General features: G+C 46.8%; 9 protein-coding genes, 4 long non-coding RNA genes and 1 other non-coding gene across 33 annotated transcripts; 6 read left to right on the top strand and 8 right to left on the bottom strand.

The window, feature by feature from the left end:
• Nucleotides 1–24,380: 24,380 nt before the first annotated feature.
• On the bottom strand, nt 24,381–48,014 carry LOC102148368 (uncharacterized). Of its 2 annotated transcripts, none has more exons than XR_011431028.1 (4): nt 47,950–48,014; nt 26,626–26,801; nt 24,846–24,920; nt 24,381–24,601 (listed from the first exon to the last, which is right to left on the bottom strand). It is a non-coding gene; the product is annotated as an uncharacterized lncRNA (long non-coding RNA). The 2 variants fall into 2 exon arrangements; XR_002802814.2 differs by lacking the exon at nt 47,950–48,014 and adding an exon at nt 26,953–27,722.
• Nucleotides 48,015–48,050: 36 nt separating this feature from the next.
• On the top strand, nt 48,051–120,648 carry RNF24 (ring finger protein 24). 4 transcript variants are annotated; one of them, XM_014735049.3, is made up of 6 exons: nt 48,051–48,298; nt 88,307–88,456; nt 102,532–102,574; nt 104,407–104,448; nt 113,649–113,728; nt 114,490–120,648. In XM_014735049.3, the coding sequence occupies exons 2-6, from the start codon at nt 88,314–88,316 to the stop codon at nt 114,626–114,628; spliced, it is 447 nt and encodes a 148-aa protein (XP_014590535.1). In that variant the 5' UTR covers nt 48,051–48,298; nt 88,307–88,313; the 3' UTR covers nt 114,629–120,648. The 4 variants fall into 4 exon arrangements, with proteins under 4 accessions (XP_014590535.1, XP_070103870.1, XP_070103869.1 ...); XM_070247769.1 differs by having other exon boundaries at nt 48,056–48,298; nt 113,649–113,706; XM_070247768.1 differs by lacking the exon at nt 48,051–48,298 and adding an exon at nt 68,989–69,030 and having other exon boundaries at nt 113,649–113,706.
• A 2,486-nt stretch (nt 120,649–123,134) lies between these two features.
• Nucleotides 123,135–150,622, bottom strand: PANK2 (pantothenate kinase 2). Its single transcript, XM_001915990.6, is given in 9 exon segments — nt 123,135–124,214; nt 127,590–127,715; nt 129,274–129,397; nt 132,210–132,386; nt 133,435–133,688; nt 136,891–137,243; nt 149,765–150,278; nt 150,280–150,329; nt 150,332–150,622. Coding segments are annotated over 9 exon segments (1,818 nt in total). The 5' UTR covers nt 150,501–150,622; the 3' UTR covers nt 123,135–124,163.
• On the bottom strand, nt 128,782–128,859 carry MIR103 (microRNA mir-103). The gene has a single exon (NR_032982.1). It is a non-coding gene; the product is annotated as a microRNA mir-103 (primary transcript).
• An 18,489-nt stretch (nt 150,623–169,111) lies between the features above and the next one.
• MAVS (mitochondrial antiviral signaling protein) lies at nt 169,112–185,219 on the bottom strand. 4 transcript variants are annotated; one of them, XM_023626167.2, is made up of 7 exons: nt 184,825–185,219; nt 181,498–181,668; nt 179,909–180,083; nt 178,524–178,696; nt 177,373–177,529; nt 174,122–174,636; nt 169,112–173,185 (listed from the first exon to the last, which is right to left on the bottom strand). In XM_023626167.2, exons 2-7 carry the CDS (start codon nt 181,612–181,614, stop codon nt 172,730–172,732), a joined length of 1,593 nt encoding a protein of 530 aa, XP_023481935.1. In that variant the 5' UTR covers nt 181,615–181,668; nt 184,825–185,219; the 3' UTR covers nt 169,112–172,729. The 4 variants fall into 4 exon arrangements, with proteins under 4 accessions (XP_023481935.1, XP_023481936.2, XP_014590536.1 ...); XM_023626168.2 differs by having other exon boundaries at nt 181,498–181,688; nt 184,825–184,963; XM_014735050.3 differs by lacking the exon at nt 184,825–185,219 and adding an exon at nt 182,980–184,075.
• On the top strand, nt 184,263–188,431 carry LOC111769968 (uncharacterized). The gene is made up of 3 exons (XR_002802817.2): nt 184,263–184,462; nt 185,815–186,018; nt 188,048–188,431. It is a non-coding gene; the product is annotated as an uncharacterized lncRNA (long non-coding RNA).
• A 2,776-nt stretch (nt 188,432–191,207) lies between these two features.
• On the top strand, nt 191,208–197,710 carry LOC138920192 (uncharacterized). The gene is made up of 3 exons (XR_011430962.1): nt 191,208–191,325; nt 195,084–195,233; nt 197,214–197,710. It is a non-coding gene; the product is annotated as an uncharacterized lncRNA (long non-coding RNA).
• A 5,111-nt stretch (nt 197,711–202,821) lies between these two features.
• Nucleotides 202,822–207,001, bottom strand: AP5S1 (adaptor related protein complex 5 subunit sigma 1). Of its 3 annotated transcripts, none has more exons than XM_001495890.7 (3): nt 206,461–207,001; nt 205,253–205,440; nt 202,822–203,965 (listed from the first exon to the last, which is right to left on the bottom strand). In XM_001495890.7, exons 1-3 carry the CDS (start codon nt 206,584–206,586, stop codon nt 203,539–203,541), a joined length of 741 nt encoding a protein of 246 aa, XP_001495940.2. In that variant the 5' UTR covers nt 206,587–207,001; the 3' UTR covers nt 202,822–203,538. The 3 variants fall into 3 exon arrangements, with proteins under 3 accessions (XP_001495940.2, XP_005604558.1, XP_005604561.1); XM_005604501.3 differs by having other exon boundaries at nt 205,853–206,806; XM_005604504.4 differs by having other exon boundaries at nt 206,412–206,626.
• A 7,510-nt stretch (nt 207,002–214,511) lies between these two features.
• On the bottom strand, nt 214,512–224,272 carry CDC25B (cell division cycle 25B). Its single transcript, XM_070247264.1, is given in 16 exon segments — nt 214,512–215,788; nt 215,938–216,049; nt 216,771–216,904; nt 217,123–217,221; nt 217,384–217,446; nt 217,992–218,087; nt 218,234–218,410; nt 218,524–218,604; nt 219,054–219,188; nt 219,380–219,529; nt 219,532–219,738; nt 220,011–220,047; nt 220,251–220,292; nt 222,135–222,186; nt 222,776–222,882; nt 223,756–224,272. Coding segments are annotated over 16 exon segments (1,833 nt in total). The 5' UTR covers nt 223,956–224,272; the 3' UTR covers nt 214,512–215,647.
• A 3,471-nt stretch (nt 224,273–227,743) lies between these two features.
• On the bottom strand, nt 227,744–231,169 carry LOC138920133 (uncharacterized). The gene is made up of 4 exons (XR_011430836.1): nt 231,056–231,169; nt 230,906–230,967; nt 229,405–229,447; nt 227,744–228,338 (listed from the first exon to the last, which is right to left on the bottom strand). It is a non-coding gene; the product is annotated as an uncharacterized lncRNA (long non-coding RNA).
• A 117-nt stretch (nt 231,170–231,286) lies between these two features.
• CENPB (centromere protein B) lies at nt 231,287–234,194 on the top strand. The gene has a single exon (XM_070247265.1). It carries the CDS (start codon nt 231,562–231,564, stop codon nt 233,377–233,379), a length of 1,818 nt encoding a protein of 605 aa, XP_070103366.1. The 5' UTR covers nt 231,287–231,561; the 3' UTR covers nt 233,380–234,194.
• A 2,347-nt stretch (nt 234,195–236,541) lies between these two features.
• SPEF1 (sperm flagellar 1) lies at nt 236,542–240,347 on the top strand. 3 transcript variants are annotated; one of them, XM_014735051.3, is made up of 8 exons: nt 236,542–236,840; nt 238,037–238,148; nt 238,509–238,665; nt 238,863–238,902; nt 239,038–239,098; nt 239,323–239,446; nt 239,558–239,661; nt 239,892–240,347. In XM_014735051.3, exons 1-8 carry the CDS (start codon nt 236,732–236,734, stop codon nt 240,214–240,216), a joined length of 1,032 nt encoding a protein of 343 aa, XP_014590537.2. In that variant the 5' UTR covers nt 236,542–236,731; the 3' UTR covers nt 240,217–240,347. The 3 variants fall into 3 exon arrangements, with proteins under 3 accessions (XP_014590537.2, XP_001496066.2, XP_023481938.2); XM_001496016.5 differs by lacking the exon at nt 239,892–240,347 and having other exon boundaries at nt 239,558–239,800; XM_023626170.2 differs by lacking the exon at nt 238,037–238,148 and having other exon boundaries at nt 236,568–236,840.
• A 7,723-nt stretch (nt 240,348–248,070) lies between these two features.
• ADISSP (adipose secreted signaling protein) lies at nt 248,071–260,691 on the top strand. Of its 5 annotated transcripts, none has more exons than XM_003363898.5 (6): nt 248,071–248,237; nt 254,477–254,593; nt 256,035–256,177; nt 258,602–258,740; nt 259,651–259,773; nt 260,022–260,691. In XM_003363898.5, exons 2-6 carry the CDS (start codon nt 254,575–254,577, stop codon nt 260,120–260,122), a joined length of 525 nt encoding a protein of 174 aa, XP_003363946.1. In that variant the 5' UTR covers nt 248,071–248,237; nt 254,477–254,574; the 3' UTR covers nt 260,123–260,691. The 5 variants fall into 5 exon arrangements, with proteins under 5 accessions (XP_003363946.1, XP_070103369.1, XP_023481942.1 ...); XM_070247268.1 differs by having other exon boundaries at nt 248,078–248,237; nt 254,423–254,593; XM_070247269.1 differs by lacking the exon at nt 248,071–248,237 and adding an exon at nt 249,448–249,513 and having other exon boundaries at nt 254,423–254,593.
• Nucleotides 260,692–261,106: 415 nt separating this feature from the next.
• On the bottom strand, nt 261,107–282,324 carry HSPA12B (heat shock protein family A (Hsp70) member 12B). Of its 5 annotated transcripts, none has more exons than XM_023626171.2 (14): nt 282,248–282,305; nt 278,423–278,706; nt 275,921–275,980; nt 274,194–274,291; nt 273,056–273,180; nt 268,619–268,805; nt 268,171–268,275; nt 267,793–267,909; nt 265,743–265,917; nt 264,774–264,860; nt 264,244–264,348; nt 263,878–264,136; nt 263,347–263,450; nt 261,107–262,747 (listed from the first exon to the last, which is right to left on the bottom strand). In XM_023626171.2, the coding sequence occupies exons 3-14, from the start codon at nt 275,961–275,963 to the stop codon at nt 262,092–262,094; spliced, it is 2,061 nt and encodes a 686-aa protein (XP_023481939.1). In that variant the 5' UTR covers nt 275,964–275,980; nt 278,423–278,706; nt 282,248–282,305; the 3' UTR covers nt 261,107–262,091. The 5 variants fall into 5 exon arrangements, with proteins under 5 accessions (XP_023481939.1, XP_070103368.1, XP_070103367.1 ...); XM_070247267.1 differs by having other exon boundaries at nt 282,129–282,260; XM_070247266.1 differs by lacking the exon at nt 278,423–278,706 and having other exon boundaries at nt 282,248–282,324.
• Nucleotides 282,325–283,672: the final 1,348 nt, after the last annotated feature.

Consider the following 283,672-nt stretch of genomic DNA (forward strand, 5'->3'; position numbering starts at 1 on the left):
GAATATACAACTATGTACCAGGGGGCTTTGGGGAGAAAAAGGAAAAAAATTAAAAACTCTTTTTTTTAAAAAAAGAAACAATCCAATTAGGGAATGGGCAAAAGACCTAAAGAGACATTTCATCAAAGAGGATATACAAATGGCAAATAAGCACATGGAAAGATGCTCAACATCATTAGCCTTTAGGGATATACAAATTAAGACCATAATGAGATACCACTAATACCTATTAAAACAGCAAAAATAAAAAAATAGTGAAAATACCAAATACTGAGAGGATGCAGACAAACTGGATCTCAAATAGATTGCTGGTGGCAATGTAAACTGGTAGAGCCACTCTGGAAAATAGTTTGGCAGTTTCTTAAAAAATGAAACGCTTACCATATAACCCAGCAATTGCACTCCTGGGCATTTATCCCAGACAAACAGTTATCTCCACACACAAACCTGTCAATAACTGTTCACTGCAGCTTTATTTATAATAGCAAAAACTGGAAACAACCAAAATGTCCTGCAATAAGTGAAGGATTGAACAAACCGTGGTACATTCATACCATGGACTTCTACTCAAAAAATGAAATTATTGATACATGCAACAACCTGGATGTTCTCAAGGGCATGATTCTGAGTGGGAAAAAAATGCAAAAGGTCACATACTGTATGCTTCTGTTTATATAACAGTCTCAAAAATGACAAAAATGTAGGGATGGAGGACACATCAGTGATTGCCAGGGGTTAGGGATGGTGGGAAGAGGGGTGGGTGTGACTCTCCAGGAGTAGAAGGAGGGAGATCTCTGTGGTGACGGAATAGTTCTGTATCTTGACAAGGGTGGTGGTTACACAAATCTATACAAGTGATAAAATAACATAGAACTATACACACTTTGTATCAACGTCACTTTCACAGTTTTGATACTGTACCATAGTGAGGTAAGATGTAACCATTGGGGGAAACCAGATGAGGGTACAGGGTATACGAGATCTCCCTGTACCATCTTTGCAATTACCTGTGAATCTATAACAATTTCAAGATAAAAAGGTTTTTAGTGATTGATATATGGAAATTCACAGTGGTGAGAACCTGGGTTAGACGGGGTTGGGTTTGAAGTTCTGGATTGGGAAAGAAGTGAGCAAGCACAGGTTTTCGATATGTCGGGAGAGGGTAAGAGGAACCAGAACAGATGTACGAATTTTAGCTGTGGCTTACAATACTTCTTCCCTCTTGGTGGTGGAAAGTGGCAGACAGCCTGCAAAGATCTGGAAACTGAAGCTTCCAAGGTCTGCTTACACTGCAGTTTCTGGACCCTAGGGGCATCCCCCACCCTACCATCAGGTTACTCTCTATCCAGAATGCAGCCAGCCCCTCAGAGCCTTGACACCTGAGAAACTCATCTGCGCTGGTCCTCAGCAAGTCTCTAGACCAACTTCTTCTTTGACCAATGGGGAGCTAAGGCTCAGAAATGGGCAGCAATTTTCCCAGTGTCACACAGGTTATTCCATCAGAGTGGGGATGCAAATAACTCTGACTTCTGAGTGCAGATGGGAGGAGTTTGGGATGCAGTGGTGGGAAGGTAGTAAGAGAGGGTGCGGGCAGATCTGTTAAGGGCCCTTGAAATAGTCAAGGTGTCAGACAAGAGCTTTGAGACAAGAGGACTGAGGACTTAGGGATAGATTGCAGGGGAGGGGAAGGCATGAGAGTAAAGGAGGTGTCCAGGCTGACCTCAGCCTTATGGCCCGTGCACTAAGTGCATGGGGATGCCATTTTACTGTGACATGGAAGAGGAGTGAGGAATACTCCCAAGAACAGGATTTTGGAGCACTGTGAGTTCCATCTCAGATCTGCTCAGCTTGAGGCCCCTGGGAGACATACATGGGGAGTTGATTAGGAGACACTGGGCTACTTCAGTCTGGACCTCCAGGAAGAGGTCTGCATTGGTCATTGGAATAACCTTAGAACCAGGCAAACACATGAAAAGAATGTCAAATTTCATCATGCATAAAAAGAATATCCAGGGGCCGGCCCCGTGGCCGAGTGGTTAAGTTTGCGCACTCCACTGCGGCAGCCCAGGGTTTCGCCAGTTTGGATCCTGGGTGTGGACACGGCACCGCTCATCAGGCCATGCTGAGGCGGCGTCCCACATGCCACAAATGAAAGGACCCACAACTAAAAAGACACGACTATGTACCCGGGGGCTTTGGGGAGAAAAAGGAAAAATAAAATCTTAAAAAAATAAGTATATCTGAATCCAGGTGGTAAAGGAACATGAAGGGAGGAGTGGTTTACAAAATTCCAGAATAGACCATCAAGTTGGAAAGAAGTAGCCAAGGAATTGGGAGAGGAGTTATTAAAGTGACATTGATTCCTGATATCAGATTAACAGAATGGAGATAGAAAATTGAGAGTCAAGGCCACTCTCTAATGAACGTACAATCAGTAAAAAGTGTGTGACTCTCAGATCAGTTCAGTGACTCTGCAGCCTCCCACCTTCCCAGCCAGATTGTGCCCCCGACCCCAGCGCCTGCTTTATAGAAATTCTGGAGCTGTAGCACCATGATTCAGGGCTGGGCAAACTGGCACAAATACGCTTTGGTTTATCCAAGTCCACTGCCCCTGGGTCCCAAGTCTGCTTTTGCATCTCTATTTGCATGCTAATTTGCACTGCTCTGCAGACTCTGCCTTCCCCATTAAAGGGCTAGGGCCTCTCTTTCTCATACCATTCTCATGTCTTCCCCCTTACCCCTAAGAAATGTGGGCTTTGGTGATGAAAAAGAAAGAGTCCTCTGTTTGTGGGGTACCTACGCTTCGATATTCATTCAAAATCCATTTATTGAGGGTCCAAAATTCATTAATGAAAACACAGGCTATCCTCAAGGACTAGAGGCTACATCTTGCTTTCCTTTCTCAGTCCTCTAGCACAGCCATAGAGATGCAGAGAAGGATACAACCCCACCCCCACAACGCTCTCAAACTGGAAGCTGAGCTGGTAGAGTAGGAGGAGAAACATAGGGATCTGAGGACCTATACACTCAGCGTAGGACCCAGCTCCCTGGGGAGGAGCCTAGCAATCAGAACTCCCAGCAACACAGTTGGAGTGACCTATTCACAAAGCACATGGCTGGATAATAAAGGTCCTGAGCAGCAGCGCAGCCTGAGTCCTGCTCCCTAACCCAGAAGGCAGAAGAGGCCCCATGGGACCACGATTTGGAGACTGACACTGTCCTGGCTTCGTGGTACAGAGGAGACCCCTCACACACTCCCTGCCCTGCCAGAGAGACTTCAGGATGAGGAAAAGACAAGCTCTTGGGTTTGGAGATGCCTCTTCATCAATGTGCTTCTACATCTACTACTGGCTTAAACCTGACACACCAGCTAAGAGGCCACCTTGAGGCTCCTGGGAACCTTGTTTCAGGGCAGATAAAAATGGAGAGCCCCTCGGGCCCTCCCATTGGATCTAATTAACCTGTGCTAAGCTGCACTGATCACCAGGGCTGCCTCCTGAGACAAGGTTATGTTCATTAGGGACCTGTACGTTCCCGCTCCCCTGCATGACCTCTTGGTGAGCACTGCAGTCTTCTCCACTGGAACTGAGGCCCCCGACACATCCCCCCAGGGATACTCAGGACTCGCACTAGAATCTCAAGGTGCCAAATGTGTGTGTGTGTGTTGCTCTGTGTAGAACAGAGCAGGCATGGCTATGTTAACCTCTGTGGTCACCAGACTCCAAGATGGCTCCCAATGATCCTCTCTTCCTAGTATTTATGACCTTGTGCAGTCCCCTTCAACATTGAGTAGAGCTGGCCAAGTGGTCAGTAGGATATTACAGAAGTCAGTGTGTGTCTTCCAAGGCTAGGTCATAAAAAAGCATTGCCACTTGTCTTTCCACTCTGCTGGATCACTTGTTCTAGGGGAAGCTAGCTGCTGTGTCGTAGGGTACTCAAGCAGCCCTACAGGGAGGTCCATGTGGAGAAGAACTGAAGCCTCTCACCAACAGTCAGCACTAATTTGCCAGGTGTATGAGTGAGCCAGCTTGGGAACAGATCTTCCAGCTCCATCAAGCCTTCCTGATGGACAGCTGCCATATTGACTGCAATTTGTTGAAAGACCTTCAGCCAGAAACACCCAGCTAAGATGTTCCTGGATTCCTGACCCACAGAAACTGAAGATAATAAATGTTTATTGTTTATTGAAGCTGCTAAGTTTTGGCAGTAAGTAACTAATACAGGATGCTTTCATTTCTCTTGGGTAAATACCTAGGTCATATAATGAGTATATGTCTAACTTCATAAGAAGCTGCCAGTTTTCCAAAGTGGTTGTCCCATTTTACGCTCCTACCTACACCATATGCCTGTTCCAGTTGCTTTTTTCTAAGATGCATTTCACAAAAGATAAATGACATTGCCTTTGATTACAGGGCATGGCAAGGTGCAGGACTCCAGTTGCACCAAATTGCCATGCCCTCCTGCCAACCTCCCCTTCTTTATGAACCAACCAATGGGCCATTGCCAGGATTGGAGTGACTCTCTGGTCCTTCCACAGGGCAGGGAATCACCTTCCAAGTGATAACATAGGTGGTCTTGGAAATCATCCCGTACTGTAGAGTTGACAAAGCCCTTTCCCACATGTGCCCAGAGTTCCTCCAGGCCTCACCAGCCCGTGCACACAAATGAGGTTGCATTAATAGGAAAAACACATTTCATGGGCTTTAACCCCCATCTGCAGACCACAGTGCTCCAGGGCCCCTCAACTTGCCCCAGTTATTTCTGAAAGCCCCCAGGTATCATATGATCTTAGCCCAGGGGCCCCTCCTGGAAAGCCAAGTCCTTAGAAGCCTCTTAGAGGCAGCACTTCACCCCTGCCCCTGCCATAGTACCCAGAAGATCAGCACTGTGGTCCCTCCTAAACTCCATCCCTTCATCCCCCTGCACTCCCCAAGTTGCCACCCCATACCGTAGTAGGTCTGTGCATCATGCAGAAATGGGGGAAGGCCCTTGGTAGCAGATTCTGTCGGAGCTCTGCCCAGATTCCCTTTCCCAGGCCAGTGCACTCATCCACCAGCTGCTATGAAGGGCCCCTTCTCCTGAGAATTGTCCTTGGCTGATGGGTGACCCTGGGAGATTATACTCCCCTCTCTTCTCCCAACAACTAATTGACACAAGGGCATAAAAGCCTGCCCTCCTTCACTCAAGGGGGGACAACTCTGGGCCATTCATCCCCCAGAGTTCCCCGTGGGATCAGGCTGAGGTTAGACTCCACTCAGACCCCATCCTTGCTGAGCATCCTCCCATGTCTGTTCTGCTTCATTCCCTCCCTTTTATGCTTCTCCAAGAGCACGCTCTCAATAAATCACTTGCTCAGGAATCCCAATTCTAGCCTCTTACTCTAAGGAAGAAACACAAACTTCTCCCAACTTTGTGTCCAGAACCATGTCACAACATTACCCAGAACTTTACAAAGACCCTCGTGAAATCAGCTGCTGTGTCTGCCTGTAGCCCCTCTCTGCGAGCCTCAGGAGCAGTCCATGGCCAGGTGGGAGTACAGACACCACACCACCCTTCTCCACTCCATCCTCCTCATCCCACGCCATCTCTCTACCAAGAACCCAGCCACCAGCCGCCACATAAACCCCTCACCCGACCCATGCAAGTCACTCCATACAAAGCTGCCTTCTGCTAGATCCCACCTACTAGAACGCCCACTCTGTGTAGTATATCCATTTGACCTTCAAAACAATCCTGTTCAATCACTATTATTAACTTGCGTATTCCACTAGTGAGGAAGTCAGAAGCAATTCTCTACAAAGCTAATGAAGCTTAAGCTCCCTTGCCTGGGCCCCTTCCAAAGTCCTACAAATTTGTAATCATTGTTTTGTATTCTTGTATCAGCTTCAGGCTCCACAAAACCTAACTCAGCTCTTGGGGAAACTGAGGCTCTGAATGGTGAGGCAACTGGACCCAGGACATAGACTTGATAAGCAACAGAAGCAGAACTTGACTCAGCTTTGCTGCCTCCCAAGTTCTTTTCCTGTCCTCCATCCTATGATGCATCCCTGAAGCTGCACTGGGCCCACACAGGTGGTCTCCAGGACCCAGCTCTTGGCCTCTCTCCACCCTCAGCGTGCAGCCTTCCTGGCTGCCAGCTGTCAGCCCCTCCCTCTGCTCTGGCACATTATCGTGGGAGCCTGCCAGGTGAGAGTGCGCTCAGGCAGAGCTGCATCAGGCTGAAAGAGTGTCTACATACGTGCCTTCAATGGATACAGACACCCAGAGAGCCTCACTATAACCTGAAATGGGCCCTCTATTTGCCTATGTCCTTTCTATCAGCTAAGGTGGCAGGCTGATACGGGACCTGGGGGCACTGCAGCAGTTGGACTGTGTATCAATTAGCTTTTGCTGTGTAACAAACCACTTCAAAACTTAGTGGTCTAAAACAATTTAGGTCACAGTTCTGTGGATCAGCAATTTGGGCTGGGCTCTGCTAGGCAGTTTGATCTGGGCTGGGCTCCCTTGTACACATGCAGTCAGCTGCTGGGTTGGGTATGAACTGGCATGAGCTGGCATGGCTCATCTCTGTTCCACACAGCCTCTCACCCTCCAGTGGCTAGCACAAGATTGTTCATATGACGGCTGGGCAGAATTCCAAGAAAGCGAGTGGTGGTGAACAAGGCCTCTTGAGGCCTGAGCTCAGGACCCACACACCATCACTTCCACCACATTCTATGGCCCGAAGCAAGTGATAGGCCAGCAGTGATGATAAACTTGTGTGTCAACTTGGCTGGGCCACGGTGCCCAGGTATTTGGTCAAACATGATTCTGGATGTTTCTGTGAAGGTGTTTTCTTAGATGAGATTGATATTTAAATCAGAAGACTCTGAGTAAAGCAGAATGCTCTCCATAAGGCGGGTGGGCCTCATCCAATCACTTGAAGGCCTTAACAGAACAATGACTGACCTCCACTGAGCAAGAAGGAATTCTGCCAGCAGACTGCCTTTGGAGTCAAACTGCAGCTGTTCCCTGAGTCTCCAGCCCACCGGTCTCCTCCATCAGATTTTTGGACTCACCGAGTCTCCACAATTGCTTGAGCAAATTCCTCAAAATCTCTCTCTCAATCTCTCTCTCTATATAGGTGGATATTTAGATAGATAGATTGATTCTTTCTCTCTCTATATATATATGTGTATATATACACACACGCACATATATGTATGTGTTCTGTTTCTCTAGAGAACTCTTACGAACACACTAGCCCAGATTCAAAGGATGAGGAACAGACTCCTGTGGGAAAGCCACATTGCAAAGGGCGAGGGCACAGGGAGGGAAATATTATGGCCATCTTTGCTAATGATCTATCACAGGCTGGGTTTAGGAATGGGATGGAGTTTCACAGGGCTTCTGCTGGGCCAGTCAGGTAGAGCTTCCAGTCATCCCCACCCCCTAATGGGTATCAATGACTTCAGGAACAAAACTATTTCTAAGCCTCCCTGAGCAAAGAGGGACCCCACACCTGGATTTGGGAGTGTGTCTCTCCACTCAGACTAGGGCCTCCATGAGGACTGTGCTGTCTTCCATCATCCAACTCAGGGCTCAATGTGGAATGGAGAGTTCAGGTGGAAGAAAGCTGCCCTACTTCCCCCACAGGATGCAGCAGGTTCTGAGAGCAGCCAATAGCCTGATTTTCTCCATGTGTCCCCCAAGATAGTTGGCACAATGGCTGGGATATACTCGGCCGGCATAAGTGATCCTCGAATGCACAAGCAAATGAGTGGCTGGCTCATGCCACTCCTGGCTTACCACGAGGCAGCAGCAATCTGCTCCTCCACTCTACTGTTCTACCTAAAGACAAGACTGGGGAGGGGCTTGAGTGGGGGAGGGCATACAGAAGTGCACTGCCAGGATGATAGGATTTCCTCTCACTCTCTGAAGCAGGGGAGGCAGGAGTCCAAGCTAATCAGAAGAATATCCAATGTGTCAGTTTGAAAATCCCTCCAGACCCGGCCCAGACCATCTGTTCAGACCAGCCATTCCATTCTACGGCTACGCCTGTCCGTTCTACGTCTCTAACTCATCTCTTCTCTCTACCACGACGACCCCCATTTGGGTTCCAGCCATATCCTGCCTCAAGTCTTTGGCAGCCTCCTTTGTGGCCTCTCTGTCTCCTTGTCTCAGCCTCTTGTCCACCACAATCCATCCTTCCAAAGCGGATCTTTCTAAAACAGGTTGGCAAACTACTATGGACCAAAGGCTGCCCGTGGCCTGTTTTTGTGCAGCTTGTGAGCCAAGAACGGCTTTTTAATTTTGTTTTTAAAGAAAACTATGTGATAAAGATGTTCACTAACTCTTATTCTAAACCATAAATCTCATCTTGCTTAAGGGAGTAGCCCTCTGCTGACCTCATCTCACATTCACCACTACACACGCTATGCCTGTTCTCGGTGCCTGAAACATCCACCTTTCCTCCCTCATGTGCCCAGTCAACTACTTACACTTCAGGTCTCATTCTAAATATCCCTTTGGCTGGGTCTTAACCTGTTGGCCTCAGATTGTGCCTTGACTTCCCCTGCTCTGTTCTATATGACAGGATCTGACCACTGCAGGCTCCTATATAGGTTGGATCACAACTGGGTTTGGCCAATGGATGGGAGATAAGAAGGCAAGAAGAAGGAAGAATCCAGAATATTTCCTCATAGGGTCTCCAACCACGGCTGGATCTCATCCATGGTTCCAGCTCCCACTGGGTGACCTGAGCCCCAGTGACACCACCTCCTCCCTCCTCCTCTTCCTCAGGGTGGTGTCAGCTTCCTACTGTTGCTAATCTCTGGGCTTCCCCTAGTTGACGTCTCAGGCCTTCCATGACCTGTGTGACCAATTCCCTGTATTTAATTACTCCTGTTTAGACCCGGGTTTCTGTTTTCCCGGTAGGACTCTGACTAATGTACCATTCCCCCAGGCACTGCTGACCCCTAGATGAGCTCAGGCCCCTGATCCTGCTCAAATAGCATGTTGCGCTCTTCGCTTCGACAAGCACGTACTGGATGCCTATGGTGCCCTAGGTCAGCGGTCACCAAACCACAGCCTGCTGGCCCAATCCAGCCCACAGCCTATTTTGTAAATAAATTTTTTTTGGAATACAGCCACACCCATTCATTTGCCTATTGTCTACGGCTGCTTTCAAGGGCAACCTGAATAGCTGCAACAGAGACCATTTGTCCTACAAAGCCAAAACTATGTACTATCTGGTCTTTTATAGAAAAACTTTGCCAACTCCTGTTCTAGGAAGGCTGTTGCTACTCAAAATATAGTCCCAGGACCAGTAGCCCAGCTTCCCTTGGGAGCTCACTGGAATTGCAGAATCTCAGACCCCATCCCAGACCCACTGAATCAGAATCTGCATTTTAACAAGATCCTCAGGTGTTGATGCCTGAGCTTATTGAAGTTTCAGAAGCACTGTCTTAGCAGGTCACTCTCTCCTCATAGTGCTCTTCATGCTCATCAGGAATTATTGACTAATTAGTTGCTGTCTTCCCTGCTAGAGGAAAGCGCAGAGATTATTCGTGTGTTGTTTTCTGAGGGATTCCCAGCACCTGATAAGATGGCTGGCTCAGAAAATGGCAATGACTCTCTGACAGATAGGTGAAGACAACCATAGAAGCTAAAGGAGGAGAGAGTTTCAAAAAGAGCAGTTACCATTTTTTACATATCAAATTGGCAAAGATCCAGGAATTTGCTAACACGTGGCATTGGGAGAATAAGGGGAGTAGGCCCTCCCGCATCGCATCGTTAGCACAAGCTCTGTGGGGAGGTCAGTTTGACAATAGTCATCAAAATTCCAAATGCGTGTAGCCTTTGACCCTGCATTTCCACTTGCAGGCCTTTATCATCCAGATAGACTCATACCAGGAGGAAGTGATAAGACACTAAGGTATTCATTGCGCCACACTCCGCAAGAGCTGAAGATGTCCAAAAGATTGGACGTCAACAAGGGATTTGCTCAGTAAGTTACATCATGAAACTGTGCAAGTTTAAAAGAGAAAGAAGGAACTGGAGCAGTCGCCAAGGTATGCTAAATGAAAAAAGCAAACTGCAAAATAGTACATATCAGGTAATACCCAAAACAGAGCAGGGAGAGAAAAGAGAATATATACACTCAGTCATCTTTTCATAAAATATCTCTGGAAGGACGTACACAAAAACTGACAACTTTGGTTGGCCGTGGGAAGGGATCACGGGGTTGCTGGGGACAAGGATAGGAGGAGATTTTTCACTGTCTACACTTTGGAACTTTTAGAATTTTAAAAAATGAAACAAACAAAAAAAATCAAGAAAACCTGCAGAAAAAAATAGAGAAGTGTCAAAAAGTATAGACATTTTAGATGTCTCGTCTAGAGCCTTGCTACTCAAACTATGGTCCACAGACAGGAAGCATGGGAATCACCTGAGAGCTAGTTAGAAATGCGAGATTCCAGGCCCACCCCAGATGGACTGCATCAGAATCTGCATTTTAACAGGAGCCCCAGGGAATTCAAACACAGGATACACTTTGATACCCACTGGTCCAAGCAACCAGAGAACGGACTCCTAGCAGCACCACCTGGTTTCTACAGTCTGCTACTAATAAAACAGCTGCTTTTTCCCCCTAAGTGGGGCTCCATCCCAGTGAGACACCAGGGTACAGGCCGTTCCTATTATGGGGGAGGTTTTCAGCAGCTCCTCCCAGGCCCTGGCTGGCCCTGAGCCCAGTGCCCTGGCGGGTCCCCAGCCAAGGAGACAGCTCACTTCCTCCTCCTGGAACTGCTGGGACTGCTCAGAACGGAAACATTTGAGAGTTCTCCACTCCCCCAGTTACAAACTCTTTCCTACACGAATAAAGATGCATCTGTCTGGCTCAAGTTTATTCACAAACGGTATTTATTTATCCATCAACCAGTGCCTCTGGGTACCCGCTACCCTGACCTAGTCGTGGAAGGACGGCAGGGGAGGGAGAGCATCAGGGAGGCTCCGTTGGAGAAGGAGGGAGGAGTTAAAGCCAGGAGTTTGGCTGCTGCCTCTGCATCCTTGATCTGCTTGGAACTACTCCAGGCCACATCTGGAGGCCACATCTAGAAGCAGTGACGCCACTGGACTTTTCAGAGCAGCAGGGAGAGGGAGGGAGAGAGGAGGTGGGAGCTGTGCTGACTTCAGTCCAGACCACCTAGGAGTTTGCAGTTGGGGGTGCTAAGCAGGGAGACTAGCCACCACAATAGCCCCATTCCAACTCCCGACTCGCTGAGCCCAACATCTTAGCGAGCACAGAGCAGCCGTGAGTGAATGCCCCACACTGTGGCTGTCCTGAGCCTTCCCCCTAGCCCAAGCTGGAGGGACTCTGAACAGGCCAAGCCCTCTCTCTCCTTCTGGATCATTCTATTCCTCCCACCTCCTAATGGCAGCCGTTCCTCTCAAACAGAACCCTGAGTTCCCCTCTTCTCCCTTCACGCTCTCTCCTATGTCCCTCCTAGATCCCACCTAGGTCCCTTCTAGCCACTGTCCCTTGGTGGCTAATGTCTTTTTTTTTTTAATTCACCTGTCAAAGATTTTATTTTTTCCTTTTTCTCCCCAAAGCCCCTGGGTACATAGTTGCGTATTCTTAGTTGTGGGTCCTTCTAGTTGTGGCACGTGGGATGCCGCCTCAGCATGCCTTGATGAGGAGTGCCATGTCCGCACCCAGGATCTGAATCGGGGAAACCCTGGGCCACCAAAACCGAACGCGCGAACCTAAACACTCTGCCATGAGGCCAGCCGCTAACGTCTTTTAAATTAAAAACAAAACCAAGTCATAAAACCACTAATAAGTGTTCAGCCCAGAAAAGTTTACAAAATGCTTCCACGTACTGAGCCTCAGTTTGCCATCTAATAGCCCTACAAGGTTAGAATTCCTACCTCTGCTCCACAGAGGGGAACAAGCAGCCCAGGAAATGTTAAAGGTCTTGACAAGACCTCCCAGCCTGTGGGCAGCAGAGGCCTCAGGGCTCAAATGAGCACCTAAACTGCCACCTCCCAAGGCTTCAAGGCCCTTCCGGGGCAAGGCTCTCAATCAGACAGTGTGCAGGGTATTGGTATTTTCAATCTTGCTAGGATTATTCTGACTTAACGAGGGTAGAAATATACACAGAACTACATCCAAAACTGTCAAAGCTCATAAAAGAGTGTGGCCATAGCTATTCAATTATAACACCTATTTTCTTTTATTTAGATATCCCTGCTTTTGGGGACTCTATCCCAACATTTTTAAATGTGTAATAAAGTATGTGCTTCTTCCTTGAAACACTACATAACAAGGTCTAGCGGGAACGGGTCTGATAACTACTGTCATTTTGAAATATAAATGATCTTGCAAAATATTTATAACTGTAATGTGATGTGAAAATATTTGTGGCTTTTTTTGGAAATAAAGACTCAGCTGTGTAATTTGTTACCTATATCCATAATTGAAGGAAATGTTTGATTTAATTTAGAGCAAAATATAGATGTGATTTTTTTTCCGACTATGTTTCACGGACCCCCTAAATTGTATCGACAGGACCCTAAATTAAGAACCCCTGGTCTAGCCTGTAATATACATAAAAGGCAGGAGCTGCTATCAAATTGATTTATATCCCTGAAAGAGATCAAGGCTAGACCCACAGTGGATGATCAGTAATGGTACGAAAGAACACACCGCTGTTATCACACAGACCTGCAGGGTGTCTGACACCACGCTGAGCAGAGTGGGTTAGAATTTCCTTTGTGCCTTTTCTGTTCCATCTTGGTGGCCTCATCAGTTTCCTTACCCTCATAGAAGCAAGGTCTCAGGCACCTATTAGGAGCCCCTTCTCTTCACCCCAGGCCCGGGGGATCCCTTCAGTTCTCTCCCTCCCTGTCTCCTAGAACCCGCTGCCTTCCCCCATCTTGCTTGGTCCTCTCTGCCCAACCCTGGTGAACTAACGACGCAGAGCCCCTGTTCACTCGGCAGCCCTATGGGCTTACCCCAGGCCTTGGCCCTCTCTTAGACTCCTACTCTGGGCCCCTTCCCAGGGGCTCAGAACCCCAACTCGAGGCCCTTCATTATCTAGGTGTAGAATTCACCCAATCTTTGCAGCATCCCTGTGGAGTGGAGACTCCCGTCCTCATTGTAAAGATGAATGTGTTGGACACTCTTTTTTTTGCCTCTCGAAAGCCCCAGTACATAGTTGTATATCCTAGTTGTAAGTCCTTCTAGTTCTTCTAGTGGGTTGCCGCCACAGCATGGCCTGACAAGTGGTGTGTATGTCCTCACCCAAGATCGGAACCGGCGAACCCTGGGTCGCTGAAGCAGAGTTCACGAACTTAACCGCTACACCACCAGGCCGGACCCTGGACACTTTATACACCACCTCCAGAACCTTTTGGCCAAACCTCTTCCTCCGGCCAGTGCTGAGCTGACCTGTTCTGGGAAGGCTTTAACCTGACCTGGGTCTTCTCCTATACAGCCAGTGGGACTCCCAAGTAGCCTGTCTGGCCCTCATGCCTGAGCAACCCAGAAATATGGGGAACTAAGAGTCTGTGGGGCTTCCCTTGACCAGTGGAGGATAAGAGCCAATGGATGAATGCTTCTGCCTTGTGTCCTGAAGCAGAGAGCTCTCACACATGTTTCAGAAGGCTCTGCTGAATGTTGCGGTGGCATGGAGCTCCAGACTTATAGCACTGGCCACCTTGGGGACACATCTTGTATTGGCTCTTCCACCTTCCCTGTTTCACTCCTCCTGTCCCTCCTTCCTGCTCCCTGGGATCACATCCCCAAATAAACTCCCTGTTCCAAGCCTTTGTCTGAGGTTCTGCTTGAGGGGAACCCAGGCTAAGACAATGAGGAACTAATGGTCAGAGAACTTAAGTCACTTGTTCAAGACCACACAGCTTGTAAATGGCCAAATCTGATGTGTCTGATGAATTAGTAAATACACATTCAATACAGCTTGATTGACTGATCGATATCTCTCTCAACACAGCTCTGAGGATCCAAACACAGAGAGGGTGAGGATGTGTAAAAAATGTGTACTTAATTTTTACTTACCCAAGTTTACTAGAACATATAGTTCATGTAAAAAATTGAAAACATCACAGATAAGGTAGAGGTCCCTTTGGCTGTCTCCCTCTCTAATCCCCAGTTCCTCCCCTGAAACAACTACTTTGTCTAGGCATTCACAGACATGTTTGGTATTGTTTTGTGTCAAACGTTATACCGTAAGCGTGTTCTATGATATGCTGTTTTCATTCGCCAATCTGTCTTTGAGATGTTTCTTTTTGACCGCAGGTCGCGTTTTGAAGTATGGACAAACCACAGTTTGGTCATTCTCTTACTAGCCCAATCTTCTCATATTCACTATTACTAACATTGATGCAATGATGGGTAGACATTTCAAAGTTTCAGATGATTACCATCTGATGTTTGACTTATTTGCATGCCTCTTCCCTGACCCTGGCAGTTACCTTTGAACAGGCCAGACTGTTGCAACTCTAGGAATCCGGACTCAGGAACGTAGCCAGTCCCAGAGCAAGGACCAGAGCATACAGAACCTAGAGAGAGGAGAGGCCAGGCTCTGTGGTCACTACCTGCTGAGGCTGGATTCTCTTACTTTACGTGAATGAATCTCCTGGGATGCTTGGAAATTAATGCAGATTTCCATATGTACTGACACGGAAGGACCTCAAGATACACTGTTAAGGGGAAAAAGTAAGCTTCGAAAGCGTATGTACCGTATGATTCTACTTGCATTTGCTAAAAGACAACACATAAAACTGTTTCTATATGTGCCGTATGTGAAAGTCTTTAAAAATCTGACTTATTGGGGGCAAATATATTCAAGTATTACTTTTGTAATTTTAAATATATATAAACCAGACTAATAACAGGGATTACCTCTGGAGAGGGAAGAGGGTTTGGAGGATAAGTGAGAGTTCCCTTTATCTGTATGGCCTGAATTTTTAACAAATGCTAGTGTCTTCTTGTTTGATTTAAAATAAATACATTTTACTAATGAGAAATCAGGGCCTGGCATTCTTGCTTTGCCCATCCCTCCACCGCCACCATGTCCTCACTCTAGCCCCAGAAGACAATGAAAGTGAAAGGTCAAAGGCAGCCTTCTTATCCTGGGGTCTATAGACTTGGGGAGGAAAAAAATTACACCATTATTTTCACCAGCCTCTACTGAAATATAACATTTCCTTGCATTATGAATGTAGGCCACAAACCACACTAGTGTTAGCAGGATCCAAGACTTTATCACCAATAGAAATCACAGATATGGGGCTGGCCCCATGGCCGAATGGTTAAGTTCGCGCGCTCCGCTGCAGGTGGCCCAGTGTTTCGTTGGTTCGAATCCTGGGCGCGGACATGGCACTGCTCATCAAACCACGCTGAGGCAGCATCCCACATGCCACAACTAGAAGGACCCACAACGAAGAATATACAACTATGTACCAGGGGGCTTTGGAGAGAAAAAGGAAAAAAATAAAATCTTTAAAAAAAAAAAAGAAATCCCAGATATTTCCCCATTACATTACAGTCATTGCAGATACCTTAAAATATCACTTGTGAGATTACAATAGATATTAGATTCACTGCTAGATTTTCTTTCTTAGTGTGTTAAAAAGAAACACATACATTATTACACAGAATTTTAAACCATGTTGTTATCTGCATTTCAATGTAATTGGTTCCTTTGTTATCCATTGTGTTTTATTTTATGCATTTAAGAGCGTTATTCAGAAAAGGGCTCCACGGGCCTCACCAGCCTGCCAACGGGGTCCACAGCCCAAACAAGGTTAAGATCCTTCTTCTATGTGCACAGAAGGGAGTGCCCAGGCCAGACCAGTTCAGTGCCACATGGCCTGAGACAAGAGCCCTGAGCTGGGGGAGCCCAGAGAAGCCAAACCCCAGGACAGCCTGCCCACCCAGTGAGGACCCTCCTTTGGGAGACCAGACGAGACTCTGGAAAAGGCCAGGGAGGGCTTGGAGGAAGCCCCTGTGGGTTGAGACCTAGACATTCTCCAAAAGACAAGGTCCTTTGGACAAGGCTCAGGGGAACCCAGATCCCAGGCAGGGCAGAGCATGGGGCCAAGGTAGAGGCCTCTGCAGCCAGCTGCCTGCCCACCTGTCATCCCACCTACCACAGGTAAAGAAGCCTCTGGGGGCACCCTGTGTCCCAGCTGTCATCATCCCCATGACCCCTGTGACTATTTCTCTCAGACCCATCCCAAATGACCTGCCCAGGCCAATTTGAGCACGTGCACCAGCATTAGCCTCTCCCTCTACCCCTGGGTAGCAAAATCTTTTGAGTCACAGCTTGGACCTCAGGAAGACCTTCCCTGCAACAAACACCAAGGGCTGGAGGCAGCAGGGTAGAGGAGGCCAGAATGGGAACAGCTAAGGAGGTCAGGAAGCTCCTCTGGCAGCTTTCAAAACCCAGCACCATGTGTCACGGACCTGGCGTTAGTGGCCTGGGTGTGGCCAGGGCTGTGTCTGAAGGCAGGGGGATGGATCCCTGGACTCTCAGAACACCCGGGCAGAGGTCAGACTTCCCTTTGTTTAGGCAGGTCAGCTTCACTCAGCCTTCTCCAGAGGCTGGTTTAGGTATGACTGCTTCATTCTCATCCATCCAGAGACACTGTAGGCTTGCTTTATTGAAGAATAAGTTTCCTTCTACAGATTTGCTTCAGTGCAAAGGAAAAAACAATCTAAGAACAAGCAAAGTCCAGACTGGGGCCGGTGATAGATAGTAGGAGAATAGCCATGGGTGGGAGGTACTTGGGCCTCTCCCCCAAAGTCCTGGCCAGTCAGCACAGGAAGGAGTGGTGACAGTGACTCTCCTGGGGGGCAGCCCTTTGGAGATTCTGTCTAAGGTGACTTGTATCTCACCTAAGTGGCACTACCCCATGCCAGCCCATGCTGTCCACCCAAACCCCACCTACCCCCCAGGCCCGGCTCCATCTCACCATCTCCCAGAGCTTCTTCCAATCCCCAAGGCTGCACTGAACTCACATAAGCTGTGAGACTGGGGACAAGGGCCAAAGAGAGCTAAATCTCTGAGGGGCAGAGAGAGCCCACAGGATGCTCTTGGCAGTCTCTTAAAGAATCCAGCACCCAAAGAGTGAGCTCGAGTTGGAAGATTCTTCATTTTATGGGTGCTCTAGGCCCCTCTGTGTCTATTATTTGGTACCCATGTTATGGCCGATGTCATTTGGGCACTGGGGACACAAGCGTGAACTAACGAGGTCGCTGCCCTCACAGAGCTGACGTGCTGATGGGAGAGACAGACAGACAGACAACAAACACATCAACCAGTAAACAGACTGTGTCAATGACGGTAAGTGCTGTAGAGAAAAATAGAGCTGGTAAAGTTGGTAGGCCTGAAGGAAAGTAAAGGAGGAAGCCATGTGGATCTCTAGGGGAAGAGCTTTCCATTCAGGGGGAATAGCCAGTGCATAAGTCCAGAGGCAGGAGTGTCCTCAGTATATTAAAGGAACTAGCACAGTGTGACGGAAGAGGAGAAAGGAAAGAGGGGATGATAGAAGTAGCAGGAGAGATCAGATAGGGCTGTGTAGATATGGTAAGGACTGTGGCTTTTGCTTAGAGTGGGTTGGAAGTCGTGAGAGGGTTTCAAGCAAAGATGGAACATGGTCTCCCTTAGCCTCTGAAGGGCTGCTCTGGCTGCTTCAGTGAGAATCACCCAGAGGTGGAGTTCCGGGTGGGGGAGAGAAACAAAGGCGGAAGCAGAGGAGAGGATACTGCAGTGATCCAAGTGTCAGGTGATGGTGGTCCAGCCTGGCTGGTAGCTGTGGAAGAGACAAGTGGTCAGGTGTTTTGAAGGCAGATATGATAGGATTGTTGATGGCTTGTCTGAAGGATGTGAGCAAAGAGAAGAGTCAAGGTTTCTGGCCTGAGCAACTAGCCCAGAAGCACAGTGAGATGGGGAGGACTGAGGAAGGAGCAGATTTAGGGATGCAGATGAGACGTTCCATCTTGGATATTAGTTGCAGCTTCATAGGGGAAACTTGTCTGTCTTTCTCGCTGAGGTCTGTGGCTAACCTGCCAGGGAACTTTTCCAGTGGGGCAGGACAGCAAATCAAACCCCATTTCCTGGAAATTTCCTGGAGAAAGTGATGCTTGACCACGGAAAGACTTGTACACAAATGTTCATAATTTCATTCATAAGAACCAAAAACTAGAGACTACTCAAATGTCCATCAACAAGAGAATGAACAAGCAAATTATGGCCTATCCATATAATGGAGTACTATGGAGCAAGACAAATACGTACAACAACCTGGATGGATCTCAAATGCATTACGCAAAGCAAAAGTAACCTTACACAAAAAAGTACAAACTGTATTATTCTTTTTATGTGAAGTTCAAGAACAGGCAAAACTAAGCAAAAATCAGAACAGTCATTTCCTCTGGGGAGGGGGTTGGGATTGACCAGGAGGGGTACAAAGACCTTTCTGGGGTGAGGGAAATGTTCTATATTTTCATCTGGGTGGTGGTTACACAAGTATAGAAATGGGTTTAAAAAAATTCATTGAGCTGAATCCTTAAGATGTATACATTTTACTGTGTGTAAATTAAACTTCAATTTTTTTAAAAAAAGAAAAAGCACAATGAAAAGAAAATGACTGTTGGAGTTGGGCTCTATTGAAGCACTCAGCTCCTTATAACAGATCCTAAAAGGATGGAGTGGTGTGGGGGGTTCTTATCTCCTTTATTTTGGCTGCCTGACATCTGAAACCCCTCCTTACATTGGAGCAACCCAGCATCATGAACTTGCTTTCTCTGGGGATGAGGGCTCAGGCCCAGAACCAAGCTCAGCTCTCAGGAATATTTTCCAGAGCTCTGAGTCTGGAGTGAGGCCACAGAAAGCAGAAACAGTTGAGAACATGGCCACAGTCAGAGACAGTGGTGCCAGCAGCAGCAGGGCCCAGCCACATTCCTCTCATGGTCAGCCCTTCTGATCACGCCCATCAGTCACCCTGTAATCTTCTAATAAATGCCTCTTCTGCCTAGGCCACTCAGAGCCACTTCTGAGGTTTGAGACCAAACACACTGGCTGGTAAATGCTGTGTGCAAAGAGCCCAGGGCTGAGTGTCAGAGAGATCGGGGTGGTGTCCTAGGTCGCTCTGGTTCATCAAGTCTTGCCACACTGGTGATCAGACAGCCAGAGGGAGCTTGTCCCGTGACCAGCCCAGTTCACGAGCAGAAAGCCATAGGGCAGGGAGAGCCCCTGAAAGGGTGAGAGAGCTACTGAGGGCAGCTACAGGGCAAGCCGGCTCAGCCAGGGATTCTAGCTTCAGCTCTGTAGGTGGGGGCTGTGGCGCGCCAGTCTTGCCGGACTTAAGAGCAGGGCAGGGAAGTTTACGGGCTTGGCCTGAACCCCACAGAGCCGCATCCTCATAACTAGGCTGAGCATTAGGCAGAAGCAGCTTTCAAGGAATGAGGGGCCCAGACCCTGCCTAGGGAGTGTCTCCTGAGGATGAAGCACAGCCTGGGCCTCAGGGAGTCCTCAGCAAGAGGAGGAGACCGAAGCCAAGATGTGAGATGCACCTTCGAGCTCACAGGTGTGTGCACACATGTGTACACCACACACCACACATGTGCACACACACACCACATGCACACACAGATTAGCCTCGTCAAAGAGAAACACAGGAAAAAGACGAGAAAGTGCCAGGGCAGTCCCCCTGACAGGGAAGAAGCCAAAGCAAGAGCTAGCTGTGGCCACGAGGGAGCTTCTGCAGAAGCCTCCATCAGACTGGAATCCGCTATAATGTGTTGGGCCAAACTGAGCAACTCCTAGGATTTGGGTGTACAGTTAGCTAACGCAGTGTGACAAATCCCTCCAAAACTCAGTGGCTTAAAATAATACGCACTTATTATTGTTCAGGAGTCTACAGATCAGCTGGGTGGTTCTCCCTGCATTGTCTGGGATCTCTTTTGTGTCTATGGTCAGCTACAGGTCAGTAGATGTCTTTGCTAATCTTGGCTGGGCTCTCTGACATATTTGAGCACCAGCTAGTGGCTAGTGTAAGATGGCCTCAGGTAGGAAGCTTGTCTCTGCTCCAGTGTGGTCCCTCATCCTCTAGCTAGTCTGAGCTTGTTCACATGGTCATGGTAGCATTCAAGAGAACAAGAAGAAGTAGCCAAGGCCCTTTGAGGCCTAGGCCCAGAAAGGACTCAACATCACTTCCCCAGCTTCCATTGACCAAAGCAAGTCACAAGTCCAGACCAGATTCAGGAAGTGGAGAAACAGACTCTACCTCTCAATGGAAGGAGCTATGGATCACATTGTAGAGAATGTGGATTCAGGAAGGGGTGGAGAATTGGGGCCCTTTTTGTGACCACTCTGCTACCTAGAACAATGGCTATCCAGGCATAGAATCTGCCAAACCGCAGGTTTTCAAGCAAATTCCTCAACCACTCACTGGCTGCTTTGAGGATAGCCTCTGACTCTTTTTTCTACAGGAGCCCCTCCCCACGACAGTCCAGACCAGAGTGAAACATGGGGACAAGCTGCTGGGAGCCCTGGAGGTCAGTCCTCATCTCTGATCCTGAGTGGGGACCAGAAGGAAAGATGAGGCAGAAAGGTCAAATGAGGAGGAGTGTGAGGCTAAACATGCCCTTTCTGGTGACAAGGACCCACCAGCAGAGGATGAGAAACAGGGGACAATTTTAGCAACTCTCACCCTCTCTCCTCCCTTACTGGCTTCTCCTGGGCACCAAGCTCCCACCAACACTCCTGACTCACATCACTCAGGGCCCCCTCCTGGTAGAACCCCACACTCCAAAACTAGCCCCCTCCCAAATTACCCCAACTTCTATGTTTCCACAGCTCTTTCTCTCTACTTCCAGCTCTTTATCACTGCCCCAGAGGAATGAATCTGCCAAAGCCTCTCTCTCTTAGGGTCAGGGCAGGTTTGGCCATTGGGTGTCATCTCTAAGAAGCAACAGTAATGATATTAACAGCTTCCATCTATTGTGCACTTACTTTGTGCGAGGTCTCATGCTAAGTGCTTCTCGGAGATTATTCAGGGATTACGCCTGTTATGTCACAGGGACTAACTAGAGCTTTCATTCTCTTGAGAGGGCCTACAAGGCCTTGTCTGCAAGAGTTTGGTGATGAATTAGCAATGTGTGCGATGGTTATGAGAGAGGGCAGTGACAGCAGACACGTCTGGGTATGATCTGTCTTAGTTTAGGCTGTTATGACAAATTACCATAGACAGGGTAGTTTAAACAACAAATGTTATATGTTTATTTCTCACAGTTCTGGAGGCTGGTAAGTCCAAGATCAAAGTGCTGACAGATTCAGTGTCTGGTGAACCGCTTCTTGGTTTGCAGATGGCCGTCTTCTTGTTGTATCCTCACATAGCAGAGAGCAGATAGAGAAAGCAATTTCTCTTGTTTCTCTTCTTATAAGGGCACTAATCCCATCCATGAGGGCTCCACCCTCATGACCTAATTACCTTCCAAAGACCCCACCTCTTAACACCTTTACATACGAAGTCAGGGTTTTATTTTATTTATTTATTTATTTATTTATTTGAGGAAGATTAGCCCTGAGCTGTCTACTGCCAATCCTCCTCTTTTTGCTAAGGAAGATTAGCCCTGAGCTAACATCTGCTGCCAATCCTCCTCTTTTTGCTGAGGAAGACTGGCCCTGAGCTAACATCCGTGCCCATCTTCCTCTACTTTATACATGGGATGCCTACCACAGCATGGCTTTTGCCAAGCGGTGCCATGCCTGCACCCGGGATCCGAACCGGCGAACCCCAGGCAGCCGAGAAGCAGAACATGCACACTTAAGCACTGCGCCACCAGGCCGACCCCAAGGTCAGGGTTTTAACATATGAATTTTGGAGTTACACAAACATTCAGTCCATTACACTGTCTGTGCGACTTTGGGCAAGCTACTTCACCTCTTTGAACTTTGGAGATAATAATAGCACCTATTTCACAGGGTTGATATGAAAATTAAATTAGACCATGCTTATAAAGCAATTACCAGAGCACCTGATCTATAGTAAGTATGAAATAAATGTTTAATATTTTAATCATTAGGGTTGTACATAGTCCAGAACAGGGACTATGTGTTCTATGCCCCTAAGGGTGGCGCAGAATGAGACACAGTGTGGCATTTTAAAGAGAACCCCACACTGGCAAAAGTTAGGCTGCTCTGATTTTCAGTGAACAGACTCACTTGGGCTCCTGCGGATTTGAGGACCACATGGATGGCAGATACCGCTTTGGACTTTTACCACTCCCAGCTGCCAGTACCTGTGACTTTTTCCTGAAAGCTTTCTCCGGCCCATTCTAACCATCTGTAACCAGGGAGTTAACATCCTACCCCAGTAGCCCTCAACAAATGACTGATGGGAGTTGGTGTATAAAAACCTCAGCTCCCTTGCCCCTCAGATGTCATAACTCAGATGCGTGTTCTGCATTGTCTCAGACTTCCTCAGCAGGATTAAACTCCAGTCGTCCACAGTGATAACGTATTTTGAAATGCACTTTACATTGGCTTCCTTCTCTTTCCTGTCTCACTTTCTGAATCTCCTACCAGAGGTCTTGGGATCAATTCACACATAAGCTACTTGCGCTGGAATCCTTGTCTCAGGGTCTGCTCCTGGGGGCAAGCAGCCTAAGAGTTCATCTTTGGTGAGGCCGGCCCTGCCAAGCTGGTGGTCATCTGGAAGGTCCACACCAAGCCTGACCTCTGCTCAATAGCTCAAGCTGCCTGAAAATGATGGAACTTTTGGGCTGCTCAATCAGAAACCGCCTCCATCCCGAGGCATTCAAGCTAGAAGACACCTAAAAGGCAAACTTTCTCTCCTTTAAATCCCTCCTCACATATTCAGAGACTCCTCCATGGTAGCTATCAAGGCCATCCTGACATAAGGTCAGGGATAACACATAGGTTTCATCTCGACTGCCACCTCTGATTAACCAATAGAAGCTTCCTAGAGACTTTATCCGGGCTTAGAATAGGCAGACATAATCAGTGATGTCTGCCTTGAGCATTGGAATGGGTGAGCAGTGGCCTTACGTCTACCACTCTGGCTCTAGAAGTAAATTAGCTCCTTCATAGTGAAGCTGCCTGCCTTTTTCTTTCGCATTCCTAGCCCACCAAGGTTCTCTCTGCCTCTTGCTGAGCTACTTCTTCATCCGACTTGCCACATCCCAGACAGCAAGCCTACGTGCTGAGCATGGTTGCCCATTTTCTGGATGAGGAAACTGAGGTTCTGAAATATTAAGTGACTTTTCCAGCATGACAGAATTTACAAGGATAGCACAGAGGTTTGTAATCAGGTCTATCTGACACCGAAGCCCCCACACTATATCCTTTCATAGGGAAGTCAGTAGTAAAGGTTTTTAACCAAAAAGCCCAGCACTCTTCTTTTTGTTATGATAAGAAGCCTTCTGCCTACTGGCACCATGTCCTTTGTGGTCTGTTGCGTCTCCAGCCAGGTGGAGTAGAAGGCTCTTTGGGGGCCAGCAAGGAGCCCTTCCCCCATCCCACAGCCACCCCTAGCAATTCCTCTGCCAGGCGGTGGCTCCACCCTCTGGGGGGTCCAGATTCCCTCAGCTCCACCTGGGAGCACCAGCTCTCACTTATTTGCTGTCCTTAATTAAGCAGCTGTCTCTGAGAGGGCTGGGTGCCTCCTGGGAAAGCTGGAGGCAAAATTCTAACTGGAGCAGGTGTGACTGGGGCATTTCTAAACCTCCCAGTTATGGAAAAATCCAACAGAGGCCTTCCCAGGGTGATGACTCAACACTCCCACAGGCAGGGGGCTGCAAATGGGGGCCTCGGACCACAGCCTAGGCCTGGAGCCTGCTCACCAGGCAGCCTCCCTGCCGGGTTTTAGCTCATGCTCTCTCTCAAAGAGCTGCTCAGGACTTCGAGTCCATTCCTGTAGCAGCACATCTGGCCTCCTGCTCCTGAAAGATGTAACTAACTCTCCGCTCTGAGAAGCCTTGGGGATGGGACTTACAGACCCACAGTCCCCACATCCACAAGTGTAGCCACCAACTTGCCTCTCCCTGCCCCTGGGGAGGTACCTAACTGAGTAGCTTGTTGCTGCTGCCATGTTTTGTGGAATGAGACAGCAGCAAGGCGGGAGCAAGTGAAGGAAGGAGTAATAAAGCCACCAAGACCTTCCTAAAGGCTGGGACTCTCTCCTCTCCTTAGCCAAGACCCCCTTCCCCCAAGAATGCGTTCACACCTGCCAGCTCACCACTCTCAGCTATGGACAACACGGGGTTTCAACAGGCCAACTTTGAAATCAGCTAGACCCGGCTTTAAATTCCTCATCCCATACTCTAGAATCAGAGCCTGAGACGAGGATTCTTGAGCACATGTTTACTGAGGAAATGATCTCAGGAGAAGGGGAAGGAGGGAAGCAGGACAGGGCGGGGAAGATGCTCCACAAGGATGGAGTCTGAGCAGAGTCTAACCTCAGCCTGATCCCATGGGGAACTCTGGGGGGTGAATGGTCCAGAGTTGTCCCCCCTTGAGGTAAGCAGGCCAGGCTTTGTCCCCCTGTGTCAATCAGTCATCGTCCACACCTAGAAAATAGGGGGTAGGGGAAGGGAAAGGGGATGCAAGTTCCCAAGAGGTTCCGGACAAGGGTGTCAGCCACAGGCAATCCTCCAGAGAAGGTCTCAGATGCAAGCTTTGAACTATATAGCACTGGAGCACCTAGGGGAGAGCTCACTGGCTGGAAAAAGAGATCTAGGTGGGGCATCAACATTGGCTGTCACGTTGGGCAAGATCCAGTTGACACATCTGTGAAACAAGCATAACACTTACCATACAGGTGTGTTGGGAAGTACACACAAGGCCTCCAACACAAGGTAAGTCCTCAATGACTGGGAGCTACCATTCCTGTGGATGGTTAAAGTCATTTTAGTACAGAGGTTAATTTTGTGTGTCACTTTAGCTGAGTCATGGGGTGCCCAGATATTTGGTCAGACATTATTCTGGATATTTCTGTGAGGGTGCTTTTGGATGCGATTAACATTCAAATCAGTGGGCTTTGAGTAAAGCAGATTGCTCTCCATAATGTGAATGGGCCTCATTCAATCAGGTGAAGGCCTGAATAGAACAAAAGGTTGACCCTCCTTTGAGTAAGAGGAAATTATGCCAGCCAATAGCCTTTGGACTTTAACTGCAGCCTGGTGAGCCACTCTATAGATTTTGAACTTACCAGCCTCCATAACTGTATGAGCTGATTCCTTAAAATAAATCTCTCTCTCTCTCTCTCTCACACACACACACACACACACACATATCCTATTGGTTCTGTTTATCTGGAGAACTCTGACTAATACAGAAAGGAAAGGAGGAGGTCAGCTCAGTGGCATTGTCCCAGGGGCATGTCCCCATGCACCAAGTTCATGACACTCTTAATCCCCACTTGTTCTGAAGCTGAATTCTTGGGAACCGAGACAGCCCCACTCTCCCAGCCTGCCTGGCATCCGCTAAGTCAGCTCCTCAAGCAGCCCCTTCAGGCAGGCACCCCGCTCCTCAGGCATCTCCCACCAGTCCCCACCAGCCCTGTCTAAGGTGGTGGGACATGGCGGAGTGGCGAGCCCCTGGGACAGGGAGAGGGAGATCCAGAAGGGGCAGCACTTGGCAGAGCTCACTGCTCCTGCCCACTCCTGGGGAGCACACCAGGATGCTGAGGATCCAGGGCCATCTTAAGGGGCCAGGAGAGGATGTGAGGACCCCCAAATATCCTTCCCAATTAGCTTAGGCTCCATAATGTTCCCCCCTTTCTTCCTGCAGTGAGGGCTCCCGATATCATTAGGACTGACAAATGTGTTATTGTGCTCTGCCCCCAGCCTCCACAGAAAAGTGAGCCCCTTAGATAGGGGGCAATGGTGACCCCCCCAGGAGGACACATCCTCGAGCCTTGGAGAGAGCATGGCCCTGCTGACACCCTCATTTCTGACTTCTAGCTTCCAGAACTGTGCGAGAATAAATTCCTGTTGTTTTAAGCTACCTCGTTTGTGGCACTTCGTTACTGCAGTCCTAGGAAACCAGTACAGCGAGTTTAGCAGATCCTGCCCAACGGTTTGTCAAAGTGCCAAGCACTACACTGCTGAGGGAAATCCAAGGATTGGATTCCAGGAATGGTGGCCACACCCACGCACTGACCTCCTCAGGGATCTGTTGGAGCAGCCAGCTGGACTTCCCAGGCCAATCCTCCACCTTAAAACCATCAACATTGCCTTAACACGGAAACAAAGGCTCAGGGAGGGTTAGTTACTTGCCCAACGTCACACAGCCAGCAAGTGGTGGGGCCAAGACTTGAACTCAGACTGATTCTGAAGCTCAGGTTTTTGTGACACTTAGGATGCAAAATGTATCTCCACCTGACACCACATAGGCAGGCCACCAAACAGGTTCCTCCTGAGAGCTCCATCCCTCTGGCTCACCACACAGGTGCCTCATGCTGTGAGTCAGAGCAGCTGGACAATTTATGAGCCCTCTAATGGGCTAACTACCTGATAACCCGATTATGCAAAAAGCCACATGTGAAACTCCCGCCCTCATAACCACATAATTTATAAGGAAATGAGTCTACCTTCTCGATGGGCCTTTGGCTGCATGCCCTTCCTGAAGGCTCAGGGGAGCTTTTCAGGCCAAAGCAGGAGCAACAAAGAGGTCCAGGTCCCAGAGAGCCTCAGCTGTCCCAGGCCTCCTTCCCATCTGGGCCTCTGCACGTTCCTCCTCGCAGTGGGGACCTGAGGAGGAGGGATGCTGGAGAGGAGACATGACGAAGGAGTCCACTGAAGCCAAGGGGAAAAGGGAGAGAAGGGGGTGGTGGAATGAAGAGATAGACAGATGGACACGAGGGGACAGGGCCTTTCAGCTCCTGCTGCTTGGAAGCTGGAGCTGAGGCAAAACCTACCAAATGAAATAGAGTCTGTCCCATCTATCCTGGAACACCACACCCAGACAGCAAGGCTGGATCCAGAGTGGGAGAGTGGCCAATGCAGACCAGTTCACAAGGTAGCTGTCCACCCCCCTTTAACAATCTCCTCCTCCAGCTTTCAGGGTGATTGTCCCTCAGTTTTCTTTGATTCTCTCTGACCTCTGTCTCCTTCACTGCTTCTTCCTTCCTTCCCCACGCACCTCAGGAGCATTTATCACACGCCAGGCACGATGCTGGGAAACCTGAGATGAGCAAGACCACACAGTCGCTGCCTCCTGGAGTCTACAATCGAGTCTTTCATCCTTCTGTTGCCTAAATGCCAGTGCTCTCTGAGGTCCTGTCTGCAGCCCTCCTCTCTCTGCAAGACTCTCGCCCAGAATAAGTTCGTTCACTCCCAAGACTTCACACGTCCACCCGCTGGGAATGTCTGTCCCTCCCCAACAACGCCCTCTGGAACTAGCCACTTCCTACCCATCTCAAAAGCTATCTCCTGAAAACAAACACTTTCCCTCTTTTTATTTATTATCTCTAAAAAAAAAAGGAAGGAAATTTGACAGAGTTAAATCCCTCCTTTCTCCCAGAGTTTGTTGTTCTCCTGATTAATAAAAATATAGCTCCTACTATTTGCCAGGCCTTACCCTAAGCCCTTTATGTATATTAACTTATTTAATCCTCCAAACAACTGCAGGGAGTAGGCACCACTGTGCTATTATTTGCTCACAGTTCTTCCTTCTCCCTGTGTCTTTGCTCTGCTTCTCTGTGGGTGGAGTGAGCTTCCCCCACACCACTCATTTCAGCCTTGTGACTTGCTCTGGCGAACGGAATGTGGGTGGAAACAACACGCCAGTTCCGAGCCAAAGACTTAACAAGGCATCATGTGTTTTCAGTTGCCTCTCTTCTGCTTGTGACCTTTGCCATGGAAAGAACACATCCTGGATAGTTGCTGGGGGAGACTAGTGGAGCAGACCTGAACCCAAGCCACAGCCTAGAGCCAAGCCCAGCAGAGCCATAGCCAACTGATAGACTTATGAATGAAAAATAAATATTTATGCTTGTAAAGCACGGGGCTGAGGGGTTGTTTGTTACACAGCATTAGAGCAGCAATTGCTCACTAAAACAATTATTTATCATTTTACACATAAAAGGGAGACCTGCAGAGGTTAATTAACTTTTCCAAGATTACATAACTAGCAAGAGATGGAACTAGGACGCATATCCAAGCAATCTGGCTGCAAGTCCCTCTACCCTATATTGACTCTCACACTGAGTATTAGCGTTCCCAAGCATATATATATATACACACATATATATACATGTGTAAATACTACATCATATTATTTTGCATGTTTTTAAACTATATAAATACCAACATTATACATATCATTCTGTAGCATGTTTTTTCATTCTGATGATACTTATAACTCTTCTTCATTTTACCTACTACATTGTGTGACTGTATCCAACTTCTTGTGAGATGGACATTTCATTTTTTTTTAATTTTTGCTATTTCAAGCTATGCTGCAACAAACATTCTTGTACTCATCTCCTTGTGGACGTGCAAACGTTTCTCTAGGGTTTATGGCTGGAAGTGGAATTGCTGGTTATAGGGCATGTGCGTCTTCCACTCTATCAGATATTACCAAATTGCTCTCCAAAGTCATACCAATTTGCACTCCTTCGAGCAGGGGGTGAGATTATCTGCTATTCCACTTCCTTGCTCTTATGGGTGCTGTTGGTGCCTCACATAGATCCCCTTCACTAGCGGGCACTCCCCTTGCCCAGCTGCTATGTGTATCGGCTGCTAATGGCTCCTAGATGCCCCCTTGCTGGAGAATTGCCTTTAGTCACAAAGTCGCTCATCTTATATCTCCTGCATGATTCCAGGCCCAGAGTAGGTTTCTATTCATCTTTGTTTTTTGAATTGGGTCCAAAGGCAAGGAAGAAAAGATGGAAACAAGAGAAGAAAGCCACAGTCACTGTCTGCTCCAGCCTTGGTCCTCCCAAGCTCTAGGGTGAAGGAAGACCTGGGGAGAGGAAGAGGAAGGAAGGAAAGAGGGGAGGGCTCCAAGCAGGAGGAGAGTGGAGAACATATGCTTCAAAGCTGCTTCTCAGGCCAGGTGGCTGGAGGGTGGGAGCTGGACAAGCCTCCCCTGGCAGGTGACAAGAATACTGAAAACCTCACATCATCCACTGCAGAGAAAAGCCTGTTCTGCCTCTGTCATCCACTCGCCCACTCCCTCCTCCTTCATACTTTCTCTTTCCCTTTCTATCATGCCTCTGACTCCCTGAGTCCATTCACTCACCTCATTTGTTCACTGTTTGTATCTCCAGTGCAAACAACATTGCCCAGGACTTGGTAGCAGCTCAGTGTTTATTACATGAATTCATGGATTAATCTCATTTGATATGCACAGAGGGTTTTTAATAGGGAACAAAAGACTTTACAGAAGTTGCAAATTTCTAGTTCTTCCTCAACCTGTTACCAAACCCAACACTTAACACACATCACACACAGGCACTTCCAAATATGAAACCACAGCCCAACTTCCCATAACAAACCTAGTTTCTCTTTCTTTTTCCCCTCCCTAGTCTCAGAGCCCTGTCTTTTCCTCCCTCTCTGCACTTGTGGACACCATAGGAAGGCTCAGCCCACCCTCTGACTGGCCTGGAGCTCCAGGCCACACTCCCTTCCTGTATTTTTACCTCATGTGCACATTCTTGGCAGCCTTTAAAACTTCTCTCTGTAAAATCCATGGGCTCCAACCACTCTCTGCAGCTCCGCCTCAGACAGGGCCACTTCCTCAGAAGTAGACCCACCCTACCTGTCTCCTCCTACTGTTCTTGTTCCTTCCAGGCCCCTGCTACTGTTGTGTTCATCTCCGTTCCTCCACTTCCCTCCCCCTAGGCACATGTGCGCATACACACACAGACATGTACTTACACACATGTACATACACACAAACACATGTATACCCACATACACATGTACATACACACATTACATATATATATATAATTTTTTATATATATTATATATATGTATAACCACTGAAAATGTCTTCCTTGGTGTATTTCTCCATTTTATATCAGCCCTTTCTGCTACCTTCCCCTGGTTCACAGTGCTGGCTTCCTCTGGACAGGTGTTGCCAATTCACAGCCCCTTTATTCTGGACCCTTGACTTTGGGCACTGTGATAGGAGAAAATCTTCAGGATCTATGGCTAGGTAAAGTGTTCTTAAACTTAAGAGCAAAAGCACAATCCATAAAAGGAAAATTTGATGAATTGGACTTCTTCAAAATAAAAACTTTTGCTCTGTGAAAGACCCTTGAAGAGGATAAAAAGAAAAGCCAAAAACTGGGAGAAAACATTTTCAAACCACAAATCCAACAAAAGACTAGTATCTAGAATATCTAAAGAACCCTCAAGACTCAACAGTAAAAAAACAAAACCAACAAAAACCCTACAAATAATCCAGCTAAAAAATGGGCAAAAGATCTGACCAATCATGTCACCAAAGGGGATCTACAGACGCAAATAAGCACATGAAAAAAATGTTCCACATCATTGGGCATTAGGGAAATGCAAAGTAAAACTACAATGAGCTATCACTACACACCTACCAGCATGGCTAAATTCAAAAGTTGTGACCACACCAAATGCTGGTGAGAATGTAAAGAATTTGGATCATTCCTACATTGCTGGGGAAAATATTAAATGACACAACTACTCTGGAAAACAACTTGGCAGTTTCTTATAAAACTAAACATGCAACTTCTATATGATTCAGCAATTGCATCCTGGACATTTATCCCAGAGAAATTATGTTCATACAACACCCAGTACACAAATGTTCATCACTATTGTATCATTTCAACTACTCATAATAGTCAAAATTGGAAACAGTCCAGGGGCCAGCCTGGTGGCACAGTGATTAAGTTTGCATGTTCCACTTCAGCAGCAGCCCAGGGTTGGCAAGTTTGGATCCTGCCTGTGGACCTATGCACCGCTTGTCAAGCCATGCTGTGGCAGGCATCCTATATATAAAGCAGAGGAACATGGGATGGATGTTAGCTCAGGGCCAGTCTTCCTCAACAAAAAAGAGGAGGATTGGTGGCAGATGATAGCTCAAGGCTAATCTTCCTCAAAAAAAAAAAAAAAATTAGAAAAGTCCAGATGACCTTCAGTGAGTGAATGGTTAAATAAACTGTGGAACATCCATACCGTGGAATACTACTTAGCATAAAAAGCAAGGAACTATTGATACACACAACAACTTGGATGAATCTCCAGGGAATTTTGCTCTATAAATAAAGCCAATCTCCAAAGATTACATACTGTATGATTTAATTTATGTAACACTCTTGAAATAACAAAATTACACAGATGGAGATTCTATTAGTAGTTGCCAGGAGTTATGGACAGCATGGCGGGGGAGTGGGGTAGGTGGGATATGGATGTGATTATAAAAGGGCAGCACAGGGATCCTTGTGATCAAACTATTCTGTATCTCAACTATGGTGGTGATTACATGAATCTACATTTGTGATAAATTGCATAAAACTAAATACACACACATGCCTGTAAAACTGGAGAAAAGTGAGTAAGATTGGAACATTGTATCAATCTCAATTTCCTGGCTCTGATACTGTGCTATAGTTACGAAAGATGTTACCATTAGGGGAAACTGGGTGAAGGATTCAAGGATCTTTCTGTATTATTACTTAACAGCTTCATGTGAATCTATAATTATCTCAAAACAAAGTTAATTTTAAAGCCAGCCCTGATGGCCTAATGGTTAAAGCTCAGCATGCTCTGCTTCAGCAGCCCAGGTTCAGTTCCTGGACGTGGAACCACATCACCTTGCCAGTAGCCGTGCTGTGGCAGCAGCTCACATAGAAGAACCAGAAGAACTTACAACTATACACAGCTATGTACTAGGGCTTTGGGAGGGAAAAAAGGAGGAAGATTGACAACAGATGTTAGCTTAGGGCCAATCTTCCCCTGTAGAAAAAAAAAGAGTTAACTTTAAAGAAAGTCCATTAGAAAGAAACCTAAAGGAATATGTAGACAATATACATGTTTGAGAGAAAGCATTTTTTTTTTATTAATGTTATGATAGATTACAACCTTGTGAGATTTCAGTTGTACATTTTTGTTAGTCATGTTGTAGGTACACCACTTCCCCCTCTGTGCCCTCCCCCCACCCCCCCTTTTCCCTGGTAACCACCGATCAGATCTCCTTATCAATATACTAATTTCCACCTATGAGTGGAGTCATATAGAGTTCGTCTTTCTCTGACTGGCTTATTTCGCTTAACATAATACCCTCGAGGTCCATCCACGTTGTTGTGAATGGGCCAATTTTGTCTTTTTCTGTGGCTGAGTAGTATTCCATTGTGTATATATACCACATCTTCTTTATCCAATCATCAGTTTCTGGGCATGTAGGCTGGTTCCACGTCTTGGCTATTGTAAATAATGCTGCGATGAACATAGGGGTGCAACGGACTCTTGAGATTTCTGATATCAGGTTCTTAGGATAGATACCCAGTAATGGGATGGCTGGGTCATAGGGTATTTCTATTTTTAACTTTTTGAGAAGTCTCCATACTGTTTTCCATAGTGGCTGTACCAGTTTGCATTCCCACCAACAGTGTATGAGGGTTCCTTTTTCTCCACAACCTCTCCAACATTTGTCACTCTTGGTTTTGGATGTTTTTGCCAATCTAACGGGTGTAAGGTGATATCTTAGTGTAGTTTTGATTTGCATTTCCCTGATGATTAACGATGATGAACATCTTTTCATGTGTCTATTGGCCATATTCATATCTTCTTTTGAGAAATGTCTGTTCATGTCCTCTGCCCATTTTTTGATCGGGTTGTTTGTTTTTTTGTTGTTAAGCAGTGTGAGTTCTTTGTATATTATGGAGATTAACCCTTTGTCGGATAAGTGGCTTGTAAATATTTTTTCCCAATTAGTGAGCTGTTTTTTTGTTTCAATCCTGTTTTCCCTTGCCTTGAAGAAGCTCTTTAGTCTGATGAAGTCCCATTTGTTTATTCTTTCTATTGTTTCCCTCAACTGAGGAGTTACAGTGTCCGAAAAGATTCTTTTGAAACTGATGTCAAAGAGTGTACTGCCTATATTTTCTTCCAAAAGACTTATTGTCTCAGGCCTAATCTTTAGGTCTTTGATCCATTTTGAGTTTATTTTGGTGTGTGGTGAAAAAGACTGGTCAATTTTCAATCTTTTGCATGTGGCTGTCCAGTTTTCCCAGCACCATTTGTTGAAGAGACTTTCTTTTCTCCATTGTAGGCCCTCTGCTCCTTTGTCGAAGATTAGCTGTCCATAGATGTGTGGTTTTATCTCTGGGCTTTCAATTCTGTTCCATTGATCTGTGGACCTGTTTTTGTACCAGTACCATGCTGTTTTGATCACTGTAGCTTTGTAGTACGTTTTGAAATCGGGGATTGTGATTCCGCCGGCTTTGTTTTTCTTGCTCAGGATTGCTTTAGCAATTCGCGGTCTTTTGTTCCCCCATATGAATTTTAGGATTGTTTGTTCAATTTCTGTGAAGAATGTTCTTGGGATTCTGATTGGGATAGCATTGAATCTGTAGATTGCTTTAGGTAGTATGGACATTTTAACTATGTTTATTCTTCCAATCCATGTGCAAGGAATGTCTTTCCATCTCTTTATGTCATCGTCAATTTCTTTCAAGAAAGTCTTGTAGTTTTCATTGTATAGATCCTTCACTTCCTTGGTTAAGTTTATCCCAAGGTATTTTATTCTTTTCGTTGCGATTGTGAATGGGATTGAGTTCTTGAGTTCTTTTTCTGTTAGTTCATTGTTAGTGTATAGAAATGCTACTGATTTATGCACGTTAATTTTATACCCTGCTACTTTGCTGTAGTTGTTGATTATTTCTAATAGTTTTTCTGTGGATTCTTTGGGGTTTTCTATATATAAGATCATGTCATCTGCAAACAACGAGAGTTTTACTTCTTCGTTACCTATTTGAATTCCTTTTATTTCTTTTTCCTGCCGAATTGCTCTGGCCAGCACCTCCAGTACTATGTTGAATAGGAGTGGTGAAAGTGGGCACCCTTGTCTTGTTCCTGTCCTCAGTGAGATGGCTTTCAGTTTTTGTCCATTGAGTATGATGTTGGCTGTGGGTCTATCATATATGGCCTTTATTATGTTGAGGTACTTTCCTTCTATACCCATTTTACTGAGGGTTTTTATCATAAATGGGTGTTGGATCTTGTCGAATGCTTTCTCTGCATCTATTGAGATGATCATGTGGTTTTTGTTTTTCATTTTGTTGATGTAGTGTATCACGTTGATTGACTTGCGGATGTTGAACCATCCCTGTGTCCCTGGTATAAATCCCACTTGATCATGGTGTATAATCTTTTTGATGTATTGCTGTAATCGGTTTGCCAAAATTTTGTTGAGGATTTTTGCATCTATGTTCATCAGTGATATCGGCCTGTAGTTCTCCTTCTTTGTGTTGTCCTTGTCAGGTTTGGGGATCAGAGTGATGTTGGCTTGATAGAATGTGTTAGGGAGTTCTCCATCTTTCTCAATTTTCTGGAACAGTTTGAGGAGAGTAGGTATTAAGTCTTCTTTGAATGTTTGGTAGAATTCTCTGGAGAAGCCGTCCGGTCCTGGACTCTTATTTTTGGGGAGGTTTTTGATTACCGTTTCTATTTCCTTACTTGTGATTGGCCTATTCAGATTCTCCATTTCTTCCTGATTCAGTTTGGGGAGATTGTAGGAGTCTAGGAATTTGTCCATTTCTTCCAGGTTGTTCAATTTGTTGGCATATAGTTTTTCATAGTATTCTCTTATGATCTCTTGTATTTCATTGGTATCTGTTGTGATTTCTCCCCTGTCATTCCTAATTTTATTAATTTGCGATTTCTCTCTTCTTTTCTTGGTGAGTCTGGCTAGGGGTTTGTCAATTTTGTTAATTCTTTCGAAGAACCAACTCTTTGTTTCATTGATCCTTTCTATTGTCTTTTTTGTTTCAATATCGTTTATTTCTGCTCTTATTTTTATTATTTCCCTCCTTCTACTGACTCTGGGCTTTGTTTGTTCTTCTTTTTCTAGTTCTGTTAGGCATCGTTTGAGGTTGCTTATGTGAGCTTTTTCTTGTTTAGTGAGGTGAGCCTGTATTGCGATGAATTTCCCTCTTAGGACTGCTTTTGCTGCATCCCAAATGATTTGGTATGTCATGTTCTCATTTTCATTAGTCTCCAGATAAAATTTGATTTCTTCTTTAATTTCTTCAATGATCCATTGTTTGTTGAGAAGCGTGTTGTTTAGTCTCCACATTTTTGCACCTTTCTCTGCTTTTTTCTTGTAGTTGATTTCTAGTTTCATAGCATTATGATCAGAAAAGATGCTTGATATTATTTCAACTCTCTTGTATTTATTGATGTTTGCTTTGGTTCCCAAAATATGGTCAATCCTTGAGAATGTTCCATGTGCACTTGAGAAGAATGTGTAACCTGCTGTTTTTGGATGAAGTGTTCTATATATATCTATTAAGTCCATCTGGTCTAATTTTTCATTTAATTCTATTATTTCCTTGTTGATTTTCTGTCTGGATGTTCTGTCCATTGGTGTTAATGGTGTGTTGAGGTCCCCTACTATTATTGTATTGTTGTTGATGTCTTCTTTTAGTTCTATTAAGAGTTGCTTTACAAATTTTGGTGCTCCTGTGTTGGGTGCGTATATATTTATAAGTGTTATGTCTTCTTGGTGGAGAGTCCCTTTTATCATTATATACTGTCCCTCTTTATCTTTCTTTATCTGTTTTGCTTTGAAATCTACCTTGTCTGATATTAGTATAGCGACACCTGCTTTCTTTTGTTCATTATTAGCTTGGAGTATTGTTCTCCATCCCTTCACTCTGAGTCTGTGTTTGTCTTTGGGGCTGAGGTGTGTTTCCTGGAGGCAGCATATTGTTGGATCTTGTTCTTTGATCCATCCTGCCACTCTGTGTCTTTTGATTGGGGAGTTCAATCCATTTACATTTAGAGTGATTATTGAGACGTGGGGGCCTACCACTACCATTTTGTGTCTTGTTTTCCGGTTTTCTTCAGTTTCCTTTGTTTCTCGTCCCATGGTTTAATCTGTTCTGATGTAGAGCTGCTACTCTCTGTTGTTGTCCTTCTACTTATCTCCTTTGCTCTTGGTTTTGTAGCCCCTTTCCTTTTTTGGATTTTTCAGGAATGAGGGTTTTCCTGAGGATTTCCTGTAGAGGAGGTTTTGTGGCAATGAACTCCCTTAATTTTTGTTTATCTGGGAAAGTTTTTATTTCTCCATCGTATTTGAAGGATATTTTCGCTGGGTAGAGAATTCTCGGCTGTAGATTTTTGAATATATCATTCCACTCTCTTCTAGCCTGTAAAGTTTCTGCTGAGAAATCTGCTGATAGCCTGATGGGGGTTCCTTTGTAGGTTAGTTTCTTTTGCCTGGCTGTCCTTAGTATTTTCTCCTTATCGTTGACTTTTGCTAGCTTCACTACTATATGGTGTGGAGTTGGTCTTCTTGCATTGATAAAGTTTGGAGATCTATTGGCTTCTGTCACCTGAAGATCCATCTCCCTCACCAGATTTGGGAAGTTCTCAGCCATTATTTCTTTGAATAGGCTTTCTGCCCCTTTCTCCTTCTCTTCTCCCTCTGGTATACCTATAATCCTTACGTTGCATCTCCTAATTGTGTCTGATAATTCTCGGAGAGTTTCTTCATTTCTTTTTAGTCTTGCTTCTCTCTCCTCCTCTGCCTGCAGCAATTCTATATTGCCATCTTCCAAATTGCTAATTCTTTCCTCCATATTATCGGCCCTACTGTTCAGAGCATCTAGATTTTTCTTAATCTCCTCTATTGTGTTCTTCATTTCCAATATTTCTGTTTGGTTCTTCTTTATCGTATCAAACTCTTTTGTGACATAGCTTCTGAACTCGTTGAGTTGTCGGTCAGAATTCTCTCTTAACTCATTGAGAATTTTAATGATGGCTGTTTTGAAGTCATCATCATTTAGGTTATATATCTCATTTTCTTTGGGATTGTTTTCTGTGTATTTGTTACTTTCTTTCTGTTCTGGAGATTTAATGTATTTTTTCATATTGCTTGATGTTGTTGATTTGTGCCTCCGCATGGAGATAGAGTTTAGTTGCTCCTTTCACTTGTTTCAGCTGCTGCGGTAGGGGAGCAGCTGTTTATACTGCACCAACCAGGAACTCTGTCCGCAGTTGCTAACTGGGCCTGGGCCCTTCCTCGTAGGCACAGTGGCCCTTTGGATTCCCTCCTCTGCCGTGGGGGCCGTCACAGGGGGGCTTCAGGCTGCTGGTGCCTACTGTTGCAGCCCACCTAGATGTGCTCTCTCCTTGGGGTCTGCAACAGTGTTATGGGCTTTTCCAGCGGCCAGGGGTGGGATCACTTATATTTGTCTCTCCGTTGCTGTCGGCACCCACAAAATCTCACTTGTCCTCTATGGGTCGCAGGAGAGCTATTGGCATCTTCTACAGTCTGTGGTTAGTTCACCTAGCTATGCTGCTTTTGCCCTGGGGTCTTCCAGCCTTATGGCTGGCGGCTGGGTGCCTTCTACTGGTGCTGAGCAGAGGCTTTCCCTAAGGCTGCTGTGAGCCTGTAGGGTTTCCCCCTAGGCTACGAAGCTGGGTCTCTGGAACTCCCCCCAGCCCCAGTCCTCCCCGAGATCTCCGGCTATCCCTAGTCTCACGGGGCGGGCAACAGCTGGGGGGTCACCCCGCCCTCTGGGATTCTCTCCCGGCCTCTCCCGGAGCCGTGAATGCTGTGCATGTCCCCTCTGCTAATGGCAGACAGAGAGTTTTGTCTGCTGCCCCGGCGGAACTCCGGCGCTTCCCCTCCGGGTCGCAGAGCCGGCCTTTGAAACTTCCCCCAGCCCCGGTCCTCTCCGAGATCTCCGGCAATCCCTAGTCCCACGGGGCGGGCAGCAGCAGCTGGGGGTCGCCCCGCCCTCTGGGATTCTCCCCGGGCCTCTCCCGGAGCCGTGAATGCTGTGCGTGGCCCCTCTGCTAATGGCAGACAGAGAGTTTTGTCTGCTGCCCGGGCGGAACTCCGGCGCTTCCCCTCCGGGTCGCAGAGCCGGCCTTTGAAACTTCCCCCAGCCCCGGTGGGCAACGGCAGCTGGGAGCCCTCCGTACCCTCAGCGACTCTCTCTGGGACCCTCCGGGCGCCGCGAACACCAGGCGGGGTCTCCCCGCCAATGGCGGGGAGAGACTTTCCCCGTGGGCTCAGGTGTGCAACTCCAAAGTTTCCTTCTGCGTTTAGGAGTAATTGCGGGGGGTTTAGGTAGGGTTCTGGTCACCTGTTTCCACCGTCGCCCCTCTGTTGTGTGCTCGCTCCTGCCCTAGATGTGTGTAGATCCTCTGGGGGCGTCCGTTGGAAGAAAGCCGCTTGCGGGTACTAGGCTGCTCGTCGGGGTCGGAGAGTTTTCACCTATTTCCACATCCTCCCGGAGGAAAGTCCATCTGCCTTCCGATGTATAGTCACGTGGGTATCTCAGACGTCCTGAGATGCTGTCTGGATATCCTTTGTCAAGCAATAAGTGTCCAAATAATTGTAGACTCGAAGGGGGAGAGACAAAGAGGACTACTCACGGCGCCATCTTGGATCCCATCGAGAGAAAGCATTTTTTTGAGAGCAAGCACTCACTCACCAACAGCCGCTCTAGAACAAATCTCCAAACTGGGTGATGAGGAGAGTTACATGATGGTGGGTGCCTGAGAAAAGGAGCTCCACACGTTGCCTTCTTTCCTCAAATGAAACCCATATTGGTTTGGGAAATCCAAATGCAGAGAGAACCCTGGGTAGAGCTCAGGACAGCAGTAAGATCTCACAATAGAGATGGCTATGTGCCTACGGCAGGTTGAGCCAGATCTGTCAGGGCTCCCAAGAGCAAGCAAAGTGTGGAAGTAATAGAATTAATTGCATACATCTGTGAATAGTCCAGAAAATCTGAAGAGTCCTGGACAATCTGCTGTTGGCCCATCACAGAACCTTAGAATATCCTGTGAATCAAGAGTGCAGGAGTTGGCGCAGGGACAGCCAGCCCCCAAGGAATCGTGCAGTCAAGGATGAGGTTTGGGCCAGCAATGACTTGTGTGAACTGACCATCACAGACAAGGTCGGAAGAGCACATCTCGTATGATGCTTACGTGGACAGTTATGATGCAGATTCGATGCCATCTGTCAATGCTTTTGGTTTCTGAAAGCCTCCCACAAACCTGGGCGACAACTGACTGAGACTAAGGTGACACCAACACAGAATGAAGCTCACAACAGAAACTGAATTCAATTTGGGTTGTGAAAATTAAAAGATGTTTCTTGCACATTTGCATTTTTCTGCTGAGATGCACATCCACTACACCAATAATTTGCTAAGACAATTAAGCATTTTAAGTAAGTAATACAAGCCTGTTTTACCAACTGTCTAGAGAAAAAGCTCCATTGTTCACATGAGGGGATTGACTCTAATGGAGGAGGGGGCTGGTGGCATGGGTGGGATTCAACAGTGGGGACATAGCCCTGTTTTCAGGGGGTCCCATTAGTCTTCAGCTAGAGTAGTCTTACCTCTCAGAGACCCCTCCTACTTTCACGGCAAAAAGTCCCCAACCTTAGAATTCTTCCAATGGGGCCCTGGGTTCATTGTCCTGGCTGTCTTCTCAGGCCCCACCCCAAAAGCCCCCAAGGCTCCTTCTGCAGCTGTTTTGTGGTATATGAAGGATTCACTCTCTCCTTGGAAGGGCAGGGTGTAGCTGATGCTGCCGGCACCCCACACACCTCCCTTAGCACTCACCTCTGCACACCAAAAGCTGCTTACTGTGAACAACTGTAACTTTCTGCCTGAGGACTTTTCTTTTCTGGCCACAGGAACATGCTCCGTCCACGTACTGGGCAAGTCAGAAGTGCTGGAGAGTTAAGGCCCCCAGAAGCAACCCTCAACCAATGACAAACATAGAATTGGTGGATAAATATCCCAGTAACCTCACCCTTTGGGCCAGATAGCTCTGAAGTGTGTGTTCTGCACTGGATCCTATAGTCCCAATAGGATGGAGGTTGTTGCTCACAGTGGCGTGTCAGTTGATAACACACCCTGTAATGGCTTCCTTCCTTTCCCTGTCTCACTTCTTCATTCCCCTAACAAGTGCTTCCTGGGATCACCTCCCACATCAACTACTTGCACTTGAATTTTTGTCTCAGAATGTGCTTTGGAGGGGAGCTGAAAACAAGATCAGTGGTAATTGCTGATCACTGTGTCAAACCAAATGCTTTGTGCTAAAATGAAAGAAGTCAGACTCAACAGGCTTCATACTGCATGATTCCACTTACAAGACATTCTAGAAAAGACAGCCTTAAAGATATGTGGAATTCACTTAGCCCATCCTTGATGTTCACAGAGGATGATCCTAAGGTCCAGAGAGGAAAAGAGACTTGCCCAGGTCCCAGAGCTACTTCAAGACAAAGCCAGAACTGGAAGCCAAGCCTCAATGCTATTAGGCTAGTGCTCTTTCCAACAACAAATGGAATCTCTTTCAGCCAATTTATCTCAAAAGTCTGTGCCTCTAAGAAAATTGGTTATAAAGATGGTACAATGGCAATGGTCATCTTGGTAATGACGATCCTTAACATGTCTGTGTCTTGAGTCTCTCTGCTCCAATCCTCCTTGGTTTACACTATACCAGCGTCATGGGGATTCCCCAGACCTCACCTCTGTATTGGATCCCTTGATTCCTGTATCCTGTGTCTTTCTCTTTGGTTTACTCCTTCAGTTTGGTAGAGTACATCCTTCAGTTACTTTCTAGAAAAGGAAGCACAAGATTGTGCAAATCTGCAATCGTCTTTATTCCATTTGTTTCTGGATTGATAGTTTGGCTGGATATAGAATTCTAGATTCGAAACAACTTTCCTTTAGAATTTTGAAGATATTACTCTGGTATTCTACCTTCCAGTGTTGCTGGAACAGTTCCAGTGAAGAGAAGTCTGAAGCCATTCAGATTCTTGAGACTTGGTATATGACTCTTTTTTTAATTCAAGCTTGTGGAATCTTCTCTTTGTCCCCAGGGTTCTGAAATCTCACAAGTATGTACCTTGGTTGGGCCTACTTTTACCCATTGAACTAGGCACATTGTGGGCCCTTTCAACCTGGAAATTTATGTTTTTTCAGTTTGAGAAATTTTTCTTGAATCATCTCATTAATGATTTCCTCCCCTCTCTTTCTAGAATGCCTGTTATTCAGATGTTAAACTTTCTGGACTGTTCCTCCTATGTCCTTCTCTTCTTTCCTATTTTTCATTGTTTTGTCTCTTGGATCTATTTTCCGGGAGATAACTCAGACTTTATTTCCCAAATTATCTAATGAGTTTTTCATTTCTTCTATTATGTTTGTTTGTTTTAAAAGCTTATTTTTGTTTCCTGTCTTTTAAAATAGCATCCTATTTTTGTTTCATGGGTGTAATATCCTCTCTTATTCTTGAGAATAAGTCTTGCTTTCTTCCAATTTGCTTCTTTCTGTTTATTTTTATTGTTAGTTTGCTTGTGTGCTTTGATTTGTTTTCATTATTTGTTCTCTGTCTTCCATGTTAGCAGTTTTCCTCAGCTATCTGGTATTCTGTAGCAAATGTTACTAGTGTCCTGCCCATACTCTCAGCTCCTGTGAATGTTCGTTGTTAATGGATCAGAGCTGCCCTCTTTCTCTAGACAATTGACCTCAGCCAGGAGCTGTCTTGCCAGGAGGTTAAGGTCTCCTCTCTGGCAGCCCACAGTCAACAATTGATTAGTATGTGGATACAAACCAGCCCTCTTGCTTCAAGTTGAGATCAACTCTATGATGCAGTTCACACTCCCAGGTTCCCTATGGGATCAGACTGAGGCTAGACTTCAGCTGAGACCACATCCTTACTCAGCTCCTTCCCCTGCTGCTTCTGCAGGAGGTGAGATGTGGGTAGTGGGGGAGGCTTCTCCTGAGAGCCCACTCTCAATAAATCACATGCACTGGAATTCCCATCTCAGCTTCTGTTTCTAGGGAACCTAAGACGTGACCTTTGGCTGTCTGCTCTTAGAGTAAAGGCCTGAAAAGCTTCTTGAAAGCCCTGAGCGCAAGAGTTGGGCTTGTCAACTCAGAGACTCACTGTTGGGAGACGGAGGTGATCATTTGTTGGAAACTCCAATGCCAGCATTCTGAGTTCTTTCCTTTTTGGCTGGTCAGAAATCCCAGAAAAGGGGGGTGGAGCGTGGCTGCCAGTGATTTGGGAAGTGAGCAGAAAAGAAAGCCGATGATCTCAGCCTGCAGTGAGTAAATATTCACTTAATGCTCCTGTTGTTCACATGAAACCTTTGTTCTCAGCCGTGCCTGGTGCCCACACTTCAGAGACCCTCTGTTTAACCCTCTCCAGAGACTGAATCTTCAGTCCTCTGCCTGCTTGGAGAGGGCCCTGCAGCGTGGAGGGTAGGAGAGGGGAACTAGGACTTTAACTTTTTCCCAGTCACCTTTCACCCAGTTCTCCTGATTTTGGCTTGCTCCATTCCAGAGCTATCTGACTGCCAATTCCTTTTTTTTTTTTAAGGATTTTGCCATGAAAATAGGGCTGTTCTTAGCTTTCCCTGGGTTTCAGCTTTCTTGGGGCTGCTAAGTCAATTACCACTCATCCATCTGTCTTCTAGCTTCCAAAATTCTTTTTGCTAATGTCTCTTCTTCTGTCGTTTCTGCCCTCATGAGTTTGTGTCTTTTTAGAAAACAACTCCTTTATAGTTGTTTTCATGGGTTTCAGGAGGGAGAAAGAGGAAATGTGGGAGCAAAAGGAAACCATCTTAACCTAGGGGAAAAAAAACCTCTGGTGATATTAAGACATTTCCTCCCAGCATGCCCCTCCTGTGAGTCCCTGTGGATGACAGACAGGCAAGCGAGAACTCCAGGGAAGGGAGCCAGAGGCCTGTGATGGAAGCTGTGTCTCCCCTACAGAGTTCAAGCTTCTTCCCCGAGTCACGGCCTTCACCTGCCTCCGAGGGTATAAAGGGCTGAGTCCTGATTACGATCAAGTGGGTTAGAACAGCGGAAAGCCAAGATAAATCAGGGAAGCCTGTCTAGCGCAGGTGCCGCAAGTAGCAGGAGAAGCAAAAGATACTGAGTCTCATCTTTCTAATGAGAGAGCTCACCCTTCTAGCTCTGCTTGTATGACTCTCTGACACCAGAAGTCATTCCAGAAAGCCTGCCTACTTCCTTGCCCTCGCCCTCTTTCCTGTCCCTTGCTTTGGGATGAGGTGAAGGTGGTTGAGAGCTGTTTAGGTATATTGGATAGGTTGAAATGGGGGAAGAAGTAAACCACCATAGTTCCTTTTTCCTAGAATGGGTTGTGGGCAAAGATATCAGCCCGCTTCACTTCCTCTTTCAAGCTCAGACCTAAGAACCCAGCAAAGAGAAAAGGCCGTAACACAGTTGGGTGGGAGAACTCAGGAGGGGCAGGAATTGTGGTGTTGGGGTATTCTAATGGGTAGTAGTGGTAAAGACAGGAGGACCTGAGCTACGCAGCTGGCTTTGCTGCACAGACATAACTTGAAAGTTCCCTGATGGTCACCTGTAAGCAACAGGGGGGTGGAAGTCAGTGGATAAATACTCCAGCCTCCTCATCATTTGGGAGGACAGTGTTGAGGCTGTTCCACAAAGTTTCTCAGTGGGTTCCCAGCAGCATGGAGCCCCAGTTGCCCATGGCAGTTACTAGTCCTTCAACACATGTTAGTATTGGCTTCTCGACCTTCTCCCTTCCGTATCTTGCTTTCCCCATTTCTTTATTCCTATTTCCTGGGCTCACCTCTGAAGTAAATTACCTGCATTGCAGCCCTCATCTCAGAGTCTGCTCTTGGGGGAATCCACACTAAAACAGGTGTCCTCCAACCCAGAAGGGAGTCAACAGGCTGCACCACCCCTGGGAAATTTTGCCTCCACTTCCTCCATCTGTGACTGGTCTCAGCTAGGAAGCTCCCCCATGGGATGCTGAGCACATTTATATTTTCAAGAGCTCTGAGTTCTGTTTGGGTGATTGGGCCTATGTGTGGCAGAAAGGCAACATGGATTGTTGGTGGCTGGGGAAACAGAACTCCTACACAGCCTGACCCAAAGCTACCGCACACATAGGAACCCACATTTCCTCCCCACTTGTGCTGTTTCACAGTCATGCATACTCATCCTGAATTGAGAAGCAGTTCTGTCCATCCAAAGGCAGAGTCACCCTCCAGCTAGAGGTCCACATGGGCTGTGAAGAGGGGAGGACCATCGGGAGGGTTCTAGCAGGAGGAGATCAGCAGAAGACTCTGGACTTCTCTGATGAAGGGGCTCAGGGAACACGGTAGCACACACCTCAGTTTCTTACAGAAATAGTGGCACTCCTTGAAGGGCTCGTTCAGAGCTCTAGATAATTAAGCAGTCAAGTGATTAGCCAATATGAGGGATGTTTTTCTGGGATAGTTCCTACCACCCAACAGATGGATAAGCCCCACCAGGTGGGGAGGATGGACAGAGGGGCTGGGCTGTGGACAATCTTGGATTTCCAGCTTCTCTTTGAAAGACTGATTTTTGCCTTTATCAGCCAAGCAGTCATTCAACAAACAGATCCAAGATGACTAAAACCAGCCCGTTCCCACTACAGCTACCATCCAGAAAGCTGCTGTTCCAAAATTAGTCACAAACATTCGATTTAAAATTAGATGTCATTTCTTTTTCAGAAGATGGAGGAGTCTTAAAGGACTTCTGACCATATGGGTAGGTGCAGAGTTTTCTGAGAAATGGATTGGAGATGAGGAAAATGCTTTTTCTTTTTTTTTTTAAGGAAGATTAGCCCTGAGCTAACTGCTGCCAATCCTCCTCTTTTCGCTAAGGAAGACTGGCCCTGATCTAACATCCATGCCCATTTTCCTCTACTTTATATGTGGGACGCCTACCACAGCATGGCTTGCCAAGCGTCGCCATGTCCGCACCTGGGATCCGGACCGGCAAACCTTGGGCCAGTGAAGTGGAACGTGCGCACTTCACCGTTGCGCCACTGGGCCGGCCCCAGAAAATACTTTAAAGAAACTAGAATGTAAGAAGATGAGAAGGACTGGGTGTAGGGGAGATAGACAGAAAGAGGGACATCCTCAGAACCCTTAAACAGTGAAGTCTTTTCCCACCCTTCCCCCCATCATATGGAATACGGGAACATGTTAGCTGAGAAAGTCACTACTTCAAGTTCCAGATGCCTGCTGTTTTGGGGTACCCACTTAACCTACTCAGACCTCTCTTAGTGCACCCACACCTCATATGCATCTTGACTAGAGAAGGAGGTGGGGTTAGGAGTGGTGAGGGCATCCTAGAACATTCTGTATCACTAGGCAGATAGGATCACCGATCAGCAGATGAATCCCCAGCTGGAGACACCAGGAGACCAGAAACTCTGACTTCTCCCCCAAGAGGAACAAGGAACAATCCACTACTGGGGACAGAAGGACAGGATCCTGCCATGCATGTTGTGGAAACTGTGAGGCCGAGTTCCAGCTGGCCAGTCCCAAGGGGAAACTGTCTCCCTGACTCCAAAAGGCAGCTGAGCTAAGCGATGCCTCAACAAAATTTGAATGAGTCTCCCTGAAATAGCAACTGAACATGGCTCCTGCTCCTCACATCCTTACATCCTCTCTCTCCCTCTGCTAATTTTCTCGAGGATGAAGGACATGAAGCTGGAGCCACTCCACCATTTACCCTACAGCCTGTTTGGACTAGCAAATTTCTAGCCAAGCTTTCCAAACAAATAAACAAAACCGATTTCCCAAAACTGGGCAGGGGAAGGAAACCACAAGAAGGGAGGAGAAGGCAAAGGGAGCTCAGCATTTCTCCCCGCTGTGGTGCCTCCCTGGCCCACCGGGGAGAATCACCTCCTCAACCACTGTATGCCCACTGTGCACCAGGCACCTGCTAGGTCTCAAGGAGATGTCATTCCTATTGTTAAAGGGCTCATCTTCTTGTCAGGGAGGAAAATACGCAAATGAGTAGGAACCCTAAGTGTGCCTGGTGCTGAAGGAAGTGGGTACAGGGGACAGGTGGGGATTCCAAAAGAAAGTCTCTCAATGAGGTGGGGGCAGGAAGGAAGACATCATAAAAAAAAAAAAAAAGTGACTTTTGAGTGTTGCTAGATAAGTGTTGCTTTCCTAGTAGAGGGAACAGCAAACCCACAGGCACTGAGGGTGAAACACAATGGTGCTGCTCTGCAAACAGCCGGAAAATAAGGGTCAAAGAGCCACATAGGGCAGAGAAAAAGAAAATGGCAGTAACATGGGGACATCTGCAGATCATGAGAATAGATTTGCTTGGGAAGGGATTGAGACTTCAGCAATAGCCCTGCGGAGGGAAGAGCAGGCCTGACTTAGACAGAGAGCTATCAGCAAACCAGAGTTGAGAAGGCCCTCCCAGCGATCCCTACCATTGAGCTAGCAGGGAACAAAGACAGGGACCCCCAGGTTCCTGGGTTGAGTGGGAGGGGGATAGGAGTTGACAGGCAGCTCTGGGGGAAGAATGGGTCTTCCATACCCTTTCTTTTGCCTCCATCCATCTCTCACCTCGGGGGACTGTGACCATTAGATAACTTCCTGAGATGTTCACTGATGTTTCTGTCTTTTGTTCCCCCGGCCTTGGAGGTTTATGGTTTGCCAAAGCAGAAGGAACTTGCCTGCCAGCACTTTCCCCAATGACTTTTGCTTTCCAAAATTAAGCCACTGAGCTGTTTATGTTTTATGTGAGGGGACCTGAGGGTAGGAGAAGGAAGGAGAACCTCAGAGGGAGACATAGGGACTTAAGGACAGTTGGGCAATCATTTTTGCAAGCCCGGAGCTGCAGTGCCCACACACACAGCTGAGGAGCCTCACAGGGGAGAGCTGGGAGACCCACTGCAAACTCCCAGTATTGCCAAACATTTCTGCGGCCCAGGAGTGGGAGAGCCAAGGGGGTGGGAACAGAAGGGTGTCTCAGCAGAACACACTGCCTGCCTAAGACCCTGTGAAATGTGCAACAAAATGGAGTCACTCATGTCTAAGGGCTTTAAAATTGAGCCAGGAGGCCATTAAGGAAATGGGTCTTATGAATGTCGTCCTCATCGGGCAGAACATAAACTTTTGAACTGAGTCAAGATACAAATATTCTGAGAACGCTGCAACTTGTCCCAGGGAGGGACTTCTGCCTCCCTCTAGCTAGCCTCAGCAATCAATTAAGTTTAGCCCAGATTAGCTTTCTGCCACCAACCCCAATTAACATTCTTTGTAATGCAAACTTCCCTTCTTTGCCTTTAAAAGCCCCTGACATTTATTCCCTATCGGGACAGTATTTGAGTTTCTACCTGAATCTATGCTCCTTGAATTGCAATTCTTTGATCTCAAAATAAACGCCTCTCTGCCTCTCATTTTGGCTCTTTATTTTTAGGTTAACAACCCAAAAGGAGAGGCTTCTCTAGATCCTTGGAGCTGCATTAGATAGATCCTAGGCCTTGGTATTGCAGGAAGGGCTGAGCCCTCCTCCCACCCCCTCAAAACCAAGGTCACTTTCTTGCCTGCCTTGTGGAATGGGAGCTGAGAGGACTAGGTCGATGTAAATAAATAATATAATGCACTGTGTGTTGCACACACTTCTCTCCACTATCTGGGCAGATTCTGGGTCTCACCCACTGTTGCGGGCTCAACCCTCAGCTGAGAGGACCCGCTACAGGAGAGACAGACGGAGGAAGGAGGCGGTGTGTACCGTCTCCCCGCTAAACTAATGGGCAAGCCAGAGCCCAACCCTGTGCCCCTGGTGACTGGTAGGCTGGATGCGAGGAAGGAGGCAGCGTTCTAAGCTTTCACTTTTAAAAATGTTTATAGGACAGGCAAAGAAACTAAACAAATAAGGGAGACAATCTTTCCGCGGTACCTTAGTCTGCAGAACAACCCCAGCGCGCCAGGCACTTCCAGGCCCGGCCAAGGAGGGCCGCGCCTGCGCACTGCAGACTATGAAGCGGCGGAACCCTGAGCGAGGTGGGCGGGGGCTGCCCGGGCATCCGGGTCCCTCACCCCGCCCCCGCTGCATGAATGAGAGGCGCGGCGCCCGCCCCTCCCCCGCCGGGCCCGCCCCTCGCCGGGGGCGCCGCGCGCAGTCCGCGGCCGCCACCTCAGCCGTGTTCAGTCCCGAAGGACGCTCGCCGCCCGCAGCCCAGCGCTCTGTGCTGACGGTCCCGCACGCCCGCTGCTGCCGCTGCCGCCGCCGCCGCCGGCGCTCCCGAGTAAGTGAGCGAGCGAGGGCGGGGGCGCCGAGGGCCGTCGCCCCTAGGCTGGCGCTGAGGGGACCTGGCGGGTCTGGGTCCGGGATGCTGAGGAGACCGCGGGCCGCGGCAGCCTCCCTCACGCACACTCCGGACAGTGCGGCGGGGGGCAGGGAGGGCTGGGACAGCGGCTCCAGGCCGGGTGGGTCGCCGAGAAGGGTCCGTCCGGGGCCGGAGGGTGAGTCCGGCACAAAGGGCGGCGGGGGGCTGTCACCGCGAGGTCACCGAGGAGAGGTTCGCGGCGCCCGGCGCGCGGGGCTGGGCGTCGGGTCCTGGGCGTGGGAGGCGGCTGGGATGAGCGGGGAGGCGATGACGAGGATGGCGAGGACGGCTGCCTCCGTGTTGGCGGTGGGAGCGCGCCGTGGGGGGCGCGGCGTGGCAGTGTTTTCCTGGTCCCCATCTGCTCCTCCCCTTTCTTTGTGGCGTTTGTCTCGTCCCAGTTTGTCACTGCGTGCCTGGCTTGGTCTGGGCTGAGACCTCTCTCCTTGGCTTACTCATTAATGAAAGTCAGGTGGTGGCCTCCTGGCTGTGGGTGGGAGGCGTGTGTGCCTCCGCAGGCCGGAGAATTCAGGACCCTCCTTTGTTTCCGGAGACCCAATGGGGTGTGTGTGTGTCCGTCCTATGAAATGAGAGAATCGGAGATCATTGGAAAGGTTAACAGGGAAAAAGACAGGTTACTTCATCAGACCTTCACCCAGTTCTGTCTCTGGCGTTCTTTCAAACAGTATTTTTTGTTTCTCACTGTAAACCCAGTGTGTCTTGTTAATTGAAAATGAATATTCTCATAGATCTGTATATTTAGAACACTTTGCTTTTTGGGTTAGTTAATGGTAATAGAGTACTTAGATATATGTGTATGGGAATACTCCAGTACATATAGGACACTGCTTTCTGGGTTTAGTTAATAATATGTCTACGCATATACCCGGCTGTAGAAAACTCCTGTGTATCTAGGGCACTGTTTTCTCAGCTCCTCAGTACAGGCAGGTTGTGTTTCTTCCTGCCTCCCTGTGTTAATAAGAAGGTGGTCCAGCAGGTTCTCTCCACCTCCTTGCCTTTTTTTTCTTAATGCTTTGGCAAAGGGGTTTATTGCCTATAACCCTGGCATGCGCCTTTGCTTTGATCTGCATTTTCCTGTGTTCTGTTGTCTGGTTGTGCAGCCCAGCTCAATGGCTCCTCTTACAGGACTACTGGAAAACAGAACACCTTTTATCATTGTCCTCATCTCCAAAGAGAGAAGGAAGCTCTGCAGGTTCCCACAGACTTGGCTGGTTGGTTGGTGGACTGACTGCCTGACTTTGTTGTCTTGGTAAAGTTGTGAAGAGTTAGAGTGGATGTAGACGAATCAAAAAGAGGCAATTGTAATAGCACCAGCTACTCCTTGCTATTTTGTTTGGACCTTTTTCTCTTTTTAAAACCAGATTTTATAATTTTAGAAGACTCTTGGTTGCGTTTTCAGTTTCTTTTTTACCCTTATAATTTCATAGAGTGATGGGGAATTAGCTAAACTTGCTTGTAAGAAACACACCTCCAAAACATATTTTCATTATGATCTTTTGATTCAAAATAGGGGTGGTAAAAAAATTAAGAGCAGCTTATTGGATGATGAGAATACTAATTGAATTTGTTCAGTTTTAAGAGTCTGTTTAAGATTATTTTTTAATTACATGTATTTTAATTCCTGGTTGTTTTCAGTGAAAAATGAAATCTAAACTAAGCAGTCTTCCACAGCATCTGTTTATGTATATTCCCTCTGTTAAAAACATTTGCTTTTAATTTGAAGGGGAAATTTTCCATTGGTTGGATCAGGATCCATTATTCTTGATAGAATTCTTACCTGATGTTAGCATGGTCAAAATTTTTTTTTGTAAAAGGTAAAATTAGTGAAAGTTGAGTTTTCAGTTTGGAGAAGTTTTGCCTTTATGATGTAGAATTTAAATAAATTTTTAATATCAATGAATTTAACTCAAAATAAGTTAACTTAAAGGCCAGGGCTTCTTAACTTTGTTAACTAGTGTCGCTAATATTGAAGCAACCCCCAAAACTTAAAACTGCATGCATAAGATGGTGTTTTAGGAACCCCCTTAACCCATAAGGGGAAGTCTTAAATAAACAAAGTAATATAACCGGAATTATCACTGAAATAGGCTTGCATAGTACTGCAGTATTGTGGAACTTTAATTTTGCAAGAGTGACTTAGCTATTGTTTGAGTCAACAAGGGAACCTGAAAACATCCTGGCCTTGTTATTCAGCTTGCTGTTAATCAAAATCTTTACCAACTCATAGTTTAGCATTAGTATGATGATTGAAGAAAAATTCTAAAGTAATGTTTATATCATCAAAATAGATTAAATCATGTTAAATGCTGTTTTAGTGGTAAATATATTCTTTATATTTGTTAGAAATACTACTACTGTTAGCATTTAGTGATGGTAATAACCTGTATGGTGACGCTTTGTTACCCAAAACTGGGATACATTATCCTCCCAACAATGTCTAATAACAAAAAGTAGAATTTTTTTTTCTATTGAGCATTTTCTGTCAATAATTGTTTTCTGTTTCAAATGGCAGTTTATTCTAAAATCAGTAATAAAGTAATGTTATTATAATGTATTAGCTTAAACTATATGAAATTGCCATTTTTCAGATTGGGGAGTAGTCAAAAATCAGCAGTTTCATATGGTTCAACCACTTTCAACTCTTAGCGGTTCCATCTGGTATTTACCTGTCCGAGGCTTGACTCCTGCATTTGTGACCTCTCTCTTGCATCATTAGCAACTCTCCAGGTCCCCATCCATGTCTCATGTACACACATGCTCTGATATTGCTCATCTTTAAAAACAGAATAAAAAATTACAACAAACGACTTTTCTCTAACCTCCCATCCATCCTCTTCCCTTTACCTTCATGGTTAAATGTCTCAAAAGAGAAGTGTGCATTTTGTCCCTACCTCCTCTGTAATATGTATCACTTTCTGAAATTCTGTTGTTGACTGATTTTTTTTTTTGTCTCTTGCCCAGACTGGAAGGTCAGCTCCAGGAAGGCAAGGACCCCCATCTGTTTTGTTTACCACTATGTTCCTAGGACAGCAACTGGGACAAGTATCTACTCAATATTTAGGCAAAAAAAGACACAACTGACATTTTTAACCTGGTAGAATAGCACTTGCTTTTTAAAAATTTCTAAGAAAAAAATCAATTTTCATTTTTTTTTTAAATTATTCACCACTTTTTTTTTTAAGATTGGCACCTGAGGTAATATCTGTTGCCAATCTTCTTTTTTTTAATTCTTCTCCTCAAAGCCCCCTGTGCGTAGTTGTATATTCTAGTTGTAGCTCCTTCTGGCTCTGTTATATGGGATGCTGCCTCAGCATGGCTTGATGAATGGTGCTAGATCCGCACCCAGGATCTGAACCAGGGAAACCCTGGGCCACTGAAGTGGAGAGCGAAGACTTAACCACTCGGCCACAGAGCTGGCCCCCTATTCACCACTTTTTGCTACACTTAAGAGTTGGAAAAATTATGAAAATTATGTTAACAATTGAATTTTTCCCTTCATTACATTGCATTACATTTTTTCATAAGTATAATTTAACATCAGAAGTCTCAGACCTGGATTCTGGAGTCAGACTGCTTAGAGTTGAATTTTAGTTCTTTCACTTTTTGCCATGTCACCTTGGGCAGGTTTCCTAACCTCTCTGTTTCCTCATCTGCAAGATGGAAATAAGAATAGTACCCACCTCATATTTTTGTTGCATGGGTCAAATGAGAAAACAAGTAAAATGCTAAACTCAGTACTTGGCATGAGGGCAAACACAATGAAAAATGATTATAGTTATTATTTGTATAGCTTCTTCAATTTCTAATATTTGATTTGACTTGGGCCCTGTAATATTTTTGTTTCGAGCACTCATGTCTCCTAGAGTATATTGGCTGTAAATGTGACTCAGCTGTTTTTAGTTTTATGTATTTTTCTGATCCCTTGCCTCTCTATTCCCCAGATTATCACATGTGATAGATAGGTAAAATGACAGCTGAGCACCCTATAGCACTTACCAGCAGTTTGGTCATTTGATAAATCATTTTGATCACTTGATGAAATATTTTTATTTGAAGCCAAGTCCTGTTCTTTGTTTATTTGGCTGGTCCAGAGATGAGGTTCCTTCTTCATGTTATTCCACATTAACTTTTCTTGTTTCTGGAAATGAACTTTTAAAACACCCAGTATATCATCGATAGATTTTTTTCTTTTTTAAGTATCTATAAGGTACAGTTTTTTCACTTACTAGCTAGCTGGGAAGATAAGTATATGTCGCAATACAAAGTCCACTCTGAGGGCCACGTGATGGATAAAGACAGGTCCTATAGAAGTTCAGAGTAGGAAGAGTCATATCCTGCCAGCCTTAAGGGATTCTTACAACTTTTCTACGTGATAAATTGTCTGTTTTAGCCCCCTCCCTTATATTTGTCTTCGTTTTTATTTTGAAACTTTGCTTAATAATCATGGAAATAGCTAAGATTTTAAGGTAGATAATATGTAAGCTAAAATTGCGAGCAATTTTTAATTTTAGAAATTGTTTCTTGAAGTAACTGACTTAGCAGTTACTCTGCCTCTTTCTTTTCTTATCTAGGTAGGCAGTGGGGACTCCTCCAATTATCCAGGCATTTCAGACATCAGAGTGTGGTGTTGGGTAAATTTAAGGTTCAAAAAGAATGCCAGATGGTTTGAAAAGAATTGCGAGCACTCCAACTAGTGCAGTCCGTTGAAAGCCAGCTGGCTGAGCCTTGTCTGCTCTGGAGGTAGGAACCAGACGCTTTGTTACATGCCAGCTGGCCCTGAAGTAGCTGGCCAGTGGCCTTACTTTTGGTTGGCCATTCCTGGGAAAGCCAGCCTGGGCCCTCCATCTGCCCTAGGGACAGTCTAACACCAGAGATGCTTCATGCTGCTCCAGGGAGTTGGAGCAAACCTGAGTGGCAAGGAAGCTACTTTTTAGATAGCATTACAAGTGAACCTCACATTAAGTTGTGAATTTGCTCTGCAAAAGTGTAGTGCAACTTGAATTTTTATGGATTCAATGCTGTAAGGTGTATTAGAGTTGCTTACTACTAAAGTACTATAGTAAATGTTTTTATATTGTAAGTAACTTTCAGTTTACCTGCTTTCAAAGTACCAGCTTTCATTTATTGACTTTCCTTAAAGTGAAGTTTGCCTGTTCTTTTTGTTGTCATTTTCTTCTAAAGTTTTCTCATTTGGATTAGGAAAAGTTTTCATCTTGTCATAAAGCTTGCCTCTGTATAAACTATAGCCTTCTCTAGAAGGTTAATTATGTGTATTGTCATAAATTCTGTCTCATTTTGTCTATTATGCATGGTTTCCTAACTAGACAGGTGTTTGTATCGGATACAGTTCTTTCTTTAGTAAACATAATGTCACAATAATTTAATTGAGAACAAAAGAAGTGCAAATATGACACTGCAGGTATAATGAGCATTCATTTCATTTGAGGGCTGTTTATTGAATTCTCAAAATTAATAACTTCACAGTCTATCAGTATGCTTTGTTACCTTAAAAATTTTTTTTTCAAATTTGGAGATTGAATGGTACTACATTACCTGTGTTTGTTAAGTTCATCTAGGCAAATCAAAAAATTATAGACTACCTGTATCTCTTTATTCCTCTCTTCCAACTCTGAGCATGAAGAATTATGCTTGGTGATATAAACTTGAAAAAGAATCTAGGTATCGTATCCAAATAGGCTCTTTATCTTGGACTAAAAGGAAAAGTTTGGCCAATAATGAAACACCAAAGTATGAGCTAATATAGTTTATGGGAAATGGGTGGGAAAGGAAATCAAAGGTGTAGGCTTTCATTCTTCTCATTTGGCACAAAAGAAATTGCAAAACTTCTTTGGAAATATGTTGGAAATCTCATGCTTGGCTATAATTAAGTAAAAGTTTTTACTCACTGATTGTCCCTGAAAACAGACCAGAAAGAATTTTTGTGGTAGTGAGAAAGGTTTGTTTGTTTTTTTTTAATTGTACATTATTATTTGTCCATCACCTTATAAGTGCTCCCCTTCATCCTTTGTGCCCACCACTAGCCATAGTAACCACTGAACTATTCTCTTTTTCCGTATGTTTGTTTATCTTCCACATAGGAGTGAAATCGTATGGTGTCTGTCTTTCTCTGTCTGGCTTATTTCACTTAACATAGTACCCTCAAGGTCCATCCATGTTGTTGCAAATGGGATGATTTTGTCTTTTTTTATGGGTGAGTAGTATTCCATTGTATATATATATATCACATCTTCTTTATCCATTCATCAGTTGATGGGCACTTGGGTTGCTTCCGCATCTTGGCTATTGTGAATAACGCTGCAGTGAAGATAGGGGTGCATAAGTCTCTTTGAATTGTTGATTTCAAGTTCTTTTTTTTTTGAGGAAGATTAGCCGTGAGCCAACATCCACTGCCAATCCTCCTTTTTGCTGAGGAAGATTGGCCCTGAGTTAACATCTGTGCCCGCCTTCCTCCGTTTTATATGTGGGATGCCTGCCACAGCATAACTTGATAAAGTGGTGTGTGACTCCATGCCCAGGATCCAAACTGGTGAGCCCTGGGCTGCCAGAGCAGATCGCGCAAACTTAACCACTGTGCCACTGGGCCGGCCTGATTTCAAGTTCTTTGAATAGATACCCAGTAGTGGGATAGTTGGATCATATGATATTTCTGTTTTTAGTTTTTTGAGAAATCTCCATACTGTTTTCCATAGTGGCTGCACCAGTTTGCATTCCCACTAGCAGTGTATGAGGGTTTCCTTTTCTCCACAACCTCTCTAACACGTTATTTTTCGTCTTGGTGATTAAATGGATGTAAGTTGATATCTTAGTGTAGTTTTGATTTGCATTTCTCTGATGATTAGTGATGTTGAACATCTTTTCATGTGCCAGTTGGCCATCTGTATAGCTTCTTTGGAAAAATGTCTGTTCATATCCTCTGCCCATTTTTTGATCAGGTGGTTTTTTTTTTTTGGAGAAAGTTTTTTTTTTTTTAAATCATAGAACAGTATATCAAATAGCCAGCAGCAATATCGTACCCAGAAAATCATCTTTCACTTAGCTAACCTGTACTAAAAACCTTTTATGCCAGTGGCTTTATTTGCATTGCTTATTTGCTCCTTACAGCAATCCCAAAGGGTTTTTTATGGATGATAAAAGGTCACGGTAACTTGTTTAGGTTCACAAGTTCAAGGACCAGGTTTAGAACCTAGGCCTTCATCCTCCAACCTACCACATGTCACAATTGATGTTGTCAACTTTCACAAGAATACAGCCCTTTACTATTCAGATGCTATCCTGTACTGGCACTTTTGGAAGACTATTGATAAAGGAAATTCAGAGACCTTTGCAGAATAATAGCTGGAGAGATTTTGGAAGCATCCACGTTTTTTCTCTCTTCTGGTGATGCTCTTGAATTAACTGTTGCAGAACTACTGCAGTAAGTAAAAGTGACTTGGTAGAATTGGAATGGGACAAAGGGGCTGTATAGTTTCCTAGGGTCGGCATAACAAATTACTGCAAAATTGGTGGCTTAAAAGAACAGAAATTCATTCTCTCTGGAGGCCAGAAGTCTGAAATCAAAGTGTCCAGGGCTGCTGCACTCCCTCCAAAGACTCTAGGAGAGAATCCTTCCTTGCTTCTTCTAGCTTCTGGTGGCTCCACACATTCTTTGGCTTGTGACTGCATAACTCCAGTCTCTGCTTCTGTCTTCACATGGCCTTCTCCTCTTTCTCTGTCTTTAAGACGCTGTCACTGGATTTAGGGTCTACCTGGGTTATCCAAAATGATCTCATCTCCATATCCTTAACTTAATTACATCTGCAAAGACCCTTTTTCCAAATAAGGTCACATATTCACATGGACATAATCTTTTGGGGGACCACCAGTCAGCCAACTACATGGGGTAAGAACTTCTTTGGTGATAATTTTCGACTGCTGTGTCACACAGAATCCCAGATTAGATGAGTATTCAGTAGACCATGATACAAATGGGGAAAGGTATTAGAAGTATAGAAGGACAGAGACTAAAGTTCAGAGGAAGGCTTAGAGAATCAAGGAAGGTTTCATGGCAATTTTATTGCTTGTGACGGATCATGAAGGATAGATAGACTTACCAGATGGTCGGGATAGCCTGGAATGTGCATAGTGAAAGTCGCAAGAACAAAGATAGGGAGGCTTCTTCAGGGAACCGTAACTAATGCGTTAGACTAAAGTGTGGTGCTTAGACAAATAGTGAAGAATGAGGCTGAAAAATCCAAGCCAATTCATGAGAGGCCCTTAGTGTTGAATTGATGAATTTGTACTTTGTTTAGCATTGCTTGTCTGTGAGAACACTGTATTACAAGCGTTTCTAACTGGGGCCTTCAGAGCTATGATAAACCCTTTGAAAAAAAATACGTTTCTTTTTGGTTTTTTTTTTCTATTGAAGGATTTTCAGAGGAGTCCATAACCCTTAAAAAAAAGGTTAAGAACCACTGCTCTATTAGAAATGAAATGTTGCTTTAAGCTTTGAAGATGTTTCTGGAAGCTTATTGATTTTCTGTTTGGTTTACTTTGAACTACTTGGAAGATAATTTGAAAATGGAGTTCCAAAGAACCTTAATCAGTCCTGTCTGTGGAATAAGTTGCAAATGTTGCATACTAAAAGTTAAAATACTATTTCAGATGGGATATGAAGTAGGTCCTGGGTTCTTAGGAAAGTAATCAGATGATTACACAACAAGAAAAACAGTATTCAGTTCAAAATGCAGCTGTGACTTCTGTTTTCTGTGTCTCAGTTTCCTCTATTTCAGTTCACTGCCACTGTCCTTTTAGAACTCCAGAATTATATAAAAGCGTGACACAGTTCTGAGGGGAAGAAATGGACAACTGCATTCCTAAATTTTTTTTTAATGTATTCTATGAAACTGCTTGTTCTCTACTGTGGTTTTTCAGTGGAATAACCTACTTCAGGAATAAAACGATATATTACATAGCTGTCTGACTGTCTTAGTCTGTTCAGGTTGCTATAACAAAATGCCATAGCCTGGGTGTCTTATAAACAACAGAAATTTCTCACAGTTCTAGAAGCTGGGAAGTCCAAGATAAGGCACCAGCAGATTAGGTGTCTGGTGAGGTCCCACTTCCTGGTACATAGACAGTACTTTTTGCTGTGTCTTTTTGTTATATCTTCATATGGCAGAAGAGGTGAGAGAGCTGTCTGGGGCCTCTTTTATAAAGGCACTAATCCCTTCACGAGGGTTTCACCCTCATGATCTAATCGCCTTCAAATACCACTGCAGTAGGGGTTAGGTTTCAGTACATGAATTGGAGGGGGGCACAAACATTCAGTCTATAGCACTGACAATATGATACAGTAGAAAATCGATATTTTCCATATAACTAATTTGGTTTCTAAGTAACCAACTGCCATGTTAATTTTTTTCATTGATCTATTTATTTTCCACCCGAGATAATTTTGCTTAATAGATTTACATTGCTTTTTTCAGGCTTCTCTGCTTGAGGTTTTTCTTCATAATTTTTTAATTATAAAAATCTGTAGCGGCTGGCCCTGTGGCCGAGTGGTTAAGTTCGCGTGCTCCGCTGCAGGCAGCCCAGTTTCATTGGTTCGAATCCTGGGCGCGGACATGGCACTGCTCATCAAACCACGCTGAGGCAGCGTCCCACATGCCACAGCTAGAAGGACCCACAACGAAGAATATACAACTGTGTACCGGGGGGCTTTGAGGAGAAAAAGGAAAAAAATAAAATCTTTTAAAAAAAAAAAACTGTAAATGCACTCAAAAGTACAACATACTGCCATATGCCCAAAATTCAGATTCCACTATTAGCAAGATTTTGCCACGTTTGTTTCATTTATCCTTTTTTCTTTCACCTTTCTTTGCTAAGGTATTTTAAAGCAAATCCCAGGCATTTCTGTATATATACTCGAATACACTTCTGTATGCATCTCTGAAAATTAGGATTTTTTTAATAGAACCAAAATGCCATTCTCACACCTAATAAGATTAACAGTTACTCCTTGGTATCATCTAATAGCTAGACCCCAATTGTCTGAAGAATATCTTTTTTTGGGATGATTTGTTCGCACTGAGCTTCACAGTCCACGGATCACATTTGGTCATTTTGTCTCTCGTGTCTGTTTTGATCTAGGGCAGTTCTTCCTCCCTCCCTCTCTCCCCTCCTTTTTCTGTATGTCATGAACTAGTTACAGGAACCGGGTCAGTTGTCCTGTGGAATTTCTTTCATTTGGGATTTGTCTGTTTGCTTCATTGTAGTGTCAGTTTGTTGCTCTGTTCCCTGTATATCCTACGAACAGAAGTTAGCTCTGGAGGCTCAATTAAAACCAGATTTAAATTTTTTGGCAAGAATGCTTAGGAGGTGTTTAATGTTGCATTACATCCAGAGGCCTGTTGTGTCTAGCTACTTCACTTCTAGTGATGCTGAAAGATCCCACTGATGGTCATGTCAGTATCATTTATTTCATCCATTGTGGCAAACTGGTGATTTTCTTATTCTGTCATCTCTTCTACATTTATTAGCAGGAATTCTGTAAAGAAGACCTTTACCTCATCAGCTAGAGCTGTTTGGGGTTACCCTGAGATACGTTTTGTATGAGAGACTGCCAAGTAATTTTATACTATTGTGTTCTTGATAAAAGATAATGAGTTTGAGTTAGAATAAATTGAATTGAGTTAATCTTTTGTTTTAATGAGTGTTACAGTGAAATTCTGAGTACTACAGCAAAATGTGAATGATTGCTTTTCCTTTACAATTGAAATGGGTACTCCAATTGCCCTGAAGGTTAAAGATGGAGATATATAAAAGCCTTTTATAGACTAGAATCAGGCAGTGGAGAGGAAAGAGCACTAGATTAGGGTTAAAAAATTGGGGGATTTCTGGAGTCAGTTTGGCCCAGCCCTTGAATGACTAATCTGTTCATCCTTCATAGACTGGGCTAAGCGTGTGTGTGTGTCCCTAAAGTATCGTCATTGTTTTCATGAAATTGTGTGTAGTCTAAAGAAATCAAGGTTATGTGTTATAGAATTGTTTAATATCTTTAAAGGCAGGGAGAATTCTTTATTGAATGTCATTCTTTTTATTTAAATTGTACTTTATGGGAGAGAATCCTTTGATCATTGTTTTTCATAATACCTCTTGTTTAACTTTGTGTCTTCACGTTTTATTCATGACTGAATAAAGTCATGCTGAATAAAGCTTTATTTATGTGTCCTGCTCCATCTTACCTTGAGGCGGTTTGTTTTTTTTTATTTTCTGAACTTGTGTATTCTGGGGAAAGTAGACTTGGATATCAAATGAAAATTGAACAGATGGGTGTTCTTAGCTTAGTGACCATCTCTGGAAAGCCTCTAATCATATTATTTGAGAATGCCATTAAAAGTATGTGCCAGTGTGATTTCTCCTTAGGCAAACTCTTGCTATGCTTATGCTGTTTATTTTAAAATACTGATACTTGGGTCTTTTTCTGAAAGATAACGAATGCCATTATAAAGAGATGCCTCAAAAGACCATAGATAAGATCAGTAGACTTATTTTTAGTCATTTGAGCTAAGCATAAAAGCTAATTATTTCTCATCGGGACTCTAAAATGGTTTTAGTGCTGAAAATTACATTTTCCTATCTGTTGAATTAAAGAGCTGCTTGTAAAACACCTCCTGTGTGCAAGTCATTACACTAGGTGCTAAGTAGTAGGGTTGATTTGACTATTCGGATGAAGATAGAAAGTACATCTTTTTTCAAAGGAGCCTCTAGGAATTGTGTTTCAACTGTATTGCCTCCACTCTCTTTTAACACAGCCAGAAGCCCCTGGGTTTGGCTCCATTGTGCAGTTTTTGTCCTGTTTCCTTGTTTGTTAAGTGCTGTGTGGGCTAGAAAGTGGTGGAGCAGAGAGATTAGTGGGGTTGACGCTCTGCTCTTTGGAGGCCACAAAGCTTGTACATTCTCTTTTCATCTTCTGTCAGAAACAAGGGTGGTTTTGTCTTTTTTTTAGGAATATTTCTGTTATTTCTTCTAGTATGCTGCTTGGATTTACCGTCTTACCTTTATTCATGTCAATAAATATTTATTGGAGTATCTTTTAAGTGCCAGGTATTGTTCGGTCTGTATTTATGGAAATCCCATATCTTGTGGTAAGAAACTCTTGTTGCATAATTCCACTACATTTAATGAAGTTCCGGTATAGTTCACCTCTGAATTTATTAAGTCTGAGGATGTAATTTTTTTTTTTTATTGATGTTATGATAGATTACAACCTTGTGAGATTTCAGTTGTACATTTTTGTTAGTCATGTTGTGGGTACACCACCTCCCCCTCTGTGCCCTCCCCCCATCCCCCTTTTCCCTGGTAACCACCGATCAGATCTCCTTATCAATATACTAACTTCCACCTATGAGTGGAGTCATATAGAGTTCGTCTTTCTCTGACTGGCTTATTTCGCTTAACATAATACCCTCGAGGTCCATCCACGTTGTTGTGAATGGGCCAATTTTGTCTTTTTTTGTGGCTGAGTAGTATTCCATTGTGTATATATACCACATCTTCTTTATCCAACCAATCAGTTTCTGGGCATGTAGGCTGGTTCCACGTCTTGGCTATTGTAAATAATGCTGCGATGAACATAGGGGTGCAACAGACTCTTGAGATTTCTGATATCAGGTTCTTAGGATAGATACCCAGTAATGGGATGGCTGGGTCATAGGGTATTTCTATTTTTAACTTTTTGAGAAATCTCCATACTGTTTTCCATAGTGGCTGTACCAGTTTGCATTCCCACCAACAGTGTATGAGGGTTCCTTTTTCTCCACATGAGGATGTAATTTTAATATTCTTCTTCTGACATTTTGCATATGATCTGGCTTGAAAGTTCCCATAAAGCTAAAGAAAACTGGCTCCTCATGAGGAATTTCAGTGCTTTCTTCAGGCTACGATGACTAACCACAAATGCAACAAAATCAGTGGAGCCTGCATTTAGATTCTGTTCAGACTAACTTCCAACTCTTAAAAACTCAAGCATATATTTTGCACAGTAAGTTACAAGTTTATTTTCATAAAGGGAAAAAAGAAGTAGGGTGATGTAATGAAAAGCATGTAGAATTTAAGTTCTGGCCCTACTATTTGTTAACTGTGTGGCCTTGGTGAATCACTACTTCCCTTAGCCTCAAATGGGAGTAATTATAATGGAATGCTTCAGAGTTATTGAATTTATTATGATTGAATAACTTCAGAGTTAATTATGAGTGTAGTTTATTTCCTTTAATAAAGTGCTCTCCTAGTGGTTGTTGTTGTTGGGCAAGAGATGGGACAATGGAAAGAGTGAACACAAAGACAAACAGTCTCTGCTACATCTCAGTTTTCTCCTTTTCATAAATATGAGACCAGTTATGCTGCCAACTTAGCCTAGCTGCCAAGCTGTGACTGGTTAGAGGTTCCATTCCAATGGTGGTTAGATCATGTGGAAAATTGTGACTACTTAACGGCACTACATTCTTTCTTAAATTTTTAGGAAATTCTGGATATATCATTGCTGATGGTTGTCTTAAGTCAGTTCTTTTTTTCCTTTTTTTTTTTTTTAAGATTTTCTTCCTTTTTCTCCCCAAAGCCCCCCGGTACATAGTTGTATATTCTTCGTTGTAGGTCCTTCTAGTTGTGGCATGTGGGACGCTGCCTCAGCGTGGTTTGATGAGCAGTGCCATGCCCGCCCCCAGGATTCGAACCAACGAAACACTGGGCCGCCTGCAGCGGAGCGCGCGAACTTAACCACTGAGCCATGGGACCAGCCCCTCCTTTTTTTTTAAAACAGCTTTGTTGAGACATAATTTATATCCCGTATAGTTTACTCATTTAAAGTGTAAGATGCAATGGCTTTTGGTATATTCACAGAGTTGTGCATCCATTACCACATCAATTTTAGAACATTTTCCTTATCATTATCCCAAAAAGAAACCCTGCTCTCCTAGCCAATACTCCCCAGTCCTGCTGCCCCCCTCCCTGTTGTAAGTCTTCACTAATCTACTCCTTCTGTTTCAATAGATTTCCTTATGCTAGGCCTTTCATGTAAATGGGATCATATAATATGTGGTCCTTTGTGACTGGCTTCGTTTACCTAACATAATATTTTCACAGTCTATCCACGTTCTCTTTTTGTTAAATTAAGATTCTTAGAGGCACACTGACCTATCCTGTAGGAAGAAGAGATGAAGTTACTTTTTTTTTTTAATAAAGAAAGTTAACTGGTGTCCCATGACTGGTTGCCATTCACAAATGATGGGAAAAGCCCTATAAACAGTTACGATAGCTACAAACCAAAGAATGGTGTTCCAGTATACAATGTGGAAAAAGATTCATGTCCCATCATTCTTTTTAGCTGAATTTGTGTACATGAATAATGTCATGACTGTTGGTATATCTTTCAATAGAGATAATAACAACATGTAACTCTCTGGGACTACTGTAACTAAAACTGTTGCACCACTGTCATTTTTATTTGCTATTTTCCTTTTATAACTTATTTTCCTGCTGAGTGTTCTGTGTAACTCAGACATACTATATAATGCCTGTGGTTGCATGCTACATGTTACATGCTAAGGTCTGTCACATTCTACATTTTTTATTTTTATGTGAGCTTGATGAGTTAAATGCTAGGTATTTTATTTGGGGATAACCAATGATTATTAGTATAAGTAAGTTGTTGGAAACAGGATACATAGAAGTACAGTCCTCAGAGCATATTACCCCCAAATTTGTGGATGTAGTTAAAAAAAAAAAAAAAAGCCAGCCTTTTGACTTTGAAAAACTCAGCCTTTCTGTGTCTCAGGTTCTTTGTCTGTAAAGTGGGGCAATGAGACTGTGATACTTAATTAGTACTGACAGTTTTTAACTCTATGGTCCTGTGAAGGTAATTGGTAAATGTATTACTGATGGTCCCAGACTATTTCCTACATCACATTAAGAAGATTGCATTGTAATGTTGGATTCCCTGGTTCTAGGCAGTTACCTAATGTGGTGTCATGACGGAAGGCTAACATATGTATAGTATTAGCAAAAATCATATTTTTATGAACTAGAATTAAGATCCATGTTCTGATATTCCAAATGCTCTGTTAATACAAAATGATTTAAAATAGTACTCCCCTAGGACTTCTGTATATTAGCTAGATGGGTTCACCTGTTAGTGATAGAAAACCCAAAACAAGAAGTCATTTAAAACAAGATTAAAATTTCTCACTCATGTAAAAGTTGGCACAGGTCTGGTATGGAGCTTTATGGCATTATGGACCTTTTACCAATTATCCCCTTTTCCCTCTTAGCACTCTACCCACCTCTTGGGTGTAAACCATATCCTTATTGAGCAGGATGTTGGAATACACATTATAGGGACCAGGATGGAGAAGGGGATGAAGCAGGAGGAAGAGGGCACCTTTGGTGCTCTGTTAAGCATGATTCCTGGATACTTCCATGTGCATCCATGGCACTGGCCAGAACTGAGACATGTGGTCACGCACAGGTGCGAGGAAAGCTGGGAAGTGTGGCCATGTGCCCAGCTAAAAATTCTAATTATAGTGGAAGAGAGGGAAAAATGATACTGGGGGGTGGGGAGTCTCTACTACAACCTGGTTAATGATAAACAAAAGGGAACACCAAGGGGCGGCCCCGTGGCCAAGTGGTTAAGTTCTTGTGCTCCGTTTTGGCAGCCCAGGGTTTCACGGGTTTGGATCCTAGGCGTGGACATGGCACTGTTCATCAGGCCATGCTGAGGCAGCGTCCCACATAGAGCCAGAGGGACCTACAACTAGAATATACAACTATGTATTGGGAGGGCTTTGGGGAGAAGAAGAAGAAAAAAGAAAGAAGATTGGCAACAGATGTTAGCTCAGGTGCCAATCTTTAAAAAAAATAAAATAAAAGGAGCACCAAGAGGCACTTGCCATTATATCTCTTCCTCTAAAGAAGGAGGGTTCTGTGTTTCTGGTAGCTGATATTGGTTCTCTAAATGGAAATGTCGTTTTAGAAGAGAAGAGCTGACATTGTAATGGAAACATCTCTTAAGAATATGTCATTCTCTTTTGTGTAATTGGGTTAATGCATGGGATCTTCCAAGGGAGAACTACTAGATATATTTCCTGGTTTGAATTCATGACTTGATATTGTGATTTATGAGGCAGCTTCTTGGGAGCTTAGTTAGTGTGAATTTTTCCCACTAAGCCCAGTAGCCCCTGGGAAAACTGATCAAGCAGAGAATAGACCCAATCCTAGATGTAGTGACTTTACTGGAACATAGACTTTGTAAGGCTTCATCTGACCTGAACCACCCATCTCTCATTTCTCATCTTGAAGGGGGGAAAAAAATCACAGGTTTTTATAGTCTTTAATATATTCATCTATAAAATCAAAATAATAGTGCTTTGCGTAATGAAGCTTAGTAGTGGTCTTGTAAAATGTTTTTATACAGGAAAGAGCTTCCAGGGCTAGTGATGTGGCAAGCCTCGACTCTTAAAAACCTATTTAGAGGTGAATTATTCACTGTTCTGGAGTGATTATGACCTTTTCAGAATTTTTGAAAACACAAAACTAGCAGAACCAGACTCACTCTCCAGAATATTGAAATAACGTTTTATCTGTGCCACTGTCTCAGCTGTTCCATTGTCTGCCTGAAATCATCTTAAGGATGAAGTCTTCCCATATCTTTTTTTTTTTTTTTTGAGGAAGAGTAGCTCTGAGCTAACCTCTGCTGCCAATCCTCCTCTTTTTGCTGAGGAAGACTGGCCCTGAGCTAACATCCGTGCCCATCTTCCTCTACTTTATATGTGAGATGCCTACCACAGCATGGCTGGCCAAGCGGTGCCATGTCTGCACCCGGGATCCGAACTGGTGAACCCTGGGACGCCAAAGCGGAACATGCGACTTAACCGCTCTGCCACCGGGCCGGCCCCCCCATATCTTTCTTAAAAGAACAAGGTGATCCCAGTAGACAAAGGAGGGACTTTGAGGCCTTTCTTAGGACTATAATACGTAGAAATTTAAGATAATTATCACCAGTGTCAAACTACCAGGCAGCCTGCACACTTTGCTGGATTCATAACTATTTGAGGTTTGCTGAGTTAGTCATAAGCATCTTAGATGCTGTTTTATGGCTTTATAATTCTTCTCCTACAAAATTAAGATCCAAAAGCTGATAGGCTTTTGAGTTACACCGATTAGCCGTCTGGAAGTTGTTGTTGAAGAAATGTAGCTAAACTAATGCCCGTTTCCTAAAATTCCTTACTCTGACTCACTTCAGAAAGGAGTCCACTTGTGGCCCAGGCTCAGAGATTTGAATCTGAACCAGAGTGTCCCAAGGAGATGTGGCCCAGGCCCAAATTATGCCTGACTCAGGAAAATTCGGACACCAACCCCAATGCCAACCTCACACCAAAGAACGAAAAGAGACCTTGATGATGACAAGCACTGACTATATGCCAGGCATACCCCCCCAGAGACAGATGTTGTAACTGTACTCATTTTACACACGAGGAAAATGAGACTTGCCTACAGTCCTGGTTTGGGAAGTGGCTAAGCTTGAGTCTGCACTTAATGCCTGGCATCTTTCGTGGAGCCCACTTTAACTGCCGTGGAGGCCTCTGATTTACCCCCATTTCCTGGCTGATGAATTTCTAAACCACAGAGACATTGTTTTCTCTCATTTTAAAGGCAGTACAACAACAGAATCTTCTATTTTTCATTTGTTAGCCTGTTCGCGTTTTACCTCTTTAGAAGTGCTTGTGGTTTACTAAACTTCCTTGTTTCAGTTTTAGTACCTGCAACTTATGCCTTCTAATCTTTCCTCTTCAGGAATTCTGAGCTCTTTTAGGAGTCCTGAAAAACAGGTACTTTTTCTGGTAATTGAGAATTCACCAGCAGAGTCCTGTAATTAATGTGCTCAATGCAGAACCCTCAAGAATAGGAGGTAACCTATCGAGGTTTATAGAGGGCCCTCTTGCCACTTCTCCCACAGTAATTTAACAAGGTCTAGAGACTGCACCTTCCCAGGGGTTCAGGGTTTGAATTAGAGTCAGCTCAACAACTTAACTTAATTGTGTGCTACAATTTAGGAAAGGGGGTTCATATGCAAAGGAAATTTAGTGTCTTCTAATAACCTTTTGTATACTTGAATTTAGTTAAGTTACCCTGTCTGTAAACTGAACAAAACTCAAGTCCTTTAATTTAAAAACAAATTAATCTTTCATGACTACTCCATTAAACAAGATGTGTTGATTTCTGTCTGATACCCTGTGCATTTCCAAGGAGTTACAACTTTTATTGTTGATTTATTTTTCAAAAGGCTATCTGCCTTTTGAAGATAAAAGATTTTTGAACCCTGATATCTTAAAAGAATTTCCGGTAGTTAAGTACCAGAGAAGATTATAAAAGACTGGGAATGCAGAGGAAACTTCTGAAATCTAGGTGGTAGAGACTGGAGCACTTTGAAGGAAGTGAGGTAGTGGTATTAGCCAGGAGTGGCAGCTTAGGTACAGGCACAAAACATCTCAGTGTAGGATCTCTACCCAAGGTGCTGCATTTGGGGGTCGGGATCTCTACACGTACAGAAATGCAACCTTACCTTTCTCAGGGATAACCGGGGCCTAGGAAAAGCTTGCTGACCAAAGCTCACAAGATTGCCAATTTATAGATTGGTTATGAGAAATAGAGTTTTCAGGTGAACTTGAACGTTGACTAGGCATGAGTTGGTAAGTCGCTTGGGGAAAACAGAATTAAAATCAGTATATAACTTCGGTGGATTTAGAGTTAGAAGAAAGAAATATAAGTGGTTTTAAGAAGAGTTTCTCTGCTAAACTTGAAGTATTCTTCCCTGGCATAGGGATGCTTTGTGGGGGATCTAAGTGTTTGACATTCACTGATGCGCTCTGGATACGGCAGGAAATGCGTGCTTAATTCTATACATATAGTCTGTGCTTCTCTACAGACAGACATCTACTAACACATCCTCCTTTTACATCCTTTAGTACCATTGTCTCTACCAGGTTTTATGTGCGGATGTAGACAAATATTGGTCAAATACATTACTGATTTTTTACTTTAAATTCAAAAGATACAAAAGGATATATTCATATATAATGAAAAGACTGTCCTCTCTAGGGTCCTCATCCACTCACCAAAAGCAGCTCATGTTATCAATTTCTTGGATATCCTTCTGGGGATAGTTTATGCATATTCAAGCAAATTCATGTATTCTTTATAGTAGTGAAATCTACCAAGTCCAACTAATAATAGATGTGTTTGCGGTTTCATTGGCCTCACATTGTGCAGAGCTGTCAGCTACGGGCCTAGCTGCAGAGACTCCACATCTACCTCTGACTGTTAATACAGACATAGAACCTGCCATGTAACGCTCTTAGGCTCAGGTTATTTCAGTAGGGCCAGGTACTGGCCAGTCCAGTGAGGCTACACTGTGGCTCAGCAGCTGAACCTCAGTCACAGGTCTGCGGGAATCATCTCTTCTTTAATTGGTCCGAGTGAACAGGGGTGTATCCTGGTTTTCTCGTATTTATAGTTTGTTCTTGAGACTATCTTTGATTATGTTAGAAAACAAAAAGATTGTATCCTCTAAAGCATGGACTGTGTTTGGGCACAGTCCTATTTGGGCGGGGTCTTAAGAGATAACTTGCCAATTTGCTATTTTGTTGTCACAAAGATAAGCTAGAGATCAGCTGGTCCAAAACAAAAGTTATGTTTGGTGATATGTATTTTTCATAATTATTTTAGGTGATATATAAGTAAAAAGCTCATATAGAAAGTCACTATGTTTAGTTGCCTTGGTGTATATCTCGCAGCTAGGTTTTGTTGGAGTGCTCACTGCTCAGAGCTGAGTGTTCTATGGATGCTTTATTTAGATTTATTTTTATGCAGACAGTTAGTTGCACCTGCCCTAAAAATTTTTCCCAGGTTAGGCTCCAAAATAAATATACAAAAAGCAGTAGCTTTTCTCTATGCCAGGAATAACCAGCTTAGAAAATATAATGAAAAAAAAAGATCTCCTTCATAATAACAACAAAAATATATATACTAACTGGGAATAAATTAAGGAAAATTATAAAACCTATATGAATAAAGTTATACAAATCTACGGAGAGGCATAAAATAAGATTAGAATAAATGAAAGACATATCATGTGCCTCGATATAAAGACCCATTCTCCCTAAAATAAGCTATAAATTTAATATGCTTTCAGTCACCTTCCCAACAGGATTTTTTTAACTTCATCTGAAAAAAGATTGTCTAAGAATAGCCTTGAAAATATTAAAAAGGAAGAATAATGATGGAAATATCGCTCTATTGTGTATGAATTGTTGGTATGCTAAAGTTGTATTAAAATAAAACTTTGAGCGCTGATGTGGGTCATCATAGACGGAAAAAAAGGAATAGACTACAAAATCCAGAAACAGACCCAGGCATATGTAAAAAGTGACTCTGAAACAGGTGCAATTTTTAGACAGTGGAGAAAGAATTTTATGAATCTTATTGGAAGAAATGACTAACCACTTGAAAAATAACTTTAGGTCTTTTTTCCATGCCACAGATTCAAGATGGATTAAACATTTAAATTTAAGATGCAAAACCATGTAAGTATTAAGAATATAAGTATTTCTGTAATTTGGTGTGGGGAAATCAAAGATAGAAGCCATAAAGCAGGGGCACAAACTCAGTGCCAACAGGGCCAAGGCAGGAAATTGAATCATTTGCGTATGCTGGGTAGAAAACAAAATCATGCAATCCTCATTTTCTCTTATTTTGATTTTTTGATAGAGGTAAAAATGTTTATCTTCTTTGAGAAAAATAACAGCATGAGCACAACAATAAGTGACCACCGACATTTGGTTCAGAGTTTGGGAGTGGTGGGGGTGACAGAAATTGTGACAAATGAAAGCATGCTGACCTAGGTCCAGAGGTGCACTCACACTAGTCTGTAAGACTGTCCCTTGCTCTCGTCCCATTTGTACAGCAACATGGCAGCTTGGAGGCCCCAAGCCCTCTCAGGCTATTGTTGCCATGCAAGAATGAAGCTCAGAGTTATCAGATCTTCTGATCTTTTTCCATATAAAGCTGGAAATTGCAAGTTTTATGTTGAATCTCTCAAATTTAAACTGTTCTCTCAATTTTTAAAACTTTGTATAGGGCAAGCAAAACATATTCACAAGGCCGAATTCAGCCCGTAGGCCTTGAGTTTGTGAACTCTGCTGTGTAGTTTTGGTTTTGGTTTTAGAACTATGGTTACCTTTTAAATGAGTTCGGATGCTTTCCATCTTTTTTTTTTTTGGTCTATACTCTGGATCAGTTTATAAAGCAGAGAAATTATCTGTACAAGTTTAGATGGAGTTCCATCTCCATTGCCATCAGGGTCTGAGGCCTTTTTTTGAAGACAGAGTTCCATATTTTTAGGATTTCTTCTAGAGCCAGTTTTTGTTATTTATATTCCTATAAAATCATACATTTAATCTAGGTTTAAGTGAATTCTCTTATAGATTTTTCTGTTTTAACCTTGGCCTATCAATATTTTTTTATCTCATTCTTAGTATTTTCTTGGTAGGTTGGTTGGTTGATATCATTTCTTTTCTGGATTTTTTTTTTTAAGATTTTATTATTTTTTCATTTTTTCTCCCAAAGCCCCCCAGTACATAGTTGTGTATTTTTAGTTGTGGGTCCTTCTAGTTGTGGCATGTGGGATGCCGCCTCAGCCTGGCTTGATGAGTGGTGCCATGTCCGCGCCCAGGATTCGAACTGGTGAAACCCTGGGCCGCCGAAGTAGAGCATGCGAAATTAACCACTCGGTCACGGGGCTGGCCCCTTGTTTGTTTTAATTCCTCTATTTTTGTTTGACCTTTATTAATTCCTTCTTATGGTTTATTTTGTTTGATTCATTATTTTCCCGACTTCTAAAGTGAATTCTTCTGTTCATTTATTTTCATAATTCTTTTTACATTGATAATACAAGTATTGAAGATTATTAATTTTTCTCTCAGTACAAGGCTTTTTCCCACCAAAGTGATTAATTTGTAAGTGTTCTGTGATTTGTTTTGGCTACCTCCTGGATCTAAGTCATTTCAAAGATTATTTGTTGAATTTCCAAGTAGTTAGTTGTCCTTTTTTTAATTTAATTTTATTTTTTTTAAAGATTGGCACCTGGGCTAACAACTGCTGCCAATCTTTTTTTTTTTTTTTCAAGGATTGGCACCTGGGCTAACAACTGATGCCAGTCTTTTTTTTTTTTTTTCCTGCTTTGTCTCCCCAAACGCCCCCCTACCCCCGTACACAGTTGCATATCTTAGCTGCAGGTCCTTCCAGTTGTGGGTAGTTTTCTTTTATCGTCTTACTGTTGAGTTAATTTTGTTGCATTATGGTCACAGAACATGGTCTATTTCTACTCTTTTGAATGTTCTTTATGACATAATAAACAATCAGTATATCTAAAAGTAGATATTCCAGATTCGTTTGAAAAGAATGTTTTCTCTGTAAGATACAAAGTTCTAAACATATATTTATTATTTGTTAATGGTACTGTTTATATTCTCTCTCTCTTTTTTTCAACTACTGATCTGTTAAATTCTAAGAGAGGTATATTAGGCTCCCACCATGGTTATGTTTTTACCAGATTCTATGTTTCTAATAAACTTTGCTTCTGTATTTTAATGTTATATTAAGTAAAGTTTCATATCTGTTATATCTTATTTGGTAATATATATCTCTAATTTTTTTAATCACTATAAAACATCATTGTTCTATATAACTTTTTTTTTCCTTCATTTCTACCTGTTTTGAAACTGGCACTCCTACTTTCTCTTTGATAATATTTGCCCTCTATATTTTTGTCCATTTTCTTATTGTCACCCTCATTTAAAAATTTCTCAGAGTCATTTTAAATGTTTTCTTATAAACAGCATATAGCTGATTATTGTTTTATGTAGTCTTAGAGTCTCTCTCTCTTTTTTTTTAAAGATTGGTACCTGAGGTAACATCTGTTGCCAATCTTTCTTTTTTCTTCTTCTTCTCCCCAAAGCCCACCAGTACATGGTTGTCTATTCTAGTTGTAGGTCCTTCTTGTTGTGGCATGTGGGATGCCGCCTCAGCATGGCTTGATGAGCGGTGCCATGTCTGCGCCCAGGATCCAAACCGGCGAAACCCTGGGCCGCCAAAGCGGAGTGCGCGAACCTAACCACTCGGCCATGGGGCTGGCCCCAGAGTCTCTTTAAATTGGGGGATTTAAGACGTTCATTTTTCTTAAATTAACTTTAAATCTTGTTCCTACCATTTTATTTTACATTTCTTTCATTTGCTTTCTTATGACTATCCTCGCCCTTTTTTCCTTTCTAGATTTTACTGAAATTATCTTTCTTTGCTTTGTTTTCCCCCTTCCTAATGACAAAAGTTAATACATCCCATTTGTGGCTCGCTACATTTTAACACACATATTTGTTGTTTGATTTATTTGTTTATTTTTTTGTAGATGCTTTTTATCAAGTTGAGGATGTTTATCAAATTTATGAAGTTCCCTTCTATTCCTGTATTTCTAGGAGTTTTTATAATGAATGGGTGTTGAATTTTGTCAAATGCTTTATTTTGAATCAGTTGATATGATCATTTGTTAGTTTCTTCTTTAGCCATTTAAGACAGTGGATTACATTGATTTTTTTGAATATGAAACCTACTTTGCATCCCTAGTATAAACCTCACTTGGTCATAGTGTAAAATTCCTTTTATAAGTTGTTGAATTCTACTTGCTGATATTTTGTTAAGAATTTTTGTGTCAATGTTCATGAGACACCGTCCTTAACTGGTCTGGCTATCAGGGTAGTATAGTAGTCCCCCTTAACCATGGTTTTGCTTTCTGTGGTTTCAGTTACCTGCAGTCAAACAGGGTCCAAAGATATTAAATGGAAAATTCCAGAAATGAACAATTCATAAGTTTTAAATTGCATGCTGTTCTGATTAGCATGATGAAACCTTGCACTGCCCTGCTCCATCCTACTTGAGATATGAATCATTGCTTTGTCCAGCATATCCACACTGTCCACACTACCCTCCTGTTAGTCACTTAATAGCCATCTCGATTATTAGATCTACTGTCTTGGTAGCACAGTGCTTGTGTTCAAGTAACCCTTATGTTACTTAATATTGGCCCCAAAGTGCATGAGTAGTGATGCCGGCAGTTCAGATATGCCAAAGAGAAGCCATAAAGTCCTTCCTGTAAGTGAAAAGGTGAAAGTTCTCCACTTAAGGAAAGAAAAAAATTGTGTGCTGAGGTTGCTAAGATCTGTGGTAAAAATGGATCTTCTATCTGTGAAATTGTGAAGAAGGAGAAGGAAATTCATGCTAGTTTTGCTGTCACGCCTCAATACGTATATATGAAAACGCATAGTGTATATAGGGTTTGGTACTATCCATGTGTGGATGTTTTTAAGCATCCACCAGGGGTCTTGGAATGTATCCTCCATGGATAAGGGGGGACTACTGTATATTGGGAGAGTTGGTGATAGTTTCTGTTTTTTGAGGAATTCGTCTATTTTATTTCTGTTGCTAAATTTATGTGTGTATATCCTTATTATCCTTTTGATGTCTGCAGCATCTGTAGTGATATCTCTTGTTTAATTCTTGATATTGGTAATTTGTGTCCTCTCTTATCATTCTTGCTAGATGTTTGTCAATTTTATCAATCTTTTCAAAGAACAAAGCTAGCTTTTTGTTTTGTTGGTTTTCTCTATTGTTTCCCTGTTTTCAATTTCATTGATTTCTTCTCTTTATTATTTCCTTCTTTTTGCTTAACTTGGGTTCATTTTACTCTTTTGCTAGATTCTTGATGTAGGAGCTTAGATTATTGATTTGAGATTCTCCTTTTCTAATGTATTCATTTTAGTGCTATGAATTTCCCTCTGGGCACTGCTTTACCTATAGCCCCCAAATGTTGATATGTTGCATTTACATTTTCAATCAATTTACTGTGTTTTTTTAATTTCCCTTAAGACCTCTTTTTGATTCATGCATTATTTAGAAGTGTGTTGATTAGTTTTAAAGTATTTGGAGATTTTCCTGTTACCTTTCTGTTATTGATTTCTAGCTTGATTCCGTTGTGTGTGGGAACATATTCTATATAACTTCAATTTTTAGAAATTTGTTGAGGTTTGTTTTATGATCTAGGATATGGTCTATCTTGTTATATGTGCCATGGGCACTTGAAAGAATGTATTCTGATTTTATTAGGTAGAGTGTTCCGTAAATTTTGGTTACAATCTATTGGTTAATGTGTTGCTGAGTTTTTCTTTATGCTCCTAATTTTCTATCTAGTTGTTCCATCAATGGTTGAGAGAGGCTATTGAAATCTCCAAGTATAATGGTGAACTAGACTATTTCTCCTTTGTCTGATATTAATATTTTTTTGATGTTAATATAGCCACTGTCATTTCTGATGAGAAATCTGCTCTCTTTCAAATTGTTTTTCCCCTAAGGTACTATACATTTGTCTCTTATTGCTTTCAAGATTTTTTTTCCCTTGTCTTTAGTTTTTAAGAAGTTTGACTAGGATGTGCCTGGGTGTAGATTTCTTTGGGTTTATTCTGTTTGCTCAGCTTCTTGAATTTGTACAGTTATGTCTTTTGCAAAATTTAGGAAGTTTTTATTCATTTCTTTGACTACTTTTTCAGCTCTGCCCTCTTTCTCTTCTCCTTCGAATTCAATGGCATGGATGTTAAATTTTTTATTGTAGTCCACTTATCTCTAAGGCTCTGTTCATTTTTCTTCAGTCTATTTTCTCTCTGTTGTTCAGATTGGGTAGTTTTCTATTCTTCTTCTTTTTTTTTAATTTTATTTTTTTCCTTTTTCTCCCCAAAGCCCCCTGGTACATAGTTGTGTGTTCTTAGTTGTGGGTCCTTCTAGTTGTGGCATGTGGGATGCTGCCTCAGCATGGCTTGATGAGTGGTACCATGTCTGCACCCAGGATTCGAACCGACGAAACACTGGGCTGCCTGCAGCAGAGCACATGAACTTAACCACTCAGCCACGGGGCTGGCCCCATTTTTTTTTTTTTTTTTATAGGAAGGTTAGCCCTGAGCTAACTACTGCCAATCCTCCTCTTTTTTTTTTTTTGCTGAGGAACACTGGCCCTGAGCTAACATCCATGCCCATCTTCCTCTTACTGTATATGTGGGACACCTACCACAGCATGGCATTTGCCAAGTGGTGCCATGTCCGCATCCAAGATCCAAGCTGGCGAATCCCGGGCTGCCGAGAAGCAGAACATGCGAACTTAACCACTGCGCCACCAGGCCAGCCCCTCTATTATTCTGTCTTTTAGTTCACTGATGCTTTCCTCTTTCCCCCAGTTCTGCTGTCAAGCCCATCCAATGAGTTTTCTGTGTTTTTTTAAATTTTTTTTAAGGAAAATTGGCAGCTAACATCTGCTGCCAATCCTTCTCTTTTTGCTGAGGAAGACTGGCCCTGAGCTAACATCCATGCCCGTATTCCTCTACTTTGTATGTAGGACGCCTGCCGTAGCACTGCTTGACAAGCAGTGCGTAGGTACGCACCCAGGATCTGAACCAGCAAACCGTGGGCCACTGAAGCAGAACATGCAAACTTAGCTGCTGCGCCATTGGGCCGGCCCCAGTTCACTGAGTTTTTTATTTCAAAATTGTATTTTCTAGTTCTAAAATTTCTATTTTGTTCTTCTTTATGTCATTTGTTTCTTTGCTGGGATTTCCCATGTTTTCATTGGTTTCAAGAATGTTCATAATTGCTTGTTGAAATATTTTTATGCTAGCTGCTTTAAAATACTTGTCAGTTAATTCTAAGATTACTGTCTTCTCAGTTTTGGCATTTGTTGATTCTTTTTCCCATTCAGTCTGTGATCTTCCTACTTCTTGGTATGATGAGTGATTTTTAACTGAAACCTGGACATTTTGTGTTAATTATGTTATAAGAATCTGGATTTTGTTTAAACCTTCTGTGTTATCTGGCTTCCTCCAACACTGCTCTGGCAGCAAAAAAAATAGAGCATCTCCTCATTACTGCCAGGTGAGGCTAGAAGTCCAGGTTCCCCCTTCAGCCTTTGTTGACACAGTGGAGTAAGGGAGCTTCTTGTTATTGCTGGGCAGGAATGGGAGTTCCAGCTCTCCACTAGGCTTTCACTGATACCTCCTTGGCTGGGAGGAGTAGGAGTGCTCGTTGCTGCTGGGTGGTGGTAAAATCCTGATTCTCTGTTAGACCTCCTCTGTCATCACCCGAGTGGCAAGGCATTCAGTCACCCTGTTACTGCTGGATAGAGGTGACTGATACTGTATCCACTGATACTGCAGAGATGGGGCCTCGTTACCACCTGGCAGGATAAAATTTCCATCTTCCTACTTGGCCTTTTCTGACACTGCCTAGCAGGGCATCTTTGGGCACTTTGTTACATCCTGGCAAGGGTGGAAATCTAGCTCTCCATTCAGTCTTTGCTGGCATGTGATGGGATGGGCCCCAGTTTTTTCTGGGATGTTTAGCTGGAGTAGAGCAGTTACTGTCAAAGTTGTCTGTCTTGCAAGACTACCCCTTTTGTTGTGGTCCTGTGGCCAGAGAGAACAGGGACTTTTTTTGTCTTCACCTGTTCTCATTTCTGGTTTGCCAACTTGTCCAGCCCTGAGTCTGGGATAGATGAGACAAAAAGAAATCCCAGGGAACTCACCACTATGTTGTTCCTTGGGTCCTGAGGTTCTTAGCTAGTGTGCCTTCTTCTCACCATCTTTCAGAGTCTTCTCATAGACTTCTCATTGTTTTATATATAATGTCCAGAGTTTCTAGTGGTATTTAGATGGAGAAATAGGGAAATGTCTACTCCATGTGTCTGCAATCAGAAGTCTACCCGACTGTCTTTTGATGGAGGTATAGACAGTGACCTCTATTGTCTTGTATTATTCAGTATTTTCCTTAATAATGATGATAACTAACATTTCTCAAGTATACACTATGTACCCAGGTACTGTTCTGAGTGCTTTTCAGTATTGAGTCATTTAATTCCTATGAAACTCTATGAAGTAATTACTACTATTATTCTATCTTATTAGATGAGGAAACTGAGATGTAGAAAAGATAAGTAATATGCTCAGTCACTGCCAAATCCATGATTAAATCCCAGGCTCTCTGACTCCATAAGCCCAAGCCCACTCTATTATCTGTGGCCTAGGATATCTGATAACAGTTCTATTTGCCTTCCATTGTAGTAACTTGGCTTTTCTTTCTGGAAATTTGTCAGGTTCTTAATTCTAGAATTCAGAAATTTTACCAATATATGTCTGTTTTTTTTCCTAATAATTCTCTCTGGCACCCAGCACATCCTTTTGATGTGAAAGCTTAGATTTTTCTATTGCTTGCTGACATATTTTTGAAATTTTAAAAGTTTCTTATCATCTACCCACTCAAAGATTTTTTAGAAAATAATGTTTCAAGAGGCCATAAAGATATTCAGTAAAGAACAAAGAAGTGAGTTACTTCTAATTTGCCAAAAGCTTTCTTTTTTCTTTTCTTTTCTTTTTTTTCTGGTGAGGAAGATTGGCCCTGAGCTAACATCTGTTGCCAGTCTTCCTCTTTTTGCTTGAGGAAGAGTGGCCCTGAGCTAACATCCATTCTAGTCTTCCTCTGTTTTGTATGTGGGATACCACCACAGCATGGCTTGATGAATGGTGTGTAGGTCTGTGCCTAGGATCCAAACCCACGAAACCCAGGCCGGAGCATGTAAACTTAACCACTGTGCTACTGGGCTGGCCCAAAAAGCTTTCTTTTTTTAATGAACAACTTAGAGGAAAAAATTATAAACATCATCGTCAAGTTGTGAGAGATGGTTCAACCTTAAGACTTCCAGTTCTGAGTTGTATGACACTGGAAGACTTGCTAGAACACAGCTTTTGGTATCAAGAAGAAAACTGAGATGATAAGAAAAGTTAGCTATCTCACCACAGTCAACAGCCCTTGTTGCTTTTAATTATTTCAAAAAGTAGAAGACAATTTCATAAAACAATAACTATTAAAATGTATCATTGTGCTTATGACATATAAAGATGTAATCTATATAATAATAATAGCACAAAAAGAAGAGGAGGGAATGGAGCTATATCAGATCAAGGAAATAATACCAGATGGTAACTTGAATCCACAGGTAGGAAGGAAGAGTACTGAAAAGAGTAAATATGTAGGTAAACATAAAAGACTCTATAAATATATTTTCTCCTTTTTTATCATCTTTAAAAGTCATAAAAGTGTATAAAGCAAAAATTGTCATGCTGTATCATTGGGTTTATAACATATATAGGACATAACATGAAAATAATATCACAAGGACTGGGGAAGGAATGTAACTATATTGGAGCATAGTTTCTGTATTTCACTGGAATTAAATTAGTATTACTCTGAAGTACATTGTCATAAGATACATATTGTAATCCCTAGAGTAACCACTAAGAAAAAAACTAAAATATATATTGTTTAAAAATCTACAAAACTCTCCTGGGCATTTAGGTTCACACAAAAACCTGTATGAGAATATTCATAGCAACTTTTTTTGTAATATCCCAAAACTGGAAACAACCTAGATATCCTTAAGCAGATGAATCGTTAAACGAACTGCGGTACATACGTAACCATGGAATACTACTCAACAATTAAATGAAGAAACTATTGACACATGCAAAAACCTGGAAGAATCTCCAGAGAATTATGCTAAGTGAAGAGAGTTAACTCCAAAAAAAGAATATTGAGGTATAGATGAGCCAAGTACTGACATCTAGGCAGTAATATCCTGGGAACAACACTCAGAGTTGCTGACTGCAAACCTGTCCCTTTTGCCACCACATCACTTTCTGTCTGGCTGGCTATTTCTTCTCTATTAGCCCTCCCAGCATAAATATTTAATCCCTTGTTTCCTAAAGTGAAAGTTATTTTACCAAGCCAAATTTGTCTGGTGAGGGATATCTCCAAGGGATTGAAGAACAGTCATCTACATCTTGACTGTAGCAAGGGTCATCAAGTGAGACCCTGTCAGCAATGTGGAAGTTGGGTTAAGTTTTGTGCAGTAATATTCTTATAGCTCTACAATGTAGGTGGTGGACATATTTAGTAAAGTATTCCTTAATTCCTTCCTTCCCTTCCCAGAAGATCTGAGTGTAGAAAAAAGGTAATTATATATTTGAGTAAAAGTACTTGCAAGAAAATGGCTGAAAGTTCAAAACTAAATATTACCCATTATTTATGTTTGGAAGTTCTCAGAGAGCAGTTTCCGTGAGATGAAGTTGTTCTTTGTAGCTGTTGACTTCCTGGTATAAGTTATTAGAAGCTAGAAATTTAAGTAATAAGACTTAGGTTTCAGATACAGCCAGTCAGCATCTCGCTGGTGTCTAAAATATAAATACAGTCACACCCCACATGACAACATTTCTGTCAACAACACGTATATGACAGTGGTCCCATAAGATTATAAGGGAGCTGAAAAATTCCTATCTCCAAGTGATGTTGTAGCTGTCATGACATCATAGTGCAACACATTATTCACATGTTTATGGTAGTGCTGGTGTAATCAAACCTACTGCTTCATCCCGATATTGAAGTGGTGTTTCTCCCTCCAAACACCACCTCTTGGATCCAACCAATGGATCAAGGACTTATAGCAGCTTTTAAGGCCCACTGCCTGTGGAGGATCTTTCCCCAGGCTATTGCTGCAACTGAGGAAGACATTGATGCAATTCTGGAAGGATTACAACATCTATGACTGCATCAAGAACCTGCTTAGGCTTGGGATGATGTCACTAAGGAGTATATGAATGGCATCTGGAAGAAGACACTCAAGAGGTTCGTCCATGACTTCAAAGAACTTGCCAAGGATGAGGAGGTTGCAAAAATCAACAAGGCTGTGGTTGAGATTGCAAACGTTTTTAACCAGGGTGTTGAGAGGATGACATTGAGGAGCTCCTAGAGGTGGTTCCTGAAGAATTAACTAATGAGGAGTTGTTGGAACTGGAACAGGAACACATAGCTGAAGAGGAGGCAAGAGAAAAGGAAACTACAAAAGAAGCAGCTCCAAGAAAATTCACAGTGAAAGGTTTAAAAGCAGCTTTTGCAGACCTCAACAAGCTCCTTAAAACCTTTGAAAACATGGACCCTAACACTGAAAAGGTTTTCATTAATAGAGAAGAATGTTCATGGTGCATTATCTGCTTACAAGCAAATTTGTGATGAAAAAAATAACCACCATGGACATATTTCTGAAGAGAGTGCACTTCTTCAAGGAGAGCCGCAGGGAGCTCCTTCAGAAGGTATGCTGGAGGAAGGGACTGTTATCATAGGAGATAAGAGCTCCATGTGTGTTATAGCCCCTGAACACCTTCCAGTGGATCAAGATGTGGAGGTAGAAGACAGTGATATTGATGATCCTGACCCTGTGTAGGCCTAGGCTAATGTGTGTATGTTTTAGTTTTAACGAAAAAGTTTGAAAAGTAAAAAAATAAAAATAAATTTTCAAAACAGAAAAAAAGCTTATAGAATAACGATATTTAAGAAAGAAAATGTTTTTGTACAACTGTACAATGTGTGTTTTTACAAGCTAAGTCTGTTACAAAAGAATCAAAAAGTTAAAAAGTTTATAGTTACAATAAGGTTAATTTATTATTGAAGAAAGAAAATTATTTTTTTATAAATTTAGTATGGCCTAAGTGTACAGTGTCTATAAAGTCTACAGTAGTGTATAGTAATGTCCTAGGCTTTCGCATTCACTTGCCACTCACTCACTGACTCACCCAGAGCAACTTCCGTCCTGCAGGCTCCATTCATGATAAGTGCCCTATACAGGTGTACCTTTTTCTTTTCTTCTTCTTCTCCCCAAAGCACCCCAGTACGTAGTTGTATATTCTAGTTGTGAGTCCTTCTAGTTGTGCTATGCGGGATGCCGCCTCAGCATAGCTTGATGAGCAGTGCCGCCTCAGCATAGCTTGATGAGCAGTGCTAGGTCCATGCCAGGATGTGAACTGGCAAAACCCCAGGCCAGCAAAGCGATGTGCATGAACTTAACCACTCAGCCACAGAGCCGGCCCCCAGGTGTACCATTTTTTACCTTTTATGCCATATTTTTACTGTACCTTTTCTATGTTTAGATACACAAATAATTACCATTGTGTTACAGTTGCCTACAGTATTCAGTATAGTAACATTCTGTACAGGTTTGTAGCCTAGGACCAATAGGTATACCATAGAACCTACCACAGAGGTTATGTGGTAGATCATCTAGGTTTGTGTAAGCAAACTCTGTGATGTTTGCAGACCAATGAAACTGCCTAACGATGCATTTCTTAGAACGTTTCCCCCTTGTTGAGCAATGCATGACTGTATACTCTTCTGGGAACGAACAAGAACAGTAAAGATCTATAAATGCAATTTAAATTTACTTGTATAAATAAAATGTCTTTTGTTTGGTAGGTTTTTGTTTAGTTTTGATTTTGGCAGTAGTCATTGTTAGTATTCAGTTATCATTATGTGGTCTTGATAATCAGGCCTGGCGGTTGCTCTTTATTTTGTAATGAATAAAAATGACAAGGAAAGTTCCGGCCAGAAGGTGTGATGAGCCACTTTATCACTATAGCTCATCACCTAAAGGAGGGGGCAGCCTTCACTCATGCAGTTTTAACTGTGTAGTAATGAAGAAGTATTACCAAACGAATCTACAGAAATAGTCCCTTTTTGAATGTTTAAACAATGTTTGTTTTTTGATTATAAAAGCAACGCGTGGGAAAGACTGTAGAGCATATAGGCTGAGGGCACTCACTGTAGAGGTAGAGAGGCCTCGGCTCCTGTACATACTTGGTCAGTCATGGCTCTATGACCAAAACTCTAAGCTTTGGTTTCCTTAACTATAAAATGGGGAGATATAATGGTGCCTACTTATAGAACTTTTATGTGAGGATTAAATGAAATAAAGCCAATAAAATGCTTAGAATAAGGCTTGACTTAATAAAGGGGGTTAAAAAAAAGAAAATCAAAATGACTAGTAAGCCACAAGCCACTGTTAACATTTTGATATGTTGGCTTTCAGGCTTTTTTCTGCCACATTCACAAGTGCACAGAACCTGTATGTACACAAACATAGATACATATATGCCCACTTTTTTCAATCTCTTATAAAATTGGGATCATATTTTAAAATTTATGTCCTTAGTTTTTCCCACGTCTTTATATTTCCCTTGACATTAGAATTTATTGAAAACAGATTTTCATGACTCTACATAATTATTTAATCATTATCTTGTTGTGAGATATCTAAGTTATTTCCAATGTTTTACTATTATACATATTGTAACTTTAATGGTTAGAGTTTTTAAAATCTCAAGACTTGTCCCCGTTTTTTGCACTTCTTTGAGGTTGAACTTTCTCATATGTTTATTGATTGCTGGCATTATTTTAGTGAAATACCTTTACTTAAAATTGAGGTCATAATAGTTTATAACATTGTAAAATTTCATTTGTGCATTATTATTTGTCAGTCACCATATATATGTGCCCCTTTATCCCTTATGCCCACTTTTCAGCCCCCTTCCCCTCTGGTAACTACTAATCTATTCTCTTTGTCCATATGTTTGTTTATCTTCCAATTATGAGTGAAATCTTACAATTGTCTTTCTCTGTCTGGCTTATTTCGCTTAACATAATACCCTCAAGGTCCATCCATGTTGTTGCGATTGGGACAATTTTGTCTTTTTTTTAAGGCTGAGTAGTATTCCATTTTATATATATATATATATCACATCTTCCTTATCCATTCATCAGTTGATGGGCACTTGGGTTGCTTCCACATCTTGGCTATTGTGAATAATGCTGCAATGAACATAGGGGTGCATCAGTCTCTCTGAATTGTTGATTTCAAGTCCTTTGGAAAAATACCCAGTAGTGGGATAGCTGGGTCATATGGTATTTCTTTTTTTTTTTTTTTAAGATTTTATTTTTTTTCTTTTTTCTCCCCAAAGCCCCCCCCGGTACATAGTTGTATATTCTTCATTGTGGGTCCTTCTAGTTGTGGCATGTGGGACGCCGCCTCAGCATGGCCTGAAGAGCAGTGCCATGTCCGGGCCCAGGATCCAAACTGGCGAAACCCTGGGCTGCCAAAGCAGAGCGCGCAAACTTAATCCCTCAGCCACAGGGCTGACCCCTCATTGTAGTTTTGATTTGCATTTCCCTAATGATTAGTGATGTTGAATATATTTTCACATGCCTGTTGACCATCTCTATATCTTTGGAAAAATGGCTGTTCATATCCTCTGCCCATTTTTTGATTGGGTTGTTTTGTTGTTGTTGTTGTTGAGTTGTATGAGTTCTTTATGGATTTTGGAGATTAACCCCTTGTCAGATATATGATTTGCAAATATTTTCTCCCAGTTAGTGGGTTGTCTTTTCATTTGTTCGTGGTTTCTTTTGCCTTGCAGAAGCTCTTTAGTCTGATGAAGTCCTATTTGTTTATTTTTTCTTTTGTTTCCCTTGCCTAGACATGGTATTCAAAAAGATCCTTTTAAGACTGATGTCAAAGAGTGTACTACCTATATTTTCTTCTAGGAGTTTTATGGTTTCACATCTTACCTTCAAGTCTTTAATCCATTTTTAGTTAATTTTTGTGTATGGAGAAAGATGATGGTCTGCTTTCATTCTTTTGCATGTGGCTGTCCAGTTTTCCCAACACCATTTATTGAAGACTTTCCTTTCTCCTTTCCTTTGTATGTTCTTAGCTCCTTTGTCAAAGATTAGCCATCCATAGATGTGTGGTTTTATTTCTGGGCTTTCAGTTCTGTTCCATTGATCTGTGTGTCTGTATTTGTACACAGTACCATGCTGTTTTGATTACTATAGCTTTCTAGTATATTTTGAAGTCAAGGATTGTGATGCCTCGGGCATTGTTCTTTTTTCTCAGGGTCTTTTGTTACCCCACATAAATTTTAGGATTCTTTGTTCCATTTCCATGAAGAATGTCATTTGGATTCTGATTGGGGTTGCATTGAATCTGTAGATTGCTTTAGGTAGTATAGACATTTTTACTGTGTTTATTCTTCCAATTCAGTGTGCATAGAATATCTTTCCATTTCCTTATGTCATCATTGATTTCTTTCAATAATGTCTTATAGTTTTCATTGTATAGGTCTTTCACCTCCCTGGTTAAATTTATTCCTAGATATTTTATTCTTTTTGTTGCGATTGTAAATGAGATTGTATTCTTGAGTTCTCTTTCTGGTAGTTCATTATTAGAGTACAGAAATGCAACTGATTTTTTAAAGCTGATTTTGTACCCTGCAACTTTGCTGTAGTTGTTGATTATTGTAATAGTTTTCCAATGGATTCTTTAGGGTTTTCTATATGTAAAATCATGTCATCTGCAAACAGTGGGAGCTTGACTTCTTCCTTTCCAGTTTGGATTCCTTTTATTTCTTTTTCTTGCCTAATTGCTCTGGCCAAACCTCCGATACTGTGTTGAATAAGAGTGGCAAGAGTGGCACCATTGTCTGTTCCTGTTCTCAGAGAGATGGCTTTCAGCTTCTCCCTGTTGAGTGTGATGTTGGCTGTGGGTTTGTCATATATGGCCTTTATTACATTGGCATATTTTCCTTCTATACTCATTTTATTGAGAGTTTTTATCATAAATGGATGTTGGATCTTATCAAATGCTTTCTCTGCATCTATTAAAATGATCATATGTTAATGTTAATTTTGTGTATCACAATTGATTTGCAGATGTCAAGCCATCCCTGCATCCCTGGTATAAATCCCACTTGATCATGGTGTATGATCCTTTTAATGTATTGCTGCATTCAGTTTGCCGATATGTTCTCCTTGTCTGGCTTTGGGATCAGGGTGATGTTGGCCTTGAAGAATGTGTTAGAAAGTGTTCCATCTTCAATTTTTGGAATAGTTTGAGAGGGAGAGGTATTGTCTTCTTTGAATGTTTGGTAGAACTCTCAAGAGAAGCCATCTGGTCCTGGACTTTTTATTTTGGGGGAGGTTTTTGATTAATGTTTCAATCTCTTCGCTTGTACTTGGCCTATTCAGATTCTCTATTTCTTCTTGATTCAGTTTTGGGAAGTTATATGAGTCTAAGAATTTATCCATTTCTTCTACATTGTCCACTTCATTGGCATATAGTTTTTCATAGTATTCTCTTATAATCCTTTGTATTTCTGTGGTATCCATTGTAATTTCTCCTCTTTCATTTCCAATTTTATTTGAGCCTTCTCTCTTTTTTTTCTCAGTCTGGCTAAGGGTTCGTCAATTTTGTTTCTCTTCTCAAAGAACCAGCTCTTAGTTTCATTGATCCTTTCTACTGTTTTATTGGTTTCAATTTCATTTATTTCTCGTCTAATATTTATCATTTCCCTCCTTCTGCTGAGTTTGGACTGTGTTTGTTCTTCTTTTTCTAGTTCTGTTAGGTATAGCTTAAGATTGCTTATTTGAGATTTTTCTTGTTTGTTAAGGTGGGCCTGTATTGCTAGGAATTTCCCCTCTTAGGACTGCTTTTGCTGCATCCCATATGAGTTGGTATAGTATATTTTCATTTTCATTTGTCTCCAGGTATTTTTTGACTTCTTTAATTTCTTCAGTGATCCATTGGTTGTTCAGTAGCATGTTGTTTAGTCTCCACATATTCGTGACTTTCCCAGCTTTCTTCTTGTAGTTGAATTCTAGTTTCTTAGCATTATGGTTGGAAAAGATGCTTGATATGATTTCAGTCTTCTTAAATTTATTCAGTCTTGCCTTGTGTCCCACCCTATGGTCTATCTTTGAGAATGTTCCATGTGCACTTGAGAAGAATGTACAATCTGCTGTTTTGGGATGGAGTGTTCTGCATATATCTATTAAGTCCATCTGGTCAAGTTTTTCATTTGATTCTACTGTTTCCTTGTTGACTTTCTGTCTGGATGATCTATCTATTGATGTAAGTGGAGTGTTAAGGTCCCCTACTATTATTGTGTTGCTTTTAATTTCTTCTTTTAGGTCTGTTAATAGTTGCTTTATGCACTTTGGTGCTCCTGTGTTAGGTGCACATATATTCATAAATATGTCCTCTCAGTAGAGTGTCCCTTTTATCATTATATAGTTCCCCTCTTTGTCTCTTATTGCTTTTTTTTATCTTGGAGTCTACTTTGTCTGATATAGGTATAGCAACACCTGCTTTCTTTTGTTTGCCATTTGCTTGGAGTATCATCTTCCATCTCTTCACTCTGAGCCTATGTTTGTCTTGGGAGCTAAGATGTGTTTCCTGGTAGCAGCATATTGTTGGGTCTTGTTTTTTCCCCCATCTCACCACCCTGTGTCTTTTGATTGGAGAATTCAATCCATTTACATTTAGAGTTATTGATATATGAGGGCTTAATGCTACCATTTTATCACTTGTTTTCCAGTTGTTCTGTATTTCCCTCGTTTCTTGTCCTGTGTATTTCTGACTGCCAATTCACTTTGGTGGTTGACTATGATAGTTTTCTCAGTTTTCTCTTTATTTATTGTTTGTGTCTCTGTTCTGATCTTTTTTTTAGGGGTTACAGTGAGGTTTGTATAAGAGACCTCGCAGATGAAATAGTCCATTTCCCGATAGACTCTTATTTCCTTAGTCTAAGTAGGTTCCATCTCTTTCCTCTTCCCTGTCTAAGTCATTGTTGTCATAACTTACTCCACTTTGTGTTGTGAGTTGTGGTTAAAATGAAGTGATTACAGTTATTTTTGGTATTCTCCTTCCCTTTATCTTTAATGTTATAATTAAGTGTTTGCTAACCTGTTCTGATAGAGAGCTGCAATTTTCTGATTTTGTCTGCCTGTTTATCTCCTTGCTTAAGGCTTTGTAAATGCTTTCTCTTTTCAGGTATGAGAGGCTTCTTGATCATTTCTTGTTGGGAGGGTCTTGTAGCAATGAACTCCCTCAGCTTTTGTTTACTCTGGGAAAGTTTTTATTTCATCATCATCTCTGAAGGATATTCTCGCTGGATAGAGTATTCTTGGCTGAAAGTTTTTGTCTTTCAGAATTTTGAATATATCATTCCTCTCTCTCCTAGCCAGTAAGGTTTCTGCTGAGAAATCTGCTAAAAGCCTGACAGGGGTTCCTTAGTAGGTTATTTTCTTCTCTCTTGCTGCCCTTAATATTTTTTCTTTGTCATTGACTTTTTGCCAGTTTTACTAATATATGCCACGGAGAAGGTCTTTTTACATTGATGTAATTAGGAGTTCTGTTAGCTTCATTTACTTATAATTCCACTCCGTCTCCAGGTTTGGGAAGTTCTCAGCTATTATTTCTTTAAACAAACTCTTCGCTACTTTCTCCCTCTTCTCTCCCTCTGGAATACCTACAGTCCTTATGTTGCATTTCCTAATTGAGTCAGATATTTCTTAGAGAATTTCTTCATTTCTTTTTAGTCTTAGATCTCTCTCCTCCTCCATCCGAAGCTTTTCTGTATTTCTGTCCTCTAAATTCCTAATTCTCTCCCCCATAATATCAGCTCTATTATTTAAGGACTCCAGATTTTTCATCTCTTTCATAGTTTTTCATCTCCAGCATTTCTGGGTTGTTCTTTTTCTTTATAGTTTCAATCTCTTTTATGAAGAATTCCCTCTGTTCATTAATTTTATTCCTGATTTCATTGAACTGTCTTTCTGAGTTTTCTTGTAACTCATTGAGTTTTTTTATGATAGCTATTTTGAATTCACTGCCATTTAGATTGTAAATTTCTGTGACTTCAGGATTGATTTCTGGGTATTTGTCATTTTCCTTCTGGTCTAGAGTGTTAACATACCTCTTCATAATATTTAATGTTATGGATTTGTAGGGTTGCATAGTGGTAGTATCTGGTTGCAGATTCCACCTACTGCCACTGGGGGTGGGGCAGGAGCTGTCTATTCTGAGCCACCACAATCCCTGACAGCTGTGCCTGTCCTTTAGAAGTTGTGCTGACAGGGCCCATCTATGTTTTCCCACTTGCTGCTGCTGCTTTACACATGTAGGTGCACAGGTACTCTATAGGTGGTCCCTTGCTCTGGCCAACCGGCTGAGCTGGTGCACCAGGAAGGGGGAGATGTGCTTTCTTTCACATACATGATCCCTAGGGTGCTCTTGCTCTGTGCTCACTGTCTGCCCTCCAGGGCTGCTCGTGTTGGTGAAGATGCCCCTGTGATTGCTTAGCTGCCTCAGTGTGGAACATACCTAGGGCTGGGAGGCAACTCCAAGAAGGAAGGCATTCGCATGGAGGGCTGCCCTTTCCCCACCTCCTCTCAGAGCCAAGTGCCAGCTGCCATGTGCAGTCTCACACCCTAGATTGCTGCCATTTGGGGAGGGTGAGGAGATCCCATTACCTCCTTCCACTGCCTCCTCATGGTTTCCAGCACCTCCACCATCAGACATATGGCTGTGTGGCTTGCTCAGACATCTGTCATGTTACGTGAATGTCTTCTTTTGGTTTACAAGTGTCCTTTTTGTTGTATCTTAGGGAAGAGAGTCTAAGGGAAGAGCTCACTCTGTCATGATTCTGACGTCACTCCTCCTGCTCTGCCTGGGTCAAGGTGGTGGAGGCAGTGGCGTGGGTAGCCTGCCCCAGGGCTGGGCTAGCATCTGGCGAAATACCTTTTTGTGAATGAATGCCCTTGTAAAGCTATTTAAGTAGTAGGATCTCAAGCTTTTGGAATAGTGCCAGAATAAATATTTGTGGCATGATAAATGAATAAATGGTGTGAATACTAACTCTTTATCTATCATATTTGTTTCAAACGTGGTCAAACCTTAAGAAAATTTTTGCCTTTGTACATGTACAAAGATAATGTTATCTTGATTCTTAGTCTTTAAAACCTAATTTTTTTTTTCATTCTTTTCTTCCCCCATAGTTCATCCATGAGCTCGGATTTCCCACATTACAACTTCAGGATGCCTAATATTGGATTCCAGAATCTTCCTCTCAACATATATATTGTGGTTTTTGGCACTGCTATATTTGTCTTCATCCTTAGTTTACTCTTCTGTTGCTACTTGATTAGGTAATCAATTTTCATTCTGTGTTATTTCAGAATATGTTAATCAATAATAAACCAACTTTCTGTCCTTAAGTTAAAAAATTTACAAGTATGATAATTAGCAAATTTTCCAAAATTAATGTGGCTAAACATTTTAACCCTCTGTGAGTTATCAGTAACCTTTATACAGTCTTCAATCCTTTCTGCTGATGAGGTATTTTACTCAATAGGAAAAAATTGTCTTCATTTATTTTTATATTTTTTAAAGCATTTTCTTTTAAAGATTGACAGCTGAGCTAACATCCATTGCCAATCTTTTTTTTTTTTTCTCTTCTTCCTTTCCCCTAGTCCTCCAGTACATAGTTGTAGGTCCTTCTAGCTGCACTATGTAGGATGCCACCTCAGTGTGGCTTGATGAACGGTGCCATGTCTGCGCCCAGGATCCAAACCAGCAAAACCCTGGGCTGCCAAAGTGGAGCACGCGAACTTAACCACTTGGCCATGGAGCCGGCCCCTGTGTTCATTTATTTTTCCAACATATTAGTACCTAGTCCAGGTACACTATGTCATTGGCTGTCCCCAAGATCTAATCTGCTTTCAAAGAGATTTCAAGATTTCTTTTCAGAAGAGTGTTGCATCATTGTTAGCTAAAGTCATTAGGGACCAGAAAACAGCTTCCAAGACAAGATCCAAGCCTTTAAACAGGTTCTTGTGGTTTCTCACAAAGATTTTAAACTCCCATTTGTTGTCAAATTGGTCAGGTATTCAAGTGATTGATTATCTGCATAAAACATTAAATATTCCATAAGCTCTGTAGCACGTGTACAGACAAGTGAGGAAGGATAACACCTCACTTGAAGGAGTAATGGATTTGGCTAGTAAAGATTTACAGTTGACTGACTCATAATTGTTTAAGAAAGCATTTTTCTCTTTTTAAGTTTTTAAATAGGGCCTAATTTTCAAAGCCAAAACTGAGACACTAAAAATTTTTATACTGTGTTGTTCAAAGAGTTTTATCAAGTAAAAGAAGAGAAAATTGAATTTTCTTAGCTGTATGTCTAACAGTTTTTAGTGTTTGCGCAATATATGATTATGGTTAAGATAAATGCCATCATCAGATATCTTTCAACAAAAACTCATTGTTGCCACCAGTGTTTTGGGGCATTTGCTTACTGATGGTCAAATTCTAATGAATTTAGTATGTAGTTACTGATTTTCTGAAAAGTGAATTTCATTCTTCATAGAAAGTGAATCTTTTCTGAAGTTCTCACAAAATGTAATCACTTCTTATATCTTATATGATTTATAGGTTTTGCTCAGAGAAATAAATTAAGTACTTAGCTAATATAATTATAGCATTTAGGAAAATTTTTTTTAAAATCTCTTTCCAGAAATTTCCTTTTTTTTAATTTAAAATTTCTGTAATATTAGTTTGCTTAATACTTACATAACATTTATCATTTTTTTTAAATTAGGAATTAGCCATGGCACAGACAAGACCTCATAGCATTAAAATATATTCTTTTTTTCAGACCTACTAAATTTTTTAGTGATTCCTCTACAAATAATGACTTAATTCAGAAATTTGTGAATTTAATATTTGAAAGCAAATTATTTTTTAAAAGACAAAAATAATACTAACATTAACAAAATATAAAAAAAAGAAAAGTTTGGGACCAGCCCCGTGGCCTAGTGGTTAAGTTCCTGTGCTCTGCTTCAGTGGCCCGGGGTTTCGCTGGTTCGGATCCTGGGTGCAGACATGGCACCGCTCGTTAGGCCATGTTGAGGTGGCGTCCCACATGCCACACCTAGAAGAACCCACAACTAAGATACACAACTATGTACCAGGGATCTGGGGAGAAAAAGCAGAAATAAAAAAGATTGGCAACAGTTGTTAGCTCAGGTGCCAATCTTAGAGAAAAAAAAAAGAAAAGGTTCATTAAGGAAGAGTTACCATATATAAAATATTCTGAAATGTATAACTCATAGTACAGTTTTTATTACTGTGTCAAAGAATTAATTAAGCCTTTAACTTTTTTGTTTTCAGAAAAACACTAATATACCAGTTGTGATTCTGGGTAAATTTTTTGAGGAATAAGTTGTGAAACACCATTTACCTCATTGTATTCCTTTTAATAAGAAATAAGTAAAGACATAAAGAAAAAAATGATAGCAGTTGTTTTCATGCATTATCCTTGTATTTCATTTTATCCTTTCGGGATCCTTTTTTATTATTAAGCTAACAGAACAAGTAAATGGGGATCTGCTACACTAAAATGAAATTATCTTGTTTAATCAGAGAAGTCAGTCATGTTCAAACATTTCTCAACTTCATTTACAAGTCATTGGTACCATTTTGAAAATTTAATCACGACTGAAGGAGTTAGTTCTCCCTTTCTGATGATCCTAGGTTGTTACTTTTAACCTTTCGCATGTTAAGTTTGGATTTAACAGGTCATTTACAGTTAATCTGGAGATTCATGGATCCAGCTCCTCTAAAGTTGCCCAAGCCCATTTTTGAACATAACTTAAGCTCTTCAGCACTTTCCTTGGGAGCTCCTCTGTTCTCAGGCAGAGTTCCTTCCAGTCACAGCCAGACTCATCAGAAACATGGGAGGGACATAACTTAGGTCTAAACAACACCCACCACCAACCACATTCTTACACAACATTGTAGTATAGAATCTATTGCCTGTGATAGAGCTATGAATAGATCACTACTGGAGAACAAAAGAAGGACATCTTACCTTGGGAGGAGTGATCCTATTTCATAACGAATCATATACTATTCTAATTTGTGTTTGTTATTCATCTTTCTCTCCAGATAGATATTTGTTTATTCTGTTTGTTGTATCTCAAATACCCAGAACAGCGCCTGGCACAATATTGGCACTCAGTAAATGTGTCTTGGGTAAATGAAAGAATGATGTCCCTAGTAGGAAGTCACTGGATGCGCATAAAGCTGAAAAATCAAGAAGTAGCAACACAGCAAAGATAGAGACATGGAAGTAAATATCAAAATAGTGAGCTAAGGGGGAAAAAATGGTTATCTGTGGAGAAGAGGGCAGAGGACTGCTGATTTTTCTTGTTACTAACCCTGTAGAACTATGTATGACTTTGAAATATGTGCATATATAATTTTGATAAAATTAAAAACTAAAAAGGAAAATTTGTAAATGAAGTTTAGAACCAAGATAATAACAATAGAGCTAGAGAGGGTGATAGGTATAGTTGTGATAAATATTTGGGAGGTGAAAATGAACAGAATTTGGTGACTGGACATTAAGGAAAAGAAAAGGATTAGCTTAGAGTCTTTCCTGGACTGCTTCAGGCACCTTGGGTGGATAGCAGTCCCTTCACAGAAATAGAAAATGGATGGGTGTGTTTGGGGTGGAAGGATGATAAATTCTGTTTCAGATATGGGAGGATGGAGTTCTTTGAGTAACAGTCAAGATGTTTAGTACACAGTTGGATATACAGGTCTAAAACTTATGAGAAGTCTGATCTGGAAATAGGAGATCATGTAATAATAGGTGGAGGATGAAGCCAGGAGTGTCCCCTAGAGAGAACACTAGCACCCCTAGATAGAATATGTATCATGAAATAAAATAGGTCCCAGAAGATTCCTAGGGAAACATTGATATTTAAGAGGAACCCATAAAAAAGACCAGGAAGGAGGTGCTGGCCTGGTGGCATAGTGGTTAAGTTTGCACACTCCACTTCAGCAGCCCAGGGTTCATGTGTTCGGATCCCAGGCAGGGACCTACACACCGCTCATCAAGCCATGCTGTGGCGGCATCCCACATACAAAAAATAGAGGTGGATTGTTACAGATGTTGGCTCAGGGACAATTTTCCTCAAGCAAAAAGAGGAAGATTGGCAACAGATGTTAGCTCAGGGCCAGTCTTCCCCCCAAAAAAAAGACTAGGAAGGGATAGCAGGAGATAGGAGGTAAATCATGAGAGAGGTGCCCCACAAGTAGGGTTTCAATGGATTGAGTCAGTTTTGTCAGCTGCTTCCAGGGAGGTCCATAAAGAGAAGAGTTGAAAAGTTCTTGTTATGTTTGACAGTTAGGTTTGCATCTACAATCTTAGAAAAGTTTCAGTAGTGTGGGTGCAGGGGTGATGAAAGGCAGGCTATAAGGGGGCAAAGCCTAACCAGCAGGTGAAATGAAAACAAGGAATATAACCACCTCTTTGAAGAATTGTGGCTGAGAAAAGATTGGGGTGGGTGGGCAGTTGTTGTGGAATCAAGGAAGTATTTTGGTGTTTGGTTTTTTTTCAAGATAGAGATTTGGGCATATTAATAAATATAACATTAAGGAGAATGAACTAATGGATTTATGAGAAAGAATGAGTCATGGTGGTAAGAAGAGACACCTCTAAAAGTTAGAGCAGTATTAATCCTAAGCAGGAGAATACCTTCTTTTTTTTTTTAGATTTTTTTCTTTTTCCTTTTTCTCCCCAAAGCCCCCCAGTACATAGTTGTATATTTTTAGTTGTGGGTTCTTCCAGTTGTGACATGTGGGACACCACCTCAGCATGGCCTGATGAGCAGTGCCATGTCCGCACCCAGGAGTCAAACTGGTGAAACCCTGGGCCGCCGAAGCAGAGTATGCAAACTTAACCACTCAGCCGCAGGGCCAGCCCCGAGAATATCTTCTTAAGACAGAGGTGACAGTAACTGTAGAAAACAATACACATGTAGGTATATGGGGCTAGGAGCAAGAGAGCTGCATACCTGACAACCTTTCTTTCTCCATAAAGTAGGTGAAAATGTTAGGGAAGGAAGTGGTAGGAGAAAGCTTTAAGAGAGTGGCAGGGTTTGAAGTGAGTACTACATGGAAGCTTAGGATACTGAGCATGAATAGGTAGAATTAGAGAGCAACGTGGAGAGTCTAGCTGAGAATGGAGACTACTTATTTGTAGTGGCCATAAGCTGGATGGTTTTATCATTTTCTCCAGCAGTGTTCAGCATTGTTAATTGTGTCCTCTTAAATACTTTTTTAGGAATAAATATTTATTAGGCTTTTACTGTGTCAGATCCTGTGCTGTGCATTGCAGTTAAACTAGGTAGTTTTATTATCTTTATTTTACAGATGTTAAATAATTTTCCTACAAGCACACAGGTAAAAGTTGGTTAGAGCTGGGACTCAACCCAGTGGTGTCTGGCCCCAGAGCATGTGCTCTTAACCACTTGAAAAATAATAATAAATTGCATTTATCAGGCTTCATTCCAAAATAATCATTTAAGAATTTCGTAATCACTCTGAAAAGGCAGATTTGTATATTGAGGCTATCTAAAATTTTTTAATTTTGAAGCTGAGATTTTTTTAATGAAGATACTGCCTACTTTACTTTTCTTTTAAATATTGGATAACAAGCTACTTAAGAAAAAGGAAATAAAAAATATTATTCCCCATTCTTAGCTTCTTTCACCAAGTAAGTCACAATCTGTATTACTAGTATGTTTCTTGGAAGGAATAACAAAAAGATATTTGTGTTAAATGCATAGCAAATGCAAAATAAAATAGTGCAACCTAAAATATTAGGTAATTAGTGAGACTTAGAGTAAAGGAATAAGAAGTAAAGTGAAGTTAATTAAACTAGGACTTCCTAGAAGGGATGAATATTTGACCCACAGGTTGAAGAAAAAAGTGAGCACAACTTGACCCATGCTGTGGCTGGAAGTAACGATACTCTGGGAAAATATGCAGATCCAATTGAAAGAGTCAAATAGACAAATTTACGAATCAAGCCTCATTTTAATGAACTCTAGTGGAGTTCATTTTATTCCTTTGCACAACTGTACACTTCTCTTGGTACAACAAGCAAACAAGAAAAAAAACCAGGATATAGATGATTTGAACTCATGATTAATAAATTTGACCTAATTAGGAAAAACTTATAGTTTTAAAATCATGTATTAGACAAGAAAGACTTGAAAACCAATGATAGAAGTTTTCTTTTCATGGAGCTCAAAAAAACACAAATCAATTAAACCCAAAAGAGTAGAAAGAAGAAAACCAAAAAGCTAAGCACAGCAATCAGTGAAATACAAAACAAATGTATGATAAAATCATTGAAACCAGAAGCTGATTCTTTGGAAAGATTAACAAAATTGATGAATCTCTAGAAAGGCTGATCAAGAAAAAGAGGAGAGAAGACATAAACTACTAATATCAAAATGAAAAAGGGGACATGACTACAAATCCTACAAACATTAAAAGATCACAAAGGATGTTATGAGCAACTTTATGCCAATACATTTGAAATTTTACTTGAATTATACATTTTCCTAGAAGATGCATAGTGCATCAAAATTGATATATGAAATGGCATTTATGAAAAACCACAATTAACATACTCAACAGTAAAAGACTGAAAGCTTTCCCCCTAAGATCAGGAACAATGGACAAAGATGCCTATTTTCACCACTGCTATTTAACATTGTACTAGAAGTTCTAGCCAGAGCAATTAGGCAAGAAAAGGAAATAGAAAGAATCCAACTGGAAAGACAAGTAAAACTGTCTCCTTTTTGAAGATGACATGATTCTATATACAGTCATGTAATGCATAATGACATTTCAGTCAATGACAGACCACATATACAACAGTGGTCCCATAAAATTAGTAGCATATAACCTCGGTTTGTAGTAGGCTGTACTGTCTAGGTTTGTGTATGTACACTCTGTGATGTTCACATAACGACGAAATGGCCTAACAGTGCATTTCTTAGAATGTGTCTCCATTGTTAAGTGACACATGACTGAATAGACAATCCCATAGAATCCACAAAAAAATCTCCTAGAACTAATAAACAAATTGAGCAAACTTTCAGGGTGAAAAATCAACCCACAAAAATCAGTTGTAATTCTATACTCCAGCAAGCAACAATCTGAAAAGGAAATAAGAGAAACAATTCCATTTTCAATAGCATCCAAAAGAATAAAATTCTTAGGAATAAATTTAACCAAGAAGGTGAAAGGCTTATATACCAAAAACTACAAATTTTTGCTGAAAGAAATTAAATGGAAAGGCATCCTATGTTCATGGATGGAAGACTTAATATTATTAAGATGGCAGTACTCCTCAAAGCAGTCTGCACATTCAATGTAATCCCTATCAAAATTCCAGTAGCCTTTTATGCAGAAATGGAAAAACTAGTCTTCAATTCATTTGGAACTACAAGGGGTCCTGAATAGCCAAAATAAAAAACAGGAAGACACAACACTTCCCAATTTCAAAACTTCCTACGAAGCTACGGTAATCAAAACATTGTGATAATGACATAAGAATAGAATATAAACCAAGGAAATAGAATTGAGAGTCCAGAAGTGAACCCAAACATCTATGGCTAATTGATTTTCAACAAGAGTGCCAAGACCATTCAATGGGGAAAGGATGTCTCTGTAACAGATGGTGAGACAACTGAATAACAGATGCAAAAGAATGAAGTTGAACCCCTACCTCACATCCTTTATAAAAATTAACTCAAAAATAGATCAATGACAGGCCAGCCTGATGGTAAAGCTGTTAAGTTCACGTACTCTACCTCAGCAGCCCAGGGTTCAGAGGTTCAGATCCTGGGCACAGACCTATGCACTGCTCATCAAGCCATGCTGTGGCAGCATCCCACATAGAAAAAATAGAGGAAGATTGGCACAGATGTTAGCTCAGGGCCAATCTTCCTCATCAAAAACAACAAGAACAAGAAAAAAAGATCAATGGCCTAAACATAAGAGCTAAAATCATAAAACTCTTGGAAGAAAACAGGAATAAATCTTCATGACTTCAGGTTGGCATGGGTTCTTAGATTTGATGCCAAAAGCACAAGCAACAGAAAAAGAAAATTGGACTTATAAAAATTAAAAACATTTATACATCAAAGAACATTATCAAGAAAGTGAAAAGCCAACCTTCAGAATGAGAAATATTTGCAAATTGTATATCCGATAAGCATTTAATATCCAGAATAATATTTTTAAAAACTCTTACAACTCAACAATAAAAAGACTTCTAAGGGGCTAGCCTGGTGGCACAGCAGTTAAGTTTGCACGTTCTGCTTCTTGGCAGCCTGGGGTTCGCCAGTTTGGATCCTGGGTGCAGACATGGCACCATTTGGCAAAAGCCATGCTGTGATAGGCATCCCATGTATAAAGTAGAGGAAGATGGGCATGAATGTTAGCTCAGGGCCAGTCTTCCTCAACATAAAGAGGAGGATTGGCAGTAGTTAGCTCAGGGCTAATCTTCCTCAAAAAAAAAAAAAAGCTGAATGTAAAAATAGGCAAAGGACTTAATAGCCATTTCTCCAAAGAAGATATACAAATGGCTAACAAGCACATGAAAAGATGTTCAGCACCATTGGTTATTAAGGAAATGCAAATTAAAATCACAATGAGATATACTTCATACCTACTAGGATGCTGTAATCAAAGATGTGAAAATTTTCAAGTCTTGCCAAGGATGTAGAGAAATAAGAACCCACATTGCTGGTGGGAATGTAAAATGGTGCAGCTGCCATGGAAAAGAGTTCAGTGGCTCCTTAAAAAGTTAAAGATAGAGGGGCTGGCCCCGTGGCCGAGTGGTTAAGTTTGCGCGCTCCGCTGCAGGTGGCCCAGTGTTTCGTTGGTTCGAATCCTGGGCGCGGACATGGCACTGCTCATCAAACCACGCTGAGGCAGCGTCCCACATGCCACAACTAGAAGGACCCACAACGAAGAATATACAACTATGTACTGGGGGGCTTTGGGGAGAAAAAGGAAAAAAATAAAATCTTTAAAAAAAAAAAAAAAGTTAAAGATAGAATTACCATATGACCCAAAAATTTCACTGCTAGGTATATACCCAAAACGAAGAGATATATCCACATTGAAATTTGTACAGGAATGTTTTATAGCAGCCTAATTCATAATAGCCAAAGGTGTAAACAACCCAAATGTCCATCAACAGATGAATGGATGAACAAATTGTGGCATATACATACAATGTAATATTATTCAGCCATAAAAAGGAGTGTGAAGTACTGACACATGCTACAATTAGGACGAGCCTCGAAAATATATTAGACTAAATGAAAAGCCAGACAGAAAAGGTCACATGTTGTATGATTTCTTTTATATAATATATCCATAAGAGGAAAATCCATAGAGACAGCAGATTAGAGGTTACCAGGGGATGGGGGAAGGGAGGTGAATGGAGAGTGACTACTTAATGATTACCAGATGTTTTTTGGAGGGTGATGAAAAAATTTTGAAACTAGAGAGAATTGGTGGTTGCATAACATTGCACAACTAAATATCACTGTTATACACTTTAAGATGGTTAATTGGATGTTATGTGAATACAAATGAATAATAAAAATTTCATTAAAAACTGACCCAAGAAGAAATAGAAAATAATAATTATATATCTAATAGGAAATTGAATGTGTTATTAAACCATTCCTACAAAGAAATTGCAAACCTGGTAACTTCACCAGGGAATTCCTCCAAGCATTTAAGGAAAAAATACCACTCTTATATGACTCTTCCAGAGAGTAGAAGTAGAAGAAATACTTTTCAATTCATATAATGAGGCCAGCATAATTTTGATTCCAAAGCCTGACAGGGACATTACAAGAAGGGAAATTATAAACTAATCTCTCATATGAACAAAGTATTAATAAAACAAATTCAGGGATGTGCAAAAAGGGTAGTAAATAACAACCAAGTGGGGTTTATTCCAGGAATGAAGGTTGTTTTAACATTTGAAAATCAATCCATACGACATTATAACAGTAAAAAGGAAAAAAAAACGTGATGGGAACAATTGTTTGATAAAAATATCTATTCATGATTTTTTAAAAATCAAAAACCTAGAATACAAGGGAACTTTGTTTATTTGAATCAAGAGTATCTACAAAAAATCTAGAGAGGGGCTTGCCTGGTGGCATAGTGGTTAAGTTTGCATGCTGCACTTCTGTGGCCTGAGATTTGCCAGTTCAGATCCCAGGTGCAGACCTACACACTGCTCATCAAGCCATGCTGTGGTGGCATCCCACATAGAATATAGAGGAAGATTGGCACAGATGTTAGCTCAGGGACAATCTTCCTCACCGCCCCCCCCCCCCAAAAAAAAGAGAAAACATCATACTTAATAGTGACATATAGGTAGGGACATTCACTGTCACCACTTTTATTTAACATTGTACCAGAGGTCCTAGCAAGTGCAGGGAAAAAAAAGGGATGAAAGAAAAGAGGTGATATAAAGAATAAAGAAAATATGTAAAGATTATAAAGGCAGAGTTTAAACTGTCATTATTTGCTGACAGAATGATTGTGTATATTAAAAAACCCAAAAGGTTCTACAGATAAACTATACAGAGTTAATAAGTGAACTTAGCAAGTCACTAGATACAGGATCAGTATATAAAAATTCTTTTTTTCCTATGTAGTAGCAACAAAGGATTAGAAGAAGAAAAAAATGTAAATACCATTTATAGTATATCAAAAATTACCAAATACCTAGGAATAAATCTAATCAAAGATTTATAAGTGTCCTACCTACAAATGTGTAGAGAGAAATTAAGGAAGATCTAATAAATAGAGGAATATATTATGTTCATAGGTTGGAAACTCAATCTTGCAAAGATGTCAGTTCTTTCCCAGTTGACCTAAAATTCCATACACTCTCAGTCAAAATCCCAACAGATTTATTTGTCAAAATTGATAAGCTTATGAAATTTATATGGAAATGCAGAGGACCAAGAATAGCCAAGACAGTAGTAAAGAATAAAGCTTGAGGGGTCAGCCTGGTGGCATAGCGGTTAAGTTTGCACGTTCCACTTTGGCTGCCTGGGGTTCGCCGGTTTGGATCCCATGTGCAGACATGGCACCGCTTGGCAAGCCATGCTGTGGCAGGCGTCCCACATATAAAGTAGAGGAAGATGGGCACTGATGTTACTGCAGGGCCAGTCTTCCTCAGCAAAAAGAGGAGGATTGGCAGGAGATGTTAGCTAAGGGCTAATCTTCCCCCCCCCCCCAAAAAAAAAGAAGAAGAAGAAAGCTTGAGGACTTACATTACCAGACCCCAAGACTTTTACAAAGCTCCAGTACTTAAAACAGAGTGCTATTCACCTAGCAGCCAGATCTTGGTTTCTTAAATACTGCTCTCCAATAAAGGGGACTAAGATTCTTTGGAAGAAGTGGTTAATTGTACAGCTAGGGCATGAAAATACAAAATGAGCCTGGAACATCTTTTGGTCCCAGTAAGCAAGGAAATGCATGGAAAAGGATGAGGGCAGGTTAAAAGGACACAGGAGTCAACCTGGTAGAACTCCTAAAGGTCAAGCCTAAATCAATTTGAGCAAGAAAATACATACTGATCATGTTGTAACCCATAGACTAAAGCAAATATCCATGAGTCCATACTGATATAAATAAATGAGGGAGAAGGGACATCTCTTCCTTACGGAAGAATTCCAATTAATAAATGGACAAGGGATTAGGAGACTACAGAACCACCACCAGGCAAACACTAACATAATTGTTGCAAGCAAAATGGGTGCTAAAATCAGTGGGCAAAAGCTTGAGGAAAAATAGAATATTTGCGTAATTTCAACATATCTCCCCCAAGATATTGATCAGTTACAAAGCGGAAAATTGTAACTTTACAGTGGAGAGACCCAGTAGACACTGCCATAACCAAGTGATCATGGTTAATGTGTCAAAATCTTGAAAGACAAGGGGAAAAAAAAGGAACTGTCACATATTGGAGACAGCTAAGGAGACCTTATGAGATGCAAGGTGGGATTTTGGATTGTACCGTAGAACGAGAAAAGGTTATTAGTGAAAAAACTGGTTAAATTCAAATAAAGTCTGTTTAGTTATTATATATCAATATTAATATCAATATCATATCAGTGTTATTTTCCTGGTTTTGATTATTGTACTATGGCTGTGTAAGATGTGAACAATGGAAAACCTGGGAGAAAGGTATATGTGACCTCTGCTATTTTTTGCACCTCTTCTGTAAGTCTGAAATTACAAAATAAAGGTTTTCTTTAAAAAACTAGCATGATATTGACACTGTACATTAGTTTCCCAGGGCTGCTATAACAAAGAAACACAAAGTGGGTGACTTAAAACAACAGAAAGTTAATCTCACAGTTCTGGAGGCCAGAAGTCCAAAAATCAAGGTGTCGGCAGGGCTGTGCTCCTCTGAAGGCTCTAGGGAAAGATCCTTCCTTGCCTCTTCTAGTTGCTGGTGGTTACCAGCAATCCTTGATATTCTTTGGCTTGTAGCTGCATCGCTTCAGTTTCTGTCTCTGTCTCTGTCTTCACCTGGCCTTCTTCCCTGTGTCTCTGTGTGTCCTCTCTTCTAAGGACACCAGTCATACTGGATTTAGGATCTACTCTAATCCCAATATGACCTCATTCTAACTAATTAATAATCTGCAAAGATTCTATTTCCAAATAAGGTTACATTCTGAGGTTCCAGTTGGACATGAAATTTTGAGGGGATACCATTCAACTCAGTACACAAGAATAGACAGATAGACCAGTGGAACAGAATAGGAACTCTAGAAACAGACCCACATATTAGGTCTGACTTAAGACAGATGTGCCACTGCAAGGTGTGGAAAATGAGGGTCTTTTCATAAATGAGTCAAATGAAAATCTGCATGTGGATAGAAAGAATCTTGACCCCTACCTCACATCATACATAAAGACTAATTTCAGATGGATCATAGACCCAAATGTGATAGGTAAGATAACAAATAGTTTTCACAATACACAGAAGAGAATATCTTCATGATCTAGGGGTAGGCAAAGATTTGTTTAACTAGACACAAAAGGAACCACCCTTATTGGAAAGAGTTGATAAATTGGACTTAAATTAAAAGCTTCTGTTCATCAAAAGATACCATTAAGCCAATGAAAAGGCAGGCCATAGAGGAGGAAAAGATAATTGCAGTACATAGACCTAACAGCTGACTTGCATCTAAAATGCATGAAGAATTCCTACGCATCAGTAAGAAAAAGGTAGACAACTCATTTTTTTTAAATGGGAAAAGTCTTGAACAGGCATTTCATAAAAGAAGATATTGAAATGGGCAATAAGCATAAGAAAGGGTTCTTAAGCGCCATTTGGGAAATGAAATGAAAACTGAAATGAGATAACACTGAACACCTACCAGATTGACTAAAATTTTTTACGCTGACCCTACCAAGCAGTGGCAAAGATGTGTAACAACTAGAACTCTCATGCATTACCTATAGGAGTAGAAATTGGTACAAGGACTTTGGACCAACAATTCTACTCCTAGGTGTATACTCAACAGAAATGAGTCTATATGTCCACTAAAAGATATGTAGAAGAATTTGTATAGCAGCTTTATTCATAATAGCCCAAAAACTGGACGTAATCTAAATATTCATCAACAGGAGATGGGTAAATTGTTTAATATTCATACAATGGAACACTCTGTCAGTCAAAAAGGACAGAAATATTGCAACAACATGAATGAGTTTCACAAGTCATTGCTGACTGGAAGAATCCAACACAAAAGAGTATATACCAAATGATCCATTTATGTGACGTTCAAGCAATAGTTAATCTGCAATGATAGAAATCAGGATAATTGGGTACCTCTAGGGGTGGATATTGATTAGGAGGAGTCATTTCAGAGGTGCTGGAGGCATTCTACATCTTGATCTGGGTGATAGTTACACTGGGGTGTGTGTGTGTGTATATATATGTTTAATATTTAGCTGTAGTCTTAACATTAGATCTATGTTACTTAAATTTTTTAATAAAAAATGTGATGTATTAAATATTGAAATAAATGGACTATCATTATAAAGAGAATTGAGCCTTCATTGAAATATTTGTTGTATTGAGATTTTGTTTTAATGAGATTTCACTTGAACTTAATTTGGCTGACATTTTATGGTTCACTAGTCACTTTCTCATAGCATAACAGATATATCATTTGGGTTATTCCAGGATAGAGATTGATTTTAAACCATAAATTATATAAATTAATACGAAAAATTAGTTTTTAAATTTTTTTCAAATTGTTATATTGGTATCTCAATGCTCATTTCTGTCTTTTAGGCTAAGGCATCAAGCACACAAAGAATTTTATGCCTACAAACAGGTGAGAAATTTCCTTAAGATTGGCTTTGATTGTGTTTTTTAACGAAAAAATGAGAACTCAGATTTCCACTTACATTTTAAACTGGGACTGGATTTACTTGTGTTCATTTTAGCATTTTACTTGCCAGTTTACAGTACAAAATAGATCAACTTCAAATATTCTTCTTTTCTTTCCTAAGTATTTTTGAAATTATAGAAAGTTCAGATAATATAATAATATAATTTAACAGAACTTTAGCCAACATTTTGCAAAAGAAAATCGTATAGCTTATAATCCCTAAATTTACTGTTATCCTAATTAGAGTTCAGAAATTCCATTAAATGAATTTTTTTCCTCCTTCTGCATTAGAAGACACGTCAGAGATGACCAGCTATGTTAGAGTGACCTCATTTCTTCCCCATTGTACTTTAAATGTTAGTTCATGTCACATCACTAGAAGTCCAGATACTTGGATCATCGCTATTAACCCCTAACCCTTTGTCCTATCCCTTTACTGATTTGTTCTTTAAGATAATAAACTTAGCTTTTCTTGAAGGTCAAGTAAAATTTATTTTGTTCTTCCATGTGCCATCCATTAACATTTTACCACTGACACCAAACAATGGGCCTAGGTGTTCCTTAATTTTCTTTTTGGCCCTAAGCATAAAATTATTTTTGTTGTCGTTAGCTTTTTTGGGGGCTAACTTCAGCTTATTTGGGTCTTTAACCTTACTGACCTGATGTTACAGAATCATGTCACCATTTTAGGATTCCATATCTTTTTGTCCACGTCTCTTTGAAATCTGAGCTCATTGGCGAATTTCTTAGATGTCCACACTGATGTCCCTAGGTAACCCCACGCTCTTCCCCATAGGTCTCATGTGGGATTCACACACAACTTGAATGTTTTAGTTTGTCTCAATTCTATCATAATCTTGACTACCTACAAGATATTTGTATGTAAGCTAACTAGGAAGTAAAATTGGCCTTGGGGGTCATTTAAAAGTTGAAATTGACTGATAGAACTGATAAAGCCACAAGACAGTAAAAATGGTCTTTAAAGTATACTGAATTGGAAATTTAGTATATCCCTGCCTAGGTGGATGGTTGCTTCTGGTTGTGATTTCTGAAAACGAGATTTGCCCTCAAAACCATGTTTGGTTCAGAAATGTAAGATACTCAAAATTGAGAGATTTTCCCCAAATTTCACTTGCCTGTGTTTTCACTTTAAGATGAAATATAATTCTAATAAATTAACTTTACTCTCAGAAATTTTCTTTTTAAATAGTAATCTGCCCTTTTATCACTTGGCATTCCTTTTAACTGATCTTCAGTCACCACAAAGTCAAATTAGGGATAGCACCTGGATGAATTTTAAGCCCATTTACATAATTCTGGGCAGAGCTAAAGTTTCTGAGGATAGTGATTTATAATAATAGGAAAAACTTCCAAAATTATGATTGATCTTACTTTTTAATCTTTTATGAATTACTAATAAGTCAGTCCCATCAGCCAGTGCTGTGTTTTACTGAATCATGAGACAATCGGCCTCATTTATTTTCCCCCATATTAGCCCTTAGTCCAGATGGGCATGTGTTAATGTCTTTTCCCAAAAGTTAATATATTCTCAAACAGATTTTAAAATTGCTTTCCAGGAGAGTATTGTATCATTGCTCAAGTTAAAGGAATGTTGCTAAAAGGTTCTGTCTCAAACTGTGAAAGAGGTTCTCTCCAATATTGCATATGGGGGAAATGAGCTATATATACAAAAGAAAAATATTTGTGAGTATAATGAGAAATATTTTAAACTACAGATTTAAATGGGTATAAGAACATACTTTTTTGTCTTACAGGTTATATTAAAAGAGAAAGTAAAAGAACTGAATTTACATGAGGTAAGTAGCCTATAAATATTTTAATATTTTCTTGAGCTATTTTCTAATAGAAGTAGTATGCCGTGGTATGCTTAAACATCTTTATTTTCAGAAGGCGAAAGAAATTAGGCTCATTTCGATCAGCTTAATAGAATATTTGAGAGTGAGGTCACATAAAAATCAGTTATATGAAGACTTTAAGAGAGTAACTTAACTCATATTTTTAAGAGATGGCGCCAATGTAAGATTTCATAGCAGAGATGCTGCTTGCTGTCCATGCTATATGTATAGGAGATAGATACAGTTTTTCTACTCAAGATGAATTTGCATTAATTTCACTCTTGAAAATGTTCCCAGCAGCCCCTTCTTACCACCTGCACAAAAAAGACAGTGATTACTTCATGAGGGTGGGAGTTTGGGGAGGCGAGGCAAAGGAATGGAATAGGGAAGAACATAGAAGGAGAGAGACGAATCCTCAGGATTGTCTAGTGACGAGTTTGCATGATTGGTTCACAAGTGGCACAGGTGTTCACTATGCTATTATGCTTTGTAACTTAAATACAAAAGTGTGTATATCTTGCTGGGCACCTTCAGACACCTTAAGTCTGTAAGAATTTTTTTCATTTTATTCCTTGTGTTGCCTCTGACTACAAATATTCAGAATTTTTATTTTTAACTTTAGGGCCCTTTCTCGTCTTCCCTGTCTGAGTTTCTGAATTGGTGTTAAAGCCAGGAAAAGTTGGAAAGTTGCACATTGTAATATCTGTGTTTTATATAGTCTAACTGTGGTGAAGCTACATTGCCAGTCTTCTTGATCCTTTTATCAAGATGTAATATCCCTCTTCTTCCCTGGTAATTTTCTTTGCTTTGAAATCTTTGATATTAATATAGCCACTCTAGCTTTCTTTTGATTAATGTTTGCATGGTATGTCTTTTTCCATATTTTTATTTTCAGTCTATCTATATAATTATATTTGAAATGAGTATTCTTATAGACAGTACATAGCTGGGTCATTTTTTTAAATCCACTCTGCCAATCTGTCTTTTAACTGATGTGTTTAGACCATTTACATTCAATGCAATTATTGATATGTTTGGAATTAGGTCTACCATTTTGTTGTCTTCTGCTTTTCCCTCTCTTTTTCTTTCTTCTATTTCCCTTTTCCTGCCTTCTTTTGGGTTATTTGAACATTTTTCTTATTCCATTTTATCTATTGTGATTTTGACTTTATCTTTTGTAGAATTTTTTAGTGGTTCCTTAAGGATTACAAAATAAATACTCAGAATGAATTTTTTAGCACTTCAATTGGAATGTAGAAACCCTACTGCCATGTAGATCCCTATACCTTTTCCCCTTTTATGCAATAGCTGTCATATTACACCTGTATACATGGAAAATCCCATCAGACAATGTTATGTTTTTTACTTTTAACTATCAAGTATATTTTAAAGAATTTAAGAGAGGAAGAATAGTCTGTTATATTTATCCAGATATTTACCATTTCTGTTGCTCTTCATTCCCACTATTCCAAGTTTCCTTCTTATATGTTATTTTTCTTCTTTCTGATGAATTTCTTTTAGTTACTCTTTCAGAGCAAATCTGCTGTCTATAAATTCTGTTACTTTGCCTTTATCCAAGAATGTCTTTATTTCACTTCATAACTCTGGGTTGACAGTTCTTTTCTTTCAGCACTTTAAAAACGTGCCATCTCCTTCTGGCCTCCATGGTTTCTGATGAGATATTCACAGTCATTTGAATCATTGATCAATCCCCTATCAGTAATGCATCATTTTTCTCTGGCTGCTTTCAAGACTTTTTTCTTTGTCTTTAGTTTTCAGCAGTTTGATTATGATATGGTGTGCATTTCTTTTGATTTATCATGCTTGAGATTTCCTAAGCTTCATAAATATGTAGGTTTGTCTTTCACCAAGCTTGGGACATTTTCAGCCATTATTTCCTGAAATTTTTTTCCTACATTGCACTCTTTCTATCCTGCCACCCCACCAGAGAAGGCTTCATCCACCTGCCGTGGCCATATGGGCCAGTCAGAGCATGCATAGCCTTGCAGAACCCTGAGCCCACATCCACAGTACAGTGGTACAGCCATTCACATACCTTTTGAATTTGAACAAGTTTGGGTCCATTCCCTCTTTCCTCGGGTGGTATTGACTGTATGTACAGAAAGGAAAGGAGAACCGGCTCCCCTCTATATCTCAAGAGCATCTGGGATCCTAGCTGCACAAGGACCAGGAAGAGCCATCTTACGGTCAGTTTTCCTGGGTGAGGCAGGGAGTGGATAAGGACTCATGTGGCAGACATGCTGTGGCCCTGTTCTGCCCTACTTTCCACAGGAAGAGACTGCAGAAAGGTAACCCCATCAGAGTTGCCCCCTGTGTAAAGTGGAGTTAAGGACATCTTTTCCTTCTCCTCACCTCCCCACAGGTTCATCCCCTTCCCTTTGCTCCAGTGAGGAGGTAGCTCTGGTGGTGCAGTTTTGCCACATCCCTTACTTACGTAGGAGGAGATTTAAACCCACTCAGTCTTGCTAGGATTATTGATCAGTCTTCTTATAAATCACATTCCTGGATTTTATTTTTATTTTATTTTTTTTGTTTTAAGATTGGCACCTGAGCTAACATCTGTTGCCAATCTTTTTTTTTCCTTCTTCTTCTCCCCAAAGCTCCTCAGTACATACTTTTACACAGTAGTTCTAGGTCCTTCTACTTGTGGCATGCGGAACACCATCTCAGCATGGCTTGATGAGTGGTGCCATGTCTGCGCCCAGGATCCGAACCAGTGAAACCCCAGGCCACTGAAGTGGAACGTGCGAACTTAACCACTCAGCCATGGGGCCGGCCCCCCTGGATTCTATTTTTAAATTAGTATGCAAATTTTTGGAGCCCAATTGAGGTTTGTCCCAGTTTTAAATTGTTAAAATAGTTAAAAACAAATCCTATGTAGGAAGCTGACAATATATAGGACCCTAGAGATTGAGTGGGCAGAGTATAGTCCCTCCCTTCCCTCAAGGAATACTGGTCCCATGGGAGAGAAGGTCCCAAGTCAGTGAGGCAGTACAGTAATGGGCCAAGCACATGAACACGTGAGGGCCATATATTCATGGCCCACTGTACTTCTTTGGAACAAAAAAGTTGGATCTTGGGCCAGCCCTGTGGCTAAGTGGTTAAGTTCATGTGCTCCGCTTCAGTGGCCCAGGGTTTTGCCGGTTTGGATCCTGGGCACAGACAAGGCACCGCTCATCAAGCCATGCTAAGGTGGCATCCCACACAGCACAACCAGAAGGATCTACAACTAGAATATACAATTATGTACTGGGGGGCTTTTGGGAGAAGAAGGAAAAAAAAAAAGATTGGCAACAGATGTTAGCTCAGGTGCCAATCATTTTTTTTTTAAAAAAAGCTATTAAAAAAGTTGGATCTTCCCTGAGTAGCACACCCATCCTTAGGTTGTTCTCTTAGCTCTCAAAGGGTATCTTTTGCCTTTGGAGATGATGTGATATCCTCATAACCATTCAAGGAAAGGCATAATAATGAGTGCCCACTACCACCATCATAGAATGATTATCTATTTAAAAGAAAACCATTTTGAGTAAATCACCTGAGCTGTGGGTCATTTTTCTTGTGTGACGTCTTCCCTACATGATTCTCTATTCCCTAGTTTGCATTTGAGGTAAATTTATCAAATCCTTACTTCTTGGACATTTTAGAGGTCATGCACACAGTCTGTGAATACTAGAAAATTAGGCCTCTTTCCAGTGTACATTTGTAGTCACTGTAAAGTCATTTTTTTCCCTTGAATTTGTTTTATTTATGGGTATAATCTCAGTGTAAAGTATATGGAATCATGTATACAAGGTGTCAATATTACCAAGATGTCTGTTTCTTCATATAATTGTCTTAGGAGCAGGGGAACTAAACTTCAAAAAATTTAGAGAAGGTAAGTATAATTCTTTATTTTGCATTTGTGGAAATTGAGTTTAGGAAATTGAGTAGAATGGACACATCATCCAGCTTCTGAGTGTGGGGAAAGAATGTCACCCTATCTGTTTGAGTCTAGAGCCATCATATTGTGATGCCCCTACTACTCCCAAAGACTTGAAGCTTCTGTTCCCCAAGCTACAAAAAATTACTTTGGAGCAACTTGACCCAGCTTCCTGCTACTCTCTGCAGATGCCATCAATTAAGGACCTTTCCAACTTTTAATGTGTAAAACAAACTCAAATATCTATGGACTGACTAGTCAGTAAATATATGTTCCTAACCCAGCTTCTGACAGGGCTGACGTTATCACAGGATCCATTCTTTGACTTCAAAAAATGAAGAGTGATGGGGAACACTTCGTATCTCGCTCTATGAGGCTGGTATTACCCTAATATCTAGAGCAAAGACGTCACAAAAAAAGAAAACTCCAAACCAATATCCCTTATGAATATAGGTATAAAAATCCTCAACAAAATACAAGCAAACCAAATCCAGCAGTTTATAAAAAAGATTATATACCATACGCTAATGGAATTTATCCCAGGAATGCAAGATTGGTTCAACAAAGGAAAATCAGTCAATGTAATACACCCTGTTGAGAGAATAAAGGGGGGACACATGACCACCTCAACAGATGGAGAAAAAGCATTTGACAGAATTCAACATTCTTTTATGATAAAAACACTCAGCAAACTAGGAATAGAAGGGAACTTCCTCAACTTGACAATTTGGGCATCTATGAAAAACCCACAGCTAACATCATACTTAATGGTGAAAGACTAAAAGCTCTTCCCCCTAAGATCAGGAACAAGACAAGGATGGGACTCTTATCACTTTATTCAATATTGTACTTGAGGGTCTAGCCAGAGCAGTTAGACAAGAAAAAGTAATAAAAGGCATCCAGATTAGAAAGGAAAAAGTAAAACTATATTTGCAGATGACGTGATTTTGTAAATACAGAAAACCCTAAAGAATCCACCAAAACTCATGAGAGCTAATATATGAGTTCAACACATTTCCAGGATACAAGATCAATATACAAAAATCAGCTGTATTTCTATGCACTGGCAATGAACAATCCAAAAATGAAATTAAGAAAACAATTCCATTTACAATAGCATCAAAAAGAATAAGATACCTAGGAATAAATTTGACAAAAGAAGCTCAAACTTGTATCCTGAAAACTACAAAACATCATTGAAAGATATTAAAGACCTAGATAAATGAAAAGACATCCCATGTTCTCGGTTTGAAAGACTTACTATTGTTAAAATGGAAGTATTCCCCAAAATATTTACAGAATCAACACAATCCCTATCAAAATCTCAGCTGCCTTTTTTTTTAAAAAAAAAAAGAAATTGACAAGCAGATCCTAAAATTCACATGGAAATGCAAGGGACCCAGAAAAGCCAAAAACAATGTTGAAAAAGAAGAGAGTTGGGGGACTTCACACCTCTTAATTTCAGAACTTACCACAAAGCTACAGTATTTAAGACAGTGTGATACTGGCAGATGGATAGACATACAGATCAATGGAATAGAATTGAGAGTTCAGAAATAAATCTATACATTTATGGTCAACTGATTTTCAACAAAGGTGCCAAGACAAGTCAATGAGAAAAGAATAGTCTGTTCAACAAATGGTGCTGGGATAACTAGATATCCACATGCGAAAGAATGAAGTTGGAGCCCTGCTTCACACTGTTTACAAAAATTAATTTTAAAATGGATCAAAGACCTAAATGTAATGACTAAAATTACAAAACTCTTAGAAGTAAACCTAGATATAAATCTTCATGGCTTTTGATTAGACAGTGGTTTCTTAGATAGACAACTAGAGCACAAGCAACCAAAGAAAAAAATAGATAAGGTGAACTTCATCAAAGTTAAAAACTTTTATGCTTCAAAGAACATTATCAAGAAAGTAAAAAGACAACCCTGAGGGAGAAAATATTTGCAAATCTTATCTCTGATAAGAGTATAGTATCCAGAATATATGAACTCGCACAACTCAGTAATAAAATGCCTACAAAATAAAAAGATCTACAAATATTTTATCCCAGTCCTTTCAACCCAACAGAGACTTTTTCAAAATAAATTTTTTTAATTGGATGAAGTCCGATTTATCAATTTTTTTTCTTTGGTCACTTAGCTTTAGGGGTCATATCATGCTTTTGGTGCCTATGGATGTCCAATTGCTCCAATATCATTTGTTGAAAGGCTGTCCTTCCTCCATTGAAATGCTTTTGCACCTTTGTCAAAATCAGTTGGCTGTCTGATAAGGGATTTGTGTCTAGAATATATAAAGAACACTTACAACTCAATAATATAAACAAAAATAACCCAACTGAAAAATGGGCAAAGGATTTGAATAGACATTTCTCCAAAGAAGATAAACAAGTGGCAAATAAGCACAACATCATTAGTCATTAGAGCAATGCACATCAAAACCACAAGAAGATACCACTTTACACCATCTAGGATGTCTATAACCGAAAAAGACAGACAATAATAATGATCAGATATGGAGAAATTGGAACCCTTGTACACACCGGTGGAAATGTGAAGTGGAGCAGCCACTTTGGAAAACAGTTTAGTAGTTCCTCGAAAAGTTAAACATAGAGTTACCATATGACCCAGCAATTCTACTCCTAGGTTTATACCCCAAACAATTGAAAATTCAAACAGATGCTTGTACACCAGTGTTTAGAGCAACATGATTCACAATAGCCAAAAGGTCGAAACAACCCAATTGGCCATCAACAGATGAATGGATAAACAAATATGGGATATCCAAGTAATGGCATACTATTTAGCCATAAAAATGAAGGAAGTTTTGATTTGTGTTACAACATGGATAAACCTTGAAGGCATCATTCTATGTAAAAGAAGACAGACAGAAAAGACCACGTATTGTATGATGCCATTTCATGATTCCATTCTATTCTGGAAATGACCAGAAGAAAGAAATCCATCAAGACAGAAAGTTGATTAGTGGTTGCCAGGGACTGGGGAGAAGGTGGGATGGGGAGTGACTGCTTATGGGTGTGAGCTTTTGAGAGCAGGTGATGAAAATGTTCTGGAATTAGATAGTGGCGATGGTTGCACAACTCTTTGAATATACTAAAAACTGCTGAATCGTATAATTTAAAGAGGTGAATATTATGGTATGTAAATTTTATCTCCATTTTTAAAAAGGGAGGGGAAGTCACACTGGAGAAATAATCTGTTGTTGAAATACTGGAAAGTAAAGCTTATTTGCAAAATCTGATCTGTAAAGTTGTAAAATTAGTTTGACCCTTCAGGGAACTTCTAAGAAGTCAGAGCTGAGGCTTTTCTCTTCGTGATTGCCCTTGGCTTTTGGTTGCCTTTAGCAATTAAAATGTCAGAATTTGTCTTATTTTTTTTTTCAGGTGACTATGATTTTAGAATTTAAGAAGAACATAATAGCACACTATAACCATTAATGGTAACTCCATTTTCAAAAGGCTATAAATCTAATTTTGCCTGGAAAACTAAACAAATAAAAATGAGAGATTTGTCCAACTTCTTGCCATTTGGTAGGATCAACACTGAATCTCCAGAGGGCAGAGCCAGCAGCCCTGACCCTGTCTCAGGAGAAGGCTATGCTGGGAGAGAAGCTGGGTGTTACAAGGCCAGAGGGCCCGTTCACACAGTCTAAGAGGTGGAAACATCATTCCCCCTTTATAGAAGCTGAGGCCCAAAAGATCTCCCCAAGGCTGGAACTGCTAGTTTCTCATCTTTACTCCCAGCTTGTTCTCAGCCTACTTGCAGAAAACAAAACCAGGCTTGAAAATTGTGTTCCCATCACAACATTTAAACATGAATAAAAGCAACTGGTACTCGTAGACTGATTGCCTTACTGCCTCCTCAGCCGTGCCCCCCAGCCTGAGCTGATGACAGTCCTGTGAGGGAGGCAGGGCAGGTAGTGTTCTCATTTTACAGATGAAAGAATAGAGCTTAAGAGGCATCATGATAGCAGAGGTCACACAGCTAGTAGGTGTCTGAGCCAAGGCCAGCCGCCTGTCCTGCCTTCCTCCCTACTCTCCTGCTGTCTTGGCAGTAATGCTGAATCTGACAAGACAGTTATCCATTCTCCTCCTCCTGTGAAGATCCCATCTGCTGTATACACAAGGCCCTGAGAGCTCCCTGGAGAAGGGTGTTGGAAGACCAACATCCACAGAACTGGCCACGGGGCACCAAGAGCCACTTGTCCTTGTCACACAACCTAAGAAGACTGAATTACATGTTATAGGTTAAGAAACAGGTGCCAGGAAGGCCATGTCAGCAGTGTGGGCAAGAAACGTGATGGTTGAAACAGGATCTCTAGAAATGGACAGGGAAGCAAGCAAGGAGGAGTTCAGGCTTTGGGCAAGAGACAGAGTGGTACAGCAGTACATCGGTGCAACAGACCTGGGTCCCCAGCCAGGCCTGGCTACTCAGCAACTGCTTAGCCTCCAGCAACATGGTTACTGCTCTGAGCTTCTGTTTTCTCATCTGTAAAGTGGGTAAATGCAATGATACTTGGTGTCTCTGGGCACTGGTAAGTGCCCAAGAAGTAGTTGTTGGAACTTAGCATCTGGGTGTGGAGGAGAAGGCTCCACAAGCAGTGGAGCCAACTACCTGTCAGAGAGCACTCCTCGCCCTATCTGTACATAAGTTTAAATTCAGTGACCCTTGAATAACTTTTTATGTGACAAAGACAAGCACTGACAGAAGGACAGTGCCAAAGTGAGGGGCTCCATGTAAAAAGCATGTTACTGCAGACTGTGCTGTGGTTTATAGTTTGCTTGTTGTGAAAACTGGAGAATGGAGAGCCCCAGGGCCCACCCCAGCACATGAGCAGTCCCCTTCAGGAGCTGTGGTGCTGAGCAGAAAGTCAGCCCCTCAACACACCACAGGAAAATTACATTAGGTTCAGCCTATGTAGTGAGAATAAACCTAAGTCAGACTCTCTGACACTGAAGTAAAGGAAACTGCCTCTTACTTTCTTTCTTCTGTCTGCTCTCCATCTTGAAAACGTACGACAGGAAGAGTAGGAGACTTCGGAAGACCTCACCCTATTTGAGCCTATTTCTTTCACTTAACGAGTTGTGGGACATTGCAAGTCCCTTCAGATAGCTGGGCCTCAGGGGCCTGCACTTTACTTTGTGGCCTATGAAGAGTAGACAGTTTGCCTCAACTGTGAATTTGTCTTTCAGCTCTGTGCAGTGTGTCTAGAAGACTTCAAGCCTCGAGATGAGTTGGGGATTTGTCCATGTAAGCATGCCTTCCACAGAAAGTGAGTATTGGTGTGGAATTATTTAAGGGGACCTGAGTTTGAGGCACATCGACCAACTTACTTGTGGGCTTGGGCCAGTGCCAGACAAGCTTCATGGCTTCCTGACTGGTCTATAATGCAGAAAGCTGACAGCACACTACATGGTGTGTGTGTGTGTGTGTGTGTGTGCGCGCGCGCGTGCGTGCGTGCGTGTACGTGATGTCAGGAACATGACCACCACGGCAGTACTTCTTCGAGCAGAGAGCCAGATGAACCCATACCTCCTTGGAGCCCAGGCTATAAACAGCTATTTAACTAGAACTTTCCAATGACAGCTTCCATTCCTAAGAACTTATTTTAATCAAAACCTTAGTTATTTTAAATCAAAATAAAAGTCTGAATGTAAATGGTAGTGTGGGGCCATCTCCTCCTCGCTTCTCTTGCAATTTTGTGTTTTGTATTTCTATTAGAAAATTTTATTTCCCCTACTTCCCACCACCCTCCTCAGTGTACTTCATTCTTTAAGAAGTCATGGATGACTGAGTGTAGTATAGCATGCCGACTGTAGCTTCTTAGTATCACCGTTTGGAAGCTTGGAGGCCCTGGTTCCTCCAGAGGGAAAAATGTGTTCTCTACCTAGTGGTGGAGCTCCTCAAGACCTGGCTGTTGACACCAGCCCCTGGCTCTGGGCAACAAATGTGTTCAACATGTGAGGCAAGTGGGCAGGGAGTACCATGAGCATGGGACTGACATCTTCCCTCCTGTGGTGTTTCATTCTGCAGGTGCCTTATTAAGTGGCTGGAGGTTCGGAAAGTGTGTCCACTGTGCAACATGCCAGTTCTACAGCTCGCCCAGTTGCATAGTAAGCAGGACCGTGGACCCCCACAGGGGCCCCTACCCGGGGCAGAAAACATTGTATAGCTTACCACAAGGATCAAACTGTTGGGGGATCCAATGTCCATGTGGAGCCAGGAGGAACACAAGCGGTCTCTGTGTTGGCTGCTCTACCTGGGGCACCAGCTGCCACTTCCTTTGCCTCATGAAGAACTCTTGGGCCAGCTAAACTGGGAATCCAGACTTCTGGGTCTTGTGATAACCAAAGCACGCTGACACTACCCCATGCCAAGAGAAGAGGAGTGGATGAGCCTACAGGTTTGGCTCAAGAAACTTCATGAGGGTCTCTTGCTAACTCCATTGCACTCTGTCTCCCAGACACTTATCTCCATTTCAAGGTGAATCTTTATCAAGCAGAAGGGAAGATAAACACAAGTGTTAGAGAAGGGAACTGATGGCAGGTCTTTAAAGCCACCCCCCACCCTCTGGACAGATGAGCTTCTCTGCAGACCCTGCATGCCTTTGCAGTGCAAACCCTCCTGACAGCCCCTGAGCCAAGTACAACCAGCAGTTACCTCAGCCGAAGCATGACCGTTGCCAGTGGTTGGTGAGGCAGTGCCAACAAAGCTTTTCACTTTATGTTCCTTTGATAAGGCCACCTTGGAACCCAAGGGCTTTAGTTACAACAGAGCAGCAGTGCCCCTCGTCACTCCCTCTCCCTCAAGTTCACAACACTTGCTTAACAATTTACCTAAGCTGAAAACATTAGGTACACTTGGAAAGGCCTGGTCAGAAGCCATTTCCTCTTATTTCCCCCTCCTACTCACCAGAGAGGCACAGCCAAGCCACCTATCAGGAGCCCCAGCAGGGGGAGGGCCTCTGAGCCCATGCTGTCCCTGTGTGACCCAGGGGGCGTCAGGATGCTTCCCAGATCTTCACATACACAGTGTGGTTCCAGTGTAGCCGCTGGTCTTGCCCCACTGCTTTTGTGGGAGCCTCTGTGAGCCCCTCAGAGGCTCTGAAGAGGAGCATCTTTCTGAGAATGGCCACTCCTCCTGGCCTGCTGAGATAAGAGGAGGATGCTGACCCCCTTGCCTCTCCCCTTATTCCTTCTCTCTGTTCTCTTCCCTCTCTTGCCCTATCTCTGTTTCTACTTAAGAGAAAATGACTTTTAAAAATTTAAAGCATCCCAGATAAGATCCCTATGTAATTCTGAAGCCAGGGATCCACTTGAAATTGTAAATAGTTTCAGGAGGCTCCTGCAGGGCTGTTCACCCATTGGTGTGTGCCTCAGTATTCAGACTTGTGATAACTAATTGAAGGTGTCTAGAGGAGAGAAATGCATGCTGCTCTTTGGCTCTTCCTGTCCAACTTTTCTAGAAATGACTCAGAGTCCATTAGGATTCATGAATATTGTATAAATTAGCTGTATGAAGCAGCATTGGGTCAGATAGAGTTCTTTTCCACAGCCCTGCTCTCCACCTCCTTCCATGATAGGAGTAGACTCTTCATTGACAGCTTTGCCTCTGCTCCATCCCACAGGTATGAGTGGGGCAGTTTTTCATTGGAAATACGGTCTGCATGTTATGGAGGGAGGGTGGCGGAAGCTTTGCTACTCTGTTCATGGTATGTCTCCAGGAATTTTTTCTGGAATCTAGCCTCAGCCGTCTTAGAATGGGAAAGGGAACCTGTCCTTGACTCAGGTGGCTGGTGTCAGAAGAGGCGGAAAATTCCCATTAGTCTAGAAAAGTGCTGGGCAGAATCCACTTTGGAAAATTACAGATCTAGTTGGTCAGAATTGGCTGTTTCCCATGTGTGACCTATTCGTGGTATGCCAACTGGACTGCTTCTTAAACAGGGCAAGGGAAGTGTGGAATATTTTTCTATGAAAGCCTTAGCCTGCTTGGCGCCGTGGAAAGAACCATTTGTACACTCAACCTTTCACCCTCTGATTCTGCCTTCTCTACTTGTAGCACAATAGAGTGGAATGCTGCAGAACACTCGGTTTACAGTGAAATGTTTTCAGTAACCAGTGTCAGAAGTAGGCTTGCTTCTGACTATCCTCATTAATGGCCAACACTCAGCACTTTCCATGGCATGGCCTTGAGACAAAGGTCACCTTGTTGTTATGGGGTTCCAATAGGAAAGAGAATTTTTCCCCTCAAAGGAGGAATTCTTGTGCTCTATACTGCAAATTATTTTGACTCACAGCTCTTGTAGGATTTTAGCCTTTCAGTTGCAGCCTTTTTCTGTCCCTGTGCACCAGTACCAAGGAGAAAGACTCAGAAAGTCCCTGTATTTGTAGGGAGGCAAATTAATTCATTTCACTGTGTCACAGCTAAAGGCAAGCACTGGACCAGAGGTGCAGAGCCCAAATAGTGCTGGCCATTACAAGAAAGCTCGAGAATGCTGTGCACCATTGTAGGTCTGCTTTGCCTCACGAGGTACCACTAACATGACCCCAACACTTGTGAATTTGGGAGGCTTTTTAAAATGCAGCTCTTCTGCTAAGGTCAGGCTGGACACTGGGGTGGTGACTGGTGGCTCTGCTCATAGTCATCTCCTGTTTCTTGACTTGGTGTCCTACTGCAGCATGGCCAGTGTCACTCAGCAGTAGTTCCTGTGACTCTTAGCAACAACCTGAATGTGTTTGCATCCCACATCTGGGTCCTCCTCCAGAACTTCCCTGTGCTGCACCGCTGTAACTGCAGTTGGTCAGAGTTTAATTTACATCTTCCTTTAATTCTGATGAAAATCAGTTTTGTGTGAAGGACAAGGTTAAAATCTCCATCACGAATTTTTTTGAAAAAAAGAGGTAAGGATCCCTTAATACTCTTGGCTCAGGCCTCACAGTGAGACCACTGAGGCCGCCCTGTCTGCATCTGTCTCCATGAGTTGTTGGTGACCTTTTGTTAATCTGTAGACACGTGAGGACTCGGGTCTGCTCTTGGGCCAGTGGCTGGTGGCATGGTGATTTTTTTTACTTTGTCTTAATGTTTCTTAAGCAGCTCAAAGATTAGGTGTTATTTGTGTGCTGTGGGTTAGTAGAGCAGAACTCAGCCCCAACTGGACTCCACAGGTGGCTGAATCATTATCCAGTTGTTGCCAAGGGTACAGCTGAATTCACCTGGCTTTAGAAACGGAACAAAACCAGCCTGACTTGATTTCTGGTTGAACAGGCATAAGACATTAATAGTTGTCATCTGCCACTTTTTTTTGCCAGTGTTATTTGGTTAGGCCCACCTCTGGCAGGTAAAGTCCTTGTAGCCAGTGCTCACCTAGGCAGAGAGCAGGACAAATCAGAAATGGCCAGATGGGAGCAGGTGGCCCCTGGGAAAGTCTGGCCTAAGGGATACAGGACCTCCCACCATTGCCAAATAGTCTGCTCTTGACAAGTCTTGACAAACGAAGATCATTTTCCCCAGTGCCAAGCCCCTCAGATCCATCAGAGGAAGACCTTGAGCCCTGTCCCTTTCCACAGCCCCACTCCAAAGCCTGTCATCTCCATGGTCTGATCCTGCTTTGCTAAGCTATACTGAATGACTGTAGTAGTTATTTTTCTGAGAGACTTTCTGGGAATTATACACACTGGGAGGCATCCCCAGAGCTCTGGACAGAAAAAGTGCTGAGAGGGATTTGAGTCCCCTCTTGCCACTCACCAGCCACGTGCCTTTCTGCAAGTTAGCCTCTCAACGCCTGATTCCTTATCTGCCACCCAGGGATTGTAGTAACCGTGTCCTTGCCAGCTCTTGTGAGGATTAGCCACCATGTCCATGGCAGGCAGTAGGCCTGGGGTCCTGAGAGCTGCTGATACTGGGTAACATCATGTCACACGGGGCTCCTCTGTTGTCCTGGTAGAACAGAACCACAGCATGAGCCTCCCAAGGCGCAGGGGCTCTCCCTGGGGTCCAGGTTCACCTGGCTCCCTTTTCCTCTCCTGGTCTTCCCTAGTCATCTCCATCTACCTTTGCCCAAAGTGTTCCCCAATTTGTTGCTCAGTGCTGAATATTCCTTTAACTTTTTGAATAGGTAATCCCTTCATATGGTTCACAAATCATAAACAGTTAGTCTTCCCTTGCATCCTTGACCTCCAGCAAGCTCAGCTTCTCCCTGCTTGAACACCCACTTTAAATTCATTCCTTATGTATCCTTCGAGATCATTTATGCACATACAAGCAGATACACACACGGGTGTGTGTGTATATGTGCATGTATGTATGTATGTGTGTGTGTGTGTATACTTCTCCTCTTTTACTTGTGATACCAGACAAGTATATTCAAGGAGCATTCCTCTTCATGTAGGAAGAACCATCCCCAGAAGTCAGAGTATCTGTAAAAGGTGAGCCCAGAATTGGGGGTGTTTCACAATCACATTCCTTTTGAATAAGGCATATTTGTTACTGATTGCAGTATAGTGGAAGTCTAGTTTTCTATACAAATCAGAAACTGCAATCCCTCCTGACCCTCAGATGCCCAGGTAATACTCGAGCACAATCAGTTTCCAGGCTGGCTTTCTAAGCAGGCTCTGTAGCTGGGAGCAGCAGTGCAGGCTTCATCCACATCCGGCAGCTTTTGCAGGGGCCTGGACAAGCTGCCTCCCAACCCCCCGCAATCTTGGCCAGTTCCAAGTGAGGCTCAAGCATTCTGCAGGGATGTCTGGCCACAAATGTCATGGTTTCTTAGGTGAACTCCTGTGTTTCTGAGGCAGGAGTTTGAGAAGCAGCAGCAGCTGAAGGCTGAGGCATCCTTCTATTTTGTGGGACAGACGTTGCTAAGAGGTCAGTCTCGGAATGTCCATGTTCAGAGTTCAAGGATCTGCTCCCTTGCCCTCCCCACTCTTTATGCACACACTAAAAAGAAAATGCTTCCCAGAGAATTTTCTCCTACTGGAACACTTTTTCCATCCAACAGAAATTACCCCACCAGTAATCTTTTAAAAAATCTTTTCTTCTAAATTCATTTTTGCCCCTGCATGAGCGGAAAGTTAAAGCTGCTTCCTCCAGGCACCCCTGGGGAGAGGGGCATGGACTCACACCTCTCGGTCCTCATCCACCTCCCTGGTGTCCTGCCACCCAGGGCAGAAGCCTAGGGCTTCCCCTGGATTAAATGTGCGGTTTGGGCCCCTGACCTGAAACTTGAATTATATGTGAAACTCCACCCTTCTGTCACTTGATCTCGGGCCCTGGGTTAATGTGTCTCTCACATTAGCTCTTATATTTCTTGAGTAAAGGAGATGAATGAACGTGTCTAAATTCTGGTGACATTTGCAGTTAATAACTGGAAAATGCTGTCATGGTTCTTTGGTAGATTAATGAAGGATCCCACGTGCCATGGAATGTGTTCCCATGAGTGGAAATATCAGGAGGAAAGAGGGGCTTGTTCACCAAATCTGTCATTTTTCCAGTTCAGCTTTAGAGCCCAAATTGTTGCAAGATGCAAACAGTTTTACCCCACTTTTAGACCAAGCATCAGCGTTCTTGGTTTACCAATCCAGTGCTCACTTCCATGGCTATGGGATCAGGAAGATAACCTCCTTGCTCCAAGGACATGGACCTAGAACCTGGGTCCCTCCCGTGTCAAGGGACGTGTCTGTATTTCATGAAGCTCCCTCAGCTCCCTGTGCCAGTACAAGCCTGCCAGATCTGCATCTTAGGCCATCTGCGCAGTCCCTCCCCTCCCAGGCCCTGCTAGAGCTGGTGGGCAGATAGGTCCAGTGTCAGAAGTCCTTCCTGCTGACAGCCCGGTCTTCCAAGAGAGTGTTCCCGGTAACTGTTGTCTCTGGGCCTCTTGACAGATCATTGCCAGGAAGGAGGGAATTTTAGTCTTGTAGTTTAGTCCATTGGGGTTTATTCACTAGATATTGTATAACTCCCTCAAAAAAATGTTTATGAAATGCTGAGCCTCAGGTTTCATAGACGTGTTTGTACACTAAGAATTCTGCAGCAGAATATTTTTAAACATTCGCAGTTTTTTGTAAGCTATATTTTTGTATATTTAATTGCTATTTTAAAATTTTAATGCATTTTGCTAATTACTCTTGTTTAAAAAATAAAACATGCATGTAATTGACTGAAACAAATGTAAATAAAAAGCAGATTTTGAAAACACTTCATGTTGTGTATGTACCCTTTAACTCAGAGGGCCTGTAGTCACCCACACTCCATTTAAGGCTGTGCAGCAGGAGTTGAAAAGTCAAGATGATTGATTGTGATGAAGGAGCTTCTGGCCTGTCCCTTCCAGTGGCACAGGTGGGGTGTAGGTCAGCATTTATGAGGACAGCACCAGGCCACAGCAAGGGAGGAGGAAGAAAGGCCAAGGCCCTACCAGCCACCCTGGCCTCAGCTCTGCAGGTGGGAGCTGAACACAGACGAGCAGTCTCCCACATGTGGACACTGGTGCTCAGGGCAGCCAAAGTGACAGAACCAGCCCACACCCTACTCCTCTAGCGATATCCCAGGGCTGGAAATACCAACTATTCTGACAGAAGGAGAAAAAACATCTCTTGGTCCCAAGTCATCCTGTGGCAGCCAGTTTCTCCTCACCACCTCTCACTAGGCCCTCTGCAGGTCAGCTTCTGCCCCATGGCTTCAGGGAAACTGCTCCCTCCAAGGCCATCCATGAGCCTACAGCCAAATCTGGGCCACCTCATAAACCTCTTAATGCAGGAGCCTGGAGAGCTCCCCTCCCCTCAGTCTCCTGAGCAAGAGGCCCCCACCAGTCCCTCCTCTGACCACGCTTCAGTTTTCTTTGTGGCCTTTTCCTTCTCTGACCATCACTTGTTATTCTCACTCTACCTTGGTATTCACTAAATTCACACCTATTTGCACATCATTCTCAAGTCTGTTATCTCCAGCCCAAATATCCAGTTGCCTATTTGGTATCCAAGTCATGAAGTCCAAAACCAAGGCTCCCCGCCAAGCCAGGTGCCCTCACAGGACCTCCTTCCCCCATATCCAACCTCCACATCCCAACAGAGCCCACTAAGCAAGCATCTCTCTCCACCTGACTATCGCTCCGTTTTTGGTTTAGGCTACTCCATTCTCACCTGGACCGTCATCACAGCCACCCCTCCCCCACTGCCTCTAGAGGGGAGCATGGGTGGCACCCTCGGGCTACCACTTGGAGGGCAGACCTAGAGGGACAACTGCTGAGACAGGGCAGTGTCTTACATCAGGATGGTGGCAGTGATGACTGGAGATTGGTTTACATGCATCTTACAAGCTGGAGGTACTGAAGTGGTGGTAACTGGGAGAAGATGCCAGCGGAGGTTCAGGAAGAGGATGTGGACATTTCTGTGTAGAGATGGCCTTGGAGATACCCAAGTGGAGAGAGAGGAAGGCAGTCAGTGCCTTGGGGCTGCAGCTCAGAGGGCAGAAATTGGGCCAGGCATGCTACCTCGGAAATCAGTCAAGGTGAGTGCTGATGACTGCTTAAAGAGCTCCAGGACCGCACCTGAGGGCTGGCAATATGTGTCTTCAGAGGATATGCTAGTAGAGACAGAAGTGGCCTGGAAGGCAGAAGGAAAAGCAAGAGGGATCTGCTGTGTTAGAACTGAGAGAGAGACATGAAACATCCACTAGATTTAGTAACGAGATTCACTGGTGACCTTATCAAGAACTGTCCCATGGAGGGATAGTGTGGGCTGAGCACAGAGCCCTAAGTGAGGTCACAAAGCGGGAAGGGAAGCCGTGGGGCCCCAGAGGTGGGAGGGATTGCAAGGCAGGAGGGGGCTCTGACCAGTTCTAGCTGTGTGACCTCAGGCAGGTTTCCTCCTCTAAGTTGTGGTGATGATAAGGGCTGCAGGAAATGACCCATGTAAAGCACACACCTCGTGAGCACAGCAAGTTTAGGGTGAGCACGGGGACCAATAGCACGGGGCTGCGCCTGCATGGGGAGGGCTCGCTCCTGCTCCCTCCCTCCTCTGCCTTCTCAATAGGCCTGGGGATCACTGCCCAGAGGAAGTGGGGAGGAGGGCCTGGGGCACCAGAGGCTATGGTATCAGTGAGCCCACGAGCGGGGAGGTGGCATTGTTTTGCTGGCTGTAGGAGAAAGGTGGGACCACCAAGCCTGCGTCTGGAAGGGGCCCAGGGTAGAGGACAGGATTGGAGGCGGCTCAGGCAGGGCCAGGAAGGGAGACAGCAGAGACAGCAGCAAGGACAACAATCACTACCCAAGGACGGCGATTCCCATCCCCCCAGCCTCCCTCCAGCTCTGCGGCCTGCGCAAGGCCAGCAGGACCCACAGCCCAAAAGCGCCTGCGATCGCCCTCGGGAAATGGCCGCTCCCTTCCTGGAAGGCAGCCTAGGCCACGCGCCTCTGCTGCCCCCACGCGGCCCCCAGCGCAGGCGTCGAGGGAGCCGAGCCGACCTAGGAGTGGCGCGCTGTGCCCCAGCCCCTCCTGCGCCCTTCCTCCCTTGGAACCTTCCCTGCAGGTCTGGTGTCCGCGCTTCGCCTGAAACCAAGCGGCGCCAGGAGGCTGGAAGCCTTAGGGTTTCCTTCTATTTCAAAGGCTGCTTTATACAAACCCTTCACTGCCTTCAACAGTGAGGCAGGCACCAAACAATACACAAAATAAGACAAACGTTGCTCTATCTCCAAGGGGAAGGTTTTTTTTACATCAATTATTCTGCACAGCAGAAAGAGGAGGTTCAAAGTCACTCTCTACCAAGACTCCATCTATAAACCTCTCTCCTCAAAGCAGCCTTTTCAGACCAGGCAGTTTCCGGCAGGTAGGAAGACCAGAAGTGGGAGAGGAAGGCTCTCGCGAGAACCCGCCCTGCTCCCCACGAGTTAATCAGTACCCATCTCAACTCCTCGCTTTCTACTGGCCTGAAAGTATAACCAGATTCTCCCCGTTCCCTGAAAAGACGTCCACTCCAGCAGCCCTTTTTGTCTGGTTTTAGTCTTCCAGATTGTGCTTTTCGTACCAGCTTACTTCCATCAGGTCAAGAATCCCCCCACTACCTGAGAAAATTCTGCCCTGGGGAGAAGTCCTGTCTTTCCAAACAGACCTTTCCAGGATTTACAGTGTAAAGTGACCCAGAACTGCCCTTCCAAAAGCTGCTCAATTGTCAAAGTTACAGGTACAGAATTAACCTGCACAATTCAGTTCGCAGAACCTTGAAATAAAACATGTTTTTACAAAGGTTCACACAAAGGCTAAATGACAGCAGAGTTAATGCACAGATGATCTCCAAGGCCATATGGACGAAACTGCGGCTAGATGGTAACACACAGCAGCTCGCCTTATATTTAGCAAGTTCAACAGGACACAAAACTACAGTCAGCGGAACACAGAACAGCTCTCCCCTCAAGTGGCTCCAGTGAGTGATGCTGAATTTCAAAATACACGCAGGTTTAACAAAGCTATACTGAAGAGCAAGTGAAATACAGCAAGTCCCCACTGCCACGGACGTGGTCCACTTTTTATATGCATCTTTCCTTACTGGTTACTAGTTTAGATTGAATTTTTAAGGATTTATCTTGATGACTTAAAAAAAATACACTTGTCCTTTCTTGCTTTGATTCAGGCAGCACACAATTATAAAACTGAGTCTCTTAAAAAACAAAAGTCCACAGATCCCATTGTGGAAGGTTCCAGGAACCCCTCCCCAGGTAACGATCAGGGGATCTTCAACAGCTCAAGGAGTGCTCCAACGGCTCCAAAATAACCCTGAAAAAAAAATACATGAAAAATAAGAGCAATTTTCCTTAGAATTATTTAAATTACCATAGATATGATTACTAGTGTTAAAGCCAACACTGCTTAGTTCCTGACACCCATTTCCTGAGCACCTATTTTGCTCAGCCCGAGGCCAGCCTGGGAGCAGAGAAGCTGTGAGGAGCTCCAGGGCTGGAGAGGAGGGTTGGATATACAACAAGACGACAAGACTTTGGCCTGTCAGATCAAAACGCACAGCAGGAGCTACAGGTGCCATGAGGCCTGCAGCGGCCCAGGTACCTCTGGGAAGAGACGGTACCTGGGCTGTCTCCCAGGGAATGAGATGGTGAGAACCAGCAGAGGCCTGGAGCACTTCCAGACAACTAAACAATAAAGGGGAGATGGAACATGAAGTGCATCGAAGCAGGAGAAGCGGGGGAGTGGGAAGGTCACAGAGGACGGGGGCCTGACTGGGCTGGGGGTGGAACGGAGAGCAAGAAGGGGCTGAGGGCAGCAGGAAGATTTAGGTCCCTTCCATGCGTCTGGTGATACCACCCCTGAGAACAGGGACATAGGAACAAGAGATGTGGACAGCAAGGAGGGGGCTTCCATACAGAATGTGCCAGGCTGAGGCACCCCAGGCAGCCGAGCAGCCGCACCCAGGAAGTAACTGGATGTCTGGAGCCAGCACAGGGTGGCGGTCAGGGAAGCACTGGCAGAGGGCACAGGCATGAGACCGCAACAGCAGCTGAAGAGGCCAATGCAGACCATCTCCACAAGTAACCAGTCAAGGTCAAATGCAACCAGGAACCAAAAACCAAGACATGCTAACCCAAAAACAAGGATTAAATATAAGAGAAAATGAGACAAAATCCTCAGTGGCAGAAAAAGACTGCCAGCAGGAATCTGAGAGGATTCCTACAATGATACAGAGGCATCAGTCTCCAAAGGATAAGACTGGACAGTAAAGTACTTTAAGACAGACAGAAATGACTGAGAAAAGAATATGGAAAGATCCTGAAAGCCTTGCTTGTGGGCTCAGAAGAACGCACTACAGTCTCTGCAATATCATAAATAACTAAGGTCCACTTTATTTCCCAAAAGTTTCTCCAAGAAACACGGGGCCACACAACAGAGAGGCTGAAGCCAGACCTTTCACTCTATTCTTGGTTTTCAAAAACAGGCAGTCACTGGGGCCACCCGGTGATGCAGCAGTTAAGTGAGCACGTTCTGCTTCGGCGGCCCGGGGTTTGCCGGTTCGGATCTCGGGTGCGGACATGGCACCGCTTGGCAAGCCATGCTGTGGCAGGCGTCCCACGTATAAAGGAGAGGAAGATGGTCATGGATGTTAGCTCAGGGCCAGTCTTCCTCAGCAAAAAGAGGAGGATTAGCAGCAGATGTTAGCTCAGAGCTAATCTTCCTCAAAAAAAACAAAAACAAAAACAAAAAAACAGGCAGTCACACAGATCTGTGTTATGAGAAGAGGCCAGAAACTGTAGGAGAGACACAGCTGAGGAAGACTCAGCAATCAGGAATCCCCAGCCACAGTCAGAGGACAGACTCAAGGGTGTTCATTTTCTAATAGCTATACACTTTATGTGGTTTTCTACACCTGTGTTTCATTTTACAACAAAAAAGGAAGAGATAAACTTAACCATTATATTGAGTTCCACTGAAGACCCAAAACCTACTATCAAGTACAAAATAGAGGCTATGACAAGCTACAAAGTGCTAGTCTGAGAGAAGGATGAAAGAGAAAAGCTTGAGAAAAATCCACACAAAGCTTTCACATCAATGGTTAAACTGACTATAACTATGTGAGGCAGGAGAATATATCAAGATTTGGCCTAAAATAATCAAAGTTCCACAAATGCAGAAATCAACACTAGAGTCAAAGGCCTAATGTAAATGGAAAACAGAGGCAAATGGACCAGCAGGGCCAACTAGAGAGGAAAATGAAGTCAGCAGGCAATAAGAATGGCAAAATCTAAGAACAAAATTTCATGAAGGGTTCATATTATAACTGTTACGATATGAAGATACAAATTTAAAAAAAAAAAGGTAGCCTAAGAAATTGACCTCTATGTTCTGCCTAGGAAAAGGTTCGACAAGAGGAGAAATTCAGCAGGAGCAAAGTTATACTAAAATACAACACTACACAGGGTTTCTTTTTATTCTAATATAAAGCAAAATAAAACAAGTCAAAGATCACAAAAGGCAAGATGTATATAAAAGGTGTAAGAAACTTGATAACTGAGTGCCAATTTAGTAATAACAGTAGAAGTAAAAAGAAAAGTTAGATGACAAACTTTAAGGTTTTGGATATGGGGAATTTGTGCAGTCTGGGTTTTAACTGTGAACTCAAGCAACTTAAAAGGAAAACCAAAGTGCAACTTTAAAGGAAAAAGCAATCTTTCTTTATAGCACTTAGAATCCTACTTTGATTTACGTCAATTCATAAAAACACTGTTAAAGTAAATATGCACACTGAAAGATGTTCATGATAACACTATCGAAAATCCAACAAAACTTGAAATAGTTCAACTGCCCCACAACCAAGGAGGAAAGAGAGCCCCTTCCAGAGCTCTGATTCTATTCTTCCCCTAAACTGGAAAAACGGAAAGGCACTTTTGGAAACACGCTCTCAGGTGGAGAATTCAATGATTCTTTTCTATTTGTCATTCCTAGTCTGTCTAGGTGTAAGTTCTTGTCATAGGGTGGTTCTAGTCCCGGAATGTTTTTTACTGATCTATTTGTTTTTAGAACATACATCTTAAATGAACTATATCAATACATAAAAACTGACATCAAAAAATGAAAAAAGCAGAGCCCAGAGTAAGTGCACTTACAAAGCACAATGGGAAAAACATACAGAATGGCTCAGAAAAGAATATGGCATCAGAAATACAGCTGAATGTTCTTCAAGACTTTTTTCTTTAAAATTGCTGAAGCTCACAAATGAACCAAAAATCTACCCTGCATTAAATCAAGAAAGAAATAGCTTTTGAACATTACAATCAATGTTAAACCCCATACCACACAATTATGAAAATAATTAAGAAGCACTGAGGGGCCGCCCCATGGCCAAGGGGTTAAGTTCACACATTCTGCTTCAGCGGCCCAGGGTTTCACCAGTTCAGATCCTGGGCACGGACATGCCACCGCTCATCAAGCCATGCTGAGGCGGCATCCCTCATGCCACAACTAGAAGGACCCACAACTAAAAGTACACCTATGTACCAGGGGGCTTTGGGAGAAAAAGGAAAAAGAAAATCTTAAAAAAAAAAAAAAAGAAGTGCTGCGCCCATTTCACCTCTATTCCAAGTGCCAAAAAGTGTGAACTGCACGCCTGTTATATATGTCACATACCACAAGAAACCCACTTACCTCATGTTCCGAAAAAAGTGCTTTCAACTGTCCCTTGGACCAATAATCCAAAGCATATGCCAAAAGCCGCATAGCGATCGTATTAATTCTCAAGAAATTTCCAACAAATATCACCTGGTTAATGTTCTGAGCACATCAAAAAAAGGCAATTAGTTTTCATCTTAATTTCTGTTCTCTCGTAAAAGCTACCCCAAACAGAGCACCATGTGCATAGTTTTTAGCAGCAAGTTGACTGCTGATCAAAAAAAAGTGTTTACATTTAATCCAGCTGATCCAGGGCTATGTAAATTTGATCCCCACACAACTCTGACCCACTTCAAAGCATGCCAGAAAATGTCACAGAAGAAAACAAATTAGGAACAACATTTGTATTAAATATGACAAATAATAACTATTAAATAAGTTTCATACAGATAAGTGAAAAAAGATAGTAAGACCAAATTCAAAGAAGGAAAGTGACACAAATAGGCAAATTATACAAGAAATACCACAGAAAAAAATTCAACCTCACTACTGATCAAAGTAAGTAAAATTTTAGACATATTAAAAGTTAGCAAAACAACTAACTGAAGTTCCACCCACCAAGTTAGTCAAGCTGTGGTAAAACTGACCCATTCATTCCTTGTTAAAGATGATCTGAACTGGCGCAGCCCTTGTGCAAAGCACCTTGGCAATACCAGTCAGGATTCATAAGCACGGTCATATTCTTTAGATGAGAGTCTCACTCCTGAGTAAGTTCCTTATCAAGAATAAAATTCAACCAAGGAATAGCTTCACACTTAAAAACACTTTAGCACAGAGCTATCACTGGCAAGCAACCAAATGCCCAGCTCTATGTGAATGACTTATGATGTGAAAAGAAATCAAATATACAGCCATCAAATTTACATTTAAGTAAAAATATGAAATGGTACATACACCAACTAAAATCTTAAAATACACTGGCACAGGAAAGGGAACATGCAATAAAGAAAAGAGTACTGTTAACATATTCAAATGAAGATTCTTTTTAATTACTGATGCTGATACAGTATCTTTTTAACAATGAGACAATCCTTTCATACTTTTTGAGGTTTCATTTTTAAGCCACATGCCTGTATTATCTATTTAAAAGAATAATTTTAAACAAACATGTATAAATAGGATAAGCTATAAAGCTGCACCAACTGGCTACCCAGCGGACGGCCATTCTTGGTTCTTTCATAGCCCTGTACAATGCTGCTTGACCTGAATGCTACAAGGCAGCACTGTAAAGAAGCTGAAAGCACGAAGACACAGCTCTGCTGCGGTGGAGGGGGCAGACGGGGGTCACTCCTCGGCCCGCTCAGTCTTCTCCCAGCTTCAGAGACTTCCTCTGGATTCCTTCCCAGGGACTCAACAGCCCCATGATGAGCACGGAGTCTAGATTCAGCATCGCTATCCATCACCACCACCCAATAGTCCCGTCATCTGGTACACTGGCTACCTTCCTACCTTCCTCTACTTCTAGATAGTAGCAGTGTTTATCTTCAGTAAGATTAATCCACATGTGAAGAGTATGAACTTCGTCAATGAAAGAAACTCTACTACATATGACTACATTTAGGCACTCTCTGAAGAAGACACATGTTGTACACAAGGTGGGGCCTACTTAGTAAGTTCCGTATTTTCCTCAGAGCAACTAAAGAAACCCATGTTCCCTTACTTCATTAAGGGCACACATTCTTGCTATTGAGCCAATGTTGTTGGTGATGGTGATCAAAGTCGCTCTGGCGAGGTCCTCTTTACTGACGGCCTCTCGCTTCTCCTTGCTCATCATGTTTCCAAAGCTGTGATGGAAAAAGAAAAAAGTTGCTTAACCAAAGGCAATACAGCTCAACAGAATTTGAATGGTACTTTACTAAGATAAAAGTGACCTTGTAGGGCGACAGTGTTCAAATCTTCAAACTTTTTATTACAAAATAACAGAGCATCTGCTCGAAGAGAAAGAAATGCAGCTTCAAAGAGAACCCTCAAGCGTTCTGAATGAGCAAATAGTTTTCCCTGTGGTTTCCACTGAAATCTAACCTTACTACCAGATAGTTTGAACATTCAGTAGGATCTCATCAGATCCACTGTAAGGCACCACTGAGCCTTCTGAGACCAGGGAAAGGTCCAGGAAGACACCTCTGTTAGCGCCGCAGCCCCACTGCACAGCTGTTCCACTCAGCCGAATGTCACTTCCACAGCTGGTAAGCTGCTTATCAGAGCAAAGTGCAGACAGCTGAGTCGAGTAAACTACTTCAGAGTTGCAGATTTCCCTAGAAGCACTTCAAAGTAGCTGACCAGCAGAAAGGCTACGTTAACAACCGTGATCAGAACAGAAACCCAACCAATCAGAAAAGGAAGTTATTACCAGTGAGACAATGCTGTACACATAGAAAATAAAATCTACAGCATTTACAAAGTGCCTACAATTAGTAAACAAGCACGTATCTATGAGTGCCTTTTCTATTATTAAAACCCACATGCCCCAATACACAAAAAACAACTGTTTTTCCAAACAGTCTGGAAACAAACTTAAGAAAACAATTCCATTTACAGTAGCATCAAAGAGAATAAAATGCTCAGGGATATATTTAACAAAAGTGTAACACTTGTACACTGAAAACTACACAACATTGGTGAAAGAAAGCAAAGATCTAAATCAGTGGAAAGAGACTCCAACTTCTTGGATCAGAAGACAATAATGTTAAGATGCAGTACTCCCCAAAATGATATACACATTCAACATAACCCCTACCAAAATCTGTCACCTTTCTTTGCAGATATTGACCAGCTTGATCCTAAAATTCATATGGAAAGTCAAGGGACTCTGACCAGCCAAAACAATCTTGAAGAACAAGCTAGAAGATTCACACTTCCGAATTTCAAAACTTAGTACAAAGCTAAAGTAATCAATGTAGCATGGTTGGCATAATGATAATCATACATTTAGATCAATGGAACAGAACTGAGAGTCCAGAAATAAACCCATACATTTATGGTCAACTGATTTTCAACCAAAGGGCCAAGAGAATCCAATGGGGAAAGAACAGTCTATTCAAGAAATGGTGCTGGGAGAACTGTATATCCATACGCAAAAGAATGAATTTGGACCTCTACCTCACACCATATACAAAAATTAACTCAAAATGGATCACAGACCTAAATGTAAGAGCTAAAACGATAAAACTCTTAGAAGATGGGGGCTGGCCCAGTGGCGTAGCATTTAAGTTTGCATACTCCACTTGGGCAGCCCAGGGTTCACTGATTCGGATCATGGGCACGGACCTACAATCTGCTTATGAAGCCATGCTGTGGTAGGTGTGCCACATATCAAATAGAGGAAGATGGGCACAGATGTTAGCTAAGGGCCAATCTTCCTCAGCAAAAAGAGGAGGATTAGTAGCGGATGTTAGCTCAGGGCCAATCTTCCTTAAAAAGAAAAAAAACTCTTAGAAGAAAATACAGAAGCAAATCTTCATGATCTTAGGTTAGGCAATGATTTCTTACACGTCACACCAAAAGCACAAATTATGAAAGAGACAACAGATAAGATGGACTTCATAAAAATTTAAGACTTCTATGCTGCAAAGGACACTATCAAGGAAGTCAAAAGACAACCAAGGGAACGGGAGAAAATATTTGCAAATTACATATCTGACAAAGGACTTGTATCCAGAACACATAAAAATTCCTACAACTCAATAATAAAAAGATAACTAAAAAATGAACAAAAGACTTGAACAGACATTTTTCCAAAGCAGATAGGTAGACAACCAATAAGTACACAAAAAGATGTTCAACGTCATTAGTCATTAGGGAAATGCAAATCAAAACCATAATGAGATTACTGTACACCTATTAAAGCAGTTACAACCAAAAAGACAGACAATAACAGGCATTGGCAAGGATGTAAGGAAATTTAAACCCTTATATATTGCTGGGGGGATTGTGAAATGGTACAGCCGGTTTGGAAGACAGTCTGGTAGTTCCTCAAAAGATTAGACACAGAGTTGCCATATGATCCAGCAATTCTACTCCTACGTATATACCCAAGAGAATTAAAAACACATGTCCACACAAAGACTTGTACGTGAATGCTCATAGCAGCATTATTCGCAATAACCAAAAAGTTCAAACAACCCAAATGTTTACCAACTGATAAATGGATAAATAAAAGGTTGTATATCCACACAATGGAATATTATTCAGCAGTGAAAAAGAACAAAGTACTGATTCATGCTACAACATGGATGAACCTTGAAAACATTATGCTAAGTGAAAGAAGCCAGTCACAAAAATCACATATTGTATGATACCATTTATATGAAGTGTTCAGAATAGGCAAATCTAAAGAGACAGAAAATAGATTAGTGTTTACCAGGGCCTAGGGGTGGGGGAATGGGGAATGACGGCTAATAGACAGATGATTTCTTCTGGGATGATGAAAATCTTCTGCAAGTGATCCTGGTGATGGTTGCACAACTCTGTAAATACACTAGAAGTCATTATGTTATACACTTTAAACATGTGACTTCATAGTATGTAAAGCTGTTTAAAAGGAAAAATATTTTATATTTTATTCCTTTATTTCTGAGAACACACACGACCCCTTACCTTGAAGCCACAGCCCAGCCTGGCAGTCCAAACCTCTCATAGTCCCCTCCATAAATGTCTCGCACTAGTTTATCCACTTTGGTGCTATCACCACGAGATGCCATTTCAAGAGCTTCTTCAAAAGTGGTACAGCCAGTAAGAAGACAGCAGAGACCAAAAAAAGTTCCTCCTCCAAGACTGATTAAAAACAAACAATATAGTATTATAACATTTTTTAAAATAAGAATAGGAAAGTAATATTTATGAACTCAAAACTATGTTCATGTATCAATCCACTCTAGCCTGAACCCAATCATGCAGATGCCACTGGTAGGACAAGTATTTGAAAGACAAAAACGGGTGCCTAAGAGACACCTTAATAATACAGAGATGTGAGCCAACAAGCAAAGTGGCAAAACACAGGGCCCACCTCCCTACGCAGTCTGGTCATCTGCTGAGTACAAGCAGCCCCAGGGGCAGAGCAGCCCGACGCACCCAGGGCCATGCTGGCACCTCCTCTCTTGCTCTCTCCAAGCCCATGCCCGGAGTCATCCTCATCCAGGCAGCTTGTCACCCTGGCTCAGCAGCCCCCGACCCCACCAGAACTCCTCCATTAATGTGTTTTCTCCCCCAAAATTACTCCTCATTCTTTAACTCACACCTGTTTTGAAAAAACTTGTTTATCCCAATCCCCAGCTCCTTGTTTTTCCTAAAGTGATCTCTGATCTTTAAACTAAAACATATTCATTCTCATCTGCCATCTAATTCTCCTTTCAGACCACCCTCTCCCAATCACTTTTCTATTGCTCAGTATCTCAACTTCCAGATCTCACACCAGCCCCTTGCTGTGCGTGTGTGTACATGTAATATAAAATCTAGGCCAGTTTCAAAGCTGGGATCTTGCCTTGCCTTTTCCTTATAGATGTTACCTAGTAGCTTTGGTTACTTTATGGTATACGCACACCATACACTATCTGAGGGCAGGACCATGGACTCAATGAATGTGCTGATATTTTATGAAACTATGGTAATGAAGTACTGAGCAATAGAAATTAAATAAAAGTAGGTCATGAAATTAGAATTTTCAAAGAGAAAACATCTGTCTGCATAATCCCAGAAAAAATTTATACCTTCCACACAATTTTAACAGGTTCTTGAAGGTGTACTTATATGCAATACCTGAAAACTCAGTTTTAACCCATTATGATTTCAAGAATAAACAATGACCTTTATATAAAAGACCTACCTGGTACCCGTGACCCGCTTGTAATTATCTTTGGAATATACCGCTAAGATGCTAACCCCAGAGCCAATGTTCACCAGAAGCAGAGGGTATGGATTTTTCAAATCAAACGGTAACTTCTGACATTTTTCAGAATCAGCAGGGTTTTCAAAGTAATAGCATTGTGACCGTCCATTGAATCCAACTGAGTCAATGTATAAAATTCCTTTTACTAAGCAATCTAGTTCATCAAGCTTGCAAAGCTGAAGATCACCTATCTGTAATGAAATAAAAATGTATTCAGATTTTTCAACAAGCCAAACAGAAATAAAAACCTCATTTAATAAGGCATCCTTCTACATTAAACAAACCATAAAAGTGCTCACGATGTGTATTTTTTATGCATGCTTTACAGAATAGATCTGGGGACAAAAAACACAGGGATGGGCTGACAAGACAGACTCCTAGTCCCACAGACCCAAATACACTCCAGCCACAAAGCACTGCAGCAGCTGGAGAAATGTGCCAGAAACCCAAACAGAAAACGCAATGTCTGCTCACAGGGCCCATGAGGCGGGAACGGAGCTGAGCTCACAGCCCTGTCAGAAAGCAGACTCCAAGAAATCCAAGCACCTGGGGACACGTAGCGGGAGCTGCAAGGACTCTGACATCTGCCTTCCGGAAGACCCCATTCAAGGCTATGGAGCAACCAAAGGAGGCCACACTGTATTATTAAATGCCTGAAGCCAAAGGGCTGAAAGTGTCCAATGAGAAGCTAAGATTTTTCACTATCTCAACTGGTTACAGCCTCTGAAGAAGGGAGGATTTTAGAAGTATCAAAATTTAAAACATTATCAACTTAATTCCATTTAAATAATTAATAAAGGAATGATTAAATTATTATTCATATTATGGAACACTGTATAGTAATTAAGAATGAAAAGGATAGGATCTTCATTCAATTTAGCATTGAAGTGCGAAGAACTCCAAGACATTCTTTAGTCAAAAAAGCAAGCTGAGAAACATTTTATGCAATCCGATCTAATTCGCCTATTTTTAAAACCATGTTTATATGCACACGTATATGTCATACACAGTCATGCACAGAAAAACTAAACAGATAGACAAACTTTTAACAGTACTGACCCTGGAGCAATGATATAAAGAAACTTCCAAGCTTTACTCTCTGAACTTCTAACCCATGTGAACATTTACAAGCACGTATATTCAATATATGTGACAAATGTAAAGATGCCCCAACCCCCTAAAGCACCTACTTCTCTTTACAGCCGAGTTTAGCCCTGCAAGTTCTCCCCCTTTAATTCAACTCCTGTTTGATTACATTTACAATTTATTCTGATCCACAGCAGAGACAGAAGTTAACAGATAACTTCGTCTTAATCCTTAATTAATCCCTAATTAAGACTATTAAGTTACTCCTCTGATCAAACCCAAGCACTTGAAGTGTTCATCACTGTCCTTACTTCATCTGCTGATGCCCTCCCTGCCACAACGAATTCAATACCCACTTCCCGACACTTGAATCTCAAGTGCCAGCATTTTCATTTCTAAGTCAAATCGTTTTACACTGGTGGCCTATTGGAATCAACATAATTTTCTGTCATTGTATGTCACACCAGTATCTCCTTTTATTCGTCCCATAATTCACATTATCCTGAAGTGTTCTGCTGTGCTATTATTCCTAATGAATCCCAGCCTATCTGCTATAGTGAGATGCCTGAATGCACAGGTAATTTCACTAACTCAAGTTACTCAGAATGTAGGTTTTGCAACAACAAGCAAACTCAATATAATGTGAGGAAATCTCATTCACATTAAAAAAGAAACAGTGTAAACTCAACTATTTTTTTTTCTTATTTTTTTAAATATTTTATTTTTTCCTTTTTCTCCCCAAAGCCCCCCAGTACACAGTTGTATAGTCTTCATTGTGGGTCCTTCTAGTTGTGGTATGTGGCACACTGCCTCAGCGTGGTTTGATGAGCAGTGCCATGTCTGCGCCCAGGATTCGAACCAATGAAACACTGGGCCGCCTGCAGCGGAGCGCGTCAACTTAACCACTCAGCCACAGGGCCAGCCCCTAAACTCAATTATTTTTAAAAATATCTCACTGTGGTTTATTAAATATTAGTCACTCCTAATGCACAAACAGGATTTGATAGGCATTTCATTTGATAGTTTTCAAGGACATCACTGGTGCACACAAATCAGAAACCCCAACAGCCTAAGAACCAACTCCTAAGGCACCCTCTCCTTGGATTACCACACGACACTGAACCTCTGGTAATAGCCTGAATGGTTTTCAAGTATGTTCCACATGAGTCCTGAAAATAGAGAGGTTTTCTCCTCTACCTCTCAGCTGTGATCCAGAGGTCACTATGAGGCTTTCACAGAAGAGGGGAACCTCCTCTCCGCCTACCTCCCCCTTTACTTATAGGAAAAGAAACCACTGAAAACCAACGACCAAGAGAAATCCAAGAACAGAGTATAAAACCTTGTTGAAAAATTCATGTCAATTTTATGTTATGATTATGGTCAGTTATGGGAGAAAATCAGGAGACAGAGGACAGAGGAGGAGGACAAGGTCACAAACCATACAATGACACATGGGTTGGGGTGGGGGATGCAGACTAACAGGCAAAGGCAGAATATTTGGAACAATATTCTCATTGGTGGCATTAAAAACATGGTCAGTGGAGCTATTTTAAATCTATACTGCACCCTAAGGGTCTGAGTCCTAGCCAATTCACTTGTCAACCCCCTCACCTACCCCCACATCCACCCTCAAAGGACCCAGCCTCAAGGTCTTGCCGTGTTCACTGAATGAAGACAAAACCAAGTGCCTGTGGGCACAGCTAGTGTCCAGACATGATCCACAGACTTGTAACAAGTGTGCAGCACAGAACACATCAGCAGGCACTTGAGGAAAGGAGGTTCTGCTGTGGACCACCTCCTACTAACCCTGAGGTCTGAAACCACTGCTTTGGACCTGAGTTCCTTGTTTTTTTAATTAGTAAACTTGCCAAGAAACAACTGAGGGGGACAAGAAAATTATGTGGTAGACGAAACTGGAAACAATTTTATGACACGAAATGACACTAATTTTTAAAAATTATTTTTCAATCTCATTGTTCAAGATTTAATGATGTTGTTCCCCACAGGTAGTTCCTTACTCTGCTTATCACAGATTCACTGTTTTTTCATACTCAAAGAACAATAGAATGCTATCTATGCTTTTAGTGGTTCTGATTCTCATCAACTCATCTGAACTGGGCAAAAAGTAAACTATACGACAATGTCTCCATGGCTAACTCCTAACTATCATTAATTTATATTTAATCTTAATTTGACTCAAGAAATTTCAAATTCCATTAGAGATGGAAATGATTCCACCATTTGCTATTGGTATTACTTTTAACAATCAGATTACCATAAATCGTATATAAGCTAAAAAATGCATACTGTGCGAAAATCCTGCTCAAATTTGTACGCTCCACCTCCAGTAGCACAAAAGACAGTGTGGAGACTCGAGAAGTTTTTATCTCTGCCCATTTGAATAAAAGCAGGCATGTCATGGGTGGGAAAGCGTATAAAGTGCAGATTGCCTTTGCGTCCACACAGAGTCAGGTCCTTCAGCTCCAGGTGCACGTCCCGAATGCCCGTGGACCCATAAGCCACATTGGAGGTCAGGTACTTCCGAATGCTTTTAAGACTTTCCACTTCTTCCTCTTCTTCTTCAGCAGTGATGTCTTTGGGTTCAAAATAAACCAGCTTGACCAACGTTCCACCAATATCCAAGCCAAACCATGGAAAAACTAAAGAGGAAGAGAAAAAAGTCAGAAGCAGCTTTTTTATGAAAATTAAACTTATACTTAGTAGATCAGCAACTTATTTCATACCCTGACGTTTCCAAGGACTACATAAAGAAAAAGGTTTTTGGGAGAAGAAATATGATTCTGTCTGATTTGGAAGCACATCTTAAAAAAAAAAAAGAAACTACAAAGTTCAAAAACAAAAGCACCAGAACACTGAGCCAACCCAACCCTCTTATACTGCCCACACTACACTATGAAATAACAAAAAACAATAAAATGACTACCCATGAACCTCAGCTCTGAAAAAAGAAGACTGAGAATGAAAATCTTCATCCTTTCCATGGGCTTAAAAAAGAAACGTTGAGAATTTTCAAAGTTCTAGTTTTCTACTCAAACGAGAATAGAGGAAATTCCCAAACCTAAGTACATATAAGCTCCAGCGGTCAATTTCTCTCAAAACCTGACATCCTAAAAGAAAGTTTCAATGGACTTCAACAGAACAGATGTTCCAAAATATATGTTTCCAAAAAATCTTTCCCAAAAAATGGCTTCAGGAGATTGGATCAAGATGGACTGCACAGACATACATGCCATCCCTTCCCACCCTAAATCTAAAAATGACTACAGTTACAGATTATGTTATTTTCTAAAATAATTCTGGGAAACAAGAAGCGATACTATCAGCAGAACTAGGTTGATGGAGGCAACAACTATTCAGAACCCTCAAAAGAGGAATGCTTAAAAAAACTGGGAGCAGCTACAAGGGTGGGGGGAGCACAGAGGCACTCTATCCAAGCTGTAGATAGTGGTTGCTGCCGTGGGGAAACAGAAGCAGTCACGGGTGATCTGTGGGGAAATACATTTGGTGCAACGGGACAGGCCAGCCACTTCCGTCTACTGAGAACCACATCCCACCTCCACTCCCATAGAGGGAAAGTCTTCACTGAGCACAGACACTTGAGCCCAAGAATCAGAATGGCACCCACCTAGCTGCTGTTACCTAGAAGAAATGGGGAGCCCCTATATCTGGCCATATATCCCATCTCTCCCCTACAATTCATCCTGACAGGTAAACAGACACTGCATCCACTGACAAGACAACAGCAATTCCACATAAAATGGCATAAAACATTCCATTTATATGAAACTCCAGAAAAAGGAAACTAATCATTTTGCATCTGATAAAACGCAGATCATACCATGGGGGAGGGAAGGAGGGAAGGATTGCACAGGGACAGGAGAAAACTTTCCGTGGTAACTCAAATCTTGATCGTTGGGGGCAAAGGAGGAGATTCGTGGGTGTATATATCTGTCAAAATGCATAGAACTGTACACTTCAAAAGGATGCAGTTTATTGTACATAAATTATATCTCAATAAAGACATTTTTATAAAAGAGAAAGACTGACTTCCAAAATAAAGCTCAACAGATACATTTGACAACAAAAATGCGCACAGAAAAAACAAATGGAAAAGGAAACAGAATTCTCCCAAGATGCCTGTGGAGTATTAAGACAAGGTAGATATACAGAATATAGAACCAGAAAGTCCAATATCTATCTTATGTGAGTTCTAGAAATTTTCTGTGGGAGATGGGGGATGGAGAACACGAACCATTGGCTTGAAAGACCCACTAAGTGTTAAAAAGAATCAATTAGTGGAGAAAGGGGAGACTCAGACCCATCCTATTGAAATTTCAGGAAATCCTAAAAACTTACAAAGGAAAAAAGTCAATTCCTACAAAGACACATAAATCATGTAAAGGTAAAATGGGACTTTTCATCAACAACACAGATGCTAGAAGACAATGGAGCACTAACTTCAAAGTTATAAGGAAAAAGATTTTGAAATTCATATTCAGCTGAATCATCTTTCAAGTGGAATGCAAAAGAAACTTTCACACATGAAACAGCTCAACGTTTACTACTCTAAGACCTCTGAAATAGTAAGTCGATGCACTTCAATTTAAAAAGGATTCAAGAAGATAGGAGCTGTAAGAAACAATGATAAACAAAGGAAGTAATATATGCCGACTTCTAGAAAAATAAGCAATCTGGAACCAAAACACTTCCATGATTTCAACAAATGAAGTCGAAGAGGGAACAGACAGGAAAGGGAGGGGAAAGCAAGGAGCATTTCTGTCTAGTTGGGGAAAGGAAGATATAGATCTGGTTAATCCCACACAAGAATAAAGAAGTGATGGTTTAAACGTGTTAAAAATTTACATGTAACTCCAGAAGAAGAGAAAAATGAACATATGACCTTCGAACAACTAGGAAAAAAAAAATCAGTTCAAAAACAAAGAGGAAAATAAGAATGGTAAACACAAAACGAAAAATGACAGGAATGAATGTAAACATATCAGTAGTCACAAACAGGTCAAATTTCTCTTCCAGATTGAAGAGGAAGTTCAACTTTATGCTGATATAAAAAGATGTGTCTAAAACAAGATAATTCAGTAGATTGAAGGTAAATAAATGGTAAAACACCCACAACAGAGTCCCATCATAAGGAATTGCTGCTAGCTTTAAGATGAAAACGGCATTCAGACAAAGGTACTCATACCCACATCTCAAGCACTCACTGGAGACTGACACATCAGACACAGCAGCGGACTTACATTTAGGAACCATGGTGTAGTAAGAGTCAAACCTTGGGCTTCAAGACCGGCGTTGCATTTAATAGGGGCTATTAGGCTCACAACTATGAGAGGTGCCCCTCCAAACAGTGATCTACCAAGGAAATAAGATTCACAACTCTCATACCCACACTTACTTGAAATTATATATTCACTGACCAAATCAATGGGAAGAATCACTGGCACCATTTATTTAACTGATTTGCCACATTTATATAGTTGAATTCGGTTAAACAAAATAAATGCCTGGACAATGTTACTCCACTGTATCAAGCAAATGTTAAAAGAAAGCAAATACGATACTAGCAGACTAAAGAGAACTCAAACAAACAAAAAGCATTAAAAGGGGACAAAAAGAAATGGTCCTGGCCAGCCCCATGGCCAAGTAAGTTCCATGTGCTCTGCTTCGGCAGCCTGGGTTCGCAGGTTCCGATCCAAGTGCAGGCCTACTCCACTCATCAGCCATGCTGTGGAGGCATCCCAAATACAAAGTAGAGGAAAATTAGCATGGATATTAGCTCAGGGCTAATTTTCCTCAAGTGAAAAATAAAGAGGAGGATTAGCAACAGATGTTAGCTCAGGGTGAATCTTCCTTACCAAAGGAAAGAAAAAAAAAAGAGGGGCCAGCCTGGTGGCACAGTGGTTAAGTTCCCACATTCCACTTCAGTGCCCCAGGGTTCACCAGTTCGGATCCCAGGTACACCTCAAGCCATACTGTGGCAGGAGTCCCACATATAAAGGAGAGGAAGATGGGCATGGATGTTAACTCAGGGCCAGTCTTCCTCAGCAAAAAAGAGTACTGGCGGCAGATGTTAGCTAAGGGCTAATCTTTCTAAAAGGAAAAAAAAGAAAGAAAAGAAAAAGAATTGTCATATGCATTAAAAAGCGTAATTGATATGATCCTGACACATACTTCAAAAAACATTAAAAACAAGGAGAAACTGACAAGTCTAAAAATCAGTGTGAAATGACACAGGTCTCAGAAATTTGCACACACACACAATAAAGGCATACATATGATTTGAATATCACAGCTAATAAGGTGGATCTATTAAATACAAATAACTTTGTATCAAAAAACCAAATACACTTTCCTCTCAAATACCCATAATCCTTCACAAAAATTAATGGCACTAGCTTCAAGAACCTCAAATTCCAAAGAACAAAAACAAACCACATTTACTTTCCACAACACCTCAAAATTAGAAGCTAAGCCAATGGACCAAAAAAACGCATTATCCACCTGGAAATTTTTAAACCCACTTCTATTACTCTGAGATTAAAGAGGAAATCAAAACAAAATTTATTTTAAAATGACAATAAGAACACTATATATCAAAACCAATAGGATACACCCAAGATGGCACTCAAATGGAAATTTCTAACCTAAAATGTTTATCAAATGTATTCAACAAGAAAGCCTGAATAAAAGGAAATGTCTCATACAATTTGAAATGCTAGAAAAAGAACAAAACAGACTCAAAATAAGCAGAAGTTATTAAAGATGAAAGCAAGATGTCACAAAATTAGAAAAACATCATCATGTGAACAAAGCCACAACAGAGGTGATCAATAAAATCAGGTGCTGGGGGCTGGTCCCATGGCATGCTGGTTAAGTCTGGTGCGCTCCACTTCAGTGGCCTGGGTTTGGGGGTTCGGAACCCAGGTGCAGATCTACACCACTCATCAGCCATGCTGTCGTGGCAACCCACATACAAAATAGAGGAAGACTGGCACAAATGTTAGCTCAGGGCTAACATTCCTCCAGCAAAAAAAGAGGAGGGTGTTAGAGCAAATCTTCCTCACCAAAAAAAAAAAAATCAGGCTTTGAAAAAGCTACTAAAACAGACAAATTTTTGGTACATGTATCCAAGAAAAAAAGAGAAGATGTAGCTTTTCTTAAAAGAAAAAAAAGATGAAAGAGTACAAAACCAGAGACTGTACAAATAAGCTAATATACAATTTTATAACAATAAGTTTAAAATGTACACTAAACAGAGGATTAGCTAGAAAAAAAAGTACAAAAAGTGGCTCAAAATTAAGTAGAAAACACAGAAATAAAAGAACTGAAAAATTTTTTTAAAAGGTCAAAGGTCTACCACCCAAACAACAACGAAAAAGCACCAAGCCCTAACAGTTTCCAGGCAAACCTTTAAGAGCTTCTGGGCACAGAAAAATCTAAAGATTCCCAAGTCATTCTAACCTGATATCAAAACTAGAAAAGTATCTCACAACACAAATGCAAAAACATTAAATCGTTAAACAGGAGAATCCAGTTGTGCAATACGTGTAACACATGGATGTTGGCCATGGCCAACAGTCTCCTCAGGAATGCAAGGATGGTTTTCACATTAGAAATTCCAATTAATGAGGCTTGCTTACATCAGTAAATTGAAGGAGAAAAATCATGATTATCTCAGTAGATTCCAAAAAATAAAAACTAAGAGAATCAAACCAACAGAATAAAAAAATTTTCATAAGTATTTGGATACAAAAAAATATACAAATACCAATAGCTTTTCCTATTTAATAAGCAAAACCCAACAAGAAAATCACATGAAAAAATGTCATGTATAACAAAAGCCATAAAATATTTAGAAATAAATCTAATACTAAATATGTATGATCGCTATTAAAATGGTGTACTGAAAGACACAGCAATGGGAAGATGCATCCTGTTCCAGCAAGGAAAATTAAATACTAATAAATGTCAATTCTCCCCACGTTAATCTAACAATGTCAATGCAATTCTAAAAACACTGTGGCTGACTCCCCAGCAACCATTCCACCTCAGCCCTAGGGACGGTCCTGATGTTTTCACACCAAAAAAAATTCCATTCCCAGTGACCACCTAACCTAACCTGGCATGATTCATGAAGTCTGTCCCTGGCATTTAGAAGATAAGAGAAGTTTCTTCACTCTTCAGAAAGCAACAGTGCTAGATATGATCGAAGCAAGGAGATTCAATTCCTATTTTCCTACTAGTGGCACCATTCTTTAACCATCAACTTTAGGATGATGCCAACCTTGTGGATAGAAAAGAGGAGAGAGACAGCACTCTACCAACAAACATATCACATCAAGAGGACTGGAATCTGAAGATCTGGATATATCTAAGACCAGTGGAAGATCTTCTAAAGCTGAAAGCAAATTAAGCCTTACTCCCCTTTCCTTGGATTATAAAATTGAAACATTAGTATATGGCCATTGTTTTCAAAGACCATCTGTTAACAGCCAAGCATTATATTAGGCACTTTACTGATGAGTTTGTTTAATGTTTACAATAACCATATAAGGTAAATTCTATAATCATCCCACTTTACAGATTAAGAAACTGAAGGGCAAAAGAGCCCATGGTCACAGGCAAGAAGAGGAAGAGGTGAGACTCAAACCCAGATTTCTTAAATCCTTTAACAAGTATCTCTTAACAAGTATTTATACAAACGTAGGAGCACAGAACACATATTCTTGGGTTGATAAGAAAATAAAATTAAAAAGCAGTTCAATAAAATTCACATACTTTTTAAGTAAATAAAGAGGATCGACAACATATAAGGAAAAATAAGGAGCCTTAAGCAAAGAGAATAGCTCAGTTCATATCCTTGTTATAGCCTTTAATGGTTTTTGGATTTTTCTCATACTACTGATCCAACCATCTATGTATCCAAGAATTAGGGGGCAGTGAGAGGCATGGAAGGTCCATTAGACACATGCTCTCTGATAATGGCTGAGGCAAATGTCTCAGCCCTACAACTCTGTTATTTCTAAACATTTAGCCTGTCCAAAGGGGCTTAGATGCCTACCACTGACTGTGAGACCACCCTGTATACTATAACATAATGAATACTGGAATAAGCCTTCTAATTCTTATTTAAAACACTATGTGTTTCTGGTGGGAAGTCATGGAAAAAGGAACTTTGCTATACCATCACATTCCTCCCATCTCACCAAAGGAAACCTGTTTACCACTTCTAATTAGTGAGTCTTTCCATTAATTTTCAGATATTTTAGTCTGTTTGAAGCCCTTAGCACATTTCCTGATATTAAGACCTCCAAGGTACTCAGTCTAGACAATCTATACTTGACTTAGGACAATTTCTACAAAGAATTTAAACCCTCCCTCACAGATTATTTATGTAAAATCATCATTAGCACAATGTCTCTCTCATAACAGGAATCAACAAGTGAAATACTTTCCAATGGAAAATATACGGTTTATAAGAGTATGCTCAATTTTAACATTATGAACTACATCTTATCAAACCATATGTGGTTAAGATATTACAAACTCTGAGGCCAGCCCCATAGCAGAGTGGTTAAGTTTGCACTCTGCTTTGGCAGCCCAGGGTTTCGCCAGTTCAGATCCTGGGCACAGACAGCACCGCTTGGCAAGCCTTACTGCAGTAGGCGTCCCACATATAAAGTAGAGGAAGATGGGCACAGATGTTAGCTCTGGGCCAGGCTTCCTCAGCAAAAAGAGGAGGATTGGCAGCAGATGTTAGCTCAGGGCTAATCTTCCTCAAAAAAAAAAAGGAGAAAAAAATATAAACATAGAAAACCTAACAGACTACTAAAAAACTGCAAGATGCTTTCACTTTTAGAAACTAAACTTTAAGGGGCTGGCCCCATGGCCGAGTGGTTAAGTTCATGCGCTCCGCTGCAGGCGGCCCAGTGTTTCGTTGGTTGGAATCTGGGCGCGGACATGGCACCGCTCATCAAACCACACTGAGGCAACGTCCCACATGCCACAACTAGAAGAACCCACAACGAAGAATACACAACTATGTACTGGGGGGCTTTGGGGGGGAAAAGGAAAAAAAATAAAAACTTTAAAGAAAAAAAAAAAGAAACTAAACTTTAAGCCATTACAGTCATGCATCACATAACAACACTTTAGTCAACAATGGACCACATACATGATGGTGGTCCCATAAGATTAGTGCCATATAGCCTACGTGTGTAGTTAGGCTATACCATCTAGGTTTCTGTAAGTACACTCTATGATGTTCGCATAACGACAAGATTGCCTAATGATGAGTTTCTCAGAAGAAATCCCCGTTGTTAAGTGAGGCATGACTGTATTTAGAAAAGTGTTTTTACATCCTAGTCAGTCTCACTGACTAAACTGAGAAAGAACATAAACTGAGAAAGAACAGTGTGTGAAGATAAAGATACCCCAAGTTATGAACCTGAAAAATGATCACGAGGTTATAAATTTACCCCCAAGAACAGCATCACTCTTTTCTTTTTTTTGAAGATTGGCACCTGAGCTAACAACTGCTGCCAATCTTTTTTTTTTTTCCTGCTTTTTTTCTCCCCAGATCCCCCCAGTACACAGTTGCATATTTTTTTTGTTGTGGGTCCTTCTAGTTGTGGCATGTGGGACACTGCCTCAACGTGACCTACTGAGTAGTGCCATGTCCGCGCCCAGGATCCAAACCCTGGGCCGCTGAATCGGAGAGCGCGAACTTAACCACTCGGCCATGGGGCCAGCCCCATCATCGCTCTTTTAAACGATCAATCAAAATAGCTATTCTTTTCACTGCCTACTGAAGTCCTCTCCAACAGCCTACAGTCTATTATCTTGTTCACTCTCTCTCCTTTTAACACGTGCTGAAGCAAAATATTTTTAATAGCATACATCTCTTCTTGCTTATTGTTCCCCAGATAAATAGAGGGCAGGGATACCAACACTGAACAATCATATTATCTAAATTCATGATTCATACATTGGACCCTAAAATAATATACTGTACCATTTTACACAGCTACATAATTGGACTATTTTTAGGTCCTGCTTAATGCTTTATATTTGTTATACCTCCTAAATGAGGGCCCATATTTACTTTGATTTCATTTAGATTTAAAGATGATATAACAATAGCTTAAAAAGCATCCTCTCCCATTCCATCTCTCAAGAATGGGTACAAAGCAACAGAAATCTACTTTTTCCCTGAGCTCCTAGTGGGCAGCCCTTCCCAATTCCCTAACTGAAGATGTGAAACACTGCACCTGATAAAGGGCTCCAGCGCCAGTTCCATTCTGCCAACACCGACACTCCCCTGAAAGCCAAGAGAAAGCAATCCATTTTCTAGGTTAGGATGGTCAAGCTACAAACAAAAGTTTTATTTTCTAGACTAATGGAGGTTAAAGGTATTCTATGATTGGCATGAGTCCAAAATCAGCACGTCCCAAAGATCTCCCTGGCGTGCTACATGGCTGGGAGTCACCTTCAAAATCCAGCTTGTCACCCACATGCCATGGAGAATTACGATCCCAGGGTTCCCATACCTCCTGCACATCTGCGGTCCTTGCTTAAAATGTATGTTCTCTTGTCACCTGCGTGTATTCATTTGTCAAAAATGTCCTGGCCAGCCCCATGGCCAAGTGGTTAAGTTCGCGTGCTTTGCCTCAGCCGCCCAGGGTTTCGCCAGTTCAGATCCTGGGCGTGGACGTGGCACTGCTCATCAGGCCATGCTGAGGCGGCGTCCCACGTGCCACAACTAGAAGGACCTACAACTAAAATATACAACTACGTACTGGGGGATTTGGGGAGAAAAAGCAGAAAAGAAAAAAAAAAGATTGGCAACAGTTGTTAGCTCAGTACCAATCTTTTAAAAAACAAAAAAGGCCACTATATGTAATCATGCCTCAATAAAATTTTAAAAATTAAAAGATGCACGTTCTTAAACCCCTTTGCAGACCTGAGTTTTTTTTTTTTAAGCTTCTAAGCGATTCCACATAAGAACCACTACTCTGAATTATACTGAACGTACCTTCCCCTAACCAGAATGGGGAAGGTCAAGAACACTGGGTCTGAAGTCAGACACCCAGAATCAAAACACAGCTCCATTACGAACTCACTATACGCCCTTGGACAAAAGGACAATTTCCCTGAGCCTGTTTCCTCATCAGGAAACTGGGGATAAAAAACACCTACCTCACAGGGTGATTGTGAGACTTAAAAGAGATGTTTATGAAATATCTGGTGTAGTGTCTAACACAAAGAAGTAAGCACTATGTTACCATCATTAGCATCTTTGTTTCCACCATTTAAACCAATCTTTGGTATTTCTCTCAGTCCTCTGAGGCATATTCCACCTAATCTAAAACTTCTGAAGAACTTCTTAGAACACAGGGCTAGCCTCATCCCTAATGACTGTGATGCATTAAGTCTGAGATTGGGGGACTGGCCCCGTGGCCGAGTGGTTAAGTTCGCGCGCTCTGCTGCAGGCGGCCCAGTGTTTCGTTGGTTCGAATCCTGGGCACAGACATGGCACTGCTCATCAAACCACACTGGGGCAGCGTCCCACATGCCACAACTAGAAGGACCCACAACGAAGAATATACGGCTATGTACCGGGGGGTTGGGGGAGAAAAAAGGAAAAAAATAAAATCTTTAAAAATAAAAAAATAAAAAAAAGTGTGAGATGGGGACAAGTTTGGGAATCATACTGCTCCAGGGAAGAAGTACAGCAGAACAGGACTGGGGCCCACAAGAATTCCTAAGATAACTGAATAGTTCCTTCTACATTCAAACGACAAGTAGTCTTCTACCTTTAGACAAGTAGTGTAATAATGTCAGAATAAGGTTTCTAGCCTCAAAAGAAAGGTGGTACCACGCCACACCCAACTCTCCCATCAATAAATATAAAGAGATGTAGTCTTTATTGAATTCTCTCCAAGTTAAAACCAAAGTACATTCTTGGAGGGCTCAGCAGTCTACACACTGCCTCTCCACCTCACAGGTGCACCCCTGGACAGTACGCAAAGAGCAAATGAAAGAACAATACCTTGTTTATTTCTTTAGCAGGTCTCATTACCTGAGAGATGGCTTTTCATGATTTATCAGTCAGTCAGAGAAAACAAGGAAGGGGACCATAACAAACACCAGACACCAAAACAAAAAAATAAATCCTACACCATGAATATTTGTTAGTTCCTCAAAAGATGTTTCAAAACCCCGTTATACACCACCACCACCTCCCAGACAGTCTAAACCAGTGTTTTTCAGAGTAGTCTGAGTCACCTATATCTGAATGATAGGAGGAGCTTGTTAAAAATGCAGCTTCTTAGAACCCTCTCCAGATTCTGATTCAAAAAAGAGAGAACTGGACCCAGAGTCTGCATTTTTAACTCTCAAGGTCATTTTTATACTCAAAATTTGGAAGTACTTCCACAGTAGCTAGAAATTTTCAGCTCAAGTAAGAGAGCCTTAAACACAAAAGATGATAGTGACTATGCTTCATCTTACAGCAATGAAGAAAGAGCTAATAGGACATAATGCAGTAAGGCACAGAGCTCAAGAGCAGGGGCTATGAAGCTAGAATGCCTGAGTTTACACTTCTAGTCCACCGCACACTAGCCATTCGTCACTAGGCAAATGTGCCCCAGTTTTCCCATCTACAAAATGGAATACTACCACCTACCTCAGAGATATGAGGGCTAATGAGTTATTAAAGCTCTTAGACGAGTACCTGAAAAAAAAACTTAAAAATTAAAATAATTTTAAAAACAGTGCCTGCCTCGTGCAAACACCCAAACTACAATACTTATTTAGAATCTCTGTGGCCATCAGCAACAAACAGCTGACTCGATGGCTGAGAATCTTATTTGCTGCATCTCTAGAATTTACATCCGCCTGTAAGGATGGAGTACAAAACCATAAAGAAATAAATGTTTTGCACCGCTTAAACATGAGGTGCTTCTCAAATAAAACACAAATCAGACAACTGACTCTAAAAATGGTATAGGTCGAGAGTGGATAATCTGTTTTCCAAATCTCTTTCAAGAAGATAGGAAAAAACCAAAGAATTGAAAACTCCCAAACTTTTCATAGCAAAATAGGGTTACATTTAGTATTTAATCATCCAAATCACAGAAGATAAGGCTAAAGCAACTGGGTGTTTGGGCTGAGGTACAAGACTACCCAATAAAGACCTCACACACTTTCTCTCACTCTCATGATCTGCATTTAAAACAAGATGACTTCCCGAAATACGAACTTGGCAACAAGAACAAAAAAAAGTCTAACCGTATGTAAGATGTCACAATATTGTAAAGCTCATACAGAGCATCAAGAGCCGATACTTCCAGACAGAGGACCTGAAGACCTGTAAAGGGGAGAAACTATTTGGACCAGATCACAACACAGAAAAAGAAATCTGATGATAAAATGGAGAAACCGATTCTCTGGAAAGAGCGTGTGCAACTCCCTAGGCGAGGTTCCCTCAAAAGAAAAAGCCAAAACGCCCAGAACGCTCTCCGGTCCTGAATCGTGAGCATCAGCAAATAGACAGAAAAGAGAGGAGAAATCTGGGGGAGAGATGACCCGAATTCCCACGGGAAGAAAAGCAGCCAAAGCCGAGTGCAGAGAACAGAGAATCCAGTTTTAGGCCTGCAACAACTCAGGGGGCAGTTAACCATTTTCCAGGAGGCCCGAAATCTCCAGATAGAAAGGGTTTAACGTCTTGGAGCGCAGCTCTTTGGAAACCCACGGGAAAGAGACACTGGGGATTCAAAGGCTTGGGGAGGAGGAGAGAGGGGCGGTGGAAATGAGTCAAAAGAGGGCTTCTCGGGGATAAAATCATGTGACTCTCGAGCAAAGAACGCCCAAGGAGCTAAAAAGAGGGAGGAAGGGTCCTGGGGAAAGGCCCTCCATTCCGACCACCGGGAAGCGCAGACCACGGCGCGAGAGGGCCGGGCGGGGGCCGAACCCCAAAACCCCCGCGTTTGGACCCGAGGCCGCCAGCCGGGTGCCAGCCCACGCACCAACCTGGGACCACCGTGCGGGGGCACTGTGCCTGCGCCGGCGCGCGGGAAAAACGGCGGCCCGGCCGGAAGGGGGCAGGGCGAGCCGCTCGGACGCCCCGCCGGGCACTTACGCGGCCGCTTCTTCCGGAGGCTTTCGACGCGCTGGCGGGAGACCGAGGTAGCGCCGCTGTAGGAGCCGGGCCGCTCCCGCCTTACGCTGTCCGCCAAGGCCGAGGCCCCAACGGCGGGCGCCGACGCGCTGCTCGCCCGGCGCCGCAGCGGCTCCCGCCGCCGCCCATCGGGCCCCCTGGGCGCCGGCTCCCGGGCCGATGAGTCGGAGGTGGCGGCGGCCCTGCCGTGGTGTTCCATGGGCGCGCCGAGCCGTCCCGTTCCCATCCGCAGCAGCCACCGCTGCCGCCCGAGCCAGCCCCCCAGCGCCGAACCCCTCGTCGCTGCCTCCGCGGCCGTCCAGCCCGATCAGAAGCGCACCCTCGGCGGGCCGCCTCTTCCGTTGCGCCAACGCGCAGCAAGCCAATCCAAGCAGGCCGGGGGCGGCCCGAAGGCCTGGTGTCCAATCAGCTACCGGACTCGAGGCGGATCGACCGCCCCTCCGTCCAATGAGAGGCTCCCAAGCCGGGGCGGTGCGGAGAGTGGCGGGGGAGGGGATCCGTGCTCGGCGGAGGAGAAGGCGGTGTTCTGGCCAGAGAGTGATGGCGGCGCCGCCCAATGGACGCGTGGGTGGAGGGGCCCGTGTCCCCATCTCCCTCCACATCCGCCTGCCCGGATGGACAGGCCGGAGCCTCGGGCCCCAGAACTCTCCCGGGACGCCTCCGCGCGCCCGAGTGTCGTCCCCCTGCTGCGTCCCATCCTCTCCTGGCTCGCGCCCTCCTCCAGGCCAGCAGTGCCCTCGCAGCGTCCGGCCGCCAGTCGTTGGCAGACAGATGGTCTTGAACTGCGGCTGACCTTAGCCTTTGTCCCTCGGCCCGGTTCCTCCGCTGCCGTCGAGGCCGCCAGCCCCCCGCGCTATTTTTGACCACCGCCCCCTCCCCCGGCACTGCCACTGCCGTGTTTGGTCTAAGCCCCCTCCATTCCGCCTGCGTTGGAGAATGTTCCCGGTACCAGAAGGAATAAAAGGCCTGGGGTTGGTCTCCATGGCAACTGGAAGAAAGAGGTGGGTTATAAATCCTTCGCCACCCTCCTGTGGAGAAGGAGGGGGTGTGGGAGTCGGGAAGTAGGGCTGGCTTTTGAAGGAGAGTCTGGACCCCCCTTTCTCTGTGGTGCACTGGGGGACATAGAAGGATTCGGTGGCCGCCTTGGAGCCTGGGTTGTTGGGGATTTTTGGTTTTTTTGTAACCATCTTAATTCCCTTCTTTTTTAGGGTGAGAAGATGGTCACCCCTAGCCCTGAGACGTTTCTCACACTTGCCAAAGGCCCTTCCAAGCATCCTTCTCCCAGAGGATACCCAAGCCTGGAATGATCTCGCCCCGCTCTGTACCCCCAAAGCACCCCCTCACTCCGTCAGGTGTAATGGGATTGTGAGTTTATCTTGCTCGCTAATTATTTCATAAGTGCCTCCCCTGGGAGAGTGTAATGTCCCTTGTGTGATAGCCCTTATTTTCTTCACCTTTTCCGTAATGATTGCTAGTAGCAGGCGAACAAGAATGATGAGCTGCTCTCTTCCTCGTTGAAGAGAATTACCATGCTCACTCCAAACTAGCTCACCTCACTAGGAATAACTCTGGAAACCCTACTTCCCAACTATGGAAATTCCAGCTTCTGCAGGGAGCCACCCCAGATGGATCCTGCAAGAACCAAGAACACATAGCTAGTCCAGTATCTCAGTGCCCAGCACTGCCTGCCTTTCTGCCCCCCCACCCCCAAAATAAATGATCTTCCTTGACCTGAGAGACTTTCTATCCAAGTCTCTGAGCTCTGATAGAAGGTCCTGAAGAATCAGGAATCATCCAAACCTGAGGTTGCCAAGGTGAACCCCAACATCAAAACAACACCTGAGGGGCCAGCCCAGTGGCGCTGCAGTTAGGTTCACATCTTCGGCTTTGGTGGCTCAGGGTTCACCGGTTTGCATCCCAGGTGAGGACATGGCGCCTCTTGACAAGCCATGCTGTGGCAGGCGTCCCACATACAAAGTGGAGGAAGATGGGCACGGATGTTAGCTCAGGGCCAGTCTTCCTCAGCAAAAAGAGGAGGATTGGCAGCAGATGTTAGCTCAGGGCTAATCTGCCTCAAAAAAAAAAAAACCTGAAATACATGTAGCATTTTTTTTTACAATGTACAGAGTGTGTTTACACATCATTTAATCCTCCTAACAGCATTTGGATGGTGAGGCAACTTATCCAGAAGCACACAGCTTGAAAAATGACAGAGCCTGGATTCTTAAGAGGTTGAACTCCTTTCTGCTTTATGATAACCAAAAGGCACAGATTCAGTGAAATTCCAGTAAATTATTGGAAGGCTTTTTCTCCTCTTAAATACATTTATGTGTGTTCACTTTCTAGTGTGAACTTGCTGATGGTCTGTGGCTATCATTCAAGTTTATCCAAAATAACAAGTGAGGCAATTAGACAAGATGTTTATAATCCTAAATCAAAAGTGCAAATAAATTGAGCAAGAGAAACCAGACACAAAAGAATACATGCTGTTTGATTCCGCTTATATGAAGTTTAACATTAATAAATGATGCTAGAAGATAGGATGCTGGTTTTGAGGAAGAGGGAGAGAGTAGTGATGAGACGGCACCAGATGGGCTTCTAGAAGGCTGATAATGTTCATTGTCTTTGATCTGGGTGATGGTTACATGGGTGTGTTCATTTTGTCATAGTTCATCAGCATGTTCACTTGATTTGTGCACATTTCTATGTATATTCACTTAAAACTTGCTTTTTAAAAAAGGAGAAATTGAAGATTTGCCTTAGAGCAAAGTAAAACCATGATTAAGCTTAGGTTTTTTTTCAAAAAGCAAAATGAAAGTAGCAATTAGAAGGTTTCCTTTCTCCGCCGTTATTATAATAGTTTATAGAGAAAGCGTTACTAAGTTCTTTATCGCTTCTCTCACTTATTTACCCTTGGGGAGAAGCCAGTTTTCTGGTGTACGCACCAGATGATAAGCACAGGGCTCATGGTAAGGATAGTACTTCAGAGGAACTAACCAAATTCTGAAGTAGTGACTTGCAAATCTAGAGCCATTTCAGTAACGAAGCATTGTACAAAACACATCTACCATATTAGTTGCCTATTGTTAGGTAAAAAATGCCCCCAAAACCTAGTAGCTTAAAACAATAATAAATATTATGTATTATCTCAGTCTCTGTGGGTCAAGAATTTGGTAGTGACTTAGCTGGGTGGTTCTGGCTCACAGTCGTTCATGAATTTGCTGTCATTTGAGGACATAATGGGCTGGAGGATCCACTTCCAAGATGGTTTATTCACATGGCTGGCAAGTGGGTGCTGGCTGATGGCAGGAGGCCTCAGTTCCCACAACACAGGCCTCCTTAGGGGTGCTCCAGTGTCCTCACAACATGGCACCTGGCTTCTCCCAGAGCTAGTGATCCAAGAGAAAAGGCAGAAGTCACAATATCTTTTAAGATCTAGCCTGAAAAGTCATACTCCATCATTTCTGCAATATCCTGTTACTATACAGATCAGCACTATTTAACTGGGTTGGTACTACACAAGGACAAGAATACCAGAGGAAGAGAACCACTGGAGGCCAGCTTGGAGCCCACAGTCTGCCCTCTGGCCCCCAATGATTTCACGTCCTCATTTCTTAGTACTTTCTAAGAACAAGGGACAGACCCTCTCTGAGTTTCGATTGAGTTTTCTTGCAGCTAAAGTAGAGCATCACTGGGGGGTAAAAATTAAAATATGATCACAAGAGTGCTAGGCCACAGAGGTTTACAGGCCAAGTTCTTTCTCCTTTCATTAGGCTCCATTGGTGCCAGGAAAATGAAAGGTATAGATCAGGCCCCTTTTAAGCACAAGGCCTTTTTTGCAGAGTATAATGGCTGGGAAATTTGGGAAGACCCTGTCTACTGTCTCTCCCAAAGGACAGAGATGTGGAGAACATGAAATTCTTAAGCCCCTAGACATTCTTCTAAGGCCTGGCCCTGGGCCCAGAGTCCACTACTGAAGAGGGATAGAGCTGTGTGTTACATGGGCATGGACACACACAGCATAACTAGCATGTGGCTTTCTGGTGGCCCTGCTAGAACTCACAATTAATATGAAAGTATTGCCTGCTTTTACAAATAAGGCTCAACTTGGTTCAGGAGAATAGAGAAGGCAACTTCAAGACAAAATATAATGAGTTTAGAACAAAGAGTTTCCTAGATTTGAAGATCTATCCCTTCCTAAGTATTGAAGGGTTGAAAATTTCTCTTGGTTTCCAAACTGAAGTCCTATCTTATCTTTGACTAAATATCCCTAATTTCTAGTAATAGTTTAGCACTTTAATAGTTGTTAGAAAAGCAATCTGTGCTCAGATAAGTTTGGGAAATATGAGGTATAGTTAACTGCAACTTAAAGCTTTTAATATGCTGAAGGGCATGATGAATCTCCAAGCAGAGGCTGGGGTATGTAGCTTTCTTCCAAACGTAATTGACCATGGAACACTTTTTTCACAGAATTTCTTCCTCAGACACACATTAAGAAACTCATATCTGAGGCTGGCCCCATGGCAGAGTGGTTAAGTTCATGCGCTCCACTTCGGCGGCCTGGAGTTTCACTGGTTCCCATCCCGGGCACAGACATGGCACCGCTCATTAGGCCACGTTGAGGCAGCATCCCACATGCCACAGCTGGAAGGACCCACAGCTAAAATATACAAGTACATACTGGGGGAACTTGGGGAGAAAAAGCAAAAAAAAAAGAAGATTGGCAACAGTTGTTAGCTCAGGTGCCAATCTTTAAAAAAAAAAACTCATCTCTATGGGGGCTGGCCCCATGGCCAAGTGGTTAAGTTTGCGTGCTCCGCTTCAGTGGCCCAGGGTTTCACCAGTTCAGATCCTGGGCGCGGACATGGCATCGCTTGTCAGGCCACACTGAGGTGGCATCCCACATGCCACAACTAGAAGGACCCACAACTAAAAAATGTACAACTATGTACTGGGGGGATTTGAGGGGAAAAGAAGCAGAAAAAAAAAAAAAAAAGATTGGCAAGAGTTGTTAGCTCAGGTGCCAATCTTTAGAAAAATAAACTCATCTTTGGATATAAAAATCACTTGCATCTCTCTTATAGTAAAGGCAATGAAAATCCAGTTCTCTCCATTTTGAAAGCTTGATAGCTAGGATTATTTTCACTCCCAAATAAACCTGTTAGAGCATCTGTTTTCTGAAAACATGCTTGTCCTCTTTTCTCTTAAACAGCTCCACTTTCCCTCGTTCTCCTATTGGTACTGCCATTTCTGTTACCCTGAGCAGCTTGATTCTTCCCTCTCATTTGACTCTTTCCTTGAATCCAGCAGTGTTCAATAGAAATATAAGGCAAACAATGTGTGTAATTTAGAATTACTAGTAGCCACATTATAAAAAGTGAAAAGAAACAGGTTAAATTAATTTTAATATTTTATTTAATCCAGTATATCCCAAATATTATCATTTTAACATGTGACACTAGTCACATTAAAAGTGGTCAATAGCCATGAGTGTCTAGTGGCTATCAAAACAAAGAAGCTGTAATCAGTAATTTATTTCAATTGCCTCCTAAATGTTTGTTCTACTTCTAGTTTCTCTTCTCTCCAGGCCCACTGGTCCCAGAACCATTGTTCTGTTTATAATCTCTGTTTGAAAGGTTTTGGTGGTTTCTTTACCTACAGAATAAAATCCAAACAACATAACGTTGAAGGAGCCCCACCATTTGGCATCTTTCCACTTTTCCTCATTACGTCTCGTATGCTTGCGTAACATGTTCTAGCAAAATAAATCTCACAGTTCTCCAGATAGACTTTACTCTTATCCAGCTCTAAGCCTTGGCTCATCCTACATGAAATTCCTTCCCTCCACATCTGCTGATCCAACCCAACTTTCATGGCTTAGCCGAAATGATACCTCCTCCTCAAGGTCTTCCTTAATTACCACAGTTAGCTATGAACCTTCTGATCTTTTATAATATCTCACTCTTAATGGCACTGATCACAGACTTACTTGTCTTAAAATTCTTGGTGTACGTATTTTATAATTCCAACTAGATTATGAGAGCTATTAGGATGAGTTTGCATCTTCGTATCCCCCACAGTGCCTTTCACAGAGTAACGCACACACACAATGGGTTAACAGATAAATGATTACAGTGGTGATAGCAACTTTGGGATTCTTTAAAATATTAACATCTTTGTAGTAGACAATGTTTGGTATCTGCCCAGCACACAACCATTCCATCTTCTTCAAGAAACCCCCGATACCCTCTAGATTAGGCCCCAACAGCCATGTTTGTACTTCCTAACCGCACCACCTTGGAATAGGACTCCCTTCTCGAAGCGTGATGCTGCATCTCCCATGCAGGCAGAGGAGCAGAGAAAGCAGGTCTGCAGAGCGACCCAAGAAGGAACAAATACACAGAGCCAAACAGAAAAACAGTGCTTTTCCAGCTCTCCCAGTCCTGCTGTTTGCATTCTTCCCTGGGTTAAACATTCCTGTCTTTGGATTCCTTCCTGTGACATTAAAGTACATTTCCTGAGTCTCCTCCTTCCTTCTTTTTTTCCTAGTCTAGTTTACATTGTCTTCTGTTAATTGAAACCAATGTCTTAAGACAATAAAGATGGAGACCAAGCCCTCATTATCAAGGCTGTTTATCCTATCCTCCCCCATGACCCAATATCCTGAATTATGACTTTCCTGCCATAAGGGCTCAGAGCCCATTTCTTAAGGATCCTCAAATTTCAGGCAACTAAAGAGGCTAGCATGCACAAAGGAAAAATTGTCTACCTTATTTTGGCAGATGGAGGCTTCTGCAGAGCTTTATTGTGCTCTCCTTTCAGGATCCCTGTCACTGATCATATTCACTGAAAGCAAACGCCAGTCTACATTAATGAGAGTGAAATTTGTCATTTTAGTGAAATACTATTTGTATTACTCTCAAGTCCCCTCATACATTGACTTAAATGAATGGCTTATAAAGTGTCACCAAGAGGTCATTATGAGACCTGTACCAATGAATAAATGAGGCTTCTTAGTTATTAGTCACTATCTTTGCAGATTAGAGGGGTGCTATTCAAATTCTTCAAAGATGTTTTGCTACTTTAAGTAGGCCAAACATCTCCCAGCCAATCTTCTTCATCCAATTAATTATCACAGCAAAAGCAGTTTTCCTTTACTCTTCCCTACCCGGAAGCCTTTGTATCTGCTATTCCTCTTGCCTGGAGCACTCCTTCCACAACCCCGGCCCACCCATCTACACCTGTCACTCCTCTGGCCCTTTTCTTGCACAGGTCTCAGCTTAAATACTCTCTCTCAGAGAATCTCTCAACACTGCCCTCTCAGAATACGTGTGGCTTTCCCTCCTGTGCATTCCCCCTTTGTTTTTTTTCATTTCCTTTCTCTCTACTCCACTTGCTTTTAACCAACTTTACTGAGGTATAATTTACTTTACATAACAAACTGCATCATTTAAGTGAATAGTTTGATGAGTTCCGGTGAGTGTAACCACCATCACCACAATCGACAACTTTTCTATCACCCCAAAGTTTCCCTTGGGCCCCTCTGCAGCATCCCCCACCCCTGGTCCCAGGCAGCCACTCATCTGGCTTCTATCTCTATAGGTTATATTTGCCTTCTGTAGGGTTTTACATACATGGAATCATTCAGTATATACTCTTTTGAGTCTGGCTTCTTTTTCTCTGCATCATGTCTCTGAAATTCATCCATGTTGTTGGTGTATCAGTAGTCTGTGCATTTTCATTGCTGAGTAGTACTCCATTGTATGAAAATACCTTACTTTGTTTATCCATTCATCAGCTTGTGGACATTGGGGTTGTTTCCAGTTGGCTATTGTGAATAAAACTGCTATGAAATTTGTGTACGAGTCGTTCTGTGGACACGTGATGTCATCCCTGGGAATGGGTCATATGGTAAATGTTTATAAGAAACTTTCCCTCATTTGTTCTTCATCATAGTTCCCTTCAAGGAACTTAAAACGCTTTTTCTCTATATGCTCTATTTTCTCATTTCACACCCATCTCTCCACCAACTACAATTCTATGAGACAGGGACCCTGCATCATTGCTTTGCCACTATGCCCAGAGGGCCTAGCACAGTGCTCTTAATATTTCTGATTGAGTGTCTCAATAGAAGAAAAACCAAATTGGCCTCTACCTGAAATATCTTGAATTTGAAATCAAAGTTCTCCAAATGAGTGAAAGAAGCCTTAACTATAAACCCCAAGGAGTCTAATAATTTGTAAAAATGTCTTCCAAAACACCTATCTGAAAAATAAAAAAATTTTCAAAAAACCACCTATCTGTACTGAAGGATGAGCTGTTCATAGTGACCTAACCCTCCTGGAGACTGCAAAAGTTGGAGCGGCTGGGTTCTGGGAAGCTAACACATTAACCTGACAGACCCGCGGAGCCGGTGAGCTCCTGTCACATGCCCAGCTATCACATGACACTGGGGCTGGCCTGAAGCACGGCCAGAGAAGACAGCTGCCTGTGTGGTACAGGTGTGGCTACTTCCCTCCCCGGAGGAGAAGGACTGTACTGTCCGATTGGTAGATTTGAAAGAAGGAACTGGCATGCTTGGCTGGGCCCTAGCTCCCTCCCCTGCGGGTGTCAGGGGCTTGTGGGGTGTGTGCTTTCTGGTCTGCTAGCTGCCATCTGGTAAGAGGCCTACCCTGGTGGGGGTCAGGGCGAGGCCTGAAGTATCCAGAACAACTGTGAACAGGTGGAGAAGACTGTCAAATTCAAGGCTTGAGCACTCAGCCGTAGACCTAAAACCACATTCTCCAACCAGCTTCAGAAGTTTAAAAAGATGGTATTTTGATCACTATCTGACTCCTGTCTCTCTCTCTCAGAAAAATAGAAAGGGGTGTGGTGCTTTGGGCCTATAAACCTCAATACTCTCTTCTTACTGTTTCTAGGGCTTACCTCAAGGAGAAAAACAGCAGGTTGTAAACACCTTGAGAGAAGTTCTGGCTTTATTGTCTTTGTATACGTGCATCCAGCCCAGTAGATAGGCGGATGGCACACAGTGGGTCATCAGATGTAAAAATAGTACTTACTCCAGGTAAGGTAATTGAAGCAGGGCTGTAACACGGCACCAGGCTGCTCTAACTTAGAAGTCACCTGATACCAATCAACTCCTGCCGGCGAGCCAGCTTAATAAAGAGCAGCTTAGTGATGATGGAAGAATTCCTCAGAACAGGCGGCCTTCTGGGACAGTAGTTCTCAACTTAGGCTGCACCCGGTAACCACCTGGGGAGATTTCAGGAAAAAAAGATAGCCAGGCTACATCCCAGACAAGTGAAGTTGGCATCTCTGGGCCTGGGACCCAGGCATCAGAAGTGTTTAACACTCCCCAGGTGATTCCAATGTGCAGTCAAGCTCGCGATGCAGTGTTCCAGGCCGGCCTTGCTTTGGCGTAATTAGTGGTTTGTAAGAAAGGGAGACTCTCAGGCTCCACCCCAGACCCACCTTGTCTGCATTTTTAGCAAGAGCCCCAGGTGATTCATATATGCATTAAAGTTGGGGAAGCACTAGTTTAGAATACAGGTTGTGGACTCAGGCGAACCTTGGTTCTAATCCTGGCTGTGGCAGCTGAGTGATTTGGGGCAAGCTACTTAACCTAGCTAAACCTCAGTTGAATAAGCTATGACAGGTCAACATAATGGAACACTACGCAGTCATCAAAATGAACTCGTGATATCTTTACATACTATGGAGTGATTCCCACAATATTTTAACTGAAAAAAGGGAAAAATATAAACATATATATTGTATGTTTTACTAGAAAGATAAAGACTAGGCCGGCCCTGTGACTGTTTAAGTCCACACACTCTGCTTCAGCAGCCTGGGGTTTGCCAGGTCGGATCCTGGGCATGTGCCTACACACTGCTCATCAAGCCATCCTGTGGTGGCATCCCACATAGAAGAACTGGAATGACTTGCAACTAGGATATACAACTATGTACCGGGGCTTTGGGGAGAAAAAAAAAAGGGGAAGATTGGCAACAGATATTAGCTCAGGGCCAATCTTCCTCACACACACACACACACACAAAAAAGATTAAAAACTAAAAAAATGGCCTTTGGGGGAAAATTAAATAATTATGTAGAGCCATTAGCATTGTTTCTGGCACACAGTAAATGTTTAACAAATGTCAGCTATTGTTGTTCCTTCACTGATGCAGTTACTAGCTGGTAACTCAGAGAAATGATGTGGGTGCCATGGCTCTGTGGTTTCCGCAAGGCACTTAGGGAAGTCTCATGCTATCAGGAGACAGAAGAAAAATGTGGGCTTTCTAACCTTTTATAATGGAAAACTTCAAAAACGTACAAAAGTCAAGTATCTCGAACTCTCACCTTCTGCTCACCCAACTTTTTTTTTTTTGAGGAAGATTAGCCATGAGCTAACATCTGCTACCAATCCTCCTCTTTTTGCTGAGGAAGACTGGCCCTGAGCTAGCATCCATGCCCATCTTCCTCTACTTTATATGTGGGACGCCTACCACAGCATGGCTTGCCAAGCAGTGCCATATCCGCACCTGGGATCTGAACCAGTGAACCCCAGGCCAGTGAAGCAGAATGTGCGCACTTAACCGCTGCACCACCAGGCCAGCCCCATCACCCAACTTCAACAATATTCAATTCATAGTCTTTCTCATTTCGTCTTGTTTGATCCATGCCTCAGTGGATTACTTTGAAGTAAATCCCAGACATACCACTTCATTATAAATACTTTGTATGTACCTCTAAAAGATGAGGACTCTTTTTCTTTAACACTCTCACAGAACTATTATAACAGTTTAAAAATTAGTAAAAACTTCCTAATATCATTAACTACTTGTCAGTGTTTAAATTTGCCTGATTGCCAGCCTTGTTTTGTATTTTTTTAAAGATTGGCACCTGAGCTAACATCTGTTGCCAATCTTTTTTTTTTCTTCTCCCCAAAGCCCCCCAGTACATAGTTGTATATTCTAGTTGTAGGTCCTTCTAGTTCTTCTATGTGGGACACTGCCTCAGCATGGCTTGATGAGTGGTGCTGTGTCTGCACCCAGGATCTGAACCGGTGAAATCCTGGGCTGCCGAAGCAGAGTGCACAAATTCAACAACTCAGCCACAGGGCCGGCCCTCAACCTTGTTTTTTTCACAATAGTTTGGCTCAGATTAGTTTCCAAACAATGTGAACATATTGCATTTGATTGCTTTGTCTCTCAAATCTTTTTTAACCTATAGGCTTCCCCTCCATCTATTTTTCCTTGTAATTTATTTATTGAAGAAACCAGGTTATTTGTCCTGAAGAATTTTCCACATTCAAGATGTTGACGACTGCATCCTTGAGTTTAACCCGTTCTTCTGTCCCCCTATAGTTCTTGTAATTAGGCAGAGCCAAAGCCCTGATTGGATTCAGGTTTGCTTTCTTTAAAAGCATTCTTCATAGGTGGTGCTATTTACTTCCTAGTTGTCTCATCAGGAGAACAAGAAAATCCTAGTTCATAACATTAACTACTTATTTGCATTATTATCTCTTTTTGAGATGTTAAGATGGGTCAGTTGGTTGAGGGTCCATACGTTACAAAGTTCTCCATCAGCTTTTCACCGACCGGTTTTAGCAACTGTTGGTGATGTTGCCTACTGGTGAAATATAAATTATTAGGGGCTACAAAATTGTGACATTCTAATTCTACTGTCTCTTCTGCACTTAACTGGAATTCTCTTATAAAGAAGAACCTTCCCTCATCAACTCTTTGGTATCCTGAAGCACAGCTCGTATAGAAAAGGTAAGATTGATTGTCTCTCTTTATCGACCAATTTTCAGAAGAACTGGTTTCCTAGCAACCTCTAGAGGCAACTAATGAATTATTTTCTTTTTAGTATTATTATGAACTCATGCATTTTTAAAACGCATTGGATGAATTTCAATCCATTGGAGTCACTCTTCTTTTTGATGTTCAAATTGTCCCACATTCAGCCAATGGAAGCCCTTCAGATTGACTCCTTAGTCATTTAAACATGACTCCAGTAGTCTTAAATAGCTTCCTTGTTCTCTAGTATGACAAGAGGGTCCAGCCTCAACTCTGCAAATTTCCTGCCCCGATCTTGAATCGGCCATTTCTCTGAGGAGTAATTGTTCCTTTCAGCGGGAAATGGTATTTAAAGGATACAATTTGGACACTGGGAGTGCTCATTGCTACTGGGTTGTTCGTTGTTTCTAGGCCCTTTTGGTGAATAGAGTTAGAAAATGCATGTTTAAGGAGAAAAATATGAATTTATACTAATATTTTCCATTCATTTTTAAGGTTACAGAGTTTTTACTTAATTTCTTTGGGTTTATGTTTATTTTATCTTACCCTGAAAATCTAAGTTCTTAACATTCAGAACTTATTTGCTTTATCATTGTCGATGCAAATAATCCATAAATCAAATCATAAATCATAAATCTATAAATCAAAATTGAGGTGAGTGTATTATATAAGCCAGTCTTGAGGACTACAGCTCAGGGGAATGCCTCCACCAAGGAAGGAGGCTCTTCAAAGAAGTGGGATGTACAGTGTGGTTACATATCATCTTGGAACAAGGAACATCCATCAAATATGACAGGAATCTCTCTTTTACTAGTCACAAGATGTTTTGCTAGCACAGCAGGTCAGTGTTCACAAGATGAGCAGAGTAGGTCAGTACTTAATCCTTAGTTTCTGGGAAGAAATGCTTATCTTTAAAGAAATGCTGATGTAGAGGGAGGTATACATCCCTATCTTTGCAGGCATCATTCTTAGCTTTGGGACATCGTAAATGTTTAAAGCAGATGTACAATGCAGGCTCGACAGGCACAGTCAGGCCTTTCTGGAAAAACAAGGTCAGGCTGAATTAGTTTTAAACTAAATGGCTTCCTCGTACCTCAATATCTTACTGCTTTTCACTTATTCATCATCATTAAATCCATAGATAATAGTTTCTGAACAAAAATATCAATATTATTACCAACAATGTGATCACTAAATGCTGTTTCAGATTTCTTTGCAGTTCTTTTTGTCCTTAGGGCGCACTGCACTAGGGTGAAAAATAAAATTGTTGTGCTTTAAAGTCATTTGGAATAATTACTCTCTGTGTAGTTCAGCCATCAGCTTGATACACAAGTCCATTTTGTTTCCATTTTGATTCAGTTTTTAGAGATTTAAATTTTTTAAATTTAATTTTTTTATATAATTATGTAAAATAGTAACATAGTTCCAAAACGAGGTATAGTCAGAGAAGTCTAAGTTCTAACCTTGAACCCTTCCCTCTGTTCCCTCCTCTCCCCCGCCATGATAACCATTTTTTAACTTGGTTTCTGGTTTACCTTTCTGTAAAAATAGACAAGAAATTCCCATCTCAACTTTTTTTTTTTTGAGGAAGATTAACCCTGAGTTAACTGCTGCCACCAATCGTCCTCTTTTTGCTGAGGAAGACTGGCCCTGAGCTCACATCCATGCCCATCTTCCTCTACTTTATATGTGGAACACCTACCACAGCATGGCTTGGCAAGCAGTGCCATGTCCACACCCAGGATCCAAACTGGTGAACCCCGGGCCGCCAAAGCGGAACATGCACACTTAACCACTGCACCACCAGGCCAGCCACTCAACTTTTTTTAAAAGCCTATGATTTTTTATTTTTGAGGAAGGTTGCCCCTGAGCTAACATCTGTTGCCAATCTTCCTCTTCTTTTTTTGCTTTTTTCTCCCCAAAGCCCCAGCACATAGCTATAACCTAGTTGCGAGTCACTCCAGCTCTTCTATGTGGGATGCCTCCACAGCATGGCTTGATGAGCAGTGCTTAGGTCTGCAGCCAGGATCTGAACTGGCAAACCCCCAGCCACTGAAGCAGAGAGTGCCAACTTAACCACTCAGCCACAGGGCTGACTCCTCTTTTTTTGTTGTTTTAGTAGTAATTTTTTTGGTTTAGTGTTACTCATGGCTAAGACTTATTACAGGGGAAGGACACAAAGCAAAATCAGCCAAGGGGAAAGCTGCATGGGGCGAAGTCCAGAGGAGACCAGGCCCAAGCTTCCAAGAGTCCCCTCCTCCACCAACCCTCAACTCTTAAACAAAACCTTTATTTGGTCTTTATTAAAACAAGCTGTATACAATTCCCCATTTTGCTGTTTTTTCATTTAGCAAAACATCATGGAGTTCACTCCATAGCAGTATAAGAAAATTCCTCATTCCTTTTTACAGCTGCCTAGCACTCCAAGGTGGAGATACCATGGTTTGTTCAGACAGTGTCCCTTTGACGGACACCTGGCTCATTTCCAGTCTTTTGCTATTTACAAAGTGTGCCATAATGAACAGCCTTGTACATACATCTTTGTTTATTTTTGCAAAGTATCTTTGGCTTAGATTTCTAGAAATGAGATTGCTAGGTCAAAGATAAATATGTATGTCATTTTGCAGGACAGAGCCAAAGTCAATTCTCGTGGTATAAAACTTCTAAGATGATGCTCCCAATGATCCCCACTTCCTGGTAAATTGCCCTTTGAGTGCAATTTACAAAAATGGTGGGATGTCACTTCCAACATAAGTTACAAAAGACTGTGACTTCTGTTTTGCTCTCACACTCCCTCTAGTTCTTTTCTCTTGCTTACTCTAATGAAGCAAGCTGCCATGTTGTGTGCTACCCTATGGAGAAGTCCATGTGGAAGAACTAAGGGCAACATCTGGCCAACAGCCATCAAGGAAGTGAGGTCCTCAAAGCAACAGTTCAGTGAGGAACTGAATCCCGCAACAACCACATGAGTGAGCTTGGAAGTGAATCCTCCCCAGATTTAGCCTCGAGATGGCATCAGCCCTGCTGGCACCTTGATTGCAGCCTTGAGAGAGACCCTGAGTTGGAGGACCCAGCGAACCTGCACCTGAAATCTTAACCCACCGGAACTGAGATACTAAATGTGTTGTTTTAAGCTATTAAGTTTTGACATCATTTCTTGTGCAGCATTAGTTAACAGATACACCTCCACAAGGGTTGTTTTGTGTATACTCTTACCTATTAGATGACTGTAGGGAGAGTAGAGTGCTGATTAATTGACTAATGACAAGGTCAGTTGGCCAATGGTCTTGAGTAGCATTGTGTGGGGCTCTGGCTTTGCCCCGTTCTCCATTTCATCAGTGATTAGGGTGGCTCATCCTGCACATGGTGGGAAAAAATCCAGAACCAGAGAGTCCTCAACCAACTGAAACAATGACCAAATTGTTTGGATTGTTGCATAACTAAATTCAATTCAGCAAAGACTTACTAAGCTTGGTAACAATCGTCTGTGTGGCGCTACAGGGAGCTGTAGAGGAGGCTGGAGGCCAGAAGGCCCTGCACTCACTGCTATGAACAGGACCTCAGAGTGTCCCCAGCCCCAAAGTCAAGGATGGGATTAAGTCAGGGCTACCAAATGGCACAGAAGTGCATAGAGAAAGGCAAGGAATGATGTTTATCAAACCCCCTAAAAAGAAAACAGGATTGCAGGGGAGGGAAGGGCATTTTCAATTGTTGCTCTTTGTCTTTACTCAAAAAGGGCTCCTTAGAAATGCAGTGACAGTGAGTCAGCACTTGCCTTTAACAAGATCTCGTGAGGATTTGTACCTATCCCGAAGTTTGAGAAACTCTGGCCTATATAACTGTATAGTTTGGTATTTTAACGTCTTACAGCAAGCACATATTCACGTATTACTTGTATAATTAAAAGATTTTTTTTTAAAGATTGGCACCTGAGCTAACATCTGTTGCCAATCTTTTTTTTTCTTCTCCCCAAAGCCGCCCAGGACATAGTTGTATATTCTAGTTGTTGGTCCTTCTGGCTCTGCTATGTGGGACGCCGCCTCAGCACGGCCTGATGAGCGGTGATATGTCCACGCCCAGGATCTGAACCAGCCAAAACCCTGGGCCAGCGAAGCGGAGTATGTGAACTTAAGCACTCAGCCCCTGGGCTGGCCCCTAAAAGATGTTTTAAAGAGACGAGACTATAAGGAAGTTGAAAATTCAGAGGGGAGATTGACACCCCTGGATTGGGTGGGAAGGAAGGAGTCCACAGAGCCAGCCCAGAAAGTGACAGCCTCCTCCAGGCTCTGAGTGCTGCGTAGCTTGTCTCTGAGTAGAACCCCCTACCCCTCTCCCCCACCCGCCCTGAGAGTGAAGCAGGAGGGAAAAGGGGAGAGGTCCGAACAAGCCCCCAGATTGAAAGCTCCGTTTACATCACTGCAGTAGCCTCACTAGGCTCGGACCTTCATGACTATGGGCTGAACGAAGGAAATGGTAAAGGATTTTAAGTTCTAGAAGTAATAATAGCAGAATGACTGCAAACAAGTGTCCTTGGACTCATAATTCTAAGGACATCGTGACAGCAAGTAGGAAAAAGAGCAATTCTTTCAACGATTACCAGCTTCTCTCTTTCCCAATTCCTTTGGATAGGCCTCGTGCAAGAAGCCGATTTCCAGCTGCATGTGATGATGAAAAGATTTTTTCTTTCTTCTTATGTTAAATACAAGCGAATTGATTAAATAGAAGACAGCATCTGATTGCTAGGAAATCAGTGATTCAGATAGTATGGCAATGGCACCTGGGGCTGGGGGAGGAGCACACAGGAGGGGTAGGAAGCTGGCGCAGCCATTAATGCCAAGGACACTCAAGGGCTGGGGGACTAAGCTACGGAGGAGGCAGTATTTGACATCACCTGGTCCAGCCTCATGGTTTACGGGTCCAGGAGGGTGAGGGACACCAGGAGTTGGCTGTGTGGACCCAGAACTAGAACCCAGGGCTTCCTCCCCTTCTTCCCCTTTCCCACCCCCTCCCATCTTCTCTCCTGACTTCCACCCTCTGGCCGCCCCCCACCCGATCCTGTCTCTGAGTACCCTTTTTTAGTATGTATGTTTTACTTGAACAAAAAGTTGTGAGTTTGGGGGCATGTTATTTTTTGTTTTGTTGCTGTTGCTTTTATAGAAACGGCACTGAGTAAGTGGAAGGAAAATATTCAGTGTAGGTTTTTCAAATGCAAGGAAGGAGATGGGAATTTACACAGCAGAGGCTGAGGTAAGCCATGGGAATTTAGGAAGGCTAATAAGTGAGAGGGGTCCAATCAAAGAAGACTTGGAACAGGAGCTGGGCTTTAAGCCAGGCCTTAAAGAAAAAAAGAACCTTGGTGGGTGTGATAGCTAAGCAATACTGGGAGCAGAGCCTTCTAGCCACTGGCCTCACGTTGGGGGAATGGGGGGCACCACTGACCCCAGGGAGGGATGAGATGTGGAAGAACTGTGTATGTGCCCACCCCCAGCCCATTCCAGCAGTGGAGGCCCATACGCTTCCCTCCTAGAGACTGAATATACGAATGACAGTGGCCAGACCATATATGACAATAGAACTCTCTGCAGTAACCAGCCTGGAAAGCCAAACCACCACCTCTGCAGCAATGGGCCCAGCATGATCAGGACTTGGTGTGCCAGCTTCTTCCCAATCCCCAACCACTCTGCCCTCTCTCCAACTCAGGATCAACCAGAGAAAGCCAAATATGCTTCCAACCAATCACGGAAGATGCCCCCCTTCTGGTCAGGCCCCCTCCGGCATCCCAGGCAAAGAACCTCCAATCACAGCACACCTGGAGCCTCCCTTCCTTTTTTCACCGTAAAGTTTTCCCACTCCCTGCCTGCTTTGAGTCCCTCCCTGCCAAACGCAAGTGATGGTGGCTGACTCCCTTGCAAGCTCTGAATGAACAGCCTCTGCTTGTTCTCATTTGGATGATCTTGGTTTATTTCCACATCTCCAGCAGGAAGTCTGAATACAAACTGAAATACTCATGAAACCAACACCCAAACCAGGAGGTAGAGCCACGCCCCAGAACACCCATTCCTGGCTCTATCCCTCCCAAAGTAACCATGCTGACTCCCAACACCATAGATCAATTTTGCTTATTTCTCTATTTTTCTACAAGTAGAACCATCCAGCGAGCACTTTTGTGTGTACTGTCTTCTTTTGCTCAACATCGTGCCTGTGAGATTTATCCATTGTTACGTGTAGCAATATTTTCATTCATACTCATTGCTGTATACTAGTATTCTACTGTGTGACTACACCACAACTTATATATCCATTCTACCGTGGAGAGACATTTAGGTGGATTCCAGTTTGGGGCAAGTATGAAGAGCGCAGTGAGGAACATTCTTGCACATGTCTTGGTAGACATAAGCTCTTGTTTCTGTTGTGTATGTATCCAGGGGTGGAACTGCTGGGTCTTAGGTTGGCATGCGCTCAGCTTTAGTAGATACCGCCAATTTTACAACAGGGTTTTACCAACTTACATTTCCCCCAGAGTTTGAGAGTTTCAGTTGCTTTATATTTTCGTCAACACTTGATCTTGTCAGACACTTTCATTTTAGCCTTTCTGGTGGGTATCTTTGTAAATTTATACTTAATATTTTTCTTATTCCCTATAGGCTCTAAGTGTTACTGTTTTCTTGGATTTGGTGGTTATAATTATTAATAGTATGTAACTGATCAAAACAGTTGTCCCTTCCGTCCACCCCCCCTCACGCTTCTGGAACACCTCTTTAGACCACTCACAATTGTATTGGAGACAATGGAAGGGGGTTCTTGGGGTGGGGTCTTTGCTTTATTATTCTATGTCTCCAAGACCTATCCCAGTACTCTGCACATAGTAGGTTCAAAATAGATATTTGTTGTATAAATACATGAAAGAATGATATGAAAGTCTATTTGTATCCACCACACTTTGTGGGCCATCCCCAGCCACCGGAGGGTATGCAGCTGTCTTACTCATTTTAGGCTTGGACTTGGCACGGGAGAATCTTTTAATAAACAATGTCTGCCAAACCAAACCGGCCTCTGGAGGTCTGGCATTTTAGGCTTGTGTCCCCTGCCCCACCTCACACGGCCTCAAACCATTAAGCCTGGGCACACACAGGATGATTATAGTCATATTGTTACAACATCTCTGGGACTATATTAACTATCTATTGCACAGTATCACACTATGACAGCAGGTGGCAGATCTTGGCACACTGGGCAGAGATATGCTGGTGTGAAATCTCACTTTAAATGGGGTCCCGGGTCCCAGACACCCAATCAGCTGTGGGTCATGGGCGTAGAGAGCATCCATCTCTGGGAGTCAGGGTCAGAGATTTCCCTTGCATTGTCACCTCTGGTCCTTCCTCCCTCCCAGTCCTGCAGACCAGTTGTTAATTGGGTCATAATGGTACCCCTTTCGTAGGGTCGTTGTGAGGATTAAATGAGTTAATATACGTAAAGCACTTAGCCCAGCGCCTGGCACACAGTGAGGTAAGGGGTAGGAAAGTAGCCCTTTTTATTATTGCTGTTGTTAACAACGGCAGCAGCAGGAGTGAAGAATGCTGGGTGAGCAGGTCCAGCACCAGGTGTGAACTTCATGGCTCTGGGCTACAGGGAAAAGAACAGAAAGGTGAGCACATGGGGAGCATGTGATTCTCATCCATGGAGAGTTATCACTTCCAGCACAGATTAGACCGGGGATCCTGGACACCACTTTCCCTGGAGGTGGGGGGACGGGGTTCCTATCAGCTTCTTGATTGTTCGTTGGTGGAAAGCAATGGACCTCAAGGCCCGAATGACTCTATTCCTAGGAGACTTCTGTAAGAGCAGGAGACATGCTGTGGAGTTTGAATCTGGCTCAGAATGGAAATTCTGCTGCTGGAAGGGCTCTGTCAGATTATAGAGGAGGCCCCTGGTGTAATGCTGCAAACTGCCACTGCACACCCCCATCAATCATCACCTGGCACAGGAGAGTAGCCAGACCCCCCAAGGAGCTTGTCAGTGGAGGAAGCCCTCTGGTCCCCTCCTAAGAGAGGGACCCAGTGTTGCTCATACTTGGAATTGGTTCAATAGGGATGTCACCCACAGAGGCCAAGAAACCAAGAGGGGAATTCTTCATTGTTACCTAACGCTGCCTTGGGAGAAAGTCCGCCCCTTGGCTTTCTGAACCCTTCACTCTAACTTACAAAAGGAACCTATACAGAAAAAGGGGAATTGGGCAGGGATGAACAAGACTGGCTATGAGTCCACAATTATTGAAGCTGCGTGATGAGCACATGGGGGATTATTAGTCTGTTTTCTCTACTTTTGTGTGTATCTGAAAGTTTTCCATAATAAAAGATGTTTCTTGAAAGAAGCTATGAATAATCCAAGGCCTGAAAGGGTAAAGGGCATCTTTCTGATCTTTGACTAGAAATTCCCCTAAATCCTGTTAAATCTGAGTACATCCAGCAAGGGAAATAAGGTGAGAGTCTGGCTTCATAGGTCATCAAGCAGGGTCCACAGGTGTTTCCCAGGGAGAGAGAAGCAGTGGCAGCTCTCGAGCTTTGAGGGAAATGTGTCAGTGGGAAACAGAAGGTGGAGAGGGAGTTATACACGGGTACCTTGGCTCCTGGTGAGTTTGCACTAAGTGCTCAGGATGGCACTGGGCCCTCTGGCCCCTCTCCAGCCTCTACCCCTAGGGGAAGTGTGTTTTCCCAAGTCTCCAACTATAGGTGGCTGGGCCCACCACTGGGGGTAGAGGTCCTCCCTCCCTCCCATTGGGTTCTGGCCTCCACGTCATCCATGCCATGGCAGTGAGGGTAACCTGCCTGGGTCTCTGTCCTATATGCACCCTCCTGCAGCTGAAAGCCACACTCCAAACCGAGGACTCCGGAGATCTGACACATCTTATCAACTACCCCAAACCCTCTCCTGGCCACAGGCCTCAATACACTAGCCAATTCCCAATCCTGCTTGAAGGTGGCATTTTAGAGGCCTTCAGGCTGACGACAGCCAAGATAGGAATGCTGTTCAATGCCGGCCAAGTCAGGGCTTCTGGGAGGCATAATTTGAAAAGTGCCAGGTAGATCCCTGAATGCTTCCTACACACCTTAGCCAAAAGTATCTCCCACGCAGCTGGTCAATGTGCTTGAAATCTCATCATTTAAGTAGTGTTCTCTGGGACTACACATTGCTTTTTTTGTGAAACTTTCCAAAGCTACGCTCGGAGGGTAACACATTAAAACTAATACCTGTGCATTAACTGTTTACTGACCTGGGTGCCTGAAAGGGAGGGAGGAGCACAGAGGGCTGGTCAAGAGCAAGGCTGATGGGGCGTGGTGCAGACAGCCTGGGTAGGGACCACTCCTGGTTTCAGGGTGCAGGTTGTTGCGTTTGGAGCAAGGGTTGAAGAGAAGTTCAGAGGTTGAAGTAGAGGTCATTAGGTCACTGAAATCCCCTAGGGCAGTGCAAAGAAAGGCTGTAGCAGCCTAAGCAGGGTGCAGAACCCTGCAGACTCACAGCTTGGGGGTGGGCCACGGCAACCCGTACCCCTGATGTGTCCCCAGGGCTCTAGTCCCTGTCCCTTGCAGAGCCCAGAAATGGAGGTAGCTCCAGAGGCTCCTGTGCCTGCCCCTTGTCCAGCAATGATGGCGTGAAAAGAACCCACAAGGATACCCCCAATCCACCTGGCTGCTGGGGGCACCCCAGCCCCCATCCTGCACAGCTGCCCCAGCGGACATGCCTCCCTCCCTACTCCCCAACAATTCCCCAATGCACAGGACAACATAAGGGGCAAATATAAAGGGGCGAGGCAGGAGGGTCTGGGTCTGCCTCTAAAGGTGTAGCCAAGTGCTCCAGTCCCTCCACATTTGAACAGTGATAATAACAACGTGTCCCACTCTTAGCAAATGCCAGGAACCATTCTAAGATTTATATAGATAAACTCATTTAATCCTCACAACAACACTAAGAAATATATGTATATATAAGTTTGCTATTCATCCCCAATTTACAGGTGAGAAAGCTGAGGCACAGAGAGGTTAACACCTTGCCCAAGAGCACAGAGCTAGTGAGAGACAGAGCAGGATGCAGGCCTAGGCCGCCCTACACGGCAGAGTTGCAGCCTTACCCCTGGGCACTCTGCCTCTTATGCCCTCACCTCTACCAGGCTGGGCAGGGGAGAGGTGGGGGAAGCATTTAGTGGCTACCTGCTCTGGGCCAGGCACTTGACAAACACCCGTATGTTTCAGTCTCAGAAGAACCCAGTGAAGGATGAGCCACGATCTTCACTGTCCAGATGGGGAAGCAAGACCAGAGAAATCTGATCATCTGCCAAGGCCACACAGCCCAGGAAGGGGTGGAGCTGAAATCCAAATCTTGGCCTGAGCTCTGTCCCACAGGTGCCCCCTCCCCAACCTTCCTATAGAGCTGAAGAGAATGGAGACCAGGAGGGAGGGAAAGAGGAGAGGGGGTGAGGAGGTTGGAGGGAGCTCTGGAGGTGGTCCTCAGGCCTAGCAGCTGCCTCGGTCTCCCAGGGGTCCACAGGAATCTCCGGGCCTCCTCCTTACCCTTGCCTAGAAGAGCTGCATCCCTGGAGACGGGCCACCCTACGGCTTCTGGGGCAATGGCGTCAGGCTGAGCTGCTGGGGGCTGGAGTGAGGTCCTGTAAGTCCCCACCCACACATCTGCTGTTAGCTGCCAGGGACCAGGGCAGGATGGGGGGCATTGCCAACCTTCTGCACCCTCCAGCAGCACCTCGTGATCCACAGACTTGGGCAAACAGGGATAAAGCCTGGACAGAGGCACCTCCCCCAGAGGACAAGCGCAACAACCCAGATTGCTAGGTGGGTGAGGTTTGGAGCACACCAGGTAGCCCAGGGCTCAGAAAGCCGAGGATGGTGAGGGAGCCACAGAGGGCACAAGCTGGGATGGAAATGCTGCCTCCCAGGACTCAGTCCAGGCATGACTCAGCCTCCTGCCAGGCCTGAGGCCCCCTGGCTCCCCTCTGATCCAGGCTCTGTCAGCCCCGAAAAAGGGACAAGGCGGGCGGGACAGCCCAGCTCCGTGGTTCAGGTCGGATGTACTGCAGGGAAGGAAGCAGACACAAGGCAGGAAGGGCCCAGGGGCGTCACTGGAGCAGGCGCCTACGGTACAGCGCAGCCAGGAACGCAGCCAGGATCGCCCCAGCTGCAGCCACCCCAAGCCACTGAACCCAAGGGACAGTCCAGCCACACAGCGTCTTTTCGAACTCCTGGAGATGCTGGTCAGTTTGCGGCCTGGGGTTGCCCTCCAGTAGGTCGGGACTGGGGTCCTCAGCCACATGGATCCTGATGGAGTCCACCGACCCTGAATCATACTCATTCTCCTCCGGGACGTTCTCAGGCCCTGTGCCCAAGCTGTCGCTGGAGCTGATGGCGAGGTCCGCGGAGCAGACTGACAATGGCTGGTTGTCCATCCGGGATATCAGCCTGCCGGGCTTGCTCAGCTCTGACTCTGAGCCCCAGTTGTTGGAGCTGCTGTCTGGCCAGGGCGAGCTGCCTCCAGCAGCCGCAGCACCTGTGGGTGCTAGAGATGCTGGAGTCTCCTGGGAAAGAAAGGAGGGGCTGGAGTTGGCAGCGGGGCAAACTCAGGTTGGGTAGCCCCACTCCCAGGCCACGGCATGAACCAGTACCCAAGCCCCCAAATTCCCAGCCCATAGTGCCCTTGAGGCCACCCTCTCTTAAGGACTCAACCTATTGACGGTGCAGGAGGGCATGGGGGAGGAGGGGACCAAGGCCTGGCAGCAGCATCAGCGGTGACCTCCTTCAGGGCAGCCCTCTCTCTACTCACCAGCCTGCCTGTGAGCTCACCCCCACCCCAGGGCCTTTGGTCATGTGCAGCCCCATCCTACTTTGACATTCTGCCTGAGCCTGAGGGCCATAGCCCAGCCATGGGGTCAGAAGCCTGGCCACATGCTCAAGGAGCCCCATGGACTTGGTTCCTCCAGGCAGACAGCAGCAGTAGGGTTACACATGCAGGCTCAGAGGGGACAGCTGTGGGGGCTGCTGGGTCAAAGCAGCTGCTCCAGGCTGGATGGACTGGGACCGCAGTCTGTAAAACTCTGGTCACGGAGGGGCAGGCATGACTGGGATATCCATGGAAGGTCACGGATACCTGGTGGTGAAGAGCAAGGCATCGAGGCAGACAGGCCGCCCTGCTCTACCCTACCCCTCACAGTTTCCTCATCTATAGAATGGCACTGCTAAGCTTAACAGGGAGCTGTGAGCTCTACGTGGGTTAATGCATGTGACTAGCAGGGGTGACCCACGACACCTGAGCCTCCTGAGGCATCCTCACTTAAGAGCTCCAATGTTTATTACTACTCTAAAGGACACGGTGTGGGATCTGGAGGAGGCTGGGTCTCAGTTGTCCCTACACCCTGGACCAGTGCAGGCTGGAAACAGAATGGAGACTGGAAAGAGTCCAAGGACAGGGCTGGGGGAAGGGGCCTGGATCACTGCTTAGAGGGCCAAGGACTCACCTCCTCAGGTCTCTGGCTGCTCCTGATGGTGCGCACGGTGTTGGCAGGCACCTTGCTGGGCATCATGCTCATGGGTATCCTGTGGTCAGGAGCCAAGCTAGTAGCTACTTTGGGTGGCACTGTGCCAGCACGCGTTGAATTGATGGGCAATTTGGATGGTGCTTGATTGGCAGGCACTTTAGTAGGCGTTGTACCAGGGGGCTTCGAGCTGGTAGGCAACTTGGAAGGCACTGTGCTGGGAAATGCTGGCTTCGTGGGCACTTTGGAGGGCACTGTGCTGGTGGTCATAGAGGTGGTGGGCACTTCCACCCCACTGGAGCAGATGGTAGCCTCAGCGTGGTCACCAGCACTCCCTGAAGAGGCCAAGATGGTGGAGGAGGAGGAGGTGTCAGTAGACAGAGCTGACACTGGGGGTCCAGGCAAGCGGCTTGCCCTGGGGGTGGAACGGGCCAGAGGCTGGAAGGAGACGGTTGGAGACACAGGCCCACGGGGTGACGTGAGGCCGGAGACCATGCCTGCAGGTAGCAAAACAAAAGGGGAAACAAACCCACCAGAGTGTTACCCTAAAGTCACAGTAGCTCTGGGATCAGAGGGCTGGAGAAGGGTCCCCTGTGCCCCAGCTCAAGTCCCTTCTGCATCCAGGCCTCCCAACCTCCTACCCATGGAGAAGTCTCCACAGTTCCTTTGCTCACTGCTCCCAGGCCCAAAGGGTCAACAGCTGCAGACACATCCTTGGTCCCGTCTATCCTCAGTCCTTGACCTGCAGCCCTAGGTCTGTTTTCTCACAAGAGTGAAATGGTCCCTCCCTAACGGTGTCTAGGAGCTTGAAGATCATTATCAATTATCCTCTCTGCTTTTTTTTTTTTTTTTTTTGAGGAAGATTAGCCCTGAGCTAACTACTGCCAATCCTCCTCTTTTTGCTGAGCAAGACTGGCCCTGAGCTAACATCCATGCCCATCTTCCTCTACTTTATACATGGGATGCCTACCACAGCATGGCTTTTGCCAAGCGGTGCCATGTCCGCACCTGGGATCCGAACCGGCGAACCCCAGGCTGCTGAGAAGCGGAACATGCAAACTTAACCGCTGTGCCACCGGGCTGGCCCCTATCCTCTCTGCTTTTTCTTCTCCTGCCTGGGACAGGGACAGGCCCCCTTTCCTCCTGTGTCTGCCTTTTCCATCTTCTCCTTAGCCTGGTAGAATTCTGGATGCTTCTCCCACTGCCATCTTTCCTCCTCGACCACCAGCAGGAGCAATCCTGGACCGGGGCAAGGGGCAGCAGGATGGCTCAAGCAGAAGAGTTCACACCAGTCCCGTGGCACCAGAGGCAGGCTTGGGGCAGTGGAGGGACAAAGCCATCCCTGAGACGAGGGCCTGAACTGGGGGAAGCAAGAGGGAGCAGGTGGTGATAGTCCATAAAGGCAGTTATATCAGCATTCCCCATGGACTTCTCAGAACACACATTCCAGGCCCTACAGCTGACACAGGCCGGGAGTGATTCTGATGTGTCCCTGGTCCCAAATCGAACACCAAAGAATCTCGTGGGACCTGTGTTCATGCACGTACTGAAATCAAAGTGCCCTATGCCTCCCTGGTCCATGGCAGCCTTTCCTGAAAGGTGTTCCATGGCAGCGTCTCCTGAAAGGTGTTCCACGGAAAGCTAACATTGCAAAGTGCAAACGGGTGAATGGGGCAGAGTGTCAGGGTGACAGGAGAGTTAGGCACTAAGATGGCTTCTCTGAGCCTTTAACTGCTCACGTGCCTTGTGGCTGTCCCAGGAGCACTGAGGGCTGGCTGGGCACCAGTATGTGGAACACAGTTTGGGAAATAGCAGGGCAGAGAGACGCCAGTCTGGGAGGTCAGAGTGGACAGCTTTATATTCCTGAGGGGGAGCACTGAGGTCTGGTGCGGGGGTCCAGGCCCCGGACTGATGAAGACCATACTTCCTCTGGGGGCTGAGAAGTTTTAGTGATTTGCTGGGAGCTAGAGACCCCTTTGGGGTAGGACAGTGCCTACGGGCTCCCCTGCCAACAGCTGGCCCAGCCCTGTATTCTCTCCTGCTCTGTCCTTCACGTCCTGGTGGAACCCTACAGAGTCCCTTTGGTAGAGTGCAGAAGTGGCCCTAATTCTCTTCCCCTACCTGTATTCATGCCCTCTGCAATGTGACTTTGTCAGGCCTCTCATCTAGAGACGGAATTTGTTTCCCTACCCCTTGGGTCTGGGCTGGCCTCGTAACTAGCTTTGGCCGTCAGAATGAGGCAGGAGGAACGCTGTGCCCGTTTTGAGCCTATGCCCCAGGAGACCCTCCTCTCTCAGAACTCTGCTCAGCTGCCATGAAATGGGCTTGTCTGCTTGAGGATGAGAGACTCATGGAGGACAACCAGCGTGCCCCAGCCAACAGCCATAAGCAGAACTTATGTGTACACTGGTGTGTATACCAGAGGGAATTCAGCCAAAATCAGAAGAACTGCCCAGCTGAGCCAGCCCAAATTGCTGACCTGCAGAATCATGAGCTAAATAATTAGTCATATTTTAAGCTACTAAATTTTGGAACTGTTTGTTACACAGCAAATGCTAACCCTTACATCCTCTAAGGAATTGGGTTGCTGGGGCCAGGCCTGTAGCTGAGTGGTTACGTTCACATGCTCCACTTTGGGGGCCCAGGGTTTCACTGGTTCCAATCCTGGGCGCAGACATGGCACTGCTCATCAGGCCATACTGAGGCAGCATCTCACATGCCACAACTAGAAGGACCCACAACTAGAATATACAACTATGTATCGGGGGGCTTTGGGGAGGAAAAAAAAAAGGAAGATTGGCAATAGTTGTTAGCTCAGGTGACAATCTTTTTTTTTTTTTTTAAAGATTTTATTTTTTCCTTTTTCTCCCCAAAGCCCCCCGGTACATAGTTGTATATTCTTCATTGTGGGTCCTTCTAGTTGTGGCATGTGGGACGCTGCCTCAGCATGGTTTGATGAGCAGTGCCATGTCCACGCCCAGGATTCGAACCAACGAAACACTGGGCCGCCTGCAGCATAGCGCGCGAACTTAACCACTCGGCCACAGGGCCAGCCCCTCAGGTGACAATCTTTAAAAAAAAAAAAAATTAAGGAATTGGGTTGCTCCCTGGCATGAACTCCCTTTCTTCCCACTCTTGCCTTCTAGGAGTCCAAGGAAGCCAGAGGGGCAACTCTAATCCTCACCTTCACTGGGAGGACAGAGAGGCCCTAGGACTCCAGTTTCCATGCATACCTGCTGAGTGGGTGCTGCCCAGTTCTGTGTCCTGCTCCTGAGGCCCACTTGAGGTCAGAGGGCTGGTGGCTGCCAGGTCAGAGGAGGGCTCCAGGGGGCCATCTGGTCTCCTCAGGACAGCCCCAGGGCTGGGTGTTTCTGGGGCTTTCCTTGAACTCTGCAAGAAGGAAAATGTGAATAAGGCAGTTGCTTCTCCCAGGAGCTGGCAAAGAGCAGCTTGCACTCATGGGGCCTTAGACCCACCAGCCTCAGTGCATGCCATGGAGCACAAGAACCAAGGAAGCCCCTGCCTCGACTTTGATCGTTGCCAGGCCCTCTGTCTGCAGATAACCTTGAACCCACCTCATAGAAAACACACACAAATCCCACGGGGAGTCCCCATCCATCTGTCTGGCCCTGTAGAAAGGTCTCCCCCCCTGCAGCCACAGCACAAACCCCTTTCTTGAGCTTCCAGTCCACGGTTTGGTGTTTTCTGGACACCCCACTGCCCACTCATCATATCTCAATAGAATCGGTCATCTTTCCCCCAAACTTGGCTTTACTGGCAATAATCACAGCTCTACTAACCCCTCCTACCCCAGCATCTCCTGCTTCCTCATTCCCCTCTCATATGTCATCCCCTGGTCCCTCGCCAAGGTGAACATCTCACAAGATCATTGCAAAGACCTCAAAACTGTGACCTCACAGCTAGTTGATGACAGAGGGCTGGGGGCTGCCACAGGGTAAAGCCCTGGTTGGCAGTCTGGCAGCTGGTCTGGGGGAGATCCCCACTGGGGGAACCCTGGGGTTCCTCGCAGAGATTAGGCAAGATTTGTGGTGGGCAGGGAAGGCATTCTGGAAGGCTGGGTGAGCAGAAGTAGGCAGACAGGAACACAAAAGCAGGGGGCCCAATGGGTCTGGCCCCGTGGCCGAGTGGTTAAGTTCGCGCGCTCCGCTGCAGGCAGCCCAGTGTTTCGTTGGTTCGAATCCTGGGCGCGGACATGGCACTGCTCATCAGACCACGCTGAGGCAGCGTCCCACATGCCACAACTAGAAGAACCCACAACGAAGAATACACAACTATGTACCGGGGGGCGTTGGGGAGAAAAAGGAAAAAATAAAATCTTTAAAAAAAAAAAGCAGGGGGCCCAAGGTAGATTGTGAGGACACACCTCTCCCTCGGGCTCTGGCGGCCGCGTGTCCTGGACAGGCATGGGGTAACTTGGCTCCTCCCCTCTGTAGCCGTTGTGGGGGGCGCTGGGGGCCTCAGCGGGGATGGAGGGCTCTGGAACCTCAGCAGGAACTGATGACGGCTCCAGTGGGGCTGGAGGGCGGTTAGAGGTCCCTGGAGGACAAAGATATAGCAGTGTCAAGGAGGAATCAGGGTTGCTCCCAACAACAGGAGAGCCCTGGGTGCTCTTGGACCTCCAGCTCCAAAGCTGTCCTGATGTGGGGTGCACTCCTCAGAGGAGACAAGCTTCACTGAGCGGGAGGCAGGAGTGGGAGGGAGAGAGGAGTTGGAGACGACAAGGAGAGGTAGGAGGGGGGCGCGAGTGTGTGGGGCGCCTCACGGGCCAGACTGGGTCAGCAGTCACCATTTCTCTGTCCCCAGGCATTCTGGGACTCAGTGGCTTTCTCTTCCTCATGGGTGGCTGTCACCACTAACTGATCCCTGACCTGATGCTGCCTCCTCAGCCCCTCCTCTTTGCCCCCAACCCCCGGCTTTTGCATTCAGGGTTGGGGGGAATACTGTTAATCTCCACAAATGAAGAGACACAGTAGGAGGGAGGGGAGGGAAAAGGAAGGGAAGAGGAAAAAAGGCCAACATGGGGATATTCTAAGGCTGTAAATCTGAGCAGGGTCTCAGGAGTTGTCTCCAGTCTGAAATATAAATAGTCTGCCTTGAGTTTTCTTCCTGTCTCGGCCCCTCAGACCTGACCTCATCAAATCCTCTCTGGCCTGGGCCTGGCAGGGAGCACTGAGAGGGAGCTGGGGAGTAACTGGGTCGCTGAGGTGGGGGACCAAGAAGGTCCTAAGGGAAACCATGGGGAGGGGAAGAGATGTGGAGAAAGGAAGGAAGGAACCCCCAAAGGAGAAAGAGGAGGCAGTGAAGGGAGGAGAGGAGAAGAGAGGAGTGGAGAGAGGGAAGATGAGCCGAGGGAGAGGAAACGGGAGGAAGGGAGAAAGGGGTGGGAGGCCAATGTCACAGCCACAGAAACTAAAGGAGGCTCCATTTGCTGAGCACATAGGAGGTGCCTGGTGCCAGCTAAGCACTCAACACGCCATCACCCCATGGCGTCCACTGCAGCCCTATGAGCTAGATGTTGCCATTAGCTCCATTTTATAGAGGAGACCAAGGCTCAGAAAAATCCAGGGACTTGGCTAAAAGGACACAGCTAATAACTGGCTAAGCTGGGATCTACACCCAGGCTTGTCCACTGCCCAGGAGCGATGGGAGGGAAGGTGACAGAGGTGATAGGGGTATGGGGACAGGGAGAGTGGAGGCCAGGGGAATCAGGCAGGGGTTCGAGGAGGAGGGCCGGGGCAGGAGGCTCACGCGGCAAGCTGCTGTGGTATATGCGGGCCACTTCATCAGCGAGACCAGACAGCTCACAGGCCCTCAGTGCCCCAATGAGGGAATGCACCCAGCCGTTCCGCCGCCGAAGGCTGGTGAAGAGCTCCAAGAGGGTGTCCTGGTTCCCCCAGCGCTCATAGGTGGCCCGCAGTCGGTCCTGGAAGACAGGAAGACACAGCCCCGCTGCCCTGCTCAAGCCAGATGACCCTGCTTCCTTCCCTACTCAGGAGCGTGCAGCTGCAGAGGAGGGCCCTGAGAAAGCACAAGAGGGAGGCAGCCATCTGAAACTGGGTCGGAGCCCAGGACAAGGCCAGGGTTTGAGCCCAAGTTTCAAGGCAGCTACCAGGAAATGGGCTCTCACTGTGTTCCAGGCTCTCCACTCACGGCTTCGTGTGAATTATCTTACATAATGCTATTATTACTCCACTCTACTGATGAGGAAACTGAGGCTTAGCACATACGAACAACGAGACAGGAGAAATGAAAACCCACAGAAACGTTTACTGAAGAATGAGGGGGCAAGGTATCGTCACAAACCCCAAAATACAAGGGGGAGGGGCCGAGGCCCGTTAGCCACGGACCTGCATGCCACCCGCACCTGTGCGGAGGAAGCAGAAAGCCATGGGATTCCATTTGAGAACTGCTAAAACTGAGGGGGGCGTCTGGCCCACTTCACTAGGGGCCCACAGAAGTCCTAACGGGCTACTGCGGCCTGGTTCCCATGAACTCTCAAAACGGAGCCCCAGGGGCCAGCCCGGTGGTACAGCGGTTAAGTGTGCACATTCCACTCTGGCAGCCCAGGGTTCACCAGTTCAGATCCTGAGCACAGACATGGCACCGCTTGGCAAGCCATGCTGTGGTAGGTGTCCCACACAGAAAGTAGAGGAAGATGGGCATGGATGTTAGCTCAGGGCCAGTCTTCCTCAGTAAAAAGAGGAGAATTGGCAGCAGATGTTAGCTCAGGGCTAATCTTCCTCAAAAAAAACCCCCAAAAAACCCCCCAAAAATGGAGCCCCAGGCTCCCTGCCAGGACAGGGTCCCATGACAAGGAGAATGAAATCAAAACTGAGCATGGGGTCTTGCTGGTGGCATACTGATTAAGTTGACACACTCCACTTCAGCGGCCCCCGGTTCGTGGGTTCAGATCCTGGGCACAGACCTACGCATTGCTCATCAAGCCATGCTGAGGCAGAGTCCCACATACAAAATAGAGGAAGATTGGCACAGATGTTAGCTCAGTGACAATCTTCCTCACAAAAAAGAAAAGAAAAGAAAAGAAAAAAACTGAGCAGGAACAAGGACAAGAGAGTTGAAGAAAAAGAAGGTTCTGATAAAAGTGGGAGAGGTGGAGCCCGGAAATCTCAGAGAGCCAGCGCCATGTTTTTGAGAACTACACCAAAACAACACAAGAGGGAGCTCAGGGAAGTCGGAAAGGTCACCTTGAACAACACTTCATTCTGAAAGAAGTGTCAAGGAGAGGGAGAAGGAAGGAGTTGGCCCTGGCTTGGGTGAAGCTCGGAATTCCACAGTCCTGACCCCAGTGCATGGCTGGCCGTCACGCCCTGGCTCACCTGATCACTGGTTGTGAGGCAGGACAAGTAAGGCAGAATCTCCAGAACATGGATCCGGGAAAAATTGCTGTGATGCTGGCGGATATACTGAAAAGTCTTGTCCTCGGCAACCGTCATCGCTGTCCAGGTTCTGAAGTGACAGAGGGCTCTGGCCCATGAAGGGTGGATGGACTGAGAGAGATGAAAAGAGACTAGAAGAAGATAGACCACACATGGCAGCAGGGGTGAGCGTGGAGTTGGACAAAAGGCAATTCTTTCTTTCTCGACTCTTTGGAATTTTTGCTTTTGTCTTTAATCATCCTATTTTATGATTGCCTGAGTCCCAGAGGCCCTGTGTGAATTTGCTTACAGATGAATGGAGGAACCAAAAAGAATCAGATCCAGAGGGTCTAGGGCCCATGTGTGCCCTGAGGGTTGGCTAGGGTTGGGGAGCGCTCTGGCTCCCCCCACATCTGCCCCAGTTCTGTATGTGCCCCTAGCTGCTGATAATAAGAGGGCTCCACCTAGAAATGCTGCTGCTTTGGGGTATACTGGGGGGAAAAAAGCAGCAGCCCAACATGATAATAACAGGATCCATCCTAATTTAAAGGCGAATAAAATGAAGTACCAAGAAATTAAGGGGCCTTGCTAGTTAGTAGAAGAGCAAAGAACTGAGGATCCAGAAGCAGGTTCTTTCCAGAACATGACAGCAGGCCACCTCTAAAGCTTGCTACATACATGTGCTTAGAGTAGGAGGCTGAGTTCCCCTCACTGTGTGACCTGGTGCAAGTTACCAGTCTTTTCCAGGCTTTTCCTTACCCCTAAAATGGCTCAGAGAGCTTGTTTTGACATTACAGTAGTTCGGTCTTATAACCTGAAATATAAAAGTGCCTCAAATACGAGCAACTGCCACCAGATGCTTAGGCAGCACTTACCACAATTTGCAATTATAGATGTGTTTGTTTCCTTGCATCTTATTTGCCTCTCTCACTGGGGAGAGCTACAGAGAATCAGACAGACAAGACCTCTGCCATCATCCAATTTATATTCTATTGGGGTGAGATAGATAACAAATCAGTAAACATCTACATAAATAAGAATTCCAAATAGTAGTAAAGGTTATAAAGAAAATAAAGCAGGGTAATGAGACAGAGCCCCTGGCCAAGGGCACGCTGCTGGAACCACGATGGTCAAGGAAGCCTTTCTGAATTGGCAACACCTGAGCTGAGGTGTTCTTGGCTGTGAGAAGATCGGTGTTTCCAGCAGAGGGCACAGCAAGTGAGAAGTCCTAGGGTGGGAATGAGCTTGATATGTTTAAAGAATAGAAAGCAGGTCAGTGGTCAAGGTTTAGAAAGCTAAGGGGAGGGACAGAGATCAAGGTCAAGGAGGTTGGGACGGACCATTCATGTAGGGTGTTAAAGGCAAGGACTTTGGGTTTTACTTGCAGTGGAAAAGGAAGCCATCAGAGCGATCTCAGCAGGGAAGGGAGAGGATCTGACTTACGTTACTCTCTGCCAGCGGCTGTGAGGCCCCTGGACTGTGGAAGGGCCAAGACGGAAGCAGGGAGACAAGTCAGGAGGCCAGGGCAGGGACACATTTAGGGGTTGGCTGAGATGGTGGTGGTGGTGGCGAGAAACGTTTGGATTCCTGGTGTTTTGTGGATGTGGGAGGTGAGGGAGAGAGAAGAATCAAGGATGACTCCTCAGGCAGTGGGTGGATGGTTGGTGCATTTAACAGGCCAGAGAACCTGGGAGAGGAGCAGTGGCACAGAGGGGACTCTAGAGTTCCATTTTGAACAAGTGAAGCTTGAGATGCTTTTGGATGTCCAAGTGGGTTTTCAGGAAGGGAAGGGGGCGGAGGAGAGAGGGCCAGGCTGGAGTAGAAACGTGGGTCTCAGGCCTGTCTCTAGGAGACAGTTCTGCAGAGCAGAGAGTGCCCAAAAGCTGCTGAGGCCACCAATCCCTCGCCACATGGGAAACAGGGCAGCAGTCCTGTCTACCAGCTTTACAGCCTCACATTGCATGACTTCGTTTGCCAACTACCAGGAATGTAGCACAACATCCATGATGGGGCCGCTGCTAATGACAGAGGTTAGGAGGATGGGGGAGATGAGAGTCCTCTGAGCCTTCAGATGAGCAAAGAACAACTCTATGGTGGCTAATAGACCCTTTTCTCCTTGCCCCATGGCATCCAGGAAGGTACCAGGAGGGAGCCAGGTGATGCATTCTTCTGCATCCCAGTCTCAGCCCTTTAGGCACAGAGTTTGGGTGGTATGGGGCTATGATGTGGTCCAACCAAAAACAAAGGAAGCCCGTATTTGTTCACGTTTATTGAACGTCCACTATAAGCTGGCACATCTTAAGTTGCTTTCACTTTATCCTTGCCACAATCCCATGGGAAGAGAAGAGATGCCACGTTGCACCGCTGACCACTGGCTCTGACATGACTTTGAACCCTGGACTTGCTGCCTTGTTGAAGCTCACCATACACTTCGCAGGGCACAGAGGCCCGTGCAGCAAGTGAGGCTCACATAGGCCCCGTCTTCAAGCCCTGGGAGGGGCCAGGAAATCTTTCAGACAGGGCTGAGGACATTCTAACCCCCCCTTCCACGGCAGCTGCCATTGCCAGGTCGCCGACCGTCCTTCCAGATGTTTTTGAGGTTCCACAGCAACCATACGGAGAACGCAGTTTTTGTTTTCCCGGCACCTCCTTCGCGTCTCAGAGAAGAGGGCTGGCAGAGTGTTTTGCACCGACGCGGCGAGGAGAGTTGCCGACCTGACTGCCCCGGAGATTCTGGAAAGAAACAGCCACCCACGCGGGCGGGGCGACGCCCCACCGCCTCGGCTCGGATTCCCGGATTCCTGGGCCGGACCCAGGTTCGCGGAGGGAGGGGAGACTGTTCTGAGCAGGTGTCACCACCAAGAACTGTCAAGATCCTGGGGAAGGCGGCAGCTCTCGACCCCCAGGCGCGGCCGCGCCCTCAGAGGTTGGTGCATCCGGGCTAGGCCTCACCAGAGGTCACCCTGAACCTGCGGGCGGCTGGAGGAGCCCTGCAGCAGAGGCCGGTCGCCTTCCGGCCTAACCTCGCCGAATCCGGAGCAGACGTCCTGCGCCACCCACCTCCTGACCCCGATGCTGGATGCGGCGAGTGGAGCCCTCTTTGGACCCGCTCTTCCCCGGCCCCGCGCGCCCTGTCCCCTCCCCGGCCCCCCGCGCGCCCCACACCCCGTGCGTGCGCCCCGGCAGACCCCGAGTCCCCCTCGGCTCCTGCCGCCACGGGCCACTTCCCTGAAAGGCGTCCGTGCACCCTGAGCCCAGAGGACCGAGCACCCAGGGCAGCGAGCTTACCTCGGGTAGCCACGACCCGGGGTCCTGCCGACCGCCGCTGCCAGCTCGGAACCGGCTCCCGGGAGGCCGGGGGGTGTGGGGAGGGTGGGGAGAGGGGGGAGGGTCTGGGCCGGGCCCGCGCGGCCATTGGCCAGGCGGCGGGGGGCGGAGCCTCGCGGCCGCGGGAAGCCTGGAGGCGGGGTGCCTGCCCCGGGTCTCGGGGCCTCGGCCGGCGGTACCGGCGCTCGGGAGACCCGGGTTCCTGCTGGGGCGCGGGGAAGCGGATTATTTTCTTCCCTTCGTCTCAAGCAACTCCCGGGAGAAGTCCAGGGTGTGGCTAGAAACCGAGCGGGCGTCTGACCTCGGAGTCTGCGGCCGGCTCGGTCCCCACGCTTCCTATGCGCAGCAGCTTCTCCGCCGAGTAGCTTGAGGGGGCGAGGGTTTTTATGTTGTTCGCTCCTGGGCCTGGCACACAGTTAGTGATCGATAAACGCCGAATGTCAAGCAAAATTCACAAGGGCGCGAGTGCCCAGCCTGGCGAGGCACATGCTGGGCCTGAGGAAGCAGGATCGGGGTGGGGGTAGGCGGGGGAGGTGGGTGCAGCGCAGGGGCGCCAAGGTTGGCTCCCCAGGCACGCAGGGTGTGGGCCGGAGTGCTGTGTGGGAAAGGCCTCTCCACCCAGGGATCTGGGGCCGGCATCTTCCTGCAGTGCTTGCCAACCCCCTCACGCTTCCTCTGGGGCAGAGCCCAGCAATTACTGAGCGCTCACTGTGTTCCTGGTACAGGCTTAAAGTCTTATACTGTAGGGCTCATTAAATACTCTCACAATAACCAGGTAGAGGTTTATTTTTCCCGTTTTAAAGAGAGATTAAAAGATTTGGGAAAGTGTTTGGCAGCCCTTTCTAAAGTTAAATATGTGCCAATCCTATCACCCGTCAACCACTCCTGGGTGTGTGTCCACCTAAAAACACGCACAAAAGATGGTGTTCATAGTGGCTTTATTCACAACAGGAAAACTCTGGAAACAACCAAATGTCCATCGGCAGGAAAATGGAGAAACAAACTGTAATGTGCTGATATCATGGAATAGTATGCAGCAGTGAAAAAGGACAAATGATTGATACACACAACATGGATGAATCTAAACGGGATGAATGGGCACTAACCAAGTCAAGCACAAAGAGTACATGCCACTGTTCCCAGTTACAAGGAAAGGTAAGATTCAAAAACAGGTAAACCTCATCTACATAAATAGAAATCATTTCACTGGTTAACCCCTGGGGGATGGTGACGGATGGGCTACAAGGGAGCTTTCTAGGGGGATGGAGATGTTCTATATCTTGATGTGAGTGGTGGGTACATGAGCCTGGGCATATGTAAAAATGCATCAACTGTACACTTATTGTTACACTTTATACTGCAACTTAAAAAAGGAAGAAAGACACTGAGGGGTTAAGAGGTTTGGCAGAAATCACGTGCAAATGCGTGAGTACATACCTGTCTCCAAAGCCAGTACTGAATCCCAGACTGAATTGTAGGAAGATGCCTGAACACTCTTTAGGTAAGATTTTATTAGTTTAGTGGGTAACTCTGGGGATATTTCACAATATTCAGCATTTACAAAGTGTTAATATCAGACCTGAACTCAACTAATAAAGTCAGCTCTGTCTTGTTTAGCCAAGAGAGGGTGAATATTGATTGGTTCGAGAATTGCTCCTGCCTGCTACCCACCCCAAGTCCAGTGACCTCATATCTAATTCGTGCAGGAAGAACATTGGGAGTGTGGTGACCGGCTTCCAAATGCTGTTGTCACCCTGTCTTTGCTGCATCTCACAGGGTGTTAAAAAAATATAGCTTCCTCAAAAACACAATGAGATACTTTCTTAGTCCATTCGGGCTGCTATAACAAAAACATCACAGACTGAGTGGCTTAAACAACAAACATTATTTCCCAGTTCTGAAGGCTGGGAAGTCCAGGGTCAAGGTGCCTGCAGTTCCACGTTTGGTAAGGGCTGCTTCCTGGTTCCCAGACGCTGTCTTCTCGCTGTGTCCTCAAGGGAGCTCTTTTGGGTCTCCTAAAAAGAGCACTAATTCCATTCATCAGGGCTTCACCCTTATGACCTAATCACCTCCCAAAGGCCCCACCTCCAAATACCATCCCCTTAGGGATTAGGTTTCAATATATGAATTGGAGGGGTAGGCATAAACATTCAGTTATAGCAGATATCAACCATTAGGGTGGCTATTATACAACAAACAGAAAATGACAAGTGTTGGCAGGGACGTGGAGAAATTGGAACCCTTGTACATTGCTGGTGGGAATGTGAAATGGTGCAGCTGCTGTGGAAAATAGTATGGCAGTTCCTCAAAAAATTAAAAATAGAATTACTATATGATCCAACAATTCCACTTCTGGATACATACCCAAAGAAATGGAGGCAGGAACTCAAACAGATATTTGTGTACCTACGTTCATAGCAGCATTATTCACGATAGCCAAAAAGTAGAAGCAACCCAGATGTCTACTGATGGACACAATGTAGTATATTCATACAATGGAATACATTAAAAAGGAAGGAAATTCTGACAAATGCCATAACATGGTCGAACTTTGAAGACATTATGCTAAGTGAAATAAGCCAGTTGCAAAAGGACAAATACTGTATGATTCCACTTATATGAGGCCCCCAGAGTAGTCAGCTTCATAGAGACAGAGAGTAGGATGGTGGTTGCCAGGGGCTGGGGGAGGCGGAATGGGGAGTTTTTGTTTAATGGGTAGAGGGTTTCAGTTTGGGAAGGTGAGAAAGTTCTAGAGATGGATGGTGGGGACGCATGCACAACAATGTGAATGTCCTTACTGCCACAGAACTGTACACTTAAAAATGGTTAAAACGGTAAATTTTATATATATTTTGCCACAATAAAAATCCTAGCCTCAGTGGTTTCCTGCCATCTTGGCGGGGAACCAAAGGTAGACACAACATCACATCTATGGTATTCTTGCTAAAACTCATAATCTGAAGCGAATCATGAAGAAACATCAAACAAACCCCAAATGAGGGACATTCAACAGCTATCCTGTCCAATACAGTAGCCACTTGCCACATGTAGCTATTTTAATTAAAATTAAATAAAATGTAAAATTCAGTTCCTCACCCCTGCTAGCCACATTCCAAATGTGATTTTCATGTGGCTATCATATTGGACAGCACAGATATAGATTTCATAATTTTCTATCTCCCAGAAAGTTCTACTGGATAGTTAAAAAAAAAAAAGTTATATTGAACAGCACTGATCTGCAGAATAACTCTTCAAAAATGTCAAGGCCATGAAAGACAAGACTGAGGAACTGTTCCAGATTAAAGAAGAATAAAGAGACATGACAACTGAAAGCAACGTGGCATCCTGGGTTGGACCCTGAAATAGAAGAAGAACATCTCTGGGACAAACGGTGAAATCTTACTAAGGCTTTTGGACTAGTTAATAATATTCTATCAGTGTTAGTTTTCTTGTTTTGATCATTGTACTGTGGTTATGTAAGATATAAACATTTGTATTATTTTTGCAACTGTTTTCAAAGTCTGAAATTATTTCAAGAAAAAAATTAAAAAGTGAAATTTAAAAATCATCTTTTGACCCAGTCTGGCTATTTATATTATTTTATCTTATATTGTTGATTGCATTCTGCCCTGTTTCATGAGTAGAATTCATTGATCGTTGTCCATTTACTAGTGGAAGGGCAAGTCTAGAGAGTGATCTGTGCCCCAGGCCACCCGCCAGTGAAGGCCTCAGAGCCCCTCTCCCCCATAAAGCTCATCCCCAAGCAGGTGGCCCATGTCCCCAGGCCAGTGCTCCACGGAGGGCTGTGGCTCACGTGTAATGAGTCAGCAACCACCAGCTCATGTCTTCCCCCAGAGAGCAGAGTCAGGCCCAAAGATAGCGCCAGAGGGCCCCAAAAAGGGACATGTTCTGAGTCTGAGTCTCTTCAGAGAACTCTCCAAGACTGGAAAACAAAATATAACCCCTACCTTTACAACCTCGTTTCAAATAAGTTTTTAAACCGTTATTCTTTAAACTACTTTATTTTTTCAAACAATTTTATTACAAAAAAATATATATGCTCAATAAAGCTGGGGAAAAATTAATAGAGGCATATATATTTAATATGGGAAAAAAATAGAAATGTTTGATGAAGAAACCCAAAATCTGTCCTCATACTGCCACCACCCAAAGGTAATTGCTGGTGATCCTCTGGAGTCTTCTCTTCCGGTAATTTCTTTTCTACAACACAAGGTCTCTGAGTCCTCTGGCTTCCTGAGGTCACCCTTGCCTTGACCAGCCACATGAGATGGGCCAAGCCATGATCTGGGACATAACAGGGTCTGCTATAAGCCCACCTTACCTCTTAGGGGTCTCAGAAGGAGGGGGAGCTTGGTTCATGTCAGCTCCTGGGTCAGTCCCTGCTACAGCTGGCTCCTTCAAAGCTATCCAGCCCCTGTGGTCAGCATGGCCTCCTCTCTGGCCTCAGGGCATTGTGTTGCTGGTCACCTGCCACTCAGGAGCTGCCATCCTGCCCTTCGTTACTGAGAACCACTGATACAGGTTGCTTGGCACCAGACATTTACTGGAGGTTTCATGGGAAGACAGGGAAATGAGCCCACGGGCAAGACATGCCATCGAAGTTAGAAATCAGAGTTCCTAAAATTCATGGGCCTCCTCTAACACAGCAGACTTCTCTTGGGCCACATCCCTCCATGGCCCCAGCTTCCTGCCACACTGCTCCTGCCCTGCTTGCTTTCGGCCCCTCTTATTATCTCTTGTCCTAGGGCCCCTCCCCCAGGATTTGGAATTCAGTGCAGAAAACAGAAACTACCATAGGTATTTTGTGCATGGAAGGGTTTTGTTTCTCAAAGCATAATTTACGTTCCGTGAAATACATCAATCTTCAGTGTGCAACTTGATTAATTTTTATCCAAGTAACTACCTGTGTAACCAGCACCTAGATCAAGATCTAGAATATTTCCATCTCCCCAGAAAGTTCCTTTGTACTCCTTATCAATCTCCACCTCCAATCATTATTCTGATTCCATCATCATAATTTATTTTGTCTGTTCTTGAATTTAATATAAATTAAATCATATACTACATACTGTTTTGTGTCTGGCATCTTTCATTCGACATATTTTTGACATCCATCTACGTTGTTGAATATATCAGGAATTTGCTCTTTTTCATTGCTGAGTAGGATTCTGTTACATGCATATACCACATTTTGTTTATCCATTCTATTTTTAATGGAATATTTATGAATAAAGCTGCTATGAACATTCATGTATAAGTCTTTTTGTGGAATTATGCCCTCATTCAAAAATTGCAGGATGATAGGGTAGTTTGGCTTTATTAGAAGCTTCTAAACAGTTCTCCAAAGTGGTTGCACCACTTTACATTCCCACCAGCAGTGTAGTGAGGGTTCCAGGTACTCCAGTCCAGTCCACTTCTTCACCAACACTTGACATGATCAGTTTTTTCACAGGAAGGAATTTAATGCAGGGAATTACTGGTTACAAAATTGTGAGTGGGGCTGGAGGAACAGGAGTCAGGGGGCTGCCCCTGGAGTAACTGAGTTCAAGAGCACATCACCACAACCATAATCAGAAGTGAGGAGGAGGCCCCTGCTGCCACCCCTAGCTCCACACGGCTCTGTCTCGACATCTGCTTAATGCAGGAATGCTGAGTCTGACTGCTGAGACTGGCGGGGGCCCTCCTGTCTCCGTGTCCTTGCTCTCAGAAGTGACAGCAAGAAGATAGCCTCTAGCCCCCCAAATCTCTGAGGGGGCATCTAATTGTCAGACCTTAGTTTATATTCATCACTCTAGTAGCAAAGATGTCTTGGAAATGTATTCTTTCAGTTTCCAGTCTCTGCGAAATATAGGAGAGCCCCCTATAAGGAGGTAGAGGGAGACAGTTGTGTTAGTTGGCTTTTGCTGAGTAGAAATCTACTCCAAAAGGTAACAGACTAACATAGCAACCATTTATTTAGCTCAAAGTTCTGCAGGTTGGTAATTTGGGGCTGGGCTCAGTTAGGCAGTTCTCATCTTATCTGGGCTCACTCATGCTTTTGTAGTTAGTTGCCAATTCTGTTGGGAACTGATGGGCCTAGGATGGGCTCAGCTGGGATGGACCATCTCTGCCCTACGTGGTCTCTCATCCTAGCCTAGGCTTGTGTTCATGATGGCTGGGCAGGTTTCTGAGAGAGAGAAAAGTGCTCTTTAGGCCTATCAGAAGGCATATCACTTCTCCAAAATGGCATATCACTTCTGCCACATTCTGTTGGCCAAAGCAAGTGACAAGGCTGGCCCAGATTCAAGGGGAGTGGAAACAGACTCCAGCTCTTCCAGAAGGGTGTAAAGCCACTTTGCAAGGGTATGAATAAAGGGTGGGATGAACCGCCAGGGCAATCTACCACACTCATCCACGGAACGCCCCACATCTCCCCGTCCTGGAACTAGCCAGCAATCCCAGGTACCTTGTTTCTTTTTTGCGCAAAGCAATAAGATTCCCTGTATCTTGCCTTTTCTTTTCTTTATTTTGTCCTGTCTCCTGGATTCCTTAACTTTATTTTCCAAATCTTCTTTTTTTTCTTTTAGGAAGATTAGCCCTGAGCTAACATCTGCTGCCAATCCTCCTCTTTTTGCTGAGGAAGACTGGCCCTGCACTCACATCCATGCCCATCTTCCTCTACTTTCTATGTGGGACGCCTACCGCAACATGGCTTGCCAAGCGGTGCCATGTCCGCACCCGGGATCTGAACCAGTGAACCCCGGGCTGCCAAAGCAGAACGTGTGCACTTAACTGCTGCGCCACTGGGCCGGCCCCCCTAATTAATTTTTAATGTAAGCAATAATATTTTTATTTTCTGAGAACTTCTTGTTCTCTGTTGTTCTTGCCTTTGCTTTATGGATATGATATCTTCCTGAAGCTAATTACTGAGAATAGTAGTTAGAGAGCCTTTTTTGTTTTGTTTTTTTAATTCTCTTATGTTCCCTGCATGGTTTTCCTCTGAAACCACTCTTTGCTGTTTGATTATTTAGTTTCTCTTTTGTGTTGCAAGCTTTCCCCGAATGTCTGGTGGACTTTGTTTGCATTAAAAACGAGGCAATAAAAAGCATTGAGGAAGTTCTGTGCATATCCACTGGTTGGCTTGCTTTTGGGGAGGGGACAGGTCGGGATGGGCCTGTAGAAGAGCCCCTGCAGGCCAGAACGCGAGGGTCTCGTCCATGGGGCTGTTCTGTTGCTTTAGAGCATGGGTGCTCAACATGGTCAGGCCAGTGACTCCTCGGGCTGTCTGGTAACCACTAAATAGTTCTCTTTGTCCACATGTTTTTTATCTTCCACATATGAGTAGAATCATACAGTGTTTGTCTTTCTCGATCTGGCTTATCCTAGGCCAGAACAATGTTTTTAAAGGCATTTAAAGATACATAGAGTTACCAAAACAAAAATCCCAATTATATTAAAATATAATTATTAAACTATCACACATTTTTTTCATTAAATAAATATTTAAGTAATGCAATGCATAAATAATAGTCCAAGGTATCTGCATCAACTCTATCGTGACCTGGAAATATCTGTAATTTCTTTTGGTGACTGAGTCACATGTTCTGCTAATACCGTTGTCGTTTGTGGCTGACATTTAAAAAGGAAGGGAATTACCAAAGGCACACTTTTGCAGAGGGTTATTGATACGTTCATCATCTTGATTGTGGTGATGGTTTCATGGGTATAAACATATGTCAAATCTTGTTAAATTGTGCACTTTAAATATGTGTAGTGTTGGGGAAATAAAGAATCCTGCCAACGGAAAGACCCTGATGCACTAATATAGCGGAGAGAGAAAACACTATTACTGAAAATGTAATCGGATTACAAACATGCAAATGCTTCCCCATTTGTCCCAGTACTGCGGATGTGCACTTTGATCACTTGGTAGGAGGTGCCCTCCGGGTTTCTCCACTGTGGATTTACTCTTTCCCATTTTTAGTTAATAAGTAATTCACGGAAGGGCACTTTGAGGCCATGAAAAATCCTGTTCCTCATCAAACTTTCACCCATTGGTTTTAGCATCTCAGTATACTTCACAGTCTTTGTATTGGTCTGATGTATTTCTAATTATGTCTGATCCTAGGCATTTATATTTCTTGTCTTTATCCTGAATGGGATCTTGTCTTTCATTGTATTTTCTAACTCCTCATTCGTGAACATAGGGAAGTTACTGATTTTTGCTCGTCACTTTTGCTATTGGCCACCTACACTGGGGCCTCTCTGAGTCAGGGAAGGCTGCTCTCTGGGCCAGGACTTACTTCGTTTTCATCACAAGGATATTACAGGACCACATGAGCCAGAGACAGACCTGTCAAAGGGGTTTAGTGTCCTTTTACTTCTGATCAAGTAGCAACCCCAAGTAATGCCCAGAGAGGAAAGGCTCTGCCCCTGGCTCTAGTTTAAGATGGAGTCTTCGCTGATCCAAAGACTTCTGGGCCCTCCAGCTGGTGTGGCTTATATAATTGGGGTGGACACAGAAGGTGTCGTTCTGACCACTGCCAGGCTTTGTAAATCCAGGTGGCTGTTTCAGTGAGAGGAAGAGTTCCGACCTTTTTTTTTTAATTGAGGTTACGATAGTTTACAACATTGTGAAATTTCAGTTGTACATTTTTTTTAAGTAATTTTATTTATTTTTCTTCCCAAAGCCCCCCTAGTCCATAGTTGTGTATTCTAGTTGTGAGTGCCTCTGGTTGTGCTATGTGGGACACCGCCTCAACGTGGCCTGATGAGTGGTGCCGTGTCTGCGCCCAGGATCTGAACCAGTGAAACCCTGGGCTGCCAAAGCGGAGCATGCAAACTTAACCACTCGGCCACGAGGCCGGCCCCTCAGTTGTACATTATTGTTAGTCATCTTATAGGTGCGCCCCTTCACCCTTTGTGCCCACCCCCACCCCTCTTCCCCCTGGTAACCACTAAATAGTTCTCTTTGTCCACATGTTTGTTTATCTTCCACATATGAGTAGAATCATACAGTGTTTGTCTTTCTCTATCTGGCTTATTTCGCTTAACATAATACCCTCAAGGTCCATCCATGTTGTTGTGAGTGGGACTATTTTGTCATTTTTATGGCTGAGCAGTATTCTATTTGTGTGTGTGTAGACACACCACATCTTCTTTATCCATTCATCAGTCGATGGGCACTTAGGTTGCTTCCCCATCTTGGCTATTGTGAATAATGCTGCAGGGAACAAGTCTCTTTGAATTGCTGATTTCAAGTTCTTTGGATAAATACCCAGGAGTGAGATAGCTGGGTCATATGGTATTTCTATTTTCAGTTTTTTGAGAACTCTCCATACTGTTTGCCATAGTGGCCAAACCAGTTTGCCTTCCCACTAGCAGTGTGTGAGGGTTCCCTTTTCTCCACACCCTCTCCAACATTTGTTAGTTTTTGTCTGACCACTTGTTTACTCACCTTTCTTAGGGGCAGAAATTGTAGGCCTGTGGTGCTACCCAGTCATAACTCTGACCTCTTTCAGAACACTGAGGGGAGAGACCGTTCCTCTTCACTAATAGTGATGTAAAAAGTAAGCCGGCATAACTTCGGAACACAGGGGGCCTTGTAGCAGGAGACTTGCATATGCTACATGATTGCTTCCTTTGCTGTAAGCAGCAGTTTATCATCTGGGAAAGGGACATGTGGTCCCAGGCACATCACTCGAGAGATAACACAGCCTATTGTTTCTCTCTGCTTCCCAGGAGAAAGGAAAAGTAGTTACATGGTGATATTGCAGAGTCCCTGGCCCCAAGGGTCTCCTATAAACCACCTACTGATTCATTTGTTCAATATATACTGGGTGCCTGCTATGTGCCAGGTGTTAAGTATAATGTAGAAAACAAGGGACACAATATAAACTCTCCTGGAGGTTATAACCTGATGGGAAGATGAAACATTAAATAACACACACAAATAAACAATTGCAATGGTGGCGGTCGTTGGAGAAAGCTGTTAAAAAATTAGCACAGCTATTCCTGCTCTTAAGATGAAATATGACTCACCCGTGGAAGAATCTATCTTTCTATGGTCCCCTTCAGCTTACAGACATTCATGGGGAAGGAAGTTATGCCTGAGAACTTAATCACGTCCCACAAGAGTTGATTTCAAGGCAGAACTGAAAATGTGCTTTAAACTGCTGAAGATGGAGCCCCAGAACAGGCTTTTTCCTTCTCTTTTTTAGGTGGCACAGCTATGCGGCTTGGAACCAAGTTGGGTGAGGGATGGAGCCCTAAACTGCTTTGTAAGAACAGGAAAGGAGGAATGAACAGGAATGAAATGAGGATGCTGGAGCCCAGAGAGCAGAGGGAGCAGGGAGAATCATTGCCTAATGGTACAGTTTCTGTTTTGAAGGATGAAATCGTTCTGGAAATAGAGACAATATTGTGAATGTACTTAATGCCACTAAATTGTACACTTAAAAATGGTTCAAATGGTCAATTTTATTTCTGTATATTTCACAATAAAAAGAATAAAGAAAAACAATTTTTTTTTTGAGGAAGATTAGCCCTGAGCTAACATCCACTGCCAATCCTCCTCTTTTTGCTGAGGAAGATTGGCCCTGAGCTAACATCCGTGCCCATCTTTCTCTGCTTTTTTTTTTTTCAAAGACTTTTTAAAAAATTTTCCTTTTTCTCCCAAAGCCCCCCGGTACATAGTTGTGTATTTTTAGCTGTGGGTCCTTTTGGTTGTGGCATGTGGGATGCCACCTCAGCATGGCCTGATGAGTGGTGCCATGTCCGCACCTGGGATCTGAACCGGCAAACCCCAGGCTGCCAAAGTGGAATGTGCACACCTAACTGCTACGCCACTGGGCTGGCCCCAAGAAAAACAATTTTTAATAAAAAAATTAAAAAGGAGGGAGCAGGGGCCGGCCCAGTGGCGCAGCTGTTAAGTGTGCACATTCCACTTCACTGGCCCGGGGTTTGCAGGCTTGGATCCTAGGTACATGGCACCACTTGACAAGCCATGCTGTGGCAGGTGTCCCACGTATAAAGTAGAGGAAGATGGGCACGGATGTTAGCTCAGGGCCAGTCTTCCTCAGCAAAAAGAGGAGGATTGGCAGCAGATGTTAGCTCAGGGCTAATCTTCCTCAAAGAAAAAAAAGGAGGGAGTAGCCTGAAGGTTGATGAGAAGCCAAGGCCCCTGAGGCAATAGGAGTGAGAAGACCTCCTGGGGGTGAATGGTCAAGAGATTCAGGGAACAGGAGTGTCTGACAATCAATCTGGAGTTATTTGCTCTGTCATTCTTTGAGATAACTCTCCTCTATCTCCCTAAACTTTAGTACAAGTCTGCTATACCCAAATACCTGATTCTTGGGGGGCATCAAGAGAAAGAGCATGGGGCCGGCCCTGTGGCCAAGTGGTTAAGTTCTCGTGCTCTGCTTCGGTGGCCCAGGGTTTCGCTGGTTCCAATCCTGGGCGCAGACATGGCACCACTCATCAAGCCATGCTGAAGCGGCTTCCCACATGCCACAACTAGAAGGACCCACAGCTAAAAATACACAACTATGTACTGGGAGGCTTTGGGGAGAAAAAGGAAAAATAAAATCTTAAAAAAAAAAAAAAAAGAGAAAGAGCATGTATTCTGCATCTGGGAAGACACAGCAGGGCAGAGAGGAGGGAAGAGCCACGTGCCCTGAGACCCCAGTGAGACTGACATGCCACAGAAACACAAAATGAGAACAAGTGATGCCTAGGAGACATATGCCGTGCTGGGGCGGTGCTGAGTGCCCCACTGCAGGCAGGACGAGGGCTCAGGTAACTGGCACTGGAATACTAACCAGATGTTAGAGATGGACCAGCTCTACAGGGGTGGAGGACCTGGAACGGCCCAGAAGGCAGAGAGCTGAGAGAACACGAGCCTCATGAACTTCAAAGCCTGCAGGCTCTCTCCTAGCTTAAGCTAAACTGGGTCCAGGGGGGACTTTGCGCTGCAGTTTCCACCTCGTTGAAAATAAGAGATACATCTTCAGGAAAAGGGATTTTTCTTTTCTGGTGCTTTCTGGGATCTGCCACATTAAAAGGATTGGGGGGAAAATGATAGCTATGGACGACAGGCAAAGGAGAGCCAACTAGTGCATAACTGGAATCCCTGAAGGGAACAAAAACATGAAATACAATAGCTATTTAAAGATATAATTCAGGAAAGTGTTTCTGAAATAAAAAGGGATTTCAGTCTATGTTTGAAAAAAAAATATCATGTTTACAGTACAAGATATATTCTAGTAATGTTACCAGAAAATAAATAATATTTGGGGCACCCAGGTGAAAGATCAAGTATAAAGGCTCCAAATTTTTTTTTAAACCTACAGGAACTCAGGAAGACTGTTGTTATGAGGTCACAGAGAAATAGTGTATTAAAGAGGCAAAAACGGAAACTGCAGATTTTCTAGAAAACAGCACGTCAGCACCTATGGAAGACAGCCAAAGCAGTGGTCAGAAGAAAATTCATAACTTAAACACTAGTACCATTTTTTTAAAAAAGATTGAAAACAAAAGAATTAAGCATCCTCAAGAGTTATTATAGGGGCCGGCCCCATGGCTGAGTGGTTAAGTTCGCATGCTCTGCTTCAGCGGCCCAGGCTTTCACCAGTTCAGATCCTGGGCACGGACATGGCACCACTCATCAGGCCATGTTGAGGCAGCATCCCACGTGCCATAACTAGAAGGACCCACAACTAAAATATACAACTATGTACTGGGGGGATTTGGGGAAGAAAAGCAATAAAAAAAAAAAGAGTTATAAATAACCCAAATGAAAACAGAAGGAATGACTTAATGAAAATAAAAGCAGAAATTAATGAGTTAATGCTGTTTTTTTTTTTTTAAGTTGAATGATGGGTACTTGGATGCTCATTATATAATTCCAAGAACTTTTTTATAAACATGAACTATTTCACAGTAATTTTTAGGTTTGTTAAATGAACTATAATATATCCACATAATGGACAAGAATAAAAAAGGATAAAAATGCTATGTCCTGCTATGAAACGATCTCCAGGATACACTGTTAAGTGAAACAAGCAAGTGCAGAACCCTATTCAGACGGTCCCCAACTTACAATGGTTCAACGATGATTTTTCAACTTTACGATGGTGTGAAAGCATTCATAGGAACTGTACTTCAAATTTTGATTTTGATCTTTTCCTGGTCTAGTGATATGCAATACGATCCTCTCTCAGGATGCTGGACAGAGGCAGCAGCCGTAGCTCCCAGTCAGCCATGCGATCTCGAGGGTAAACAACCCATACACTTACAACCATGCTGTTAACCCATACGACCACCCTGTTTTTCATTTTCAGTACAGTATTCAATAAATTACACAAGATAGTCAACACCTAATTACAAAATAGGCTTTGTGTTAGATGATTGTGCCCAACTGTAGGCTAATGTAAGTGTTCTGAGCATACCCAAAACAGACTGGGCTAAGCTATGAGGTTTGGTAGGTCAGGTGTATTAAATGCATTTTCGACTTATAATATTTTAAACTTACAATGGGTTTACTGGGATGTAACTCCATCATAAGATGAGGAAGATCTATATGTAGTAGGCAGCATCTTGTGTAAAAAATAGTGCAGGCAGCAAGTGGAATAAGAATACATGTTCAGAGCCAGCCTTGATGGCCTAGCGGTTAAAGTTCCGTGTGCTCCACTTTGGCGGCCCAGGTTCAGTTCCTGGGTGCAGAACCACACCACTTGTCTGTCAGTAGCCGTGCTGTGGCAGCAGCTCACATAGAAGAACCAGAAGAACTTACAACTATGCACAACTATGTACTGGGGCTTTGAGAGGGGGAGAAGAAAAAGGAGGAAGATTAGCAACAGATGTTAGCTTAGGGCGAATCTTCCCAAGCAAAAAAAAAAAAGATATATGCTCATATTTGCTTATATTTGTGTAAAGAGAGATAAAAAGATATATAAGAAACCAAGAAAGGGGCAGTAGGGGGAACAGGGTGGATAGGGACGGAGGTGGGAGCAAGTTTTTCAGTGAAACCTTTTTTATCATTCTGATATCTAAATCATATTACCTATTTGGCAAATAAAATTTAATTTAAAAAATAAACATTTTAAAAAGTCAAGGCTGGGCCAGATGGATTCACTGGTAATTCTACCAAACATTTAAGGAAGAAAATATACCAATTCTCTACAGTCTCTTTCAGAAGATAGAAGCGAAGGGAACACTTCCTAACTCATTGTATGACGCCAGTATTATGCTAATACCAAATCCAAAGACATTACAAGAAAAGAAGACTACAGACCAACACCACTCATGAGCCTAGATGCAAAAATCCTCAACAAAATATTAGCAATAGAATCCAACAATGTATAAAAAGAATTATACACCATGACCAAATGGATTTATCCCAGGTATGCAAGGTTGGTTCAACATTTGAAAATCAATTAATGTAATCCATCACATCAACAGACTAAAGAAGAAAAATCACATGATCATATTAATAGATGCAGAAAAAGCATTTGACAAAATCCAACATCGATTCATGATAAAAACTCTCAGCAAACGAGGAATAGAAGGGAACTTCCTCAACTTGATAAAAAATATCTACAAAAACCCCACAGCAAACATCCTACTTAATGGGAGAAACTAGAAGCTTTCCCACTAAGATCAGGAACAAGGCAAGGATGTCCCATCTCACCAGTCCTTTTTAACATTGTACTAGAAGTTCTAGTTAATGTAATTAAGACAAGAAAAGGAAATAAAAGGTATACAGATTGGGAAAGAATAAAAATTATCTGTTCACAGATGACATGACCATGTAGAAAATCTGAAAGCATCAACAGCAAAAAACTCTTGGAACTAATACACGATCATAGCAAGGTTGCAGGATATAAGGTTAATACTCAAAAGCCAGTCACTTTCCTCTATACCAACAATGAACAACTAGAATTTGAAATTAAAAATACATTACCATGTATATTAACACCAGCCAAAACTAAATATTTAGGTATAAATCTAACAAAATATGTACAAGTCTATATGAGGAAAACTGCAAAATTCTGATGAAAGAAATCAAAGAAGAATCAAATAAATGGAGAGACATACTCCATGTTCATGGATAGGAAGACTCAACATTGTCAAGACATCACTTCTTCCCAACTTGATCTATAGATTCAATGCAGTCCCAATCAAAATCCAGCAAGTAATCTTGTGGATATTGACAAACTGACTCTAAAGTTTACATGAAGGGGCAAAAGACCCAGAACAGCCAACACAATACTGAGAAAGAACAAAGTTGGAGGACTGACACTATCCAACTTCAAGACTTGCTATAAAGCTGCAGTAATCAAGATAGTATAGAACTGGTGAAAGAACAGACAAACAGATCAATGGAACACATCAGAGAGCCTAGAAATAGACCCCAGAAATGTTGTCGACTGATCTTCGACAAAGGAGCAAAGGCAACACAGTGGAGCAAAGACAGTCTCTTCAACAAATGGTGCTGGAACAACTGGACATCCACATGAAGAAAGATCACTGTAGACACAGAACTTACACCTTTCACAAAAATTAACTCAAAGTGGACCATAGACCTAAATGTAAACACAAAACTATAAAACTCCTAGGACATAACATAGGAGGAAATCCTTTGGATGTTTAAAGCACTTTGGATCAATTCAGTGACGCTTAATGCTGCTTTGCAGGCATCTGTGCCCAGCTCTGTCCCTCCTGGACCCTTGGGGGCATCTCATACCCTGCATAGCACCTAGCAGAGTGTCAGGCTCATGTGAGGTAAGTATAAGAAATTGTAGTGGAAACCAGGCTCAGAGCTACTAGGGCAAAGTGGGACTGCACGGGAAGGGCGCTGGGTAAGTTCGTGGGGTTAAGGAAACCCGGGTATTATCTGGGCATCTGGAACAACAGAAACCAGGGGCGCTGCGGCCCCAGGGCAGGGTCTCGGTCTCTGCCATTCTCTGCGCATCAGTTTCCTCCACCTGATGGGAACCAAGGCTACCAGCTCCACCTAAACCGAACTTCCCATAGCTTCCAGGGGAGTGGGGTCTCACCCTCATCCTCAAGTTCAGTCTGAAAAACAGGCAGAAACGTTTCAGACCAGCCAAGTTGGGGCCCTTCAACCAAGGCCAGAGGAGCCTGTTCTTGTGAGAACAGTCATTCCACCAGGACCACCAGCTTGGAGCAAGGGGAGGGGCAGCCCAGGAGAGCAGACAGTAAAGGACAGGGGTGGCCCACTAGGGCCTGTGGGACATTTCTAGCGGCATGGTTTGCCACATACACAGACTGAGGTCACTCTAGGTCTTCAAGGTCAGAGGGTGATTTGTGGCACCCAAGGATGGAGAAGGTGGCCTTGTTCCACTGGTGACGGTGGTGGTGGAAGGCACGGCATGGCTGATGGCCTTGGCTGCAGACTTGGAAGGGCAAAATCCTGATCACAGGAGCTGCCTCCTAAGTGGGTGTGTGTGTGGAGGGGTCCTCCCTCGGTGCCAAAGGACAACTGGGTCTTGGCAAGCACAAGATGGGGCCAACACCTGCACCCTGACCACCTAAGAGGAGGCTGTGCAGCCCACTTGAGAAAGCCACATCTCACATGCAACAGGCAGCTCATGAAAATAGATATAGGGGCCAGCCCTGTGGCCCAGCGGTTAAGTTCACGCACTCCACTTCGTGAGCCCAGGGTTTCACCAGTTCGGATCCTGGGTGCAGACATGGCACCGCTCAACAAGCCATGCTGAGGTGGCATCCCACATGCCAGGACTAGAAGGACCCACAACTAAAAATATACAACTATTACCGGGGGGGAGGGGGGTTGGGGAGAAAAAGGAAAAATAAAATCTTTAGAGAAAAAAGGGGCCAGCCCAGTGGCGCAGCGGTTAAGTGCGCACGTTCTGCTTTCGCAGCCCAGGGTTCACCAGCTCAGATCCTGGGTGTGGACATGACACTGCTTGGCAAGCCATGCTGTGATAGGCGTCCCACACAGAAAGCAGAGGAAGATGGGCACGGAGGTTAGTTCAGGGCCAGTCTTCCTCAGCAAAAAGAGGAAGACTGGCAGCAGATGTTAGCTAAGGGCTAATCTTCCTCAAAAAAAAAAGTGGGGGGGGGGAGCAGCCCGGTGGCACAGCAGTTAAGTTTGCATGTTCCGCTTCAGCAGCCTGGGGTTCACCGGTTCGGATCTCAGGTGTGGACATGGCACCGCTTGGCAGGCCGTGCTGTGGTAGGTGTCCTACATATAAAGTGGAGGACGATGGGCATGGATGTTAGCTCAGGGCCAGTCTTCCTCAGCGGAAAAAAGGAGGATTGGCAGCAGATGTTAGCTCAGGGCTAATCTTCCTCAAAAAAGAAAATAGATATACACTGAGGTTTTTTTCCAATTGAATCATTTTAAGCCAGGACTAGGAGCTGCTGATTAGACTCCTAATAGCAGTTTGGTGCCCCACCATAGGGTCTGACCATTGTGTGGGCAGGCACAGCTCCACACTGCCTAAGGGCTTTTTCTGGGGGCAGAATGAGCCAGGGAATTTTCCCTGGGACAACTCACAGCCACTGACTGGAGGGAGCTGCAGACCAACACCCACAGGTCTTCACCCCTTGAGTGAGTCATTCAGAGGTGACTGTTGTGCACTGGTTCCCAGAGGTGCTGAGCTCCCTACCTGTCCTGGATAACACACCTGTATGGGCTGCTTCCCCTTCCAGGGCTTCCTGGGATCACCTCCCATACAAACCACTTGCATCTAATCCTTGTCTTAGGCTCTACTTCTCAGGGATCCACATCAACCCCCCACATCCTGGTAGAAGACGCAAGTGCTACCATCCAAAGGAGGCACAGGAGACAGAGATGATGTGGGGGACAAGAGGTGGAGATCTCCCAAGAAGCTCTCAGGGGCATCCTTGACCCCCCGCTCAGGGTCACACAAGCAGATGTGCATTAATGACACTCACAGAAACGGAGGGTGAAATCAAACAGCTGGTGCTTTTAATTCAAAATGGGAAAGATGACATCACCCAGGCCAGACCTCTTGCACCCACCTTGAGAGTACCTTCTCTCCCTGCAGACAAGGGAAGCCCATGATTACTCGAGGCTGCCTGGTGGGCACAGGCTGGACCCAAAAGGAGATACAAAATCCCCCTGCTGAACGACTGACACATCTGTGAACTGTGGTGGGCTGGACACCAAGCAGGCCCTCACCAACAAAGTCCTTGTTTTGCCTAAGTGGGTGCAAAGGCAGGGGCCAGCTCCCCAACCCTGGGAGCCTCAGAGAACCCTTTTGCTCTGTGATGACTGCAGGTTTGGAAGAACAAAGTGGGCTGAGTTCCAGGCAGCCGCTCCTCACTCTCCAGCAGTAGTGGCTGGTGATCTGCTTGGGGCTGGCTGGCAGGGATGGGAGCAAGCAGGGTCAAGGACAAGGGGGCTGGCCCAATGCACTGGTCTGAACAAGTCACAGGACAGCTCCAGGCACAGGATGCTCTGTGATCTCTCCCCTCCACCCTCTGCCCGACCCCCTTTCTGTCAGCTTGTCCTGTCCACTTGTGCTGGGTGTGGCAATACACCACAGCTGGGAGCAGGCTGGGAAGGAGGCAGATCGTGAGCTCACCTGGCTGTGTGTTTGTCCATCCCCATTCCCATCTTCCCCTCCTTGTACTCTTGGGAAGTCCCAACCCAGTAAGGAGTCAGCGAGGACAGGCAGCACTGAATTCCTTCTCCAGACCCTGGACAAACTGGTCATTAAGGAAGAGCAGCTGACCATGGGGCAGGAAGCGGGCGAGGATGCCCTCAATGCGGTCAGCCCGCAGCAGGAGGTTGGTGCCGGGGGCCAGCAGCCGGAGGTGCTCGAGGAGGAGGCGTGCCAGCAGCCGGAGTGTGCCCTCAGCCAGCAGTAGGTTCTCGTGGGCGTCCAGCACCAGGGCAAAGCCTAAGGAAAGCACGCCCAGCCAGACCACCGTCCGCGGCTCCTGGAAAGGGTCCCCTGCTGCCAGGCGGAAGGCCCCACGTGGGGCCTCATGCAGGGGCACTGGTTCATCTGAGGACTGGGGCTGCAGGTCCATGGGGGGCCGGCCAGACGCCTGTTGCTGCAGCCGGCACATGGACTCCACCTGCCTGGGGAGAGCGGGTAGGTCATTGACTGTCATCCTTATGACCAGCCCTGGACCTAGAAGCTGCCATTATCTCCTATCTCAGATGTAGAAACTGAGCCCCAGAGAGACTAAGTGAGCTGCCCAGGGCCACAGAGCAGGAAGCATGAATCTGGATGGGAATTCAGGCTCCAGCCTCTACTCCCTGAACCATTTCATTCCATGTGGCCACAAGAAGGCAGGTTTTGAACACAGCTCCTCAGGCTGGGAAAGGGCACCAGGGGAAGAAGATCGGACTCACTTGCTTCACGGAGGCCTCCTCAACATAAAGAAAAGCAAGCAATGAGAAGCGGAGTAAAAGCCACGGCCAATCCAGGCTGTCCAACCCTCCACCCTCATCCATTGTGCAACCCTCTCCAAATAAAGACGGACTCCTCACTGGCCACCCAGGCTTTTCACAGCACTCTACAATCCCTCCTGAAACACCTCTCAATCTGGGCTGTGCACAGGCCAGCCTTAAAAGTATCTGTTTGGTTTTCTGTGCCACAAGAAGGGGAGTAGGCCCAGAGGAACAAGCGGATGGCAGGAGGCTGGCACAGAGCTACCCCAGAGTGTAAATCTCCTCAGCCAGAACACAGAGGGGCCAGGAGATTCTGGCACCTGCCGGCTCCATCAGGGTCTGGGATGGGAAGGTCCAAGGCCAGCCACCCCATCCGGAACAGTCTTTCCAAACTGTGCTCTGTGCATCCCAGGCTTTGAGGAAGCTCTGGGCACACAGAGTGCCCACATGCCACATTCTCTTTCCTCCTTAGAGATTGCTAAAGCTTAAAGGCACTGAGAACTTCTGCACTGCAATGCATGTTTAACTGGTACCCAGCTCTGCCTGCCCACAGTCAAATCCCAGCTCTGGCTCTTTCTACATGTAATCTTGGTCAGGTTAAGTTCCTTAAACTCTCATTACCTCAGTTTACTCACCTGTAAGGTGGGAGAATAAGTGTACTTACCTCAAAGGACTGGTACAAGGATGAAATGAGTTCATATACATGAAATACTCAGAACATAAATGCTTAGCACATACTTACAGGCTCAATAAATGCTAATTATAATTGTAACGATGATGATAAATAGCATTATTATTTCTTTAACCCTTTTTCGTGTAACACTTGTGAATGAGCGTGGAAGACTTTGGAAAACACCACTCTAAAGCTTTCTGCCTCTTAGTCCTCCTGTTTCTCTGTGCCACCCAGAAAACCTATCACAATTGGTCATGCGTTCAAAGAAGGGCAGGGGCTGGGCTGGGCTGTGTGGTTACCTGGCTACAGCCAAAATCTGCTCCTTGCGGAGGAGTCTGTCCCTCTCGGCGCCATGTGGCCGCCCGTCATCAGGTGAACTCTCAGCACCAAAGACGCAGGAGTAGAGCACCCGGCAAAGGCCCTCCTCCGCCTTCGGGGCCCTCAAGGTGTGGATGAGGAAGGCGTGGACCATGGCTCCGGGAGGGTCCTACAGGGAAGCCAGAGACCTTAGTGAGACGGGCGCAACCACAGAAAGGGTCTGGCCTACCAGGGTGTGGGAGCGTGTGGCTGGTCACTGGTCCTCCTGGGCCACCCAAGGCACACTCCCAGCCTCTGAATAACGACATCTGGTCAGCACCACCTCTGCCCGTAAGAGTGTAGAGGTGAAGAAATCTCAGACAACCCCAAATCCAGTTCTACAAAACAGCTGGCCAGGAATCTTCCAAAGTGTCAAAGTCACCAGAATCAAGGGAAGCCGGGGAGCTGCTCCAGACTGAAGGAGACTAAAGAGACGGGGCAGGTGGATACAACGTGCGACCAAAACAATAGGGCATTATTAGGACACCTGGAAGCATTTAAATACGGACTACAGATTAGATAACAGTCTTTATCATTGTTACCTGGTCTTGAATGTAGCACAATGTCCTTGTTTGTAGAAAATACACACTGAAGTACCTCTAAATACAGAGGTCAAGAGGCATCATATCTGCAACTAACTTAAGTATCAGAGACTATACGGGAGTTCTTTATAAGAAAAGGGTTGACGTTTGGGGTAAGTGTGAGATTGTTTCAAATAAAGACTAGTAAGTAATTAATAACAATAATAGCGTCCGTCTGGCTCAGTGGCCAGCTTGGGGTTAAAAGGCAGCCGGTACACAGGAAGCAGATATCTGTAGTTAAGGGTAAACAGATTGTCCGTTTAAATTGTCAAACAGGAAGATTCGGGAAGGCACTTTGGGAACCGGAGTCCGCTGACCTCCGGTGACTCCGGTGACCTTCTAGCCGCAAGAAGAGCGCGTCACTAGCCTTCGCCACCACGTCCCGCACCCCCGTGGAGAAATGGTAGCGGCCAAGAACCTTTACGTCACTGCCTCGCGCAACTCAGCGGCGCAGTGCATTTGGGGGTTCGTAGTTCCTTGCTCCAGTCACCCAGGCCTACGCAGAGCACTCCGCACTCACTGTGCCGCCCTGCGGTCCGGGTCCGCTGTCCTCAGGATGTTGCACTCACCCTTCCTTCCCGGACCGCCGACTTGTAGCAACAACCCACTTCACTTGGCAGCACGGGAGCGAGGGCGGCTGCGCGACCCCTGGGCGTCTGCGCACGCCAGCCGCGGGCGCGCGCGCGCGCGAGCATGACGCGCGCCGGCGGGCGGGGCCCTCACGTCCCTAGCGCTGGTCCGGGTGGGGGCGGGGGTGGTGCTGCGACTCCTGCACACCGGGAGCGGCGACTTTCGTCGTCAGGCCGAAGACCGTCTGCTTCCAGCTCCGGGCGGGGCCCACACCGGTCATTCCCCGCCCGGGTACACAGGGTTCGCACTCGAAGCCATGGACCCACTGAGCCCCAGGCCACCGCCGCCAGCGGCCGCGAGGGGGCGCCGCGGCCCGGCGCGTGACCTCCCCGAAGAAGCCGGAGCCGGGGCGGTCACCGCTGGCGGGGTGCGGACGCCGCGGCCCCTGCCGGCCTGGTGCGGCTTGCGGGGCCTGGGGTGCAGGGCCGAGTTCTCCACCTGGCCAGTGTGCGTGGGGACCGCGGGGGCGCCTGTTAAAGTGCAGCTTCCTGGGCCGTAACCTTGGAAATCATGACTTCGGGAGGAAATACGCATATTTGGGGCGTTTTCGGGGGGATTCTGGGTTGTGGGCTTCTGCGGTGGGTTAAGACGAGGACTCGGTGTAGAGTAGAACGATTCAAACTCTAGTCCCAACCCTGTGACCAGCTGTGTGTCCTTGGCAGGCCAGTCACTTCGTTGGGCCCAGTGAAGCCCCATAGGGTTTAGTAGGCTGCTAGGTTTTCCTTTCACACTCCCGCCTCTAACAAGCTCCTCCATCCCTCTCGGAGTATAGCGGTATAGGTGCACCATCAAAGGCCGAGTGAGGAGGCTTATACCTTAAACTTGAAAAGGGCGCTGCAGGGGAAGCCTCCAGAGCTGCGGGTAAAAGCTACACTGGAGGCTTGGCGCAGAGGTGTTTGGGGCCCCACAAGGCATGTCTGGGCCGCACCGCCTGCCCTGGGAGCATGCACAGGCACACACGTGTGTACACAGTCTGCCTCTTGGCATGTGAACGCTGGAGCCTCCCCAGCTGCGTGCCGGTGTTCTGGGCCTCAGAGCCCCCAGCCTGCCTGGTCCTCAGCCCGGAATGCCCTTTCTTCCCCTTTTTTTGCCTTTCAAAATGTGCTCAGACCAAAACTTAAGGGAAGCCTTCCTACCCGGACTGCCCGTTAGCATTTTTTGCCCCCTTGGCACCCGTTGTGAACGTCTGCATATAGTGGTGATTTCTCCCATGGGGTACCCTCTGGCTGTGGTACCCAGCTTCACTCCCCAGGCCATCCACAAGGCAGGTCTAGAGCCCACCCAGACACACTTCTTGGTGACTGAAGAAATGAAGGACGGGGGAGCAGCCCAGCCAGGGACCCTGGAGCCAGGGGCCTCTAAGGGTCTGCACTATGGGCCCCTCTGACCATAGGATCTGGGTGGGGGGCACTGAAGGGAGGCTAGAGGAGGTAGCCCAGGGGCTGACCATGGCATATGGGCATTTTGACCACAGGTACAACACATCAATATATTTGTAGATGGAGGGGCAGGCCCAGAGAAGCGTGGGGCCTCAGCCACAAGGCTGGGGGTGATGTTGGCTCAGTGCCTGGTCCCCGGTCCCTATCACTCTCACCCAGGACTCATGTCTGCCAGCTGATTACAGAAAGCTGGCAGAGGGCTCTGGTTGCTGGGAGCCACCTGGCATCTGGAACCCAGTATTCCAGCCTCTGTCCGTTCCTCAGGCAGTGAGTCCACTCCAAGTCCTAGGCCACTGGAGGGCTGGCCTCGTGTGAGTTGCATGGGGGAGACAGCAGTGAGAAGCTGGCCTGAGCCACTACCCTGGAGGCAGTGGGGGACCCAAACGGATGTGGTGTGCAGATAAGTGGGGGAGACTCAGGTGCGCTCGATTTATGCAGCCCTTAGCCAACTTATGCCCCCAAGGTCAATAGCTATGTGGCAAAGACAGTGAGGCACGAAGGAGCCTGGGTCCCACGAGACTGTGCACAGCATTCTTGGCGAGTGAGAAGCACAGACAATTATTTTGTTAAGCCGTTGAGTGGGGTTTCTGTTACATGCAGCCTCACTCATTCCTAAGGGATGCAGCCTGTGAAGTGGGCAGGGTGGAGCCTGGCACAGAGCAAGCACTCAGTAAATCAGGGACTGCTGACAACCGTTAATGCAGAAACAGTATGAGAGAAGGTGTCAGAGAGGCCTCGTCAGCACTGGAAACAGGTGGGGCCTTCTGGTCTGGGGGCAGCTCAGGGGGCAGGATGGACAGGCCTAACTTCCCGGTGCTTCCTGGAGTTACAAGATACCCACCCCCCCCCCCGCCCCCGAAGACAAAATGGAACGGTCTGAGTGTGGTGGGGCTCTGTGTGTGCGTCTTCATGTGTGCGAGGCTTTTATTGGTTACCCTAGAGATTCCTGCGGGGCCAGGCACACAGTAGGTGCAGATGTGAGTTTGTGGGATATGAATAGAGTATGCCTGGGTGACAGAAACAAGAGAGAAGGAAGAAAAGGAAAATAAAGGACTCCAAAAAAATAGAGGAGCTTGAAGGAAGCAGGTGCCTGGCTTTGAGGCCCTGTCCACCTGCCTAGAAGGGCCCAGGGGCTACACCTCCCGTTGTTTCCCCTCCCCCTCCTCTGGCTGTGGGCAGAGGTGCCCATTGCCCCACTCCCCAGCCCTGCTCTTCTTGGTGGTCCTCTGAGGTGGGGATTTGCCTGCAGCCCTTTGTTTGGGCCCCTTCCCCACGCTCCCAGCCTCCGTTGTTCTGTACCCATGTCAGGGTGAGGCCTGCGCCGCCACAGTCACAGGCAGCCTGGTGCTTGCCTCTTGATCCCCTTGGTGCCCACCACTGGGGTACGTGTGGTGATCGACACTGACTCAATTTGGAAAGCAGTTTCCATTCCCCACCTACCCAAGCCACCGCAGGGTCCTGAATCACTGATGAGTAGCCTTGCTTGGGAAGCTTTGCTGCTTCTCCCAGACATCAGGACCAGACCCCAGGACCTTCTTACATGCCTCCAGGGGCAGGGAGCTCTCTCCCTTGAGAGGGCCGCATTGGTTTTTGACAGCTGGAAACCCTTATTGATGATCTTTACAGACCCCAAGACCTCAGGCCAGACCAGTTGAGCCACCACCCACTTCTGGATGTGGGGAGGGCAGTTAGGTGGAATCTGTCAGCCCCAGGCAGTGAGTTTTTTTGAATGACTTCCTGATAAGGGCAGTCTAGACATTTCTCAAATTGTAGAGCAGGAAACTAACAGGAAGAGGGGTTCTGCTTTATTGAGAATCCATGTGGGCTGAGATTGAGCAGATATGGTTGCTCTAGAATAAAGGGGACCAAAGTCAGGCAAGCCTCGTCCTTCCATCCTCTCCACCTCCCTGGGCCGTCTCAGAGATGCCATCACCCTGCATGGGCCGCCTCCCACAAGCCACCAGAAAGCTTCCTCCTCCTCTGTCTCCACGAAACCCCCATCCACAACCTGCTGACTGCTACCCTTACTGATGCAGTCAGCCCTGGGCTCCTACACACAGGCTGGGCTTTTCTCCTGTGACAGGACACCCAGCAGCTTGTCCATATTCAGAAAGGGGAGGAAACCCTCAGGCTGGCTGCTTTCTTTTAAGTAAGTGTTTTGGGGCTTATGCTTTTTGCCTGTCTGATCTTGTGATCCCCACGCTGGCCCTCAGTAGTAACAGCCACAGAAGACTCTTGTTCGGCACCTACTGTGGGCAAGCCCTGTCCTGAGTGCTTTACATCCACCAACTCATTTGATCCTATCTACACCCCTTTGAAGGAGGGGCTTTACGATCCCCATTTCACAGATGAGGAAATTGAGGCAATGAGATCAAGTAAGTTTCCTGATGTTGCACATGTGCTGAGGGGGGTGTACATGTTGATAGATTTCAGCTTGCCCCTTCACCTCCCCTCGTGTGTCCCTTTGTCCCCCTGTGCCCTCATGGTCACCCCAGGGGCTGGCTCAGTGCCCACGCAGCTCCAGGAGGCCATAACCCCAGCCCTGCTTACTCTCTACAACCCAACCCTGGGAGATCTGTTCTCACCCCAATTGGATGACCTCCTTCCCCAGTACTCTCAATTCCACCCCAAGAGGCTCCCCTGCTTCCCTCAGGGAGCCCCAGGCCCCGTGGAAATAGTCTTGGCTAGGCCCCAGGAGGACGAGGCCATATGTGATTCGTCCTTTCAAACGGCCACGCTTCCTGCAGGGCTGAGAGCCAGGAGGCCCCACGAGGCAGCTCGGGCCCAGCCACGTGAGGCCCCTTCCCCTCCCGCTGCCCCAGGCCCCGCTGACTCAGAGCCTGGCAGCTGCAGTCACCACCCACTCGGAGGGGAGTGTGTGCCAGTGTGGGCTGTGGGCTGTAGGCTGGGTGGGGCGGAGACAACCCTTGCGGCACTGCCTGGAACCCACACAAATGCCCTGGTGGGTTGGGTGGGAATGCTTCTTGCCTTCTGTCCCATAACCAACTGTCTTCTTGGAACAATAGACTGTGAATAACTCCATGTCATCCAGCCTCCTCTCAAGGCATGACTTTCATGGCTGCGCAACAGCAGCTTCTCCATCATTACTCAACTTCCCTCTCCTGATCCTTTCCAGATTCCACGTGGCCGTGGACCTCCTTGTCTAAACATCCTTTCTGCACCACCAACAGTTTCGTTGCCTCTGGAAAGTAGGGGGCCTGTTCAATTCCAAGGATAAAGACTTCTTAGAAATCATAAATCTTCTAGATGGTTGTGAGCTGTCGTCAGTGGAGGGACCCAAGCCAGTGACGTAAGCCAATTAACTCCAAAGAGTTACTTTAACTCTTTTAAGAATCTGACTTGAGGAAGACATTAAGACTAATATTTCAATGTAGGAGAGTCCAAACCCAGGCTGGGTCTATGGCGCGTGAACCCCTGCTCCTGCCACGGCACGGCGTGGAGGCTCAGCACTTGACAGTTATCAGAGCTCTTTGCTATATATGACAATCAAATTTTCTAGCTAAGAGAGAGAAATTAAAATTTACCAATTTTGATAAGAATGTGGAGCAACACACCTCTCCAGACACTGCTGGTGGGAAAGTAAGTTGGTAAATCAACCGTGGAGAAGTGTGGAAATTCCTAAAGCTGAACACACACACCACACCTAGCAATTCTCTCCTGGGTATGTTCCCAGCACAATTTGAAGTAGTCCCAAATAATCCATCAAGGGCAGAATGAAAATGTTCTATGTCTGGCTTATGGTGATGGTTACACAACTGTATGCATTCGTCAAAACTCACAGAACTGTACGCTCAGAAGGGTGAATTTTATTGCATATATGTTATACCTTAATTTTTTTAAATTTAAAAACGAGAAGAAAAAGGAGTAGAATGAATAATTCATTTAGGAGTATGGCCATATAATGGACATACAGCAGTGAACTAGAATAAACTCCTGCTGAAGGAAAATGGATGCATCTCAAAATCATGACGCTGAGTGAAAGAAACCAGATGCAGAAAACTACAAACTGTACGGTTTCATGTACATGAAGCTCGAGAACAGGCAAAACTAACGTACCCTGATAGAGGTCAGAATAGTGGTGACCTCTGGAGTGCGAGGAACTGGGAGGGAGCATGAGGGAGCCTCCTGGGATGCAAGGAATGTCCTGAGTCTTAGCTGTGTGGTAGGTAGTTCCTCGGGTCTGTGCCCTATGCTTCAGATGTGTGTCCTTGATGAAATGTTAATTATTCCTCAATTTAAAAAGAAAACATTATTTTTTTAAATTTGTCATTGCAAGTTAGTCAGTGAGCAGTTCAGACGGTGCCCAGACCCCACTGGTGCTGCTGCCTGGACCCGGCCTGGCTCAGGCCAGCTCCCCGCTGGGCCCAGCCCCACGCAGCTCTTTAACCACGTGAGCCGGCTGCACGTGGCTGCTCCCAGGCTCCTCGCCGGCTGGAATTCCTGCCCCACCCTGGCCCGAGCAAAACAACCTTTAAAACTGGCTGGCAGCCCAGGATTTTAAACCACTTCCCTGCCTGATCCTCTCCTCTTTATGAGCATCCAGAAAGAAAGTTCTCTTGCTCAGGGGAAGGGGGATTGGGGCACCTCTGCCCCATCCCCTGAACTTCCCAGGGGCGGAGGGGTCCTAGCCTGAGTTGGAGAGGTGAACCCCTGGAGCCCCTTCTCCCAGGCCTAGGCCACACCTCCCTCAGGGTGGATGTCATCTCCAGGGCCTTCTCTTGGGGTAGAGTTGTCTCCTGGCTTGACCAAGTGTCCCTCCCTGCCCTCCTCCTCCGTTTCCCCTGCAAAATGAGCTGAAAGCTGAGCTGGTGGGTCTAAGTCAATATGTAAGTGTCTGGAGCAGGCTCAGGGCCCCGTGACTGCCGCTGTGAGTGTGATCGTGGGTTATGGGAGAGGAGAGCGGGCGTGGCCTCTGATGTCAGCCCCTGGCACACAGCCTGGGCCCTATCAGACACTCAGCACCCGTTGCTCCCTTCTCCCCATGTGGCCTGATCCAGATTGATGGAGTGGGAAGTGGACACTCAGAGCAGAAGCCAGGCAGCCTAGCCCTACCCTTTTGGCTGCTCTGGGACCAAGGGGTGTGGGGGTGAGGAGTGGGAGAGTCCTGGGCACTAGAATGCCTGCTCTGCTTGTATCTGCTGTGTGACTTGGGTCAAGTGAGTGCCCTCTCTGAGCATCCAGCTGCCTTGCTCCTCTGTAAAAACGGGAAGGGGGAAGGGGTCACAAGACTGCCCGAGCACTCAGGGTGGAGCAGGCAAGTCTCAACATGACAGTGCCCAGGGCTCACTCTCTCCCCTCCTCTCGTTTCTCTTTCTCAGAGGTCTGCACATTTATTTTCGCTTTTCTGGGGCAAGTCCCCTCACCCAAATAAATGCTGGTCTTCGTGCCAGCTGCCTGCTCAGTGGAAAGGGGCTTCCGGAGCCTTCAGGGCCCCTCCCTCCCTCAGCAGGGGCCTAGCCCTCAGACCATCAACACTACACCCCACCACCCCCAACCCGTTGTTCCTCTCCAGGGGGCTCTGCACCAAGAGTGAAGACCAGTCCTTGGGGCATAAGAAACCTTGGGGACAAGGTGGGAGACAGGGAGGTGGCCTTTAGACTCAGCCTGGGAATCCAGAGTCCCTGCCTGTTGCTCTGCTAAGAAATAGCCTCCATTTTCCCATCTGCGAAATGAAGTGAATAATCATCGCACCACCTCGCACTACTTCAGAAGGCAGATGAACTTTGACAGAAAGTGGGAAGGATGCCTGACGTGTGTGCGCTCTTCATCAGGCGGCATCTTATTCGTACATTTGCAAAGGTGTCCCCGCAATCATAGATAGTGCACATTTGGGGGCCGGGGGGTCATCTTCTCATCCGCAGTGGTATTCAGAGGGGATGTCCTGAGACACTGGGCTCGGGCCCGGGACTGGGCTTGTTCTTGATTGGCCCTTTCCCACTCTTTTGGTCTTGAACCAAATCTGGCCCGATTTGGTGGAACCTCTGCAGGGTGCTGGGGTATCTGAGAGGAAAACCATTTCCCTGACAGGCCAGGAAGGCTTCTGGGAGGAGGTGACATTTGAAATCAAATCTTAAAGGACTAATGGATGGGGGACAGCACTCCTGAGGATAATACAGCAGATGCAAAGGCAAGGAAATGTGTAGAGCAAGCTGTGGGCGTTCGACTCAGCGAGAGGTGAGGAGTGAGGCTGGGGAGGGCCTAGGCCCTCAAAGGCAGTGCCAGGAGACTTTTAAGTTTATCCTGAGGGCAATGGGGAGCCATTCACAATTCTAGAGGAGTGATGGCATCGCTCTTGCCTTCTTGGTGTGAAGTTTAGGAAGGATGAGCCCAGTCAGAGGTGCTTGAGCAGCCAGATGAGGGGCACGGGGAGGCTGAATCCAAAATCTGGGCAAGACTTGGGAAGAGAGCCTGAGACCTCCTCCCCAGGAGTCTTCCAGCCCCAATCTGCTGACCGGCTTGCCCCTCACCCTGTGCCACCATCAGGGTCTGCCATGGTCTTGTCAAGGGCCCCAGGACACGATGCTGGTTACTCAACTTGCTCAGTGCTTTATTGAAACAAAGCCCTAGCAGGTGACTCATCAGGGCTTCTACACAGCCCTTCCCACATCCTGAGATTCAGAATCCAGACGTGGCTCTGTCCTTGGTTTAGCTGCTTCTGTGACGTTTCCTCTTGAATATTTCCAAACCTTAAAGTGTAAAGATTTTGTCCACACAGATACACATATATCCCTGCCACAGGCTGTCACACTCACTGAAATGCTTCCACTCCGCGGGTTTGTGTGTGCAAGGCATTGTGCATCCACGGCCATCCATCCATCCATCCATTCATCCGTCCGTCCAGGACAAGACAGCAGCAGGTCCTGACCAGTCAGGCCCCAGGGTTCACAGCAGTGGGAGCCGGGCTTGCAGCGGGCTCAGGATGCAGGCCGTAGCCCTCACCGAGGGCCCCCAAGGATAACAATATCCCTTTCTGAGGCAAAGAAGCCGGGGCCAGTAATTAACATTTGAGTCTCTAACCCCAACTGCACAGGGGGAACCTAAACCTCAGCCTGTGAATATCCTGAGATGACAGAAAATCAGACCAACAAATCAAGCAGGTAACACTGAAACAGGAAAGAGTAAGAGCTTACGTCTGTGCTGGAAGTGTTCGTGTGGAGGGACAGGAGGGAGGGAACATGGCAGACACCCCCAGGAGAGCTGCAGAAGGCCAGGCACAGGGCTCACTCCCAGGGTAGGGAGCAGCGCAGCCTCGGCCCCTCCTGGGGGGTGGGGTAGGTTTCCCCCAGCCTCGTACATACAAACAAAGCCCCTGGGAAAAAAGGGGGCCTTCTGGACACAGGAAGACAAAGGGCTAACCCAAACAAGGAAGAAAGAAAGCAAAAAGGCTCCTGATGGACACAAAATACTTCCTTTGAGCTGGACTTAATCCAATTTCAACAGGCTGGGCTCTTCCAGGGGTGAGGGGAGGGGGGGAGCACCAGAATATGAAGTATGGTTGGAGTGAGACAGGAGATGGGGCGAGGGACAGACGGACAGGACACCCTCGCCGTGTTTCCCCTGGACAGCACCTGGGGCCTCCGGCAGACCCTCGGCCCTGCAGGCCACTGGGCGGCTGGCGCCCAGGCCACGCGAGGCAAGGAAGGCAGGTGGGACTGTCGCCGGCCCTTCACTGGTCCTGCAGGCGGCTGCAGAGCTCCCGCCGGCTCCGCTCCCCAGCCCAGCTGCGCGTCTTGAGGCGGAAGGTCTTCAGCTCGTCCTTGAAGGCCTCATGGTTCATGGGCCGGTAGTCCTGGGGTTCACAGAAGGTCTAGGGCAAGATGGGAGGGGTCAGTCAGTGAAGGCCCTGGGTAACTCTGGGGGGGACCCAGCCCTTCTCTGAGGGCTACCACCTGCCCAAGCCCTTTCTCTGCAATCCAACCCTCCCACAGAGGCTGTGGCCACCCCCAGCCATGGTACCGGGTGCTGTGGGAAGAACTCCTTGTAGCCGCCTTTAAGGATATACATCTCAGGATAGTAGAGGCTGGGGTAGTCGTTGGCGGCGCGGTCTCTTTCCCTGATGAAACGGCACCTGGGACCAGCAGGGGTGTGGGGGTCAGAGCTGGGCATGCAGTGGGGTGTACCTCAGGGGACCTGCTCCCTGCACCCACTCCTTTGAGGGCCTTGGGGAGCGACAGCAGGTTTCTGAGTGCAGGAATGTCAGCCACAAGAACACTATTAGACGTCTGGTTAGGGCTTAGAAGAGGTTAGGGAGATGGAAGGAAGGAGGTGAATCAAGGGGGCTCTCTGTTTCTAGAAGGCAGTTGCACAGTCTTTCTTGGCGATATCTGGCCTGGACTGGGAAAGGGGAAGCAGAAAGGAAAGAAGTGGACAAAGTTCAAGACATAGAATTCAGGAGTTCTGGATAAGACCTGGTGAGGACAAGGTGGGGAGAGGAAAGGACAATCGAACTCTGAAGGGTCCACGTCATGAGGATTGGGACAGGGCCCCTGGATTTTAAGGACACTGCTGGAGACTTGGAACCAGATTTTGTGGGGGTGGCGGCAATGGACGGAGGGTGGAGGGGATGCCTGACCAGAAGGACAGTGAGAGGGAGATGGGAGGAGGGTGCCATGCACAGGGAAGCAGGCTGGGGTCTGCTCCAGGCCATCAGATGAAACAAGAGGCCCAGGCTGAGGAGGGGTGGGAGCTAGGCTCGGGCCTCTTGGCCATTCGATGGCTCCAGCATGCACAAGCGTGGGTGGGGAAGTATAGGAGCAGACACTAGCCGGCTGGGCAGAGCTGGGACTCACATGCGGGGCCCGCGCTCAGATGAGAATTCACAGTGGAAAATGAGGATGATTCTCTTGTCCAAACTACGGGGAGTGATAGGGCTCTGCAGCAGGAAGGTCTCGGCATCCCGTTCCAGGGGCAGGTTCACAGCAGTCTGCCAGAGGAGGCGGAGGTCAGGCCACAGCCCTGGGCCTGGGCAGTGGACCCCTCCCCTATGCAGTCCCCAACTTTCAGACAGGTGGCCCCACCTCCTGCTGAGAAGGATCCTTCCCCATGAGAGGGTGCACCCACCATCCACCAATTCACCCTCCTGGCACAGAAAGGATAGAACAGGGTGGGTCTTCAGGGTCTCTCCCTGTGACCCTGCCTCACCTTGATGTGCCCTCCTTCATACTCGTACGGGTATCTGCAGTCCACAATCAGAAACCTCTCCACGATGTTGCTGAACTTGCCCATCAGCAGGGCCACCATCTATAGGAGGCCATGGACGTGGGTCCCAGCAGGTCAGGCTGGCAGACAGGAGCTGGTCCCTAACCTTACAGCTGACCCAGTGCTTGCAGCCCATCCCCAGGGAAAGTTAACAGGCAAACAGCAGTCCCAAAGATGCCCGGAGAATGGCTCATCCCCACGTACCGTTTCTGGTGAGATGTACTTGAGGTCTTGGTGTTTTCCATCCACAGTCTGTAGGAGGAAGGCCTGAAAGGAAGCGGGGAGAGAGAGAGATTGAGACAGAAAGAAGAAAGAAAGTGAAACTGGTAAGACTAGGAGCCTGGAAAGAATGGAGTTTCATTCCCAAGCCCAGAGGCCACACCTGCTTTGACCTTCAAGGTCAGCTCTGGTTCCGATAGCAACCAACAGGCGTCTCTTGAATCTGACACCCAGGGAATAACCTTCCAAAGGGAAATAAAGAAGAGGAGCAGAAGAGATGAACTCTTGCTTCCTGTCCCCATGCTCTGCCAAGTTGGGGATGAGGCCCAAGGAGTTTCCAAGCTAGATGTTAGTTAGTTTGGAAATGTTTTCCAAGGTTGAGATACAACTGATGCCCTGGACAGATTTGAGATAGAGTCAGGAGACCAAGGAGAGTCAGAGAGAGGAGTCTAGATGAGAATAAAGGATGATAAGATTCGAAGGACAAAGCGAAGGTGGCTCCTGGGAAGAGAGGGAGGTGCTGAAGCAGCTGCTGGGCTTGGGGGCCGCAGTCAGTAAAAGGTCGTGCCTCCTGAAGGCCCCACTGCTGGTACCTTGGAGTAATCCCCAATCAGTTCACGGTGGTCACTGTCCAAGATGTTCTCAATCTCATCGTGACACAATGACTTCGAGCGGAGAACGCGGGCTTTCTGTGAGGCAGACGGTGGCCAAGGTCAGGGGTGAGGCTGCCTCTCAGTGCCCCATCTGGCTGGTATCCCCTCTTCCCTGCACCCTGCCCTCTGCCACAAACCCGGCTGAGAAGGGCTTGCAGAGTGGACCAGGAGAGGGCACTCACAGGTTCCTCGGCCTCCCGCTGCTCCTCTGAAGGGGTCACGCTCCTCCTCCGCTTGTTCTGTATGGGCAGGTCCCTGTCCTGGGGCCGCTCCAGCCTCTTGAGGATGGGCCGGATCACGCTGCAGGGCATGGATGGAGAGCGGAAGAGCCGCTGGCACTTGCTGTGCATGATCAGGTCCTGGCAGGGGCAGCAGGTTGGGGGTCAGTGTGTCCAGCCCCTGCCCCCCAAATCCCACCTGAAGGGTAGGACCCTACCCCTCCAAGTCCTGAGGGGCCACCCCAGAGGCCCACCTGCTCCTCTTCCTTTTCCGAGGTCTTGACCAGTGGGGCGCTAATGAGGCTCTCCATGCCTGGAGGGACTGCATCTTCATCCTGAGGCCAAGTCAGCAAGGGTATGGTCACATCCTCAGGCACAGGCCAAACCCCTCAAGGCCCTGAGACCTCCAGCGCAGCCTTCCTCGTTCTCCCAGCAACCCCCAGGCCAGCAGCCCTCGCTGGCCCTGCTAGCACCTCCACACAGGGCAGCCCCCAAGAACCAGGAAGCTGCAGGGCCCCACTTGCTGCTGGGGCTTCTGCAGAACTGTGAGAAGTGTAGCCAGGCAGGAGGGCCAGCCTTCCCTCCGCCCTGCGCATCCTCCTCTGACTGCAGCCGCCTGCTCCTCTCTGATTGGCCAGAGCTCAGACTGTGACTTGGTGACCTCCAGTTCCTCTTCTGACATTGGACTGAGGTCACAGTCTTGCTGCAGGAGCTCAAGGCTCTCTTCTTTTGGGAGATTCCAGGGAGGGAGAGGAAGGGGGCCTGATGGCACAAGCCTGTTTACCTTTAAGTCACTCTCCAGGATGTCCACGAATCCATCATCCTCCTCGGTGGCCCCCTTGGTGGGGGTCAGGGAGAAGCAGCATCGGGCCAGGGGACTCAGCTCCTCTACTTCTATCTTGCGCTCAGGGGTGAGACACTGAATGGATGACAAACAGAGACGGGCTACTTAGGGGTGGGGACCTGAAGCAATCCCCATCCCTCATCCTTCTGGGAAATGGTTCCCACTGCCTTGGGGCTCAGGATCACCCTCCCATCCCTGAGGCTGCCGTCAGGAGCACCCGCCCTGCCTGCACGCCTGCCCTGCACAGGTCAGCTCTCCTGGTGTACCATCAGGTCGGGGGCCGAGCTTGGCCTCTGGGCAAAGGCTTCTCTGCGGCTGGCCCACTCTGCCAGAGCATGGGCGTGGCTGGAATGTGTGGGCTTCCATGGCATCTTGAAGACAAATCCATCCTGTGGGCAAGATCGGGGTTGGGGGGGGGGACATCATCAAATGCCAGAAAAGCATCCCAGCACACCCCCTTCTCTCTCTGGAATGCTCCCACTCCAGCCTTCTGGAAGCGCACATTCTCTTTGTCCTCCCCAGAGCTGTGGGCAGCTCGGCTGCATGCCTCGCTTTTCCTCCAGCTGCCGGACGCTTGGGAGTTGGTGATGTTCCGTAGTACAGGACTGTGACCCAGAAGCCTCACCTAGGGAGTCAGGAGGCAGCAGGTGCTGAAGGCTGCATTCCTCTGGCAACAGCACAGTCCCGACCTTCTCCCATCCCTCCTCCAACTCCTCCAGCTCCTCCATCTACCTCCGCAACTCCATCTCCCACAGCCAGACCAGGGACACCTGACGGCTTCAAGTCTAACCTCCGGAAGTTGACCCCAGAACCCTCCTGCTCCTCCCCAATCCTGGTCAACGTGGCTGAACTTCCCATGAGGCCTGAACCTCCCATCAGGCCTCACAGGGCACTCACCGGCAAGGACTGGAAGCGCCGGATGGAAAACTGCTCACTGCAGAAGGAAACAGGGACACGTCAAGACCCATGACAGAGAGCATGCAGGATGCCCCTCTACCACAGAGCCCTGTGCACCCCATGGGAGGGCCTGGGAAAGCACCCTTCCTTGCTTACTCTACCCAACCCCAGCTGGGCTGTGGGGGGAGCCTGTGGTGGGTAGCCCACTGGAGCCTGCATGAAGAAGGCCAGAGCACTCACTTTCGAATGACCCGGCTGGCTGCCTGGATGGCCTGTTCAAACCTAGGAGAGAGAAGGGTCCCATGCAGTCCACGTCCCGCTACAGTCCATCGTCCACCTCAAGCATCAGGTCCCCAGTCCACAAGACTCAGGGGCCAGCACTCAGGCCAGTGGAAAGAGGAGATAGGAAGAATGCCAATTATCAGGGGGCCCAGGTACTGGGGAGGGGGGAGATGAGAGGCAGCCTGGGACTTTAAAGGCTGCCCTGAATGGAAGAGGGCTGAGAGAATGGCAGCGATGGAGACAGCTGGGGCAGGCCACAGGGTGGCTGAGGCGTTACCAAGGCAACAGTCTCACCAGCCTGCCCACAGGCCTTCCACCTGTATGCAAATCACCTCAGCGGGGCCATATGGCCGCCAGGAAAGGCATCCATCCATGCCACGATGACAGGCCTTGGCCCAACAATGTGGGTATCTCCAGGGCCTGGATGCCAGCAAGGCTGGGCTTCCTTCCCCTTATGTGGGACTGTCCTGGCTCCCCCCAGGACAGGGGCCTGGTTAAGCACACCCCTGGATCAGCCCCAGGCTGCCACACCAGACCCCTGAGTGACAAATGTGCAGAGTCACATCCTCTCCTCCCTCCTATGGAATTTTCCAGGACCCAGCCTCTGTCCCACCCCCTCCTCCTGCCTTAGAAGAGGCCAGCAGGCAAGGAATTCCAACAGATGTTCCTTTTGAGGCTAGGGCACAAGCTTCTATAGATAGGCCCCACCCCGCTAGCTATGTTACCAGAGACCACCTGCTACTTGGGGCTTTTATGTGTCTATGCATACACACACACACACACACACACACACACACACACTTCTTTCTGAGAAACTGTGTAACTGTCAAAGCAGGTGCAGAGGTGGGGGGGGTACTTAGGGCTAAAATGTCAGGGGGATGGCTCCCAGGTCCGGGGGAGGGTGGCTGTGCCCAGCCAACCTGGCATCAGGGATGACCAATTTCATTGGCTTGTTTTCCGATCTGCACCTGGGCCTTGAGGGTTAAGCAAGGACAGCTCTGTGTTGCCACCAAAACCTAACCTGTGTTTCCCCACACCCCCACCCAATCCCCCCCCCCCCCAACTCATTTCCTGTTTGTGAACGAACCCTGCAGCCCAGCCTAGTCTGATCAAAGACAATGGGAGGAAAGACAACCACTACCCTAAACCCAAAGCCATGGTCCCCCAGCCCAGGCTGGAGATGCCAGCTGTCCCCACTATTGCCTGGCAGCTGCTCTCCCTGCTGAGGCCCAACAGCTGGATGGGAACAGCTGTGTTCTGGAAGGTGCTCCTCATGCCCCACAACCAAGGGAAAGGGATCTGTCCCAAGTAGAACCAGCTCCCTCTCACAAAGGGCCTGGTCCAGGGGTTGGCCAGAGGGTCAAGTGTCACTGAAGCCAGAGGTTGTTGATAGGATGGCCGAAGGCCAAACCAGCCTGCAGCAACTGTTTTGTTTGGTTTAGAGCGAACAGAAAGGTTTTGATTTAGTTGGACTATATTTTAAAATTGTGATATTCCACAGAAAAATATGTGTATAGGGCAGAAAGAAAAACAGGATCCACACCAGGCCTGTATTCCCATAAGACAAGGGCTGGCTGGAGTCAAGTATCTACTACTACCAGTGGCCACTGTCCCCACCACTCCAGCCCTGAGCCCACTCTCAGCTGCTCCCGTGAGAGCAGACCCTTCTCTGAGTCAGGGAGCAGAATCCCAGGACTTGGGAAGGTCAATTAGTCCCCACAATGGGGATGGGGGGGGGGGTCTGTCCACTTTCCCAGGCTTCTCCAGAGTTCATGCTAGAAATGGGATTCCCAGGGGCAGGCACCAACTCCTTGATGGTGGGAATCCCTCTTCTCTACTCACGTCTGCTCCGCCATCTGGGGGTCCATGGGGCTGGGAGAATCCATACAGAGACCTGGGGGGACAGAGCGCCTTGGTCTGAAAGGAGTGGGATTTCCTGCACTTTCTCCACCATTCCCAACCCTATTCAGAGAAGCGAAAAAACCTGTTTCTATTTTAGATCTTGGCACATTACAAAATGAAACAAAAAAACCCACCCATGGACCCTAAGGACTCCACTCCCTGTTTACTATGGAAACTCCTCTACATAGGTTTTTAAACCTAAACTTCGCTAGGTGTTTTTCTTGAACTGGTTTAAAATAATTTGTTCTAGAAGAAATAACAACCTTTTGAAGGAAAAAGTTACAGCTAAAGGCAAGTGAATGTTATAAAACGACCAACTTTCAGCCCTAATGCCTCCCAGGCAGGACTGTGGTTCAGGGACTTTGGCGCCCAGTTTCAAATAGGTAAGATCTGTCTCCTCAGAGGGCCCCGCCCAACCTCCCCGCTCCGCCAGTCTGGGCTGGGTGTGGTGAGCCCCATCAGAGGTGGGCTGAGGGAAGTTCCTGAGCCCACCAGGTGTGGGATGGGTGTTAGTTTGATCTGCAGGGAAGTGGGGAGGCTCAGGCAGCCCCCCAAACTCCCCTGGCACCCCTGGGCCTCACCTGCATCAGAAGATTCAGAGGACTCAGACGACAGGGAGGATTCAGACGCCCGCCGGGACAGGGATAGGCGTGTCAGCAGGCTGCCTACCTGAGTCTTTGGGGTCTCGCTGGGAAGGGAGCAGGGACCCAGAGAAGGAGAAAGGTAAATATGGGGCTCAAGGGCTGGCTGGCCCGTGTTCCCACCAGCCACCCACCTCTGAAGAGCGATCTAGCCTCTGCACTGCCCCCAGGGAGGTGATGGTGTAGAGGGCCCACCCTCGTCTCAGGCTTTCTACAGAGGCCCTAAGTGTCTTGTCTTTGTCGACTGATTTAAGAAAGGTCTTCCTGGGTACAGGGGGAGGTGAGCCCAGGGCAAGAGCTAGCAGGTGGGCTGGGGGCCATCCCCTGGGATGGTGGGGCAGCAAAACGGCCCTGGAGGGCCTGCCCCTAAACTCTTGAGGCCCCTACCCATCCACGAGCCTTTCTGGAGGAAGGATGGAGACTTGGGTCTCTATTGCTCAAGGACAACCCCGCCTGGACCCTGCAGACTTGCTCAGGGAGCAGGACCAGTTTTAACCCCTTAACCCCAGGGAAGAACTGGGTGGAGGGAGCAGGGGCATGGACATATGAGAATGGGACAGCTCTACCACCCTCAAGTTCCCCCTCCAGGCTCAGGATCCCTTGCCTGGGGCAAAATGGTGGCAATTCGGGCAGAGATTAGGGAGACAGCATGGTGGAGGAACACCGAGGGAGGAGGGGGAAAGAGAAAGAGGGTCTCCAGAGACTGGTGCTGGCCAAGAGCAAGTCACCAGGAGCGGGTCAGCAGCGCAGCCCTGGCCTCCTTGCCCTTGTCCCGAGCCCCTGAAGCAGGTTCTGCCCGGGACACCTCCCAACTCTGCCTCTCGGATTCGGTTCCTATGCCGGGTTCCCCAAGGAGGCCCGGAACCAGCACCCTGGTGCGGGCCTCTCATCCCACATCCAGCCTCCTTGGGGCACCCTACCTGCCAAGCCCGGCGAGGTTGTACATGGTCTGGGTGAGGGTGGTGACCGGCGAGGAAGCGGCCGCGCGCTTCGGGGACCCCAGGAAGCCATGAGCTCCCAGCCGGAGTCCCGGGAGGTGGCCCGGACGCTCGGCGCCACCGCGCGCGCCGGCCGGACTGAGAGCCAGGCCAGGCGCGGGCTCCGGCTGAGGCAGCTCCATCGCGGTGGGGCCCGCAGAAGGCTGGCCGGAGGGCTGGGCGCAGGGCGACCAACAAACGCTGGGCACAGCTGGCCGGGACGAGGTAGGGAGCGGGCCCGGGGTGGAGGGGGGAGGGGGGAGGAAGAGCAACGGGGCCGGAGCGAGGGAGGAAGGAGGAGAGGGAAGCGGGGAGGGTGGGGAGGGATGGAGGGATGCGGGGGACCAGCCACCACGTCGGGACGCCTCTAGCAGCAGCTGCCACTTCCACCTCCTTATATATTCGAAAAATAACAGCGGCCGCGCCGCCGTACGCCACCAATGGGGGCGCGGGTTAGAAGAGGGCGGGGAAGAGGGCGGGGCCCGCGGGAGTGAAAGGCGCGGAGGCTGGACCAGCATGGCACCGCCCAGTCCCAGGCTTTGGGTGGGGTGGAGGAATTGGGGTTTCTCCCACGCCCTCCGCAGCCCCCCAGCCAGGGCTCGAGGATCCTGGCTTCCCAAATTCCGCTTCTCAGGATGTGGTTTGGAGCTGCACACCCCCAGCGGAGAGAGCCCCAGAGAAAGCAGCAACCCCCTAGGGTGGCCTCAGAGGGACCCCAGGCAGGTTTAATATAATTTACAACCACCGTAGGCATCTTGAGAGGCTCCGCTCTTGGAGTTTGCCAAACACAGCTGCGCTGCACGGTCTGTGTTCGCCTCTCCACAGACCCGACTTTGAGGCGTGCAGAAGTTCATTAACTCGTTCAAGGTCACGCGATTGGGCAAGTGGTGGAGCCGAGATTCGCCCCAGGCGCCTCTGCTCCCGCAGCCTCCCTGCCCCCGCGACTGGCAGCGTGGAGTGGCGCCAAAGCGTAATTCCCACGCGCAGCCCCCCAGCGCAGGAGGTGGACCGGCGGTGGGGGCCCACGTGCAACTGATGAGCGCTTCCGGGGGCCCCAGGTTAGATGTGACCCCAAGGGGTCCGATTTTCTTCGGCAGCCCCAGAGCAGGCTCTAATGGTTGGCCTAGGCATGAGTTTTGGCAGTGGGGGCCAAAGAAGGTGTCGGCGACCTCAAAACCCAGTTATGGAAGTATCTCATAACCGTTGATGGTTTGGCTAATGTGGTGCCAATGGCATCATACTGTTTAATTGCTGTTTGATGATCAGGTAGGCCAAATTTGTCACTAGTTTAAACTGAGCATCTTCTAATTATCTAATCACCTTCCAGCGAGCTCACTTTCAGAAGGCTGCGCCCGACATCGAGGGGGCGGTAAGCAGCTTCCGAATCCGATCTTCCCAGGGAAGAGGTGGCCTCTGGCTGGGCGGAGCGCAGCCCAGGAAGGAAGGAGCTGCGGCCTTGCGCCCCTAACCGTGCAGCCCCAACCCTCGGCCAAGGCTGCAGTGGGTCGGAGTGGCAGAAGGGAGAGCCTGGTGGTGGGGGTTTGGGTGAGAGGGGCGGGGGGACACGTAGAAGAAAGGGGTGGGAAGACCCCAGTCCTACCTGAGAGGGGCGATGAGGACTTTTGCTTCTCTCAATATTTTGCCCAGTTTATGTGCTGTGCCAGGCGCTATGCTACGCGCTGAGCAGGGCTGAGGTTTCCGGTTCATCGTCCTAGGTCAAGGATCTAGCTACGGACCTCCAGCCACTACTCACAGCCCAGGCTGTGACTGCCCTGGTTGGGGAAGGGGAGGCGAGGAGGAGGAGGAGGAGGAGGAGGAAGAGAAGGAGGCAGACTGTGAGGCCTCCCACCTCAAAGACCGGAAATAAAACTTCCCTGAGGGTTGCATTTTCAAAATCATCCCATCAGGTGTTATCCACACACACACACACACCTCTACCGGGTGTGGGGAGGGTGTGGGGCTGCGGCGGGAGATGGGGGAGTTACATTCTTGAATCCCTAGAAATCCCAGTCAGAGGTCACCTCTGGGCCAGTGAAGAGGGGCCAGGATCACAGAGGAGTCATTCCAGAGCATCCCACACATCAGCTCTGTGTATCTTCCTGAATCTCCTTTTGCCAAGTAGATCATAGATTACGTGCTCAATTAAAAAAACCAAAAAAACAAAACTAGTCAATAAAAATAAACTAAAATAAATATTTGCAACCATATTGTAAGAGAAACAAATCCTCCCATCCAGCCAGGCCCTGGTTACAATGACACTTCTGAGCTGCAGAAGGCTCCATCCACCCATGGAAAGGAAGGCCCTGGTGCTGGACTGTACACATCAAGTTCTGGGCTCATTTGAGAGGGTCTAGTGTGACCCTGGGCCCTTGGCAGAAGAGGAGGAAAAATTATTGCATGTTTGCCAAATCCTTCTGCTTCTCCAAGCCTCTTCCCACACAGCATCTTCTTGGTAGGATTATTTTTTCTAGTGCCTTTTCTGTCATGGCTTGTGACATGTGAAATGTTTGTTGTTTTTTGTTTTTTTTTGAGGAAGATTAGCCCTGAGCTAACATCTGCCACCAGTCCTCCTCTTTTTGCTGAGGAAGACTGGCCCTGAGCTAACATCTGTGCCCATCTTCCTCTACTTTATAAGTGGGACGCCTGCCACAGCATGGCTTGATAAGTGGTGCGTAGGTCCGCACCTGGGATCTGAACCGGCGAACTCCGGGCTGCCGAAGTGGAACATGCAAACTTAACTGCTGCGCCACTGGACCAGCCCATGAAATGGTTTTCAAATAGAGGAGAAAATTCAAATGGTATAAAAGGGCAGTGAAAAGTCAGTCTCCCACCCCACATAAAGCTTCAGGACCCCTCCCCGGAGGCAGCTACTATGATAAATGTGTTCCATATTCTTCTGGAGATAGTCTAAAATGGTCCTAGCTAATAGAAACACAATGGAGGCACAAATAGGAGCCACATATGTAATTTAAAATTTTCTAGAAGCCACACTAAAAAAAGCAAAAAGGAAACATGAAATTTTGATATTTGACTTAACCTCATACATTTAAAATATTATCACTTCAATATATTATCAATATAACACTTATTAATGAGATATTTTACATACCTTTTTTTGGGTACCAAGTCTTTAAAGTCCAGTGTGCATTTTACACTCACAGCACATCCCAAATTGCCACATTTCAAGTGCTCAACAGCCACATGGGATCAGTGGCTACCATAGTGGACAGTGCAGGTCTCTACATTTACAAGCATATATATGCCCATATTTTTATAAATACACCAATGGTAGATGAAACATTGTTTTACACGTTTCTTTCTTTATTTTACTTGGAGATGAATCCATATGAGTGCCATAATGGTCTATATTTATTCAATTCTCTAATGCTGAACATTTAGGTTATTAGGTTTTACAATGATGCACCAGGTATGCACAGAATAGATTCCTAAAGAGGAAGGTATGGGCTTTATTTGTTGAAATCTCCCTTTCCCTTTCCTGAATCTCATCTCCTCAAGCTGAGTGAGCTATTGAAGAACAGGGATCAAGTCATTTACCTCTTCTCCTGTCTCCCAGCACCTCGCATAGGCCAGAGCCTCAAGGCTGGCCTCTGACCCCACTATCCCACTTCTAGCGATTTCTTTTAAGGAGATGATAAAAGTACACACAGACATATGTTCTCTGAGTCATTGTTAATATCAATGAAACAGAGATATGGGTGTCCGTTAATAGGAGAACAGACAACGAGGGCAGTTTCTCCATACTGTGCAGTATCTGCAGCCTTTAAAAGAGAACAAGCGTGAGTCAGGGGGGTGTAGGCTGCCTGGCCCCTGGCAGGGTCCCAAAAAGTAATTGTTGATTATTGAATGATTACATATTGGGCTTTTGGAAAATAGTCTTTTGAAGGAAGGATTCTCATAGTAAAAGAAGTTTGAAACTCAATGATGTAGATGTTTATTGACATGAAAAGATGTTCACAATATGTGCTACAAAATATTATGCCAAGTATGGTCTCATTAAAAACAATATGCACAGAAAAAGTATCCTACAAGGATATTCTCTGAGCGATAGAACTAAAGGTGATCAAATGTTTTTATCTTCAAAATTTTCTGTTTTAAAATATTTTCCAAAGAACAGATATAATTTTTGGATTAATTAAAAGAGCATGAACGATCTCAATCTGGCAGTTCCTCAAACAATTAAACACAGAGTTAGCATATGACCCAGCAATTCCACTCCTAGGTATATACCCGAGAGAAATGAAAACATATGTCCACACAACAACTTGCAAACAAATGTTTATAGCAGCACAATTCATAATTGCCAAAAGGTAGAAACAACCCAAATGTCCATCGACTGACAAATAAACAAAATGTCATACATTCAGACAACAGAATATTATTCAGCCATAAAAAGAATAAAGTACTGATAGATGCTACATCATGGATGAATCTTGAAAAAATGATGCTAAGTAAAAGAAGCCAGTCATAAAAGACACATATGATCTGATTCCATTCATATGAAATGTCTAGAACAGGGAAACAGAAAGTAGATTCGTGGTTACTTACGGCTGGGGAGGGGGCAGCGGCAGCTAGGGAAATGATAGCTAAAGGGTATAGGGTTTCTTTCTTTCTTTTTTTTTGTTTTTTTAAAGATTGGCACCTGACCTCACTGTTGCCAAGCTTCTTTTTTTTTTTTTCTGCTTTTTCTCCCCAAATCCCCCTGGTACGTTGTTGTGTATATATATATTTTTTAAAGATTTTTTATTTTTCCTTTTTCTCCCCAAAGCCCCCTGGTACATAGTTGTATATTTTAGTTGTGGGTCCTCCTAGTTGTGGCATGTGGGACACTGCCTCAGCGTGGCCTGACAAGCGGTGCCATGTCTGCGCCTGGGATGCGAACCAGCGACACCCTGGGCTGCCGAAGCAGACTGTGTGAACTTAACCACTCGGCCACGGGGCCGGCCCTGGGTTTCTTTCTAAGGTGAGGAAAATGTTCTAAGACTTACTGGTGTTCTAAAATTGTGGTGATAGTTGCATGTATCTGTGAATTGTATACTTTAAATGGGTGAATTGTATGGTATGTGAAATATATCTTGATAAAGCTGTTAAAAATAAAAGCATCTTCTATAGAGAATTGGGGGAGAGATGAGGTATTTCTCTTGGGACTCTTGGCTCTAGGAACTCTAGGAATGTCCTCGAATGGCTGGACAACCTCTTTCCTGCTAACTGCATCTGCCCCCCACCAACAGGCCCACATGTCTTCGACGTCCAGGCCTATCCTGGGCATCATACAAATGGCACTGGTACTGCCACTTCCAGGACAGAAAAGAAGCCACACACAGATGCTGATGGCATAGGCACTTCCAGACACCTGGTGTACCCACTGCCTGTAGCAGTGCACAGGGCCCATTTCCACTCCCTCTCAACTGACCATTTCCCACACGAGTCCATCTGGAGCCCTGGGGATCCCCCCCCCCCCATAAGCCCCATCTTTCCAATTCTCCACCTTAGGGAAGTCCACAGTCCACCTTCTCTTCTCTTGGCTCTGGCTATCCAAAGCTGTCCACCAGGCTTAATACCCATTCCACTTACCTAATCACTATTCTTCGTGCCGCTCAGTAAGGTTTCCATTCTCCTATTCAAATTAAAGGGGCTGTAGTACTTGCTTATTGAAGAAAACTTGGAAAATTCAGCAAAGTAGAAAAAAAAAAGCCCACCCACAGTCCATTTACCCAAACACCATTGATTATAAGCCAGGATGGGTGAGGAGGCAGGAGGGACACATGTGCACATGGATGAAACCTCCAAAATGTAGACACGGTTTCCTGAAGATGCGGGGGAAGGAGTCCTCAGCCAGGTGGCCCTACATTCACCTTTGCATAGGGCCCATACACCCATTATGGGCCAAGCACTGATCTGGCTCCTCTAGGAAAAAGTCTCTCGTGTTTTTTTCTGGGCCTTGTGATTAGAAGACTATTTTTTTATATTTCATGGGTGGGAAAGGCCTCTCTAAGTAAGACACAAAGCCCAGAAGCAATGAAGGAAAAAATTGACAGACCTGCCTGCTTGGAGACTAAAAACTTCTCATATCTAAGACTCCTTAGGCTAAGTTAAAGGATAAGTGGCAGGCTGGGAGAAAATATTTGCGACATACTTAAAGTATTTTATGTTCAAAGGATATGAAGAGCTCCTAAAAGTCAACAAAAATACAAGAGAATGTATTTGGGCAAAGGATATGACTAGAAAATTCACAAGATTCAAACGGCCAGTCCCCATAAGAACAGAGAAATGCACACTAAAAACAAAAGGGAGTTACGCTTTCTTCCCTTGGCTTCCAGAACACCACACAGGCTTGGTCTTTCTCCTACCGCTTCAGCTGTTCCTCATGAGTTTCTTGTTAGTCCTTTCCTGAGCCCTTGACCTTGGAGAGCCCAGGGCACTTCCTTGGTCCTCTTTTCTTTGTCTGCACCCACTTGCTTGAAGCCTCAACCAGTCCTAGGTCCTCAGCCTGTCCCCCGGGGTCACAGCCTTCCTCTCTGCCTACTCCTCATGCTACTCCAAGCGGTTTTTTAAAACACTACAGTGCAGTCATTGTTTTAAGAATTTGTCATTTTTATGTGTTTGCTGCAAGAGGAGGTTTCAGGGATTCACGTGTATGTGTGCTTATGTACACACATGACATTATTTCCGTAGGTGCAAACACATACATTCATGGCTACATGCATGGAAAAGCCCAGAAAGCGACGCACCCGGATGTTAGCAGTTTATCTATGGATTGTGGGATTACCATCAAATAGATTTAAAACTGTAATGTGGCTTATAAAAATAACCATTTAAAGGGGTAACAATAGGTTACACAGATTGGTGTTCATCCATAATCCGAGCAGTATACAACCATTAAAAAGCAGGTTGGCAATACTTTACCGATATGGCAAAATTCTCATCACTTGATGCCAGGTAAAACAGCAGGAGATGCCAGATATACAGAAAATACAGTCTGATGCCGCTTTTATGCAATAAATTAAAAAAAAAAAAAACAAAAAACGGCATGCGCCTAGAGAAAAGACTGGAAGGAAACGTATCAAAATGTTACCTGCACATTTCTCCAGGTGTTGAGGTGAAAGATGATTTTTAGTTTCTTCTATTTTTCAGTTTCTGCAAAAAACGTGAGTTATTTTTACCGTAATAAAACAAAATACAAGATACAGTTGGTCTTCTTTATAAGCAGTAAATCGCTGCCCACCCAGCGCAGAAGCCGGACACCGCGCCCCAGCCCGCACTGCCGCCCGCAGGTCACCGGACGCCCGAGCGCAGGCCGGTACAGCAGGCCGCAGCGCCCCCCCGCGGTCGGCCCGGGGCGGCGGGGAGAGGGTGGGCGCGGAGGGCGGGGAGGCGGTGCCGGGCGTCCCCGCGCTTCCCGCGAGATCCCGCTCCGCCCGCTCCGCCCCGCTCGCCTGGCTCCCCGCTCCCCGCGCCGCGGCACTTCCTGCCCACCGTGCCCGCGCCGCCCGCCCTCGCCCGCGCCCGCCGCCTGCCGCCCGCCGCCCGCAGCCCGGCGCCGCGCCCGCCGGCACCCCCGAAGGTGCCCCCGGCCCGGCCGGGTCCTTCCCCGCCCGCCGCCCCGCGAGCCGCTTTGTCTCGGGCGGGGCGCGCGGGAGAGGCCGCCAGGTGCCCCCCGCCGCGGGCCCGGGCCCCCCGCCCCGGGGCGGCGGCGGTGGCGCCGGGCCCCGGGGCGGGGGGCGCGCCAGGATGGGCCCCAAGCGGCGGCAGCTGACGTTCCGGGAGAAGTCGCGGATCATCCAGGAGGTGGAGGAGAACCCGGACCTGCGCAAGGGCGAGATCGCGCGGCGCTTCAACATCCCGCCGTCCACGCTGAGCACCATCCTGAAGAACAAGCGCGCCATCCTGGCGTCGGAGCGCAAGTACGGTGTGGCCTCCACCTGCCGCAAAACCAACAAGCTGTCCCCCTACGACAAGCTCGAGGGGCTGCTCATCGCCTGGTTCCAGCAGATCCGCGCCGCTGGCCTGCCCGTCAAGGGCATCATCCTCAAGGAGAAGGCGCTGCGTATAGCCGAGGAGCTGGGCATGGACGACTTCACCGCCTCCAACGGCTGGCTGGACCGCTTCCGCCGGCGCCACGGTGTGGTGTCCTGCAGCAGCGTGGCCCGCGCCCGGTCGCGCAGCGCTGCCCCCCGGGCCCCAGCGGCTCCAGCCAGCCCGCCCGCGGTGCCCTCGGAGGGCAGCGGCGGGAGTACGACCGGCTGGCGTGCTCGGGAGGAGCAGCCGCCGTCGGTGGCCGAGGGCTACGCCTCCCAGGACGTGTTCAGCGCCACCGAGACCAGTCTGTGGTACGACTTCCTGCCCGACCAGGCCGCAGGGATGTGCGGAGGTGATGGACGGGCGCGCAGAGCCACCCAGCGCCTGAGCGTCCTGCTGTGCGCCAACGCCGACGGCAGCGAGAAGCTGCCCCCGCTTGTGGCCGGCAAGTCGGCCAAGCCCCGTGCAGGCCAAGCCGGCCTGCCCTGCGACTACACCGCCAATTCTAAGGGTGGTGTTACCACTCAGGCCCTGGCCAAGTACCTGAAGGCCCTGGACACCCGCATGGCTGCAGAATCTCGCCGGGTCCTGCTCTTGGCCGGCCGCCTGTCTGCCCAATCCCTGGACACCTCGGGCCTGCGGCATGTGCAGCTGGCCTTCTTCCCATCTGGTGCCGTGCAGCCGCTGGAGCGGGGAGTGGTCCAACAGGTGAAGGGGCACTACCGCCAGGCTATGCTGCTCAAGGCCATGGCTGCGCTGGAGGGCCAGGATCGCTCAGGCCTGCAGCTGAGCCTCATGGAGGCTCTGCACTTCGTGGCTGCAGCCTGGCAGGCAGTGGAGCCTTCGGACATAGCTGCCTGCTTTCGTGAGGCTGGCTTCGGGGGTGGCCCTAATGCCACTATCACCACTGCCCTCAAGAGTGAGGGGGAGGAAGAGGAGGAGGAGGAGGAAGAAGAAGAGGAAGAAGAAGAGGAGGGTGAAGGGGAGGAGGAGGAGGAGGAAGAGGAAGAAGGCGAGGAGGAGGAAGGCGGAGAAGGAGAGGAGCTGGGGGAGGAAGAGGAGGTGGAAGAGGAGGGCGATGTTGATGACAGTGATGAAGAAGAGGAGGAGGAGGAGGAGAGCTCCTCTGAGGGCTTGGAGGCAGAGGACTGGGCCCAGGGAGTAGTGGAGGCCGGTGGCAGCTTCGCGGGCTATGGTGCCCAGGAGGAGGCCCAGTGCCCCACCCTCCATTTCCTAGAAGGTGAGGAGGACTCTGAGTCGGACAGTGAGGAAGAAGACGAAGATGAGGATGATGAGGAGGATGAAGATGAAGATGACGAAGATGAGGAGGAAGATGGTGATGAGGTGCCTGTACCCAGCTTCGGGGAGGCCATGGCTTACTTTGCTATGGTCAAGAGGTACCTGACCTCCTTCCCCATTGACGACCGTGTGCAGAGCCACATTCTCCACTTGGAACATGATCTGGTCCATGTGACCAGGAAGAACCATGCCAGGCAGGCCGGAGTTCGGGGTCTTGGACATCAAAGCTGAGCGACTGGGCCTAGCCATGCCCCCAACTTGGATGTGGCAGCACCAGCCCAGGGCAGAGGACTCTCCGGCAGCCACTGTGGATTGAACCAGAGTGGGGAGCCCCAGATCCTTTAGTGATGTTCTCCTGGCCCTGTGACAGTCCCAGTCACCTCGGTAGGGTCCGGGGCTGGGGTCAGCCTCACTGCCTGCTTATTGCCTCTTTCTCAGAATCCTCTTTCCTCCCCATATGCCCCTTGGCTTGGGGGACCAGGTGGGGAGGAGGGGGGAGCTGTCCGGTGCTACCACACCGTGCCATCAGTGGACTAGGCCACAGCAGCAGCCAGGGATGGGCCCTGGAAGCTCCCGGCCGGAGAGTGCCTCTCCCCTCTGCCGTCCACACTAGGTCTTTGGTGGAGGGGACCCCAAAGCCATTCTGGGAAGGGCTCCAGAGGAAGGTCCAGCCTAGGCCCCCACAAGGCTGGCAGCCCCCCCATCCTGCCCCCTGGGCCGTCTCAAGAAGCACAGTCTAACTCACTGCAGGCTCCTGAGCCTGCCTCTGCCTGCTTCCCCTCTTCCCCAGTCCATGTTACTTTGGCCCTTGGTTTTCTTTCCAGATTGGAGGTTCCCAAGGCACCCTCCAGAGGAGTGATAATGGGCGCTTCCCTTGTGGGCAGCTGCAGGCCCCATTCCTCTTCTCCGTCTCTGACAGGGCCCTATCCTGGGTAGGGGGTCTGGGGCTGGGCCCAGAGTCCAGCCAACCAGCAGCTCCTTTCCCAGCCTGAATTCAATAAATCTGTCCACCCCCCTTTTGTGGGGGTGAACGTTTTAACAGCCAAGGGTGCATCCTTCATGGTCTGGGCTTGCGTCTGTCTTGGGGACATGTCCTTCCCTGGTTCCCTTTGGGCCTTCCTCTGGCGGGACATGGAAGCAAATGTTGAGAGGGTGGCCACAGCCCTGGCCGTGACGTGGGTAGGGGCAACATCCATATCTAAATGTTATCTAAGCTTGGGAAGGAAGGAGTCTTCACTACACCTGCCTGGGGGTGGGTTTGAGGAAGCTGGGCCTTGCACTGCTTTGGGGTTAGAGAGAAACTCGGTGTCATTTGGCTGGGGCAGGAGAGAGAACCAGCAGTCCCTGCTGGGCCAAATTAAACTATAGGTACCTGGGATCTAGGCCTAGCAAGGCCCATTAAAGAAGGGCCTTGCAGGAGTGGGGCCAGAAGGCAGAAAGAGAGGTGTGTTGGGACAGCTCCTGTGGTCCAGGTTGGAGTTTGGAGGGGCATATAGGGCGTCCCTTGGTTTACCTTTGGTGCCTGAAAAGGGAGCCCTTTAGGCCTTTCAGTGATTGGCATCTCCAAGCCTGGCGGCTGTCCTTGGGAACAGTGGCAGGAGCAAGGTGAAATTGCTGACTCATGAAATTGCTGGGGACACACTGCACCCCCAAGAGGCTGAGGATGAGTTGGCAACTCCCTGTGCAGTGCCCTCCAGTCCAAAGGTGAGGACTTTGCAGATTGGCGCCCCCTGTACTCCCCGCCCCCCTTTTCTTCACTGAGGCCCTCAGGCCCCAGTGGTTCCAGGTAGAGGCAGGCTTGAGCTTGAGCAGGGCAGGCAGCTCTGCGCCCTAAACCGGTTTTCCCACCTCTGCTGGGGCTGGCACATCACCCTGTGGTTCCTCCCTGCCACCACCTTGCAGTTCCTCCTCTCTCCACCCTGGAATGTTAAGGGGGGTGGGTATCCAGGTCATCTTTTGTCCCTTGCCTGCCCTGGGTGTGGTCCCTTCTAGAAAGGCAAGGCCACTGTAGGACTTAAACAAGAAGGTGGGGTGACTTCCACACTTGGCCTTCCACACTCCTGGCACTCAGGGATCCCCTCCAGGATGTGAAGGCTTCAAAACTAAGTGACAGCAAAAAGCAGTTGAGAGTTCCCTCTTCCCCCCACCTCATCTGAGCCCTAGAGGAGGAGACCAGAGAGCCATAAGGAAGCCCAGCCTTCTCCCTGGCCTGCTCTGGAGTAAGTAGGTGGGAGCAATAGCCTTCTCCCCAGGTGCCCCAGCCAACCCAAGTCCGTCACCTCAAATACCAACAAGGTAAATCACTCCCATTTGTCTCCTGCCAACAAGAACACCTCTTTGCTGGAACTGAGATCATCTCATCAATGATAACACCAACTGATGCTAATAGGGCTCTTGCTGTGTGCCAGGCTCTGTGCCAAGCGCTCTGGATGCTCACAAAGCCCCTATGAGGTAGGTAAAACCACGAGAAAACAGGCATAGATAGGTCCAGTAATGTGCCCAAAGCCACACCACTAGTCTGTGGCAGAAGCAAGCTTTCTCCCTAGGCTGACCCAACTAGTGTCCCTTTACTGCTACTCTGTACCCGTTCACTAAGGACGGACCCATATTCCTAACCCTCCTAAATATAGTGCTCTTTTAAAAAGGAACTGGTTACTGAAATCAGTTTCTAACCTATGGAAGAAAAGCTCTTGGAGGGAGATGAGGGATGTGGAAGTGTCTACAGGAGCTCTGCTGTACCTATAGCCAAATCCCATTCCCCCAGTCCCCATACAAATACAGGTGTTCTGTAACTGCCCTTCCCATTCTCCTTCCCTTTACTGCACTGGAACAAATAGGTGTGAACCATCCCCATTTTACAAAGGAGGACACAGGGTTAAGGAGTTAAATGACCTGCCCAAGGCACTGGCCTTGAGCTCAAGTGTTCTGGGAGTCTGGGGTACACGTTAAACGCCCCACCAGGACACTGCTGGGAGCCAGGGAGTGGTGATGGCCCTATAAGCACAGAGTTTTGAGGAGGGACACAGCAAGGAGGCACTGTCACATAGCCTATCACACATTCCAGATGGAAAGCAGTGGGTGATTAATAATGGACCTCCCAGATAAAGCTGACAAACATTGGAATGCTGCCTTCATTTGGGACTGATCCCTAAAGGACTCAGAAGGGGGGGTCCCAGCCCTGGGGATGCTGGTGTAGGGGCTCTGCGGGCCTGGTTGGCTTTGGTAGGTCCCAGAGTGGACCCGTGGCTGGTCAGCAGGTGGCGTGGGCGTAGAGGTGATTTCTCCTTGGGAGACGGGGAAGATGAAGCCACCTAATCGCCTTTTCAAAGCCGGGGCCTTGAGAGGAGGTAGCGGGAGAAAAACTACAAATCCCAGAACCCTCTGCTCCTCGGCGAGTCACGGATGGTTGCCATGGTTTCAGAAAACAATATGGCTGCTCCCAGCTGGGACACAAGTCTTGGGATTAGAGAGGCAAAGTTGGGTCTGGGCGGCGGCAGCGGCGAGAGAGGAGGCGCTTGAGGGATCGTGAGGTTGGGCTTGGACGCTGCACAGCTGGAACGGCCTGGCCTTGCCGAGGGCACCAATGGCGGGCAGCGTGGACGAGGAGGCGCTGCACCAGCTGTACCTGTGGGTGGACAACATCCCTCTGTCCCGGCCCAAGCGAAATCTCTCCCGGGACTTCAGTGACGGAGGTGTGCGCCCAAGTGTGTGTGCGTGTGCGCGCGTGCCTCTGTGTGTCCGTGTGTGTCTACATGTTTTGTCCTGTAATATGGGTTACTGTAGGAGTCTGTGTGCATACATGTCTTCTTTGTGCTTGTGTGCGTGTGTTGGGGGTGTGTTTGGGGGATGTCTGACTATCTTCTAGGACTTCAGTTGTATAAGTGTGTGTGTATTTCTGTCTGCATCTGTGGGAATGTGCGTGTGTGTGTGTCCATATATACGTCTACATGTTCTATCCTTTATGCATGTGTGGTATGTGTGTGTGTGTCTCTGAGTGTGTGAGTCTATGACTCCCTCTTGGGACTTTAATGACTATGATGTGTGTCTGTATATGTATTTGTGCATCTCTCAGTGTGTGCACATTCATTGCTGTATTCTATATTGTCTGTCTTGTGGGAGTCTTGTGTGTGTTCAGATGTGTGTTGACACATTCTGTCCTGTATGTATGTAGAAAAGTCTTGTGTGCATATGCCTTTCTTTGTGATTGTATAGATGTCTGTGTGTCTAAGTCTGTCTCCTGGGTTTTTAATGACAGAAGTATGTGTCTCTCTGTGTGTATATTGGTGTATTTATGACTTGTTGTGCTTGTGTATTGGTGACTGTCCCTTGGAACTCTACTGATGGAAGTATCTCTGTGTGTGTTTGTGCATCTGTGTGGTTTTGTGTGTGTGTGTGCTATATGTGTGCCTGTGTGTCTATATACACTGTGCTATGTGTATATCTGTAGAGGGATCTTATCACATATATCTGTTTGTGTGAGTCTGTGACTCTCTCCTGGGACTTTGGTGTTGGTGTGTGTGTGTGTGCATCTATATCCATGTGAATTCCTAGTGTGAGGCCCCAGGCTCCTAAAGGGCTCTCTTGGAGACTCATTCTCTGCTAGAGGGCCAGAGACCTCAGTTTTCATATGCCCTGAGTTAATGGGGAAGGGATGCAGCTCCTCTGGGGTATGCTGCAGGCTTAGTCTCTGACTGATCAGTGATCTCGCTTTCTTGTTCCCCACTCTACTACCACTCCCTCCCTGTCATTATTCCCCTTTCCACCTTTCCACTTGGCCCCACCACTCTGCCACCCCTGATTCTCCCACCCCACCCATTTCTTCTCCTTCCCTCTTCTCCCTTACCCAACCCCCCACCTTCCATATCTGCTCCCACCCCTACTCCCTCAGTCCTGGTCGCAGAGGTCATCAAGTTTTACTTCCCCAAGATGGTGGAAATGCACAATTATGTCCCTGCCAACTCTCTCCAGCAGAAGCTCAGCAACTGGGGTCACCTGAACAGGTAGCAGAATACCTGGGCACACTAATGGGGACTGCAGCCCCTATCTGGGATCCCAGGAAGGGCTGCCCAGCCCCTCCACCTCCTATGGTCTCCACAGCCCAGGCTGGGACTGTGTTGGTTTCAGGGAGGGGAGGGACAATGCAAACAGAATCCATCTGGTAACAAAATCAAGGGACTCTTCAATTGGGGAGGTGACAAGGAACCTCCGCACTCCCAAGCACGGGGCTCAGATGCGTGCCTTCCCATTCCCCCAGGGCTGCACACTTAAGGACTGCAACCACCACACCCCCCTCCTTCCTCTCACCCCCCTCACTTCATTCTCCCATGACCCAGTCCACCATCCCTCTGTCTATCCCCCAGGAAGGTGCTGAACAAGCTGAACTTCTCGGTACCAGAGGACGTGATGCGCAAGATTGCCCAGTGTGCCCCGGGCGTGGTGGAGCTGGTGCTCATTCCACTGAGGCTGCGCCTGGAGGAACGGCAGAGGCGCAGGAAGCAGGGCACGGGCTCCTTACAGGTGCCACCCAAGTCAAGCTTCTCCCACTGCTCTGGGGGAGCTGCCCGGGCAGCAGGAAGCCCCCCCTGTTGGCCATAAGTGTGGGAGAAGGGTGCCTGGCTATAGGGAGCCTGGCCTGGGGGATCACAGAAGTGACATGGGGCTCTATGGGGATGGGCAGCCTGAGCTCACAGTGGCCCCTGGGGGTGTTCTTTCAGGAGCTGGCCCCCCAGGATGGCACTGACTACATGGATGTGGGTAAAGTGGCCTTTATTTTTCCTTCTTCCCAGGAGGAGCCTTCCTCCTGTTCTTCTTTCCTATGTGGGGTGGGGGTGGGGAGGGGAAGGAAAATAGGACTCCAGCACAGTTACTCCTCCACATGCCTTATCTCAGGTTTGTCCCAGAAGGCCCCAGGGGAAGGTGCCCCAGACCCCCAGGGAGGGGGGCAGCTCAGGTAAGGAGGCTGGCAGTTCCTGGCCTCAACAGGCCCGGTGATCTCTGACATCCACACCGAGCCGGGAGGTGAAGGTGGGGGCAGGTTGCACCTAGAAAGGTAGGGAAGTCAGGGACGGGGTGGGGAGGTGAGGAAGGTAGGGGGTAGGAGGGGAGGCCAGGCTGAGGGACAGGTGTGGGTGGGGCCCGAAGTCTAAGCCTCCCCTAAGCTGCTTCCCACCCCAGGCGGGGTTGGCTGCCAGCGCCCCGGCCTCCAGGGTATACCCAGGCGCTGCAGGGCGACCCAAGCTTCGTCCTCCAGATCGCTGAAAAGGAGCAAGAGCTGTTGGCCTCGCAGGAGACCGTGCAGGTAAGAGTGCACTAGGAAGGCGGGGGATTGGCGGGGAGGCCTTGCAGCCTGGAGAGGCAGGGGCAGAGGGCAGCGGGCCGTCAAGCTTGACTTCTGCGTGGCGCGGCCCAGGTCCTGCAGATGAAGGTGAGGCGTTTGGAGCACCTGCTCCAGCTCAAGAACGTGCGCATCGAAGACCTCTCCCGGCGGCTCCAGCAGGTGGAGCGTAAGCAGCGGTGAGAGGCAGCCCCCGTACCCGCCAGAGCCCAGACGCTGCGACCAACGCACCCACCGACGGAAGACGGACGGACGAATGGGTGGGCGGAGCCAGCAGCTCCAATGAGCCTCCTGGGGCACGAGCGCCCCTCTCCCTTGGGGTAGGGGTAAGCGTCGGGGGTGGTGGGACAGAAGCCCTTCCCCGCAGAGCCCCTGACTGAGCCACGTCCTTCCACTCCATCGGGGTCAGGAGAATGGACCGCTTTCCAGAACCCAGAAGCCACAAGCAGAGACCTGGCGTGCCCCACAAAGCAGTGCCTGACACCGGGGTCTCCACTTTGGCGCTCCCTGCCCTGGGCCTTGGGGGGTCGTCCACTGGCTCAATCCACAACCCTAGAACTGGGTCCCCGCCCAGCTCTGAGGACAGCAGCGTCTCCATCCAGGCTGGTGCTCGGCACCTTGGGCCGTGGGGGAAGCTGCCCCAGGCAGCTGAGGGACTCCCCTGCCCCTCCTGGGTGCTCACCTGGGACCCAGCTCAAGGTTGGGGAGTGCAGCAGCTGGAGAGGATGGGGTGAGGAATGGGCTCAGCTAGGAGTGGGGAAGCCATTGCTATGCCTATACCAATGGCCCTCCCCTCCAATGGGTACTGTTGAGAATGTTTGGGGGATATGGGACAGGGCTACCCCATTAAAGGTGTTGTGCTCTCTCTTCTGTGCCTTCCTTCTGTCTCTGCCTGGATTCCTGAGGGCAGTGAGTTCCTGCCCACCTTGGCTGCCTCCCACCCCTTGAGTGGAAGAACCTTGTAGGCCCAGAGTGGGTCTCACCTTGTGAGCATGTGGGCCCTGGGTGGCCATTGCTTGGTAGGTTGATGATATCACAGGGGCCAGGTCTTGTGTACTAGGACAGATTGACTTCTAACTCTGGCCTTAGACTGACCCCCAAACCCACCCTCACAGTGTCCTCCAACCCTGTCCAACCCCAACCCCAAACCCAGGCTTCAGATTCTCCCCAAATGTAGCCACACAATCACCTTCAACTCTACCCAAGGACTGACCCCTAAATCTGTCCTCTGTATCACTCCCATAGACTGATCCCAAGTTCTGTGGACTGAGGCCAACCTTGACTCCCAACCCTGACCAAGATGCCATGGCCATGGTGTGACCCTAACTCTGATCATTTACTGACTACCAGTAGCATTGAAAATTTGTAAATCCTGAGACCTCAAAATTCTACTTCTAGGCATATGCTCAGTATATACCCAGGGGAAACTTAATCTCTTGTGTTCTGTGTTCTGTAACACATGTACAGCAATGTTCATAGCAACATTCTTTGTAATAGCAAAAGAACTTGTATTATCTATTACCATGTAAGAAATTACTACAAACTTAGTGGCTTTGAATAGCATACATTTATTATCTCAAGAGTCCAGGCATGGCTTAGCTGGGTTCTCTGCTTCACAGTTTCTCACAAGGCTGCAGTCAAAGTATTGACCAAAGCAGTGGTCTCATCTGAAGGCTTGACTGGGGAAGGACTCACTTCCAAGTTCACTTGGTTGTTGATAGAATTCAGCTCCTGTGGGCTGTTGGCCTGAGGGCTTCAGTTTCTTGAAGGTTGTTGGCTGGTGGCTGCCCTCATTTCCTTGCTATGTGGCCATCTCCAGTATGGTAGTTTACTTCATCAAAGCCAGCGAGGGAGAGAGTTAACAAAGTCTGCTAACAAGATGGAAGTTACAGTCTTATCTAATGTAATCATAGAAATGACATCCATCACATTTGTTGCTAGAAGTAAGTCACTAGGTCCAGCCCACATTCAAGGGGAGAGGTACACATGGATGTGAATACCAGGAGGCAGGGATCATTTTAGAAGCTGTCAACCACAAAGAGGAAAAAGCAATGAAAGGATAAAATCTAGCATAGTGGTTACCTCTGAGGAAGCAGAGGCAGAGATGCAAGAAGCACATGAGTAAATATTATTTGTAATATCTTAGTTCTTGGGGCAGGTGGTGGGTTTACAGGTGTTCATAAGTGGACTGTTTATGGACAAGTGTGGAGAGAGTGTCTTGAAACAAGGATATGTGTAGTCCAATTCTGTTCACCTGAGTTCCTAAAATATTAAATAAAAATAAAGGTTGATGACTACTCCTGACCTTGGTCTGAACCCCTTCCTTGCACTCAGCCTGGACTTAGATTAACACTTGCTTCTGCATGACCTTCTGCCTTCCCCAAATTAGCCACCAGCTCTTCACACATACTAATCCCAGCTCTAGCACTGTTCTCTCTCCATAGTCTGCACTGGGTCTCCAGAGTTCTGTTTTCTGAACCTTTCATCCATAGACCACATCTGTAGGCTCCTGTGTGTGGAGCTCATAGAGGTAGATTGTGGGAGGGGCCTGAGGACCAGCAGGTGGGGCAGGGCATGGTTCTGCCTGACAGGAGCACAATGGGCCCAGAATGCGGGTTCAGTGATTGAGATCACTCCCTGGAGAGTCTGCTGGCCTCCTCCAGGGCAGAGGCTGGGCCAGGTCCTGGAGGTTCCTTTTTATTGAGTTCCCCCTCTCTATTCCTAGTATCTAGATATGCCTCAACCCACAATCACAGCTCACAACCCTACAAATCAAACCCCAAAAGCAATGGAGAATTCTACTGAATGTTTCTTGGGAATAAATGTGAAGGTGGATTACATGACACATTATAATTCTTTTTTTTTAAAAAATTTTTAATTAATTTATTTATTTTTAAAAGATTTTATTTTTCTCCCAAAGCCCCTCAGTACATAGTTGCATATTTTTAGTTGTGGGTCCTTCCAGTTGTGGCATGTGGGACACAGCCTCAGTGTGGCTTAATGAGCAGTGCCATGTCCGTGCCCAGGATTCAAATTGGCAAAACCCTGGGCCGCTGGAGCAGAGTGCATGAACTTAACCACTCAGCCATGGGGCCAGCCCCGACACATTATAATTCTACAACTCTTCTTTCAACATCTCTCTTATTCCCCAAACTTCCACTCTGACAGCCATTGACATATTTCTCCTGCCCTGCTCCTCACTTCCCTCTCCCCTTTCTTCTGGTTCGTTCATTTATTTATTCATTCCTTAAATGTTTATTGAGCGTCTACTATGTACTAAATGCCAGGAACACAAAGATAAGTTTATACATGATTTATCTCCTCCAGTGTTCACAATCCTAGAAGGGGAGGAGGCATGTAAAAAAGTATTTAAATTTTTTTGTTATTTAACATTTTAAATAGATAAAACATATAATTAAAAAAAAACATATAAAAAGTGAAAAGTCTTGCTTCCCGCACCTCCAATAAGCATCCTGTATCTTTAGTTTTTGTGTATTCTTCCAGAGTGTGTTTATGGGAATACAAGCAAACACCCACATTTATTGTTCTCTTACCTCTCTCTCTTTTTTTAAACGTAAGGGGGGAGCATACTACCCACTTTATCCTGCATCTTGATTTTCCACTCAGCAAGATTGCTTGTAGATCTGTGATGGTCAATGTTATGTGCCAAACTGACTGGGCCATAGGGTGCCCAGATATTTGGTGAAACATTATTCTGGTGTTTCTGTGCGGGTGTTGTGGGATGAGATTAACATTTAAATGGGTAGAATGAGAAAAGCAGATTGCCCTCCCTAATGTGGGTGGGCCTCATCCAATCAGTTGAAGGCCTGAATAGAATTAAAAGCCTGACCATCCTGTGAGTAAGAGAAAATTCCTCCTGCATGATGGCCTTTGAATTGGGACATCAGGACATCAGCTTTTTTCCTGCCTTTGGGGCAAGTGGTGGGTTTACAGGTGTTCATAAGTGGACTGTTTATGCACAAGTGTGGAGAGAGTGTCATGAAACAAGGATCTGTGTAGCCCAATGGAGTTCTTTGGACTCTAAAACATCAATTTTTCCAGGGTCTTGAGCCTACCAGCCTTTGGACTGAAACTAAATCATCATCTGTCCAGCTTGCTGACTCATCTTACAGATTTTGAAACTTGCCAGCCTCTATAATCACATGAGCTAGTTCCTTATAATAAATCAATCTCTCTCTCTCTATGTATATATATCTCATTGGTTCTGTTTCTCTAGAGAACTGTGACTAACACAAGATTTTTATGTATCAGTCCATTGAAAACTTCTGTTTTTAAAGCCGTATGAAATTCTATTGTCTGGGGGGCTGGCCCAGTGGCTGAGTGGGTAAGTTCATGTGCTCCACTTCAGCAGACCGGGGTTTGCAGGTTTGGATCCTGGGCACGGACCTACGCACCGCTCATCAAGCCATGCTGAGGTGGTGTTCCACATAGAGGAACTAGAATGACCTGCAACTAGGATATTCAACTATATACTGCGGCTTTGGGGAGGGAAAAAAAAAAAAAGAGGAAGGTTGGCAACAGATGTTAGCTCAGGGCCAATCTTCCTCACCAAAAAGCATACCTTAAAAAAAAAATTCTATTATCGGCATCAAATTTATCAGTCCTCTATTTAAGGACATTTTAGTTGTTTCTAATCTTTTGTTATTAATAATGGTAATGTAACAATGAATAACCTCATACATTCATAATTCAGTATTGTATGCAAATATATCTGTACGATAAATTCCAGAACTGGGGTTGTTATGTCAAAGAATATATACATTTGCAATCTTGATAGATATTGCGAAATCGTCCTCCACAAGGGCATGGCTCAGAGCAGAGGCTGAAGACTGGTGGTCTGTTGCCTGCTTTGGCTTGCACAGTGTTGTGTTTTTACAAAATTAATTGCTAATTTTTACGCTGATGAGGAGGTGAAGCAACAAGAATTCTCATACTCTGCTGATGGGAGTATGAGTACAACCATTTCAGAAAACACTTTGGCAGTTTCACACAAAATCAAACCTATGCCAATGCTATTCTATCAGGGTTCAATCAGAGAAGTGGAAAGGATTTGTTACGGCGATTTGACTTCAAGTAACTGTTCAACAGTCTCTGTAAGGCTGTCATTTTTGCATCTGGTGCTGGAGCTTAAAGTCCACAGGTCAGGCAGTTGGTGAGGGAAGATGGACATAAAGTGGAGGAGAGAAAGGACAAGTTGGAATCCATGAGCATAAGCTGGAACCCTTGAGGACAAATTGGACCTCATGTCATTTCCCACTGCCTGCAAACTTGATGAAGTGGGTATCCTGCTGGAGAGGCTGGCCTCCTGTGTTATCTGGCCCCAGGAGTCAGAGAAGCTGAAGGAGGACTCAGGGAAAGGTGGAGCAAGCCTGGCTGCTACCCCATGTCAGGGAGCTGAGCCAGCAGATCAGCAACAAAGTGCATGGGCTACAAAACTCCTGCCTAGACCCTGCAGGTGTAAAAACCAATATAGCCACTGCTTTTCTTCCACTCTCCAAATCTCATGCAAAAATGTCTGTTGTGGCCCACCCCAACTGGAAACATAGATAGAAGGAAATTCTGGGAAATATTTTTCACCATAGCTAAGTTGACACACTATAAAGCCACTACAGCTATGTTCCAGCAATTCCATTCTTCAATATATACATGTTTACCAAGACATGTACTAGAATGTATAATACAGTGTATACTATTTTTGTGTCAGACTTCTTTTGCTGATTATTGTCTGTGAGAATCATCCATATTGATGCATGTATTCAGTAGGCTGTTCTTTGGCATTGCTGTATAATATGCCACTGTATGAATATCGTGCACTTTATTTATTCATTCTATCATTGATGGGCACTTTGGTTATTCTAAGTTTGGGTCTACGACAAATGGTGCTGCAATGAATATACATCTGTGTCTTTTGGTGTATAACTAAGGTGGAATTGCTGGGTCATAGGGTTGGCATTTATCAGCTTTATTAGATACTGCCAAGCAGTTCTCCAATGAGTTTACAGTCATTTAATTTTTATTAAAAAGAATAGAGTCAGGAATGCCATGTGTTTGGAGCAGGAGTGAATGTTTTACATGTGCTCAATCTGTTTTCCTAAACTGGAGTTGCGAATTCCTCCCCAGACTGGCCTCCTCTCCAAGGAGCCTGGGGATTCCCTCAAACAGCCATCTAGCTCTGGGAAGGCCTTTTGCTCAGGAAGTCCCAGGGCCTGGGGACCACTCTGATGTTGGCACACCCTCTTCTTGGTACACAGGCCCATTGGGCTGTGATGGGGCAGCCATGTACCTTTTACTCTGACTTCTTCCTGGTATGAAGAGTTTAATTTCCCAGGGGGCCAGCCCTGTGGTGGAGTGGTTAAGTTCGCATGCTCTGCTTCCACGGCCCAGGGTTTGCCAGTTCAGATCCTGGGTGCAGACCTAGCACGACTCATCAAGTCCTGCTGAGGTGGTGTCCCACATAGAAGAACCTATAACTAAGATATGCAACTACGTACTGGGGAGCTTTGGGGAGGGGGGAAAAAAAAAGAGGAAGATTGGCAACAGATATTAGCCCAGGGCCAATCTTACTCACCAAAAAAAAAAAAAAAAGCTTCATTTCCTCCTGGAGGTTTTCCAACAGAACCATCAGCACTTACTGTGGCCATGGGGCCTTCCCTGGGAGCCTGTAGTATCCCCAGGCACCGGCAGCTCTGTATTGCAGGTCTTCCCAGTTGGCTAGTCATCCATGTTGCCCAGCACCTGGGAGTGCAAGGAGTGTTTGGCAGGGACAGGGGACCACAGTTCTTTCTGTGTGGTGTACCTCCCACCCTAAACTGCGAGTGTCTTTAACTCCAGGGTCTAGTACAGTAACTTGTTCATCATATACACTTAGTAAATATTTGTTGAAAGGAGTTGACAATTAGGAAATAGCCCCACGCAGTGCACAGTTAGCAGCTAGTCTGTGTGTTTGAAAAAGCCCACAAATAGGGATTGGTGGGGACTATGGCAAATTAATGTGCCAGCCTCTCGTGCCAGGGTGAAATGTGAGTCCATGTTGTTAGATCTTCTGATATTTCAAAAGAGGAAATAAGAGGAAGAGGAGGAAGAGGAAGAGGGAGAAGAGGGAGAGGAGGAAGGGGAGGAAGAGGTGGAAGAGGAAGAAGAGAAGGAAGAAGAATTAGAATTTTAAAAAGACTTATGTGGGCTAAACAAAGTACATCAACAACCTGCTTCGGGCCCACTATCTGCCAACTTTAGACCTTGAAGAATAGAATAGATATGGGAATACAACTGGGGGGAGCCATAGTGAGGCACATGGAATGGTGTAGTTGGGTGGTAAGAAAGCATCCGGGCAGGAGAGGATGGGCTGGGGTCAGAATGTGGAACTCTAATGCCCGCGCAGGAGGGCAGCATCTCAAACGCCAGAGTGCGCACGAATCACCCAAAATACTGCTAAGAAGTTTGTAAAGCTCTGCTGAAGACAGGCCCAGGGCACGGAGCGCGTTGGAGGTGGGGAAGATGCAATGGGAACAATAGCTCAGGAAGACATAATTTGCCAACAGCGTGCAGACCATAGACCAGGAGATAGGTTAGGGGCCACAGGGAGCCAGCGGAGGGTAGGAGCCTTGGGGGCTCCCCAAAGGCAGCGACCCTGGTCCTCCTGAAAGAAAGCTGGTCCTAGCCACGCCACGCCCTCTCTCCCCTAGTTACGGTGGTAGGAGGCAGCCGCGTGCTCCGGACAGCTCCTCTTGGACACCGTAGGTGCAGCGAAATGCGGGGGTGGGGGTGTGTTGTTCAAGGACCTGCAGGCGGAGCCGCGGATAGCACTTCTAAAGACCTGAGGGTCAAGCTTCTCGCTCCCATGCTCTGTGCCTGCGCGCACATCCCACCTCGCGGCGTTGAGCTAGGCGCATCCCGCTGCCATGGCGACCGCCTCCATGGAGACCGGGAGCAGAGGCTGCCGTCCCCGCGGGCACCAGCACAGATTCTCTCAACCCCCCACCCCGCGTGCCGCCTTTGTTCTGATGCTTATCCCGGCCGACCGGGCTCCCAGGACGAGTCTCAGGTCCACGCGGGAGAGCTTCGCCGAGGCAGGGGCACGGGGTGGAGGGGGAAGAGGCCGAAAACCGGGGGTTGCAGAGCGGGAAGGATGGAGGGTTCTTCAGCTCCTGACAGGACCTAGCGGTGCCCGTATCGATTGCCGATGTAGGCTTGGAAGCCTAGGGAGAAAGACAACCTTCAGGTGCCCGACCTAGCCCTGAGTCCCGCCTGACGGCCGCTCGAGGGGACAGAGCCCAGGGAGGCCTTTTCCAAGTTGAGGCTGAGGCAGGAGGTGCAAACTCCACAGCCAAAGGAGGGACGCGGGCGGGGCCTATTCGACGCGCTCGTCCTTCCCTCTCTACCTTCTGCCCCATGCTGGCCCCTGGCCACGTCGGGCACCCTGCCCGCTTTCCTCGCGAGAACTGAGACAGCCCTGGGTAGGCGTGGGCTCGCATAGTGCAGCCGCAGGGCCCCTTGCACGTGACGCAGTGGCGCAACGCCTGTTGGATGTTCCCTGGCGCCCGCTTATTGGTCGAGGCGTCCTCGCCCCACCCCCTCGGTTGACCAATGGGTGGAGGCGGGGGCGTGGCCATGAGGCGGGCGGCGGCGGCGGCGCGGGGGTCTCTCCTCGTGCTCTGCGTCCAGCCCCCGCTGCCGCCGCGACCGCCACAGCTGCCGCCGCGGTCGTCCGTCACGGCCCCGCAGTGCGCCCTGCACGGTGAGACTGCTCCTCTTCCGGCCACCTCCTGGTTCCACCCCGCTCGCTGTGGGTTCCTCCTGGCCTAGCCGCTGTCCTAGGCAGTCGATTCCTGACACCCCAACGGGCTGGGGCGGGGGCTCCTCTGTCGGGGCCCGGCCCAGGAGGGCTCCCTAGTACCTGAAGTGGGGAGATGTCAGGCCCTGGGGCTGCGGGTGACCGTTAGCTGGTGGAGCTGGGGTATTTTGCGCGGCGCGCTGTCGTGGGCACGTGTGACACAGTGAGGACGGGGTTTAACGGGGTCAGCGCCGGCAGCACCCCTCTATTGTCACCGCTTTGCTGTGTGACCTTGGACGAGTAGCCTCTCTGAGCGTCCTGTGCCTCGGCACCCTCAAGGAGGAGGGCGGTGATGTCGGGGAGTGCGGGCTCCCGAGACTCCTGCGTCAGCAGAGGTGAGGGTGGGGAGGGCACAGGATTGTCTCTGAGGGACAGAGCCGCCGACTCGAAGTCCAGCATAGGTGTGATGGGAGGAGAAACGTCCAGCCGTATCTGTCCCCCCAGAAGATGAGAACGGGTCGGGGATAGGGGTGCCACACCCACGGGGATGGAGGCGGGAGAGGATTCAGGGTCCTACACCCGGGCCCCTGGTGCCTCTGGGGGCTTGGTCAGCACCTCCCTGTTGTCACTCAGCAGGAGGGGTTCTGTTTAGGTTCTGGGCTAGTGTTCCTGTTGATGAGCAGGAGCCCTGCTGGACTGAGAAGGGAGGCCTTAGGTTGCCCTTCTTCTTGAATCTTGGCACTGAGAAGTGGGGGTAGGGCGTTTCTCTGCCTGGGGAGCTGAAGAAGGTCAGGGGCAGCAGTAACCCCCTAGACCTAGCCTGGCCTCTACTTCTTGGGGCCTCCAGGTGACAGGCCCAGGGTAGGGCCTGGGTGGGGCAGGCTGGTAGACGCTACAGGGGTCTAAGCACCCTCCAGCTGGGGCTGTGGGGGGATTGTGAGGAAGGGAGGCTGGGCAGGGGAGGGCAGCACTTCTTGGGGAGACAGGAGAGTGTAGGATGGTGGGGGTTCCTTACCCAGTTCACCCCCGCTCTACCCATTTGTGAGAGAGAGAACACCCATACTTATCCTTGCACTTTTGGCCTGCTGGATGGAGGAGGAAATGGAGTCACATCCAGACTGAGTTCATGTAAAACTGCCACAACCACACCTGACCTCCAGCCTTCCCTTTCTAAGCTTTGTTCTAGGTATGCAGGCCCCCACGGTGTGCCCAGCCCTATGTCAGGTTCTGGAATCAGCAGGTCAGTGTGGCCTCCGTGGGCACTCTTTTTACAAACTTGACCTTTAATGAGAGGCTGGACGATGTTCTGCTGGACTGAGTCCTTAAGCCAGGACTGAGCCCTGGGCAGGGGGCAAGGAGGGTAGAAGGCTGTGGAGTTCTTGGCTCAGAAAATCCTTGAACAGGTTGAGAATGGAGATTGAGGAATGAATGAGAAAGGTGGCCCCAAGAAGTTGAGGGCATGCTCCCAGCCATAAAGCAGAGGACAAGCTGGGGCTGGCCCTGTGATGCCTGGGATTTGGGGGCTGCCTCTGGAGCACAGAAGTGGTGTGGGGGTGCAGCTGTGGGGTGGGCAGCAAGAGGGTGGCACTGGAGCTCCACTTTGCCATAGACAAACTGTCTTTGGCTTCCCCCTGGCCTGGAGCCATGGGCCTCAGCGTGGGACGTCCTAGAGTAGCAGCTAGCACCCTGTGGGCAGGAGTCTAGGGGGCTGTGAACTCTGGGTTCCTGTGTAACCGTCCATCTCTGCCCACTTGCCATGTCCCTGGGTCTGCTTCTCATGCCAGAGGCTCCAGTGGGCTGGCTGAGGCCTATCCGGGGTAGGGTAACCTCGAAGCAGCCTTTCTTGCTAAAGCTGAGAGTGGCTTGAGCTGGCAGCTCTCTGTCTCCAGACAGCAGGTTCCCCTAATTTCCCTGAGAGTAGCTGAGAGCCAAAGAAGCCCCCCAAGGCTCTTGTTCCAGCTTTCCAGCCCTCCCAATCCTGTGACTGTCCATGGTAGTAGCCCCCTGACTTGTTGATAGCCCCTCTAAGGGGGTGGGTGTCTTTTTTTTTTTTTGCCAGAGTGAGAGCATTTCCCAGGATGTACATTCTTCGCAGCTGCATTGTGAGTCCTTCTGGTTGTAGGGGACAGCGGACTCCAAGCATTCTGCTCTCTGGCAATCCCTGGGGACCTGGCTGACCTGGGAGTGGGGGAGGGGGAAGCAGGAGAAGAGAAGGGGGAGGGAGGCCCCTCAACACTTGAGCTGTTTTCTGAGAAGGCTGAAATCCCTGGGGCCCACCCTGAGAGCCATTCCTGGTTGTTTAGGATTGGCCTGAAGTGCGTCTCCGCCAGAGCAGCCCTGAAATGGCTGTTGCTTTAGAAACGAGGCCTTTGGGGGTTTGCTTTTGCAAAGGTGGGGGTGGAGTGGGGAGCATTGTCACAGAGCTTTCAGGCATCAACTGCACTGAACCCTTGGAGGAAGAGGCCATTGCTTATTCCTGTGTTACAGATGAGGAAGCTGAGGCATAGAGATGCAAAGTAACTTCCCCATGCAGCCTGAATTTGAGCCAGAACTGCTGGGCTCTGGACCCATGCTCCTCACCTTGTCCCTGCTGCCTCTAGGCAACTGTGTGGCTTGGGCCATGCTCAGCACTTGGCTGGCACAGGAAGAGGCCTGGGGTTGCCAGGGGGCCACAGTTCCCTGTGGACACAGTTGCAGCAGGAGGAGGACCGATGCCCCCTCCTCCTGCTCCTGAGGAGGAATTATGTTTGGACAAGAGTGGCTCCCCAGGGAGAGTGACCGGCAGGGCTCTCTGCTGCAAAAGAAGGCTTGCTTTTTCCAGTCTCCTTTGGGCCCCTGAAGTCACTTGCCTCCCCTCTCTGTGTTCTCCCTGCCAGAGGGTTACAGGCAGTGCCCAAGTGCTTGCTCCGTCCTGAGCTCTGGGCAGTGCATGAGATATGGGTCCTGCCTTCAGTGGGCTTCCATCTCTAGGGGGGCATGGGCCCCCCCTTGATTGTGGCAAGGCTAGAAGAATGCCCAGTGTGAGTCCACACTGTGAGATGGGGGAGGGGAGTGCCCTCCAGGACAGGGGTTGGCTAAGAGAGTAGGGTGAGGAGTTCCTCTTCCTGAGAACCTCCGGTACAGTCACTGACCTTGGCGGGCCACGTCTGCCTAGAGGGCCCAGCCAAGGCCATGCTTGGGCTCCCCTTAGTTTGGTCCTTTATTCATTTAACAAATACAAACTGGACACAGCTGCTCCCTGCCAGGTGCTGGACTGGGGTTCTGGGGACACAGGGTTTGGCAAAAACACAGTCACTGTCCTTGTAAAGTGGGGAACATAGATATCAAATAATCCCAGAAGTGAGAAAGGGGATCCTTTCAAGATTTTCAGACCTATCCTGGGATGGGCCAGGGTGGGGTGGCATTGTGCTACCCTAAAAAAGGTTCTCTGGGGCTGAGACCCAGGCTAAGGTCTGGATGGGGAACAGGATTGTTCCTAGCAGGGGGATGGCCTGAGTGGAGGCAGGCAGGCAACAGGCAGTGGGTTGGGGGGAAGACAGGGGATGCCCTGCATGTACTGGGTCAGAGTGTTTTGTGAAGACTCCCCAGGAGCCTTTGCTCACCAGCCACTGGTTAAGTATCCTGGGAGATGGGTGGACCTTGTTGACATTGGGCTGTCATTCCTCCATGGCTGCAGAGGTGTGGCTGGAGCAGGCTCTGGGATAGGAAGAGGGCCTGGTAGCCTTACACTTGGCCATTTTTCACATGCTCTGAGTCCACAGCTTGTGGGGGCAGAGAGAGTGGGTGGGTTGGGGGTAGGCCTCTCTCCAGAGGCCAGGTTCCCTGGGGACAAGCTGAGCATTCAAGGGCTAAAGGTCTGCCCTTCTGGGGCTGATCCCAGAGTGACCCTGGCCAGAGATGAATTGGGGGCATAGTTCCCCTCCCTGCAGCCTGGGCTGGGGCCTGGGAACTAGCCTCCAATGCGGGGGGGGGGGGGGGGGGGGTGCTGGCCTGGGGCTGCTTCTGCATTCCTTCCCTACCAGGGGGCTTGGGCCTGGTTGGGCTTCTCTTGTACTGGGAAATGGGGAGGGAGATGAGGCCTGCTCCCCTGGCTACTCAGCACCTGAGGGACCTCAAGGTCATGTCCTCCACAGGCCCAGCCCTGACTATGAGGCCACCCATAGTTTCTCTTCATTCTCTGGACTAGCCAAGGTCATTCACGGGTCACTCATCTCTACGTACTTATGTATCTCTGAAAAATAAGGACATACTATCTACATAATAAAGTTCCATTATTTCACCTAACAAGCTCTTTTTCTTAATGTCATCTAAGATCCAGCCCCATTCACATCTCCCGATTATCCCCCAAATGTCTTTTTTTATAGGAAGTTAAAAACCCCCTACCCCATTTATTTTTCTTCTTGTAACCGATTTGGTGGAAAAAACCAGGTCAGCTGTCCCACGGAGTATCCTGCCTTCTTGGTCTCTGTGTTAATCTAGAACAGCGGTTGGCAAACCTTTTCTGTGAAGGGCCAGATAGGAAATAATTTTAGACTTTGCAGGCTGTGCGGTCTCTGTCACAGCTACTCAAGGTAGTTTTGCTTTATGCAAAAGCAGTTTTAGACAACATATAACAAGTGAGTGTGGCTGTGTCCAATAAAACTTTACAAAACAGGTGGCGGCCCCACAGGCTGTAGTTTGCCCATTCCCTATCTAGAACAACCTACTCTTTTTTTTGCTTCTTGCAGTTTGGGGGGAAAAAAACAACAGGTCAGTTGTCCTATAGAATATCCTGCTTTCTAGGTTTGTCTCATTGCTTTCTTGTGGAGTCATTTAATTTGTCCCACTAACCTCTGTGTTTTCAGTAAGTGGGAAGTTGGAACTAGGGGCTCAATTAGATCCAGGTTAGACATTTTGGGCAGGACCCCCGTATCGGTGATGCTGTGACCTCATGCTGCTTCACATCAGGAGGCATCAATGTCAGGCTGGCCCACTGATGGAGGGGAGATTGATCAGTGCATGACTGGCTGATGTCACATCTCCCCATTGCAAACTTGTGTCATTCCCCTTAAGAACCCCAGGTCATCTGTCAGTGGTTCTTGGGTATCTGCAAGCATCCACTTCGGTCACCCTTTCCCCTCCTGGTTTAGCATCCGCTGACTCACTGCCTCCAGCATTTGTTTCTTTGGAGGTTGCAGAATTACTTAGCATTTGGTCATTCCTTTGTTATTTAATAGTGAGAATCCTTCTGTAAAGAAGAGCTTTCCTTTACCCACCAGGGCAATTTGGCTACCAGAAAGGCCAAGAGACAGGCTGAATTATTACTCTTTGTTGCCAATTTTCAGAGTAAAGAGTTAGGGCATTGCTACCAGCAGGCCGTGGTGACAAATGAGGGTTTGGGTTTGTTTGTTTTGCTTTCTCTCTTCTTTTTTTGTAATCTCTGTGAATGCTCCAATTTTATGTATTCCATCTGTTTCTGTCAATTGCAGTCATTATTCTTTTTGATGCTTAGATGGGCCCAGCTCAGCCCATCAGCAGCTCACACAGGCTTCCTGGGGGCACCTCCTACTGCCCCTGCCCTGAGGCTGCCCTTGGGGAGCTGAACTGGGAGGCCAGCCCCTCGAATCAGGCCAGAGTCTGAATGGTGGGTTGTGATGGGGGCAGCCCCTCCAAGGGGCTCTGACTGATCAAAGGAGGGAAAGCTCCACGGACATGTTTGTCTTCTTTGGGCCCCCATTCTTGCTCCCCTCCAAGCATTCTGTTGGCTCTGACCTAGACCCAGCTGTAGTGGGCGTGTGACCTGAATAATGTGGCCTCTGGCTGCAGGAGGGTACAGCCCTTGGGGTCACCAGCGCCAGAAATGGCCCCTAGAAAGTGCCAATGATGCCCTCCTCCTTTCCAGGCTGCCCTTCCCACCAGCCTCATGTGTGCTGGGCACAAGAGTCGTGTGCTGGGCACAAGAATCCTGTGCTGGCACTTTGGCACCCAGAAGCTGCAGCTCAGCACATGCTGGCTGGCCCCTGGGTCAGTAGGGTGTCAGGCAGGAGTGAGGGCTCTTGGTGAATGTAGGGAGTAGGGGCAGAAACCCCCTGTGCTAGATGTTGCAGGCACCACTTGGGCTGCTGAGAGCAGGGGGCATTTCTTAAAGGGAGATCTCTGCTCTCCCCCAGCCGTGGGCACATGTGTGGCCCTAACTCCGGCCCTCCCCACTCGCCATCCTTCAGGCTCCTGCTCGTGTCCCTGGAGCATGGGAGGCTGCTGAGCTTGAGTGGCAGTGTCTGGCAGGAGCTGAGTGTCTCACCCTGTGGCAGGGAGGGCGTCCATGGCTGCAGCCAACAAGGGTGAGTGCCTTCCTGGCCTGGTGGCGTTTGCTCCAGTCTTCCAGCAGGCCCTGGTGGGAGGGGGCATTGTGGCATGTGAGGCCTGCATTGGCTGTGTGTGTGTGTGTCTGAATGTGAGTATGAGTTACATTACATCAGTAATTATACCAGTGTTTGTGCAAGGTTCTGGGATTCACCGAAGCCCTAGCAGGGAACCTGGGACCCTTGCTGGCTCCTTGGTGTGCTGGTCTATGGAAGTGTGTGCCCTCGTGTCCCCGTGTTCCAGGCTTCCTGTTTCACTGCAGGGTTTAGGGGTCCCCAGGGGCTTGGGCTGAGCACTGAGGCTGACGAGGTGAGTATGGCCATAGCAAGCAGTGGAAGGGAATTTGGGTTTTGTTCAGATTCCAGAAGGGCTCATAGAGGGATTTAGGCAAAGGAGGCCTGATAAGATTTGCGGGTCAGGTCTGGAGGCTCAGCAGGGAATGTGGAAGTACTAGGCTGGCCCCCTCAGGCCTCCACTGAGTGTCCAAGAACCCAGGCCCAGGCTGGCCCAGGCTATCCCACCAGCAGGACTCTAGGCAGGGCTCTTGGGAGACCTAGGGGCTGTGGGGGCCAGAGAGGTCTGGGGTCATGCTCTTGGCAAGACAGGCCTCCCCCAACCCAGATCCTCAACCCACCTCCCACTACTCTGCCTGTCTCAACTCTCTGCCTCCTGGCCTTGGAGGACCCAACTCAGCCGGGGACAGCTCAGGGCTTTTTGGAGAGTGAAGCAGAGGAAGGAAGGGTGTCTCTGGGTGGGGTCTGGGAGGCTCCACTAGGTTCTTCCATCTTCCCTGCCAGTGATCAGTGATGAGGTTGAGAGGCAGCCTCTCCTAGGGGGGCTTGGTGTTGTTTTTGGCCCTCTTTGTTTCTCCTATACCCAGGAAGATTCCACAGAGCCCGTTCCTGTTTCCTGTTCCTGCCCCGCTCCTCTCTCAGGTTGGGGTCATCCAGAGGAGCAGGCAGGGGCCTCAGGCACTGACAGACCTGGAAGAGAAGGTCCCAGAGATGGGGAGCTTGGCAGTGTGAAGGAGAGCACCAGACAGGGTACCCAGAGGCCTGGGACTGAGTCCTGCACTGCCTGGGGCGAGAGTCTGGAGGACTGTCTTCCTGTCTCTGGTGTCAGCCTCATCCCCTCTAAGTGAGGGGTCATATTAGCCAATCCCTGACTCCGCCCACACCCATTCTCAGGGTGGGTATTTTTTGTGGGAGGACTGGGCAGGTAGGGGCAGGTGAGGGGCCTCAAGCCTCATGATCCCCAGTGTCCAGTAGGACGTGGCCCAGCCCTGAAAGGAGTCCAGCCAGTGGGTGCTGCGTGACATCAAGGGCAGTTACAGGGGGTGGGGAGGTGACAAGGGGGAGTCGTCTCCTGGGGGTAGAGGAAGCCAGCAGCCCCTGGAGCCCTCTCCCACTCTCTTCCTAGGCAACAAGCCTAGAGTCCGGAGTATCCGCTTTGCAGCAGGTCATGATGCAGAAGGCTCCCAGAGCCACGTCCACTTTGATGAGAAGCTGCATGACTCAGTGGTCATGGTCACCCAGGAGAGCGACAGCAGCTTTCTAGTCAAGGTACGGGCACACCTCCCCCCTCCTCAGCCTTACTCTCTCCACCTCTTCCCCACCCCTGCCTGGCATACTGGGCCTGTCTGTTCCATTTCTTCTAAGCTGGCTTCATAGGCACATCTTTGTCCCTCCCTGGGCCTTGGTTTCCCGTCTGTAAAGCAGGAGGTGGTGAGAATGCAATGAGATGAGTGCATTTAGAGTATTCCTATAACAAGGTGAGCAGAGCCACTGTTATCATCGGTATCACCCCAACAACAGCAACGGAAGGTGGGTGTCAAGGCTTATGGGGCCATAGGCCTGGGTTTAGGTCCAGGCTTGCTATTCTGGCTCTGTGACTTTGGCCAGGCCTCTTCTCTGAATGAAGACAATTCCCACCCCATAGAGTTGTGCAAGAATGAAATGGAAGAATGTATGTTTGTCACACAGGTGTGAGGCTAATTGTGCTGATAAGAAGATGTGACTTTATTTACCCTTCTTTGGTAAACCTCTGGCTGATTTAGGCTCTTTTCTTTATCACCCCCATGTTTTCTGCTGGTGGAGCCCCCACCTCTCCTAGCAGTCACACCTCACACACCCTCCAGTATGGCTCCTCCAACTGCTGGGACATTGTCAGAGCCCACATTCACTTGGGAGGGGCAGGGGGCAGTCTCTGCAGGGGATGGATTGCCGGGAAACGGGCTGAAGTGAGGCCTTCAGGTCGGACAATGAGCTAGGGCTCCAGAGTAGAGCAGGAGTGCCCTGGGGGAAGGGGAGTGGCATTGAGACCACCCTGAGGAAGGGCCCAGATTCTTACCCATTTCTGTCCAACTCTGAAATCCTTGCTCTTTCTCCTACAGCTGACCACTTCCCCAAGGGAATAAACAGAGTGAACTAAAACTTTAAAAAATAGCTCCTTCTCCCCTCAAACCCCCCATTGCAAAATCCAATCATGTCTATTAGGGGAAATTTGGAAGACAGAGAAAACTATAGAGAAATTTAAAAGTACCCACAATCATACCATCCAGAAATAACCATGGTAAATATTTTGATGTGTGTCATTCCAGCTTTTTTTTAAAGCTTTGTTTCTAAAAACAAAAAGCTGGTCTAACAGTGTACATGCTGTTTTTTGCTTTCTTTTCTTGTGAACTGTCTCCTGCCTGTGTCACTAAATAATTTTCCAGGAGATTTTACAATTGCCTGGTATTCCGTTATATGTATCATCCTTGATTTAGTCGGTTCCCTATTCCTGGTGTTATGGCTGTTTCTATTTTTCACTGTTTTAAATAGAGCAGTAATGAGTATTGTTTTGCACTTCTCTCAGTATTTCCCCTGGAAGATTCTGTAAGGGGTGCAGCTGGGTTACAGCGTCACTGATGGCAGGTACAGCCAGAAAGCCCTCTTGAGAGGTGTGCCCTCCACGTGCAGAGTGTGGGAGCCACATGGGTTGAGCCTTTTTATGCAGTGACGTCAGGCTGCTCCCGTTGAAAAGCTAAATGCTCCATGCAGCATGTCCCAACTGACCCCCAGGGACAGGGCGGTCCAGCCCCTGAAACCGTGAGCAGGAGAGTATGTGCTCATGTGAGCCGTGGGTACAGCATGCACCCCTGTGCCTCCTGGACTGGCACTCGGTCAGCCTACCTACTCACAGCCAATCTGGCTTGTGACCCTTCAGACGACTGGAGTTTCCAAGGATGGCACCAGTCTCAGGGCATTGGTTGCCAAGCATTGCATATGAACAACAAAAATTGCTTGTGGCTTGTGCCGAGTCGGGGCCGCTGGGCACAGTAAGCAGCAGGTGGCACTGGGCAGGCAGGCATCCATGTTCAGGTGCCAGCCAGGCAGGCAAAGCCTGGGTTTAATGGCTGGTGCCAGGCTGTGGGCCAGCTCTGGACTGACACAGCTGGTCTAGTGTCTTCTGTCTCATTCTTCATTCTGTGCTACCGTTGATCTCCATGTGAGTGACTAGAGGACCAGTGTCCCTGACCCTAGGCTCTTGGCTCTGAGCAGGTCTCAGTAGTGGTAGATGGTGGACGTCCTGTGTCACGGGACTTTGCATCTCCCTGTGGGCAGTGGTTGGTGCCTTGCTGTGTGCCACATGTGGCAGAAGTGGCCAAGAGGTCTATGGGGAACTTTATCCTGGCCTCCAGCCAGTCATTTCCTAGCTTCTATTTCCTCGCGTATAAAATGGGCACTGAGGAGCTGCGAGGCCCTTGAGACAGCTGCTGAGGGGTGTGCTCGCTGAGCTGTGGGGATGAGGTCCTGAGGGGAAGGGCCGGGAACTACCAAGCTGGGGGTGTGGACCACCTGGAGTAGTGGTGGGAGTTAGGCTCCCTAGGGATCCCTGAGGAAGCAGCTGCAGGAGCCCACAGAATCCTAGGTGGCATGACCTGGGCTGCTCCTGGGGGAGGCTATAAGTGAAGGTGCCTCCTTCCCCCACCCTTCCTGCTGCAGGTTGGCTTCCTGAAGATCCTGCACAGGTATGAGATTACCTTCACTCTGCCGCCAGTGCACAGGCTGAGCAAGGACATCCGAGAGGCACCTGTCCCCAGCCTGCACCTCAAGCTCCTCAGCGTCATGCCCATCCCAGAAGGTGCGTCCCCTGCTCGGAGTGCTGGAGGACTGCCCTCTTCCATCAGGGTCTGGGTGTGTGTGGGAGTGAGAACATGGGTACTCCCTTCCCCCCATCTGGGTGGACAGGCTGCTCAGCAATCAGGGGTCATGATGCCTCTTAATGGGCTTGCAGAGTAGCAGCTTGGCAGGTCCCATGCCCCAGGCCTCACTCCCTAGACAGAAGTCCATGGGCTCATACTGTTGGCCTGTGTCTGCCCATCGCCTGATAGATACCTCTGTGGGATGATGGGAGCCACTGAGGAACTGGCTGTGTGCCTCCCGCCCTCCCTCTCACCTGCCCCTGGAGAAAAACCTGCCAGAGGCTCAAGAAGGAACTCTGGGCAGCTACTTCCTAGCACCTGCCAGTCCCAGGCTTTGGGATTCAGGCTGCTTCTTCCTACCCTGCCCGCTTCAGGCCCTCTCCCACTTCCCCCCACAGCCTGGCAGATGCTAGGGTGTCCGTTTCACCGTGAGCTGAAGCCCAGCTTAGGTTTCATGTTCCCTCACTTCCTCATGACTTTGCCCTTAAGTGGATTGAGTGAGTCCCCTCAGGCCTTTGCCTCCTTCTGCCTGATTTGCTCAAGACCTGCCTTGCCCCCCACCTTTCTCCATCACCCCCACTCCCTGCCTGCCCTTTTGGGGAATCAGCAGGCCCTTCTGGAAGCCTGAGTTTGACTCTTGGAGCCATAATGGCGTCTCTTAGGCCAGAGGCATGTACAGGTCACTGGAGAATGGGAAGTTTCTGAGGCCTGTGTGCCTCCTGAGCCATCCTTGCTCCTTTGGAGAAGGAGGCCAGTCTTGGTGGTGAGTGGGGCCCGTGAATGCTGGGGGGCAGGGGCCGGGGCAGGAGGCCATGCAGGTGCTGATTGCTGTGGGCTGTCCCTGGGCAGGTTACAGCATCAAGTGTGAATACTCGGCACACAAGGAGGGTGTCCTCAAGGAGGAGATGCTGCTAGCCTGTGAAGGTGGCACCGGGACCTGTGTGCGCGTCATGGTGCAGGCCCGCGTCATGGGTGAGAGCATGAGGCACAGGTCTGGCTAGAGCAGGGAGGCACCAGGTTGGCCACAAGGGGTTTCTGCCCTCCTCCCAGATCACCATCTGAAAAAGGGATCCTTGCCCTGGCCCAGGGTTCCCAACCTCCTTGACAGGTGTCTTTCCCTCTACCCCCTAGCAGAGCTGGGAGGGAAGGTGGAGGGGTCCCCTTGGAGTGGGTGGAGCCAGGGTCTAGCCTGGCATACTGACCTCTCGCCTGCCTTGCAGACCGGCACCACGGCACACCCATGCTGCTGGATGGTGTCAAGTGCGTGGGTGCTGAGCTAGAATACGACTCTGAGCACAGTGACTGGCATGGCTTCGACTGAGGCCATCTCCTGCCAGCCTCCAGGCCCCTCAGCCTTAAACCCCACCTCATCTCCGGAATGCTGCGTGATGGTGTGGCTTCCAGGCTCCTCGCCGGGTGGGTATGGGGGTGGAGCATCCAGGGGCCTCCCAGGGCCTCGCCCATGCCTCTCACCTCTGCCTTCATTTGTGCCACCTCCCTGCCTCTCCTGCATCCTCCTCTCCCACTTACTCCTCTCCTTGTGCCTCAGTCTCCTGCAGAAGAAATGGGTTGAGTCCCCAAGGAGGCTATCTGAGGAGGGGTGGGGGAGGGCCTGGGGTGGGTTCTCCCCACCTCCCACCCCAAGCCATAGGGACTCCAGCCAGGGCCTGGGAGAGGAGGGAGGGAGCTAGCTTTGTGACAGCGTCGCCCCATTACTACTGCTGCTGCCCCGCTTCAGCCACCTCTCCTGTCCCCTCCTTCTCTCCTACTGCTGTCCATGGGGAGAAGGAGGGAGGTGCAGTGCCCAACCCCTACTCCCCAGGTCTGTGTTACTTGGTTTTTAAACAACTGGTTGGGATAAAATCCTAAAGAAATAAAACTTTCAGTGGATACCAGAGGCCATTGGAAATTTTGTTCTCCAGGGCCCTGAGAACACCCAGTCTTTCCCAGATGGGCCAAGGGACAGATTTGGCTAAACTCATTCTTTTAGGAAGCAAGGGCACTTCATGGTATTATAGCACTTAGCCCCAAAAGAAGTATGCACAGGTGGTGGCATTTGAGGCCTGGGAATAGTTGCCAAGACAGTTTGGATGGGGAGGAGACTTCTGCCCAGGCCAGAGAGGTCTTGTGGTTGCCTTGGGGAGTTCTGTTTGGGATGCTCAACAGGGAGACAGCAGCATCCCCTTCTGCTCAGTTCCAAGCCCCATGCACAGCTGAAAGCCTCCTCATTTCTTTCTTGAATCCAGGCCCCCTCCGCTGCTCCACTGCTGGGGACCCCTCTTGTGAGGTACCAGCAGGCCATGGCTTCACCTTAGGCATAAATGCTTTATTGTCACCTTAAGGTTCTCAGGCAGGTGGGGTGCATGTCATGGTTGGAGGGAGGTGCCTGACATTTCATACTCGGGGAATGAAAATCACCCTGCCATAGGTGGGCAGGGAATGTCCTAATGGCACACTCAGTTGACGGCAGAGTGGGACCAGCCCTCCGTGCTCCCTGTCTTCCCTGCCCCTCAAATCCTTCTGTGGCTGGGATAGAGTACAAGTGGGTCATTCACAGGCTGCCCTTGGGGCCTTCCCAAATGGGTCATTTGTCCTGAAGGAAAGGCCCCTCAGCATGCTGTCCCCACATCCTATCATAAGTGCCTTCACCCCATACCCTCCTCATTAGTCGGCTACTGCCCTTTCTACAATTAAGTCACACTAGGGTGGTCAGTACCACACCCAGGCCGGTCCTATTACCCCTGCTCCTCTTGGGTCAGCTTCCAGTCATTTTTCTGTGACACAGGGCTGCTCTGCCTGGCTCCCTGTGCCGGCTGCGCCCATCAGTCAGTGCACTCGGCCCTTCAGGCCCAGGCCCTGCACAACCTCTTCCTCCTGCTGCCCCTCCTACCGCAGCCTTGCTTGGCCTCCCCTAGCTGCCTCTGCCCCCACCCCCACCCCCCACCCTCCCCACTTCAGCCCAGGGCTGTCTTCTGGTGTATTCTGCCTTCTGGGTCAAGTGCTCCCTGTGGACGTGCCGTCTTACAACCCCCTTCTAAGTCTTCTTGACCTCAGTCCTTGGCAGGGCCCTTCAGCCTTCCAGTCAGCGGACCAGGGCCCAATCCCAAAGCCAGAGTCCCTTGATGTGTCCCCACCTGTACTCCTGCGACCTCATCCCCGGGTCAGGAGGGTGGGGAAAGGGGCGATGACATCAGAACCAGCAGGTTCGCCTACCCCAGCAGGCTCCCTAGGCCCCGGAGCGAAAGAAGGAGGGGCCTGCAGGGGGGTGTTGGCACTGCGCCCGCGCGTCCTCAATTGGAAAGAAAGTCGATAGCGGCGCGCACGGAGCGATTGGTGCTGACGTCGACGGCAGTGACCTTAATCTCGGTGTCGCCAAACTGCATGGCGGCGCGGATCTCGCGGCGGCCAGGGGACGCGCCGGTGGCGTCGGGGCCGCCCTCGGCGGGCTCGAGGTCGAGGCTGAGTGCGCCGCACTTGCGCACGCCCGGGTCGGTGATGAAGCGCGCGTCCTCGGCGGCGCAGCAGTACAGATTGATGAGCACGCGCCGCTGGCCCGGGCGCGCCGGGCAGTAGCTGCGCCGCACCTCCTCGCCCAGGGCCACGGACTGCTCCGCGGCCACGAAGCGGTCAAAGACGTCGGTGCACCAGCGGCGGCCGTCGCGAACCAGCAGCTTGTCGGGCGGGTGGCGGCCAGCCACGAAGCGGTTGAGCACGCCCACGCCGTAGGTGAGCGGCGAGCGGCGCACCCGCACCACGCCCGGCGCCTGCCCGAACAGCACGGCGCCTTTGAGGATGGTGAGGCCCACGTCGTGCGGGACCACCACGCGCAGACCGCGGGCTCCCAGCGCCGTCTGCACCGCGTGCTGCAGCACCGCTGACTCGGCGAAGCCGCCCACCAGGAACAGCAGCTTCACGTCCTGCACCTCGGGCCGCCCCAGCAATGCCTCTGCAGGACCGGGTGGGGGTGGGGGTAAGGAGAAGGAAGCAAGGCGAGGGAGCAGAGAGCCCGAGCCGCTGAGGCCACCACTGCGTGGCCACTGGCACCTTCCGTCCGCCCACCTGTACCCTCCTGGCAGCTAAAAACTAGCCATTTCACTAAAATGGTAGCCTTGTTCTGATGATGAAAAACACTGAGCGCTTTCATTGAGGGCTCCGCCTCCCAACACTCTTCCCCCCGCCCCCCCAACGTGGACGGCATGAGATAAGGATAGGCAGTTACACGTACTAAATGCCTACTGTGTACAAGGCATTGCACTCTCTTTAGATATTTCAGCTCATTTAGATTCCTATCCTAACAGTTTTGGGAACCCATTATCACCTCATTTTATAAATGGGGAAACTGAGGCACGAGAGATTCTTTGATTTGGCGGGACTACACATTGTCCATCTTAGTCTCCACCGCACTAACTCCAGGTGTTCCAGATGATTCTGGGTCTCATTCCAGTGTATGGTTGTGTGGAGGTTTCCAGGCACTAATAGGGGGAATTATTCCCACATCTGGGGATGTATGTGGGGTGAATGGGGGACGCAAGCTCAAGCTCTCACCTATATGCTCAATGATCCCGCTGACCGTGGGCTGAAAGAGCTCGTTCATGGCCTCGCAAGACATCCTGAGCATTCCCTGTGAGGACCACTTCACGACGTTCAGGCTATAGGCGGTGAAAGGGGCACAGGCGCATGGGTCAGGGTCCGGGGTTCTGTCCCAGCTCCAGCCCGATGTGCCTGGGCACCGAATGCACATTGTGTGTTATCCCAACCCCATTCTCTCAGGGGTTCTTTAGTTGTGGGCCCGCTCCAGTTCCAGGCATGAGGTCCCAGCAGAGGAGCCTCCCTGTGGCTCCGGGCGGGGAGGAGACAGATATCGGCCTTACCCTGGGGGCTCAAGATTCTCTCGGCCCAGTTCCGGCTGCGGATTCCAGCTGGGGTACTCATGCCCCTCCCTCTGCCGCCGGGGCTGGCACGATGTGTGTGCCGGGCGGCTCAGGTGGAACCACACTGCCCCCTGGGGCCCACACCCTCCCTTGTAGGGGCGTTCCCCATCCGGAAACTGCCTGAGCCCGCGGTCCCCGGGCGCACCTGCTCCTGCGCAGGGCCGTCTCCACGTTGTGACCTCTCTGCTTGCGATAGAAGTCGATGAAAGAGAAGGGCAGCGAGATGTTGAGCGCCCCCGCACGGTGCGGGCCTGCCGTGCGTTTGCGGGCCTCGAAGGCGATGGTCAGATCTACCCAGGCTGCTGGCCGTTGCCTTTTGAAGGTGGCAATGAAGTCCTCACCGAAGATGCGGCCCAGCAGCTGTTCGAAGGCCAGGTCCACGCCCACTGCGCCGTAGGGGCCGCCTGGAGTGGGGCAGGGAGTGAAGGGGAGTCAGCGCCGACACTGCCGCCAGAGGGCGTTGGCGGAGCCCGGGCGCGCTGGGTACCAAGGGCGCTGCCTGGCTACTCACCAGACGCCTTGTAGAGCTCCTTGAGGGTGCCATGTGGCTGCTCCAGCTGGTGCACAGTCAGGTCCACGGTGCCTCCCCCGCAGTCTGCCACCATGTAGCGGTCTCCTGCAGGGGTGGCCGTAAGGACACATTCGTGGCCTGCCTTGCATCCTCAGCTCTGCGCGCCCTTCAGACTTACCCAGCTTGCAGCCCTGCCCCAGGTCCCGAGCCCTGCTCGCGGAAGGGGGGATGGGGATGGGCCCTAAGGGGCTTAGGTGCTTGAACCTCAGGCCAGAGGGTAGGGGCGCAAGGTGCGTGTGGGAGAAGGTTCCAGGGGGACCTTCTGCAGACAATCCCCGGGAGGAGTGGGAGTTAGGGGCACGGCTGTGAGTGGGGTGGGGGTACAGGGGACTGTGAAGGGACTGCCGGGTTAGGTACAGCCGATGGAGGAAGAAGGGGCGGAGTTTCTAGGGGTTGGAGCCGACTTCGTTAACTTTTCCCTGCCGCCATTTGTATATGGTGCCCCGCAGGGCATCTCCCCTTCCCCCCACCTGCTTGCAGCTCTGCCCACAGCTCTCCGACGCCTGACTCCACCAGGAACGTGCGGCTGTGGCGGGACCTTCGCAGCTGCTCGCGGGCTGGGAGTTGAGGGACAGCGGGACAGTGAGGTTAGAAGGAGGGGTCTCGGCTTCCACATTCAACCCCCATCCTCCCGCCAGCGCTCGCCGGAGACTCCTGCTCCACTCCTAACTGGGAGAGAGCAGTACTGAACCCCAAAGAGTCTAGAGAACCCGACGGGTTAATCGCAGGCGCTGTAGCCAACAGCTGAGGGGAGTATTTCTGGCCCCAGGGCCTTCCCTTAACGCAGGAGGGCTCAGGCCATGGCAAAATCAGGGTTAGGTGGGTTCAGAGGAGCTGTGTGTGTGTGTAGCGGGGGAGGTCTTGGGAGTTCAGGACTTGGGTCCTCTCCCTGTCATGGGAAATGGCATCTGGGAGGGTGACCAAGGTTGACCATAGCTGTCTCAGTGCATGGTCCTGACAGCAGGAGCTTGGGGCTGATGGCGGGGAGGACAGCTGATGTGCCAGGAGGGGAGCAGCAGCTGATTCAGTGTCTGTTTACGGGAAAGCTCCCGAAGACCCCTCCCTCAGCTCAGAGTGGGGACCAACTTCCTCCCAGTCCTCCTTTGTCAGTACCAGAGCACGTCCCCCCAGGGGAGGCTCTCCCCCCACCTCAGACTCAGGGCTGGGCTGAGCCCTACCCACCTCAGACAGTGTTTCCCTAGGGCAAGGTGAGATCTCCACCCTCAGACTGGGCTCCCCAGGGTGAGGGCTGTGCCTCCTCCCTCAGACTGAACTCCACCAGGGATGCTTCTCCCTCCTCAGATTGGGCTCCTCCTGGGTGAGGGGGCCTCCCCTTCATGCTGGACATGGCTGAGCTTCTGGCCTCAGGGACCCTCTGACCCTACAAGGGCAGCTGCCTCCAAGCCCACCACTGGGCAGTCCCCCTGGGGGCGGCTCACCTTGCCGGAAGCTGGAATCGATGGAGCGGCGCCCACCCAGGCGCCCACTGCCTGGGGCCCGGCTGCTCAGGTCCACAAGCTGGTGCAGACGCAGCTTGCGGCAGTAGACAGAGGCGGCCTCAGGCTCCAGGGCAATGAGTAGTTGCTCTGCGTCCTCTCTTGACACCAGGCCGGCCTGAGGATGGGTGTTGGGTAGGGCCAGGGAGAACCATGGGCCAAGCATCACTCCTAAGATGGTACCCCGGGGCAGGCAACAGGGCCCCGTCGGGCTCTGGCCTCCTCATTCACACTCCACCCATCCACCCATGCCAACCCTCTCAGGCCCCTCCATGCTGCACAAATTTGGAGCTGCCTCACAACCTCCTGTGACCAGGCTGGGGAGGGGCATGGCCATGGTCAGGGATGCCATGAGGTCACCCAGCAGGAAGAGACCCTAGACAGAGTGAAAACCTAGAGAGCCTGGGATCTGCCCCTCCGAGATGCCCAAGGTGGTCCAGGCTGCAGCAAAGTCTCCTTCACAGAAGGGCTGCCCAGCTGAGCGCTGACTGAGGGTGTTAGCGGAGACTTTAGCACAGTGTGTGTGTGTAGGGGTGTAATGGCCAAACCACCAATCAGAGGAGATGGGAGGGGGCCCTTTGGCTCACTGAACCTCTTCCTCCTCCAGGCTGGTGTCAGACAGTGGCCACAGGCCTCCCACTCCTGGGAGAACTTTGTTCCCCGGGAATCTGATATAGGAGGAAAGAAACTCTTAACAGTAAAATTCCAGGCACCAAGACAGGCCAATTGAGGAGAGAAAAACACTTGGGATCTGTCACTTCCTGCATCAGGACAGGGGATCCCTGTAGGGAGTAGTTTATGGTTTTGTGGGCTTCCCCAGATTCTAATCAGGTGGGGGATGGGGATGGGTGGGTATCGAGACTTCCTGCCCAGGGCCAGCCCTTCCTGAGCTGGCAGCCAGGAAACAGTATGGGAGGAAGCAGCCTGGGTAAACCAGCAGGGGGCACTAGGGTGGGGGTGTTTGCTCTGGCTGGGCACAGTCTTGCTTTTATCCTGGCAAGGGGGATGCCCAGTAGGCTCAGGTTAGTTCCTTCCAGTGACAAGCGTAGGCACCTGCAGACCTGGCACCTGGGGGATGCCTGGCCCCCAGGTGTGTGTGTGGGAGGGTTGGGGGCCCTGGTATCCTCCGATGGGGTCCACAGGCAGGCCTGAGATCCCCTTTGGAGGTCCTAGGATGCCCCCCAAGGGCCCAGGGGCTACACCTCCCCTTTCTCCAGACCTTTGGACATCTCTTATGGTAGGAAGCCCAGCAAACATTGGCCAGAATCACCTCTCTTCTTAGTTCCATAGTCCTGTTTCCACTGTTTAGGCACTTACAATGGTGGGGGCTGTGCTGGGGGTGGAGGTTCCTGAAAATACTGCTGCTGGCTGATGTGGATGTGCTTGGTGTCCTGTCCAGCTGCTGTGAGTGTTGGTAGCTCCTGGCCCACAACTGCCCCCTTCTCTGGAGAACTGCCCTCAGCTGAATGGGAACCACCTCACCTGGAGAGGTTCCCCTGAGTGCCCCAGCAACCAGTGACAGGCTGATATGGATGTACAAAAAGCCGGCCCCCTTGCCTCACCTGGCCAACTCCGGGGTACAGTTCTCCCTCCAGAGCGTTCCATGGAATCAGGCTGAGGCTTCTCCAGTTGAGAACACATCCTGCTCAGCTATTTCTCCTCCCCTGCTTTCCTCACTCCCCTTTCTCTTGAGAGTCCTTCTTCAATAGGCCATATGCACAAGATTCCCCATCTTGGGCTCTGCTCCTAGGAAACCTGACTTAAGACAGTGACGAAGCTGGCCTGGGTCGTGCCACTTGTCCCTCTGCTCTCTGTTCCTGCAGGCTCACTCCCTCTCCTAGTGGCAAGAACCTTCCAAAATGCCCAGCAGGGGAAGGCCGAGGTCTTTACACAATGACTCTGTGACCCCAAGGGTGGTGGGGTGGAGGAGGGTATGGGGCCACCCCCAGGGCCCTCCTGAGCCACATCCACGGCTCTGTCTGCACATCCTCACCAGGTAGGCAGCCTCTCGCATGAACTGCTTGGCTGGCTGTTTCCAGATGGCAGGCACCGTCAATACCCAGCGTACAGTGTCCTTCTCTGGAAGCAATGGACACTGCTCTCTCAGCTCCTGGAGCAGGAGGAAGAAGTGAGGGGAACGGCTGGCTTGGGGTGGGGAGTGGGGGTGTCTTCAGCCCTCTATGGGAGCTGGAGGAATTAATCGAGCCTCAGGAAGGATTTCCCAGCTGAGTTGGAAGAATCCCTAACACTCCCCGGCTCCCAAAACTACGGCCAAGGCAGGCTCTACTAGATAGGAAGGCAGGAGACTGGAGAAGATGACCTCCGACAGTGGCTCCCCATTGGACAGACAGGGGATGGGGCCGCAGCGCACCTGAAGGGCGTGCTCCTTGAAGAAACGCAGGGCATGGGCGAACACCTCCAGGGCAGGCATTTTCTTTCCATTTACTGCCTCTAGCTGGGTCTTCAAGGTGAGATCCTGGAGGGGACACAGGGTGACTGCAGGAGGCCATAGCTCTGCCCCCATTACCTGATGACCTCTCTCTTAAAATCACCCATTTTCTGGTGTTTCTCTTCTTGGCATCGTCCCTCTCTCGCGCTAATCTCACTTTAGATGGTCCCAGCCCCTCTCTTTAGCCCCACACCTCCTCTAACCCTAACCTCACCCCTTGGCCCTGCCTTCATTCCTTCTTACATCCGAGCTCCGCCCCCTGAGCCCCGCCTCACCTGGAGCTTTGCCTACCCTCCATTAGTCCCGACCCTTTCCCTTCTGGCCCCACAGCCCTGGCTGAAGCCGGGTCCGGAGCCAGAATGTGGCTCACAGTGGCGCTGTGGATCTTCATCTTGAACTTCTCGAAGTAGAGCCAGTCACGCGCTTCCTCAGGGTCCAGATCGTGGTAGTAATCACGGGCAGTGTAGCCAAAGCTGTGAAAGGCGCCCTCTGGGGTCAGCAGGAGGCAGGTGGGGGTCTTCTGATGAGCCACGCCTGGGTCTCCGCCTTCCCATTTCCTGCAGAGGCACAGGCTGTCAGTGTGGTCAGCAGCAACCCTCCCTTCGTGGGTTTGGGTGCTGGCTCTGGGACCAGCAGTGTGACCTTGGGCAGGCCACTTAGCCTCCTAAAGCCTCAGTCTCCCTGTCTGTAAAATGGGAATGATAATAGTACCTACCTCTTTGGGTTCTTGCGAAGATGGTGCTTGGCATCCACTTAAATCTCCATAAGTGGGATCTTCTTTCTATCCATGGGGCCACGAGTCCCATCTGACATTCTCAGCTTCTGCTCCCTCCCATGAGGTACACCATTTGACTCTCCTCCCCGTACCCTTAACAAGCAGCAGCAAGCTGTCGTCCACATGCCTGGGTCTGGTCTCCTGATGCGTCTCTCCAGGACCCTAGCAGAGTCCTTCTCCCAGTTTGCCCTCCTCTAGGGCATCTTCCACAGCCAAGCTCCTTCAAGGCATTTGTGATCATTCCTGTCTGATGCACCTCAGCAGCTACACCCCAGTTGACTGCACCTCCAGCAGGCCCCCAAAACCTGAATGAGATTCCAAACCTCCCTATCCACAGGCACCATGTAGCCCTCTACCCAGAACTCCCTGCCCAGTTCACTGGCCTGGCCAATCCTCCCTCCCTTTCCTCTGCTTTCTCTGATGCCCTGACCCCTCTAGGCTCAGCTCATCCCTGCAGCTGTTTAGGGAAGGAACTGAGAATCCAAGCAGGAGGAAGGGCAGGTGTAAATGCTAAGAGGCATGAAGGAGCAGGGAGAACTAACCATAGCTGGCTCAATATACAGTAGGAGAAAATACAGGAATGTTAAAGTCAGTCAAAGAAGAGCATCAGCTGCCATATCGGAATTCTATCTTGCTGGGTTTGAAGTAGGGGAGTGAGGCGGCATGACCACATTTGCATTTAGAAAGGTCACTGGTCCCCATGTAGCAACAGACTAGAGGGGAGGGAGGATGGAGAAGGAACCTCAGGGAGAAGGATATTGCAGCTGTCCAGGTGAGAGAGATTGGGGCTGAACTTAGGGGTGGTGGTTGTGGAGAGCAGTGGATAGGTATTCCAGAGATATTAGGGAGACAGAAATGATGGGGCTTGGTGGCTGGTGGGGGTGAGAAGGGCTTGGGAGGAGACCAGGATGTCCCTCAGTTACTTAGTGTGCCCGTCACTTCCACAGGACAGACAGTATCCCTTCATGTGTCCTTGGCCCCAGCATGGGGCCCAGCATGGCCTCAGCTGTGTATGCTGAGGAGTATGCCAGCTGGGATCCCTGAAGCTCCTAGACGGCTATAAGTGCCCAGAGCCTTTGTGGTTTCATGTGGATGTGGAGGGAGCAGAGGAAGTGGAAGGACAGTCCAGATGCACACAGGTCAAGTCCCTTGTATCTTTGGGGCAGTGACCCTTCTGTCTGTCTCTCCATCCAACCTTCTATCCAGCCTCCCAGGCCCTGGGGAGCATCCCTGATCCCCCATCCCAGTCTGGGTTGGGAGCTTTAGGGTCTTCCACCTCCTGGCTGCAGCCCCTCTAAGATATATTCAGATGATCAGGGTCTCAAGGCTTGGAGGGGAGTGTCAAACAAATGTTTTGTTCAAACAAAACTCGACAACATCAGAGTGGAATTTTTGAACATCTCTTTCATAGCAACTGTATCACTTGTCAACTGAGTTAACCCTCTGATCCTTCGTTTCCTTGTTTTTCATTTGAAATGTTGGACCTTGGAATCTACCCTGTAGCAATCCCAGCACAAGTTTCCAAGGAAAGATATTCATTGCAGCACTCTCTGAAATAGTGAAAAATAAGAGGAAAAAATCTCCTGAAAACAATAGAAGAATGAATCAATAGAAGAATGAATCAATTATGAATAAATTATGACACATCCATACTATGGAATACTATGTAACTGTTAAAAGAAAGAGGTGGCAGGGGCCGGCCCGGTGGTGCAGCAGTTAAGTTCGCACATTCCGCTTCTCAGTGGCCTGGGGTTCGCCGTTTTGGATCCCGGGTGCGGACATGGCACCGCTTGGCAAAAAGCCATGCTGTGGTAGGCGTCCCAAGTACAAAGTAGAGGAAGATGGGCATGGATGTTAGCTCAGGGCCAGCCTTCCTCAGCAAAAAGAGGAGGATTGGCAGTAGTTAGCTCAAGGCTAATCTTCCTCAAAATAAATAAATAAATAAATAAGAAAGTGGTGGCAATGTATTGATATGAAACGTCTACAAAATAGTGTTGAAAGTTTAAAACAAGGCAAGTTGTATGATTTCTCATTTTTATTTAAAAAACGAATGTATGTTAAAAATAGAAATACCATATGACCCAGCTATCCCACTACTGGGTATTTTTCCAAAGAACTTGAAATCAACAATTCAAAGAGACTTATGCACCCCTGTGTTCATTGCAGCATCATTCACAATAGCCAAGACATGGAAGCAACCCAAGTGCCCAGCGACTGCTGAATGGATAAAGATGTGGTATATATATTACACAGTGGAATACTACTCACCCATAAAAAAGACAAAATCGTCCCATTCGCAACAACATGGATGGACCTTGAGGGTATTATGTTAAGTGAAATAAGCCAGACAGAGAAAGACAAACACCATACGATTTCATTCATATGTGGAAGATAAACTAACACATGGACAAAGAGAACAGTTTAGTGGTTACCAGAGGGGAAGGGGGTCAGGTGGTGGGCACAAGGGGTGAAGAGGCACATATATATGTTGACTGACAAAAAATAATGTACAACTGAAATTTCACAATGTTATAAACTATTATCACCTCAATAAAAATAAATAAATATATAAGATGTAGAAAGGCAATTGTGAGCACTGTGAAACTTTCAATAAATTCTTCACATCAAAAAAAACCACATGGAGGCCAGCCCCGTGGCCGAGTGGTTAGGTTCACATGCTCTGCTTTGGCGGCCCAGGGTTTTGCCAGTTCGGACCCTGGGTGTGGACATGGCACTGCTCATCAAGCCATGCTGAGGCAGCATCCCACATGCCACAACTAGAAGGACCCACAACTAAAAATACATAACTATGTACTGAGGGGCTTTGGCGAGAAAAAGGAAAAATAAAAATCTTAAAAAAAATATATGTGCATATATATGTATGTGTGTTTGTGTACAAGTCCAGAAAAAGATTTGTGTATTTTACTGTTATATTTCAATAAAAATTTAAAATTAAAAACAAAGCCCAACAAGAGGATATGAATAGACATTTTTCCAAAGAAGATATACAGACGGCCAACTGGCACATGAAAAGATGTTCAACATCATTAATTATTAGGGAAATGCAAATCAAAACTACAATGAGATATCACCTCCCACCTGTCAGAATGGCTATAATTAGCAAGACAAGAAATAACAAATGTTGGAGAGGATGTGGAGAAAAGGGGACCCTCATACACTGCTGGTGGGAATGCAAACTGGGGCAGCCACTATGGAAAACAATATAGACATTTCTCAAAAAATTAAAAATAGAAATGCCATCTATCCAGCTATCCCACTACTGAGGATTTATCCAAAGAACATGAATTCAACAATTCAAAGAGACTTACACACCCCTATGTTCATTGCAGCATTATTCACAACAGCCAAGACGTGGCAGCAACCCAAGTGCCGAGCGACTGATGAATGGATAAAGATGTGGTATATATGTACAATGGAACACTACTGAGCCATAAGAAAAGATAAAATTGTCCCATTTGCAACACCATAGATGGTCCTTGAGGGTATTATGTTAAGCAAAATAAGCCAGACAGAGAAAGATAAACACCATATGATTTCACTCATATGTGGAAGATAAATAAACACATGAGAAGGAGAATAGTTTAGTGGTTACCAGAGGGGAAGGGGGGAGCTGTTGGGCAAAAGGGTAAAGGGGCACGTATATATGGTGACGGATAAAAACTAGACTATTGGGGGTGATAACGATGCAGTCTATACAGAACTGATATATAACAATGTGCACCTGAAATTACAGAAAGTTATAAACCAGTATGACCTCAACAAAATAATTAAAAAAAATCAAAGCGAAGCCCAGCATTTCCTGTAGAGGGCAGGGAGCTGCTCCAGTTGAGGCTCGGAGCCCAGACCTGGGGCCTATCCTCCAATGTTTTGCCCCAGTGGGGAGCCCCAGATGAGGAGTGGAAGGAGCTCTGAAGAGACCCCTTGTCTCCTCAGTGTCAGTACTGCTGGGACCAGGCCTATCCCAGGGTATGAGGACTCCCCCCACCAACTTCCCAACCCAGCCGCCCTCACCTCATCATGTGGATGGCCTCAGGGTCACTGGCAAAGCTGAAGGCATAGCCACTGGATGTGGTGCCGAAGTCGATGGCCACCACCACAGAGAAGGGGGCCGGCTGGGGGGTTCGGGCCTCGGGCTTCTGCAAACAAAGCCTAGAGTCAGGTTGCACCCCACAGGGCCAGGCTGACTGCGTGTGGGAGCTCCTCTCCTCTGCTGGCTGTGGTCCAGACCAGCCCTGGCCCACCCCCACCTGCCTGCCTGCCTAGGCTCCCCTCCCCTCCTAGGCTCCAGGCTGAGCCCTGGAGTTGCCAACTGCTCAGAAAGCCCACAGCGTCTCAGGTAGCCCCATGCACTTTTTGGCTCAAGCTCCTGCTTTCCTGCTTCTGGTTCTCTGGTGGCCTTCTGCCTACACTGCCTTAGCCCCGCCCCCATCTCACATCATTTCACAGCCTGGCACCAGCCTGGGCCCAGCTGGGAGCAATTTTGCTCCTCCGGGTTGCTTCATAGCACATGGACCCATGTATATTTGACCCTCTTGCTCTCTGTGGCTACAGTGACACAACCAGACGCTGTCTGGTTTTGTGGCAGAGAAGAGAGCCCCCACGCATGCGCCCAGAGTGGTCCCTATCTTCTCCCAGGCCAAGCCTGGGCTCCTTGAGAACAAGGGGGTCTCCAGGCTGGATCACTAGAGGGAGGCCATTCTAGGTGGGGTAACCAGGGAGCTTGGGGAAGGCTATGTCCTGGATCCTTCAAGCTAGTGCTATCCAAATTATTTTTTAGCAACATGTCTCCTCCTCCCCAGATATAACTTGTATTAAGGTGGGGCTGTGGTAGAGGGAGGGAGAGCAACTCTGGGAGGCCCAGTGCTCTGAGGACCGGGAAGAACTACATGCCCATAGGTCCACCTACCCCAGGCAGGCTTGCTGCAATGGCCCCTGGACGTCATCCTGGAGGGGGCTCAACTCAGTAGAACTGTTACCCCTACCATCCAAGGTCACCCGAAGCTACCCTTCCGGGAGAACATGACTGGAGTGTGCAGGGGCAGGAGGCATGGTGGCACCCCTAGCCCAGAACAGTCTAGCCTTTGCTCTCTGGAGCACGACCCCCCTGCACAGCACCCAGGCCACCCACCACCACCAGCTCCGGGCTTACTGGAGACTGCGAGGGTGTGAGGGGGGCAATGCCACAGCTTTCCTGGGTCCTTGGGGAGCCGGGTGGACTGGGCACTGGGGACTGCTCTGGGCTGGAGCCTGCAAAGAGAAGGCAAGTCACTCTAGCACAGTCAGGTGGGGGGTTGGCAGCCGGGGAGGTGCTCCATCAGTCCTTGCTGGGCCAAGGCAAGGAGCACCCTGCTGGGGAAGGGGGAGTGGGAGGGAGGGCAGGAAGGACACGAGTGAGAAGAACGGGGAGGCAGCTGAGGGCCCGTTATCAGCTAGAGGCGACCCATCTCTGGAGGGTGACCCAGGCTTCACCTGGGGATTCATCGTCTCCCCAGCACCCCTCAGACACAGCAGGGGAGGGAAGAGATAGAGAAGCATTGTGGGAGACCGAGTCTAGAGACAGGAGGGCAGGTGAGCTCCCGGGGTGGGCCTAAGGGTGGAGAAACCAGAAAAGGTGGGGGGACTATATACCTGAGTGGGAATGGGGCCGCTCCCCACTCCCAACTAAAGCTCAGCCACGTGGTTATAATCAGGACCTGAGGGAATCGCGCCCCTTTCCCTCCCCAAGAGCCACAGACAGGCCCAGCTGGCTGCCTGGTGAGGATCAAGGGGGTCAGCACCTCCCCCAGCCCAGCCCTGAGCTGAAGGGTGTCCACAACACTAGAAAGTCACATTCTAAGGCCCCCCCCCCCCCCCACCATCCCCTGGCCCTCTACAACACACATATACCTGGAGTCAGCGTTTGGGTGCAGGAGACCCCACAGAGACCCTCTCGCAGGCCCAGGACTGACTGGACCTTTGGCAGGAGGAAGCGGTGCAGCCCCCAGAGGTCAGCCCAAAGCCTGGCTTGGAGGCTTAGGCAGCTCAGGGGGCAAGAGGGCCTACCTGGCTGGACATCCCCTAGGTGTGGGCTGGTGGCTTGTCACCACCACCTGGGCTTTGCTAAGACCCCTGTGAAGGATACTGGGGCTGCCCTGAGATTCACGTGTGGGGACAGGGAGGCTGGCCAGGGAGGCTGATGGGGTCTGGCGTGAAGACCCACGGACAAATCAAACAGGTCTGTCTGGTTTCCGGCTGAGCCAGGGCTGGGTCCTGTGTTCCCTCAGCTGCAAGCATGTGGCCCTGACAGTCCCAGCCCTCCCTGGCCTTGGGGTCCCCTGGGAACATATGTGAGGGGCCAGGCACGAGGGGGACTCTAGGAAGTGCCTGGAAAGGCTGGAGTCCGTCTTGAGCTGCTGGAGGGGCTGGGAGGTGGTGCTCATACTCTCAGGGCTCCTTTATCTCAGGCGGCCAGCACAGGACTGGGCTCTGCCACCAGCTCCAGCTTGAGAGGCCAAGTTGCTGTGGCTCGAGCCTGGGAAGGGAGGCAGGAAGGAAGGCCCAGCCTGCCAGATCTTTGTGAGTGGACTTCCTGAGGAGTGTCCCTCCTGCCTCCTGGCCTCCCACCCCTGCAGAGAACCCAGAGCCTGCTCCCAGACCAGGCCCCAGGCGGACACTCACGCACGCACAGAATTCTGTGTACACACCCACCTGCAGACATACACACTCTCACACAAGGTCCTGTGCACAGAGATCTGCCTACAGGCAGACAACACACACACACACAGAATGGCGCTCAGGAGCCTCGATTGGGAGAGGTCCCCATGGACAGACTGGGGGTGGGTCTCAGCGCCGGGGTGAGTGGGGTGGTGGGTTGGGGGGGCGGTTGGGGGTTCTTACCAATGTACAGCCCCTGCAGGCCCACCTCCGGGACAGTCAGCATCTCTGCAGGCCCAGTGGCTGTGAACGGAAGGGACAAGCAGAGTGGCATCTATTTGTTCCTTTGTTCCCTCACTGAATGCTTATTTATCTTATTTATTGACTTTTGGCCAAGGTCCTTTGAAGCAAATCCAAGACATCATGTTGTTTCACCTACACATATGTCTCTCCAACAGATAAAGACTTTTTAAAAAACATCACCACAACACCATTATCATGTCCAGCAAAATTAACAGTAATTCCTTAATCTCATCTAATGCTCAGTCCCACAGTCCCAGCTTGTCTCAAAAATGTCTTTTTAACAATTGCAGGGGCCAGCTGGGTGGCACAGTGGTTAAGTTTGCATGCTCTGCTTTGGCGGCCCAGGGTTCATGATCGGATCTCAGGTGAGGACCTACACACCGCTCATCAAGCCATGCTGTGGCAGCATCCCACATACAAAAAATAGAGGCAGATTGGCAAAGATGTTAGCTCAGGGACAATTTTCCTCAAGCAGAAAGAGGAAGAATGGCAACAGATGTTCGCTTAGGGCCAATCTTCCTCACAAAAAAAAAAAAAAACACTTTGTGGAAATCAGGATGCTCCTACATGTTTTTGGGTGCCCACTCTGTGCCAGGTGGTGGGAGACATCAGTGACCCAGAGAGACATGGTTCCTGCCCCAGGAGCCCACAGCCTGGTGGGGACACCATTCACAATCAGATGATCACACAAGTCAATTTGAGATTACAAAGGATGCTGTGAAAGTCACAGCTGGATACAAGCAGGGCCAAATGGGGAGCATAGTAAGGCTGGAGAGAGGGGCTGGGCTGGCCTGATGCTGCAGGAAGGCCCTCGTGGACCCTATTTTAGAGTTGGTTTTATATGAAAGGTAACAGCAAATCCTGAAAAGTTTGAGGAGCCAGAGTAGGGGTGCAGGCAGGACTAAATTTGCGTTTTGAAGTGTCTCTCTGTCTGCATGGGAGCGTGGATTGCAGTGGGGCAACATGGAAGCAGGAGCCCAATTAGGGCTCCAGGTGACAGCTGGTGGTGGCTATATGCCTTGAAACAGGAGTGGAGACATTTAAGAGACAGTCAGAGGTTAAAACCAACAGGGCTGATGGAGGATGGCTGGATTGGACGCGGGAGGTTAGGAAGAAGGTGTCAAGGGGGCCACGGTGTGGTCAAGCTAGGAGATGGAGGGTGAGATGGAGATGACTGCAGAAGGGCAGGCTGGCAGGGGGAAAGTGGCGGGGTTCTTGGTGCAGTTTTGAAACTGCTAAGAGAACATACCAAGGAGCCAGATGCCGTGTGATCTCGAGGGCAGGGAGAAAGCTGAGGTGGAGATGTGCGTTTCAGACTCATTGTCATGGGAGGCTTGGCAGAGAGAAGAGAAGCTGTGCCTGAAGGCTGACTGGAGGAAGGTGGGCTGGCCAAGGAGACCCAGATGCCTGCCATGGTTTCACGAAGACCCATAAGAGACGGGCGTGAAGCTAGATGCCTGTGAGAGGTTGTTAGATGACTGGAAACATCTTGTTTTAATGGCAGGCATTTTGGTGGAATGGCGGAGATGGGGTAGCAGTCAGGCAAGCCCAGGCGAGGAGCGAGCAGAAGGTGAGAGAACGGACCTAGCCGTTCTGAGAAGCTTGGCTGAGACCAGGAGCTGATGTGAGGCAGTAGCTGGGAGAACGTAAAGCTTGAGGGAGGAGAGGAAGGGTTTTTCTTTTCTTTTCTGAGATGGGAGGAACTTGAGCTTGTGTCTGTGAAGTTCTGGGGGCCAGGGTAGAGGCAGCGTCCTCCCGGTCATGGACAGCTTTGATGTTCAGTGTGGTCTCAGAGGAGCAGCACTGGGTTCCCAGGAGCTTGTTAGAAATGCAGAACCTCGGGCCCTGCACCGGACCTGCTGAGTCAGAACTTGCATTTTAGCAAGATCCCAGATAGTTTGGTGCACAGTAAAGTTTGAGAAGTGCTGCTCAGTGTGTCCCTGGGCCAGTCTTCAGATCGCCAATGCTATTGTCCTCACTGTGGGCCTGGCTGCCTCCCTAAACAAGGGTGGGGGCTGTCCAGAGCCCACACCCTCTCTGTAGCCAGTGGCCTGATCAGGAAGTTTTGCTAACAAAACCCAGGCAGACACAGAGCTGGGCACCATAACACCCATACACACACATAGGCACGCACCCTTGCTCGTGCACAGTTCCCACAACCCAGCCTCGTCATGGACACCCAGACATGTCCAGGACACTCCTGCATGGCCAGCAACATGGAGATTTCCAGACACACCCAGTCCTGCTGTCACTGGAGGCTCACAGTTGGATGTCCAGGAATCAGAATCAGGGGAAAGATAGGGACTGGTCGTGGGCACTCATAGAGCAGCTGGGTGATGCTGAGAAAAGGGAAAGCAAAACGGGGGGTGGGTATGGGCCTTGAGAGCTAGGGACAGGAGCCCAGCTAAGGTGACGGAGTGGCATGCTAGAGGCGGTACCCACCGGCTCACAAGAGCTGATTCTGTGCATCTCTTCCCAATTCTGCATTCACTGACATCACATTGGTAGCTTGAAATCAGCCATAGTGGGAGCATTTACACCACAGAAATTGGCAAACACTACAAATCAGGTTTTTCTTCCTCTTGGAGAGTTGATGGTAAAACATGGACCAGTACACCACTGGATCAAGGTCACAAGGGAGAAGCTGGCAGCCTGGTTTGTATATTGTTTCCATTCTTCAGCAAAAACTTATTGAGCATTTCTTTGTGTCAGACTCTGGCTAAATGCTGGGGAAACACATGGTTGAATGAATGAATGGGTTTTCTGGACTAAACCTTTTGTATCTGGAGGAGAAACATGTTAGAACCACCAGGAAAAAAAGACTCAGGAGGCATCAATCTAAGCTGGATTCCAGGTCTATACCGTGTGCCTATCATCTCCCCAGCTCTCTGAAGCCAGGCCAGTTATCTGCCACCTCTGAGTGTGTGATACATTGGGTGCCCCTAGACTGGGGCCTCGGGACTGGCAAGGGTCTAGAATGGTACCTGGCCGGAATGTATCATGTCTTCTAACTGTGCCTCAGTGCCTATCCTGTAAAATGGGTCACACAGGGTGCTTGTAAGGACCTACAAGTCCAGGTAAGGAAGTGGTTGATAAAGGTGGGGAGCTGGCCAGATGTGAGCAGTGTACTTTCTCTTCAGGATGTGGATTGTGAATTTTCTCTTCTTAGAAGTTTTTGGTCTCATTGAGACTTTTATTCTAGTCATTCTAAGTTCCGTAGGGAGGGAGGGGGATCAATTGCGTTAAAGAAGGATCCTACTGATGCCTTGAAAGGTGGAGGTAGAAGACGTTGCCGGCCCTGCAAGCAGGCACACACGCCCGGGGGGTCTTCGGGACATGCCCCACATGCATACATGCCCACACACCCAGAAACATTTAAGGGGAACGCTGACCATGGGGCTCAGGACAGCCTCAGCTCCCAAAAGCTACATCTGCGCAGACTCCACAGCTGGAAATGGGGGGAGGTAGACCCCCACCCCAGGGACCCACTAATTTCAGAGTGGTAATGTTTATGGTTTTGAGAATAATTGGGTGGAGCAGTTTGATTTACACAGAAAGCAACTTCATTTCCTGGCTAAAAGCGCACGCCAAACTCTGGCCCCAGCCTAACCCCTACCCTACCCACAGACAGACTCTTAACCCTGCCCATGGACTGACCCCTAACCCCTGGCCTCATACTGACCTCCAATCTTCAGCTTCACCCTGACCCCTGGCCCTGAGTTCTACCCAATAAGCATGAACTATTAGTCACTGGGGACCAGGATAGGGTGTGGTCGAATAGAGACTTGAAACCAGAGACTCCCATCCCAGAGTGCCCCCCAGACGTACAAAAGCCTAGGACTTTCTGCCTGATGGTGAGATTTCTCCAAGGATCTCCTTCTGGGTGGGGAAGTTAAGGCTGGGTACTTATGCCCTCCAGGCACTAGGGGTGTGTCGTGTTGCTGGATTTCAGGGCTCCACACAGACCTGGCCTGTGCCCATCAGGACAAAGAGCCCACCCAGATCTTTACAGCTCCCTCCCTCCCCTGCAGGCTTCCTGTCACTGGGACCCTACCTCTCCCATCCTCTGCTCTCCACTCATCATCTTTAAGGGCCCTTTAATGGAACAGGACAGTCAGCAGGCAAAGAGAGGCCGCAGGCAACTCCTCCAAGCCATGGATTGGGCCAACCAAGGCCCAAGACACAGATCGGAAACCCCCAAAGGCTGCCCCAGCCTGTCTCTGGAGAGGAGCCCTCCAGGAGACGGACCAGTAGGAGGCTGTGGAGTGGGGTGGCTGCCTCCTCCTGTGCTGGGGCAGGGAGTGACAGAAATGGCCTCCCACGGCCCCTCCCTGTCCTCAACTTTTCTTTGCATACATCCTGACCCATCCCCATGGTCCTCATCATGGGAGCAGCTAGTTCACAAACAACCTCTGTCCTACATAGCCCAGGGCCTGCAGCCCCTCCCATCCTTTGCCCCCCAGTCCCCCTGACCTCCCTGACTTTCTGGGGTCCAGGCCTGCCTTTGCTCTCAGGGAGTCCATATTCTCAAGCTCACTCTCTTGGTCTCTCTCCCCAACACAAGCTTGACTCACAGGTCCCCTACTGCCCCCGAGAGAGCCCAGACCCCACCCCATCTGGACCTCCAAGCTGGCCTCACAGAGGGAAACAGAGGTCCCTGGTCAGGAAGCCAGCCCACAGCCTCGAGACACTGGCACCCAGGCCACCCAGCCATTCTCCAACTTCCCGAACCACAGGCCCTGGGACCTCCCCCTTCCCAGGCGCCCCCCAAACACGCACTCAACCCCCGGGTCTCTACCTCAGGCCTAAGCACAGTGTCCTCCACAAATTAGCTCCCTGGAGCAGCCCCCAGCCCCACCCCAGACTCCGACCATCCGCAGAGCGGGTGTGGGGTCCCAAAGCCGGGATGGGAGCCCAAGGTCCCCTGGCCAGTTGCCCGGTCGCACCCGCAGCCCCGCTGAAGACAGGGGCTTGTAGATCTGTCCCCAGCCGGCCCCCCAGGGTCAGAAACTTTGTGGTGGGGTCGCAGCCCACAGCCCGGGACAGGACGACAAACCCCGGCACTTTCTTCCTCTCTGGGAACCCAGCAGCCCCGACCCAAGCCCAGCACTCACCTCCGCCCTCCTGACAGCCGGACCTCTGTCCAGCTGCCTCGATCCCGGCCGCGGTGGTGGCCGTGCCCTGCCGCGGCGGCCGCAGCCCTCGACGTGCGCCCGGCCAGCGCCGCTGCCCGCCGCTCCCTCCCCCCGGCCGGATGGCCGGCCGGCTGCGCCCCGGGGCGGCCCGCGCTCGCAGCCCAGATGTGCGAGCCCGGGGCGGGGCCTGCCTGCGCGGGCCTCCACCGAGGGGCCCAGCCTGGCCCTGCGCCCGCCCTCCCTGCGCCCCTCCCGCGCCGCGCCCCCGCCGCCGCGCCTCCCCCGCGCCGCCCGCAGCGTGGGGGGGGGGGGGGGGGAAGGGTGGAAGGGAGGGGAGAGGGGGGCAGGCAGAGAGGGGAGGTGCAGTAGGGGAAGAGGAATTCCAGACCCCACGTTGGCCTCCCGCCGCCCAGCTGTGGAGGGCTCCCCTGCCCGCCCCAACAGGCCCAGCTGCTGGGGAGGGAGAATTCTGCCCTAGACCCTCACAGTCCCTGCCCCACAGCCCTCCAGCCCCTGCCCCACAGCCCTCCAGCCTCTGCCCCACAGCCCTCCGGCCCCTGTTCTACACCCCTCACAGTCCCTGCCCCACAGCCCTCCAGCCCCTGCCCCACAGCCCTCCAGCCTCTGCCCCACAGCCCTCCGGCCCCTGTTCTACACCCCTCACAGTCTCTGCCCCACAGCCCTCGGGCCCCTGTCCTACACCCCTCACAGTCCCTGCCCCACAGCCCTCCAGCCTCTGCCCCACAGCCCTCCGGCCCCTGTTCTACACCCCTCACAGTTTCTGCCCCACAGCTCTCCAGGCCCTGCCCACACCCCTCCAGTCTCTGCCCCACAGCCCTTCGGCCCCTGTCCTACACCCCTCACAGTCCCTGCCCCACAGCCCTCCAGTCCCTGCCCCACACCCCTCCAGTCTCTGCCCCACAGCCCTCCAGTCCCTGCCCCACACCCCTCCAGTCTCTGCCCCAGACCCGTCCAGCCCCTGCCCCAGACCGCTCCCCTGAAGTTTCCTTTGCCTGGTCTCCAGTAGTCAGACAAGAGGCCAAATTGAGGGTGAGGGCTGGCTTTTGGGTCCCAGGCTGTGGCCCAGCTCTGTCCTTGTTGAAGTTTGGGGCAATGAGGCAAGAGTTCTCACCGGTTGGGGCCTCACTCCTGGCGAGGGGACCACTCGGAACTCATCCTGCCTTGGCAAGGAGCACCCAGCCCCTTCCTGTGGGGAGTCACAGCCTTCTTCCTGTCCTAACCCAGGCCCTGTCGGGAATGCTGGGATGTGGGCTCCAAACAGGTAGAGATTCTGTTCTACTAGGCCCCTCTAAGGCAGCTGACTTACCAGGGCCCCAGCCCCGCTCCAGTTCTGGCAAGGCCCGGGCCCAGCCCCTTCCCCTCTGCCCAGTGTGCCCCTACAGAGGCTCAGGCTGAGCATGGGTGGAGTGGGGGCCAAGGACTGCTTCTCAGTGAAGTCTCTGTAGGCTAGGGGGCTGGCCTCCTGTCTGGTCTCCCACCCCCTGGGCAGACAAGGCCCCTGCAGTTCTCTGAGCTTCACAGTTGCCCCTCCACCTCAAATCTTTGCAGGACCCTTTTCCCTCCCCAGAATACTTTCCTCCCCGCTCTCTGCCTATCTAAAAGGCTCCCAGTTAAAGTGTCACCTCCACTAGGCTTGTTGCCTTTATTGTCAGGGCCTCTGCCCTAGAGGGCCCCTGCAATGGGGTCCAGGTCGGGGGTGTGCTACACCAGACAATTCTGGACGTCAGTACCTGGCCAGCAAGCCAGCAGCCAGTCAGCAGCCTCCACTGGCTGCTCCAAGTGTGTGTCTCTATCTGTTGGTGTGTCTGTGGGTATGTGTGTGTCTTTGTGTGTCTATGACTACATGTGTATGTATGTCTGTGTCTCTTGCGATGTCTATGTGACTGTGTCTATGTGCCTACGTGTGTCTATGAGGCTGTGTATGTTATATGTGTGTTGCTGTGTCTTGCGTCTTTGTGTGTGAGTGCGTTTGTCTGTCTGTGGGTGTGTGACAGGCGTGTGATGGGAGCTGGCAGGCCTTCTTCTCATTCCAGAGGCTGAGCAAAGCCTGGGAGGGTGGAAGTGAGGCCGTACATGAGTATATTGGGAAGGGGTGAAGGGTCTGGCCCCTTGAACACAACCTGCCTCTTTTTCCCTTCCACTCCCCGTTTTCCTCCATCCCCATCCTCAGCTCCACAGATTGGCTCATCTCTGAGGGCCCCAGGCGGCAGGCGCTGAGCAGGAGTGAAGACTCACGGGTGGGGGTCCCCAGCCCTCAGCACCCTCCTGCTTGGCAGCCTTCTTTTCCCCCCATTTCAGGCCCTGACGGTCTGACTCTGGAGTCACAGGCCCCACCCTTGGGCAGCTTCCAGTCTGACGGAAGAAAAAGATAGCAAACAACCCCAGTGAATGCTCATTCTGTGTCAGAGGAAATTCGATTCAACTGCCATCAGATTTGGGCCCAGGTGGGCGTGGACAAGGGTCCTGCAGAGCCCTACCCTTTACTGTCCTCTCTATGCCCTTGTCCCTCCCTCCTCTCCCCTCCACTGCCATTGTG

Source organism: Equus caballus, chromosome 22 (genome assembly GCF_041296265.1).
Source record: "Equus caballus isolate H_3958 breed thoroughbred chromosome 22, TB-T2T, whole genome shotgun sequence".
Lineage (NCBI taxonomy): Eukaryota > Metazoa > Chordata > Mammalia > Perissodactyla > Equidae > Equus > Equus caballus.

Bases quoted from the DNA above. Each gene is read 5' to 3' on its own strand.
- AP5S1 (XM_001495890.7), bottom strand. From the start codon at position 206,586: ATGCTCGCGCGCGCGCGCGCCCGCGGCTGGCGTGCGCAGACGCCCAGG. The intron at 205,441-206,460 runs GTGAGTGCAACA...GCTTCCCTGTAG, and splicing joins CGGCGGTCCGGGAAGGAAGG to GACCCTCCCGGAGCCATGGT. The intron at 203,966-205,252 runs GTAACCACACAG...CGCTCTCCCCAG, and splicing joins CAGATTTTGGCTGTAGCCAG to GCAGGTGGAGTCCATGTGCC.
- RNF24 (XM_070247769.1), top strand. From the start codon at position 88,314: ATGAGCTCGGATTTCCCACATTACAACTTCAGGATGCCTAATATTGGA. The intron at 104,449-113,648 runs GTAAGTAGCCTA...TTTGTCTTTCAG, and splicing joins AAGAACTGAATTTACATGAG to CTCTGTGCAGTGTGTCTAGA. The intron at 113,707-114,489 runs GTAAGCATGCCT...TTCATTCTGCAG, and splicing joins TGAGTTGGGGATTTGTCCAT to GTGCCTTATTAAGTGGCTGG.
- SPEF1 (XM_014735051.3), top strand. From the start codon at position 236,732: ATGGCGGGCAGCGTGGACGAGGAGGCGCTGCACCAGCTGTACCTGTGG. The intron at 238,149-238,508 runs GTAGCAGAATAC...TCTATCCCCCAG, and splicing joins AACTGGGGTCACCTGAACAG to GAAGGTGCTGAACAAGCTGA. The intron at 239,099-239,322 runs GTAAGGAGGCTG...TTCCCACCCCAG, and splicing joins CAGGGAGGGGGGCAGCTCAG to GCGGGGTTGGCTGCCAGCGC.
- ADISSP (XM_023626174.2), top strand. From the start codon at position 248,087: ATGGGTGGAGGCGGGGGCGTGGCCATGAGGCGGGCGGCGGCGGCGGCG. The intron at 258,741-259,650 runs GTGCGTCCCCTG...GTCCCTGGGCAG, and splicing joins CGTCATGCCCATCCCAGAAG to GTTACAGCATCAAGTGTGAA. The intron at 259,774-260,021 runs GTGAGAGCATGA...CCTGCCTTGCAG, and splicing joins GGTGCAGGCCCGCGTCATGG to ACCGGCACCACGGCACACCC.
- MAVS (XM_023626168.2), bottom strand. From the start codon at position 184,951: ATGGCCGCGCGGGCCCGGCCCAGACCCTCCCCCCTCTCCCCACCCTCC. The intron at 181,689-184,824 runs GTAAGCTCGCTG...ATCTTCTTCTAG, and splicing joins CCGGGTCGTGGCTACCCGAG to TCTCTTTTCATCTCTCTCAG. The intron at 180,084-181,497 runs GTGAGCCAGGGC...CCTGTCTTCCAG, and splicing joins GCCTCACAACCAGTGATCAG to GACCGACTGCGGGCCACCTA.
- HSPA12B (XM_070247266.1), bottom strand. From the start codon at position 275,963: ATGCTGACTGTCCCGGAGGTGGGCCTGCAGGGGCTGTACATTG. The intron at 267,910-268,170 runs GTGCGCTGCGGC...CTCCTGCTCCAG, and splicing joins TCAAGGAGCACGCCCTTCAG to GAGCTGAGAGAGCAGTGTCC. The intron at 264,861-265,742 runs GTGAGCCGCCCC...CTCAACTCCCAG, and splicing joins CGATTCCAGCTTCCGGCAAG to CCCGCGAGCAGCTGCGAAGG.
- CENPB (XM_070247265.1), top strand. From the start codon at position 231,562: ATGGGCCCCAAGCGGCGGCAGCTGACGTTCCGGGAGAAGTCGCGGATC.